This window comes from Carcharhinus amblyrhynchos, chromosome 33, assembly GCF_965287045.1.
Source record: "Carcharhinus amblyrhynchos chromosome 33, sCarAmb.v2.hapA, whole genome shotgun sequence".
Lineage (NCBI taxonomy): Eukaryota > Metazoa > Chordata > Chondrichthyes > Carcharhiniformes > Carcharhinidae > Carcharhinus > Carcharhinus amblyrhynchos.
In genome coordinates, this window is record NC_137356.1 from 4149299 (window position 1) to 4393762 (window position 244464).

At 47.4% G+C, this 244464-nt stretch overlaps 3 protein-coding genes across 3 annotated transcripts; 1 reads left to right on the forward strand and 2 right to left on the reverse strand.

Moving 5' to 3' along the window:
* The first annotated feature begins 70816 nt into the window (after positions 1-70816).
* Positions 70817-178183, forward strand: LOC145360967 (prostaglandin E2 receptor EP1 subtype-like). Its single transcript, XM_080216470.1, has 3 exons — positions 70817-70835; positions 173657-174542; positions 176953-178183. Exons 2-3 carry the CDS (start codon positions 173688-173690, stop codon positions 177196-177198), a joined length of 1101 nt encoding a protein of 366 aa, XP_080072596.1. The 5' UTR covers positions 70817-70835; positions 173657-173687; the 3' UTR covers positions 177199-178183.
* A 4539-nt stretch (positions 178184-182722) lies between these two features.
* LOC145361129 (transitional endoplasmic reticulum ATPase-like) lies at positions 182723-216532 on the reverse strand. The gene is made up of 18 exons (XM_080216751.1): positions 216294-216532; positions 211436-211547; positions 210625-210797; positions 209237-209379; positions 207690-207820; positions 206997-207128; positions 205013-205115; positions 203153-203286; positions 199956-200091; positions 199575-199687; positions 197380-197544; positions 195739-195861; positions 194697-194909; positions 192683-192861; positions 191297-191426; positions 189375-189533; positions 185946-186097; positions 182723-184129 (listed from the first exon to the last, which is right to left on the reverse strand). The coding sequence occupies exons 1-18, from the start codon at positions 216308-216310 to the stop codon at positions 184030-184032; spliced, it is 2415 nt and encodes an 804-aa protein (XP_080072877.1). The 5' UTR covers positions 216311-216532; the 3' UTR covers positions 182723-184029.
* A 2467-nt stretch (positions 216533-218999) lies between these two features.
* pgls (6-phosphogluconolactonase) lies at positions 219000-233552 on the reverse strand. The gene is made up of 5 exons (XM_080216606.1): positions 233241-233552; positions 226048-226155; positions 224326-224427; positions 222787-222927; positions 219000-220901 (listed from the first exon to the last, which is right to left on the reverse strand). The coding sequence occupies exons 1-5, from the start codon at positions 233526-233528 to the stop codon at positions 220767-220769; spliced, it is 774 nt and encodes a 257-aa protein (XP_080072732.1). The 5' UTR covers positions 233529-233552; the 3' UTR covers positions 219000-220766.
* Between the last annotated feature and the right edge of the window lie 10912 nt (positions 233553-244464).

Genomic DNA, 244464 nt, shown 5'->3' on the forward strand with positions numbered 1-244464 from the left:
TGTGGGGATGGGGAGAAGGGGGGGTGGGGCAATGGATAGAGGAGGAATGGAGGAGGAGGAGGAGGAATTGTGAGAGGTTAGGGAGGTGGCAGGAAGGAAGAGGAGAGAGAGGGGAGGAGGACCAAAGGGGAATAGAAAAGGGGGAGGCAGAGAGAAGGGAGGAATGGGAGTGAGGAGGGGTGGAGGAGGGGGAGGAAGGAGCAGGAGTGAGGGGGAGGGGGAGGAAGGAATAGGAGAAGGAGGGAGGGAAGAGTGGAAATGTGAGGGGGGAGGGAGAGATGAGAGTGAGAGAGGGAGGAAGGAGTGGGAATGGGGAGAAGGAGGAGTGTGACTGGGTGGGAGGGAGCAGTGGGAGGGAGGAGTGGGAGTGAGGGGTAGGGAGGAGTGGGTGGGGACGGAGGAGTGTGAGTTAGACAGGGAGAGAGTGTGAGTGAGAGGGGGAGGGAGGAGTGGGAGGTGTGGATGTGAGGGGGGAAGAGTGAGAAGGAGGGAGGGGAAGGAGTGGGAGTGAGAGTGGAGGGAGGAGTGGGAGGGAGGGGGAGGAGTGGGAGTGAGGGGGGAGGGAGGAGGTACTGTAACCCACATGAGAATGTGTATCTGGGATCAATGTGGAGTAAGTAATGTGGTGAATGTGAGGAGCAGGGAACTGTTTCACAAGCTGTGAATCTAGACTGGGATCTCAGTGGGAAGTAGATGTTGGCTAACCTCTGTAAACTCCACAGGAACATAGAACATAGAACATAGAACATAGAACATTACAGCGCAGAACAGGCCCTTCGGCCCACGATGTTGCGCTGACCAGTTACAAAACAATGACCCACTAACCTAAACCAATCCCTTCTCGTCCATAAACCTATCCACGGATCTCTTAAACGCCCCCAAACTAGGCACATTTACAACTGCAGCAGGCAGGGCATTCCAATCCCTCACCACCCTCTGGGTAAAGAACCTACCCCTGACATCCGTCCTATAACTACCACCCCTTAATTTAAAGCCATGCCCCCTCGTGCTAGATTTCTCCATCAGAGGAAAAAGGCTATTACTATCCACCCTATCTAAACCTCTAATCATCTTATATGTTTCAATAAGATCCCCTCTTAGCCGCCTTCTTTCCAGCGAAAACAACCCCAAATCCCTCAGCCTCTCCTCATAGGACCTCCCCTCCATACCAGGCAACATCCTGGTAAACCTCCTCTGCACCCTCTCCAAAGCCTCCACATCCTTCCTGTAATGTGGGGACCAGAACTGCACACAGTACTCCAAGTGCAGCCGCACCAGAGTTGTGTACAGTTGCAACATGACGCTGCGACCCCTAAATTCAATCCCCCGACCAATAAACGCCAAGACACTGTATGCCTTCTTAACAACCTTATCTACTTGACTCACAACTTTCAGGGATCTATGTACACATACACCTAGATCCCTCTGCTCATCCACACTATTCAAAGTCCTCCCGTTAGCCCTATACTCGACACATCTGTTATTCCTACCAAAGTGAATTACCTCACACTTCTCCGCATTAAACTCCATCCGCCACCTCTCGGCCCAGCTCTGCAACCTGTCTAAGTCTTCCTGCAAACTATGACACCCTTCATCACTATCTACCACACCTCCGACTTTGGTGTCATCAGCAAACTTACTAATCCACCCAACTATACCCTCATCCAGATCATTAATAAAAATTACAAACAGCAGTGGCCCCAAAACAGATCCCTGAGGCACACCACTCGAAACCGAACTCCATGATGAATATTTACCATCAACCACCACCCTCTGTCTCCTGTTCTTGTGGAAGATGGACCTCTATTTGTATTTCTGTTAGTATTAAGTTAGTGTGGAGGTAGCAAAACATTTTGTTAACTTTCCTTCAAACTCTTGGCTCAGGCTGCAAAAAAAAATTTGTATCTTTTAAAAGTTTGAAAGTTCCTAACCATCTTTAGCCAGAAGTGCCGAGTGTCATACTGGCATTCTCTCATTGTGCAAATTAGGGGGATTGATTTGGTTTGATTTATTATTGTCACATGCATTAACATACAGTGAAAAGTATTGTTTCTTGCGTGCTATACAGACAAAACATACCGTTTATAGAGAAGGAAAGGAGAGGGTGTAGAAGGTAGCATTCCAGTCATAGCTAGGGTGTAGGGAAAGATCAACTTAATGCGAGGTAGGTCCATTCAAAAGTCTGACAGCAGCAGGGAAGAAGCTGTTCTTGAGTCGGTTGGTACGTGACCTCAGACTTTTGTATCTTCTTCCTGATGGAAGAAGGTGGGAGAGAGAATGTCCAGGGTGCGTGAGGTCCTTGATTATGCTGGCTGCTTTGCCGTGGCAGCAGGAAGTGTAGACGGAGTCAGTGGTTGGGAGGCTGCTTTGTGTGATGAACTGGGCTGCGATCACAATCCTTTGTAGTTTCCTGATTGTTTGACCCTATACCATATGTTCCGGTACGATTACTCTTTTAACCATAGAATCCCTACAGTGCAGAAAGTGGCCATTCAGCCCATCGAGTCTGCACCGACAACAATTACACCCAGGTCCTATTCTCATAACCCCACCTACATAAGAACATAAGAACATAAGAAATAGGAGCAGGAGTAGGCCATCTAGCCCTTCGAGCCTGCCCCGCCATTCAATAAGATCATGGCTGATCTGTTGTGGCTCAGTTCCACTTTCCCGCCCTCTCCCCATAACCCTTAATCCCCTCTCTTATCAAAAACCCATCAACCCGCTTCTTAAAAATATTTAGCGAGGCAGCCTCCACCACTTCAACGGGCAGAGAATTCCAGAGATTCACCACCCTTTGAGTGAAGAAGTTCCTCCTCAACTCCGTTCTAAACCACCTCCCCTTTATCTTGAGGCTGTGCCCCCTAGTCCTACTGTCTTTTTTGAGCGGGAAGAGTCTCTCCACCTCTATCCTATCCATCCCATTCATCATCTTATACGTCTCAATGAGATCTCCCCTCATTCTTCTAAACTCTAGCGAGTACAAGCCTAGTTTATTCAGCCTCTCCTCATAGCTCAACCCCCTCAACTCCGGCATCAGCCTAGTAAACCTCCTCTGCACTCCCTCCAGGGCCAAAACATCCCTGCGCAGGTGCGGCGCCCAAAACTGCACACAGTACTCCAGCTGCGGCCTCACCAATGCCCTATACATTTATTTACCCTGTTAATACCGTTGATGCTAAGGGGCAATTTAGCACAGCCAATCAACCTAACCCGCATATCTTTGGATTGTAGGATGAAACTGGAGCACCCAGACATTCACCGCGCAGACACAGTGAGAACATGCAAACTCTACACAGACAGTGACCCCAAGCCAGAATAGAATCAGGTCCCTGGCGCTGTGAGGCAGCAGTGCTAACCCAATGTGCCTCCACAGTGGGAAGAAAGTTGTCCAGTTAAGCCTTTCTTTCTGACTATCCCCATTTTGCAATCCCAGGCTCTTGGGGCATATTTTTCTGTCCCATTTAGAATCTAGAATCTGGTATCATAGAATCCCTACAGGAAGAAGGAGGACATTTTGCCCATCAAGTCTGCACTGACCACAATCCCACTGATCCCTATCCCCGTAGTCCCATGCATTTACCCTATTAGTCCTCCTGACATGAAAGGGGCAATTTAGCATGGCCAATCCACTTAACCTGTACATCTTTGGACACTAAGGGGCAATTTAGCAGGGCCAATCCACCTAACCTGCGCATCTTTGGACTGTGGGAGGAAACCAGAGCATCCGGAGGAAACCCGCACAGATACAGGGAGAACGTGCAAACTCCACACAGACAATGACCCGAGCCAGGAACCGAACCCGGGTCCTGGACATTGTGAGGCAGCAGCGCTAACTCACCGTGCCACCTTGCAGCCCATCTGTTCATGGAAATTATCCCAGGATTCCTGTAACTGAGCAAACCCCAATCTCAACACAAAAAACATCTGCCTAAAAGGTCATGTGTTGGGCAGCTCATCGCTGAGAGACATCCCTCTGGACAGATGTGTTCTTCCAGCTGTGACCTACAGTTCCCAGAAGCCCAAACTCTGTGACTCTGCACATTCAACATTTGGTGCCTTCTGTCCAATCTCAGTAACTGCAAGGGTCTTTGATTGGTTTGTCCTTCAATAATTACTGACAATTCCCACCGCCTCCTCGTTCCCCCCCCACCCCTCACCGTATCTCAGACAATTGGAGAGTGTGGGGGGGGTCCCCAACCAGGAAGGCTGGCTGCTCCACCCCTTCCCCTTCTAGCTGTTTTGATTCTGTGTTTGCTGGAACTGGATTTTCTAATATTAGCTGGAACTGCCTCAGTGTGAAAGGATTAGGTGGACTGGGATTGTTAACGTGCATCCAGGAGAGAGCTTTGTGCCAGTATGTTGACAGTCCGATTGGGAATGGGGCAGTGCTGGACCTAATCCTTGGAACGGAAACCAGGCAAGTGGTGAAAGGATCAGTAGGGGGAGCATTTTGGGAATAATATCCATAACTCCGAGAGTTCCAAATTCGTTGTGGAAAGGGATAAGAATAGCCCAGAAATCAAGTGTGCGCAGCGTTAGACAGGACCTGGAAAATGGGTGTTCCGATTTCCCCCCACAGTCCCAACATGTGCAGGTTAGGTGGATTGGCCAAAGTAAATTGCCCCTTAGTGTCAGGGGGATTAGCAGGGTAAATACGTGGGTAATGGGGAAAAGGGCCTTGGAGAGAAAAGAGGGGCCATGAAATATCACTGGCAGATAAGATAGAATCCCTACAGTACAGAAAGAGGCCATTTGGCCCATCGAGTCTGCACTGATCACAATCCCACCTAGGCCCCACCCCCATATATCTACCCACTAATCCCGCTAACCTACACATCTCAGGACACTAAGGGAAATTTTTAGCACGGCCAATCAACCTAACCCGCACATCTTTGGACTGTGGGAGGAGCACCCGGAGGAAACCCTCGCAGACACGAGGAGAATGTGCAAACTCCACACACACAGTGACCCAAGGCAGGAATCGAACACAGCTCCCTGGAGCTGTGAAGCAGCAGTGCCAGCCACCGTGCTACTGTGCCACCTGGTCCTTTTTTAAAAAAAAACCCCAAGGTATTTCATAATTGCATTGCTGTCTCTCAACGCCAGGGACCTGTGTTTGATTCTGGCCTTAGGTCACTGTCTGTGTAGAATCTGCATGTTCCCCCCATGTTGGCGTGCGATTCCCCTGGGTGCTCCGGTTTCCTCCCACAGTCGGAAAGACGTGCTGATCAGAGCGCATTGGCCGTGCTAAATCTTCCCTCTGTATACCCGAACAGGCGCCAGAGTGTGGCAACTAGGGGATTTTCACAGTAACTTCATTGCTGTGTTCATGTACATACTGACACACACATGCACATACGCACACACATTCACACACACACACACACACACATGCACACAGACACACACATGCTCACACATACACATACAGATGCACCAGACACACACATACACATATATGTATACGCAGACACACACAGACACACTCACACACAGACACACAGACACACTCACACACAGACACACATGCACATACACTCACACACACATTCACACACAGACACACACACACGCTTACACATACACATATAGATACACCAGACACACACACACACACACACACACACACACACACACACACACACACACACACACACACACACACACACACACACACACACTGTCTCACACACATATATTCTCTGGATACACACAGTGCTTTTATTACACACATGCAGCCAGACTGGTGTTCCATATCCGGGACCGTAGCCAGGAACTGATTCCGGGAAAAAGAATTAAAACAAGTTAAAGGTTGTGTTCAATTCAACCTAAATTCCTGTTGGAGAAGTTAATGGAACGTGTATGTTCCTTGTCATTTTTTCCAACAACCTTTAGCTATCTTAATGCTAAGCAGGCCTCAGGATAATGAGATTTTTGTCTCTTCTTTGGGCTGTGTGCATTTAGACTTGGACGGTTTTTCAGAAATGCTGGGTGGAGCTGGGGTGGGGGGGGGGGGCGGAGTGGTGGGAGACGTTGAAGGTGATAGTTCCCGTCAAAATCCCTAATGGTCAAAGTTCTCAGTATCGAGCCATACAGCACCTCACATCTGTACAGCACCTTTATCTTCACAACTGGAGTACATCAGCCTGAATCTCACACGGAGCCACATTAGCACTATGTGGGTGGAATTAGCTTTGGACAGTCTGGCGGACAAGAAGGGGAAGATTTAAGTTTAAAGTGTTATTTATTATGTCACAAGTAGGCTTACATTAACACTGCAATGGAGTTACTGTGAAAATCCCCTAATAGCCGCACACCAGCTCCGATTCATTTATATATATATATATATATATTTATATGTAAATGATTTGGAGGAAAATGTAACTGGATTGTTTAATATGTTTGCGGATGACACAAAGGTTGGTGGATTTGTGGATACTGATGAGGACCATCAGAGCGTACAGCGGGATATAGATCAGTTGGAGACTTGGGCAGAGAGGTGGCAGATGGAGTTTAATCCACACAAATGCAAAGTAATGTATTTTGGAAGGTTTAATACAGATAGGAAATATACAGTAAATGGTAGTATACAGTAAATTAAGAGTATTGATAGACAAAGGGATCTGGATGTACAGGTACACAGGTCACTGAAAGTGGCAATGCAGGTGGACAAGGTAGTCAAGAAGGCATACAGCATGCCTGCCTTCATCGACTGGGACACTGAGTTTAAAAATTGGCAAGTCATGTTCCAACTTTATAGAACCTTAGTTAGGTCGCACTTGGAATATAGTGTTCAATTCTGGTCGCCACATTAGCAGAAGGATGTGGAGGCTTTGGAGAGGCTACATTTAAAAGATTTACCAGAATGTTGCCTGGTATGGGGGGCATTAGCTATGAGGAGAGGTTGGAGAAACTTGGTTTGTTCTCACTGGAACGATGGAGGTTGAGGGGAGACCTGATAGAAGTCTACAAGATTATGAGAGGCACAGACAGAGTGGATAGTCAGAAGCTTTTTCCCAGGATGGAAGAGTCAATTACTAGGGGGCACAGGTTTAAGGTGTGAAGAGATGTAGATTTTTTACACTGAGAGTAGTGGGTGCCTGGAACTCGTTGCCGAGGGAAGTAGTGATAGCAGATAAGGTAGTGACTTTTAAGGGGCGTCTTGAAAGGTACATGAATAGGATGGGAATAGAGGGATATGATCCCCGAAGGGTAGGTGGTTTTAGTTCAGTCGGGCAGCATGGTCAGTGCAGGCTTGGAGGGCTGAAGGGCCTGTTCCTGTGCTGTGATTTCCTTTGTCCCTTGTTCTGTTCAGGTACACTGAGGGAGAATTTAGCAAGGCCAAGGCACCAAACCAGAATGATTGTGGGAGGAAACCGGAGCACCCGGAGGAAACCTATGCAGACACGGGGAGAACGTGCAGACAGTAACTTGAGGACAGGAATCAAACCTGGGTCCCCGTTGCTAACCACTGTGCCACAGTGGTGCCCAGGGAAGGTGCAGGGGGAAGAGGGGAGAGAGGTTTAGGGAGGGAATTCCAGAGGTTAGTATCAAGGCAGATGATGGCACGTCCAAAGAACGAAGAACAAAGAACAAAACAGCCCGGGAAACAGGCCCTTCGGCCCAATGAGCCCGCGCCACCATTTTAACATTACCAGTCCCCCCTCCACCCGTGACCCTTGTCTATGCTTATGGCATTTCCACATTGAGGGAAGACTAATTTAGGGACAATTTGTTACACCAATCAGCCTAATAGCACATGTTTGGGGTGTGGGAGGAAACCGGAGCACCCGGAGAAAACCCACACAAGCACGGGGAGGATGCGCAAACTCCCACAGACACCGGCCCAAATCTATGTATCTGCACAGCAAACAGTGATAATCACTGAGCTGGTGTGTTGGCCAACATCTGGTCCAGTTTAAGCGCACACTAACGACGTGAAGTACTAGGCTATTCTCGAAACAACCAAGAGCAGCCCTCGTACGACCCATCGCGTGTATGCCCCTTGTTGGACAACAAGGCGGACCGAATCACCTGTGGGTTAAAAGAGAAAAACATCAGTATCATCCACATCCTTATACATTCCAGTGGGGTGATCACTGTGACTGCTAATTCAGTGTTAACTGGAGGATTGAGGAAGAGGGAACAGAGAGTTGATGGATTTAGGATGTTAGCGGGGTTAGAACAAAGGACAAAGACGTTGTGTGTTGACGTGGTTAAGGGTTGCTGTCCTGAGGCTGAAGCTCTGTTAGAGTTACAGATGCTTTCCAGCTGGCTGCCTAAGTGACCAGATCTCCCTGCGCCAGGGATTGTGCGACATCCAAGTCCCTTAGGTGGTGAGTGGTGAGTTCCAAGGTTGAGGATTCGAGCCCCAGTCCAGAGACATGAGCATTAAAATCCAGGCTGGGGCTCCCGCTGACAGAGTGCAGCGCTGCCAGAGGTGCCACCTTTCAGATGAGATGTTGGGTGGAATTTACCCGTCCGCCCACCGGTGGAAAATCCTGCCCGTTAGGTGGTTGTGAAAGAAAAATGTCAGTGCACCGTTGCGAAGAAGAGCAGGGGAGTTGCCCACCAATTAACAAACAGCATTACAGAGCCGATTATCTGGTGTTTATTATCGCTGCTCTTTTCAAAATCTTACCCTGTGTAAATTGGCTGACATGCTCCCTACACTAGAACAGTGACGAGAATTAGTCATCGAGTCATAGAGATTTATAGCATGGAAACAGGCCCTTCGGCCCAACTTGTCCATGCCGCCTCTTCTTTTTAACCACTACGCTAGTCCCTATTGCCCACGTTTTTCCCTCTATACCCAGCGTACCCATGTAACTGTTTAAATGCTTTTTAAAAGACAAAATTGTACCCGCGGGTATAAAGCCAGTAAAGATGTTTTTCATCGACTGTGAAGCACTTTGAGGGCGTACTGTGACTGTTAAAGGCACCATAGGAATGCAAGTTCCCCTTTCACAGCGCACAGGGAAGTATGTAAATTGAAAAGCTTTGACAGCGTGCTTTGGTGAGAGACAAGAAAGTCCCAGAAAGCTGCACTGAGGAGCTCGCATTAAGCCTCTCTGGCAGAACTTCAAGTTACAATCCGGAGACACAGAACTGGCTTGTGTGGAAATTTGGATCAGGAGAACCAGATACTTCCAGTCCCAGAAAACAACTTCTGGAGCCACAGCCCATCGAACCAATTGCCCAAGAATTTAGCCCAGAAACTACCATCAGGAAATGAATAACATAGAACAGAGAATCCTCAGAGTTCAGGAGTACAGCTGCCAGAATCGTGATAGCTGGGGACAGTTCATCTGGAGAGAGGCAAAATAATTTGTTTCCCAGCGGAGTAAACTGCTGGGATTTAGTCCTCCTGGCTGTTAAGTTGGGCTGAAGGTGGATTGAGTGATGACGGGAACTCCATTTGCACACAGTCACATGTTCATTTAAAGGCCAAAAATTACCACACACCCCCGCCTGCAACCCAGTGGCACAGCGGTTAGCACTGCTGCCTCACAGTGCCCGGGACTCGGGTTTGATTCCTGGCTTGGGTCACTGTCTGTGTGGAGTTGGCACATTCTCCCCATGTCTGTGTGGGTTTCCTTTGGGTGCTCTGGTTTCCTCCCACAGTCTGAAAGATGTGCTGGTTAGAGTGTATTGGCCATGCTAAATTCTCCCTCAGTGTACCTGAACAGATGCCGGAGTGTGGCGACTGGGGGAATTTCACAGTAACTTCCTTGCATTGTTAATGTCAGCCTCACTTGTAACTAATAAATAAACTTCAACTTTAACAGATTAAGCCCCATGCACCTGGCGAGGTTCATCCCTTCCACAAATTTGATGTCCGTGGATGTTTCTTTGAGACAGTTACACAGGTACGATGAGTCGAGAGGGATATGGGCCAAATGAGGGCAATTGGGGTTAGTTTAGTGATGTTAAAAAAAGGGGCAGCATGGGCAAGTTGGGCCGAAGAGCCTGTTTCCATGCTGTAAACCTCTATGACTCTATGATTGTGACTCCCTCTTGGGGCGGCACGGTGGCCCAGTGGTTAGCACTGCTGCCTCACAGCGCCAGGGACTGGGGTTCAATTCCAGCCTCAAGTGACTGCTTGCGTGGAGTGTGCATGTTCGTCCTGTATCTACGTGGGTTTGCTCCAGTTTCCTCCCATACCCCAAAGATGTGCAGGGCAGGAGGATTGGCCATGCTAAAATTGCCCCATAGCATCCAAAGATGTGATTGGCCATGCTAAATTGCCCCTTAGCGTCCAAAGATGTGTTGGTTAGGCGGATTGATCATGCTAAATTGCCCCTTAGTGTCCAAAGACGTGCGGGTCAGGCGGATTGGCTATGCTAAACTGCCCTTTAGTGTCAGGGGGATTAGCGGGGTAAGTATGTGGGGCTACGGGAATAGAGGCTGCAGTATCTACAGGAAGGAAAGCAGAGTTAACTTCACAGGTCAGCACTCTTTCACCAGAACAGATTTTGTTTCCGTTGCTAACATTGTTTTTAAATAATAAGGATTTTGGAACCCAGGGAGATGGTTGGAGTTGAGACACTGATGATATCGATTCCAGTGGGGTAGCATTCGAGTGGCTGAATGGTCCCCCCTTGTTCCTTTGTTGCTTTGCTGTGGTGAGGAGGGGATTGTTTGCGAAGATGCTAACAGCTGTATACATGGAATTAATTATTCGAATAAAGCATCGTCTGGAGGAGCCTTAGGATAAATATTTTCCATAATTCTTCACTTCCCAGAATTGTTTCTTATATGAAGTAAACAGAATTGGGAAACTGGTTTGGGATTTCATCAACTGGGCTCCCATTATATTCAAATCCCGCAGCCTGAAATATTTGAACTCTGTTAGCCGTCAGCAGATGGATCTCCCTCCGTTTGAACACTCACTCTTCGCTGTAACCTTCCTCACTGCGATCCTCAGGAGGAATCAAATCGCCCAGAGCTGGAGAAGAGTCAACAGGAAGAGGAAGAGAAACATCTGTGAGGAGGCCAGGAGTTAGGAAAACTGCAGGATTGGGAGGAAAGAATGGGAAAGGAGAGAGAGAGAAAGAGGAGGGCATGGAGGCAGAGAGAGGAAGAGGAGAGAGAGAGAGAAAAGGAGGGAGGGGAGGGAGAGGAAAGAGAGAGGAGAGAGGAGGGAGAGAGGGAACAAGGAGAGGAGGGAGAGGGAGAGAGAGAGGAAGCAGAAAGAGAGGTGGGAGGGAGAAGGAGAGGAGAGAGAGAGGAAGGAGAGAGAGAGGAGGGTTTGGCGGGAGAGAGAGAGGAGGGAGAGAAAAAGGAAGGAGAGGAGGGGTAAGAGGGAAATGAGGGAGAGGCAGTGAGTGGCAGAAGGAGGAGGGGGAGAGTGGAGGGACAGTGAGAGAGGAGAGGGTAAGAATGAGAGGAACAGGAAAATAAGACAGCAGAGAAAAGTGAGAGATTGGGGAGAATGGGGAGAGCGAGAAAGTGAGGAGAGAGTGAGTGGGTGAGGGAGATAGAGACTGTGTTTTGAATGTGATATACCGGATTGGTAGATTGTAGGTGTTTGAATTGAATAGAAGTGAATTTTGAGTCGGCCTGTGACATTTGGGTGACATGGTGGCACAGTGGTTAGCACGGCTGCTTCACAGCGCCAGAGACCTGGGTTCAACTCCCGGCTTGAGTCACTGCCTGTGTGGAGTCTGCACGTTCTCCCCATGTCTGTGTGGGTTTCCCCCAGTTCCCTCCCACAGCCTGAAAGATGTGCTGGTTAGGGTGGATTGGCCGTGCTAAATTCTCCCTCAGTGTACCCGAATAGGCGCCAGAGTGTGGCGACTAGGGGATTTTCACAGTAACTTCATTGCAGTGTTAATGTAAGCCTACTTGTGACACCAATAAATAAATAACCAGACTGATAGAATTCTGACTTTTTTGTATTTTTGTGCGGAGTTTATTGTTGTCCAGGATAGACTGAGAGAATGGGTGAAGGTGCTAACACAGCGAGAGGGTGGAGGAATGGAACAGGGCAAAAGAACTGGAATCTGCAAAGACGTGGATAACCAGCGGATTCTATTCTGGGTTCAGTTTCAATGGATGGCTTACGGAGTGAGTAGGTTTTATGGTTCTTGGCCAGACACCTGTGATCGTGCAGCCAAAGGGCTGTTCATTTGATTGGAATCCTGGCTCAATCTTCTTCCCGTTAAAGGTCAGCTTTGCAATCAGGACTTTAATCCCAAATATTTCTCAGATGCCCCGCTCCTCAGATCAAAACTCTCGCTGAACTCTTCAGTGGTGTCGTCCCCCCAATAATCCAGCAACGATTCCTTCCCAGGTAAACTATTTAACCCATTGCTCTTAGGAGGGGTTGAAGACCGATGTTGTGAGGTGTTAACAAAGTCCGGAGGATTCGCCTAACTGGAGACAGAGTGAGAATGTCCAGGCAAACTTTCACTGTGGAAAATCATCTTGGGAAAGGAGAACAGAAGTAAAATCTTAGAGAGTTGGATCAGTTCCAGGAGAGTTAGACATTTATTTAAGGGACCAAATAGAGTAACAAAGTTGGGGATTTTAGTTCTCGTTAAAAGTAGAAATGGGCAAATTCTGTTCAATTATTTAAAGTACAAGTTATCTGTGAAAATGCAGTAGTGTTTAGTTAGCCGTGTCTTTTTTATTTACACATCTGACAGTAAAAGTTTTATAAACTGAAATCTTGAAGTGTGTCTTTTAATGAAAAACTAGAAGTTCAAACTTCTCTTTAAAGTTTATTTAGTTATTAGTCACAAGTAGGCTTACATTAACACTGCAGTGAAGTTACTGTGAAATTCCCCTAGTCACCACACTCTGTTCGGGTACACTGAGGGAGAATTTAGCATGGCCAACGCACCCTAACCAACACGTCTTTCAGACTGTAGAAGGAAACAATAAAAGTTATTCATCTCATAGAATCCCTACAGTGCAGAAGGAGGCCATTTGGTCCATCAAGCATACACCAGCAATTGCCCTGTACCCATAACCCCGCGTATGTACCCCGCTGTTCCTCTGACACAAGGAGCAATTTAACATGGCCAACCAAACTAACCAGCACATCTTTGGACTGGGAGGAAACTGGAGCACCCGGAGGAAACCCATGTAGGCACATGGAGAGCGTGCAGACTCCACACAGACAGTGACCCAAGGCCAGAATTGAACCCGGGTCCCTGGTGCTGTGAGGCAGCAGCAGTGCTAACCACTGTGCCACCGTGCCGCCCTTGAGATGGTGATGTGTGAGAGGAGATAAATTAATGATACGTCAACAGACTTTCTGCCTTCCTTCAAATGAAAACTGTGCAGAGTCTGCTCGTTCTCCCTGTGTCTGCATGGGTTTCCTCCCAGTACTTCAGTTTCCTCCTACAGTCCAAAAATGTCCGGGTTAGATCGATTGGTCATGATAAATTGCCCCTTAGTGTCAGAGAGGTTAGCAGGGTAAATATGTGGGGTTACAGGGATAGGACCGGGGTGGAACTGTTGCCGGTAAAGTCTTGATGGGCCAGATGGCCTCCTTCTGTACTGTAGATTCCATGAAGAAATCAGCAATCTATGGGCCTCTTGGTTTTGGGCCTGCACTGGTTGCCAGGCAACAAAGACTAGATTGGGCCTGATGATGGGTCTAGATTGTGGAGCCTAAGTGGCAATATGGCCGGCTTGAGATTCTTCCCAGCCTGACTAAGTGTTTGGAAAGCTCATCCAGCCAACACTTAGACAGTTAACAAATACCCCGCCAAACAAAATAACATTTGTTCCTTTCATTCTCCTTGCATTTCCAAAGAGGAACTCTGGTACACACCTTTGTTGGGTAGTGAGTCCTGTTCAGAAAACATGGATGTGTAATTTTCCCCTTGGATCCATCTCGTTAGCTCCGCGAACTTGTAAACTTGTTGAGAGAGAGGCAGAAACATTGAACACGAAAGAGAAACTGTTGGCACTCACCACTCCAGGCAGTCCGTGTGGAGAGAGGGAATCAGAAATAACTTTTTGAGTTGAGACACTTCCAACAGAAACTCTTTGGTCTGTAACGTTAAAGCTGTTTTATTGCTCCCCACCGGTGCTGCCTGACCTGTGTTGTATTGGGGTGGCACAGTGGTTAGCACGGCTGCCTCACAGTACCAGGGACCCGGGTTCGATTCCTGGCTTGGAGCCACTGTCTGTGTGGAGCTTGCATGTTCTGCATGCCTTTCTTATCTATAGTGTTGGTGTGGGGAGGACCAGGACAGGTTGTTGGTGATCCAGACACAAATTAGCAAGATGTTGTATCAGCAGTGAGCTCCAGACATGGACCCTTCTCTCCTCTTCCCTGAATTTGCTCTCTCTATAAAAAGATACAGCTTGGAAAGTGAGGACAAAGCTTCAGAATGCCGTTAAACTGTACCCATCTCTTTACCACTGCCCTCCTCACAGCAGTGTGCTGTTGATTGGAAGGACACAATTTAATATAATTAGGCATTGGGAAATCAGGAAAAATGTTTATCTGAACTTGCCAGGAATGTTTCCTGGAATCCTGTCCTCAACCAGGGAGGGTGTCCTCATTTTGGGAAGGGAGGCCAGGATGTGGAGGCAGGGTGAAAGGTGGAATATTTCCCCTGATCCCTGTGTGTTGCTGAGAGGATAAACACACTGGAACTGATCCACATAATGTCTATCTCCAGTCACATTGTTAACACGCCCTTTGAGAATACGTTCCTGTTAAATCCGGCCTGCTGTATTTACAACCTCGTTAACACTCACTGAACACCAGGACGCTTTCACCAGCCCTGACTGTCACGCTGGGTTCAGCCCCTGGACCAGACGTGTAAAAGCACAGGGGACAAGGTATCTGTCTGCTCTGGCTCCAAAGCTGGAGGGACCCACCTGAGGTCAATGGACCTTGACATGGACTGTCCCTGTCTGGTAACTACACCCCCCCTCAAGATCTCCATATTGGCACAAATGCGTTAGGTTAATAGTGCTGAGTGATCCTCTGGCAGTCAGGCACAACATCATTCTCTGAAGTGCCTCTTTTCACCCAGGAAATTGAACGCTGACCCTGTTTAAACATACAGGGACAAAGAGATCCCAACATTGTTTGAAGAAAGGTTGACCCAGCGTCACGGCTTTCGCCGTCCTGGGTTTTTATTTATACGCGGCATGGCAGCTCAGTGGTTAACCGCCTCACAGCCCCAGGGACGCGGGTTCGATTCCCGGCTGGGGTCGCTGTCAATGCGGAGTCTGCATATTCTCCCCATTTCTGCGTGGGCTTCCTCAGGTGCTTCAGTTTCCTCCCACAGTCTGAAAGATGTGCTGGTTAGGGTGCATTTGCCGTTCTAAATTCTCCCTCAGTGTACCCGAAGAGGCGCCGGAGTGTGATGACTAGGGGATTTTCACAGTAACTTCATTGCGGTGTTAATGTAAGCTTACTTGTGACAATAATAAATACTTTAAAATTTTAACTTTAAAGTTGCAAATAACACAGGCCACTGATTTGAACTGGGGAGGGTAAGGCTCCACCAAGTCTCTGTTACAGTCTACATTTGTTGTTCTGCTTGGGAGTGGCTTGAGTGGCTTTATTTGAGTGGTGATACATGAGTTGGAACTTATTCTCCATCTGGCCATTTCCTTTAGCTGCATTAATGATAAACCCAGGGTCTCAAACTGCTTGGCAGGCCGCATTCCTCCAGTCTCCAATTCCTGGCATAGGATCACCTTCCTAATCTTATCGCCTTCTCACAGACTGGATCCAAGGTGCCTCAACTTAATAACACCAGGCAACGATAACGGGTCATGAGTCATTACTCAGGAAACCTCAGATTCCTCCCATCCACTGGCTAACCCACACTGCAGATTGTTGTTACAGGAGAGTTCAGTCATTATATAATTCCTTAAGCACAATCCTTTGGTCCATTAATGCATTGATCGTAGAAGTAATTCCCTGTGCTTGTTGTATCTGTTCAATTCGAAAACTTCAACCAGCTTCTTAATCAGGAGAATGATCCCTGGAATGAAGAGCTTGTTGTGTGAGGTACGGTTGAGGACTCTGGGTCTGTATTCATTGGCGTTTAGAAGGATGAGGGGCGGATCTTATTGAAACTTACAGGATACTGCGAGGCCTGGATAGAGCAGACGTGGAGAGGATGTTTCCACTAGTAGGAAAAACTAGAACCAGAGGGAACAACCTCAGGCTAAAGGGATGATCTTTTAAAACAGAGATAAGGAGGAATTTCTTCAGCCAGAGAGTGGTGAATCTGTGGAACTCTTTGCTGCAGAAGGCTGTGGAGGCCGGGTCATTGAGTGTCTTTCAGACAGAGATAGATGGGTTCTTGATTAATAAGGGGATCAGCGATTATGGGGAAAAGCCAGGAGAATGGGGATGAGGAAAGTATCAGCCATAATTGAATGGCGAATTAGGCCAAGTGGCCTAATTCTGCTCCTATGTCTTACGGCCTTATGGTCTTATGGTTTTATATTTTGCCCAGGTGCCTTTATTTAAGAGAAGAACAAAGTAGAGTCACATAACGCAACAAATTTTATTGAATATAGTTAACCCGTAAATTACCCACTATGTATACAAGACACACCCAGGATTCAGCTATACTACCTGTAAAGGATGGCTTGCTAGGCTGCAGATCCAGTCTGTGAGACTGTCTGGTTCCTCTTTGCGAAGGTGATTCTCGCTGACCATTCCTTCCTTGTGTGCCTGCTTCCTTCCTTCTCTGGTCTGCTCCGGTCTCGGTCGTCTCCCCTCTTGTGACTTCGCTCCCAAGGTGTCCGGAATGCCTATTTTATCCCCCCGTGGCCTCGCATTTTTCCCAACTGTTCTTGGCCTTTTGCCAATGGGATCTCCAGAGCAGGGTCAGTTGCGGGGGTGGGGGTGCTGTCTCAGCGCCCAATGGTCTAGTTGATGACCTGTTGACAGGACATCTGAGCCTGCTCCAGGCGCCTTGGAACCTGGCCCCACCCAGGCTACAGACAATAGGCCGGTGCAAGTCAAATTGGAGTGATGTTCACTTGATGGGTTATTGGGGATGGTTCCAGACATACCCCGGCAGCCTGTCTGAGTTCTATATGTTTGGCCAGGTCTGATTTCCTGCAGGCTAATTGTTGGAGGTGACTGTAGTTTAATTTAGAGTGCCCAAATCTTTAATTTCAAATGTCCAGTTTTGTTTTGGGCTCAGCACCACATCTTAAAGCTTCTCCCTGATCCTCACCCCCTGCTGAAAGTCTCTCCCCATGGGGTGGCCCGCTGCCTCACAGCGCCAGGGTCCTGGGTTTGATTCCCGGCTTGGGTCACCGTCTGTGCTGATTCTCCCCTTGTCTGCGTGGGTTTTCTCCGGGTTCTCTGGTTTCCTCCCACAGTCCAAAGATGTGTGGGTTAGGTGGGTTGGCTATGCTGAATTGCCCCTTGGTGCCAGGGGGGCCAGTAGGCTAAATACGTGGAGTTATGGGGATAGGGCTGGGATGGGATTGTGATTGATGCAGGCACGATGGGCTGAATGGCCTCATTCTGCGCTGTAGGGATTCTATGGAGAAGGCCATTCAGCCCCTCTAGCCTGCTCCACCACTTAATATGATCATGGCTGATCCCATCTCAGCCTCAATTCCACTTTTCTGCCTGTTCACCAAAACCCTTCAAACCTTTATGAATTAAATAATCTGTCTACTCCTTAAATTTACTCTCTGTCCCGGCATCCACCGCACTCTGGGGTGATGAATTCCACCAACTCACCACCCTCTGAGAGAAGTGGTTTCTCCTAGTCTCTGTTTTAAACCTCCCACCCCCTTATTCCATAAATCTGACCCCTTGTTCTAGTCTGCCCCACAAGAGGAAACATTCTCTCCACGTCTGCTCTGTTGTGGGATGGTAGCGGGCGGACACGACCCCTGTAAAGTTCCATTGACCTCGAGCGAGATTTTCCAGCCAAGGGGCGAGTGTGCCTGGAAAAGGCTGCCCAATGAGTGGGCAAGAACACGGCAGATGGAACACAACTTGGAAAAATGTGAGGTTATCCACTTTGGGAGAAGGGACAGATGTGTAGAGTATTTTGTAAATGGTAAGAAATTAGGAAGTGTAGATGTACAAAGGGACCTCAGTGACTAACTATCTTCAAGTGCTTCGTCGATGATCTTCCTTTCACATCTCACCACATAGAATCCTACAGTGCAGAAGGAGGCCATTTGAGCCATTGAGTCTGCACTGACCACAATCCCACTCAGGCCCTATCCCCATAACCCCATGCATTTACCCTAGCTAGGTCCCCTGACATTAAGGGACAACTTAGCACGGCCAATCCACCTAAACTGCACATCTTTGGACTGTGGGAGGAAACCCATGCAGACACGGGGAGAACGTGCAAACCCCACACAGACAGTGACCCAAGCCAGGAATCGAACCTGGGTCGCTGGTGCTGTGAGGTGGCAGCGCTAACCACTGTGTCACCATCTCACCCTGCTCCCCACAGTTGTGCCATTGGACTATCTTTAAGGCTCATGACCCTTCCATGGCCAATCGGAAAGGGGACACTCACTGTTAGTTGATTGGATGAATTCTGGTCATCAGGCAAACAACATTTTATCCACAATATTCTCGTAATAACCAATAAACAAGAAAAAAAATTCATTTTATTTCACCCCTGAATGATTTCTGTAGGTTGTTGCTCTGTGCAGTATCAGATTTATCTCCAATTTTCCGTGTCTCCATGACATTCCTTATGGGTTGGAAACCCTCTCCTTCCTCCTCTGCCTTCCCAAATTACTGTGTATTCATGGCCAATCCACCTAACCTGCACATCTTTGGACTGTGGGAGGAAACTGGAGCACCCGGAGGAAACCCACGCAGACATGGGGAGAACATGCAATCTCCACACAGACAGTGACCCGAGCCGGGAATCGAACCTGGGTCCCTGGCGCTGTGAGTCAGCAGTGCTAACCACTGTGTCACCATCTCACCCTGCTATTAAAGTGTATTCCCTCACGTCCGTGTTTCACTGTGGATGCGGATGGTGATCTAGAGGGAAAAGCGGAGTCCGTGGGAAAATGTAAAGCTGATGGGAATTGAGGAAAGTGCACCAAACTTTAATGAATGAAAGACTTTCTGTTCTGGAATTTGGAAAGCTCTAAGGTTAAACCAAGTATGGGTGGGAAAAAAAGCAAATAATCCCCTTCATATCCTTTCTAGCTTGTAAGCAGCTTCAGGCAAGGTCAGGAGATGTATGTGTCCTCAAGCAGGGTGTAATGGAGAAGGAGGGGAAAGGAGATCATAGATGTTACACAACAGAAGGAGGCCATTCAGCCCATTTGATTTGATTTAATTTGATTTGATTTTTTTGTTGTCACATGTATTAACATACAGTGAAAAGTATTGTTTCTTACACGCTATACAGACAAAGCATACCATTCATAGAGAAGAAAAGGAGAGGGGGCAGAATGTAGTGTTACAGTCATAGCCAGGGTGCAGAGAAAGATGAGCTTGGTGTGAGGTGGAGCTTGCTGTACATATATTGGCAGCCATTGCATACATCACAATGACTATACTTCAAAAGGCTGTAAAGCACTTGGGGATGTCTCAGTGGTTGTGAAAAGCACTGTATAAATGCACAGGGAGAAGTCTCCAGAACACCAGGTTAAAGTCCAACAGGTCTATTTGGAATCACGAGCTTTCGGAGCGCTGCTCCTTCATCAGGTGAGTGGAGAGTTGGGTTCACAAACAGGGCATATATAGACAGAGACACAATTGCAAGATAATGGTTGGAATGCGAGTCTTTACAGGTAATCAAGTCTTTACAGGTACAGACAGTGTGCGTGGAGAGAGGGATAATCACAGGTTAAAGAGGTGTGAATTGTCTCAAGCCGAGAGAGTTAGTAGGATTTTGCAATCTGTATTTATCTTGCAATTGTGTCTCTGTCTATATATGCCGTGTTTGTGAACCTACCTCTCCACTCACCTGATGAAGGAGCAGCGCTCCGAAAGCTTGTGATTACAAATAAACCTGTTGGACTTTAACCTGGTGTTGTGGGACTTCTTACTGTGCCCACCCCAGTCCAACGCCGGCATCTCCACATCATGGCTACATGAATGCCGGTCTCTCTGTCGAAATGCGAGATAATGCTGGCATCACCATCAATGCAAAACCGCACACTCATACCCTCCTGGTTTTGACATGTTACACCTTCATCATTGGTGGCCCAGATGGAACTCCCTCAGTGTTACGCTGGGTGAATTATACGCTCTGGAGTGGGACTTGAACTCACAACATTCAGACAAAGGGTGTTACCCACTGAGACACAACAAAAGCCCATTGCTCTATACTGAGGCACCTTAATGCCTGCATTAAGTACTGTTGAGTCTTGACATTACAATGTTAGATGCTGGAGCGTTAATATTGTCTTTTGTCTGATATTTAGAACAAACAAGCTTGACCAGCTTTTGTAAAAACACCGAGAGGAATTTGTATTCAGTGTTTGAACAGTCGGAACATAGGGACGTAGGAATTAGGAGCAGAAGTAGGCAACTCAGCTCTACGAGGCCGCTTCGCCATTCAGTCGGATCATGGCCGATCGCGGTAATATCTCATGAGGTGGTTTCAGAGTCATTCTATTCTAGTAAACACACAGCAGTTCCCACAGTCAAACACCCTGAGATTTATTGTTAAGTTAAACAGTTTGGATAAGAAATTGGCACCATTAAGGATCTGGTGATTTTTAGGACAGATGAAGGAGAGGGGGCAGGGGGTGGGGGTGGTGGTGGGGGTGGTGGTGCTATCACTTGCTATTGCTGCCAAACTTGAGAATTTTTCATAATCTCACATCTCCTGATATTGACGAGTTCAAATCTTCACGGATATCTAACAATCATTTTCGACAGTAATTTTGCCGGGGGTGTGATAGGAAGATCACTGGATCACTGGGGGTACACTCTTCAATCCTGGCGTTCCCCTCACTGGTTGTACTCCTGGTTTCAGGAATGCTCTGGTCAGCACAGCCCCTGGGCTTATCAAGGAATGGATTTGATTTTGATTTGATTCATTATTGTCGCGTGTATTAACATACAGTGAAAAGTATTGTTTCTTGCGCGCTATACAGACAAAGCATACTGTTCATAGAGAAGGAGAGAGTGCCGAATGTGGTGTTACAGTCATAGCGAGGGTGTAGAGAAAGATCAACTTAATGCGAGGTAGGTCCATTCAAAAGCCTGACAGCAGCAGGGAAGAAGCTGTTCTCCAGTCAGTTGGTACGTAACCTCAGACTTTTGTATCTTTTTCCCGACGGAAGAAGGTGGAAGAGAGAATGTCCGGGGCGCGTGGGGTCCTTAATTATGCTGGCTGCTTTTCCGAGGCAGTGGGAAGTGTAGACAGAATCAATGGATGGGAGGCTGGTTTGTGTGATGGACTGGGCTACATTCACGACCTTTAGTAGAGTGGCAACATTATAAAGAAAAGGGAACAGTTCTGAGAAGGACGGGCAGTCATTTTCCACAGTTGAAAATCGCTGTCTGGCTACATTGAATGAAAGCCAGGAGTGTTTGCCATGGCGTTCTAGCTCAGTTATCCAGCAATAAACATTACCAGCACAGGGTGTCCTGGCTGTTATCTTGCTGTTGCTTAGCTTCTATGTGCGAAATGACTGCCACACTTTTCAATATTGTGTGCACCTTCTGAGTTCCTCATTTGCTGTATGAGGTCTGGACGATGCTTGACAAATGCAAATTTTCCACTGGAACATGTTAATGGAGGCACAGTGGTTTAGCACTGCTGCCTCACAGCACCAGGAACCCGGGTTTGATTCCCGGCTTGGGTCACTGTCTGTGTGGAGTCTGCACGTTCTCCCTGTGTCTGTGTGGGTTTCCTCCGGGTGCTCCGGTTTCCTCCCACAGTCCAAAAGACGAGCAGATTAGGTGGATTGGTCGTGCTAAATTAACCCTAGTGTCAGGGGATTAGCTGGGTGAAAGAGGGTTGCAGGATTAGGGCCTGGGTGGGATTGTGGTCGGTACAGACTCGATGGGCTGAATGGAGGGATTGTATGATTCTATAGTTGATAGAATGTGAGTTTAGTTGTCTCTAAGTGGGGGTGGCACAGTGGCACAGTGGTAAGCACTGCTGCCTCACAGCGCCAGGGACCTGGGTTCAATTCCTGGCTTGGGTCACTGTCTGTGTGGAATCTGTGTCTGCGTGGGTTTCCTCTGGGTGCTCCAGTTTCCTCACATACTGGTTCGATGCATTGGCCGTGCTAAATTCTCCCTCAGTGTACCCGAACAGGCGCCAAAGTGTGGCGACTAGGGGATTTTCACAGTAACTTCATTGCAGTGTTAATGTAAGCCTACTTGTGACAATAGTAAATAAAGTTTACTTAACAGCATTTTAGATTTCCCATAGTTACAGGAGAATAGACGATGAAACTAGCTGACATGAGATTGACCGATGTTGGCCGTGAAGGTGTGAATGAAGGTTTGGAGTGAGTGGTCGCTCTGTCTTCCCCAGAGTTGCCGACACTTCTCACTTGTGTTTCAGGTTAATGCAAACAGACAAAGAACCTGGTTTGCAGCCAAGCACACTTCCAGATGCCTTTATAATCTCAACTCAGTCAATTGCTATTAATTTAATTCTCTAGTGTGGAGCATTTCAAAATATTAGGGAATGATAAGTGAGATGGAAGTGGAAGATGAAGGTCTAGTGGTATTATCCCTAGACGATTAATCCAGGAACTCAGCTAATGTTCTGGGGACCTGGGTTCGAATCCCGCCACGGCAGATGGTGGAATTTGAATCCAATAAAAAAAAACCTGGAATTAAGAATCTACTGATGACCATGAAACCATTGTCGGAAACACCCATCTGGGTCACTAATGTCCTGCCGTCCTTACCCGGTCTGGCCTACATGTGACTCCAGAACCACAACAATGTGGTTGACTCTCAACTGCCCTCAGGCAACTAGGGATGGGCAATAAGTGCTGGCCCAGCCAACGACGACCATGTCCCACGAATGAATAAAACCATTAACAGTGTATCAATCCCCATGAGCAAGTGGGTGGTTTTACCTAGATATGAAAGCCAATATAAATGCTGTTTTTTTACAGAAGTTATGATTAAGCGTCGAATATGTCTCACCTGGACCTCTGTGCAAGAATTGGGTGACTTTACTTAAATTGAGACAGAGATGTTGGAACAGTCCCAGAAAAGAGAAGGCCCCCCATGAGAGGGGGACTGACTGAAGGCCCCCAGTGAGAAGGACATCAACAGGTCAGATCCGATTGACTCCTGCTGAAGAACTTGCTGGAACAGTGGGAAACTCTCTGAGCTTACCTGTTAAAAAATGAAGAAGTGACAGCAAGAGGATTTGGGTTTGGGAATAGGGATGTTTAGCTGCAATGGTATATGGTGTTGGTGAGGCCACACCTGGAGTATTGTGTGCAGTTTTGGTGTCCTTATCTGAGGAAGGATGTCCTTGCTATAGAGGGAGCGCAGCGAAGGTTTACCAGGCTGATTCCTGGGATGGCAGGTCTGTTATATGAGGAGAGACTGAGTGAGTTAGGATTATATTCACTGGAGTTTAGAAGAGTGAGAGGGGATCTCATAGAAACTTATAAAATTCCAACAGGTTTAGACAGGATAGATTCAGAAAGAATGTTCCCAATGGTGGGGGAGTCCAGAACTAGGGGGTCATAGTTAGTTAGTTAGTGTATTTATTAGTAACAAGTAAGGCTTACAACTGCAATGAAGTTACTGTGAAATTTCCCTAGCCGCCAAATTCCAGCGCCTGTTCGGGACAATAACTTTGTTATTAGTTTGAGGATAAGGGGTAAACCTTTTAGAACTGAGGTGAGGAGAAATTTCTTCACCCAGAGGGTGGGGAATGTGTGGAATTCACTCCCACAGAAAGTAGCTGAGGCTAAAATATTGTGTGATTTCAATAAGAAATTAGGTAGAGGTCTTGGGACTAAAGGGATCAAGGACAGGGGGGGGAAGGGGGGATCAGGATATTGAATTTGATGGTCAGTCATGATCGTAATGAATGATGGAGCAGGTTTGAAGGGCCGAATGGCCTACTCCTGCTTCTAGTTTCTATGTTAACTTGCAGGCAGCGTTTTACAGCCCCTCTCACCCAATGGGATTTCACCTTCTTGCCATGGTGAGTGGGGATTTGAATGGTTCACCGCATCTGCTGGGGGGGGGGAGGGGGAGAGAGAGAGAGAGAGAGGTGTCCAGTGGGAGGATGATAAAATCCTGGTCTACATTTCGATAGCGCCTTTCATGACCTCATGATGTCCCGAAGCCGTTTACAGCCAGTGACAAACTTTGGGAGAATGGTGGAAACTCATTGGCCAACTTGTGGCACGTTTGCAGAGGAGGGAAAGGTAATTCCACTTCATTCAAAAGAAGAATCATAACTAAACACCAATGTTTTTGGGACGATAAAGAGAATTCCGGAATCTAATTGAAGAAAGAAGCATTTCCGAGAATGCAAGCGAACAAGGAGATGGAGTTTTGATATTCATTCAGACTAGCCAAAGATACACTTCCAATTTGTTCTGATTGAGAAGAAGCTTCTAATAAGTTTCTAACCCATGTTGCATTCAACTCCCTTCCCTGAATGCCTCAGAGACAGGGGCAAATAATCAGAGATCTGTGGAAGAGAGTGGGTATCTTCAATGTGGATTCTAATTGTATGTTTAACATTCCGGATAGAGACTAGGACTGGAACCTTACCACCGTTCACACTGGGGGGAGCTTTTCCCACCCCGCTGCAGGGAATGGAGATTTGCCGGGGGCTCCGACCTCGCTGCAGAGGGAGTGTGGTGTGATTGGCAGGTAAGATGGCACCCATGGGTTGGGATTTTCTGACTGTGTCAGTCCGAAGGCCGGAAACTGGACCTACACACGGTCGGCCGGATTCTCTGTCCCGCCCGCTGCGATTCCCATGGCAGGCAGGATGGGAAGTTTCCATCCCACAAGACAGACGAAGGGATGTTTGAAATGACAAGAGGGTGAAGAACTCATGAGTGATGTGCAGAAAAGAACATGTCGGGATGACGGCCGTTTGGCAAATTAGCCTCCGTGTTTCTTCCATTGCAACAACGAGTGCATCTCAAGAATAGGATATTGGATTGGGCGGTGCGGTGGCACAGTGGTTAACACTGCTGCTTCACAGCGCCAGGGATCCAGGTTTGATTCCTGGCTTGGGTCACTGTCTGTGCGGAGTCTGCATGTTCTCCCCGTGTCTGCGTGGGTTTCCTCCGAGTGCTCCGGTTTCCTCCCACAGTCCAAAAGACGTGTTGGATAAGGTGCATTGGCCGTGCTAAATTCTGTCTCAGTCTACCTGAACAGGTGCCGGAGTGTGGCGACTAGGGGATTTTCGTGTCAACTTCATTGCGGTGTTAATGTAAGCCTACTTGTGACACTAATAAATAACACTTTAAACCTGACCAGCGCTGAAATATCACAGAGATCTCTGTCGGGGGACAAAAGGCAGCAGAAGGAGGGGAGGTGCTGACCTATCGATGTGGCCGGATGACGGACCTCGCAGTTGGGCTTCTATTGAGCTACTGGGAATGTGTGAGGGCTGTGCAAGATGGAGCAGTGTGACACACCATGGAGAGATCTCCCAGCAGAAGCAGCTACAGCAGAGGGAGATCAGCACTTTCACAATAAGTTATCTTCTAAGCTATGTTAGAAACGGCAATGGTCGCTGCCAATAAAACCAAATCCTGGAAGCAAAAGCGTGGGATGGGATTTTCAGGCCCTACTGAAGACTCTGACCCATGATCTAAAACTGATGTAGTTACACCACTTCAATATGTTTATTTACATTTCTCATCAAAATAACATTTGAAGCCATAAAGTGCGAACGCAATGATTAGCTTTTCATTCCTGCAGTGAAACACAGCTGTTAGTTCCTCAACAAATGATGCAGATCTGCTGCTTTTTATTTTATTTATCAGTGTCACAAGTAGGCTTCCATTAACACTGCAATGAAGTTACTGTGAAAATCCCCTAGTTGCCATATTCCAGTTCCTGTTCAGGTACATTGAGAGAGAATTTAGCACGGCCAATCCACCCTAACAGAATATCTTTGGACACTAAGGGGCAATTTAGCATGGCCAATCCACCTAATCTGCACATCTTGGAACACTAAGGGGCAGTTAGAACATAGAACATTACAGCACAGTACAGGCCCTTTGGCCCTCAGTGTTGTGCCGAGCTATGCCCAATCCCAAGATCAAGCTATCCCCTCCCTATAATTCCGGCTTGCTCCATGTGCCTATCCAATAACTGCTTGAAAGTTCTGAATTTAGCATGGCCAATCCTCCTAACCCGCACATCTTGGGACACTAAGGGGCAATTTAATATAGCCAATCCACCCAACCAACACGCCTTTCGGACTGTGGGAAGAAACTGGAGCACCCGGAGGAAACCCACGCTGACACGGGGAGAATGTGCAGACTCCACACAGGCAGTGACTCAAGCCGGGAATCGAACCCAGGGTTCCTGGCGCTGTGAGGCAGCAGTGCTAACCACTGTGCAGCTGTGTGATATTTCTCCTAATATCATTTATATTATTTAGTAAGTTCCAGCTCTGTAACTTCTATGAATTCAATCTCCTGTCAATCGTTTGGAGGGCTTTCTGAACCTTTAAGTTACCATTTTAAGACCACAAGTATCAAATGAACCTTTGAAACTACTAAACTGAACTCAGCAACAGAACGACTCAGTAAGGAAAATGGTGCCACCATCGATTTGATTTCTTATTTTCTTGACTTAATATTTCTTGGCCTTGTGTGTGTGTTTTTTTTTAATACGATTCCATTAGGCAAGATCGAGAGCCACAAATCAGATGTGATGGAGCCGTAGGCATCGCCAGAACTCTTAAGTTGTTGCTCCATCATGTCCTGTACAGGTTGGATCGTTCAGCCTTGTTGAGAATGCTCGTACATCAGACAGCATTCAGAGGATGACGTAATGCACTTAATGTAAAGTGTGTGTGATTGTAAACTGTTTATGTTGGAAGGATTAACATCCTTGCTGCAATCTTTCTTGGCTAGGACTTGCTGCCAACACTGCCAGTTAGTGTTCACCAGCCACAGATTTGTTGGAAACAGTGATTTAGAAATTCAGGAGCATCTAATTTTTTTGGATATGGGACAGGGAGGGGGAACGGGTTGGGGGGAGAGGGGGTGGTGGGGGAGGGGGGTGCAAGAAAAGGGGGTGGTTTTTGGAGGGGAGGGAGGGAGGTGCGGTAAAGGGCAGTGAGGCCTGATGGGTGGCGCGGTGGCATAGTGGTTAGCACTGCTGCCCCACAGCGCCAGGGACCCAGGTTCGACTCCGGCCTTGGGTCACTGTCTATGTGGAGTTTGCATGTTGTCTGTGTGGGTTTTCTCTGGGCACTCCAGTTTCATCCCATAGTCCGAAAGACGTGCTGGTTAGGGTGCATTGGCTGTGCTAAATTCTCCCTCGGTGTACCTGAACAGGCGCCAGAGTGTGGCAACTAGGGGATTTTCACAGTAACTTCATTGCAGTGTTAACATAGGCCTACCTGTGACACTAATAAATTAATTTTAACTTCAACGGGTCTAACGTACCTACAGGAAAAGAGCAAAGGAACTGAGAAGATTTGCTTTGATTTATTATTGTCATGTGTACTGGTATACATTGAACAATATTGTTTCTTGTGCACTATGTAGACAAAGCATACCATTCATAGAGTACATAGAAGGAAAGGAGAAGATGCAGAATGTAGTGTTACAGTCACAACTAGGGTGTAGAGAAAGATCAACTTAATATAAGGTAGGTCCATCTAAAAGTCTGACAGCAGCAGGGAAGAAGCTGTTCTTGAGTTGGTCGGTATGTGACCTCAGACTTTTGTATCTTTATTCAGAAGGTGGAGTGTGTGGTGTCCTTGATTATGCTGGCTGCTTTTCCCGAGGCAGTGGGGAGTGTAGATAGAGTCAATGGATGGGAGCATGGTTCGCGTGATGGATTGGGCTACTTTCCAAACCTTTTGTAGTTTCTCGCGGTGGCGGACAGAGTAGGAGCCCATACCAAACTGTCCTTGGTAAGGATGCTTTTTATGGTGCATCTATAAAAATTGGTGAGAGCAGTAGCAGACATGCTAAAATTCCTTAGCCTCCTAAGAAAGTAAGAGCATTGGTGGGCTTTCTTAATTATAATGTCAGCATGAGGGGACCAGGACAGGTTGTTGATCTGGATAGCTAGGTACTTGAAGCTCTTGACCCTTTCACTTCATCCTTCTTGATGTAGACAGGGGCATGTTCTCCACTGGCTTGCTGAGTAAGTTGGGCTGGCTACTGTTGTAAATATGTAGCTGGGTTTCCAGGATAGTAAGCTCGGCTTATTAATGAAAGGAAGGAAAAATAGCTTACTCTTTGGCTTTATTCAGCTGAATAGGGAGGGACTGGGGACTGGGGAAAATGAGGACTTCCACAGCAGACAGTGAGATGTCGATATTTTCTTTAACACTATCGAGGATGAACTATAGAACATCCCAAAGGATCTGGCATCCAATGACATACTTTTAGTGCATTCACAGAGGGAACACGGTAGCCAATTTGAGCACAGCAAGATCCCACAAACAGCAAATGTGGCCATGGCCAGATCGCCTGTTTTAATGTGGAATGGTGACACAGTGGTTAGCGCTGCTGCCTCGCAGCACCAGGAACCTGGGTTCGATTCCCGGCTTGGGCTGTTGGCTGTGTGGAGTTTGCATGTTGTCCCCGTGTCTGCATGGGTTTCCTCCGGGTGCTCCAGTTTCCTCCCACAGTCCAAAGATGTGTGGGTTAGGTGGATTGGCCATGCTAAATTGTCAGGGGGACTAGCTAGGGTAAATGCGTGAGGTTATTGGGATAGGACCTGGATGGGATTGTGGTTGGTGCAGACTCAATGGGCTGAATGGCCTCCTTCTGCACTGTAGGGATTCTTGCACATTCTCTCCGTGTCTGCGTGGATTTCCTCCAGGTCTCTGGTTTCCTCCCACAGTCCAAAGATATGCATGTTAGGTGGATTGGCTGTGCTAAATTGTCCCTTAGTGTCAGGGGGACTAGCTAGGGTAAATGCATGGGGTTATGGGAATATGACCTGGGTGGGATTGTGGTCAGTGCAGACTTGATGGGACGAATGGCCTCCTTCTGCACTGTAGGATTCTATAATTCTAGGCGCGAAGATGTGGCTGTATTACCTTGAGTGTAGAACAATAAAGAGCCATCTACTTGCTTCAGGCAATGCAAGGATTTAATGGTGCGAAGGGAGGGAGAAACATCTTCTCTGGTGTAGAGATCCCAAAACAAGGGATTGGGGGTCTTGGGGTTTGCCTTAAAATTAGAGCCAGAGTTTTCAGGGTGATTAGAGGAAGCAATTCCTCACACAAGCAGCAGGAGGTAGTGACGTAATGATGATCTTTCTTGACTAGTGAGCCAGCAGTCCGAATGCTGTGAGGGAGGTGGGTTCAAATCCCACTACGGCAGCTGGTGGAACTTAAATTGTATTAATAAAACCTGGAATTGAAAAGCTAGTCTCACTAACGGGGACCATGCCAACTATCATCAATTTTTATAAAAACCCATCTGGTTCATTAATGCCCTTCAGGGAAGGAAATCTGTCACCTTCACCTCGTGACTCCGGGCATAAAGCCATATGGTTGACTCTCAATTGCCCTCTGAAATGGCCAGGCGAGACTCTCAGTTCCAATGGGCAATTAGGGATGGGCAACAAAAGGGCTGGGCATGGCAGCGATGCCCACGTCTCATGATAGGATCAGGACAACCTGGAACCTGAAAAAGCTGTAGCGGCCGGAGGATCGATTAAAAATATAAAAATTGAGATCGATGGATTTTCACCGGTCAGCGATACTAGGGGGTTGGGATTATGGAACCAAGACAATGGATGGAGCTAAGACACAGATTAACCATGCCCTAATAGAACAGGCTTGAGGGGCTGAATGGCCTGCTCCTATTCCTACATTCTCAAATTAAAAACATACAGCACAGAAAAGGCCCTTTGGTCCATCGAGTTTGCACCGATGCATTAGAGACACCTGAACTCCCACCTAATCCCACTCGCCAGCACTTGGCCCATAGCCCTGAACATTACGATGTGCCAAGTGCTCATCCAGGTACTTTTTAGAGGATGTGAGGCATCCCGCCCCCACCACCCTCCCAGGCAGCGCATTCCAGACCCTCACCACCCTCTGGGTGAAAAAGATTCCCTCACACCCTCACCTTGAACTTGTGTCTCCTCGGAACTGACCATTCAGCTAAGGGGAACAGCTGTTCCTTATCCACTCTGTCCCTGCCCCTTATAATCTTGTCCACCTCGATCAGGTCGCCCCTCAGTCTGCTCTGCTCCAACGAAAACACCCCAAGCCGACCCAACCTCTCTTCATAACTTCAATGTTCCATCCCAGACAGTGAATCTCCTCTGCACCCCCTCCAGTACAATCACATCCTTCCTACAATGTGTTGACCAGAACTGTACACAGTGCTCCAGCTGTGGCCTCACCAAAGTTCTGTACAACTCCGACATGAATTCTCGATAAAAATGTCTAATTACAGTTCGAGACAACTGCATTTTTGGAAAACAGATCAGATATGTGTTTAAAAAGGAAGTACGTTAAAGGATATGAGGAAAGAAAATGTGACTAAGGTAGACAGCTATAGTGAGTTCCAGAGCCAGCATGATGAGACAAATGGCCTCCATCTGTGCTGTAATTCATCATAGAATCCCTACAGTACAGAAGGAGGCCATTCAGCCCATCGAGTCTGTACCAACCACAGTCCCACCCTGGTCCTATACTCCCGTAACCCAACACATTTATCCTGCTAATCCCCCTGACACTTAAGGGTCAATTTTAGCCTGGTCAATCCACCTAACCTGCACAACTTTGGATTGTCGGAAGAAACCGGGTTTTAAACCCACTCAGACACGGGGAGAATGTGCAAACTTCACACAGACAGCGACCTGAGGCCAGAATTGAACCTGGGACCTCTCCTCTGGCTGTGCGTTCCAGGCACCCACCACCCTCTATGTGAAAAACCTTCCCCACATGTCTCCCCTAAATATTCCCCCCCCTCACCTTAAACCTGTGCCTCTTGTAGTGAACTCTTCCTCCCTGGGAGAAAGCCTCTGACTGTCCGCTCTGTCTATACCTCTCATCAATTTGTCTGGTCACACCTCAACCTCCATCTTTCCAGTGAAAACCATTCCAGTTTATTCAGCCTCTCTTCATAGTCAATGCCCTCGAGACCAGGGAACATCCTGGTAAACCTCCTTTGCACTCTCTCCAAAGCATCATTATCTACCGGCAGCACGGTGGCACAGTGGTTAGCACTGCTGCCTCACAGCGCCAGGGAGCTGGGTTCGATTCCCATCTTGGGTCACTGTCTGTGCGGAGTCTGAATGTTCTCCTGTGTCACTCAGAGTGGAAATTGAACCCGGATCCCTGGCACTGTGAGGCAGCAATAACAAAGGCTGTGAATGTAGTCCAATCCGCAAACCAACCTCCCATCCATTGACTCTGTCTACACTTCCCGCTGCCTTGGCAAAGCAGCCAGCATAGTCAAGGACCCCACGCACCCCGGACATTCTCTCTTCCAACTTCTTCCATTGGGAAAAAGATACAAAAGTCTGAGGTCACAAGCCAACCGACTCAAGAACAGCTACTTCCCTGCTGCTGTCACACTTTGAATGGACCTACCTCGCATTAAGTTGATCTTTCTCTACACCCTAGCTATGACTGTAACACTACATTCTTCACTCTCTCCTTTCCTTCTCTATGTACAGTATGCTTTGTATAGCGCGCAAGAAACAATACTTCTCACTGTATGTTAATACAATGGTCAATCAAATCAAATGCTAACTTTGCTGCGCAATGACCCAGTCTTCCAGGCAGTGGATACTGAAAGCCGCTCTCCTTGTTCCCAGCCTTAGCAAACACCGATGGGAATCATTGTAACTCGATTCTGCTCCATGTATTCGATATCATGAATTGCTAATCTGTGTGGGCCGCGTGTTTGGTTTATAATCCTGTGGCAATCAAGTTTTGGAAGGGACAGTGACAGAGCTATTCCCAGAGTATTGGCTTTGACACTAAGACTTCAATCATTGCTATACGAGGAGCGGAACATTTTACTCAGCATCTTCATTACACTCACTGCTCGGAGCTTGGGATTCATAAACAGACTCATCTAATTTGGAAGCACTTCAAAAACAGACAGTAGCATTGAGATTCGATCTGAGATATCCAGTTCCATTTAAAGAAAGAAACTCTCTGTAACATCAATGCTAACTTGCTATCACAGCTCTGGAATTGTGTCGAATAATCAAACATGCAAAATCCTCCAAATATGGCTGTGAACTTGCCCAGGCTTGTGGAAGAAATGGTTCCAGAACCTCGTTTAAGATGGAATACGGCGGCACAGTGATTAACACGGCTGCCTCACAGGGACCTGGGTTCAATTCCTGGCTTGGGTCACTGTCAGTGCAGAGTCTGCACGTTCTCCCCATGTCAGTGTGGGTTTCCTCTGGGCGCTCTCCCACACTCCTAAAATGCCCAGGTTGGATGGATTGGCCATGCTAAATTGTCCCTTAGTGTCCAAAGCTGTGCAAATTAGGTGGATTGGCCATGTTAAGTTACCCCTCAGTGTTGCCCCATGATGTGCAGGTTGGGAGGATTGGCCATGGTATGTTATACCTTAGTGTCTTACAGTGTGCAGGTTAACTAGATTAACCATGCTAAATTACCCCTTAGTGTTCCAAGATGTGCAGGTTAGGTGAATTGGCCGTAGTAAATTACCCCTTGGGTGTCTAAGATGTGCAGGTTAAGAGGATTAGTGAGGTAAATACATGGAGTTAAGGGGATAGGGCAGAGGCTGAGTCTGTGTGAGATGCTGAGATAGTACAGACTTGATGGGCTGAATGGCCTCTTTATGCACTGTTGGGATTCTAAGATATAAACTCACCGTGGAATGTGTCACAGGTAAGACCATTACACATCTTCAACAACTATCTGCACTGTGTTCCCCTCTGGTAGAGATCCCTGGATAACAATCAGGAGTTTTTAAAAAATAAATGGGCTGGAATTTTCTGACATTTGCCCCGCTCGGAGAATCCCAGCTGGGGACGAGGCTGGAGAATCCCAGCTGCGGGCGAGCTCGGAGAATCCCAGCCATGGGGTCAAGGTCGGAGAATCCCAGTCGCGGGGGCGAGGTCGGAGAATCCCAGCTGTGGGGGCGAGGTCGGAGAATCCCAGTCGCGGGGGCTAGGTCGGAGAATCCCAGTCGCGGGGGCTAGGTCGGAGAATCCCAGTTGTGGGCAAGGTTGGAGAATCCCAGCTGCGGGTGAGGTCGGAGAATCCCAGCCGTGGGGGACGTCGGAGAATCCCAGTCGCGGGGGCGAGGTCGGAGAATCCCAGCCCCGGGGGAGAGGGTCGGAGAATCCCAGCCCCGGGGGCGAGGTCGGAGAATCCCAGCCCCGGGGGAGAGGGTCGGAGAATCCCAGCCCCGGGGGCGAGGTCGGAGAATCCCAGCCGTGGGGGAGGTCGGAGAATCCCAGCCCCGGGGGCGAGGTCGGAGAATCCCAGCCGTGGGGGAGGTCGGAGAATCCCAGCCCCGGGGGCGAGGTCGGAGAATCCCAGCCGTGGGGGAGGTCGGAGAATCCCAGCCCTGGGGGAGGTCGGAGAATCCCAGCCCCGGGGGCGAGGTCGGAGAATCCCAGCCGTGGGGGAGATCGGAGAATCCCAGCCGTGGGGGAGGTCGGAGAATCCCAGCCGTGGGGGAGATCGGAGAATCCCAGCCGTGGGGGAGGTCGGAGAATCCCAGCCGTGGGGGAGGTCGGAGAATCCCAGCCGTGGGGGAGGTCGGAGAATCCCAGCCGTGGGGGAGATCGGAGAATCCCAGCCGTGGGGGAGGTCGGAGAATCCCAGCCGTGGGGGAGATCGGAGAATCCCAGCCGTGGGCGAGGTCGGAGAATCCCAGCCCTGGGGGTAAAGTTGGAGAATTCTGGCGACGATTTTTTTTTACAGATGTACACTTTATTCACACAATATCTGAAAGAACGTTACAAACATTCCAAAATGGCCATCACACCAACTACAATAACATTCAGGTTCTCTACAGTCACCAAGTTGCTCTCTGAGATTCTTCAATCCACTCACGGAAACATTACAGAGATTTGACAATGGCTTTTACAAATGGCGCCCGGTCAAAATTAAGTTGTCAAAATTGATCAAGTTGACTCTGAGGTGCTTCAGTGCAATTGTGCTACATCTAATAGTTACTGTTATACATGCAGTGTGAGTCATACAGCCCAAGGGAGTTCTGTATAATTCCTCTCTCCTCAGTTCACTAAGGCTGTAAAGTTTTAGACAGCGATCTTTCCCCATTGTGCCTCTGTGCCTCTGCCTCAAGCTCTAGTGCAATCCTCCGCCTCAGACCTGGGTTTTGGAATGTGTCAGTCTGCATCCATCGATCTGGGACAATTCTTTGAACTGGAAAGATTGATGTTATGTCCCCCGCTCCATCCAGCAGTGATTCGTAACTCCTGCACTCGGAGCACAGCACAGCTTCCCGGGGTAGGATGTAACACATTCTTGTGGGTGTTTCTCAGTGCAGTGCAACATACAATTATAGTTTCCCTACAGCGCAGAAGGAGGCCATTCGGTCTGTCGAGTCTGCTCCGACTCTCTGACAGAGTATCTTATCCTTTCCCACATCCTATCCCTGTAACCATGCACATTTCCCATGGCCAATCCCCCTAACTTGCACATCTTTGGATCTGAAGGGGAGTTTAGCATGGTCAATCCCCTTAACCTGCACATCGTTGGACACTAAGTGTCAATTTAGCATGGCCAATCCACCCAACCTACACATCTTTGGACACTGAGCAGCAATTTAGCATGGCTAATCCAACTAACCTAGTAAGAAATCTCACAACACCAGGTTAAAGCCCAACAGGTTTATTTGGAATCACGAGCTTTTGGAGCACTGCTCCTTCATCAAGTGAGTGGAGAGTTGGGTTCACAAACATGGCATATATAGACAGAGACACAATTGCAAAATAATGGCTGGAATGTGGATCTTTTCAGATAATCAAGTCTTTACACGTAACAGACAGTGTGAGTGGACAGTCCACACCTGATGAAGGAGCAGTGCTCTGAAAGCTCATGATTCCAAATAAATCTGTTGGACTTTAACCTGGTGTTGTGAGACTTCTTACTGTGCCCACCCCAGTCCAATGCTGGCATCTCCACATCATGCCCACCTAACCTACACATCTTTGGGCACTAAGGTGCAATTTAGCATGGTCAATCTACTTACCCTGCATATCTTTGGACTGTGGGGGGAAACTGGAGGAAACCCACGCAGACACAGGGAGAACATGCAGACTCCACACAAACAGTGACCCGAGGCCGGAATTGAACCAGCGTCCCTCTCACTGTGAGGCAGCAGTGCTAACCACAGTGCCACCGTGCTGGCCTACCTGTGGGCTGCGTTTGTTCTCTGAGTCAGTGAAAGCTTGCAACTTGAAATTGGGAAAAGCAGAAATGCTAAAACAACCAGTGTTTGATTAAAAAAAAGAGGCATGGCAAGATCCCAGAAAACCGATGCGATCCAGTGCTTAAAGAGGTTTATAAAGAGATACTCTTCCAACTTTATTTCATTGGTTGGAACAATCACGGCACCGATACAGTTACAGTATATCTGTGCGTTCGGGGATCTGGAATCGTTTGCTGCGCTTTCCATGATTTTTTAAATATGGTTTGAGGTCAGAATCTGGGCAAGTGCATCGCTGGAGTGAAGCAACTCGTGGGAGGTCTGCCCACGAGGGAGTGTCGTAACAGTTTGGGAATGCCTGAACTCCGAGGGAAAGTTTCACCTCGGAAACAGACGCGCTCCAAAACATTACATGAAGCACATTGTCAGACTGCGGGAGGAAACTGGAGCAAACCCACGCAGACACGGGGAGAATGTGCAGACTCCACACAGACAGTGACCCAAGCTGGGAATTGAACCTGGGTCCCTGGCGCTGTGAGGCGGCAGTGCTAACCACTGTGCCACCATGTTGATCACAATGACTCGCTGTTTAAAACCAAATTCTCCTCGTCTCCTCACTCGTTCCTTTGTCAGTTATCTTAATTCTGTCGCCCCCTACTTAGCGACTCCAACATTACAGACAATTTCTCCCGATCTATACCAGAACCTTGCTCATTTTTGAACATTTGTACTTCCTGTGAACCTGTTCTTATTCTAATAGTCTGGAGTGGTGGTCTGTTCAAGAACTAAAACTTCCATTGTTCCAGTAGGGTGGCACGGTGGCACAGTGGTTAGCACCGCTGCCTCAGAGTGCCAGCTTCGATTCCCAGCTTGGGTCGCTGTCTGTGTAGAGTCTGCGTGTTCTCCCTGTGTCTGCGTGGGTTTTCTCCCACAGCCTGAAAGACATGCTGGTTAGGTGCATTAGCCATGCTGAATTGTCCCGCAGTTTAGAGTTTATTTATTATTCACAAGTCGGCTTACATTAACACTGCGATGAAGTTACCATGAAAATCCCCTAGTCGCCCCACTCTGGCGCCTGTTCAGGTACAAGACAAAGGGAATGTTAATGGTAATGTTAAAGACTAAATACTAAATGCTAATAGTGATATAAAAGTAAGATAGCAGATGATGTTAATGGGAGAGCAAGGTCAGTACCCAGTAGAAGCAGCTGCAGGATTTTGCTTTTAATTAAACAGAAACCCAGTACAGATAGGAGATAGCTATGTGTTACAATTCAAACCCATCAGACTCCAATTTGGACTACACACACTCCAGTGGCATAGAGGTTAGCATTTCTGCCTCACAGTGCCAAGGACCCGGTTCCATTCCTGGCTTGGGCCATTGTTTGTGGAATCTGCATGTTCTCCCCATGTCTGCGTGGGTTTCCTCCAGGTGCTCCGGTTTCTTCCCACAGTCCAAAGATGTGCGGGTTAGGTGGATTGGCCATGCTAAATTGCCCCTTAGTGTCCAAAGATATGTAGGTTAGGTGGATTGGCCATGCTAAATTGCCCCTTGGTGTCCAAAGATGTGCGGGTTAGGTGGATTGGCCATGCTAAAATGCCCCTTAGTGTCCAAAGATGTACAGGTTAGGTGGATTGACCATGCTAAATTGCCCCTTAGTGTCCAAAGATGTTCAGGTTTGATGGATTGGCCATGCTAAATTGCCCTTTAGTGTCCAAAGATGTACAGGTTAGGTGGATTGGCCATGCTAAATTGCCCTTTAGTGTCCAAAGATGTGCAGGTTAGGGGGATTAGTGAGGTAAATGCATGGGGGTTAGGGGGTAGGAGCTGGGTGAGATGCTCTGTTGGAGTCGATGCAGACGTGAAGGGCAGAATGGCCTCCTTTGGCACCTTAGGGATTCTATGATTCTTTGTCCCAAGGTCGCATTGTCCCACACTTTGGGCTGGATGGGAGAGTGATTTTGCTTGGATCGTCCTTCTTGTTTTCCTTTTACATCTGTGCCACACATAGATAATTCATAAAACATATGAGAGGCAGGGGAAGTAGTACAGAGACAGAGCACAGCCTTATCATTTTCCAAATGCCTGCTGCCAGGAATCAGACGCGGATGATAGATGGCGATCGAAATTAATCACAGAAGATTCAAATGCACTTTTCTGTACTTAGTTTCATGCCATTATCTCTGAAGGATTTTGTTTCATTTGAAAATATCTTATCACCGTTATCACAAATGTTGAATTCTTTGATTTCCCGATGCAATTTCTCTCTCCTCCCAGACCACGCAAGCTCGCATGCAATCATTTCCATTCAGAATGTCAGTGTGAGCCAGTCTGTTCAATGTGTCAATGAGATGGATAAGACTCCAAAATTCATATTGCAGCAAACACCCCCAGCCTGAAGCAGCAAACTGGACCACAAGGAGGGTCAGTGGGTTTGAGGAGTAACAGTGTCTATACTGTACCTTGCTGCAGAGTGAGTTATTTTTGTGTAGAACTGCACATGAGTTGCTCATCTGGGCGATATCGAAGTGCTGTGTTCTAGTTGTTTATGTCACTGCGTGGGTTTCTCCCACACTCCAAAGATGTGCAGGTTGGGTGGATTGGCCATGCTAAATTGCCCCTTAGTGTCCAAAGATGTGTAGGTTAGGTGGATTGGCCGTGCTAAATTGCCCGTTAGTGTCCAAAGATGTATAGGTTAGGTGGATTGGCCATGCTAAAGTGCCCGTTAGTGTCCAAAGATGTATAGGTTAGGTGGATTGGCCATGCTAAAGTGCCCGTTAGTGTCCAAAGATGTATAGGTTAGGTGGATTGGCCATGCTAAATTGCCCCTTAGTGTCCAAAGATGTGCAGGGTTTTGCCCAAATCCTGAGAATAAATGATCAAGAAATTTTAATGTGCTAAATTCTAAATATGGATAGCCAGGGTATCCGTGGGAAACTCTTGTTTACAGCATAAACCAGATGTGGTTTAAAAGCAGCAGCAAGTGAAATGGGCACTCAGTGAACCTCCCACCATGTTCCCCCAACGCTATTACAATGATGCAATTCTAGTTTGAGGATTTTTCCCTTGTCTCTGAAACTCAAAGGTGAAAATAAGAAGTCTTTTTTAAATCAAGAGCTTCCATCTCATCTGAGGAGCTTTCAGGTCAATGTACCTCCAACAACCTGCTGCGAAAACTCTGCTTGCATTTTGATACCTGCAGCAAATTGCACCCAGCAGGTTGAAACAACCCACTGCCTTCTAAACCAATCAACAACATTCTGAATAAAAGAACCTACAACACCCTGAAATACAAGCCAATTCTCCCTGCCGCTCAATCTGAGACAGATCCTTTAAAAAACATCCCAGAATCCGGATCCAAATCTGGTTCATCGTTAGGGACTAATGGACCACACCGTCCCTGTGTAACCAATCAAGTTGAACTTCATCCATTAGTTTTTGAGACATATTGGCCACATATTCCATCCCACATTCTGACTGGTGGAGTTTGTGCACCGCACCCATATGTATCTGGATGATGCAGAATTCCCGAGGCAAGGATAAACTATGACTAAAATGTGCCAAGTTCAAATCCCCAGGTGGGCTGCAAGGAATGAAATGCTGAAGAGGCTGAAGGAAAAGTGCTAACTTTGCTTCCTCACCCTGATGATAACGTGAGTATTGACACTTATTTGTTTGCACAACTTTTTTCTGCTCCAGCTGCAGTGAGTAACGTAGAACCATCGAAACTAGAAGCAGGAGGAGGCCATTTGGCCCTTCAATCCTGTTTCGCCATTCATTATGATCATGGCTGATCATCAGATTCAGTATCCTGATTCCCCCCTTGCCCCAAGATCCCTTTAGCCCCAAGAGCTATATTTAATTTCTTCGTGAAATCACACAATGTTTTGGCCTCAACTACTTTCTGTGGGAGTGAATTCCACACATTCACCACCCTCTGGGTGAAGACATTTCTCTTCACCTCAGTTCTAAAGTCCTCAAACTATGACCCCTGGTTCATTTTTATTCATTTGTGGAACATGGGTGTTGCTGGCTGTTACTATCAAATAAATCGGTTGGACTTAAACCTGGTGTTGTCAGACTTTTTACTGTGTTTACCCCAGTCCAACACCGGCACATCCACATCGTTGCTGGCTGGGCCAGCATTTATTGCCCATTCCTAGTTGCCCGAGGGCAGTTGAGAGTCAACCACATTGCTGTGGCTCTGGAGTCACATGTAGGCCAGACCGGGTAAGGACAGCAGATTTCCTAAAGGACATAAGTGACCCAGATGGGTTTTTCCGACAATGGTTTCATGGTCATCAGTAGATTCTTAATTCCAGATAATTTTTGTTGGATTCAAATTCCGCCATCTGCCGTGGTGGGATTCGAACCCGGGTCCACAGAACATTAGCTGAGTTTCTGGATTAATCGTCTAGCGATAATACCATGAGGCCATCATCTCACCTCAGTCCTCAAAGATTTACTCCTTATCCTCAAACTACAACCCCTGTTTCTGGAATCCCCCACCATCGGGAGCATTCTTCCTGAATCTACCCTGTCTAACCCTGTTACAATTTTATAAGTTTCTATGAGATCCCCTCTCACTCTTCTAAACTCCAGTGAATATAATCCTAACCGACTTAGTCTCTCCTCACATGACAGACCTGTCATCCCAGGAATCAGCTGGTAAACCTTCGCTGCACTCCCTCTATAGCAAAGGGGGCTTAGTGGGGTAAGTGCGTGGGATTACAGGGATAGGGGCTAGGTGGGATAGTTGCTGGTGTAGGCTCAATGGGCCGAATGGCCTCCTTCAACACTGTAGGGATTCTATGATTCTATGAATAAGGACATCCTTCCTCAGATAAGGACTCCAAGAAGTAGAGGCAGCAGATGGTCTTTGGACGGGCTAAATCTTGTAAATGATGTTGAAAATGTACGTTTTGCACAGAAAATAAAAGAAATAATTATTTTAAAAAGTTTCTGTACAACTGTCATTACATGATCATACAATTTGGTCATCTAATTACAGGAAGGATATTAATAAGGTTGAAAGAGTGCAGAGAATGTTTACAAGGATGTTGCCGGGACTTGAGAAACTGAGTTACAGAGAAAGGTTGAATAGGTTAGGACTTTATTCCCTGGAGCATAGAAGAATGAGGGGAGATTTGATAGAGGTGTATAAAATTATGATGGGTATAGATAGAGTGAATGCGAACAGGCTTTTTCCACTGAGGCTAGGGGAGAAAAAAACTAGAGGACATGGGTTAAAGGTGAAGGGGGAAAAGTTTAAAGGGAATATTGGGGGGGCTTCTTCACACAGAGAGTGGTGGGTGTGTGGAATGAACTGCCAGATGAAGTGGTGAATGCGGGGTCACTTTTAACACTTAAGAGAAACTTGGATGGGTACATGGATGTGAGGGGTGTGGAGGGATATGGTCCAGGGGTAGGTCAGTGGGACTAGGCAGAGAAATGGTTCAGCACAGCCAAGAAGGGCCAAAAGGCCTGTTTCTGAGCTGTAATGTTCTATGGTTCTATGCTGTTTATTTTTAATGGAATAAATACTTTCATACATAACAAAGTCGGTTTGAAGTGTCTGTAATAGGTTTCAGCTGCTGTTCATTCAGATTTCACTTTAAGAAGTGTTATTTATCTCAGTTTTAAGAATCTCCCTGAAGCAATGTTGATTCTTAGAAACCTCTTAAGATGCCGGGAGAAATGAATTCTACGTTTCCAGTGGGAAGTATGCAAGTTGGCCATTCCAAATGCTTTAGGAAAGTGTATTCCTTGTTATGACCGATCTCCTGTAAGCTGATGTGAACTATCTCCCTGATAGGTATTACTGAATCCAGCGCAGAATGTCATGTTCCACTACTGCTGGTACATTATACTTTTAGCTTGGCTTCTTAAGATCACTGACGTTCTTTTGAGACTTCGATGTGGGTGCAGAAATCATGAGATATACAATTAATATGTCCAAAGTCTCCTATTCCCTTCCCCTCTCTCTCCTCCCCTCCCCTTCCCTTCTCTTCTCCCTCCTCCATAAAACATAGGAGCAGAATTAGGCCACTCGGCCCATCAAGTCTGCTCCACCATTCAATCATGGCTGATATTTTTCTCATCCCCATTCTCCTGCCTTTTCCCCATAACCCCGGATCCCCTTATTAATCAAGACCCTATCTATCTCTGTCTTAAAGACACTCAATGACCCGGCCTCCACAGCCTTCTGTGGCAAAGAGTTCCACAGATTCCCCACTCTCTGGCTGAAGAAATTCCTCCTCATCTCTGTTTTAAAGGATCGTCCCTTTAGCCCGAGGTTGTGCCCTCTGGTTCTAATTTTTCCTACTAGTGGAAACATCCTCTCTACACCCTCTCTATCCAGGCCTCGCAGTATCCTGTAAGTTTCAGTAAGTTCACCCCTCATCCTTCTAAACTCCAACAAGTGCAGACCCAGAGTCCTCAACCGTTCCTCATACAACAAGCTCTTCATTCCAGGGATCATTCCTGTGAACCTCCTCTGGACCCTTTCTAAGGCCAGCGCATCCTTCCTTAGATATGGAACTCCTTCTTTCCCCCCACTTTCCCTCCCCTGCCCCTTCCCTCCCCTCCCCTCCTCTCCTTTCCCTTCCTCACCTCCCTCCCTCCTTCCCTTACCTCCTTGTCTCCAGAAAGTCAACAGAACCATTGTGTTCAAACCCGGATTCAATTCTGTGCTGTAAATCCTGTATGGGTCTGCTGTGGCTGTTTTGTGAGAATGCGCATTGTTAACTTATCACTAATATTTGCGCAACTCTTTGGTTGAGTGTGCAATGGCACAGTGGTTAGCACTGCTGCCTCACAGTGCCAGGGACCCGGGTTTGATTCCTGACTTGGATCACTGTATGTGCGGGGAGTCTGCACATTCTCCCTGTGCCTGTGTGGGTTTCCTCTGGGTGCTCTGGTTTCCTCCCACAGTCTGAAAGACGTGCTGGTTAGGGTGCATTGGCTGTGCTAAATTCTCCCTCAGTGTTACCCGAACAGGCACAGGAGTGTGGCGGCTAGGGGATTTTCACAGTAATTTAATTACAGTGTTAATGTAAGCTTACTTGTGATGCTAATAAGTAAACTAAAAATAACATTTTTAAAGAAGAGTTAAAATAAGTCTCATGTTCCTTTTTTAAAACTTGATGGCAGTGACACTGGGCTTGGTGCTATGTCATCGTGTTATGTTGTACAGTAAGGCTGCTGATAAAGTTTTGTTCTCTTGCACATTGCCCTGTTTACAGTCTGTAGCAGGCGATGCAAAAGAGATTAATGCTTTGTTTTGAACTGAAGGTTTAGTTCTCCCAGTTTCCCAGCCTGATTGCTAACTGTCTGGGACATTTTACCTCTTTATATGGATGTAAAATCAGCATTTACAACCAGCAAGTAGCTTACTAGCCACGTAACGAATTGGAACAAATAGCCAAACAAACGGCTGTATCCACCCCCACTGACCCTCTCTTTACCCCCTCAGACATCGCGACAATTCTTCCTTTGTGGCTCACAAACCTTCTAGTCTTAACCAATTCATACCTTTTTCTAGATTTGAAAACTTTTTGTGGTCTGAATGTTTAAGGGCATAATAACTGCAGGAAGGAGCTGTGTTTTATTGCACAAGTAAAAATGCACAATCACTACAAGCGTGTGGTGAATATAACAGGTCCCAACTGGGACTAAAAGGTTAATGAACCCTCTCGGGGTCTTGCTTTACATAGGGATCGGTATACGAGCTCAACCTAGTGGGCTAATTACCAGTCCCTGGGGAGCTCGTAGTCAATGAGTCTAGCTGGGAGGTCAATTAGTGATTCTTATGAGGAACATCATGGGGGAGGGGGGGTTATCACATCGGGTTAGACCCAGATTTAAAAAAAAACATCCTCTGATTGGTCATAAGGTGTGATGGGAATGCTGCATTTTCAACCAATTGTATTTCACCTCGGTGACGGTTGGGTAGAACCAACTGCTTTCAAGTACAGGAATAGTACAATTTGTCCAGTTAAGATCTGTCCAATCCCACAACCCGACAAGGCAGACTTTTTCTTCCTCTGTTTTATGAGATGTGGGTGTTGACAATCCCTAACTACCTTCCATTTCAGAGGGCAGTTTGAGAGTCAACCACATTGCTGTGGCTCTGGAGTCACATGTAGGCCAGACCGGGTAAGGACAGCAGATTTCCTTCCCTAAAGGACATTAGTGAACCGGATGGGTTTTTCTGACAATGGTTTCACTGTCATCATTACTGACACTAAATTTTTAGAATTCCAAATTTATTAATTAAATTTAAATTTCACCATCTGCCATGGTACGATTTGAACTAATGTCCCCCAGAGCAAAAGTTTATTTATTAGTGTCACAAGTAGGCTTACATTAACACTGTAATGAAGTTACTGTGAAAATCCCCTAATCGACACACTCCAGAGCCTGCTCGGGTACACTGAGGGAGAATTTAGCATGGCCAATGCATCTAACCAGTACGTCTTTCAGACTGTGGGAGGAAACCAGAGCACCCAGAGAGGCTGGATAGACTGGGACTTTTTTCCCTGGAGGGTAGGAGGCTGAGGGGTGATTTTCTAGAGGTCTATAAAATAATGAGGGACACAGATCAGCTAGAGAGTCAATATCTTTTCCCAAAGGTAGGGGAGTCTAAAACTAGAGGGCATAGGTTTAAAGTGAGAGGGGAGAGATACAGAAGGGTCCAAAGGGGCAATTTTTTTCACACAGAGGGTGGTGAGTGTCTGGAACGAGCTGCCAGAGGTAGTAGTAGATGTGGGTACAATTTTGTCTTTTAAAAAGCATTTAGACAGTTACGTGGGTAAGATGGGTACGGAGGGATATGGGGCAAATAGAGGCAATTGGGACTAGCTTAGTGTTTAAAAAAAAGGGTGGCATGGACAAGTTGGGCTGAAGGGCCTCCTTCCATGCTGTAAACTTCTACGACCCTATGGCATCCTGAGGAAACCCATGCAGACACGGGGCGAGCATGCAGACTCTGCACAGACAGTGATCCAAGCCGGGATTCGAACAATTGTGCCACAGCTCTGCCAGCATTAGCCTGGCTCTCTGTATTACTAATTCAGTGATATTACCACAACACCACCAACTTCTCATCAGAGCTGTTTTCATCCATGGCTAATTATGGGTTAAGGTGTGTTTTGAAATATAATTCGGTGTTAAGTGTGGTAAACCAATGAATCTCTGTCGTGTGTCACACAATTATGTGGTGATTTCCCCTTTCTTCCCTCCTGGATTGTAACCAAACAACACCCACCTGACAAAACACCACTAACCAGTTATTAACCCTGTGCCAATCTTTCCATTCTTGTATCTTTGCTGTACAAGCGAGCTGTAAAGCTCAGGAAAGATTTACCAGGATGCTGCAGGAGGGCATTAGTTATGAGGAGAGGTTGGAGAAACTCGGTTTGTTCTCACTGGTTAATGAACCCTCTCGGGGTCTTGCTTTACATAGGGACGGAGGTTGAGGGGAGACCTGATAGAAGTCTACAAAGTTATGAGAGGCACAGACAGAGTGGATAGTCAGAAGCTTTTTCCCAGGGTGGAAGAGTCAATTACTAGGGGGGCACAGGTTTAAGGTGCGAGGGGCAAGGTTTAAAGGAGATATACGAGGCAAGTTTTTCACACAGAAGGTGGTGGGTGCCTGGAACTCGCTGCTGGGGGAGGGAGTGGAAGTGGATACAATAGTGAGTTTTAAGGGGCATCTTGACAAATACATGAATAGGATGGGAATAGAGGGATATGGTCCCTGGAAGCGTTGGGGGTTTTAGTTTAGATGGGGGGGGGAGCGCAGCATGGTCGGTGCAGGATTGGAGGGCCGAAGGGCCTGTTCCTGTGCTGTAATTTTCTTTGATCTTTGTTCTCAGTTGGCTGGAGGGCTGGTTTGTGACGCAGAGCGACGCAAACCGCGTGGGTTCAATTCCCATACCGGTTATCTATGAAGATCCCTACCTTCTCAACCTTGCCCCCTCGCCTGGAGTGTGGGGATCCTCAGGTCAAATCACCCACCAGTCAGTTCTGCCCCTTCAAAGGGGACAGCAGTGTATGAATCATCTGGGACTTTACCTTCCACCTTACAGGCGAGCTGGCTGCTTTAGTGAACACCTGAGCCCCTTTGTAAAGGGGTGATCACAATGGGCGTTTCGTTCACATCAGGTGTAATGAGATGAGGCGATGGTCCAGGAAAGAGTGTCAGAATCAGAAAGCTTTCCAGATCTTGCGATATAAATGCTTATCTCTTTTTCCATAACCTTTCTGGCAGTCAACACGCTGATGTTATATCGTGCATGTTAAAGTGCTCAATCCATTGTGGAGTAATTGACAGTAGACCATTATCTCGACCAGTGATGTTAGTTCATACACAGAGAGAGGCACCTGCCTTCAGAGACCAATTGTGCTGTGTTTTATTTGTATCTTTCTCTTGAACACCAGTTGTCATTAGCATCGGAAAATGGAACATAAACCTTTTTCCGATAAACCTGTCCAGTTTCAATCGTCACTTTCTGTTTTTGGTGGAAGTGTCTCTCGATCCAGCCACTTTCCAAGTTCATATCTCTCATCCCTTCTTCTAATTCTCTCCCTGCATGGCCTCACCTCCGTTCCCTGTCTCTGCGGGCCCAGATTCTCCAGCCCCGTCCACAGTTGGGATTCTCCGACCTCGCCCCCGCAACTGGGATTCTCCGACCTCGCCTTCACGTGGCTGGGATTCCCGGCCTACACGTGACTCCAGACCCACAGCAATGTGGTTGACTGTTAACTTCTCCTTGGAAATTTCCAAACGACTGACTCAGTTCAAGGGGCAATTAGGGATGGGCAACAAATGCTGACCTTGCCAATGATGCCCACATGCCATGAAATAATATGGTTCAGTGGTTGGCACAGCTGCCTCACAGCGCCAGGGACCCAAGTTCAATTCCAGCCTCGGGTCACTGTCTGTGTAGAGTCTGCATGTTCTCCCCGTGTCTGTGTGGGTTTCCTCCGGGTGAAATGGTTGAGAGCTTCAAGCTTTTGAGTGTCCAGATCACCAACAACCTGTCCGGGTCCCCCCCCATATCAACACTATAGTTAAGAAAGCCCACCAATGCCTCTACTTTCTCAGAAGACTAAGGAAATGTGGTATGTCCATTATGACTCTCACCAACTTTCACAGATGTACTATAGAGAGCATTCTTTCTGGTTGTATCACAGTTTGGTATGGGCTCCTGCTCTGCCCAAGACCGCAAGGAACTACAAAAGGTTGTGAACGAAGCCCAATCCATCACACAAACCAGCCTCCCATCCATTGACTCTGTCTACACTTTCCGTTGCCTCGGCAAAGCAGCCAGTATAATTAAGGACCCCACGCACCCCGGACATTCTCTCTTCCACCTTCTTCCTTCGGGGAAAAGATACAAAATTCTGAGGTCACGTACCAACCGACTCAAGAACAGCTTCTTCCCTGCTGCTGTCAGACTTTTGACTGGACTTACCTCGCATTAAGTTGATCTTTCTTACACCCGAGCCGTAACACTACATTCTGCACTCTCTCCCTTCCTTCTCTATGAACAGTGCTTTGTCTGTATAGCACGCAAGAAACAATACTTTTCACTGTATACTAATACATGTGACGATAATAAATCAAATCAAATCAAATCAAATTAAGTCTTACCAATCTCAGCTTGAAAGTTTCAGTCGAGCTGGGCCAATATTGGTTCCTGGTACGGCACTGCCTCAGTTTAACTGTTCCTAATCCTTGTTTTCAAATCCCGGTGTGGTGATTGTCCCTTAAGGGCAACACAGCAGAGTAAGGGTCACCTGGCTTGAGGGACCAATTGGGATTGAGACTGGGCAATCACCCCAGAGGATGGAGTCCTCTTTCAGGCAGAAGACACGCAGGGGACTAAGGGCAGCTGTGTGGGTGGCCAGTCTCTTGTACAACTTTTCTTATTACTAAATATCTTTTGTGTTTCGAATGAAGTGCATCTTTAAAACCTCCATGGCCTTGTCCCTTCCCATCTCAATCTTCTCCAGACCTCGCACCCTCCTGCTTTTGTGCGGAACCCGGGTATTAATTAGTTCAACATTAGTGGCCGTGCATTCAGCGCCTGGGGCAGTCCTTCTGAAACCTCCATGCTTCTGTACCTCCATCTTATTCAAGATTCTTTGTAAAATCTAGCCTTCTAACTGCACTTATCGATCCATGTCCTAATACCTCCTTATGCAGCTCAGTGACAAATCTTCTTTGGAAACACGGCAGCGAAATCCGGTGTTTTATTCTGTGTGAGTTTGTGTTTGTCAAACGTCATGTTGTTTCTTCAGGGGTGTGATGGTGTCTGCAGGAAACCGCGGTGGGCAAGTGTGGGGAACAGTGTTCTAATGGGGGCAGAGTCTGTCTTTAGGTGACGGATATTACTGCAGTCTGGTGAGCAAATGTTTTCGTTCAGATTGTCTCACAGCCTTGCACACTAGGGAGCCTCTCTCACTCCCATTATCGGGCTAAGTGCTGGGTTCTGTTTGATGAGCCTTGCTAATGGATTGTACTCAGTCCTTGATGGAACAATTATGGGTCTCGGAAGAGATTCTCCTCCAGTCTCTGAGACTCCGATGGATTGCGGAGTTTGTTCCCTGCTCTGATAGGTCAACGGGTTAATGCACTGTCTCCAAATTTGCAAATGGAAGGAAAAGGAAGTTGGATCACTTTGGTCCAAATCAAAGCATCTTCCTTAGTTTATATTGGCAAATCTCCCATGGAAACAAGAGCATATTAAAACTGTGTTCATCAAAAGAAGGGGATATAAACTGGAATTGTCTAGAAACTGCCTGGCTTTCTATCATTTCATCTCTGAACACTTCTACCTCTTCCAGCAGCCAATTCTGATCAAGGATGTTTAGTTAAGCTTGGTTTATTTCATTAGTGTCACAAGTAAGGCTTACATTAACACTGCAATCAACACAAATTACTGTGAAAATCCCCTAGTTGCCACACTCCTGTTCAGTTCCACTGAGGGAGAATTTAGCACGTCCAATGTACCCTAACCAGCATGTCTTTTGGACTGTGGGAGGAAACCGGAGCACCCGGACGAAACGCACGCAGACACAGGGAGAATGTGCAGACTCCGCACAGACAGTGACCCAAGCCGGGAATTGAACCGGGGTCCCTGGCACTGTGAAGCAGCAGTGCTAACCCACTGTGCCACCATGCCATCCCACTCACTGTTACCCAAGTATTCCTTCTGATACCAACTGGAAGTCCCCCCATCATTCACACCGAAAATGGGAACTTGACACTCTGCCAAATCGCCGTTGACTGCAGCGGGACTGGAGAATCCCAGCCGCAAGGGCGAGGTCGGAGGATGCGGCCCAGCACATCTCCAGACATTTTCTCCTGTTAAGAGCTTGTTTTTCAAGTTGAGAATTAAATCGTATCCATTTCATTCCTGATGATCAAGCTGTTTGTTACAGCGGCCCTCTCGTACTGAGGTCAGCTCCAGGGGAGTATAGGGCCTCGCTTGTCCCAAAACCGTAAAATCCCACCCGAGGTCAACGGGCTTTCCTGTCGTCCACCCCTCGGTTCCCATGGCGAGCAGTGCGGTAAAATTCCAGCAGTTATCTTTGCAGAAAAGCCTCATATCTGTAATGGGTAAGTTGTTAGAAGGTATTCTAAGAGACAGGATCTACAGGCATTGAGAGAGGCAAGGACTGATTAAGGTATTGCATGGCTTTGTGAGTGGAAAATCATGTCTCACAAATTTGATTGAGTTTTTTGAAGGGGTAACCAAGAAGGTAGATGAGGGCAATGCAGCTGATGTTGTCTACATGGACTTTAGCAAGGCCTTTGACAAAGTACCACATAGTAGATTGTTGCATAAGATTAAATCTCATGGGATCCAGGGTGAGGTAGCCAATTGGATACAAAATTGGCTTCTTGACAGAAGCCAGAGGCTGGTTGTAGAGACTTGTTTTTCAAACTGGAGGCCTGTGACCAGTGGTGTGCCTCAGGGATCAGTGCTGGGTCCACTGTTACTTGTCATTTATATTAATGATTTGGATGAGAATTTAGTAGGCATGGTTAGTAAGTTTGCAGATGACGCCAAGATTGGTGGCATAGTGAACAGTGAAGAAGGTTATCTCCAATTGCAACTGGATCTTGATCAATTGGGCCAGTGGGCTGATGAATGGCAGATGGAGTTTAATTTAAATAAATGTTATGTGATGCATTCCAGTAGATTGCAGCAGGGCAGGACTTACTCAGTAGGGCGTTGGGGAGAGTTATAGAACAAAGAGATCTAGGGCTCTGAGTTATAAGAAGATGCTGGATAGATGGGGACATTTTTCTCTGGAGCGTAGGAGGGTACAAACTGCCAGAGGTAGTAGTAGAGGCGGGTACAATTTTGTCTTTTAAAAAGCATTTAGACAGTTACTTGGGTAAGGCGCGTACAGAGGGGTATGGGCCAAATGTGGGGAATTGGGACTAACTTAGGGGTTAAAAAAAAGGACGGCATGGACAAGTTGAGCTGGAAGGCCTGTTTCCATGCTGTAAACTTCTATGATTCTTTAATAGGAAGACGGGTTGAAGGATAGAGATGACCGAATATCACCTTAAAAGTTCATGGCGTGTAACTTGAAACGTGACTAACTGACCCAGAGCCAATCTGATTTCCAAGATATACAAGATTTATTGCCATATGACAACAATGTTCTTACAATGACCATTTGTCAAAGCTGCAGGCATTAAATAACTATTAAAGTAAATGTACTATTATAGAAACATAGAAAATAGGAGCAGGATTAGGCCATTCAGCCCTTTGAGCTGGCTCTGCCCCTTCAATATGATCATCCCCTATCTCAACTCCTTAAGCTAATGATCTCCCCATTAGCACTGCTGTCTCTCAAAATTAGATCAACTCAATTCAAATCAACTCAATTCAAATCAACTCAAATCAACTCAATTCAAATCAACTTAATTCAAACCGACTCAATTCAAATCAGATCAACTCAATTCAAATCAGATCAACTCAACTCAACTCAATTCAAATCAGATCAACTCAACTCAAATCAGATCAACTCAACTCAACTCAATTCAAATCAGATCAACTCAACTCAACTCAATTCAAATCAGATCAACTCAATTCAAATCAGATCAACTCAACTCAACTCAATTCAAATCAAATCAAATCAAATCAACTCAACTCAAATCAATCTCTATTTCTATCCTTCATAAACTGTTACATCCATCTGAAGGATCAGATGTTTTATCTGAAAGATGGCACTTCTGCCAGTGCAGTACCTCGTCAGCACTGGCACACATTTTGTGCTCAAAGTCCAGGCAGTGGGGCTTAAATTCACCATTTCCGACTCGGAATGCTGCCAGTTGAGTCACCGCTGACCGCTGAGTATTTGTTAGCAATGAGAATATTAATAGTAACATTGCTTTTTATAGCTGTGCCTTTCCTGAGGAATTAGCTTTAATTTTCACAGCAAATGATCGGCATGATGTCACGATGTTATTCTCGTGGCATTCAGTGTATTTGCCATGAAGCCTTGCCGGGAATTATGTCTTACACTCAGCAGACGCTAATGAAGCGAGTGTGGTTAAAGGGGTGGGGGGGTCTGATACTCAGCGTACAGCTCCACATTACTGAGAGCCAATTCAATATCTCACTTTGCACTACAACAATGCGATTTGATAGGGATCATCTGCTAACATCGCTTTACATGGTCACACGGCTACACAAAGCATTTGAATTAGTTATAACGTCAGAAATTCTGCACACAGAGTGAAGATCAAACCCTGGAATAACGTGCTGTGGCTGGAATTTTACTGCCCAGCCTGCCACGGGAATGAGACCGGGCGAGGGGTGGACAATGGGGAAGGTTTGTTGATCTCGGGCTGGATTTTAGGGTTTCGGGACGAGTGAGCCTGTAAAATCCCGCCCTGTAATTATAGAATCACCGGAATGGAAGAGTCCACTCGTGTAGTGGGCTGGTCCACTAAACCTTTCAGCTCTTGGCCATGTCAGGAGCACATTGATGAGGTAGGGACCCTTCTTGTTATTGGCTCCAAAGGGTCCGGTACCGTTATTGCTTGAAGAGGAAGACTTGCATTTATATAGCACCTGCCACGACCCCAAAGCACTTGACAGATAATAAAGTTGTTTTGAAGTGTATGAAATGGGCAGCATGGCAGCACAGTGGGTTAGCACTGCAGCCTCACAGCGCCAGGGACCCAGGTCTGATTCCTGGCTGGGGCCACCGTCTATATAGAGTTTGTATGTTCTCCCCGTGTCTGTGTGGGTTTCCTCTGGGTGCTCCGGTTTCCTCCCACAGTCCGAAAGACGTGCTGGTTAGGGTGCATTGGCCAAGCTAAATTCTCCCTCAGTGTACCCGAACAGATATCGGAGTGTGGCAACTAGGGGATTTTCACAGTAACTTCATTGCAGTGTTAATGCAAGCCTACTTGTGACTAAGAAATAAACTTAAAAAAATCTTAGGACACTAAGGAACAATTTGACATGGCTAATTCACCTAACCTACACATTTTCGGACACTAAGGAGCAATTTAGCATGGCCAATCTACCTAATCTGCACATCTTTGGACACTAAGGAGCAATTTAGCATGGCCATTCCACATAACCTGCCCATCTTTGGATGTTAAGGGGCAATTTAGCATGGCCAATTCATCTAACCTATCCCTTTTTTGAATTCTAAGAGGCAATTTAGCATGGCCAATCCACCTAACTGCACATCTCTGAACTGTAGGAGCAAACCCATGCAAGCATGAGGAGAGCGTGCAGACTGCACACGGACAGTGACCCAAGCCAGGAATCGAACTTGGGTCCCTGGCGCTGTGTGGCCAGCAGTGCTAACCACTGTGCCACCGTGCCGGCCCTACAGAACAAGCAATATTCGGGACGTCATAATTTCCTACTGACTCCCAGAAAGCGGGTCACCATGATGGGCTGAGAAAAGCTGAACGATGGATAACATCTCTATCCATCAGAGGCAGAGCTAAGGGTGGTGATGCTGTGAATGTGATGACTGAAGGCACACTGCTGAATGTATTGACTGGGGCTGATATAAGATCCACTCGGAATCAGCAGGGAAGTGTTATACTTGCCGTGAGCTTGTGAAAGGTTCCATCTGTTTCCGAAGGGTTGCATCATTATTGGTGAAAAGCACTCAGTCTAATTGTTTGATTTATGAATGACCATCCTTTGTGATCACAGAAAGGGGTGACGCACAATTTTGTCTTTACACACAAGACACACTAACATCTGCCATCTACATGCAATTGAAGATTCTGGGCTAAATATAACACAGTGAAGCTGGGGATCGTATTTAGACAAAGGCCGTGACTTTTAGAATCCCGGTGACTTGACTGTTGTGCGTGATTTTTGCAATGTCGATTTGCTGCTCTGAGGTTCAGGACCGGACATTGGTCTCATAAACCAGGCACAAAGAGATGAAATAAGACAGAATGAAACCCCTAGCATTTTTCTGTCCTTGATTGAGATTTCCGGTATCTCCAGTATTTTTGCCTTGGCACAGAGAGGAAAGGGCCGCAGAGGAATAGACCCCACAAAATACCAGTTGGCTCTTTGGGCTAACCTGGGAATAATAGAAGTGAGTTAATGAGAACTGCAGACATATTCGACAAATGGAGTTAGATTGTAATCCCAGTGTTTGTGTAAAGAAGAGGTGTGTCCTGTCCCTGTGCGGCACAGAGAAAATGCTTAAAGGAAGCCACAGGATGTTTAACTTCAGATAGGAACCCAATTCATTAACAAAATTACTGGAAACTCATCCTGGAACACATTTAACACAGGGGACCAGTGTTTTGACAGGATCTGGGCGTCGCTGACAAGACTCAGCATTTGCTGCCCATCCCAAATTAGAATCCCCTACAGTGTAGAAGGAGGCCATTCAGCCCATCGAGTCTGCACCGACCACAATCCCACCCAGGCCCTATCCCCGTGCATTTACCCTAGCTAGTCTCCCTGACACTTAATGGGGCAATCTAGCATGGCCAATCCAGCCAAGCTGCTGGATCTTTCGGACTGTGGGAGGAAAACAGAACACCTGGAGGAAACCCACGCAGACACGGGGAGAACGTGTAGCCTCTGCACAGCCAGTGACCCACGCAGACACGGGGAGAACGTGCAGACTCTGCACAGACAGTGACCCACGCAGACATGGGGAGAACGCGCAGACTGTGCACAGACAGTGACCCACACAGACACGGGGAGAACATGCAGACTCTGCACATCCAGTGACCCACGCAGACATGGGGAGAATGTGTAGACTCCACACGGACAGTGACCCGAGGCTGGAATTGAACCTGGGTCCGTAGCGCTGTGAGGCAGCAGAGCTAACCGCTGCGCCACTGTGCAATGTCTAGGAAAAGGAGGCACACCCTTCATGGATTCTTGTTACTGCAGCAAGCACCAAGGATACCGTTTGGTGACAGTCCCTTAACATTGGGTATGAATTATCTTGGATGGGAAATTTGTGGGATGATTAGAAGTTCAGTAAACCAGGGTTTGTGAGTGAGGATGGAACTGCTGAAGGCGGTTTTGTGGAAAGTTGGCCCAAGGTCGAATAAACATTTTTCATTCTCATGGCTGATCCTAAAACTGAAGTTTATTTATTAGTAGGCTTATATTAACGCTGCAATGATGTTAGTGTGAAATTCCCCAATCGCCACACTCTGGAGCCTGTTCAGATACACTGAGGGAGAATTTAGCACAGCCAATGCACCCTAACCAGCACGTCTTTCAAACTGTGGGAGGAAACTGGAGGAAACCCACGCAGACACAGGGAGAACATGCAGACTCCACACAGACAGTGACCCAAGCCTGGAATCAAACCCAGGGTCCCTGGCGCTGTGAGGCAGCAGTGCTAACCAACGTGCCACCATGCCGGTCCCCTTTCTCAGTCCCACACTTTCCCTGTACCCCTTTGTTTAAGAACAGTGTGTGTTCCTGAGGTTTCTTGGTAACTACTGATTGTTTGTGGATCTATTATGGGTCTGTCTGATGTTTGGAAAGCAAGCCTAATTAAAGAAAGATTGGAGCTTCAGATTTGAACATATTTCATTGATTATAAATGTCTGTGGAATGGTGATTACGCAGCAAGGAAATGCCATAGCTAACAGTTATCAGAATGAGAATCACTTGCTGATTTCTAAAAAGGGGAGAAATGTGCAGAATTGAATTCCAGCTCTGTGGGGTGAACTGGAGAAAGCAGATATACAACAAATGTTATAAATTCCAAATTAAATCAGAGCCAGACTGCGAGCGTCTGAAAGGAGGTAGGTTGATGTCGCATTGTTGGAAGTTTCTTTATCAGAGTTGCGCTCACAGTGAGTCCCCAGGGTTACCTTTGACAGCAGCTCCCAAACCTCGGCACCCAGGGCAGGAGCCGCAGGGATACAGGCGGACTACCAGTTGCTATTCCCCCAGGAGTCACATACCGCAGATGTACCATAGAAAGCAGCCTTTCCGCACTTATCACAGCTGGGTGTCATTCCTGCTCTGCAAGAAATTACAAAGGGGTTATCGTTGGGCCGAAGGGCCTGTTTCCCGGGCTGATTTTTGAACATAGCCCAGTCCTTTGCACAAACCAGCCTCCCATCCATTGACTCTGTCTACACTTCCCGCTGCCTCGGAAAAGCATAATTAGGGACGCTATGTACCCTGCATGTTCTCTCTTCCACCTTCTTCATTCGGGAAAAAGAGGCAAAAGTCTGAGGTCACATACCCACTGACTCAAGAACAGCTTCTTCCCTGCTGCTGTCAGACTTTCGAACAGACTTACTTCATATTAAGTTGATATTTCTCTACACCCTAGCCATCACTGTAGCACTGCATTCTGCACCCTCTCCTTTCCTTCTCCCCTGTGTACTCTATGAATGGTATGCTTTGACCGTATAGCATGCAAGAAACAATACTTTGCATGGTATCATAGGATCCTACAGTGCAGAAGGAGGCCATTTGGCCTTTAAAATCTTCACCGACCACAATCCCACCCAGACCCTATCCACATAACCCCATGTATTCACCCTGGCTAGTCTCACTGACACTAAGGGGCAGCTTAGCACGGCCAATCCACTTAACCTGTACATCTTTGGATTGTGGGAGGAAACCGGAGCACCCGGAGGAGCAGACACGGGGGAGAATGTGCAGACTCCACACAAACAGTCACCCAAGCTGGGAATTGAACCTGGGTCCCTGGCACTGGGAGGCAGCAGCGCTAACCATTGTGATTCTGTTTCTTCAAAGGGTAAACCAGTGACTTCATTAAAAAAACACATAACTTGTCTATGTTTGCAGTAATAATATTTGCCCACATTTGTGATAGTTGGGACATAACATTCATTAAACTTGTTTAGTTTAATTCCCCACGCTATGCCAATCACTCTTCAGTGTTTCAGTTGATCAAGGCAGACTGACAAGATGGACTTCCTCCAATATATAAACCAAAATCTCAAAACTCAGATCATGTTACTCACTTATGTTACAAACTCTGCAGTACCGTGAGGGACTGTTTCCCAATGTCTCTTCCTAGTTTTAAGAATAAGTTAAAGAATGTTATACACAGGGTACAAAATAAAACAGCAGCCATGTAGCTGCACCCTAATAACATCACCATCAAATCATGTACTCAGCTCTTAAAGCAACCTGCCACCCTTTTAAATATATATTTCACTCAGCTCTTAAAGCAACCTGCCACCCTTTTAAATATATATTTCACTCAGCTCTTAAAGCAACCTGCCACCCTTTTAAATATATATTTCACTCAGCTCTTAAAGCAACCTGCCACCCTTTTAAATATATATTTCACTCAGCTCTTAAAGCAACCTGCCACCCTTTTAAATATATATTTCACTCAGCTCTTAAAGCAACCTACCACCCTTTTAAATATATATTTCACTGTATTCCGCAGTCTGTCTGTTTACCTCAGCCTTGAAGCACTGCTAGGGGAACGATGGCTAAATTTTCTGATCCCTCCCGTGCTGGGATCTTCTCGAAGTCAATGGCCTTTTGAATGGCTTACCGCATTACCTGGCCCAACCTGCTGTGGGACAGTGGACAATGAAACTTCAGATACTCCCCAGGGATCCCATCTCTGTTAAAAATGTATTTGCATCTTAGTCCTTGTTCTGCAGAAGAACTTTTTCTCCTTTCCCCTCCCTCCGTGCCTTTTGGTTGCGGATGAGGAGGATGGGGTTTGGTGCAGGAGGTAGGGGTGAGAAGAGGGGAAGGGTCTGAGGAGAAGGGAGGGTTTGAGGAGGAGGAAGATGGAGATGAGGAGAATGGAGGGTTGGGGAGGGGGTGGGGTGGGGCGAGGAGGAGGTGGATGCTTGAGGAGGGACATGGGGACAGATGTAAACATTATCCACTATTCCCCATGGATGACCTGTGACCTGTGACCTGAGCATACTGACACATTCCCTGGAAACTGCTATATTTTGATTTTATGGCAATGTGTGATCCTTCTGCTATCTGTCAGAATATGTATCTGTCCAAATGCCTTTTAAATGTTGTCAATGTCCCTACCAGCAGCTCATTCCACACATGTACCACCCCCTCTGTAAAAACACTGCCCCTCTTAACTTAAACCTATTCCCTCTAGTTCTTGATTCCTCAACCCTGGGAAAAAGACTGAGTGCATTCACCCTATCCATGCCTCTCATGATCTTATAACATTTCTATAATATCATCCTTCAATCTCCTACGCTCTAAAGAGAAAAGTCCCAGCCTGTCCAATCTCTCCTTATCACTCAGTGCCTTGAGTCTTGGCAACATCCTTGTAAATCTCTTCTGCACTCTCTCCGGTTTAACAAAATCTTCCCTATAGCAAGGCGACCAAATCAGTAAGGATAGGCAACAACACCTCTTCCAAGATCATCCTTAACACTGGTGCCCCAAAAGACTGTGTTCTCAGCCTCCTGCTATACTCCTTATATACCCAGGACTGGGCGGCCTTATTCCCTTCCAATTCGATTTTCAATTTGCTGATGACACCACTGTAGTGGGTCTGATCTCAAACAATGATGAGACAGAGGACAGGAATGAGACAGAGAATCTGGTGAACTGGTGCAGCAACAATAATCTCTCCTTCAATGTCAACTAAACGAAGGAGATTGTCATCGACTTTAGGAAGTGTAAAGGAGAACATGCCCCCGTCTACTGGGATGAAGTAGAAAGGGTCGAGAGCTTCACGTTTCTAGGTGTCCAGATCACCAACAACCTGTCCTGATCCCCCCCATGCCGACACTATAGTTAAGAAAGCCCACCAACGCCTCTACTTTCTCAGAAGGCTAAGGAAATTTGGCATGTCAGCTACAACTCCCACCAACTTTTACAGATGCACCAAAGAAAGCATTTTTTCTGGTTGTAACATAGCTTGGTATGGTCCTTAATTATGCTGGCTGCTTTTCCAAGGCAGCGGAATGTGTAGACAGAGTCAATGGATGGGAGGCTGGTTTGCGTGATGGATTGGGCTACATTCACGACCTTTTGTAGTTTCTTGCAGTCTTGGCCAGAACAGGAGCCCATACCAGACCTTTCTATTTCGTCTCTGTTGATGTAGACAGGGGCATGTTCTCCTTTACGCTTTGAGGAGGAGGAGTTGATGACAATCTGCTTTGTTTTGTTGACATTGAGGGAGAGATTATTGTTGCCGCACCAGTTCACCAGATTCTCTATCTCATTCCTGTACTCTGTCTCGTCATTGTTTGAGATCCGACCCACTATGGTGGTGTTGTCAGCAAACTTGGAAATCGAATTGGGGGGGAATTTGGCCACACAGTCATAGGTGTATAAGGAGTATAGTAGGGGGCTGAGAACACAGCCTTGTGGGGCACCGATTTTGAGGATGATCGTGGAGGAGGTGTTGTTGCCTATCCTTACTGATTGTGGTCTGTGAGTTAGGAAATTCAGGATCCAGTTGCAGAGGGAGGAGCTGAGGCCCAGATCATTGAGTTTGGAGATGAGTTTTGTGGGAATGATGGTGTTGAAGGCTGAACTGTAGTCAATGAGGAGTCTGACAGGGGCGTCCTTGTTATCTAGGTGTTCCAGGATTGAGTGCAGGGCCAGGGAGATAGAGTCTGCTGTAGACCTGTTGCAGTGGTAGACAAACTGTAGTGGATCCAAGTAGTCTGGGAGGCTGGAATTGATTTGTGCCCTGTTAACTTTCTGTTAGTTGAGGTCTCCATTGTGTCGAATGGTTAGAATCCCTATAGTGCAGAAGGAGGCCATTCAGATATAATTAATGTGGATCCATCAGGCCTACATTGACAACAATCACACCCAGGACCTATCTCTGTAACCCTATGTATTTACCCTGCTAGTCCTTCCCCTGACATTCAGGGGAAAATTAACATGGCCACTGCACCTAACCTGCACATCTTCGGAGTGTGGGAGGAAACTGGAGCACCCGGAGGAAACCCACACAGACACGGGGAGAATGAGTGGAACATATGAAGAAAATGGAAAGCCCAGTGTTTAAACACCCTCATGAAACAGCACAATGTCCAAAGGAAAGGAAAGATTAACTCTCATAAACTATTTGAGAAAGTGTTGTCCAGAAGCTTGCTTCTCCCAGTATATGATGCCTTTTTACGGGCTGTTACTCAAAATATTGGGTCAAATATTTATTCAAAAGTAATTTATCATGATTCAATAAATACTACTATCTTTGTTCGCTTTTAACTTGTCTTTCTGATTGAATTACATGACTGTACACAAAGTACGTGCCATGGAGACGTGTTTGGCTAACATGATTCGGATAAATGAAAGGATCTAATCCCAATTCCCATTTACTGGAACGTTGCTGTTCCAGATGCCCAGACCTCTGTTTAAATCTTCCTTTGGGTGGCTGAATGTGGTCCAAGGTGCTTAAGAAAGAAAGGCCATGTTCCACACTGCAACCAATGGGCACCCTGCAACCAATGTGTGCACAGCAAGATCCCACAACCACCAGTGTGCTAAGGCAGATAACCTGCGTTGCAGTATGGCTCTTTGGATATCTCATTGAGCAGATCACTAGACTTGTGAACCACCAATCCCTGGCCTTTAACTATTTGCAGACCGCAGGTTACTACCATTCATGGTGCTGCTTCCAGACTGTTCTCCCTAGACTATTCTCTGAATCTCTTACCATGGGACTCCATACATCATACCGCAGCCAGTGCTAGTCTCCATTCCCATGTTAACCCTTGCTCTGCCAAGCACCTTTACTTTACATTATGGCGGCACGTTGGCACAATGGTTAGTGCTGCTACGTCACAGCGCCAGGGACCCGGGTTCAATTCCCGGCGTGGGTCACTGTCTGAATGGAGTTTGCACATTCTCCCCTTGTCTGCATGGGTTTCCTCCGGGTGCCCCAGTTTCCTTCCACACATCAAAGATGTGTAGGTTAGGTGGATTGGCCATACTGACTTGACCCTTAGTATCAGGGGGACTAGCTAGGGTAAATACATAGGGGTTACAGGATAGGGCCTGTATTGGATTGTTGTTGATGCAGGCTTGATGGGCCAAATGTCCTCCTTCTGCACTGTAGAGATTCTATGATTGTGTGCATGCAGGCAAGAAGGCACAACAATCTGTCTAAGTGATGCTGCCTGAGGGATAAATATGGGCTAAGACACCCTTCACTCTTCTTCAATTAGTGCGCCAGGATATTTTCCTTCCAGCCGCGAGTGCAGAAGGAACCTCTCATCCAAAAGGCAGCTCTCCCTCAGGACCCACACTGGGAGTATCCGCCTGGATGCTGCATTTCAGCCTCTGGAAGGAAACTTGAATCCACAACCTTCTGATGGGTATCAGAGACTATCCCATGGATTACATTTTCAGAAGAGTCTCAGTCACTCGTATACGCGCTGCTGGACCTGTGATTGCGATGATGGGCTTAATTTTGTTTATTAGATGTATCTTTCTTCTGAAAAGATAGAGAACTGAAAGATTGAGAACTAATAATCTATCTTTCACAATCGACAGTGATTCAAATTGCACATATGGGAGAATTTGCAGTTGTATCAAGGGAGAGGGTTTTACGAAACAACAGTTCAGAGGCGGAACGAGTTTTTCTAAATGTTTATGTTGCTCAATGGCCATGATGTTTGCTGTTTATTTTGGAAATGGTTCTGAGCTACATGCTTATAATCCCTTTATTCCTGGGAGGTTGTACAAAAAATGACAACAATGTGCTGATTTTGGGTGCTTATGTCACCGATATCCTTACAAACATCCCCCAACCTATCCAAATTCAGAATCAAAATTTAACTTGGAGTGTGTGAATTGATACATCTTGGAAGAAATTTTGATATCTTAAAGTTTAAAGTAAAAGTTAAAAGTTTAAAGTCAAAGCTTAATGTTAAAGTTTAAAGTTAAAGTTAAAATTTAAGGTTTAAAGTTAAAGTTAAAGTTTAAAGTTTGAAGTTAGTTACTGCAGTGAAGTTACTGTGAAAATCCCCTAGTTGCCACACTCTGGTGCCTGTTCGGGTACACTGAGGGAGAATTTAGCATGGCCAATCCAACCTAACCAGCACGTCTTTCAGACTGTGGGAGGAAACCGGAGCACCCGGAGGATAGTGAGAAAGAGGCAGTGTGAATGAATTGGTCTTTTCAATGGAGTACAGAATCATAAAGACCTGGTGATTCTCACCCAAACAAGGTAAGTATTTTTTATTCATTTGTCGGATAGGGATTCTTCCCTCCCTCATATCCCTTGATCCCTTTAGCCCCAAGAGCTATATCTAATTTCTTCTCAAAATCGCAACATTTTGGTCTCAGCTACTTTCTGTGGGAGTGAATTCCACACATTCACCACCCTCTGGGCGAAGAAATTTCTCCCCACCTCAGTTCCTTGCCCTCAAACTATGACCCCTAGTTTTTTTTCATTCATTCCTGGGTTACAGACATCACTGGCTGGGCCAGCATTTATTGCCCATCCTTAGTTGCCCTTGGAAGGCACTGCTGTGGTTCTGGAGTCACATGTAGGCCAGACCGGGTAAGGACGGCAGATTTCCTTCCCTAAAGGACATTAGTGAACCAGATGGGTTTTCCCCACAATGGTTTCATGGTCATCAGTAGATTCTTAATTCCAAATCTTATTTATTGAATTCAAATTCCACCATCTGCTGTGGTGGGATTCGAACCCCAGTCCTCAGAACATTAGCTGAGTTTCTGGATTAATAGCCTAGTGATAATACCGCTAGGCTAACTAGTTAACCAAGGTCCCCTGCCAGGTTTCTTATGAAAGGTCGTTTGCAAGAAGACCCCACGAAGCTGTTTCGGAGAGGGCCGGGGCCACGGGGAGGGGTTAGTTAACACAGAACATAGAACCATACAGCACAGACAGGCCCTTCGGCCCACAAGTTGTGCCGATCATATCCAGACCTACCAGGCCTATCTGTAACTCTCAATCCCATTAAATCCCATGTACTCATCCAGAAGTCTCTTAAAAGACCCCAGAGAGTTCGCCTCTACCACCACCGACGGCAGCCGATTCCACTCCCCCTCCACCCTCTGAGTGAAAAACTTACCCCTGACATCTCCCCTGTACCTGCTCCCCAGCACCTTAAACCTGTTCTCCCTGGTTCCTGTCCAACATTCACCCCTCAAACAATATCATTATTAAACCCTGCTGAAGGGTCATCCAGACTCGAAAGGTTGGCTGCAATTCTCCGGCCGTTCACGCCAATGGGATTCTCCAGTCCCGCTGCAGCGAATGGAGATTTGAGTGAGTGTCTGATCCTCACGTGCAGTGGTGGTGGGAATGAACGGCAGGGGAGCTCTGGCCGTTGGCTGAGAATTCCCAGCGTTCTCTGTCTTTGTTTCCAGATTCCAGCATCTGCAGTGATTCACTTATTAACCTGTTTTAGCGTTGTGGGATCTTGCTGTGCACCAACCGGCCGCTGCACTTCCCATGTTAGGAGTGCGTTGAAAAGTATCCCTGGGGATGAGAATTGCTCTGGAATTGAACATTCCCTCTCTTACACTCAGGAACTTAAATTTTGATTAAAAGGCTTCACTTTGATGAATAGTTCAATCTTTACCCACAGTGACACAGAGCCTGTCCAAATTTCAGGTGAGCACATGAGGATGGAGTCAGATTGAGGGATTTTGCAATAAGAGACAAGCTGTTTTCAGGCTGCGTCATTGTTTCTCAGGAATTGTGTCTGACGTGGGAGGACTTGCCTCGATTCCTTGAAACTCAATTACTGGAATTCCTTCAAATGATGCTTTGAACTAGACATCTGAAAGACCCAACACAACAAAAGCTCTTCAATTTGGAAGCGGTGAATGTGTGAAAGGGCGTAACGCAAAGTTTTCCCCTTTACTTATTAGTAATTCCATAATTGTGAGTGTTCTGGCTGGAATTCCCCAAGTGCAGAGGGTGGCCATCTGGCCCATTGAGTCTGCACAGACTCAACAACAAAGCATCCCACCCAAGCCCTATCCCCACCCCACAAATCCCCCTAATCCTGGGACATTAAGTGGCAAATTAGCATGGCCAATCCAACTAACAGGAAATTAAATTCTTTGGACTGTGGGGGGAATCTGGAGCACCCGGAGGAAACCTTCACAGACACAGGGAGAATGCGCAAACTCCACACGGACAGTAACCCAAGCCGGGAATCGAACCCGGGTCCCTGGCGCTGTGAGGCAGCAGTGCTAACTGCTGTGCCACCGCACTGTCCTCCTCTGTGCCATCGTTGGTTGTTGGACTTTAACTTGGTTTGTGAGAATTTTTACTCTAAAAAAACAGGCTGATTCATTCAACAAGAATCATAGAATTCTATAATGCAGAACTATTTGACCCTTTGAGTCTGCACCAATAACAATCCCACCCAGGCCCTATCCCCATAACCCCATCTATTACCCTAGCTAATCCCCCTGACACTAAGGAGCAATTTAGCATGGCCAATCAACCTAACCCACACATCTTTGGACTATGGGAGGAAACCAGAGCACCCGGAGGAAACCCACGCAGACACGGGGAGAATGTGCAAACTCCACACAGACAATGACCCAAGCCAGGAATTGAACCCGGGTCCCTGGCACCGTGAGGCAGCAGTGCTAATCGCTGTGCCACCGTGCCAAGATGAAGATTTCTCACAAGGAGAAGTTCGAGGCGATGGATGAATTGGATAATCAACATCACAATGTCTTGATGCAGAGCTGGTGGGAGAGAGAGAGTAAAAAGTCTGACAACACCAGGTTTTAGTCCAACCGATTTATTTGATAATAGACTCACAAGCTTTCGGGGTTAGTCCCTTCGTCAGGTGAATGAACTTCGTCAGGTGAATGAGAGAGAGAGACAGATGGGGTAAAGAGAATTGGGTTTTATTTTCCAGAAAATTCTGTGTCTGGTGTTAAAGACCCACTAATTCCATTCATTATTACAGCACCTTAAATTCAGTTCTCTACAGGAAACGTGGAAGCTCGGACACAGAATGCCAGCCTTGCTGATGAAACCCTATTCTGAGAATGAATCCAGCCTGGTTATTTTACAGTAAAAAGTCTCAAAACATCAGGTTAAAGTCCAACAGGTCTATTTGGAATCACGAGCTTTCGGAGCGCTGCTCCTTCATCAGGTGAGTGGAGAGTTGGGTTCACAAACGGAATATATAGACAGAGACACAATTGCAAGATAATGGTTGTAATGTGAGTCTTTACAGGTACAGATGATGTGAATGGTGAGTGGGTTAAGCACAGGTTAAAGAGGTGTGAGCTGTCTCGAGCCAGGACACTTTGTGAGATTTTGCAAGCCTAGGCCAAATGGTGAGGGGTACAGATAGTGTGACATGAACCTAAGATCCTGGTTCAGGCCGTCTCTATGTGCACGGAACTTGGCTATCAGTCTCTGCTCAGCGATTCTGTGTTGTGTGTTTTGAAGGCTGCCTTGGAGAATACTTACCCAAAGATCAGAGGCTGAATGCCAGTGACCGCGGAGTTATTCTCCCCAACAGCAAGGGCGATTGTCATACGCTGACCGTTCATCCGTTGTTGTAGTGTCTACACGGTCTCGCTACATCATGCTCCTTTTACAAGCTTGAATTAAGTTGCTGGTTGATGTTGTTCTGGATTAGACAAAGGATATGACCTTTGTCTAATGCTAAGTAATTTACCCCTTTTTCAGATCCTGTAACAGTGAATTAATCTTCATCAACTGGCCCGTTTGTGAAGAGATTGATATCATTTAAACGTTTCAACTCTTCATTCCATTTTTTTGTCTGCAGAGGGAATAAAGTCTCTTCCCCCGCTGCTTAACAGAGCTTCTCCCCCAGATGTGGTTTGAAGTGTTCCGATGTTCCACTCTCACGTTTCCACCATTCACTTCCTAATCCTCATGTTTCGATTATTGCCACTGTCCTCAGGATAAGCTGGATAAGCCGTGCCTGTAATAATCTCTCCACCGGGTGATTCGTCATTTTATGACTATCTCTTAGCTAAACTCTTCAGGTCAAGTCACCAATCCCTTTACTTGTGGAGAAGCGATTCCTCTGTAAATATCCCCAATAACCCATTGGCATTGTCTGTTTTTGTGCTGGTGATACTATTCTGCATAAACCGTCATAGCATAGAATCATAGAATCCCTACAGTGCAGAAAGAGGCCATTCAGCCCATCGAGTCTGCACTGACAACAATCCGACTAATCCCCCTGACACTAAGGGACAATTCAGCATGGCCAATCCACCTAACATCTTTGGACACTAAGGGACAATTTAGCATGGCCAATCCACCTAACATCTTTGGACACTAAGGAGCAATTTAGCATGGCCAATCCACCTAAACTGCACATCTTTGGACACTAAGGGCAATTTAGCATGGCCAATCCACCTAAACTGCACATCTTTGGACACTAAGGGACAATTTAGCATGGCCAATCCACCTAAACTGCACATCTTTGGACACTAAGGGGCAATTTAGCATGGCCAATCCACCTAACATCTTTGGACACTAAGGGACAATTTAGCATGGCCAATCCACCTAAACCGCACATCTTTGGACACTAAGGGGCAATTTAGCATGGCCAATCCACCTAACATCTTTGGACACTAAGGAGCAATTTAGCATGGCCAATCCACCTAAACTGCACATCTTTGGACACTAAGGGACAATTTAGCATGGCCAATCCACCTAAACTGCACATCTTTGGACACTAAGGGACAATTTAGCATGGCCAATCCACCTAAACTGCACATCTTTGGACATTAAGGGGCAATTTAGCACGGCCAATCCACCTAATCTGAATATCTTTAGAGTGTGGGAGGAAATCAGAGCACCCGGAGGAAACCCACACAGACATGGGGAGAAGGTGCAGACTCCACACAGACAGTGACCCGAACCGGGAATCGAACCCAAGTCCCTGGCGCTGTGAGGTGGCAGTGCTGACCACTGTACCACCCATAAGGGCACATGTGGTCCAGGCCAGGTAAGGACAACAGATTTCCTTCCCTAAATGAACCAATTTTTACAATTCTTGTCAATGACACTAGTTTTTCAATTCCAGATTTTTATTAATTGAATTTAAAGTTCTACCGGTCAGGCTGTGGTGGGACTCGAACCGGAGTCCCCCAGAACACGAGCCTGGACTTCGGTATAACTATTCCAGTGATATTCCCACTGCACCACTACCTCCCCGCAACAGTTAGGGGAATCCATTCACCACGGGGAAACCATTTGAATGTCCTCTGTGCCAAAAACTACAGATCCAATAAGGCCCCGATGTGGAGAAGCGCACGGTGAGAAAGGTCAATCCAAATAGACGTCATTGGCCGTCCTTGTAACATCTCAGCCCTCCAATCAGGATTGTTTCTTATGAGACTCTGAGGCGGTGACCCAAACCAGGAATCGAACCCAGGAACCTGGCGCTGTGAGGCAGCCGTGCTAACCATGGTGCCATCTGCCTAGGAATCTTCAGATGATGGTGGGTGTGGGCAGTTTTCCAGTCAGACTCGCTTTCTGTTTCATCCCATTGAACCATTCCCGTCCATGTACTGTCTCTGGCCGTGATTCGCCGCTCTGGGCAAATCGCCTCTGCTCAGCCCAGCCTCTAGGTGACGCTGTGTCCCAAATAAATTGACGTGAATTCCTTGTGGAAGGTCAGAGTTCGCCATCTGATCAGTGAATGGCCGTCTGGTAGGACGCCTTCCAATCTGCTGCCCCCTCCTACCCTTTCCCCTCAGCCACCACCAGGTAAGCGCAGTGTAGGCACCTCAACCAGACCCATAACCATAAGACCATAAGACATAGGAACAGAATTAGGCCACTCGGCCCATCGAGTCTGCTCCACCATTCAATCATGGCTGATATTTTTCTCATCCCCATTCTCCTGCCTTTTCCCCATAACCCCGGATCCCCTTATTAATCAAGAACCCATCTATCTCTGTCTTAAAGACACTCAATGACCCGGCCTCCACAGCCTTCTGTGGCAAAGAGCTCCACAGATTCCCCACTCTCTGGCTGAAGAAATTCCTCCTCATCTCTGTTTTAAAGGATTGTCCCTTTAGCCTGAGGTTGTTCCCTCTGGTTCTAGTTTTTCCTACTAGTGGAAACATCCTCTCCACGTCCACTCTATCCAGGGCCTCACAGTATCCTGTAAGTTTCAATAAGATCCCCCCCCTCATCCTTCTAAACTCTAACACGTACAGACACAGAATCCTCAACCGTTCCTCATAGGCTAAACTCTTCATTCCAGGAATCATCCTTGTGAACCTCCCCTGGACCCCCTTCAAGGCCAGCACATCCTTCCTTAGAATCATAGACTCCTACAGTGTAGAAGGAGGTCATTCGGCCCATCGAGTCTGCACCGACCACAATCCCACCCAGGCCCTACCCCCATTCATTCACCCTAACTTGTCCCCCTGATACTAAGGGACAATTTAGCATGGCCAATCCCCCTAAACTGCACATCTTTGGACCGTTGGAGGAAACGTGAGCACCCGGAGGAAACCCGCGCAGACACGGGGAGAATGTGCAAGCTCCACGCAGACAGTGACCCAAACTAGGAATCGAACCCGGGTCCCTGGAGCTGTGAGGCAGCAGCGCTGACCCACTGTGCCACCGTGCTGCCCAAAGTCTGTGAGGCCCAAAACTGTTCATAATACTCCAAATGGAGTCTGACCAGAGCCTTACGGAGTCTCGGCACTACATCCCTGCTTTTGTATTCTAGAAATGAAGAAATGAGGTGGGCTTCTTGGAGTATGAGCTCCCTGATTGAGGTAATGGTTGGCCTGCCCGATCAGGGAGCCTCACCTATGTGTGTCCAGTGAGGAGTGTCAGGATTACTGACACCCCGGATTCTGGCTCTGTGCCGGACACACTCTGAGAGCTGGAATAGAGTTTGTAAATAAAGGGGAATCTGGCGAAGGGACGCCGGTCTCTGAGGAGTTACTGAACACAAGGGTGACGTTAACCTCCCCCAGGCCCTCCGCAGATTGGGTAACTGCTCTGTTTTCCTTTTTATTCGGAATCAGGCATTGCAACAGGGCAATGATTTGCAATATTTTTCTCTGTGCGCTTCTCTCTTGCGGAACATACGTAGCCACACGATGAGAAACACTTCTTAGCTTTCGGTATCTTGTTGATGTGGACTCTGGAGATGAGGAGAAAATGCAGAGTGCCCGCCATGAGGAGGTTCTGCATTTCTGTAGCGCCGGTCAAGCCCGCAGGGTGACGCACGCCAGTCTGTAGCCAACGAAATACTTCTTGAATTGTATAGCGGCTGTTAAGGAGCCAATTTGCTCAGAGCAAGATCCCCCCCACCCCCCCCAAAACAGTAACAGGAAACTGACCCCACAATCGATGTCTGTGATCTTGGCTGAGGGGTGAATATCGGCCAGGACACCGTGAATAACTCCCGGCTGTTTTATCAAATAGTGCCGCTGGATTTCACACGGGGGAGGAAGTTCCATATTTCCTGCGCCCTTTGTGTGAAAAATACCTCCTGATTTCATCCACAAATGGCCAAGTTCAGCACCATCTGGACAACGGCGCAATGATACAGCATGTGTACGGGTGATATCAATCTGTAATATGGGGGTGGGGCGACGGGGGGGTGCGGTGGGGGGGGAATGTTGCGGTTGGGGGTGTTGGGGATGAGGAAGTATTGGGGGTAGTGTTGCAGTGGTGGGGGGGGGGTTTGTGGATCTTAGGGAAGTTTTGGGGGGGTGGTGCAAGTTTTTGGGGTGTTGTGCCTGGTGCGGAGGTTGGGGGGGGTGTTTGAGGATGGGGGGGTGTTGGGGGTAGTGTTGCAGTGTTGGAGGGGGTAATGGATTTTGGGGGGAGTTGGGATGGTGTGGGAGAGTGTTGGGAATGTTGTGGGTGGTGTACTTTGTGGGGGTGTTGTGGCGTGGGGGGGATTTGGGAGGTGATGCAGGTTGTGGGGGAGGGGGTATTGAGGATGTTGGAGGTGCTGTTACAGTGTGAGGGGGGGGGATTGTGGATCTTTGGGGAGTGTTGGGGTAGGTGCAGGTTATGTGGGGCTGCAGTTACAGATTGAGGGGGTGCCTCAAATAATCACATTTGCAGCAGTGATGGAGACCAGTGGATGAATTCTAACCTGATCGGCCCTCTGAACGATGTGCAGGTTAGGTGGATTGGCCGTGTTACGTTGCCCCTTAGTGTCAGGGGGATTAGCAGGGTAAATGTGTAGGGTTACGGGGATAGGGCCTGGGTGGGATTGTGGTCGGTGCAGACTCGATGGGCTGAATGGCCTCCTTCTGCACTGTACGGATTCTCAATGCTACGATCTATCCCGTCCTTGCCCCAGACCCAGATTCCTCTTCAAATACTTCTGCAGTTTCCTTTGGCAAGTTGTGATTAGACCTGTCTCCGTGAATCTTTCAGATGGCACATTCCGCCCTAGAACTCGCAGCACAATCGCTTCAGTTCCTTCACTCCTCCTTCTGCCAAATCTGTCCGTTCTGGTTAGCGGCCCTCAAGCCAATGCAAACACTTTCTCCCAGTAAATCTTTGTCGCTCTAAATTCCCCCCTTTAACTCTTCCCTCGACTCTCTATCCTCTCAGGAGAGCGATCCCAGAATCCCAATCTTCCCACATGACGGGTCACTCAAGCGCAGATTAAATCCCCAAAAATGAAGTTCCATCTTTTTTCAAATCCTCCCCGAGTAATTCCGCTGACACCTTTGTCAAAAGCAGCCCAGCCCAATAACAAACACAAACAGAAAATACTGGAGAATCTCGGCAGGTCTGACAGCATCTGTGGAGAGAGAATAGAGCCAACGTTTCGGGTCTGGATGATTGTTCGTCTGAACAGCCGGGGTCTACGCTTGCCAGTCTAACATTGGACAGAGTGGTGTCCATCCAGTCCTATTCCAGCAGTGGAAACTGTTCTCCTCAATCACCCTGGCAATTTCCCTTCAGAACTTTCAACGCTTCTGTGGATACCAACACTGAAATAAGAACATAAGAAATAGGAGCAGGAGTCGGCCATCCAGCCCCTCGAGCCTGCCCCGCCATTCAATAAGATCATGGCTGATCTGAAGTGGATCAGTTCCACTTTCCCACTTTCTCCCCATAACCCTTAATTCCCCTGTCTATCAGAAACCTATCTACCCATGACTTAAATATATTTAGCGAGGTAGCCTCCACCACTTCAATGGGCAGAGAATTCCAGAGATTCACCACCCTTTGAGTGAAGAAGTTCCTCCTCAACTTTGATCTAAACTGCCCCCCTCTTATCTTGAGGCTGTGCCCTCTAGTCCTGCTGTCCTTTCTAAGCGGGAAGAATCTCTCTCCCTCTACCCTATCCATCCCCTTCATTATCTTATACATCTCTATAAGATCCCCCCTCAGCCTTCTAAACTCCAACGAGTACAGACCCAGTCTATTTAGTCTCTCTTCATAGTCCAACCCCCTCATCTCCGGTATCAGCCTAGTGAACCTCCTCTGCACTCCCTCCAAGGCCAAAATATCCTTGCGCAAGTGCGGCGACCAAAACTGCGCACAGTACTCCAGCTGCGGCCTCACCAGTGCCCTGTACACACAAACAGTGACCCGAATTGAACCCGGGTCCCTGGCACTGTGAGGCAGCTGTGCCACCATGCCTCCCAAATGTAGAACCCAACTTAATGTTATCCAGGGTGGAAAGTGACAGTTTAACCCTGCTTCTCTCTTTCCACAGAGGCTGCTGAACTGTTGAGTCTTTCCAGCACTTTCTGTCTTTATTTCAGCTCCTCATCCTCCAGCCCATCCTGCCTTCAGATCAGCAAGTTCAAGCAATTCTGGAATCTGCTCATCCTGTTCTTTTGCACCTGGGGAAGTACAGAGAGCCAGGAACAGATCCGTGATGTCCTGGGAGTTAAGAACAAGTTTTCACAATGAACAAGAAGCAGGATAAACAAGTGAGTCTCTCATCCATTCCCTTCCCGTTGAGAGGCAGTGACGGGACACCTTGTACTTGCCAAGCTGATAAATCCTTTTCCTACCCTGTCCTTACCTCATACTGTACTGCAGAGCCAGTCTGCAGCGATGGGCGCACGGAGAGCGAAGGGAGAGATGTTTAAAGAGAAGCCGGCCAGCACACGATTTTTAAGAACAGTTTTTTGGAAGAGAGATTATTTCACAACGGCTTCATATTTCAGAGAACTATCAGGTCGGGCAGCTGTTAAGTGAGGCCAGACTCCAGTCGGCTCAATCCCCCCACTTAGATTTACGAGGATGTTACCAAGACGAATGGGTCTGAGGAGGTGAGAACCTTCCCTATCTCACCTTGAACCTACGCCCCCTTATAACTGACTCTTCCACCCTAGGGAAAGCCTCTGACTACCCATCCTGTCTATACCTCTCAACATTTCGCAGACTTCTATCGGGTCCCCCTCAAGCCTCCATCTTTTTAAGCGCGAGCCGCGCAAGTCCAGAGCCACCAGCGCAACAACTACACAAGTCTGTCCGATACGTGCCAGGACATTCTGTGCCCGAATTGGCCCTGATCAGTCATCTTTGAACGCCCCACATCCAGCCTCAAAGTGAGTAATGGTGTTGAGGTCCTCATCAACGACGATGGACAAACAACAGTGTAAACAATCTCAATGGGAAAGGATTTGAGGGATATTGGCCTAAGGCAGGTAATTGGGACTAGCTGGGAGGGCACCCATGGTTGGCAGGGATCTGTTGGGCCGAAGGGCCTGGTTCCGTGCTGTACTGCTCGTTGAGTCTAGAAATCACATTTGTGGGTAAATGTTGTACAGATTATTTTCAGGAGAGGATGTTTCATCTCCCTTTTTGGGTGGTGGGGGGGGGCAAAGGGATAGGAGTTTGAATATTACATTGATTCAGGTGAGGGGATTAATTCCAGGGAACGGAATGTTCCCTAAACATGGAACACCCAGGGGGAGAAAAAAGATTTTTTTGGATGAAGCACCCAGAAGTGCTTTAGTTTCTTTTCGAGCGTAGCCATTGCTGTGGGTAAGTACGGCAAGCCAACTGTGCACAGCAAGATCCCACAGAAACCCACAAAGCCAAATGACTGACCTTCATGTGGGCTGGACGCAGGCATGTTTTTCTTCCGTGGAAATGCAGAGACACTGTGGCTCAGAAATAGGCCATTCAGCCCAACAACGTGAAAAGCCTTCTTCCCAAATCTCTTTCACCCACCCCACCTTGAATAGTTTGTGCCTCAGGTTATTAACCCTGGAAATAAACTCCCAACCCGCTGTGTGAGGAGATTTCTCTAGCCGTCTGAACCTCATCGCACTCATACAGAGCGATAACCATAGAATCAGAACCATGGAATCCCTACAGTGCAGAAGGAGGCCATTCGGCCCATCGAGGCTTCATTGACAACAATCCCACTAGACCCTTTCCCTGTAACCTCACGTATTTACCCTGCTAATCCCTCTGACAGTAAAGGACAATTTAGCATGGCCAATCCACCCAACCCGCACATCTTTGGAGTGTGGGAGGAAACCCACGTAGATACGGAGAGAACATGCAAACTCCAAACAGAAAGCCACACCAGGCCGGAATGGAACCCGGGTCCCTGGCGCTAACCCACTGTGCCACCATGCTGCCCAAATGCTGGCCTAGCCAGTGATGTCCACATCCCATAAACAAATAAATACTAAAAGAAAATTTCTGTGGAGAAATATTGTGAGGAAACAGAGACATTATGTTCAGTAAGTACTAAAATTAGAGACCAGATGGGATCCCTGATGCGGTTTAACTGCTCTGAAATATTACTGACATTTTGCATGGAAAAATTATTTAATTTAGACTTTGCTGAGACATCTGTAATAAACTGGGTGACATTTATCTTAAATATTGAAGTCAGCTTATAATCAGGAATAATTGCCTTCAAATATCGTCTATTGGAGTAACTGATCATTTCCAAAATTGGTAAAGAAGATTTATATCACGTGGCTTCTCTTTCTCCTGGAAGAATCACTTCAGCGCCTGTGCAACAGGTTATTCCTGAGCTGTGTGTTCGCAGGGAGGGGTAAGACGCAGCGCGGTTAAACAAAAACGCTTGCTCAAATGATGTTTTGAAAGTTGGGGGAGGGTGGGTAACGGTGTGGCACGGTACGGCACAGTGGCTCAGTGGTTAGCACTGCTGCCTCACAGTGCCAGGGACCCGGGTTCGATTCCTGGCTTGGGTCTCGGTGGCGTTTGCACATTCTCCCCATGTTTCCTCCGGGTGATCCGGTTTCCTCCCACACTCCAAAGGTGTGCAGGTTAGGTGGATTGGCTATAATAAATTGCCCCTTAGTGAACAAAGATTTGCAAGGAACTACAAAAGGTTGTGAATGTAGCCCAATCCATCACGCAAACCAGCCTCCCATCCATTGACTCTGTCTACACTTCCCACTGCCTCGGCAAAGCAGCCGGCAAAGTTAAGGACCCCACTCACCCCGGACATTCTCTCTTCCACCTTCTTCCGTAGGGAAGAAGATACTAAAGTCTGAGGTCACGTACCAACCGACTGAAGAACAGCTTCTTCCCTGCTGTTGTCAGGCTTTTGAATAGACCTACCTCGCATTAAGTTGACCTTCCCCTACACCCTAGCTATAACTGTAACACTACACTCTACACTCTCTCCTTTCCTTCTCTATGAACGGTATAGTTTGTATAGCACGCAAGAAACAATACTTTTCACTGTGTACTAATGTGACAATAATAAATCCAATCAAATCAAATCGGTAAAGATTAGGTAGATTGACTATGCTATTTGCCCCTTAGTGTTGGGAGGATTAGTAGGGTAAATATGTACGGTTATGGGGATAGGGTCTGAGTGGGATTGTGGCCTTTGGATATTCAAAGGGCTGAATGGCCTCCTTCTGCACTGTAGGGTTTCTATGATTCTATGATATTTTCCAGTCATTTTCTGAGTCAGCCTTGTGGAAAATCCTGCATGGTCCGTGACACCACCCACAACCGCCTCCCCCCGCCCCCCCCTCACCTCACACCGCCCTCCCCCCCCCACCTCCCCCACCCCATCTGCTATGATTCCTGTGGGGGGCTGGATTCCCGCTTGGTATTTTTACAACTTGCAAAAGCCTCAAAGGAACGATTGTAATTTGGGTTACAAAAGCGAAACTCAGATGTAATTCGAAATAATGTGTTTGAAAAAGAAATGTTTTTAAGTCGATGCAGAAAATGTGAGGTCCCTGGGCCAGAATCCCAAGTTATACCAAAATACCAGACTAAACCCCAACAACTTTTCCATATTTGATATAAATGTGTGGATAGGCTGCATCGCTCCAGGAGTTATTCCGCTGAGAAATGAGGGATCTTTTATTGTAAAATAGACTTATTTAATATGGCTCTAACAAATGAAGCAGCTCATCTATTAACTGTTGAACAATGTAAAGAGACAACTCTAATTATTAATTTATCACTGTTTTAGTTCCAAATAAACAACGTTCTTCTTACAGACTCAAAAATAACATTGAATACAGTTAGCAACCATAAATATACTTGCTTGACGCTTGAAGCTTTCAGGGAGATTTTTGTCCAAATGTTACCAGCATGCCCGCCTTGAAATCAGGGTGGGTGAGCCTCACAGAACAGCATTCTTTGTTGGCCTTAGGTGAGATCTAATGTGCCTCGGGTGGGCAAGGCAGTAAAATTCCAGCACTTGAGTTTCAGAGGAGCTTGTAAACCTCTCGGACAGGATTTTATGTCCTCGCTCATCCTGAAACTATAAAATCCTGCCCGAGGTGAATGGACCTTTCCAATGTCTTCCTTTTGCCCATTCTGATCCCTGTGGTGGACGAGGCAGCAAAATTGCCTTGTCTTTAAACTAACCCCAGGCAGAACTGTTTTTTTTTCTGCTACGGACATAGCTCCTCCCATCAACCACATTATCACATGACATAAGAACATAAGAACATAAGAAATAGGAGCAGGAGTAGGCCATCTAGCCCTTCGAGCCTGCCCCGCCATTCAATAAGATCATGGCTGATCTGTCGTGGCTCAGTTCCACATTCCCGCCCTCTCCCCATAACCCTTAATCCCCCCTCTCTTATCAAAAACCCATCAACCCGCGTCTTAAAAATATTTAGCGAGGCAGCCTCCACCACTTCAACGGGCAGAGAATTCCAGAGATTCACCACCCTTTGAGTGAAGAAGTTCCTCCTCAACTCCGTTCTAAACCGCCCCCCCTTTATCTTGAGGCTGTGCCCCCTAGTCCTACTGTCTTTTTTGAGCAGGAAGAGTCTCTCCACCTCTATCCTATCCATCCCATTCATCATCTTATACGTCTCAATGAGATCTCCCCTCATTCTTCTAAACTCTAACGAGTACAAGCCTAGTTTATTCAGCCTCTCCTCATAGCTCCTCATAGCTCAACCCCCTCAACTCCGGCATCAGCCTAGTAAACCTCCTCTGCACTCCCTCCAAGGCCAAAATATCTTTGCACAGGTGCGGCGCCCAAAACTGCACACAGTACTCCAGCTGTGGCCTCACCAATGCCCTATACAGCTGCAGCAAGACCTCCCTACTTTTATATTCAATCCCCCTCGCTATGAAGGCCAGCATCCCATTCGCCTTCCTGACCACCTGCTGCACCTGCAAGCTGGGTTTTTGCGACTCATGCACAAGGACCCCGAGGTCCCTCTGCACCGTCGCCTGCTGCAGCTTTTCGCCCCGTAAGTAATAGTCCTTCCTACCATTATTCCTACCAAAGTGGACCACCTCGCACTTGCCAACATTAAATTCCATTTGCCATTTCCTGGCCCATTCGCCCAGCCTATCTAGATCCTTCTGCAGACTCTCCACACCCTCCGCACAATTTGCCGTTCCCCCAATCTTGGTGTCATCAGCAAATTTCGACACCCTACACTCGGTTCCCTCCTCCAGATCATCTATATAAATGGTAAAAAGTTGAGGCCCCAGCACCGACCCCTGGGGCACTCCACTAGTCACCATCCGCCAATCCGAATAGCACCCGCTGACCCCCACTCTCTGCCTCCTATTTGACAACCAATCCTCTATCCACGCTAACACCCTACCCCCAACTCCATGTCCCTCGACCTTCTGCAATAACCTCTTGCAGCCCTGAGTGATCTTGCCAACGTAGGTCAGTTACTGAAACTGGAGGTGGATACACTTTTTTCTGGAGCGGTTGCAGCAGCGATGAGCGTCGTGATGCTGGAGTTGGATTCGCCGTCAGGAGTCACCTTGTTCAGAAGCTTGATAGTCTACCCAAGGGTGTGAACAACCGGTTTATGACATTACAGCTTCCGCTACAGAACAGAAGTCAAGCCACCCTGATCAGCGCCTACACCCCCACAATGAGCAACCCGGACGAGATGAAAGACAAGTTCTACAAAGAACTAGACCCCCTCCTATCAGCAGTGAGCAGTACCGACAAGCTGATCTTGCTTGGCAAATTCAATGCAAGAGTAGGGTGTGACTCTGCAACCTGGCAGGGAGTCATTGGGAGGCATGGAGTGGGCAAGTGTAACAGTAACGGCCTACTCTTAATGAAGACCTGTGCAGCACACGACCTCCTCATCACCAACACAACCTTCCATCTGCCTACCCGTAACAAGACCTCCTGGATGTACCCCCGCTCTAAGCATTGGCATCTTATCGACTATGTCATTGACAGGAGAAAAGACAGGCAGGATGTCAGAGTGACCAGGGCCATGTGTGGTGCTGACTGCTGGACAGATCACAGGCTCATTGTCTCCAATATGAGGCTTCGCATCAGACCCAAGAGGCAACCACAAGGAAGTAAGGTTATGAAAAGAATCAATGTGGCCAAGCTGAAGAACCCCAGCATAGCTTCAGCACTGGCTGGAGACTTAGAAATCAAGCTTGCTGACCTACACCTCACAGGCAGCGCTGAGGACAACATCAGGGATGCTGTCCATACATCTGCACTTGGGTCCTTCACCCGCAAGCGGTATGATTGGTTCGATGAGAATGATGAGGAGATACAGACTCTACTTGTTGAAAAGCACTGTCTTCATCGGGCCTGTCAGAACGACCCATCTTCAGCTGCCAAGAAAGATGCTTTTCCCAGTGCTCGCAGGACAGTCCAGGAAAAACGTGTAAAATACAGGATACCTGGCTGAGCGCCAAGGCAGATGAAATACAGGGATATGCTGACAGAAACAACTTGAAACGGTTCTACAAAGCCCTCAAAACTCTCTACGGACCTCAATCTCTCGGGAGCTCCCCCCTCCTGAGTACAGATGGTACAACTCTCATTACAGAGAAGGCTCAGATCCTGCAGAGATGGATGACCCACTGGTAGTAGCCGAAGTCACGAAAGCTGTCAGCCAGCTATCCAGTGGCAAAGCCCCAGGGGCAGATGCCATACCCGCAGAGATCTACAAAGCTGCTGGTCCTGTACTTATTGAGAAGCTCACCCAGTTGTTCCAGTCCTTTTGGAAGCAAGAATCCATTCCTCAGGAACTTAAAGATGCTTCCATCGTACACCTCTACAAGAGGAAGGGCAATCGGCAAGTATGCGACAACCACTGAGGAACCTCGCTGCTCTCCATCACAGGAAAAACCCTCTCAAGAGTCCTGCTAAATCGTCTGGTCACTCATCTGGAGCTGGGCCTGCTTCCAGAGTCACAGTGTGGCTTCCGCAAAGGTCATGGAACGATTGACATGATTTTTGCTGCGCGCCAACTTCAGGAGAAGTGTCAGGAGCAGAATCACGAGCTCTACACAACCTTTGTTGACCTCACAAAAGCCTTCGACACTGTGGAGGATCATGTCAAAGTTCGGCTGCCCCCCAAATTCATTCAGATGGTGCGCCAGTTCCATGATGGCCAGAGTACTGGATGGCGGAGAATCCTCTGAGGCATTCCCAGTCACCAGTGGCGTCAAACAGGGCTGTGTGCTCGCACCCACACTGTTCAGCATGATGTTTACTGCCGTGCTGAATGATGCCTTCCAGGACAGTGTTGCTGGAATCAGCCTCAAGTACAGAGTGGGATGGGAAGCTCTTCAACCTGAGGAGACTTCAAGCTATTACCAAAGTGAAGGAGACTGTTCTGAGAGATTTCCTCTTTGCCGATGACTGCACCCTGAATACTGGCTCAGAGCCAGAGATGCAAGTCAGTGCGGACAAATTTTCCACAGCTTGTGACAACTTTGGACTCATCATCAACATTAAAAAGACCGAAGTCATGCACCAGCCTGTTCCTCATGCACCGTACACAGAACCCATAATCACAATCAGAGGGCAGAAACTACAGGCAGTGGACCAGTTCACTTATCTTGGCAGCACCCTCTCCCAAGCAGTGACTATTGATACAGAAGTTAACCGCAGAATAGCAAAGGCAAGTTCTGCTTTCGGTAGACTGCGCTCCACTGTATGGGAACATTGAGGAATCAGCCCAGCAACAAAACTGAACGTCTACAGCGCCGTGGTACTCACTATCCTCCTGTATGTCTGTGAAACATCGACTGTGTATCGAAGGCATGCAAGACAGCTCAATCATTTCCACATGACTTGTCTGCAGAATATTACACATCCGATTGCGAGACAAAGTACCAGACACTGAAGTTCTGTCTAGAGCAAATCTACCATCAGTCCACACACTGCTGATGAGAGCACAGACCCGGTGGGCAGGTCATATCATCCGTATGTCAGACCAGCGCATACCCAAGCAGCTCCTTTTTGGGGAACTCTCTGCTGGAAGACGCTCGCATGGAGGGCAGAAGAAATATTACAGAGACACACTCAAGGCCTCCCTGAAGTCGCTTGACATAGATATGAGCAGCTGGGAAATGCTGGCACAAAACTGCCCTACCTGGCACTGCCTCCACAAGGGCTGTCAAGCTCATGAAGCAAGGTGCATTGCTGAAGCACAACTTAAGCGTCAACTGTGCAAGTCCAGAGCCACCAGCATAACAACTGCAGTGTCTACACAAGTCTGTCCAATATGCGCCAGGACATTCCGTGCCCGAATTGGCCCTGATCAGTCATCTTCGGACACACCGCAACCAATCTCAAAATGACTAATGGTGTCGAGGTCCTCATTGACGACGATGGACGAACAACCAATCAAGAGATCCCCGTCTACCCCTCTCGGGGGATTTTTAAGAGATCCCTAGTGGTATTATCGCTAGGCTATTAATCCAGAAACTCAGCTCATGTTCTGGGGACCGGGGTTCGAATCCCGGCACGGCAGGTGGTGGAATTTGAATTTAGTAAAAAAAATCTGGAATTAAGAATCTACTGAAGACCATGAAACCATTGTCGGAAAAACCCATCTGGTTCACTAATGTCCTTTAGGGGAGGAAATCTGCCGTCCTTACCCGGTCTGGCCTATTGTCCAAAGATGTGCAGATTAAGTGAATTGGCCATGTAAATTCTCCCTCAGTGCACCTGAACAGGATGGCGGACTGTGGCGACTAGGGGATTTTCACAGTGACTTTACTACAGTATGAATGCAAGCCTACTTGTGACCAATAAAGAAACTTTAACTTTTACATGTGACTCCAGAACCACAGCAATGTGGTTGACTCTCAACTGCCCTCGGGCAACTAGGGATGGGTAATAAATGCTGGCCCAGCCAGCGACACCCATGTCCCACGGATGTATAAAAAAATTGCTATTTTAGAGAGGGAGAGGAGGTTTCTCCCCCATTGCTTGGTCTGTCTTTATCCCCTAAGCATTTTTTAAAAAAGTTTATTTATTAGTCGCAAGTGAGGCTTCCATTAACACTGCAGCGATGTTACTGTGAAAATCCCCTAATCATCAAATAAATCCTTTTTCACATTTGCAGCTTCTGGAATCTCAGTGACGACTCATTAGCTATCGTGTCTAATTATGTGACAATAATGATCCTGCGTGGCTGGGAAAGGCACATCCTGTCTTTATACTATTCAAATCTTATTGACATAATGTATCTGGACATTGGAGCTGTAACTCATTTCCTAATGGGGTCTGCCTCAAACTGCTGCAACTGATGTTCTGCCAATCCACTGCACCTAAAAATATGTCCGTGCCTGCTTTACATTTGTATCTCCTTCACACTGCACAACATTTTCAAATGTCTAAAGATGTGCAGGTTAAGGTGGATTGGCCATGGTGAATTGCCCCTTAGTGTCCAAAGATGTGCAGATTAGATGGATTGGCCATGCTAAATTGCCCCTTAGTGTTGCAAGGGGTATTAGCAGGGTAAATGTGTGGGGTTATGGGCTTAGGTTAGATGGTGTGTCAGAGAGCAGATGCAGACTTGATGGGCCGAATGGCCTCCTTCTGCCCTGTAGATATTCTATAATGCTATGACTTGTTCTGGAGAGAGGGAGGGGTGGATTTTGGGGCTGGAGATGGCTTGGTCTGTGGTCACCACTCATTCTCATTCAGAGTAAGGTGGGTAATGTGTGCCTGTCGTGTGCCCATCTTGTTTGAATACCTGTGGAGCGGGACCAAGTGGATCATGTGCTGCCTCTGCTGTTCCACTCTGGGGCCAGCCACTGTCACACTGAATCCACGTGGCCCAGATTTCCCTTCCTAAAGACAGGATGTCTCCCTCGAAACCTGCTGCAGCTTAAACCATCAGAAATCAGGATGCCAGGAAACAGAGGGTAATGTGAGGTGATATTGCTGGTATTCAGGCAAGGAGCGGCCAGGGTAAGAGACACTGGAGGATCCGCTGACATCGCCCTCTCCCCATAACCCGACATATTTACCCCACTAATCCATCTAACCTGCACATCGTTGGACACTAAGGAACAATTTAACATGGCCAATCCACCTAACCTGCACATCGTTGGACACTAAGGAACAATTTAGCATGGCCAATCCATCTAACCTGCACATCGTTGGACACTAAGGAACAATTTAACATGGCCAATCCACCTAACCTTCACATCATTGGACACTAAGGGGCAATTTACCACGGACAATCTCCCTAACCTCCACATCTTTGGACACTAAGGGGCAATTTAGCATGGCCAATCCCCTTAGTGTATGCAAGTGATCCTGTGGGTGGTCTAGATCAGTGGCTGCGCCTTCACATGATACCTGTCTAGCCCACCCCAGCCCCTCACTCAGTCTCAAAGAACCAGACTCCCATCACTGCACAACTGGGACGTGCACCCAGTATCCCGATTCTCCACCTTGCCCCCTGCCAATGCTCACACCCGCCTCCACGCGCCCGTGGCTGTTCAGTTACGGCAGGCACGTCACCCAGACCACAGTGCGATGCAATCACGGGCACTCTTCCCTTCTCTGTAAGCAGGACATGGTAGCAACAAATGACAGGTGGACCCTGTGGAGAACAGGCTGCCCACATCTCCTGAGCAACACCCCCCCCGGCAACGTCCCCCCCCCCCGAGGAGATTGCTACATTTACCCAAAAGAAAACAGCCAGCAATTTGAGCACAACAAGATCCCACCAACAGCAATGAGCTTTCTTCAGTGGTGAGTGATGGAGAAATATTGTTCGGGGCTTCGGAGTGGGGTGGGTGGGGGTGAAGATACCTCCAATGTAAGATCTACAAACCTCTCCCCAAACAAATCTTCATCCAGTTCCTTCATGAAGGAGTGAATGGATCCATACAGAAATGTTGGGGGGAGTTTATCTATCAATCTCTCTACACTTAAATTCTCATAGTGGAGGGTGACAAGGGGGAGAATGGAATTAGATACACTCTTCTGAAGTCACTCTGACTACTGGCTAAGCAACACCATTCTTAGGTTACAAAAGGGATAGTTGCCAAAGTGGAACAGATTCCTGGGAATAGTGTCAACTTTCTCATAATAACATTACAGATGTATCCCTTCTAACTTCAAATGGACACTGTGAACTGAAACTCCCATCAATCCACACAATCTCATGTTTCATGTTCATTTTCAATTTGTTTTGACAACTCATTCCTGTGTGAACTACGAATGATACTCAACAAATGAGGTTAGGTACTTAAAGCTCTTAATTTTTCACAGTCCCGGATAAAGTGTTTGGCACAGTGGTTAGCACTGCTGCCTCACAGCGCCAGGGACCCAGGTTCGATTCCTGGCTTGGGTTACCGTCTGTGTGAAGTTTGCACGCTAAAGTTAAAGTTTGTTTATTTACTAGTCACAAGTAGGCTTACATTAACACAGCAATGAAGTTACAGAGAAAATCCCCTAGTCACCACACACCTGTTCAGGTACACTGAGGGAGAATTTAGGGTGCCAATACCCGCACATCTTTGGACTGTGGGAGGAAACCAGAGCACCCAGTGGAAACCCACGCAGACACAAGGAGAATGTGCAGATTCTGCACAGACAGTGACCAAAGACAGGAATCAAACACGGATATCTGGCGCTGTGAGGCAGCAGTGCTAACTGCTGTGCCAGTGTGCCAGCCCTATGTTCTCCCCGTGTCTGTGTGGGTTTCCTCCAGCTGCTCCGGTTTCCTTCCGTAGTCCGAAAGAGGTGCTGGTTAGGGTGCATTGGCCGTGCTAAATTCTCCCTCACTGTACCCGAACAGGAGTGTGGTGACTCGGGGATTTTCACAGTAGCTTCATTGCAGTGTTAATGTCGACCCTACTTGTGACATTAATAAATAAACAAAACTAAACAGACCGACAAGGTGTGAAGAAGAAGCTGTTTTGTGGATTAGTACAAACATCGATCATCTATCTTTTCCTGATGCTGTTTACACAGGCTGTGTATAATGTCCAATAATCGACCATACAACATCTGGATCACTGTTCATTCTACATTGACACAGATGTTCAGTGAATCACACTCACTAGTATCTGAATATTAACACAATATTAATTCACACCTATGACAATTTGCATCAACAAGGCACCTCTGACAATTTTTAAAATTCGTTAATTTATGGGATGTGGACGTTGCTGGCTAGACCAGCATTTAATTGCCCCTTGAGAAGGTGGTGGTGGGCCCTCTTCTTGAGTCACTGCTGTCCATGATGTGTAGGTACACCCACAGTGCTGTTAGGGAGGGAGTTCCAAGACCCAGTGACAGGGAAGGAGCGGTGATATATTTCCAAGGCAGGACGGTATGGGGCTTGGAGGCCAATTGGGCAGTGGCGTTCCCCTATGCCTGCTGCCCCTGTCTTTCTGGGTGGTGGATATTGTGGGCTTAATTCTAAACTTCAGTTTACACATTCTTCCAGCTCCTCCCATGTCTTTCAGAATATAGGAGGAAACCGGAGCACCCGGAGGAAACCCACGCAGACATGGGGGAGAATGTAGGGCTGGCACAGTGGCACAGCGGTTAGCACTGCTGCCTTTCCCTGAGACGAGGGAAAGATCAGCCATGATCTGATTGAATGGTGGAGCAGGCTGGAAGGACTGAATTTGCCAACTCCTGCTCCTAATTCCTATGTTCCTATTGTTGTGAAGTTGGTGTTTGTAATATTGTCTTTCAAAAGGTGGTTTTGCTTTTTCCGTTCTTAGAGTTTTCAAAAAAAAGGAAAACACACTTGCATATAGAGTACACAAAGTGAAATATTTGTATTGAGAGGCCAGGCAGCAGTGTTGCCAAGACAACAGATTGTTTTCTAATTTTGCCCAATCAGTTTGAACTAGGCATTAAGCTAACAGCAGCCTATTAGATTTAAATTTGATGTTTTGGTAACCCGAGAACCAATCCTATTGTGGGGATGTTGGCATGTCATCAGGGGCATAACAGACAGTTTTCAGATCCAGAGAGACAGCTAGTAGCTGCCATCTGCCAGTGTAACAGCCACATTATGTCTTAAAAGAAAGCCTCATCTCAAATAATGAAGATAGCAAAGAAGAAAGTAGACAGAAGATTGCAGAAGGTAAAACCTAGTTCTATTTTGACAGTGACTGAAAAAGAATCAGAGAGAGATCAACCTCCCTTTTATAACACTGTGTCCCTCTGAGAGTGAGGGAGTAAGACCATGGAGGGATTTGAAAAAGGAAGATGAGAGATTTAGAATTGAGCTATAGCAAGAGCCAGCAAGGTCAGTGGGCACAAGAGTGATGAGGAACAGGTGGGGAAGTGGATTTGAGACCAGGGAGAGATCAGCCATGATTTGATTGTACTTAGGGAAGATGCAGGTGCATATAGAGTACACAAAGTGAAACTTTTGTATTAAGCGGCCAGGCAGTAGTGTTGCCAAGACAACAGGCTGTTTTTGAATTCCACCCAATCAGATTGAACTAGGCATTTAACTAACAGAAACCTATCGGATTTAAATTTGATGTTTTGGTAACCTGAGGACCAACCCTATTGTGGGGATGTCATCTTATCTTGACTCCCAAAGGTTTTTTGTGGGTCTCCTTGACAAGGACAGGCTGGGTTAAGGCTCAATGCTACACGAGGCGAATGCTCCCCCCCCCCTCCAGGTTAGCTGGGCAGGGTACAGAATATTCTTAGGCAGGCGTTGCGTTCTGATGCCAGGTTTAACGAGAGTGGAAGTTAGGTACAGTGTGTAACCACAGGAGTACACAGTGCTGGCTGGGGAAATGCGCCTTTTCTCCAGCACAGTGTACAATTACTGCGACGTGATATACAGCACCTTCTTCCGAACGGCTAGTACTTGGTCTGATCTTGCTGGCCTTGTTATGTGCGGCTAAATATATAATTATTACCATCCATTCATCACGGACAATGCGATTTATCTCATCGTTTTGACAGGGCTTGTCTCTCGCTTGCAGTAAATAAACTTCACCTTTTGAAAGGTTGGGTTTGGAAGAGTTCTTTTTGGCAACTGACTCTTTTCATTTTACACATTCAAAGTCCAACAATCCTCCAGTATCACAGACACCGCGAGGCCCTAGTGATGGATGATCCCACCGGCAAGAAACGCTGGCAGTAAACCCAGACGTGAAGATAGAGTGGTTAAAACAGGCTGTCGGCAGCAATACTTTGCTTACGTGCAGCGCCATTCATTCAATCCCACCCTCGCTGCCTCTCAGTCTCGCAAACTCTCACCCTCCCCTTCAAACTCTTCCATTGCCCTGTCCCTGCCGCCTCTCCCAGCTTCACAAGCCCGTGAGAACTCTGCGCTCCTCCAATCCCGGCCTCTTAGGGGGCAGAGGTTAAGGAGCGAGAGGGCCAGGAGATGTACGAGGCAAGTTATTTTTTTACACAGAGGGTGGTGGGTGCCTGGAACTGGCTGCTGGGGGAGGTAGTGGAAGCAGATACGATAGTGACTTTCGGGGAGGTGGGGGGGAGGCGACTTGACAAGCACATGAATAGGATGGGAAAAGAGGGATGGGGTCCCCAGAAAGGGTAGGGAGCTTTAGTTCAGACGAGCGGCATGGTCAGTGCAGGCTTGGGGGGCCAAAGGGTGTCTTTCTGTGCTATAATTTTCTTTGTTCTTTGTTCTGTGTTCTCTTCCCCACCCATGGTGACCTTTACCCTGACCATCAGCTGCCTGGGTTAGAGTCATAGGATTATAGAGGGTTACAGCATGGAATCAGGCCCTTCGGCCCAACTTGTCCATGCTGTCCTTTTTTTTAAAACGCTGTAAGCTAATCCCAATTGCCCACATTTGGCCCAGATCCCTCTACACCCACCTTACCCATGTAACTGTCTAAATGCTTTTTAAAAGATAAAATTGTACCCACCTCTACTACTACCTCTGGCAGCTTGTTCCAGGCACTCACCAACCTTTGTGTGAAAAATTGCCCCTCTGAACACTTTTGTATCTCTCCCCTCTCACCTTAAACCTATACCCTTTAGTTTTAGATTCCCCTGCCTTTGGGAAAAGATATTAATTATCTAGTTGATCTGTGCCCCTCATTATTTTATAGACCTCTATAAGATCACCTCTCAACCTCCTACACTCCAGAGAAAAAAATCCCATCTTCTCCTTATAACTCAAACCATCAAGTCCCGGCAGTATCCTAGTAAATCTTTTCTGCACTCTTTCTAGTTTAATAATATCCTTTCTATAATAGGGTGATCAGAATTGTACACTGTATTCCAAGTGTAGACTTACCAATTTCATGTACAACTTCAACAAGTCATTCTAACTCCTGTATTCAATGTCCTGACTGATGAAACCAAGCATGCTGAATGCCTCCTTCACCACTCTGTTCACCTGTTCTAATCCCTGGAATGCCCTTCCCAAATTTCCCTACCTCCCAAAAGCACCCATCTCCCTAAATCTTTTTTGGATTTGATTTGATTTCTTATTGTGATGTGTATTAGTATACAGTGGTGAGTATTGTTTCTTGTGCATTATACAGACAAAGCATACCATTCAATAGAGTATAATAATATTATAGAATCTATGGCATTGTCAGAGGCCCTTTGGCCATACAAAAAGCCCATCTAAGCTAACCCCAATTACTTGCATTTGGCCCATATCTCTCTAAACGTTTCCAATTCATGTTTCTGTCGAAATACCTTTTAAATGTTGTCAATGTCCCTGTCTCAACCACTTCCTCCGACAGCTCATTTCACACATGCATCACCCTCTGTGTCAAAAAGTACACTGAGAAGGAAAGGAGAGAGTGCAGAATGTAGTGTTGGGTGTAGAGAAAGATCAACGTAATGCAAGATAGATCTGCTGCCATTAGACTTTCTAAATCTCTCTTTAAATCTCTATTCCATCTTCAAACCTCCCCACCTCTCTAATTCTCTCTCCCCCTTTGAATAGCTCCGGGTAACCAACCTTTGAGTTTTGGGCACTCATATCTCTCTAAAGGGGAGGTGGTGTTGTTCCTTGACTCAGAAACCCAGGGTAATGCTCTGGAGACCCGGTTCGAATCCCACCACAGCTGATGGTGAAACTTGAATTTGGTAAAAATCTGGAATTAGAAGTCTAATGACTGTGAAACCATTGTCGATTGTTGTAAAAACCCATCTGGTTCATTAATGTCCCTTTAGGGAAGGAAATCTGCTGTCCTTACCCAGTCTGGCCTATATGTGACTCCAGATCCACAGCAATGTGGTTGACTCTCAACTGCCCTCCAAGGGTAATGAGGGATGCTGGCCCAGACAGTGATGACTAAGTGCCATGAATGAACCAAGTGAAGTAGCTGGTTGGGTTTTATTGGTTAATGTTTGTGTGACAATGATTTAGTTGTTCTCTTGTGACGCTTTGGGATTTGAGTCTCCTTGCGTATAGGACAAGAGAAGAAGCGTCGTTTATGGTTATTGGTATCATCGACTTCACAAAGTGTAAAGGAGAACATACCCCAAGTACGGGGATGAAATAGAAAGGGTCAAGAGCTTCAAGTTTTTAGGTATCCAGATCACCAACAACCTGTCCTGGTCCCCCCCATGCTGACGCTATAATTAACAAAATCGACCAATGCCTCTACTTTCTCAGAACATTAAGGAAATTTGGCATGTCAGCTACGACTCTCATCAATTTTTACAGATGCACGATAGAAAGCGTTCTTTCCGGTCGTATCACAGTTTGGTTTGGGCTCCTGCTCTACCCAAGACTGCAAGAAACTACAAAGGGTTGTGAATGTAGCCCAATCCATCACACAAACCATTGACTCTGTCTACACTTCCCACTGCCTCAGCAAAGCAGCCAGCAAAATCAAGGACTCCACGCACCCTGGACATTCTCTCTTTCACCTTCTTCCATCAGTAAAAAGATACAAAAGTCTGAGGTCACGTACCAACTGACTCAAGAACAGCTTCTACCCTGCTGATGTCAGACTTTTGAATGGACCTACCTTGCATTAAGTTGATCTTTCCCTACACCCTAGCTATGACTGTAACACTACATTCTGAACTCTCTCCTTTCCTTCTCTATGAACAGTATGCTTTGCCTGTATAGCGCACAAGAAACAATACTTTTCTCTGCATCACAACACACGTGACAATAATAAATCAAACCAAATCAATTCCACTGTGGGAATATTGAGAATCACGGCAGGAGCAGACGCTCGGATATTATTGAGGGGATATGAAGATGCCGGTTCTCAGAGAGGAGATTTAGACAAATGAAAGCGTGTGCAAGATGGAAGCATTTGTAACCTGGCAGAGAAACTAAAGTTCCAGCTGTTCGGCCCAAAGCCCAGTGAGTCCAGAGCGCATCAGCCTGTAATTAATGCAGCAAATTCACAAATGATTATGGAAAAAAACAAGCTAACAGCCACCAGAGGAATATAAATGAGTAATGATGTTTCTGGATGTAATTATAATCGCAATTATTAATGCTGTGGGTTCCAGCTTTAATCACAGTGTTCATTCCAGGACACAAATATCAACCGATGTTCAAACCCCAACCTTCGCCAGTGAGTGGAGGGGGTGCAGGGTGTAACACACTGGGCGGGTGTGTAAATAGGTGTGTAACACACTGGGCTGGTGTGTAAATAGGTGTGTAACTCACAGGGCTGGTGTGTAAATAGGTGTGTAACACACTGGGCTGGTGTGTAAATAGGTGTGTAACTCACAGGGCTGGTGTGTAAATAGGTGTGTAGCACACTGGGCTGGTGTGTAAATAGGTGTGTAACACACTGGGCTGGTGTGTAAATAGGTGTGTAGCACACTGGGCTGGTGTGTAAATAGGTGTGTAACACACTGGGCTGGTGTGTAAATAGGTGTGTAGCACACTGGGCTGGTGTGTAAATAGGTGTGTAACTCACAGGGCTGGTGTGTAAATAGGTGTGTAGCACACTGGGCTGGTGTGTAAATAGGTGTGTAACACACTGGGCTGGTGTGTAAATAGGTGTGTAGCACACTGGGCTGGTGTGTAAATAGGTGTGTAACACACTGGGCTGGTGTGTTAATAGGTGTGTAACACACTGGGCTGGTGTGTAAATAGGTGTGTAACACACTGGGCTGGTGTGTTAATAGGTGTGTAACACACTGGGCTGGTGTGTTAATAGGTGTGTAACACACTGGGCTGGTGTGTAAATAGGTGTGTAGCACACTGGGCTGGTGTGTAAATAGGTGTGTAACACACAGGGCTGGTGTGTAAATAGGTGTGTAACACACTGGGCTGGTGTGTAAATAGGTGTGTAACACACTGGGCTGGTGTGTAAATAGGTGTGTAACACACTGGGCTGGTGTGTTAATAGGTGTGTAACACACTGGGCTGGTGTGTTAATAGGTGTGTAACACACTGGGCTGGTGTGTAAATAGGTGTGTAACACACAGGGCTGGTGTGTAAATAGGTGTGTAACACACTGGGCTGGTGTGTAAATAGGTGTGTAACACACTGGGCTGGTGTGTAAATAGGTGTGTAACACACTGGGCTGGTGTGTAAATAGGTGTGTAACACACTGGGCTGGTGTGTAAATAGGTGTGTAACTCACAGGGCTGGTGTGTAAATAGTAAGTAGCGAGGGGTGTCTGGCTGGCACCCGTCAAACACAAATCCCCACCCGCTGACACCCTTTCCCATTTTATTTCAGTCCTGGCACTTGGGCTCTGATTTTACCCACACGCCCGTCCCGATTCCGAGGCGAGGTTCGCAGAACGGCATTCCCCACTGGCCTCGGACGTGATCTTATGAGTCTCAGCAGACGCGCCGGTAAAATTCCGGCATTTATCCGGCCTTGGATCGAGGCTGAAGCTAAAACATAAAGGCCACCTGCCCATTAACCATAAAACAGACAGTCCACCTTCGATATGTGGTCATTTCACCCCTTACGGGGTTTAATTACCAGTTTGATTTGCAGGAGACAAATTCCTGACTGCCCACCCACCGAAATATTGGTGATGATGTCATCCCTCTTCAAGAGCTTCTGCACACTTTTAAAGTTTATTATTTAGTCACAAGTAAGGCTTACATTAACACTGCAATGAAGTTACTATGAAAACCCCCTACTCCCCCCACTACAGGTACACTGAAGGAGAATTTAGCACGGCCGATGCACCTAACCAGCACGTCTTTTGGACTGTGGGAGGAAACCAGAGCACCCGGAGGGAACCTACGCAGACATGGGGAGAATGTGCAAACTCCACACGGACAGTGACCCAAGCCAGGAATCGAACCTGGGCCCCTGGCGCTGTGAGGCAGCGGCGCTAACCACTGGGGCACCGGACACTTCTGGGTCACGTTCTTTCTTACTTGGGCACTCCCCTACTCCATCCCCTGTTTGGAAGTGTGGGAAATCTGGAATCGACTTCCCTCTGTCGTCAGCACATTTCAGTGCAAACTTTAATCCAACAAATCCAACCCACAGAAACACCAGTTGCGTGCAGACAACTGCTGGTGACAGCTTTCTTCACCAAGCACACTCCAAAACGTTGACAGAAAGTGTGAAGGTTCATTAATCAGAGCAGGTTAGCCAGGATCTCACTGTAAGAAGCACCAGACTCGACGGGCTGAATGGCCTTCTCCTGTTCCCAAGTCTGATTTTCCCATGCTGCACAGAGGGAGGGTGGGGGTGGGGCGGTTCATCCCAGGAGAATTCCTGAGTATGGGAAGAGGCAGAAAGAAGGTGTGGATCAGAAGTAGGAAAAGGAGGAGGCCATTCAGCCCTTTGAGTCTGTCTTCTCCTCAATGAGATCATACCTGATCTGTACCTTGACACCATCCATCCACCTCCTATGGATGGAGCATGTACTCTCCACTGGATGGAGCATGTACTCTCCACTGGATGGAGCATGTACTCTCCACTGGATGGAGCATGTACTCTCCACTGGATGGAGCATGTACTGTCCACTGGATGGAGCATGTACTCTCCACTGGATGGAGCATGTACTGTCCACTGGATGGAGCATGTACTCTCCACTGGATGGAGCATGTACTCTCCACTGGATGGAGCATGTACTCTCCACTGGACGGAGCATGTACTCTCCACTGGACGGAGTATGTGCTTCCCAGAGGGTGGCACATGTATGGAATGAGCTGCCAGAGGAGGTGGTAAAGGCGGGTACAATTACAAAAAGTTAAAATTGATTTGGACAGGTGCATGGATGGGAAAGGTTTAGAGGGATATGGGCCAAACACAGGAAATGGGACTAGTTCTGTTTAGGAAACCTGGGAGATGTACCTAGCAGAATTCCAAAGCTTGGTGCACACGGCTGCTGATGGTACGGCCACCAATGATTACAATTACAAGAGGCCAGAATTAGAGGAGAGCAGGTATCTCCTGAGGTTTGTGGGGACGGAGGAGATTACAGAGACAGGGGAGGGAGGCAGAGGGATTTGTAAACCAGGATGAGAATTTTGAAATGAGGCTGCTTCTTGACTGAAATCTAATGTAGGCCAGCGAGGACGGGGCTCGCTGGACACCGAGATTTGGATGTGCTGAGGCCCTACTGAGGGTAGGGTGAAGAGATCAGCGAGGGGGCGTGGGGTGGGTCGAAGGTTCCGGAAGCAAGGCAATCATTCAATATTACACATGTCAAAATAGGCAATCATAGCCGCCACATGAGTATATGTTGGGGAAATCATCTCATGGTCCAATGTCATTCCAATGTTTGGTGTTGCCGTGGAGAAAGAGGGAGCCAGTAATCAGGGAACAATCACTTGCAGCCTTGCTGCATTTCATTTTCTGAGTAATTTATCCCAGGTAATTAAGCCCTTGAAGAATGTTGTTTTTATAATGAGATGGAACCAGGCCTAAACATAACGAACCCCACAGGAATTACCAATAAAGATCTGGCCTTCACTCCAAAGGCATGTTCCAATTATTCCTCATTAAATACAACCACAAAGCAACCGCAGTGCTTCATTCCAGATTGAAAAAACCCAAACTCTCCTCCACAGGCCCAAAAACTATATATTTGATTTGATTTGATTATTGTCACATGTATTAACATACAGCGAAAAGTATTGTTTCTTGCGCGCTGTACAGGTAAAGCATACCGTTCACAGAGAAGGAAAGGGGAGGGTGCAGAATGTAGTGTTACAGTCATGGCTAGGGTGTAGAGAAAGATCAACTTAATACGAGGTCGGTCCACTCAAAAGTCTGACAGCAGCAGGGAAGAAACTATTCTCGAGTCGGTTGGTACGTGTATTGTATCTTTTTTTCTGATGGAAGAGAGAATGCCCGGGCTCTGTGCGTAGGTGGTGGAGGGAGTGGCTGTTTGTGAAAGGTGTAGCGATCAAGCTTTGTCCTGGATGGTGTTGAGTTTTTTGAGTGTTGTTGGAGCCGCACCCATCCAGGCACATGGAGAGTATTCCATCACACTCCTGACTTGTGCCTTGTAGATGGTGAACGGGCTCCGGAGAGTCAGGAGGCGAGTTACTCACGGCAGGATTCCTAACCTCAGACCTGCACTTGCAGCCACTGTGTTTATTGGGCCTCAGTTCAGTTTCTGGTCAAGGGTAAACCCCCCCAGGATGCTTTTGGTGGTGGAGGAAGAAGGAGAAATTGCTGCTGTTGGATGTGGTGTGTAATAAAATCGCAGATCTGTCACCGTGACCTTTCAAAGAGTGAAACTGGGGGGGGCGGATAGGTCAATATAAATTTCATACCGAGCCATGAATGGAAAGGGAAGGAAATCAGGATGTGGGAATTAGTGAGAATGAACCGAAGGGCAGCAAGGCATCAACGTAACAAGTAGTCTTGTTGATTAAGATTCTGGTGCTTGAGACTATGAAGTGATTAAAGTGGACACAAGGAACATTAAGAACAAAACAATTACGGATCCCAATGGTTATGGATCCCAGGGGCTTTTGAAGATTTGCAAATTGCGATGGGTTTTTATTGGGCAAGAGTATTAAGGAATGTAGATCATAGGAAAACAAGACCTAGGAGCAAGAGTAGGCTATTTGGCCCCTCAAGCCTGTTCCACCATTCGATAAGGTCGTGGCTGATCTAGTTGTGGTCTTAAATCCACTTTCCTGCCTGTGTCCATAACTCTTAACTCTCCTGTTTATCAAAGTCTAACTTCACCTTAAATCTATCTAACAAGCCATGGCCTCAATTGCTCTCTGTGGAAGAGAATTCCGCTCTCTGAGAGGAAAAATTCCTCCTTCTTAAAAAGGGAGACCTCTTATTTTGTGCTCCCTTGTCCTAGTCTCTCCCAGTGCTGGAAGTGTCCCCCCAGTATCCACCCTAACAAGTCCCCTCAGGATCTTACACGTTTCAATAACATCACCTCTCATTCCTGGAATCTCCAACCGTGATAGGCCCAACTGTTCTTCAAAACTAGGCAAATGGAGTTGAGGTACACATCAGCCATGCTCTAATTAATGAGTAGGAATAGGCTTGAGGGGCTGAATGGCCTCCTCCTGTTCCTATATGAACACAGATACAGGAGTGGGCCTGTGATTCCCTCAGCAGGCTTTGGAAAGCATGAGAAACGTTACTGACAAAGAAAGACTCTTTGCTTCAATATTACTCAACCTGCCTCATCAACCCCTCTTTGTGCTTGTCCCTCTTGTGTGCCTTCACCAAATTCATCAGATTCTTGTTTATCTCCTCATTCTTTCCTCATTCTTAGAATTATAGAATCCCTCCAGTGCTGAAGGAGGCCATTTGGCCCATTGATTCTTCACCAGCTCTCTGACTGAGCACCTTAGCCAGATCTTAAATCCTTAATCCCCATGGTATTTACCCCATAATCCACCTAACCTGCACATCTTTGAACACTAAGGGTCAATTTAGCACGGCCAATCCACCTAACGTATACGTCATTGGAGTGTGGGAGGAAACTGGAGCACCTGGATGAAGCCCATACAGACACGGGGAGAATGTGCAGACTCCGCACAGACAGTGACCCAAGCCAGGATTTGAACCTGGGTCCCTGGCGCTGTGAGACAGCAGTGCTAACTGCTGTGCCACCATGCCGCTTTCTTCCCAATCTCCCATGTTTTCCGCACCTGTCAACGGATCTATTGATAACCTTGAACCCATAGAGCTTTTTTTGGCAGCTTTCTGTACTTTAATTCTAATCAAAAGAGGCCCATTCAAATTGAGAGCAATCATGGTCCCTGCACGAGGGACAAACCAGATCCAAGCTGACAGGGTGAGGCTCTGCACCCCCTCCCGGGTTTGAACTGACCCTTCCTCTTAGCCAAAAGGCCGCGATGGCTTTGAAAAATTGCATCAGTTGTAGGCTCCGTTTAGCCTCACTGGTTACTCTGATTCTTCACCCTGCCCCAGCCTGGGCAAAGCACCATCGCAGGTATCGGCGCACCCCCAGTGCTATCGTCCCCTGCCTGACCATGGAAACCGGACTCATAGACTGCAGCTAGTTGCATTGCACTCCCTGCCGATACTAATAAAAGGATAAGGGGAGCGATCCCATATTCTTGGAGCAGCTGGGCGGCACAGTGGTTAGCACTGCTCCCTCACAGCGCCAGGGACCCGGGTTCGATCCCCGGCTTCAGTCACCGTCTGTGTGAAGTCTGCACATTCTCCCCGCGTCTGTGTGGGTTTCCTCCGAGTGCTCCAGTTTCCTCCCCCAGTCCGAAAGAGGTGCTGGTTAGGGTGCATTAGCCGTGCTCCCTCAGTGTACCTGAACGGGTGCTGGAGTGCGGTGACTAGGGGATTTTCACAGTAATTTCATTGCAGTGTTAATGTCACCTTCCTTGTGACAAAAAAAACTTTATCTTTTAACAGGTCACCCCTCATTCTGAATGGGAGAAAATAAAGGCCTCTTTGTATTAAAATGTAACCAATTGGATCTATCGCAATGTGACCAATGGTAAAATGCCTTAAGGGTCAGGTGACCCAGTAAGCTATGTAACCAATGACAAAATGATGTGGTGATCAGCTAACCAGCTGACTCAGTATAAATAAGAGTCTGTTGGCAATTGTTTCATGGTTTGGAATAATGAAGTTTTTATTAAAGTTTTTCTTTGATTTATAAGTTTGTTTCATTTTATTGTCTACAACTGAAGAATTTCTTCTGCTGGACCAACACCCCAAGTTGGGGGAGGAAGGGGTTTAGAACCACTTTATTCCCCCAGAGTAAAGAGACCAAAAACTGTGCACCGTGCTCCAGGTATGACCTCACCTATTTTTACTGTTGTTTGATTGGAATAGCCTGATTGCAGGAGTAGTTTTGCAGCATTTATTTGCATAAACTTTGTATTGTAGTTTCCATCTAATTTTCATACAGGCTTTCTTGTTCTGAATGTATTTCTGATCCCAACACATTCACATTTATCATACAGTCCCTCACTTGTGTAGTAGGAGAGAGGAAATTAGCATGATCCACTGAGGTTTTAATCCCTTCTGTTATTTCTCTCAATTTGTTTTGTGAGATGCTGTAAGGTATTGGGCATCATTCAGCTGGTCTTATCAGGGTGTTCAAAGTCTTGGGCAGTTCAATAGTAAATCTTTACTAGAAATTATATGTTGGTGCAGTAAAAGTTTAAGCTAGGATCTGTCTTCATGCTTGGTGCTATGCACTGTTCTGTATTGTGCTAAATCAGAGGCACAGTGGTTAGCACCTCCCAGCCCAGGTTTGATTCCTGGCTTAGGTCACTGTCTGTCTGGGGTTTGCATGTTCTCATATCTGTGTTTGCTCTGGTTTCCTCCCACAGTCACAAGACATGTGGGTTAGGTGGATTGGCTGTGCTAAATTGTTCCTTATTGTCAGAGGGACTGGCTAGGGTAAATAATGGGGGTTATGGAGATGGTGCCTGGGTGGGATTGTGGTCAGTGCAGACTCAATGGGCTGAATGTCTTCCTCCTGCACTATAGGGATTCTGTACTGACCCCTAGGTGTGGGTCATCTCATGTCAGTATGTGGGCTGTACTGTATTCAGTTCCACATTAACCCCTTATGTGCCAGACCCTATTACATGGGTGAATTACCTTCTTGAACTGCTGGAGTCCATGTGGTGTATGCAGTGCTGTTGAGACTCTGGTGTTGGGGGGATGGGGGCAGTGGGAATTTAACCCAGTGGCAGTGAAGGAATGGTGACATTTTAGATAGTGTGGCTAGGAGGGGAACTGGGCAAGTACTGGTATTCCCAGCTATTTGCTACCCTTATCCTCCTAACTGGTAAAGTCACTGGAAAGTGCTGCTGCAGAAGGAGCCTTGGTGAATTGCTGTGGTGTACCATAGGTGGCATAGACTACTGCTACTGTGACTGGTGGGGGAGGGAGAGAATGTTTAAGGAGCTGGATTCAGGGCTAATCAAGTGTTCTGGGTCTTAACATTTAGATTAAGAATTTAAATCCAGCAATGAAGTAACAAGAATTTCTAGTTCCATTTATCCAAATAATATAAATTTTAATGAGGAAGAAATGTTAGGAAAAATGGAAATAGTTTTGATCACCAATGTGGTGGGGGTGGGGGGGAAAGAACACTATTTCTTATCTTTTATTTAAGAATTACATTGAGTTCTGGCAAATGATCAAGTGACCAGGTTGCTTGGGAGATGAACAATAGGGGGGAAACTCTCCAAATTGAGGATAGGGGTGAATAGGTTCCTTTTTTATTTTTGTCATTTGTGGGACATGAATATTGCTGGCTAGGCCAGCATTTATTGTCAATCCCTAGTTGCCCTTAAGAAGATGAGCTGCCTCCTTGAATTGCTGCAGTCCATATTCTGTGGGTTGACCCACAATGCCATTGGGGAGGGAATTCCAGGATTTTGACCCAGTGACTGTGAAGGAACGGTGATATATTTCCAAGTCAGAATGGTGAGTAGCTTGGAGAGGAACTTACAGGTGGTGATGTTCCCCATGTATCTGCTGCTCTTGTCCTGCTAAATGGAAGCAGTTGTGGGTTTGGAAGGTGCTGTCTAAGGATCTTCGGTGAATTGCTGCAGTGCATTTTGTCAATAGTGCACACTGCTGCTACTGAGCGTCAGTGGTACAGGGAGTGAATGTTTGTGGATGTGGTGCAAATCAAGTGGAGCTGCTTTGTCCTGGATGGTGTTGAGCTCCTTGTGCTGTTGGAGCTGCCCCATCCAGGCAGGTGGATAGTATTCCATCACACTCCTGACTTGTGCCTTGTAGATGGTGGATGGACTTTGGGGAGTCAGGAGGGGAGTTACACTCTGCACGCTTCCTAGCCTCTGACCTACTCTTGTAGCCACTGGTGAGTCCAGTTGAGTTTCTGGTCAATGGTAACCCCAAGGATGTTAAGTGTGCTTCTCTGTTCAAGCTGTTTAGTTTGGGAGTTTTAGAAGTTGGGTGAAGGGAACATCTCCTACAGCAGAAATTGGTTGAAATTCTGGGTATTAGCTAAAAGAGCCCAAACCCTTAAACTAACGGACTCAACTAAAAATGAGTCAAATTTCTGGTGAAGCCAAACTGAGGAGAGATTTTTCTATACAAACTCTATCTGGTTATAGAACCCCTACAGTGCAGTGAGAGACCACTCAGTCCATCAAGTCTGCTCTGACCACAATCCCACCCAGGCCTTATCCCTCTGACACCATGCATTTACCCTAGCTAGTCCCCCTGACACAAAGGGGAAATTTAGCATAGCCAATCCACCTAACCAGCATGTCTTTGGAGTGTGGGAGGAAACCCACACAGACACAGGGAGAATGTGCAAACTTTACACAGACTGTGACCCAATCTTTGGCTTAAATTCCAGCCCTTGAGTTTCCTGTAAAAAATATTGGCCCTTGAGTTTCTCACACCTGGGTGTTGGATTTTGGGTTGGATTCTTGTTAATCATAGAATCCCTGCAGTGCAGAAGGAGACCATTCAGCCCATCAAGTCTACACTGACCACAGTCCCACCCAAGCCCTACCCCATACATTTCCCTTAGCTAGTCCCTTGACACTAAGGGGCAATTTAGCATGGCCAGTCTACCTAGTCAGCACGTCTTTTGGATTATGGGAGGAAACCCATGCAGACGTGGGGAGAATGTACAGACTCCACACAGTGACTCAGGCTGGGAATCGAACCTGGGTCCCTGGCACTGAAACAGCAGTGCTAACCACTGCCAGCTTGCTTCTCATTCCTAATGTTATAGAAAAATTGAAACATAGAAACTAAAAGCTTTGACAAAGGGTTATCTGGACTCAATGTCAGCTCTTTTCTCTCCTTGTAGATGCTGCCAGACCTAAAATTTTCCAGCATTTTCTCTTTTGGTTTCAGATTCCAGCATCTGTTGTCATTTGTTTTTTTTGAGGAACTAGGAGCCAGAGGAGGCCATTTGGCCCTTTGAGCCTGCTCCACCGTTCAGTGATCATAGCTGATCAACAAATTCAATATCCTGACCCCTTTTAGCCCCAAAAGCTATATCTAATTTCTTCTCGAACAGAGTGGCAAAACAGGCACATGGTAAACAAAATTTAACACAGATCTGCACAAGGTGACAGGTTTTGGGATTTTTCCAATGTTAAATTGGATACAGAGAGGACTGGGAGATTGTAGCAAAATCATTGAAGGTGGCACAAGTTGGTCTGTTTGAAAGGCATTCAGGACCCTGGGCTTTATAAATATTTAGAAAATAACAATTAGACCATAGATGGAGTTGTTCCTCTTTTCACTCCTTGTGGTGTAGAAGGTAGACTTTCATCTGCCTCATAGCTAGTAATTGCTGGAACAGATTGCTGATCTGTCACCAGGGACTTGTATCTTGAGGGGCATCACTCCACATCAAGTGTAACCAACCAGGAGTCTTTCCCATTCTCACCACCAGCTATTGGCTTATTTGGAAGATTTCATAGGTTGATACTCAAACCTGTTTGTCTACATTTTGAACACATTTTCCTTTGGTCATCAACTCTTGGGTGGAGCTGGAACAGAGCTCTCTCTAAGGCAGAGACACTAACCCCACAAGATCTCCCTTCAGTGGAACATGGGGTGCCTATTTTGGTCATCAGACCTTAAGAGGAATTAATGAGGGTTAGAGATGTAGAGACAACCAGAATTGCACTGGGGGAATGAGAGAATTCAAACATCTTGAAGAGATCCAGAAAGCTATTCTACATTCAGCAGGGAAGGTTAAAGGGGTTGGGTTATGTTGCAGCTGTATAAGGTGCTGGTGAGGCCACACCTGGAGTACTGTGTACAGTTTTGGTCTCCTTACTTGAGAAAGGATATACTGGCACTGGAGGGGGTGCAGAGGAGATTCACTAGGTTGATTCTGGAGTTGAGGGGGTTGGCTTATGAGGAGAGACTGAGTAGACTGGGGATATACACTCTGGAATTCAGAGAATGAGCTAGGATCTGACAGAAACATAAGATTCTGAAGGGAATAGATAAGATAGAAGCAGGAAAGTTGTTTCCACTGCCAGGTGAGACTAGAACTGTTTAAAGTTTGTATTGGTCACAAGCAGGTTTACATTAACACCACAATGAAGTTACTGTGAAATTCCTCTAGGCACCACACTCTGGCACTTGTTCACCAATGCCGTCTAACCAGCACATCTTTCAGACTGGGAGGAATCCAGAGCACCCAGAGGAAATTCTCCCAGACATGGGAGAAGATGCAGACTCCACATGGGCAGTAACCCAAGCCAGAATCAAACCCAGGACCCTGGTGCAGTAAGGCAGCTGTGCCACAGTGCTGCCCAAAGGCATGGCCTCAATAAGGGGAAGCAGATTTAAGACTGAGTTGAGGAGGAACTTCTTCCCCCAAAGGGTTGTGAATCTGTGGAATTCACTGCCCAGTGGAGCAGTTGAGGCTCCCTCATTGTTTTTAAGGCAAGGATAGATAAATGCTTGAACAGTAAAGGAATTGAGGGTTATGGTGAGTGGGTGGGTAAGTGGAGCTGAGTCCACAAAGATCAGCTGTGATCTTATTGAATGGCAGAGCAGGCTCAAGGAGCTGGATGGCCTACTCCTAGTTCTTGTGCTCTTAATGAGGGGTTATACCAGTCTTAATCAAGTGGCAGGAGGGTCAGTAACCTGAGGGCACAGGTTCAAGGGAGTGAGTTCTCCTGCCAGAGGATCCAGAATTAAAGAATTACATCAGAGATGGAAGATATGAAGTGGCTTCCTGTTGCTCTTTGCCATGGGAAACTCTCCCCATCCCTGCTCCTAGCACTTGGCCCTAATGGGAGAATTCCCCACATGGTGTGTGGAAAGAATCTGAATGGGGGGGGTGGGGTGTGCAGAGGGAGGAGGGGGAAATGAGGGAAGTTTTTGAATACAGCAAGTTGTTGTGATCCAGAACATGCTGCCTGAAAAGGCAGTGGGAGCAGACTCAAAAAACTGTTGTTCAGTATAAGTCAATGTGATATGAGTTGGTTAGATTTCCAATTCTTGCACGTCACTGACATCTGGATGGACTTTGGGAGACCAGACCAGGAAAACAAGACTGAATTCAAATGTTTTATTTGTAAATTTATGTCCTGTTCCTGGATCCTGTTCATCAGCATATCAAATGCCAGGAGTGCTTTGTCAAAAATGTTGAATGTGTTCTTGCTAAAGAGGTATATTTTAGAATCTCTGCAGTGCAGAGGGAGGCCACTTGGCCCACAGTCTGCATTTACCCTCTCAAAGCATCTTACCCAGACCTATACCCCTCCCCCACTCCCAGTAACCTCACATTTATCCTACTAATCCAAACCTCCCTGGATGCTAAGGGGCAATTTAGCATAGCCAATCCACCTAACCTGCATATCTTTGGAGTGTGGGAGGAAACTGGAGCACCTGGAGGAAACCCACATGGACACAGGGAGAACATGCAGACTCAATACAGACAGTGAGTTGAGGCTGGAATCAAATTTGGGTCCCTGACACTAAGTCTTCAGTGAGTTTCTGGGAAGTGTTTGACTGCTCCCATGTACACAGTTCCTTCAACTTCCAAAGGGAATATTAGCTGGTCTGGGTGGGGGAGAGCTAGTACAGGCACAAAGGGCCAAATGACAAGCTGTCCTCTCCAATACAATGAGCCTCTTTTTGAACTCTATAAAAGAGGTGATCAGATCATTCTCTGGATTGGTCAACACACAGCCATGGTTGGCACTGCTGCCTCACAGTGCCAGGGACTTGGGTTTGATTCCTGGCTGGGGTCACTGACTGTGTGGAGTTTGCATGTTCTCCCAGTGTTTATGTGAGTTTCCTCCATAGGCTTGAAGACATTCTTTAGGTTAGGGTGCATTGGCTGTGCTAAATTCTCCCTCAGTGTACCTGAACAGGTGCCAGAGTTTGGCAACTAGGGGATTTTCACAGTAACTTTATCAGTGTTAATGTAAGCCTACCTGTGACACTAATAAATAAACGTAAGAATTACTAATATTGTGCATGCACACACACGCCCTGAGCCTCTAGCTGGCCAAGAGATTTCACAACTTTACCACAAATTTTCATAGCTGGGAGAATTCTGTTCAATATTTCATAACCTCAGTAACTGGATCAACCACTTTTGACAAAGCTATTGACGTTTTCAGTTGCGGCAAACAACATTGAAACTTGTTGGGACGGATCAGTGAGATGATAATCTCATTGAAGCATAAAAGGTTTGATGGTTTGCCAGGGTACATGGTGCTGTGTTCAAAATTTCCCCTTGAGGGGGAGCCTACAACACGGCCAACACTCTCAGGATAAGGCCTTTGGCCACTGAGGTGAGGGGAAATTTCTCCACTCGGAAGGTCCTGAACCTCTGGGATTCCCAACCCCTCTGGCCCTGTGCAGACTCAGTCACTCAGCATGTTCAAGATTAATGGCTCTTTGGATGCTAAGGAAATTGAGGGATTTGGGGAAGTGAAGGGAAGATGGAGTTGAGGGAGTGAAGCCACTATGACCTTGTTGAATGGCACAGCAGGCTCGAAGGGCCAAATGGCCTACTTCAGCTGCTATTTCTTGTGCTTTTGTGAAAGTAAGGTGGTTAAATGTACACTCTGAACAGTAACAAATTTTCCTTTTTTATTGTGCATGGATTTTTGTGTGCATGTTACTGTAATAGATATATCATAAATACTAATCCAGCTCCTGTGATGGCTGCCAAACACATTAAGAGTTATTTAACAACTTGGTTCCTGGAACTTATGGAAATGATCCCCAACACCAATATAAACATAGAAATCTTGGAATGCATGCATGACAATCAAATGGATTCTACAATTAGCTCACCTGCCACCCTGCCTTTATACACAGCCATCCACACGGACTCTAACCCAGTGTTTCCCAGCTGGTCTGTCCTGAGGGAGTGCCGCACTGAGATTCCATCTCGCAGTTGAGTCTTTGATTCCAGGGTCCATTCCTCCCTATCCTTCTCCCCCCCCCCCCCCCCCCCCACCCCCACCTCCCATTTTGCAGGCAAACAGCATTCAAACATCCCTGAAATACAACCATACGTCATAGCTTATAGAATCCTACAGTGCAGAAGGAGGCCATTCAGCCCATCAAGTCTGCACTGACCATAATCCCACCCAGGCCCTTTCTCCATAACCCCATGCACTTACCCTACTAGTTCCCCTGGCACTAAGGGGCAATTTAGCATGCCCAATCTCCCTAACCCACACATCTTTGGAGAGTGGGGGAAACCTGAGCACCCAGAGGAAACCCATGCAGACATGGGGAGAATGTGCAAACTCCACATAGACAGTGACCCCAGCTGGGAATCAAACCCAGGTCCCTGGCACTGAGGTAGCAGTGCTAGGCACTGTGTCAGAGTGATCCCCCTCCCACACTCCCAAATATGTTAAAGATATTGTCAATTTATTGAAGATTTCTGGTCACGTTATCTAGTTCTTTCAGGGGAAGGGAGATTGCACTTACAAGGGGTGCTACATTGTTGGAGGTGCTGCCTTTCAGATAAAGCGTTAACCCTGAGGTTCCCTCTTCCTGTTTGGGTGAAAAAACTCAAGCCATTCTTTTTGAAGACAAGTAGGGGATTTTAACCAGTTTCCTGACTGCCATCCCTCAACCCAATTGCCAAAAAAAACAGGTCAACTTCTCATTTTTTTTCACTGATTGTCATAGAATCCCTACAGAAGGAGGCCATTCAGCCCATTGAGTCTGCACCCACCACAATCCCACCCAGACTGTCCCCATAACCCCATGTATTTACCCTAGCTAATCCCCCTGACACTTAGGGGCAGTTTAGCATAACCAATCCACCTAACCCATACATCTTTGGACTGTGGGAGGAAACCAGAGGGAACCCACACAGACATGGGGAGAACATGCAGACTCCACACAGTGACCCAATCCAGGAATCGAACCAGGGTCCCTGGTGCTGTGAGGCAGCAGTGCTAACTGCTGTGCCACCCCTGATATTTGAGTTCTTGCTGGGCAAAAATCGAATGTTGCTTTTGTCACAAGTGTGACTGCACTTCAAGAAATCTGTCAAACACGCTTTGTGGGAGTTCTGAGGGTGTGAAAGGCATTGGACGAGACCTCACCGGCCATTCACGCCATGTTCCCGCTGCAGCGAGGCTGGAGAATGTGGCAGCTGGTCAAATCTGTTTGCGGTGGGATGGGAAAAACCCATTGGGTGTGAATGGGTGGCAAGATTGTCCTGGTGACCTTGCTGGTGGATTTAATGGCAGGTGACGGGGTGAATTTGGCACGCATATAAAAATCGTTTCTATGCCAACAGGAATTGTCCTGTCTTCCAATGATGTTCTGCCATGGTGGGTCTGAAAACAGGGAGGAAGAATTGTTCCAGTGAGAACAAACCAAGTTTATCCAACTTCTCCTCAGGGCTAACACCCTCCGGACCAGGTTGAGTTAAGTTGAAGCACCTCCTAAGTTGTGTGCTAGAAGGTGATTCACCACTGCAGTAATTATTGCTTGGTCTGTGGCTCCTGGCTCCCAGTATTTCCAATTTGCCTTGATCGCTTTCTCCCTGTGAAGCAATACAAACATCCAGCCGAAACCTGACAGATTTCTGTGCTGGGTCATCTGTCAGACAGATTCAGAGAACACGGCTCTTGAAGCAATGTTTCTCTCACAGCTTGAACTCTTGTGCTGGCCACTGTTGTCTCTCTAAAACCACAGCAATGGAAAGATAATCAGCTTTGATCTGAACTGGAGGCAGGCAGTTTTCACACTGGAACAATTCCATTTCTGTTGCTCCTTGAGCACAGTTCACAGAATTCCTACAGTGCAGATGGAGACCATGTGGCCCATCAAGCTTGCAACGACAATCCCACCCAGGCACTGTTCCCTAATGCCAGCTGTACATTCTACCAATCTCCCTAACACCATGGGGGCAATTTAGCATGGCCAAATCAACCTAACCTACACATCTTTGGACACTATGGCCATGCTAAATTGCCCCTAAGTGTCCAAAGATGTTTGGATTAGGTTGATTTGGCCATGCTAAATTGCCTGTATCAACCTAACCCACACCTTTTGGACACTAAGGGGCAATTTAGCTTGGCCAATCCACCTACCCAGCAATTTAACATGGTCAATACACCTAACCTAATCTTTGGACTGTGGGAGGAAACCCACACAAACATGGGGAGAATGTGCAAACCCCACACAGACAGTGACCCAAGCTGGGAATTGAACCCTGGTCCCTGACACTAAGGCAGCAGTACTAACCTGCTGTGCCAACATACGCAATGCTGTTTCACCAAAGCTGTGTTCAGATTCAAGTGATGCAACATTTCCTGGTCATTACCCAATGGTCACTCCTGAATGAAATGGCACCATTTTGTATAGATCGTAGAATCCCTGCAGTGCAGAAGGAGGCAATTCGGCCCATCAATTCCACACTGACCACAATCCCACCCAGGCCCTATCCCCATAACCCCATGCATTTACCCTAGCTACTCCCCTCGGCAGTTTAGCAGGGCTGATCCATCTAACCTGCACTGAGGGGAAACCAAACCACCCAGAAGAAACCCACATGGAGTTTCTAAATTTCTAAATTCCCAATGCAATTCTGCATCAAAAGTTGGCCTGTAATAAAGCCCTTGTTTCACTCAATCCCTAATCTATCCAGACATTGTTTAACCTCTAAGAGGACTCCAGCTAAAGGGGGAATGATCCCCCTGTCTGGGCGGGAGGATTAGATGCTGCTTTCTTGAACGTACGTCAAACACAATGGAAATCCATGAGGAAAGGTTCCTATTCAAACCCAGTGAAGTGTATCTGGGATGCAGCAAGTGAAATTGAAAAGATGGGTAAGGTTTCAGCGAAAGGGAGTGTTTACAAATGATAGAGGAAAAAAAAACATGGAGTTGTACATGGAATATTGGACTTGGCCATCCCATCTTAGGAGATCCTGTAACTGATTATCATCAGAAACTTATAAAATTCTAACAGGGTTAGATTCAGAATGTTCCTGATTTTGGGGAGGGGAGGGTGAGTCCAGAGCTAGGGGTCATAGTTTGAGGATAAAGGGTAAACCTTTTAGAACTGAGGTGAGGAGAAATTTCTTCACCCAGAGGGTGGTGAATGTGTGGAATTCACTCCCACAGAAATTAGTTGAGGCCAAAACATTGTCTGATTTCCAGAAGAAATTAGATTAAGCTCTTGGGGCTAAAGGGATAAGGGGGGATCAGGCTATTGAATTCAATGATCAAAGTGAATGGTGGAACAGGCTGAAAGGGCTGAATGGCCTCCTCCTGATTCTAGTTTCTATGTTTCTGTCTCTGCTAAAGACCCAGGGACATACTGGCCATCCCATCCGATGTGTGTAATGCCTAGCTGGAATTGTGGATTCCATTTCCCATATGGAATATACAAAGACAGGGTTAAAATCCAGCTGAAAGAGCTTCCCCAGTGTCTAGCTGTGAGGGTAAGCACCTTGACAATGATGGTGTGTGATACAGTAACAGAAGCAGGGGTTCCCAAGCAGAAATGCTACACAAACAGGAAACGTTAGTAACCAGCAACCACAGAATAACCTGAGTTACCTTCCCCTCTTCCCCCTGAGCTACCCAATCAAATATTACCCATTCAGAACCAATCTCTTGCTTTCCAGACCTATCATGAACCTTTCACAGTTTGCTGAACTTTGTGGCCTCACAGCCATTGTCTGGAGGGGAGGGAGCTGCATTTATATAGCACCTCAACCCTGTGGATGTCTGAAAGTGTCTTCCAGTGAATGAATGCTGTTGAAATGTAGATACTGTTATAAAGTAAGTCAATTTGCACACAGCAAGATCCCACAACAGCAATTATTGATATAATAAAGAACCAGATATCAGAAATTTGTTTTAGTCAAGGTGTTACATCACTTTAATTTAAACACTTCCAAGTGTTCCAGTTCAATGAGACAAACAAGGACAGTAATTCAATTATTTCTGTTTCACACTTGTAGTACCAACTCAGACATAAACAGTTACAACTCATTAACTCTTAACAGTTTACTCAAACTGAACATCAATTTTCAACAGAACTTTAACTCTTAAACTGCACTTCAACTTTAACTATTTAACTGAAGATAGATGCCATCGAGTTTATGAAAACTTTGGTCAAAAGGTATCCTCGATGTAGAGTCTATCTTCTCCTTCGTAGGTCTTCAGGGTACAGGTCTTATCACGATGATTGGTCTCTTTGGGTTATTGCTGCCAAACAAAGGCTCATGTGTCTTTTTATCTACAATTCTTCTCTTGCTTCCAGAAGATTGTGTCATCCAGCCAATATGTAAACAGAAATGATCACATCCAATGAAATTACTTTTGAATGACACCATTACACTTAGCTGATTTGACATGTGCCATACATGGCAGTCATATAAATCAGAGCCACACTGTCTCAGTTAACTTCCCTTATCTGAGAAGCATCAGATCACAGCTCCCAGACCAGAGCAACTTTATGACTGGTTTTAATTGAAAAGTTGGCCAAAATTCCCAGCATGCTAAGCTCTCAGCCAGAATAGCCATTTTAAAGCCACTATTGCCATTAGTTTCATTAAATCTTTGTAGCTGTTCTTTCTCCGTCCACAAAGGGATGCACTTAGTTAAGGGATATAAATAAGCAATTACAACAGGAATCCCGATGGAATGTCTCCTCCCACACACTAACCTTTCCGTCCCTGGTGCTGTCCAATAGAATTGTACATTTCCCCTTATTTCAGATTTCTATTCACAGGAACATTTTTATTACTCAGATTGAAATGTAGCCAGTTCTGACAGTAAACTTATAATGTGCTGAAACAGCAGCTGGGAGTCCCTCACCAACAACATTTATCACAAAATGATGCGAGGGTAAGGATTTGCCAGTGTTTAACATTCTCAATGGTGGTTGCACTAAATTGGGGTGATTGCATTACTAATTCTGACACTTTCACCTCTTGGCTTGGTGACATGAACCCACAACGTCCAAACTGCCTCTTGACACTCTACTGCTCTTCCCTTGAACTCAACTCTTGCTCACATCAACCACTTAATTTACTTCCTCCTAGTTAAATGTGTCACCATGCAGAATTGTCGTCTTGCATGGCATATGGAATGTTCTTTATTTCTGTGGCCACACAGATCTCCCCCCTGGTTCTGAGGGTGCCCTTGCTTAGCTCTTATCCTGGTTCACTGAGGGCTGTATTAGTGCCAATTTCTGCTCCCTCCACAAACTGGAAAATTCCACTGACTTTTCCAATTTCCACCCTAGTTTCTTCAGATGCTCCACCTCTACCAGGTTAACCTGGTGTTGAGACTTCTTACTGTGCTCACCCCAGTCCAATGCCAGCATCTCCACACCATCTCTGACAAGACAGAATACAGGAATGAGATTGAGAATCTGGTGCGGCAACAATAATCTTCCCAAAATGAAGGGGATTGTTATTGACTTCAGGAAGCATAAAGGAGAACATGTCCCTGATGGAGACAAAGTAGAAAGGATTGAGAGCTTCAGGTGTCCAGATCACAAACAACCTGTCCTGGTCTCTCTTTCCCCCCCCCCCCCCCCCCCAATGCTGACACTATAGTTAAGAAACCCCACCAACACCTCCTACTTTCTCAAGACTAAGGAAATTTGGCATGTCAGCTATGACTCTCTCCAACTTTTACAGATGCACCATAGAAAGCATTCTTTCTGATTGTATCACAGCTTGGTATGGGCTCCTGCTGTGCCCAAGACCACAAGGAACTACAAGATGTCATGAATGTAGCCCAGTCCATCATGCAAACCAGCCTCCCATCCATTGATTCTGTCTATGCTTCCCACTGCCTTGGCAAAGCAGCCAGCATAATTAAGGAACCCATTCCCCTGGATGTTGTCTCTTCCACCTGCTTTCTTTGGGAAAAAGATACAAAAGTCTGAGGTCACACAACGACTGACTCAAGAACAGCTTCTTCCCTGCTGCTGTCAGACTTTTGAATGGACCTACCTTGCATTAAGTTGATCTTTCTCTACACCCTAGCTATGACTAACACTACATTCTGCACTCTTCTCGTTTATAGAAGGAAGGAATGGTTTACCTGAAGTGTGCAAGAAACAATACCTTTCACTGTTAATATACGTAACAATAATAAATCAAATCAAACTAAACCAAATCTCTCCTTCCTTCTCTTGACTTCTCTCTTCCTGGACACATAGTTGATTTTCACCATAAGACCACTAACACCTCCCTTGACAATTCTTTACCTCAGCTTCCTGTTTTGTTCTCACATTTCCCTGTCTCTGTTCATTTATTGGGTCAGGTGATGGCCTAGTGGTATTATCACTGGACTATTATTCTAGAAACTCAGCTAATGTTCTGGGGACCTGGGTTTGAATCCCATCACAGCAAATGGTGGAATTTGAATTCAATAAAAATATCTGGAATTAAGAATCCACTGAACATGAAACCATTGTCGATTATGGAAAAACCCATCTGGGTCACTAATGAGCTTTAGGGAAGGAAATCTGCCGTCCTTACCCAGTCTGGCCTACATGTGACTCCAGAGCCACAGCAATGGGGTTGACTCTCAACTACCCTCAGGCAACTAGAGATGGGCAATAAATGGCCCAGCCAGTGACACCCATGGACAAATAAAAAAAAACTTGTCCTTTTTACCTCCTCCCACTTCTTGAACCTAAACATTCCATCACATGTTTTATTCAACTTCTTTCATTAATATAGTATTAATGGGGAGGCACAGTGGCACAATGGTTAGCACCGCTGCCTCTCAGTGCCAGGGAGCTGGGTTCGATTCCTGGCTTGGTCACTGAGTTGTTCACACATTCTGCTTGGGTTTCCTCTGCGTGCTGCAATTTCCTCCCATAGTCCAAAGATGTGCAGATAAGGGGGATTGGCCATGCTAAATTGCCCCTTAGTGTCAGGGGGATGAGCTAGGGTAAACGCAGGGGGTTACTGGGATGGGGCCTGGGTGGGATTGTGGTTGATGCAGACTCAATGGGCCAAATGGTGTTGTAGGATTCTATGATTCTGTAACTGACTGAGGGGATCCTCTCTACACTGGCGGGGGGGGCCAAATGCATAGCGGGTGACTATCTGTTTGCAGTTGACTCCCACACCTCCTCCACTCCACTCCCACCCTCTAGCTCCTGGGTCTCTGTCATTTGAAGCCACCATCCCCCCCCTCCCATTCTAACCTCACTGCCCTTTAGCCTCTGAATCAAACACAACCCCAGTTTGAGGAACAAGTTTACATCTCCCATTACCGTCGACAATTTCCAGACTCAACATTGAGTTTCACAATTTTGGCTTGTAAAACCTTACTCCAGTTGCTCTGGTCAGGAGATGCTGGCACTGATTCTGCTGTGCTAAACACTCATGATCATTAAAACCTGCTACATTGCTCAACATCACTGGTTCCGTAAGATCTTCACTCACTGGAAGTTTCCAATAGTCTCAGGCCTGTTCAGATTACCCAAGAATGGCAGATGTTTTATTCAGAAAGGGGAAGGAAAGGTGTTCCCCATTTAGAACAACGTGAGGAGGAATTAGACAGCATTAGCAGCTCAAACAGGCCATTTGGCCCAATGACCTCATGCTGGTGTTTATGTCCCACATGAATCTCCCACTGCACTTCATTTAAACTCCATAAACATCTTCTGTACCTTTCTCACTCACATTTGTCCCTTAAACATGTCCTTACTAGTCACTCCCCCTTGAGGGTGGCACAGTGGTTAGCACTGCTGTCTCTCAGTGCCAGGGACCTGGGTTCAATTCCCAGCTTGGGTCACTGTCTGTGTGGAGTCTGCACATTCTCCCTGTGTCTGCATGGGTTTCCTCCCAGGTGCTCCAGTTTCCTCCCACAGTCCAAAAGATGTGCTGGTTAGGATGCATTGGCTGTGCTAAATTCTCCCTCAGTGTTCCCAAACAGGAGCCAGGAATCGAAACCAGGTCTCTGGAGCTGTGAGGCAGCAGTGCTAAGTGTGGCGGCTAGTGGACTTTCACAGTAACTTCATTGCAGTGTTAATGTAAGCCTACTGGTGACACTAGTAAAATCTTTACTTAATGGCCTGAATTCTCCAAACCTGCCTGCCATGGGAGTTGTAGGAGGGAGGGTTGGGGGAGTGGGAGGAATGGGGAGATGGGTGTTGGAGGGAGTGGGGGTTGGGAAGTGGGAGGCAGTGGGGTGGAGGAAGGGTGGGATGAGGTTGGGGGAGCAGTGGCAGGTGGTGAGGGGGGTGGAAGCTGGGGGGGGGTGTGGGGGTTGGGTAGGTGGGTGTGGGGTGGGGATTGGGTAGATGAGGTGAGGAGGGTGTGGGTTGGGGGAGTGGGTGAAGGATGGGGAGTGAGGGAGGGGTGTGGTGGGGGGTGACCATGTAAAGGTCTGTTGACCTTGGGTGGGATTGTCCAGTGTTGAGGTGAACACAGCTGGACAATCCCACCCGTCAATTCCTCCACAGGATCTCGAGAGCCCTCAGACACCCAGCCTCCAACAATCTGGGGGCACGAGGATTTCATCCAGATGTTTTCTTATTTATATCCTACTCTATCCAATCCAAGTCCAATTCAGAGTCTCAGCAAGCGAGACATTCCAGATCTAGGCTGACACGATGGGCTGACTGCTTCTTGTCCTGGGCTTGATCTCCGTGATCCAAGCTGATTGGAGCAGACATCGCATCTCCTCCAAGGCTTGATCTCGTTTGCATCTTAGCCAAGATTCTGCTTTTAACAATTGCTTCAAATGGAGCCTCAGTGTAACCACGTGATCCAGACAAGCGCCTGACAACAAAACTACACTTGATCTTAGCCAAAAGGCGTAGTCCATATGTTACCCAAAAAAAAAACACACAACATATTTCTGCACTTACACAATATCCACCTTAGTAATTGTACAAATATTCCACTGATTTCTACAACATTCAACATGAGCTGAGTGTTTGATGTTGAGCTGAAGGGTCAGTCAACATTCATGGGTTTGAATTCTTGGGCAAGTTAACATGATGTTTTGCCCCAAGCATTTTGTTTGATTAAATGTCTCGTGAGCTGCGGCGTGTCTGCACTCGCTGAGATTAACTTGTTCTTTGAGTTTAGTCAATGAGACAAAACGAGAAAGATGTTGGCTTTGGGAAAGCCTCCAATGGTTTTCTAAATGAACAACTAAAAGACTAGACTGTCAAAGGGGGGGATAATCTAGATCAGGGGGGGTGGCAGATGGGGGTGGGTCATACAGAGGGAGGAAGGAAGTGGCACGGTGGCAGGACGGGGGTGGGGCACAGTGGGACAGGGGGGTCACATGGAGGTAGGGGCACAGTGGGGGAAGTTGCTGCTTTCTCTGGCAAAGGGGGTGACCTGAATGGGGTCTTTAAAAGCCATTGGATGGGGTAAATTTAGAGGTGATGTGAGGGGGGAGAGCAGACTGGGGGGGCTGTCATTAAATTCACTGATAAATCCAGTGGTGAAGTTCAGGAGAAATCTCCTTAGCATAGTGGTATTGTCCAGAGACCCAGCGTAGTGTTCTGGGGACCCGGGATCGAATCCCATCGTGGCAAATGGTGGCCTTCAAATTCAGCTTAAAAAATCTGGAATTAAGAATCTACTGATGACCTATTGTCGGAAAACCCATCTGGGTCACTAATGTTCTTTAGGGAAGGAAATCTGCCTTCCTTACCCAGTCTGGCCTACATGTGACTCCAGAGCCACAGCAATGTGGTTGATTCAAAAATACCCTTGGGTTTGGGTAATGTTGCCCACATCCCATGAACAAACATTAAAAAAGCCCAGAGAGGGGTGAGAATGTAGAATTCCTCACCACAGGGAGAAGTGAGGTGCAGAGCATTCTAAGGGGAAGCTGGGTAAACACAAAGGGATGGGGGGAGGTGGGAGGGGAATAGAAAGATCTGCTGGGTGAAGAGGGGGGCAAGGAGGAACATACTCCCCAGCATGGAGTAGGTGGGATGAATGGTCTGTTTCCAAGCAGGTCCATTCGTGGCAAGGGACTCAAATAGTCTAGACAAAAGGGTAAATGCAGCTATGAACACAGCAGAGTCATTGGTTCACAGAATCCCTACAGTGTAGAAGGAGGCCATTCAGCCCATTGAGTCTGCACTGACTCTGACAGAGTGCCTTACCCAGGTCCTCTTCCCCTTGCCCTATCCCCACACATTTAACATCTTGCCCTTTCTGTGCCCTCTTGCCCTCTGTGACCCTGTACAGTTATAAAACCAATAGACAGTTCCCTAATAATAGGGAGAAGTGGGTGAGGGTAAATGCCTATGGAGGCAAGACCATGTTAACATCACTATGGCCTCATTAGAGTGGGAGGCATGGTAGCACAGTGGTTAGCATTGTTACCTCAGTGCCAGGGACCCAGGTTTGATTCTCAGTTAACCTATCCCTTAGTGTCCAAATTAGATGGATTGGCCATTGTAAATTAGTTTCAGGGTGGGGGGGTGTTACCAGGTTAGGGTCTGGCTGGGATTGTCATTGGTGTAGACTCAATGGACTGAATGGCCTCCGCACCATAGGGATTCTATGGTTTCTGTAGTCCCTGGGAATTAGTGATTAGCCTCCAGCACCTTTTGCACGTAAGAACTTAAGAAATAGGAGCAGGAGTAGGCCATCTAGCCCTTCGAGCCTGCCCTGCCATTCAATAAGATCATGGCTGATCTGTCATGGCTCAGTTCCACATTCCCGCCCTCTCCCCATAACCCTTAATCCCCTCTCTTATCAAAAACCCATCAACCCACGTCTTAAAAATATTTAGCGAGGCAGCCTCCACCACTTCAACGGGCAGAGAATTCCAGAGATTCACCACCCTTTGAGTGAAGAAGTTCCGCCTCAACTCCGTTCTAAACCGCCCCCCTTATCTTGAGGCTGTGCCCCCTAGTCCTACTGTCCTTTCTGAGCAGGAAGAGCCTCCACCTCTATCCTATCCATCCCATTCATCTTGTATGTCTGAGATCTCCCTTCATTCTTCTAAACTCTAACAAGTACAAGCCTAGTTTATTCAGCCTCCTCATAGTTCAACCCCCTCAACTCCGGTATCAGCCTAGTAAACCTCCTCTGCACTCCCTCCAAGGCCAAAATATCCTTGCGTAAGTGCGGTGACCAAAACTGCACACAGTACTCCAGCTGCGGCCTCACCAATGCCCTATACAGCTGCAGCAAGACCTCCCTACTTTTATATTCAATCCCCCTCGCTATGAAGGCCAGCATCCCATTCGCCTTCCTGACCACCTGCTGCACCTGCAAGCTGGGTTTTTGCGACTCATGCACAAGGACCCCGAGGTCCCTCTGCACTGTCGCCTGCTGCAGTTTTTCGCCACGTAAGTAATAGTCCTTCCTACCATTCTTCCTACCAAAGTGGACAACTTCACATTTGCCAACATTAAATTCCATTTGCCATTTCCTGGCCCATTCGCCCAGCCTATCTAGATCCTTCTGCAGACTCTCCACACCCTTGGCACAATTTGCCGTTCCACCAATCTTGGTGTCATCAGCAAATTTCAACACCATACACTCGGTTCCCTCCTCCAGATCATCTATATAAATGGTAAATAGCTGAGGCCCCAGCACCGACCCCTGGGGCACTCCACTAGTCACCAACCGCCAATCTGAATAGCACCCATTGACCCCCACTCTCTGCCTCCTGTTTGACAGCCAATCCTCTATCCACGCTAACACCCTACCCCCAACTCCATGCCCTATAACCTCTTGTGCGGCACATTATCAAACGCCTTCTGAAAATCAAGAAACACCACATCCACCGGCTCTCCTCTATCCACTGCCCTGGACACATCCTCATAGAACTCCAATAAATTCATCAGACACGACTTCCACTTAACGAAACCGTGCTGCGTCTGCTCTATCAAACAATTCTCCTCAAGATGCCTCGCTATTTTCTCCTTGATCATGGATTCTAACATTTTACCTACAACAGACGTTAAACTAACCGGCCTATAATTCCCTGCCTTTTGCCTGCCACCCTCCTTAAACAACGGCGTAACATTAGCCGTTTTCCAATCTTCTGGCACTTCCCCGGAATCCAGCGAGCCTTGGAAAATAACCACCAAGGCACCCACTATCACCTCTGCCATTTCTTTCAGAACCCTTGGATGCATTCCATCCAGTCCTGGGGACTTGTCCACAATCAGTCCCTCCAGTCTGTCGAGCACCGCCTCTCTAGTAACAATACTGTCATTGAGACCCTCCAGTCCTACCACCTTTCCATCGCTAACACCCGGCAAATTATTCACGTCGTCCTCCGTGAAGACCCAAACAAAAAAGTTATTCAAGGCCTCAGCCATTTTCCCCATCCCCTACCACTAAGTCCCCCCCCTCATCCTCTAAGGGTCCAATGTTCACCCTAGCCAGCCTCTTCCTTTTTATATATTTATAAAAACTCTTGCTATCTTTTTTATATTAAGCGCTAGCCCAGCTTCATAGTTTCTCCTACCCTTCTTTATCAACTTCTTTGTCATTCTTTGATATTTAAACCACTCCCAATCCTCTTCTCGCCCACTACTCTTAGCTACTCTAAACACATCCGCTCTTAACACTTTCCTTTACCTCCTTCGTTATCCACGGCTGATTACCTCTCCTCCTACGATCCTTTTTTAACCATCGGAATAAATTTCTGAGCACCAAGAAAGATCTCCTTAAAGATTCTCTACTGTTCCTCAACAGACCTACCTTCCAATGCGCTCCCCCAATCAGCATTTGCCAATTCCCCTCTCATCCTATCATACTCCCCTCTGTTCAAACAAAGGACACAGGTCTGGGAACCCACTTTCTCCTCCTCCATCTGCATCAGAAACTCCACCATACAATGATCACTCTTCCCAAGAGGATCCTTCACCACAAGGTCCCTAATTCTACCTGCCTCATTACATAACACCAGATCCAAGATCTAAACTGCACCCACCCCCCCTTATCTTGAGGCTGTGCTAGTCCTATCTTTTCTAAGTGGGAAGAATCTCTCTACCTCTACCCTATCCATCCCTTTCATTATCTTGTACGTCTCTATAAGATCCCCCCTCATCCTTCTAAACTCCAATGAGTACAGACCCAGTCTATTTAGTCTCTCTTCATAGTCCAACCCCCTCATCTCCAGAATCAGCCTAGTGAACCTCCTCTGCACTCCCTCCAAGGCCAAAATATCCTTGTGCAAGTGCAGTGACCAAAACTACACACAGTACTCCAGCTGTGGCCTCACCAGTACCATGTACAGTTACAGCAAGACCTCTGCTTTTATATTCTATCCCCTCACAATAAAGGCCAGCATCCCATTCGCCTTCTTGATCACCTGCTGCACCTGCAGACTGGGTTTTTGCGACTTGTGCACAAGGACCCCCAGGTCCCCCTGCACCGTAGCATGCTGCAGTTTTTCACCCTTTAAATAGTAATCCCTCCTATTATTTCTGCCAAAGTGGATAACCTCACACTTGCTAACATTATACTCCATCTGCCAGGTCCTCGCCCACTTGCTTAGCCTATCCAGATCCCTCTGCAGACTTTCCACACCCTCCACACAATTTACTTTTCCACTCATCTTCGTGTCATCAGCAAATTTCGTCACCCTACACTTGGTTCCCTCCTCCAGATCATCTATATAAATGGTAAATAGCTGAGGCCCCAGCACTGATCCCTGTGGCACTCCACTAGTCACCAACTGCCAAGCAGAGTAGCACCCATTGATACCAACTCTCTGCCTCCCTCCTATTAGACAACCAATCCTCTATCCACGCTAACATCCTACCCCCAACTCTGTGCACCCTAACCTTCTGTAGCAACCTTTGAGGCACCTTATCAAACGCCTTTTGAAAACCTTAAAAACACCACATCCACCGGTTCCCCTCTGTCTACCGCACTAGTCACATCCTCATAGAAATCCAATAAATTTGTCAAACACGACTTCCCCTTAATGAATCCATGCTGTCTGCTCTATCAAACCATTCTTTTCTAGGTGCCATTGCGCATTAGCAAAATAATTGCATGTTTGCCCCATTCTCATTGCTTAGCGCTCAAATTATAATTGAGCGATTGGTGGGCCAATGGCACCAGTTGATCCAATCGGGTAATGGGCCAGCTGATTGGCTGTGGGAAGGCAAATCACCATGAGGACAGACACATTGGGCAGCCAATGATGGGAATGTGGGGGGAGGGGTTCAGGGAAGTCATGTGATGAAATCTCCTGGACAATCCTTACTGAGGAGCTGAACATGTGGGAAGGTTGAAAGGGAATAAAGACTGAAGGAGTGGCTGTGTTGCTTGGATAACAAGAGAAATGGGAAGGTCCCCACAAACATTATGTCCCTTGACCCTAACAGGATTATTTGAGGTGTTGAGTCTCGAGCACAATGAGTCTCGGTATGATTCATGCCTTGTACTTGCTGGTTAACATAACTCCATAAACCCTTATCCAATCATTTTACTCAATCTTCGCTCTCCTGGGTATCATTAGCTTATTACAGGCATGTGTGGAATGTTTTGGACACTAGATTGTTGAACTGTGAAGGTTTCGGTAGGGGAAGGTCACAATCATTGCATTTGTACACCAGGAGGTGCCAACAGCAAGCGACCAGTAGCCCTTGTACCAGTTGAGGGCTCCCAATTTGTTGAGTGTGCAAGGGACCTGATTTCATTCTGTTGGAGAGAACATGAACAAAGCAGTGGGGAAATGGGAAGGTTGCCTTGCTTTTCAATAATGGCTGTGGTTCAAGGCTTCTGGACTGTCTGAAGCAACCCAGCAGTGCAGACACTGGCCAATCCAACATCTGTTCCCAATCTGCACCTCTGAGTTTGGGTTGCCAAGTTTTATACTCGCAAGAGTGGGGTGTTTAACAGCATGCTGTCACCCTGCCAGGCTTAGTCAAGTTTTACAGTATTGTTGTGACCTTTGCACCGAGTCTAGGTTTGAAACTAGATAAACGGAGATGTCGACAAGAAATGAATACATTTTTATTCAGTGACCCAGTGCACACATCCCAGATACCCAATAAGAACAGAATTAGACCATTTGGCCCGTTGAGTCTGCTGTGCCATTCAATCATGGCTGATAAGTTTCTCACCCCATTTTCCTGCCTTTCCTCTAACCCCTGATCCTCTACCAATCAAGACCCTATCTATCGCTGTATTAAAGACACTCAATGACCCAGCCTCCCCAACCTTCTGTGGCAAAAAGTTCCACAGATTCATCACTCTCTGGCTGAAAAGATTCCTCCTCGGGGCAACACGTTGGCACAGTGATTAGAAATGCTGTTTGGTTGACAGCACCAGGGACCCAGCTCGGGTCTCTGTCTGTGCAGAGGCTGCACATTCTCCCTGTGTCTGCATGGGTTTCCTCTAGGTGCTCTGGCTTCCTCCCACTGTCCGAAAGACATACTGGTTAGGTGCATTGGCCGTGCTGAATTCTCCCTCAGTGCAGTCAGACAGACGAAGGAGGCAACTAGGGGATTTTCACAGTAACTTCATTGCAGTGTTAATAGAAGCCCACTTGTGACACTAACAAATGAACTTTAAATCATTCCATTCATGACAGGATCCTTATCTGCCACAATGCATCAACAATCCTGGGAATGAGTAACTGCACAGGTTAATAAAAGACACCAGACTGTTTGTCTGTAAATGAGGTTACATCCCAGTAAATGTGCATGTGAATCCTGCGACTTTAACCGTGAGCAATGTGTCCTGCGTATTTGTCAATGTTATCTTGGTTGTTTCCTGATTTCCAGCTCGGGTCACTGTGCGGAGTTTGCACATTCTCCCCATGTCTGTGGGTTTCCTCTGGGTGCTCTGGTTTCCTCCCACAGTCCAAAGATGTGCAGGTTAGATGGGTTGCCCATGTTAAATTGCCCCATAGTGTCCCAAAATGTGTAGGTTAGAGGGATTGGCCATGCTAAATTGTCCCTCAGTATCCAAAGCTGTGCAGGTTAGGTGGAATTACCCCTTATTGTCAGGGGGACTAGCTAGGGTAAATGGGGTTCTGGTGATAGGTCTTGGTTGGGATAGTGGTAGACGCAGCCTGGATGGGCTGAAAGGCCTCCTTCTATGCTGTAGGGATTGTATAATTCTTGTACATTTACCACACACTTTAATTCCTGGCCAGCCAGAATGGAAAGTTTAATCCTGTGTGTGAAGTGGCTCAATGTGCTGTAAGAAGCCAATAAAATGTTGAGTTGGTTAAAATTGTCACAATCTCTTCATGCCCCAGCCAAACACTCCAATGTTCCAGCAATGTGGAGCAAGCCACATTTCCTATAAATAAACCATTCCATCCACAGTTTGCTGTCAAATAACAGATCATCCCTTTTACATAACGAGGAGAGATCTGTTTTCCCTCTCCAATCAAGGAAGTGCTTTGCGAAGAGCGCTCTTGGCAAAACCAGTTTAACCACACAATGCTGGAGTGTTGCAGCTACTTTGCAGTAAGTGTCTGCAGCAGATTTCAACTCCAGTCAGGCCAGACTCGAAGCTTCAGAGGATTCCCAGGAAGGGATACTGTCTCTCTCTCTCTCTCTCTCTCTCTCCACTTTTATGGAGCTGATCTCAGGTTCCTGCTTTCTCTTAAACAATTTTACAGTTGGCGCAAAGCCTCAATCTCCAAACTAGTGATCATTCAAACACACTCGAGGCAGAATTTTCCAGCCACGCTTGCCCCAAGACTGTCCAAAGATGTGCGGGTTAGGTGCATTGGCCATGCTAAATTGCCCCTTAGTGTCGAGGGACAAGCAAGGTAAATGGGACTGTGGAGATAGGGGTTGGGTAGGGTTGTGGTTGGTACAGCCTCAATGGGCTGAATGGCCTCCTCCTGCATTGAAGCGATTTTATGATTGGAAAATCCCGTCTGAGGTCAACAGATCTCTGCACGGTCTGTGTTCTGCCCTCTATGGTTAACATAGTCAGAGGGTTGAGAAAATTCCACCCTGCGTTTCACATCTATTTATTGTTGTCTCTGATATGGTATAGTATAGACAACATGGCTCCATTAAATATTTACAAAACTGCATCTTTAGCCAGTTAATATGGGAAGTGTTTCAGATTAGGACAGTTGGCTAGTCTGAATATTAGAAATGTAAGTCCCACCAAGACTAAACTAGGACTATAGCTTCAGAATGAGTTGAGAGCAGGAGGAACTCATTGAAGCTTGCATATGAACATAAGGTATAGGAGCAGAAGTAGGCCAATCAGTCCATCTATTCTGATTATTGTCACGTGTATTAGTATACAGTGAAAGTATTGTTCCTTGTGTGCTATGCATACCATTCATAGAAAATGAGAGTGCAGAATGTAGTGTTACAGTCATAGCTAGAGTGTAGAGAAAGATCAACTTAATGCAAGGTAGGTCCATTCAAAAGTCTGACAGCAGCAGGGAAGAAGCTGTTCTTGAGTCAGTTGGTACGTGACCTCAGACTTTTGTATCTTTTTCCCAAAGGAAGAAGGTGGAAAAGAATGTCTGAGGCGTGTGGGGTCCTTAATGATGCTGGCTGCTTTTGAGGCAGTGGGAAGTGTAGACAGAGTCGATGGGTGGGAGGCTGGTTTGCATGTTGGATTGGGCTACATTCACAACCTTTTGTAGTTCCTTGTGGTCTTGGGCAGAGCAGGAGCCCATACCAAGCTGTGATACAACCAGAAAGAATGCTTTCAACGGTGCATCTAAAAGTTGGTGAGTCATAGCTGACGTGCCAAATTTCCTTAGTCTTGAGAAAGTAGAGGTGTTGATGGGCTTTCTTAATCTAGTGTCAGCATGGGGGGTCCAGGACAGGTGGTTGGTGATCTGGACACCTAAAAACTTGAAGCTGTCGACCCTTTCTACTTGTCCCCATTGATGTAGATGGGCATGTTCTCCTTTACAGTTCCTGAAGTCGATGACAATCTCCTTTGTTGTTGAGGGAGAGATTATTGCATTGTATCAGTTCACTAGATACTCTGTCTCATCATTTTTTGAGATCTGACCCAGTATGGTGGTGTTGTCAGCAAACTTGAAAATCGAATTGGAGGGGAATTTGGCCACACAGTGATAGGTGTATAAGGAGTATAGTAGGGGGCTGAGAACACAGCCTTGAGGGGCACTGGTGTTGAGGATGATTGTGGAGGAGGTGTTGATGCCTATCCTTACTGATTGTGGTCTGTGAGTTGGGAAGTTCAGGATCCAGTCGCAGAGGGAGATGAGTGAGAATAATAGTGTTGAAGGCTGAGCTGTACTCAATAAATAGGAGTCTGACATGAGTGTCCTTGTTATGTAGGTGCTCCAGGATTGAGTGCAGGGCCAGGGAGATAGTCTAATGTGGACCTGTTCAGAGTAGGTAAACTGTAGTGGATCCAGGAGACTGGAATTGATTTGTGCCTTGACTAACCTTTCAAAGCACTTATCAATGATGGGTGTCAGAGCCACCAGCTGAGAGTCATGAAATATGCTGCTTGGTTTTTCTTAAGTACCAGTCTGCTACACCATTCAATGAGATTGTCACTGATCTGATGTGATTATCCTCAACTCCACTTTCCTCCCTCATCCCCATGTGTTGAGATGTGTCAAGTATAGGGCTAATGGGAGGACTTTGAATAGTGTGGATGAACAGAGGGATCTAGGTGTATGTGTACATAGATCCCTGAAAGTTGGGAATCAAGTAGATAGGGTTGTTAAGAAGGCATACGGTGCCTTGGCGTTTATTGGTAGGGGGATTGAATTTAGGAGTCGCAGCGTCATGTTGCAACTGTACACAACTCTGGTGCGGCCGCACTTGGAGTACTGTGTGCAGTTCTGGTCCCCACATTACAGGAAGGATGTGGAGGCTTTGGAGAGGGTGCAGAGGAGGTTTACCAGGATGTTGCCTGGTATGGAGGGGAGGTCCTATGAGGAGAGACTGAGGGATTTGGGGTTGTTTTTGCTGGAAAGAAGGCGGCTAAGAGGGGATCTTATTGAAACATATAAGATGATTAGAGGTTTAGATAGGGTGGACAGTGATAGCCTTTTTCCTCGGATGGAGGAAGCTAGCACGAGGGGGCATGGCTTTAAATTAAGGGGGGGTAGTTATAGGACGGATGTCAGGGGTAGGTTCTTTACCCAGAGAGTGGTGAGGGATTGGAATGCCCTGCCTGCTGCGGTTGTAAATGTGCCTAGTTTGGGGGCGTTTAAGAGATCCATGGATAGGTTTATGGACGAAAAGGGATTGGTTTAGGTTAGTGGGTCATTGTTTTTTTTTAACTGGTCGGCGCAACATCGTGGGCCGAAGGGCCTGTTCTGCGCTGTAATGTTCTATGTTCTATAACCCTTGATTCCCCGACAGATTAACAATCTGTCTCTGCCTTGAACACCCAGCCTCTTCAGCCCCTCTGTGGTAAAGAATCCCACAGATTTCCTCCCCCATCTCTCTCCTTCAGTGGGTGACCCCCTCACTCTGAGATGATGTCCTCTGGTCCCAGACTCTCCCACAAGGGGAAACAGCCTCTCAGCCTCAACCCTGTCGACACCCCCTGCCCTGAGAATCCGATATGTCTCAATAAGGTCGCCTCATGTCCAAACCTACCCAACCTCTCCTCAAGATAATCCCCCAACCCAGGATCAAACCTGGTAAACATGTTACTGATGCTGTGTTTCTCCTGCAGTGTGGAAGAGGAGTTCTGGACAGGGGGAGGGTCCTATAGAATATTACAAACCAGTGTTGGTAATTAACTGGATTGCAGTAAAGAATTGTGAATCATCAGAAGTCTCCGGCTGTCTAATTTGACAAATGGATATTCGTCTAGCAGCTAGGTGTCTAGAGCATGGAACAGCATGACATCAACAGGATGCATTGGATTCCAATATTAAACTCATTTAATATTCCCTGAACATTGACAGTGTGAGTCTTGCAGTCTCTAACTGGTAAACATTTATGTGAGTCTAGTTGTCTAAGTGAGGGCAGCACAGTGGAACAGTGGTTAGCACTGCTGCCTCACAGCAGCGGAGACCTGGGTTCGATTCCCGGCTTGGGTCACTTTTGATGTGGAGATGCTGGCGTTGGACTGGGGTAAACACAGTAAGAAGTCTCTGAACACCAGGTTAAAGTCCAACAGGTTTATTTTTTAACAAAAGCCACTAGCTTTCAGGCCTCTGACCCTTTGTCAGGCGAGTGGGGAGTTCTGATCACACGGGATATAAAGACACACACTCAGTTTACAGAACACTGATTAGAATGTGAGTCTTTACAGCTAATCAAGTCTTAAAGGTGCAGACAATGTGAGTGGAGATAGCATTAAACATAGGTTAAAGAGACTTCTTACTATGTGGAGTTTGCACATTCTTCCTGTCACTGAGTTACTTTATTTACACCATACATCTGTACACAGCCAGCTCTCCTGTTGCTCCATGTTGAATGCAGGCAGAGAGTCTGACACACCTGCTTTAAATAAGGAGCATGAGACTCCCTGACTTAACCATCAGTTAAGATTCAACAGGTAGTTCATATTCTAGCAAGCCAACCTCATTAGTCTGGCTAAAGTCATCACACTCTACATGGGTTTCCTCTGGGTAACTCCAGTCTCTTCCGAAAAACAGACTGGTTAGGGTGCATTGGCCGTGCTGAATTCTCCCTCGGTTATAAAGTTTGTTTATTAGTGTCACACGTAGGCTTACGTTAACACCACAATGAAATTACTGAAAATCCTCTAGTCGCCACAATCTGGCACCTGTTTGGGTACCCTGAGGGAGAATTTAGCACGGCCAATGCACCTAACCAGCATGTACGCCAGTGTCCCCAAACAGGCACTGAAGTGTGGCCACTGGGGGATTTTCACAGTAAATTCATTACAGTGTGAATGTAAGCCTACTTCTTCACTCAAAGGGTGGTGAATCTCTGGAATTCTCTGCCCGTTGAAGTGGTGGAGGCTGCCTCGCTAAATATTTTTAAGAAGCGGGTTGATGGGTTTTTGATAAGCGAGGGGATTAAGGGTTATGTGGAGAGGGCAGGAAAGTGGAACTGAGCCACGACAGATCAGCCATGATCTTATTGAATGGCGGGGCAGGCTTGAAGGGCCAGATGGCCTACTCCTGCTCCTATTTCTTATGTTCTTATGTTCTAATAAATAACTTCATTGCAGTATACAAAACATATCATTCATAGAGAAGGGAAGAGTGCAGAATGTAATGTTACAGTCATAGCTAAGGTGCAGAAAAAGACTAACTTAATATGTGGCAGGTTCATTTGAAAGTCTGGCAGCAGGCAAGAAGCTGTTTTTGAGTCAGTTGTATCTTTTTCCCGACAGAAGAAAATGAAAGAGAATGTCCAGGGTGTGTGGGGCCCTTAATTATGCTGACTGCTTTGCCGAGGCAGCAGGCAGTGTAGACAGAGTCAATGAATGGGAGGCTGGTTTACGTGATGGGTTGGGTTTCATTCACAACCCTTTGTAGTTCCTTGCAGTCTTGGGCAGAGCAGGAGCCCATACCAAACTGTGATACAACCAGAAAGAATGCTTTCTATGGCACATCTGTAAATATTGGTGAGAGTTGTTGCAGACATTCTAGATTTCCTTAGTCTTCTGAGAAAGTAGAGGTGTTGGTGGGCTTTCTTAATTATAGTGTCAGCATGGGGGGGGACCAGGACAGGTTATTGGTGATCTGAACACCAACAACCTGTTCTCTGAAAGACTTGAAGTAGTTGACCATTTGTACTTTGTCCCTGTTGATGTAGACAGGGGCATGTTCTCCTTTACGCTTCCTGAAGTCGATGACAATCTCTTTTGTTGATATTGAGGGAGAGATTATTGTTGCCACACCAGTTCACCAGATTCTCTATCTCATTCCTGTACTCCGTCTTGTCATTTTTTAAGATCTGACCCACTACAGTGGCATCATCAAACTTGAAAATGGAGTTGGAGGGGGATTTGGCCACACTGTCGAGGATTACGAATCTATAGAAACATGACACACAATGCCCTTGATCTGGTGCGTTGAATTTTGCAATTGATGGGGGATAAGGAACAGCATATAAGGAGGTTGGATACGAAATTAAACTCTTTCTGTTGTGGGGCTGTCACGATGTTTGATTTGTTGTTGTAGTTAAAACTGTCATTCCCTTCAAGTAACCAGACAACATCAGAGTGGATTCAAGATGATTTCACTGGAGTGCTAAAGTTAAAGTTTATTTATTTGTGTCACAAGTAGGCTTACATAACACTGCAATGAAGTTACTGTGAAAATTCTCTAGTCACCACACTCCAGCACCTGTTCAGACACTCCGAGGGAGAATTTAACATGGCCAATGCACAGAATAGATCTCAGAATCCCTACAGTGCTGAAAGAGGCCATTCAGTCCATCAAGTCTGCATCAACCACAATCTCACCCAGGCCCTATTCCTGCAACCTCACATATTTACCCTAGCTAATCCCCGAGTGAAAATTTAGCATAGCCAATCAGCCTAACCTGCACATCTTTGGAGCGTGGGAGGAAACTGGAGCACCGAGGAAACCCTCACAGACATGGGGAGAACATGCAAAACTCCACACAGACAGTGTCCGGAGGTTGGATTCGATCCAGGGTCCCTGACACTGTGAGGCAGCGGTGCTAACCACTGTGCCACTGTGATGCCCCAGTTGATGACTGTCACCTTATTTTGTTGACATTGAGAAACAGATTATTGTATTGGTCATGTCTGAGTGTGAACAGTAATGGGAGTGAGTGTGCCTAAGTTCCATGGTATGTTGGTTTGAAGGGAAGATATGTGGTTTGTGCAAGCAGTGGTGATTCAGCAATGCATTCTACATTGTTGCTGAGTTTTATTACCCGAGGAATCGATCCACATAAATAGACTCATCCCAAAAGAATCCTGTGGTCTATAATTACCCCTAGTATTCTATTGCGTATGTGACAGAGGCTGCAGATAAATGAGTGAGTCTTTTGGACAATAATAAATGGATTTTATGCATTTTGAGAAAGGATGCAATATAAAAAAAAGAAGAAAAGTGTTGACAATGCAGAGGTGATGAATTGAAAATGGAAATTCTAACTGTCACCTCAATGGAGGTTATTGCTGATGCACTGACAGAGATGGACAATGGCTTTTCTTATCTATACCAGGTGTGGATTCTAGCTTACACCATTATCCTGCTTTCACTTCTTATCTGCAGCAATTATCCAGCGACTCTTTAAACACTTAACCAAGCCCCATAAATTGAGTAAATCAATTGGCCGTACAGCTGGTTCCTGACGCAAACTGACACCAACAGCAAGGGCCCAGCTCCCCTACCAGCTGAGGTTACTCAAGGTTATTCACCTGGGGCTATGTTGACTTCAGCCAATGCTAAATCCATTTAGCATTGGTCATCTCATCTGATCGCTCCTTGGGTTTTTCTTGCAGTTTGCTGGCTACAGCCCCCTGGACATTCTCTCTTCCCATCTTCCATTGGGGAAAGAGATACAAAACTCTGAGGTCACATACCAACTGACTGAAGAACAGCCTCTTCCCTGCTGCTGTCAGACTTTTGAATGGACTTGCCTTGCATTAATCTGATCTTTCTCCACCCTCGGTATGACAGTATCACTAACATTTCCTTCTCTAGGAACAGTGTTTTGTTTGCATACTGCACAAGAAACAATACTTTTCACCTGTGTTAATACATGTGACAATAATAAATCAAATCAAAACTGGCATTTATGGTAGCAGGAGGCCATTCAGCCCTTTGAACCTGATCTGCCATTCATTATGATCATGGCTGATCATTGAATTCTGATCCTCCCCCGCCTTTCCTCCCATATCCTTGATCCCTGTAGCCCCAAGAGCTATATCTGATTTCTTCATGAAATCACACAACATTTTAGCCTCATTACTGTGGGAGTGAATTTCTCCTCACCTCAGTCCAAAAAGGTTTACCCCTTTATCCTCAAACCATGACCCCTAGTTCTGGAATCCCCCACCACTGGGGACATTCTTTCTGAATCTACCCGGTCTAACCCTGTTAGAATGTTAAGTTTCTGAGATCCCCTCACTCTTCTGAACTCTGTATATAATCTGAACTGATTTCTATTAGCTTGAGGGTAAGGGGTAAACATCTTAGATGCTGGACTGAGCAGTCTCTCTCTGCACTGTAAGAGCGGCACAGTGGTTAGCACTACTGCCTGACAGCAACAGGGACCTGGGTTCGATTCCTGGCTTCGGTCACTGTGGAGTCTGCAAGTTCTCCCCATGTCTGCGTGGGTTTCCTCCGGGTGCTCTGGTTTCCTCCCACAGTCCAAAGCTGTGCTGGTTAGGGTGCATTGGCCGTGCTAAATTCTCCCTCAGTGTACCTGAACAGGCTAGGGGATTTTCACAGTAACTTCATTGTACTGTTAATGTAAGCTGACTTGTGACATTAATAAATAAAATAAATAGAAAGAGGGTGGAAAGTCGGGGGGTGGCTTTTCTAATCCTGTTGAGGTGGGATGCACCACAGGATGTAGCAGACTAACTAAAGATTACGACAGGACTAGAAGATGCCAACATTGGGTGGGTCAAAAGATCCCAGCCTGGTGGTGTGGTGGCACAGTGGTTACCCCCATTGCCTCACAGCGCCAGGGACCCGGATTCAATTCCCTGGTGCCTTATCCAGACCCTATCCCCATAACCCCACACATTTAACATCTCGCCCTTTCCATGTCCTCTCTCCTTCTCTGACTATGTACATATTCATGTTCTCCAAACCAGTAGACCTAAAACACAAAGGGACTTGGGAGACATTGTTCAAGATTCTGTTAAGGTTAATGTGCAGGTTCAGTTGGCAGTTAGGAAGGCAAATGCAATGTTGGCATTCATGTTGAGAGGGCTAGAATACAAGAGCAGGGATGGACTTCTGTATAAGGTTCTGGTCAGTCCCCATTTGGAGTATTGTGAGCCATTTTGGGCCCCGTATCTAAGGAAGGATGTGCCGGCCTTGACAAGAACAATCCCTGGAATGAAGAGCTTGTCATATGAGGAACAGTTGAGGACTCTGGGTCTGTACTCTTTGGAGTTTAGAAGGATGAGGGGGGGGGGATCTTACTGAAACTTACAGGATACTGCAAGGCCTGGATAGAGTGGGTGTAGAGAGAATGTTTCCACTTTTAGGGAAAACTAGAACCAGAGAGCACAACCTCAGGCTAAAGGGACAATCCTTTAAAACAGACGAGGAGGAATTTCTTCAGCCAGAGAGTGGGGAATCTGGAACTCTTTGCCGCAGAAGGCTGTGGAGACCAGGTCTGTCTTTAAGACAGATTGATAGGGTCTTGATTAGTAAAGGGATCAGGGGTTATGGGGAAAATTCAGGAGAATGGGGATGAGAAAAAATCAGCTATGATTGAATGGAGGAGCAGACTCGACGGGCCGAGTGGCCTAATTTGGCTCCTATATCTTATGGTCTTATGGTTAACAACTGGGAGAAGTGGGAGAGGTTAATGTCTGTGGGGGAAGAGATCATGTTGGTGTCACTATGACCTCATTACAGAAGGGGCGGCACAGTGGTTAGCACTGCTGCTTCACAGTGCCAGGGACCCGGGTTCGATTCCCGGCCTTGGGTTGCTGTCTGTGCAGAGATCTCCCCGTGTCTGCGTGGGTTTCCTCCGGGTGCTCCAGTTTCCTCCCACAGTCCAAAGATGTACGAGTCAGGTTGACTGGCCATGCTAAATTGCCCCTTGGTGCCAAGGGGGTTAGCAAGGTCAATATATAGGGTTAAAGGCATAGGGCCTGGATGGGATTGTTGTTGGAGCTGGCTTGATGGGCCAAATGGTCTCCTGCACTGTTGGGATTCTCTGATCCTGCTGTGTGTGTGTGTGGTTGGTTTAGGAGGTGTATGCTTGTAATAGTTCACTCTGCAAATGTATGACTTGAGTAAATTTTGGCTCCAGTACGATCCTTACACCAACTGGTAAAGTATCTGTCCTTTCCTTCAAAACTGATAATGGAAAGGGTGGAAATGTTTGAAGGAAGTTCCCTTTTACAGTCTCTAAATTCTCTACTCAGACCTAATTTTAATGTGCTGTAATGTGCTTCATAGCGAGGGGGATTGAATATAAAAGTAGGGAGGTCTTGCTGCAGCTGTATAGGGCATTGGTGAGGCCGCAGCTGGAGTACTGTGTGCAGTTTTGGGCGCCGCACCTGCGCAAGGATATTTTGGCCTTGGAGGGAGTGCAGAGGAGGTTTACTAGGCTGATACCGGAGTTGAGGGGGTTGAGCTATGAGGAGAGGCTGAATAAACTAGGCTTGTACTCGTTAGAGTTTAGAAGAATGAGGGGAGATCTCATTGAGACGTATAAGATGATGAATGGGATGGATAGGATAGAGGTGGAAAGACTCTTCCCGCTCAAAAAAGACAGTAGGACTAGGGGGCACAGCCTCAAGATAAAGGGGGGGCGGTTCAGAACGGAGTTGAGGAGGAACTTCTTCACTCAAAGGGTGGTGAATCTCTGGAATTCTCTGCCCATTGAAGTGGTGGAGGCTGCCTCGCTAAATATTTTTAAGAAGCGGGTTGATGGGTTTTTGATAAGAGAGGGGATTAAGGGTTATGGGGAGAGGGCGGGAAAGTGGAACTGAGCCACGACAGATCAGCCACGACAGATCAGCCATGATCTTATTGAATGGCGGGGCAGGCTCGAAGGGCCAGATGGCCTACTCCTGCTCCTATTTCTTATGTTCTTATGTACCTCTAATGTGGTTAACACTGTGGCCTATTAGCGCACAGCAAGTGCCCACAGAGCAATGAGATAGTAAGCAGATCACCTGTCTTAATATTCCCTGAGGACAGAGAAGGCTTCCCTTTACACCTAATAACAAGATCCAAAGACTCCTGCCAGGAACCGTAATGAGGGCAAAGTGGTGTGTCATGGAGAATGTAAATATGGGCTGTTTATAATGTAATTAAACAGACTGACTCAGAAAAGTAACCACTAAGAAATGTTACCACACCATTCCTGAACCAGAGAAAATATTAAATTATGTAAGCTTGACTCATGCCGCTGGGTTATTTTAAGATTTGTAAGATAACTTTTTTTACCCAATCGTCATCACGTGAGAACTCCAGTTATTTACCACTCTCTGAACGCAGCATTCCTGAACGGGAGTAAGGTTCACAGAACAAATATTGATGTCTAAATGTGTTCAACCCCCCCTCTCTAACTCCTCCAGCCCCTACACCCTCTCCCTATCTCTATATAAGCTCCTGCAGCCCCCTACACCCTCTCCCTATCTCTATAAGCTCCTCCAGCCCCTATATCCCTTCCTATCTTTATAACCTCCTCTAGCCCATACAACCCATTCTATCTCTAACTCCTCCTGGTCCTACACCCCTTCCTATCTCTAACCTCCTCCAGCCCCTAATACCCCTCCCTATCTCTAATTCCTCCAGCCTCTATACTCCTCCCCATCTCTAACCTTCTCCAGCCCCTACATCCCCTCCATATCTCTGTAACCTCCTCCAGCCTCTGGTGCAGACACATCAATCCAATTAGCCTCCTTGAAACAGTTCTGTAACTCTGAATCCTGTTTTGCATAGCTCTGTCCACCTCCCTGGTGGCTGTCACTCACAATGGCTGAACTGGACTGAAGATCTTGTGCCTAAACCCTTGGTTTGCAAGGACCTTCCAACAGGTAAACTTGCCTCACTACATAACAGTTGATCTCTGATTGTTCTTGGATCCTGAATGATCCTTGGGTCATCCTCTTGTTGGAAGTATGTGTGCGGTGACCCAAGAGGGGTACAGCGGCGTTAGTTAGCAAGTAATGGAGCTGTTCTCCAGAAACACAGCAGTCCAATAGCAATTCCACCGATGTACAGGTGGTGGATGTGATCACTCAGCAGTAATGTCATGGCTCCAGCTCAGAATGGTTAGGATGTTCCCCCCCTCATGTTTGCACTGCTGTGTATGCCTGGGATTGATGTTACACACAGTGCGTTGTGTACACAGTTTGCATTGTGTACTGGTGGAATAATCCTGCCTCTATTAGATGATTTGTGTAGTTTCAATCTCTGCTTTACGTGCAGAGTTCCAGGAGACTCTTTAGATACATTTGGGTGGCACAATGGTTAGCACAGCTGCCTCACAGCGTCAGGGTCCCGGGTTCAATTCCCAGCCTTGGGTCACTGTCTGTGCGGAGTTTGTACATTCTCCCCGTGTTAGGGTGCATTGGCTGTGCTAAATTGCCCCTTAGTGTCAGGCAAATTAGCATGGGGATATGGGGAAAGGAGCTGGGTGGTTGCACACTCATTGGGCTGAACAGCCTCCTGCATTGTAGGGATTCCGTTCTATGATTGCAGCCCTGCTCGTCCCAAAACCATAAAATCCCACCCCAGGTCATTGGGCCTTCCGATGCTCTGGCCCTCACCCACTCCAATTCCCATGGCAGGCGGCACTGCCTTGTATAGAAACACATTGAAATATTTGTTGGGATAGTTACATTCTGCTTCTAGCTGTGATCTTGTGTCTGTTTATGTTCCTCCCACTAGCTTGGATCAGCACAGAACCATACAAGGCCATTCAGCTCATCGTAACCACACAGACTCTTCGAAAGAACTTGCTCGTAGTTCCACTTCCCTGTTCTCCCCCACAGTCCTGCAAATCTTATCCCTTCAAGTATTTATCCAATTCCCTTTTGAAAGGTAGGATTGAATCTGCTTCCAGCAACTTTACCCGCTGTAATCCAGATCACAACTTATCGCATTTCAAAGATCAATCTGCCCACCCACCCCACTGGTGCTTTTGTCAATGATTTTAAAGTTGTCCCTTTTAGTTCCTGACCCTCACCCTACCACTGAGAACAATTTCTCTCCTTTGACTCAACCAAAACCACTCATAATTGGCTATGCCAATTATGGAATCAAGTAGATAAGATAAGGTTGTTAAGAAGGCATACGGTGTCTTGGCATTTAAGAACATAAGAACATAAGAAATAGGAGCAGGAGTAGGCCATCTAGCCCTTCGAGCCTGCCCCGCCATTCAATAAGATCATGGCTGATCTGTCGTGGCTCAGTTCCACTTTCCTGCCCCCTCCCCATAACCCTTAATCCCCTCTCTTATCAAAAACCCATCAACCCGCTTCTTGAAAATATTTAGCGAGGCAGCCTCCACCACTTCAACGGGCAGAGAATTCCAGAGATTCACCACCCTTTGAGTGAAGAAGTTCCTCCTCAACTCCGTTCTAAAACGCACCCCCCCCCCCCTTATCTTGAGGCTGTGCCCCCTAGTCCTACTGGCTTTTTTGAGTGGGAAGAGTCTCTCCACCTCTACCCTATCCATCCCATTCATCATCTTATACGTCTCAATGAGATCTCCCCTCATTCTTCTAAACTCCAACGAGTACAAGCCTAGTTTATTCAGCCTCTCCTCATAGCTCAACCACCTCAACTAGGGGGATTGAATTTAGGAGTCGCAGCGTCATGTTGCAACTGTACACAACTCTGGTGCGGCCACACTTGGAGTACTGTGTGCAGTCCTGGTCCCCACATTACAGGAAGGATGTGGAGGCTTTGGAGAGGGTGCAGAGGAGGTTTACCAGGATGTTGCCTGGTATGGAGGGGAGGTCCTATGAGCAGAGACTGAGGGATTTGGGGTTGTTTTCGCTAGAAAGAAGGCAGCTAAGAGGGGATCTTATTGAAACATATAAGATGATTAGAGGTTTAGATAGGGTGGATAGTGATAGCCTTTTTCCTCGGATGGAGGAAGCTAGCACGAGGGGGCATGGCTTTAAATTAAGGGGGGGTAGTTATGGGACAGATGTCAGGGGTAGGTTCTTTACCCAGAGGGTGGTGAGGGATTGGAATGCCCTGCCTGCTGCAGTTGTAAATGCGCCTAGTTTGGGGGCGTTTGAGATCCATGGATAGGTTTATGGACGAAAAGGGATTGGTTTAGGTTAGTGGGTCATTGTTTTTTAACTGGTCGGCACAACATCGTGGGCCGAAGGGCCTGTTCTGTGTTATGTTCTATGTTCTATGCCATGATTGGGTTTGGTGGATTGACCATGCTAAATTGCCCCTTGGTGTCCAAGGATGTGTAAGTTAGATGGATTAGCCATGCTAAATTACCCCTTAGTGTCCAGAAATGTGTAGATTCAGGGGATTGGCTGTGGTAAATTCACTGAATGGAAGGGATAGGGATGGGGGGGAGAGGGCTTGGTTAAGATACTCTATCAGAGATGGTGCAGACTCGATGGGCCAAATGGCCTGTTTCTGCACTGCAGGGATTCTATGATTCTTTGATTTAATCTCCCCTCTGCTTTAAGAAGAACGACCCATCAGCTCCAACCTTTCATTGCCTCACGAGACTCAGTAAATAGTCAGTGCTTATTTTAGACAAATTACCATTAAGAAAGGGTGCATCATGACAACATGTTGAATTTAAGATCTACATTTCATATTTTCCAAGTTAGTGTTGACTTTGGTCCAGAAGCCCAAAGCCACAGCTGTAACCTTTTGGTGCCTTTCTCAGCTGCACTGACAGATCTGAACTGTGATTTAGTTGTAATGATAAGTTTTACAGAGCAATACTTCCAGTAATAGATTGCAGATGTAAATACTGGAGCCATTAGTCACCAGCGAGCCATCAGAGCCAATCTTTGTAATGAAGCCACTATCACCCCACTGAATGCTGATCCATACTAGCTGCCCACAGATGGCATGCAGAGATATTGTCCATAACCATGCGCCAGCACTCTCACCACACACAGGCTGCTGAACACTGAGCACTTGATCCAGATAGGCTGAGTACGAGATGCTTCCTCTGTGAATGCTGTCACCAGAATGTCAACACTGCAGGTGGCAAATGTTCAGATCACAGGCCAGGGAGTAATGTCCATCAAGTTTCAAGATGGTGCACTGTCATCAGTGCATTCCTCTCCCTCTCCTCCACCCCACAATTTCTCTCCCTTCCCCTGTATGTCAGCTTTGACTGATGGGTTGTACCCCTGCCTTTAAATCAGAGGGTTGTGGGTCTAAGTCCAACTGCAGGAACCATGAAATCTAGACAGTCACTCTCGCTGCAGTGCTGAGGGAGTGCTACACTGTCAGAGGTGCCAATCTCTCAGTGCAGTGCTGAGGGAGCACCACGCTGTCAGAAATGTTAGTCTCTCAGCAGCAGTGCTGACCACTGTCACCAGATGTGAACACCTTGGAGCGAGTGCAGAAGAGGGTTCGATTCCCGGCTTGGGTCATTGTCTGTGTGGAACTTGCACATTCTCACCATGTCTGCGTGGGTTCCCTCCGGTTTCTGGTGCTCTGGTTTCCTCCCACAGTCCAAAGATGTGCAGTTTAAATTGATTAGCCATGGTAAATTGTCCCTTCATATCCTGGGATGTGTAGGTTAGAGGGATTAGTGGGGTAAATGTGAGGTTACAGGGATGGTGCCTGGGTGGGATTGTTGTTGGTGCAGACTCAATGGGCCGAATGGCCTCCTGCAGTGTAGGGATTCTATGATTTCTATCCTTGTAGTGACGCTCAGAACTGTACACAATATTCTGACAGAGGTCTTGTACCTGTCCCAAAATTCATTGCGATTAATGAAAACTCTCCTCCAAAGCCAATCCAGTAGCCAATCCAGTGGTTATAATAGGGAGGTGTTAATGCTGGGATAACCCCAGCATAATAAACAATTTTAATTTTATAAGAGGACATTTCAAATGGTGTAAATTGCTACTTTCCTGTTAAATAAACATCCTGTTGCCAGCAAGTTATTCATTTTAAAGGAATTGTCTCTGCGTTAAAGATAAGCAGGAGTTAAGTGGCCATAAATCAAAGTACAAGAATAACAATAGGTTTGACCTAAGCGAGCAATCAGAGGAATTTGACAGAACGAATTTCAAAATTATTTGAATGCATTTATCGGCAGTGCCCATTCCAATGCAACCTCACAGTAAACAATGCCAATCAAGCCTTGAGATAATCCCCAAAGCATGTGACCACAAACTCTCAAGATTATTTAACTCTTCACAGCTAATTCAAGGGTGGGGTGATGGCCTGGAGGTATTATCGCTCGGCTATTAATCCAGAAACTCACTCATGTTCTGGGGACCCGGGTTCGAATCCCACCATGGCAGATGGCAGGATTTGAATTCAATAAAAAAAATCTGGAATTAAGAATCTACTGATGACCCTGAACCCATTATCTGAAAAACCCATCTGGTTCACTAATGTCCCCTTAGGGAAGGAAATCTGCCGTCCTTACCCGGTCTGGCCTATATGTAGCTTCAGAGCCACAGCAATGTGGTTGACTCTCAACTGCCCTCTAAGGGCAACTAGGGATGGTCAATAAATGCTGACCCAGCCAGTGACACCTGTCCCATGAATGAATAAGATTTAGAGAAACTCTTCTGTTTCTTTTTAATTCATCTGTGGGACATGGGCCTCGCTGGCTGGGCCAGCATTTATTGCCCATCCCTAGTTGTCCGAGGGACAGTTGAGAGTCAACCACATTGCTGTGGCTCTGGAGTCACATGTAGGCCAGACCGGGTAAGGATGGCAGATTTCCTTCCCTAAAGGACATTAGTGACCCAGATGGGTTTTTCCAACAATCGACAATGGTTTCATGGTCATCAGTAGATTCTTAATTCTGTATTGAATTCAAATGCCACCAGCTGCCGTGATGGGATTCGAATCCGGGTCCCCAGAAAATGCTCGAAATCAAACACAAAGGGACTTGGGAGACATTAACCCTAAGAGAATCTTGAACAATGTTCAAGTTCAGTCAGCAGTTAGGAAGGCAAATGCAGTGTTGGCATTAGTGTCAAGCGGACTGGAATACAAGAGCATGGATGGACTTCTGAGGCTGTATAAGGCTGTGGTCAGACCCCATTTGGAGTATTATGAACAGTCGTGGGCCCCATTTCTAAGGAAGGATGTGCTGGCCTTAGAAAAGATCCAAAGGAGATTCGCAAGAATGATCCCTGGAATGAAGAGCTTTTCATGAGGTACGGTTGAGGACTCTGGGTCTGTACTCATTGGAGTTTAGAAGGATGAGGGGGGAATCTTATTGAAACTTACAGGATACTGAGAGGCCTGGATAGAGTGGATGTGGAGAGGATTTTTTCACTAGTAGGAAAAACTAGAACCAGAGGGAACAACCTCAGGCTAAAGGGATGATCCTTTAAAACAGAAATAAGGAGGAATTTCTTCAGAGGGTGGTGAATCTGTGGAACTCTGTCGCAGAAGGCTGTGGAGGCCGGGTCATTGAGTGTCTTTAAGACAGGTTCTTGATTAAGGGGATCAGGGGTTATGGGGAAAAGGCAGGAGAATGGGGATGAGAAAAATATCAGCCATGATTGAATGGCAGAGCAGACTCGATGGGCCGAGTGGCCTAATTCTTGCTCCTATGTCTTACGGCCTTATTAGCTGGGTTTCTGGATTAATAGTCTAGTGATAATACTATTGCCTTCCCTGTGAAGTTACTGAAAGTAGAAATTATTGGTGTAATTAGAGTGAGGGTTCTAATCAGGAGAAACAGTTTCAGTAAAAGAATGGAGTAAATTGAAAATTCTCTCCATGGTATTCTGTGGAAAGAATGGAAATTTGAGGACTGTAATTGATAGATATGTGTTATATTACAACATTTTTTGTGCATTTTCCACTCTGGGGAAATGGAGGAAGGATATCCATGCTGGTTATCAACCTGTTGAACCACATTGAATACTCCTGCTCTGTGGCCAAGAGTCCTGCTGTTAGACTTGAACCCAGAGCATCTGGTCCAGGGGTAGAGGGGAACTACCCGCTGCATCACCACACCTCCTAGGAACAGTATTGAGCTATAGGGCTTCAGATGGAATCATAGAATGACTGCAGCTCAGAAGGAGGCCATTCAGCCCATCGAGCCTTCCCTGACAACAAGCCCACCCTGTCTCCATAACCCCACATCCACCCTCCTAATCCCCCAAAATTTAGCACAGCCAATCAATCTAACCCACATATCTTGAGTGTGGGAGAAAACCAGAGCACCTGAAGGAAACCCATGCAGACATGGGGAAAATGTGCAGACTCAGCACAGACAGTGACCCAAGTTGGGAATTGAACCCAGTTCCCTGGCACTGAGGCAGCAGTGCTAACCACTGTGCCACCCAGAGTTAAGATGGAGATTGGTGTGATAGAATTAAATGGGAAGAATTGGCCTGGAGGGGCTGAAAGGCCTTCCCTCCTGCTCCTGGTTTTGGTTGGACATGATACAAAACCAGCTAGCAGCAGCGCTCCTGCGGGCAGAGGGGTGGGGGGATGTTGGCCTCTTCGCATAGAGATCAGGTGAGGTCAGTTGCTGCTCACATCACGGAGTGGCCAACCAGACAAAAGGGCAGAGGGTAATTCTCACAGCAGTGGACTTGTAGCTTGAATTGGGCCCTGGGAAAGTGGAGGAGGAAGGGGGATGGGGAGGGGGAAAGGAGGAACCCAGGGGGGTTAGAAAACACCTGTACAATAATCCAAACAACCTCCTACACTCTTCAACCAGAGAAGTAAAATGAGAGGGTATTATCTGTGTGGTGAGACCAGACACTAGTGTTGCCAACTGGGGTTCAATGTATTTCTGGAGATTCCATCACTTACGCTGTGCACCCAATGCTCCAGCCATTTTTCAGCCTACGCATCCCTCCTCATGATGCAGCCTTGGTCAATTGGAAAGCAAAGAGGCTCATGACTCATTTGTCAGCCACACAGCCTGTTTTGCTGTTTTCAATATTTCTGTATCCAGTAAAGCGAAAGGTTCAAAGCAAACGGAAAAGAAAACCTCAATCTCTTTTTAATGTCTTGATCTTTCTCCCTGGTCTCACTCAGATTGATTTTCAATGCTTGGAGTCTATTACAGAAAGAATGCTATTAAAGTAGAAAGACTGCTGCAGAAAAGATTTGAGGATGATACTGAGATTTGATGGGTTGAGTTATAAGGAGCGGCTGGATGGACTGGGAATTTTTTCTCTGGAGTGTAGGAGGCTGAGGGGTACTGATCAGCTAGATGGTCAGTATCTTTTCCCAAAGGTAGAGGTTTCTTGATATTCAAAGCTAGGGCAGCACAGTGGTTAGCACTGTTGCCTCAGTGTCGGAGACCTGGGTTCAATTTCTGGCTCGGGTCACTGTCTGTGTGGAGTTTGCACCTTCTCCCCATGTCTGCATGGGTTTCCTCCAGGTGCTCCGGTTTCCTCCCACAGTCAACTTGGCCAGGCTAAACTGCTTCTTAGTGTCAGGGGGAACTAGCTAGGGTAAATGCATGGGGTTATGGGGAGAGCACCTGGGTGGGATTATAGTTGGTGCAGATTCAATGGGCCGAATGGCCTCTTTCTACACTCTAGGATTCTGAGTCTCAGCTAGAAGGCATGGGTTTAAGGTGAGAGGGGAGAGATACAAAAGGATTCGGAGGGGGCAATCTTTTCACAGAGGGTGTTGAGTGTTTGGAATGAGCTACCAGAGGTAGTAGAAGAGGTGGGTACAATTTTGTCTTTTAAAAAGTCTTGAGAGTTACATGGGTAAGATGGGTACAGAGGGATATGGGCCAAGAGTGGGCAACTGGGACTAGCTTAGTGGTTTAAAAAAAGGGGTGGTATGGGGAAGGTGGGCTGAAGGGCCTGTTTCCAAGCTGTAAACATCTGACTCTATGCCTGTTTGACTCCAGGCCAATCCTGGAGGGGTTGGTAACCCCACCTCTCACCCATTTATAAATAGATTTAACAGGTTATGTCAGTGTAAATATCTCGTCAAAGGTCATGTGCAGTCCAAGGATAGATGATGATTAGATCTTGACGTTCTATCGTGTATGTGTACGGCACGGCCATTGGACAGGTCAAGCAACCGTCATGTTTCCAGCACCAATGTCCCTGATTGTGCAACTCCTTCAGGACAGGATGAACCTGGACCCAAAGTACAGCTTAAATTGAAGTGTTCAAAAGCAGAAGAGCTTTAAATAGACTCCAATCCCGCCTCAGAGAAAGGAGAGAACAGAGCTTTAGGGAAGTTAGTTTGTTTTGATGCCGGAAGGTGCTCTGAGCTTGAATGTGCTGACTGGAAGAGTGGGGGAAGTAGATTTAACTTGAAGGTCAGAAACGTTTATATGGATACTCAGACCGATTGAATGAGTAGTTCCTTTAAACGTCTGGCATGGATATGATGGGCTGTGTTTAGCACAGCTGCCTCGCAGCGCCAGGGACCTGGGTTCGATTCTGGCCTCGGTCACTGTGTGGGTTCTGCACATTCTCCCCATGTCTGCATGGGCTTCCTCCGAGTGCTCCGGTTCCCTCCCACAATCTAAAAGACGTGCTGCTTAGGGTGAATTGGCCGTGCTAAATTCTCCCTGACAGCGCCACGGACCCGGGTTCGATTCCTGGCTCGGGTCACTGTCTGTGTGGAGTTTGCACATTCTCCCCATGTCTGCATGGGTTTCCTCCAGGTGCTCCGATTTCCTCCCACAGTCCAAGGATGATTGGCCGTGATAAGTTGCCCCTGATGTCATGGAGGATTAGCAGGGTAAATGTGTGGGGTGAAAGGCATGGACGCAAGTGGGATTGGCTAGGGTGAACATTGGTCCTTTAGAGGATGAGAAAGGGGAGCTAGTGGTAGGGGATGGGGATATGGCTAAGGTCTTGAATAACTCTTTTGTTTCTGTCTTCACGGATGAGGACGTGAATAATTTGCCGGGTGTTAGAGATGGAAAGGTGGTAGGACTGGAGGGTCTTAATGACATTACTGTTACTAGAGAGGTGGTGCTCGACAGACTGGAGGGGCTGATTTGTGGACAAGTCCCCAGGACCGGATGGAATGCATCCGAGGGTTCTGAAAGAAATGGCAGAGGTGATGGTGGATGCCTTGGTGGTTATTTTCCAGACGTCGCTGGATTCCGGGGAAGTGCCGGAAGATTGGAAAACGGCTAATGTTACGCCGTTGTTTAAGAAGGGTGCCAGGCAAAAGGCGGGGAATTATAGGCCGGTTAGTTTAACGTCTGTTGTAGGTAAAATGTTAGAATCTGTCATTAAGGAGGAAATTGCGAGGCATCTTGAAGGGAATTGCTTGATAGGGCAGACGCAACACGGTTTCATTAAAGGGAAGTCGTGTCTGACAAATTTACTGGAGTTCTATGAGGATGTGTCTAGGGCAGTGGATAGAGGAGAGCCGGTGGATGTGGTCTTTCTGGATTTTCAGAAGGTGTTTGACAAGGTACCTCACAAGAGGTTATTGCAGAAGGTCAGGGGACATGGAGTTGGGGGTAGGGTGTTAGCGTGGATAGAGGATTGGTTGTCAAATAGGAGGCAGAGAGTGGGGGTCAATGGGTGCTATTTGGATTGGCGGTTGGTGACTAGTGGGGTGCCCCAGGGGTCGGTGCTGGGGCATCAGCTATTTACCATTTATATAGATGATCTGGAGGAGGGAACCGAGTGTAGGGTGTCGAAATTTGCTGATGACACCAAGATTGGGGGAAAGGCAAATTGTGCGGAAGGTGTGGAGAGTCTGCAGAAGGATCTAGATAGGCTGGGCGAATGGGCCAGGAAGTGGCAAATGGAATTTAATGTTGGCAAGTGTGAGGTGGTCCACTTTGGTAGGAAGAATGGTAGGAAGGACTATTACTTACGTGGCGAAAAACTGCAGCAGGCGACAGTGCAGAGGGACCTCGGGGTCCTTGTGCATAAGTCGCAAAAACCCAGCTTGCAGGTGGTCAGGAAGGCTAATGGGATGCTGGCCTTCATAGCGAGGGGGATTGAATATAAAAGTAGGGAGGTCTTGCTGCAGCTGTATAGGGCATTGGTGAGGCCGCAGCTGGAGTACTGTGTGCAGTTTTAGGCACTGCACCTGCGCAAGGATATTTTGGCCTTGGAGTGCAGAGGAGGTTTACTAGACTGATACCGGAGTTGAGGGGGTTGAGCTATGAGGAGAGGCTGAATAAACTAGGCTTGTACTTGTTAGAGTTTAGAAGAATGAGGGGAGATCTCATTGAGACGTATAAGATGATGAATGGGATGGATTGGATAGAGGTGGAGAGACTCTTCCCGCTCAAAAGACAATAGGACTAGGGGGCACAGCCTCAAGATAAAGGGGAGGTGGTTTAGAACAGAGTTGAGGAGGAACTTCTTCACTCAAAGGGTGGTGAATCTCTGGAATTCTCTGCCCGTTGAAGTGGTGGAGGCTGCCTCGCTAAATATTTTTAAGAAGTGGGTTGATGGGTTTTTGATAAGAGAGGGGATTAAGGGTTATGGGGAGAGGGCAGGAAAGTGGAACTGAGCCACGACAGATCAGCCATGATCTTATTGAATGGCGGGGCAGGCTCGAAGGGCTAGATGGCCTACTCCTGCTCCTATTTCTTATGTTCTTATGTTCTTATTGTGGCCAGTACAGACACAATGGGCCAAATGGCTTCCTTCTGTACTGTAGGGATTCTATGACTCATAGGCTGAATGGCCTCTTTCTATACTATTGAGCTTAATCCCCAACAGAGCATTTTACTCAGGTCCTATCAGCATAACCCAACGTATACACCCCATTAATCCACTTAACCTGCACATCTTTGGAGTGTGGGGGGAAACCCATGCAGACAGTGACCCGAGGCAGGAATCAAACCTGGGTCCTTGACACTGAGGCAGCAGTGCTAACCACTGTGCCACCGTGCTGCCCTCTGTGCTGTAACATTCCATATTAAATTCCATGTCATTAAACAGGTCACTGAGATTGGAAGACAGAAGTAGAACAGAGTAATGCTGACAGATTACGCATCAATGCTTGCTAGTACGTACTTCCCATCCCTAATTGCCCTTGACGTGGTGGTGGGCTGCTTTCTTGAGCCACTACAATCCCTGTGGTGTAGGTACACCCACAGTGCTGTTAGGGAAGGAGTTCCCTGATTTTGACCCAGCTTGACAGTGAAGGAAGGAATGGCGATTATATTTCCAATTTAGGACGGTGAATGGCTTTTGATGTGATTTGATTTGAGTTGTTATTATCACATGTATTAGTATACAGTGAAAAATATTGTGCTGTACAGACACAGCATACTGTTCATAGAGAAGGAAAGGAGACAGTGGAATGTAGTGTTACAGTCATAACTAGGGTGTAGAGAAAGATCAACTTAATGTGAGGTAGGTCCATTCAAATTGGAGAGGAACCCACAGGTGGTTGTGTTCTCCTGTATCTGCTATTCTTATGTTGATTAAAGTTTATAGATTGTATGAAATGAGTGTGTAATCTGTCAGACTCCCATCAAGAAACATTCCCCATTATCCCCACACATGCCAGGTAATGACTGTCTCCAGTGAGAGAACCTAATCATTGCCCCTTGACATTCAATGGTGTAACCATCACTGAATCCCCCACTATCAATATTCTGGGGGTTACCATTGACCAGAAACTCAACTGGACCAGCCATATAAATACTGTGGCTACAAGAACAGGTCAGAGGCTGGGAATCCTGTGGTGAGTAACTCATCTGACTCCCCAAGCCTGTCCACCATCTACAAGGCAGAAGTCAGGAGTGTGATGGAATACTCCCCACTTGCCTGGATGGGAGCAACACTCAAGAAACTTGACACCATCCAGGATAAAGCAGCCCCACTTGATTGGCACCCCCAATATTCACTCTTCTCACCAATGATACACAGTAGCAGCAGTGTGTACTATCTACAAAATGCATTGCAGCAACTCACTGAGGCTCCATCATGACTCCCCAAACCCTTAGCCTCTATCATCTAGAAGGACAAAAGCAGCAGACACATGGAACATCACCACCTGGAAGTTCCTCTCCAACACCCTCACCATCCTAACTTGGAAGTATATTGGCTTTTCCTTCACTGGTGCTGGGTCAAAATCTTGGAACTCCCTTCCACAGTGGATGACATGGTGGCACAGTGGTTAACAGTGCTGCCTTATAGCACCAGGGGCCTGGGTTTGATTCCTGACTTGGGTAACTGTCTGTGTGGGGTCTTCACGTTCTCCCTGCATGGGTTTCCTCCCAATCTGGTTAGGGTGCATTGGCCGTGCTAAATTCTCCCTCAGTGTACCCGAACAGGCGCCGGAGTGTGGCGACTAGGGGATTTTCACAGTAACTTCATTGCAAGCCTACTTGTGACACTAAAATTTTTTTAAAAAACTAACTAGCACTGTGGGTGCACCTCCACAGGGACTGCAGCAATTCAAGAAGGCAGCTCACCACTGCCTTCTCAAGGGGCAATTAGGGATGGGTAATAAATGCTGGCCTAGCCAGCAATGTTCACAACCCACATAAACAGATTAAAGAAGAGACGAGTTTGAAAGTTTTGACAGGATAAGACTAACTAATAGCAGATGAACATTCTTAATTGTGATGCAGAGATGCCGGTGGTGGACTGAGATGGGTACAGAAGTCTCCCACCACCAAGTTAAAGTCCAACAGGTTTATTTGGAATCATGAGCTTTTGGAGCATTGTTCCTTCATGTGACTCACTATAAACTAAATTGTGTAAGAGGACAGTCCTAATGGTGCTAATTGCTAAATTCCTAAATAAATGCATTGTTGCCTGCGAGTTATTCATTTCACAGGAATTAACTCTGCGTTAAAGATAGGGGATAAATGGGCACAAATCAAGGTACAAGAATAGCAACAGGTTTGACCTAAATGAGCAATCAGAGGAATTTGACAGAACGTATTTCAAAATTATTTGAATGCATTTACCGGCAGTGCCCATTCCAATGCAACCTCACAGTAAACAATGCCAGTCAAAGCTTAAGATACATCCCCAAAGCATGTCACCACAATTCACAAGATGATTTAACTCTTCACAGCTAATTCAAGGTGAGGTGATGGCCTGGTGATATTATCACTAGACAGTTAATCCAGAAACTCAGCTCATGTTCTGGGGACCGGGGTTCGAATCCTGCCATGGCAGATGGTGGAATTTGAATTCAATAAAAAAAAATCTGGAATTAAGAATCTACTGATGACCCATTGTTTGTCTGAAAAACCCACCTGGGTCACTAAATGAGCCTTTAGGGAAGGAAATCTGCCATCTTTACCCAGTCTGGTCTACGTGTGACTCCAGAGCCACAGCAATGTGGTTGACTCTCACCTAGGGATGGGCAATAAATACTGGCCAGCCCTGAATGAATAAAAAATATTAATTTCAGCCAATGTGGTGGTATGAAAAGCAGATACAATTTGATGGGTGTCATTAGAGGTTTACAGCATGGAAACAGGAACTTCAGCCCAACATGCCACCCCTAAGCTAGTCCCAATTGCCTGCGTTTGGCCCATATCCCTCTATACCCATCTTATCCATGTAACCAACCACTTTTTAACAGACAAAATTGTACCTGTCTCTACTACTACCTCTGACAGCTCATTCCAAACACACTCCATCTCTGAGTGGAAAAATTGTCCCTCTGGAACCATTTGTATCTCTTCCCTCTCACTTTAAACCTATGTCCTTTAGTTTTAGACACCCCTACCTTTGGGAAAAGATATTGACTATCTAGCTGATCTGTGCCCCTCATTATTTTATAGACCTCTATAACATCACCCCTAAGCCTCCTACACTCCTTATAACTGCCTGCCATATTGTGTAGATTTGTTTGTGGCAGGAGTGCATATTTAGGAATATTTTATTGATAAAATAATTGATTTAAGTTAGGATCCAGTGCTTTGCTTGTGATCACTCAGCACGGTATGATGCTAATAGGCAAGAAGTCTCCACCCAGCCACACTCCCAGACCCGGGAGAATCAGATAACCAAGCTCGCATCGCATTGACTGAACCTATCAATGGTGGGCACCTCAAATACAACCTTGCACCCCATCCTTTCTGCCAATACTGCCTCCCTCACCCCAGACAATGGTGTGATTGCTGGATTAGTAATCCAGAGACCCAAGGCAGTGTTTCAAGGACCTAGGTTCGAATCCCACCAGGGTGGAATTTTAATTCCATGAAAGTCTGAAACTATCAGTTGTTGTTAAAAATCCTCCTGGTTCACTAATGTCTCTTTAGGGAAGGAAATCTGCCATCCTTACCCGGTCTGGCCTACATGTGACTCCAGAGACACAGCAATGTGGTTGACTCTGAACTGCCCCTTGAAATGGCAGACCAAAACACTCAAAGGGCAATTAGGGATGGGCAATAAACGCTGGTCCAGCCAGCAATGTCCACACCCCACATGAACAAATTAAAAAAGCAATAAGTTTGAAAGTTATGACAGGATAAGACTAAGTAATAGCAGCTAAACACTCTTAATTGTGATGTGGAGATGCTGGCATTGGACTGGGGTGGGCACAGTAAGAAATCTCAATGCCAGTCCAACAGGTTTATCACAAGCTTTTGGAATGCTGCTCCTTCACCAGGTGAATCAACATAACTATTCTTTGTGTAAAGGGACATTCCTAATGGTGCTAATCACTAAATTCCTGATAAATAAATGCCCTGTTGCCTGCAAGTTATTCATTTCACAAGAATTGACTGTGTGTGTGGATAGATGGGCACAAGTCAAAGTACAAGGATAGAAAAATAAACTGTGAAATAATGCCCCTTAAATGTCCACAATTGCTCCACTTAAATCCCATCCCAACCCAGTTCCACTTCCCAAACTCCCCCTGCCCACCATCGATTTCCATCCATCTCTTGTACCCAACTAACAGCCCATCAACCCCTCCACATTGTATCTCTCTCCCTTTCTTATCTGAAGGTCAGGTGTCTGCAACTAGCTGCTTACTATCCTAATATCCATGTCTCTGAATCATTTAGAAATCCTACAGTATAGAAAGAGGCCATTCAGCCCATTGAGTTTGTACCGACCACAATCCCACCCAGGCCTTACCCCCTTATCCCTACATATTTTATCCACTCACCCCTTAACCTACACACCCCAGGACACTAAGGGGCATTTAGCATAACCAATCAACCTAACTCGCACATCTTTGGACTGTGGGAGGAAACTGGAGCACCTGGAGGAAACCCACGTAGACACGGGGAGAATCTGCAAACTCCACACAGACAGCGACCCAAGCTGGGAATTGAACCCAGGTCCCTGGAGCTGAGGCAGCAATGCTAACCACTGTGCCACTGTGCTGCCTGCTCTGCCACCTGCCCAGTCTGCAGTTAGTGTGTGGGCTTTGAATCTTTTAACCCTTTCACTGGGGGCAGTAATTGTGGTGGCTGTTCTCCTCCAATCCATGTTCATGTGGATATTATTCTCCACTCAATTTCCAATTCCTGAAGGACAAAGTGGTTATGTTTTTTTTACAACAACCTCCCCCCTTTCCTCCCAGTGCCAGCCCACAGATTGGCAGACTAATTTAATTCATTTCTGTAATGCTGCCTTGTCCAGGGTGATTGATGAAGCAGGTTCCCTGGAGCTGGACGGTGTATCAGTTAACACAACCAGCTGATTTCAAAGTGACTCATTCAGCAACTCTAACTTCGGAGTGGAACTGTTCCCTGATTGTACCCTCTGTTGGGTTCATTGACTTGCACATTCTCTTGATCATTCACAAATCTTCCTCTTCAGTCAGGTAGCACAAGAGGGCATTAGCCATCATGGGCCTCCATTAGATTGGCCCCTGATTATACTTGGCAAGGTTCTGCAATGGTTTGGCCGTTGTGTTGTGCAGTGTGGCTGATCACGAAACTCTCTCGCTCTTACTCCCCGCCATCAGGCAAATAAAAAGGTTCACAAGCCAATTATCAACCTCTCTGACCAACTATCAACCCACCTTGCGTGGCCACCAAGTCCTGAAGTGGAGGGTAGTGATGCAGTGGTATTGTCACAAGGCTAGTAATCCAGAGACCCAGGGTAATTGCAGAATCGTAGAATCCCCACAGTACAGAGGAGGCCATTGGGTCTGTCCTGTCCACAATCCCACCCAGGCCCTATTCCCATTTGCCCTGCTAATCACCCTGACATTATGGTTAATTTAGCATAGCCAATCAACCTAACCTGCACATCTTTTGGACTGTGGGAGAAAACTGGAGCACCCAGGGGAAACCCACGCAGACACAGAAGGTGCAGACCCCACACAGACAGTGACCGAGGCTGGAATTGAACCTGGGTCCCTGGCGCTGTGAGGCAGCAGCACTAACCATTGTGCGATCATGCTGCCCTCTAATGCCCTTTAGGGAAGGAATTCTGCCGTCCTCACCTGGTCTGTCCTACATATGACTCCAGACCCACAACAATGTTAAAATTTATTTCTTAGTCACAAGTAGGCTTACATTAACACTGCAATGAAGTTACTGTGAAATTCCCTGAGTTGCCCGTTCAGGTACGCTGAGGGAAAATTTATCACGGCCAATGCACCCTAACCAGCACGTCTTTCAGACTGGGAGGAAACCCACGTGGATACAGGGAGAATGTGCAGACTCTGCACAGATAGTGACCCAAGCCAGGAATCGAACCTGGGTCACTGGCACTGTGAGGCAGCAGTGCTAACCCACTGTGCCAAAGTGTCACCCCTTACCCTGGTGGTGGTCTCTTAACTCTCAGGGATGGGCAAGAATTGGCGGCCCAGACAGCGATGCCCACATCCATTGGACAAGTAAAAACACAAAGGCACAACTCCTCGTCCAAAGGCAGGGATGATTCTCGGATCATCATCCACATAAGACAAGCAACAAACGCAATAAGAATGCCAGAGATGGCTATTAACATTGCTGCATGACTAAAGATCTGATGAGATTGCGTTGATTGCAGTAGTTACATTGGGTTCCAGACCCTTAATCGGTATTATTTCCAAAACTTGTTAATGGGTCTTGCTAGATTTCCTGTAAATTAGGTAGGTTCATTTGGATTCTTTCCGCCAACTGGATTTTGTTCACATCAAGACATTTTTGGGAATAGGTTTTGTTTTATGAAGGGTTTGGAAGTTTTGAAACGCTGTAACAGTGATTTCAACCATAAACTTTTTTATAGATCCCAGCAATTCTTGCATGTTTTCCCAATCTCTGGGTAACGCACAAAGAAAACATAATGTCTTAGCCAATCCCTGTCAACTTGCTAACCGTGATGTGGAGATGCTGGCGTTGGACTGGGGTAAACACAGTAAAAAGTCTGACAACACCAGGTTTAAGTCCAACCAATTTATTTGATAGTAAACTCTCAAGCTTTCGGGGTTTGTCCCTTTCGTCAGGTGAATGGAGAGTTCTGGCCTTAGACAGAGCATATAACTGCACAGACAGTTTACAGATTACTGATTAGAATGCGAATTTTTACACCTAACCTGCTGTTCAAGTCCTAAAGTGGCCGACAGTTACTAATCAGTAATCTGTAAACTGTCTGTGCTTTATATGCTCTGTCTGAGGCCAGAACTCTCCATTCACCTGATGAAGGGACAAACCCTGAAAGCTTGTGAGTTTACTATCAAATAAATTGGTTGGACTAAAACCTGGTGTTGTCAGACTTTTTACTTGCTAACCGATCAGCACTCCTTATCTTCCTATCTTATGAATTAAGCTGAAGTTAAAGTCAGCGTCGCAAGTCAGCTTACATTAACAGCGCAGTGAAGTTACTGTGAAAATCTCGCACTGTGGTTAGCATCGTTGCCTCACAGCAACTGGAGCACCTGGAGAAAACCCACGCAGACACGAGGAGAATGTGCAAACTCCACACAGACAGTGACCCAAGCTGGGATTTGAACCTGGGTTGCTGAAGCTGTGAAGCAGCAGTGCTAACCCACTGTGCCACCACCACTGGGAATATTCTTCCTGAATCTACTCTGTCTAACCCTGTTAGAATTTTATATGCGATCTCCTCTCAACTCCAGTGAATATAATCCCTAGTCTCTCCTCATATGACAGACCTGCCACCCCAGGAGTCAGCCTGGCAAACCTTTGCTGTATTCCCTCTGTGGCAAGGACATCACGGTATAAATCTTGTCCGATTTTCCTTGTTTTCAGCTCTGATGAAGGGTCATCCAGACTCGAAACGTTGGCTCTATTCTCTCTGTCGGACAAGCTGAGATTTTCCAGCATTTTGTATTGAGCAGCACACTTTTGGCTTGCAGCTATACTGCGAGCGGTGAGAAACAGCCTCCCCCCACAACCCCACCCTCCCAGTAAAGGCAGACTCCCAATTTCCCCTTTGGTGCAGAATCAGTGCTTGAGTGAAGAAGGAAAGTGAGAATGAAGAGAAGCCACAAGGTTTTGATGCCAGTCTGTTGTGAAAATGAGTCCCCTGTACACACAGGTACACTGGAACAAACACCCTCGGAGCACAGGGCTGTCTGAACAGGCTTTGGGAATACTCCCAGAACAAACTGAACCTTCACTGGTCTTAAGGAGTAGAATAACCTCACCTTTGCAGTAAAAGGAAATCACACGGATTCTGCCGCTCTGGAATAATTGCCTTTTTTTTTTGTCAAACTCCAAGATGGAAATGCATCACCTCACCAGCCTGCTTTGTCCCCACTGCAATGGAGTGGAGCCTTTCCAGAGGGATTGTGTTCTATGAGAAAGACTGAAGCCATTTCCCTCAATCTTAATCCCAAGACCAGGGGAACCTCTACTTAATATTCCAGTGAAAGATTTCCACTTTCATTCCATGTGTTATCACTAGAGATTTGAGAGCAATATAATTGGCAATTTTGCTCGATAGATACACGACCACGAAAATAATTCCATTTCCATAACATTGCTTATCTATAATCCCTACTTATTTTTAAAAGTTTAAAATTTATTTATTCGTGTCACCAGTAGGCCTACATTAACACTGCAATGAAGTTACTGTGAATCTCCCCGAGTCGCCACACTCCAGTGCCTGTTTGGGGACACTTGGGCAATTTAGCATGGCCAATGCACCCTAACCAGCATGCCTTTGGGACTGTGGGAGGAAACCCACACAGACACGGGGAGAACATGCAGACTCCGCACAGACAGTGACCCGAGCGGGGAGTCGAAGCCCAGCCCCTGGCACTGTAAGTCTGCAGTGAATCATAGAATCCCTACAGTGCAGAAGGAGGACATTCGGCCCATCGCTTCTGCATTGACCATAATCCCACTCAGGCCCTATTCCCGTAACCCCACACATTTACGCTGCTAACCCCCCTGACACTAAAAGGCAATTTAGCACGGCCAATCCACCTAACCTGCACATCTTTGGACTAGCCACTGTGCCAACATGCTGCCCCGAGGTGTCCCTATAGAGGATTAGGCTGAGATAGAGAAGGTTGAGGGGATGATTGTGTGGTGTATAAACACCAACGTGGGCCGCCTGGGCTGATAGCTCTGTCTGTGGTGATAGGAGAGTATTAACTGTGGACTTGTGTAACCAGGCGGCCAAATGTTTCTTCCTGGCAAACTCAGTGGGAAGGGGACATCGGAGCTCTGTAGAAATTGCCTCTTCATTTTGAATAACAGTCTTTGCATTGTCCTGTGGATCCCCACCACTCCGTGCTCCCTGCATTGTCCTGGAGCCCTACCACACCATCCTTCCTGCATTGTCCTATGGATCCCTACTACACCGTCCTTCCTGCATTGTCCTATGGATCCCTACCACACCGTCCTTCCTGCATTGTCCTATGGATCCCTACCACACCGTCCTTCCTGCATTGTCCTATGGATCCCTACTACACCGTCCTTCCTGCATTGTCCTATGGATCCCTACCACACCGTCCTTCCTGCATTGTCCTATGGATCCCTACCACACCGTCCTTCCCGCATTGTCCTGTGGATCCCTACCACACTGTCCTTCCCGCACTGCCCCCAGTTTAACCATGGATCCTCAGTGAGGGAGATGAGTTAATACAAATCAAACCATTCAGAAGAAAAGGGGGAGGGAGGGGGTGCCTTCTGATTGAGAGATATAAAATGCTAAAGGGGATTGACAAGTTAGATGTTAAATAGACGTTCCCCCTTGTGGGACAGTCTAGAACAAGAGATATATGGTTGGCATGGTGGCACAGTGGTTAGCAGGTTCGATTCCTGGCTTGGGTCACTGTCTGCGTGGAGTCTGCATGTTCTCCCCGTGTTTGCATGGGTTTCCTCCCACAGTCCATAGATCATAAACTCCTTCTGCACTGTAAGATTCTATTTGGCCCATCAAGTCTGCATTGACCACAATCCTACCCAGGCTCTATCCCCAAAACCCCATACATTTACCCTAGCTAGTCCCCCTGATAGGGGCAATTTAGCTTGGCCAATCCACCTAACCCACGCATCTTTGGATTGTGTAGGTTAGATAGATTGGCTGTGCTAATTTCCCCTTAGTGCCAGGGGAATAGCAGGGTAAATATGTGGGGTCACGGGGATAGGGCCTGGGTGGGACTGTTGTCAGTGCAGGCTCGGTGGGCCAAATGGCCTCTTTCTGCAGTGTAGAGGGGGGAGGTTCAAGAGGGAGAGGGGGAGAACCTACTTCTCTCCTGAGTGTTTACGAATCTGTGGAACTTACAGCCCCAGGATGCAGGGAGGCAGAATTAATCAACAGGTTCAAGAAAGAGGTAGATATATTTCTGGTGAAAAATGGGATAAAGGGTGCTGCAGGGCAGGCAGGAAAGTGGGGTTCAGACCAGGATAAAATCAGTCCCGATCATGTTAAATGGCAGAAGGGGCTCAAAGGGCTGAATTGTCACATTATCGAAGCTGCTTATGTTATAAAAAAGTGGGCTTTGGGGTACTAACAGAACACCAATCGCTACATTTACAACCAAGCTGCAAGATTATCGTTTTCCAATTAATTGCTTGGCCAGGGGTAGCACCAATCTCAAAGACCCCAATTGTTGGTATTTAGCATCATGGAAAATGAACGTCCCTCCCATTCCACAGTCCCTTCCAGCTAATGTGTGGTAATCATCTCGTATTAACTGGGGAATGAGAATGAATTGTTAGACGAAACAGATTTGCCAGTGTGGCGAGAGGCAGCTGGAAGGAAAAGGAAATAAACTGAACAATTTCTCAACAGAGTTTGGGATTGTTCAGAGGGTTTGGCGACGCACAGACTGAAGTGTCAAAAAAAAACTAAACCCGCTAAGTGTTTCCAGAATCCACAGGGTGGATAATTATGGATCGAGGAAGCATGTGGCACAGTGGTTAGCACTGCTGCCTCTCAGCTCCAGGGACTTGGGTTCGATTCCTGGCTTGGGTCACTGTCTGTGCAGTCTGTATGTTGTCTGCGTGGGTTTCATTTAGATGCTCCAGTTTTCTCCCACAGTCCAAAGATTTGATTTATTATTGTCATGTATTGGGATACAGTGAGAAGTATTGTTTCTTGCGCTTTATACGGACAAAGCATACCGAAGGAAAGGAGAGAGTGTAGTGTTACTGTCATAGCTCGGGTGTAGAGAAAGCTCAACTTAATGCGAGGTAGGTCCATTCAAAAGTCTGACAGCAGCAGGGAAGAAGCTGTTCTTGAGTCGGTTGGTACGTGACCTCAGACTTTTGTACCTTTTTTCCTGAGGGAAGGAGATGGAAAAGAGAATGTCTGGGGCACGTGGGGTCCTTAACTATGCTGGCTGCTGGTGTGTGGGTGAGGTGGATTGGCCATGCTGAATTGTCCCTTAGTGTCAGGGGGATTAATAGGGTAAATGTGTAGGGTTATGGGGATTGGGCCTGGGTGGGCTTGTTATCGGTGCAGGCTTGATGGGCCGAATGGCCTTCTTCTGCACTGTAGGGATTCCATGTAGCCAGCATGGTCTGACAGTGAAGGAGGACGATACAGACTATTCCTCAAAGTCAAGAGATGTATTGGGAAGGTCTTTTGGAAGAGCCAGTTGTACCGATTGTAAGTCGATAGTGGAATGGTGGAGGTGAGTTGTGAGGGAAGGGTAATATTTTTCCTTAATAATACAAAAGCAAGGTACAGTGGATGCTGGAATCTGAAACAAGAACAGAAAGTGCTGGAAAATCTCAGCAGAGCTGGCAGTGTATGTGGAGAGAGATACGAGGATAGTGGGTGGGATCTTCCTGCCGAGGAGGTCTTCCAGTCCTGCCCTGATGGCAGAGGGTGCAAACAATGAGAAACCTGTTTGACAGCGGTGGGACTGGAAGATCCCATCACTGGCTGATGACGGGCTGTCTTTGTTGTTGTAAAGCAGGTTGTGGATTGGGAAGAGGGGGTGGGGTAGGGTGGGGGGTTGAGGATGGAAAACTTTGCCCAATTTTTTGAGTCTATTCGACTCTTCTTCAGAGCGGTGGTAACAGATTCAGTCACAATTGTCCAAAGAAAATTGGAGAAAATACCGAAGGGGGAGAATTTGGAGGGAAATTGGGGAAAAAGAATGGGACTAGGGCAACTTCAAAGAGTTGATCTCAGTGCGATATGCCAAGTGGCCTCCAGGATTTGGTGGACACTCATGTTGAAGGAATGGACAAGGGAAACACTGATCTATCACTTACAACACACTGAGGGGGTTAATCATAGAACCTCAGCAGTGCAGATGGAGGCTATTCAGCCCATCAAGCTGGTTGTAAAGCCCTTCGCCACTTCCTCAGGACATGAAGGGCACCCTATAAATGCATGATCTGTCATCCACTATTTCTGTTCCGTGTGCAGTTGAATGATACACGGGAGAAAATGCCTCGAAAATAAATAGAAGGAAAAGGCAGGAGAATGGGGATGAGAAACGAGGGGATCTACCTAGACAGAGATAGATAGGTTCTTGATTAATAGGGGATCAGGGGTTATGGGGATGAGAAAAATATCAGCCATGATTGAATGGTGGAGCAGACTCGATGGGCCGAATGGCCTAATTCTGCTCCTGTCTTATGGAAAACAATAGAATTCAATGCAACATGATTGTAATCTTTTTATACATTCATAGGACATGGGTGTCACTGGTTGGCCAGCATTTATTACCCATCCCCAGTTGCCTGAGGGCAGTTGAGAGTCAACCACATTGCTGGCTCTGGAGTCACATGTAGGCCAGACTGGGTAAGGACGGCAGATTTCCTTCCCTAAAGGACATTAGTGAACCCAGATGGCTTTTTCAAACAATGGTTTCATGGTCATCAGTAGATTCTTAATTCAAATTCTACCATCTGCTGTGGTGGGATTCGAACCCGGGTCCCCAGAACATTAGCTGAGTTTCTGGATGAATAGTCTAGCGATAATACCACTAGGCCATCGCCTAATCACTGAACGACAATCCAGACTAATGGCCTGTGATACGTGAATTGCTGGAAAATCTCGGCGAGTCTGGCAACATCATGCCTTTATTTCAGCGATGGTCAACTGGGATGTTCAATTCATTGGATGAAGTGATGACCTACCTGGTTCACTAATGTCCCTTTTAGGGAAGGAAATCTGCAGTCCTTACCCTGCCTGGCCTACACATGGCTCCAGAACCACAGCAATGTGGTTGACTCTGGAATGGCTGTGTTATATTCACGAGGTCACTGGTATTTTCCTGAGGGTAGTTAGCTATCAATGCTGCAGCAACACTGACGTTCTATTGTTCATTCATTGGCAGGATGTGGGCATCACTGGTTAGTCCAGCATTTATTGCCCATTGCTAATTACCCCTTGAGAAGGTTGGGGTGGGGTGGGGGGGGGGGCGCGGTGGTGAGCCACCTTCTTGAGCTGCTGCAGTCCATGCGGTACACCCACAGTGCAGTTAGGGAGTGAGTCCCAGGATTTTGACCCAGCGACAGTGAAGGAACGGCCGATATATTCCCAAATCAGGATGGTGCGTAGCTTGGAAGGGGGAACTTTGCAAATGGTGGTGTTCCCATGTACCTGCTGCCCTTGTCCTTCCGTTGGTAGAGGTCACAGGCTTGGAAGTTGCTGTCAAAGGAGTCTTGGTGAGTTGCTGCAGTAAATCTTGTAGGTGGCACACACCGCTGCCACTGAGTGTAGGTGCAGGAGGAAATGGAGGTTTAAGGTGGGTGAGATGCCAACCAAGCGGGGCTGCTTTGTCTTGGATGATGTTGAGCTTCTTGAGTGTTGTTGGAGCTGCACCCATGCAGGCAAGTGAAGTGCATTCCATCGCACTGAGGAATGAGACAGAGAACCTGGTGAACTGGTGCAGCGACAATAATCGCTCCCTCAATGTCAACAAAATGAAGGAAAGTGTCATCGACTTCAGGAAGTGTAAAGGAGAACATGCCCCTGTCTATGTCAATGGGGACAAAGTAGAAATGATCGAGAGCTTCATTTCTAGGTATCTAGATCACCAACAATCTGTCCTGGTCCCCCCATGCCGACAGTATAGTTAAGAAAGCCCACGAATGCCTCTACTTTCTCAGAAGACTAAGGAAATTTGGCAGGTCAGCTACGACTCTCACCAACTTTTACAGATGCACCATAGAAAGCATTCTTTCCGGTTGTATCACAGCTTGGTCTGGGCTCCTGCTCTGCCCAAGACCACAAGAAACTACAAAGGGTTGTGAATGGAGCCCAATCCATCACACAAACTCCCATCCATTGACTCTGTCTGCACTTCACTGCCTCGACAAAGCAGCCAGTATAATTATGGACCCCACGCACCCCGGACATTCTCCCTTCCATCTTCTCCTGTCGGGAAAAGTCCGAGGTCACGCACCAACCGACTCGAGAACAGCTTCTCTCCTGCTGCCATTTTGACTTTTGAATGGATCTACCTCGCATTAAGTTGATCTTTCTCTACACCCTAGCTATGACTGTAACACTACACTCTTGTTTCCTTCTGTACGAATGGTATGCTTTGTCTGCGTAGCGTGCAAGAAACAATACTTTTCGCTGCGTAGTAATACATGTGACAATAATAAATCGAATCAAATTCAAATCAGATTCCTGACTTGTGGTTGGTGGATGGTGGACAGGCTTTGGGGAGTCAGGAGGTGAGTTATAAAGGAAGAAATGGGACAATGTGTAGAATGGAAGGATTAGGACAACTGAGTAGATGGTAACTATGGAGGAGGTGAATGAAAGTGGAACAGGGTGATAAGAAAGAGCTTGCCTGGAGCACGAACAGTCGGGCTGAATGGCCAGTTCTGTGCTGCGATTTCTCTCTCATGCTACGTAGCTCTTTGCGAGTTGGAAAAGAACTCCTCAAATGCTTTTTCCTTCTCCTCTAGCCTCTTAATCCTTCCCCGCCATCCATTAATCCTTTGCGTCTATTGTAAATGCATATTGTGTCAGAAGCATTAATTCTGGTTGAGATTGTTTCGCTCTGGGTGAAAAACATTGACATTGTGCAGAGAAATATCGGTGACTCAGAGGTGCAAAGTGAGGTGAGGTATTGCCCTGGTAAACTGAGTTGTGTCACAGGTAAAGGAGTATTTCAAAACGTTGATATGACAACAAATTGGAAAGCGGGAACATTAATAATGAGGCTTACAATGTATTCATTGTCCTCTGCCCTTGACAACCTGCTCAATTAGCATAAGCAGGCAATAAAAATGATAAGGGAGTGAAATCAGTCTGTGGGGGGTGGGGTGTAGGTTGACTCCTGGGTAATGAGGACAACTGGAAGTGAGCCATCACAGGCAGTTTCACGGGGGGGTAGGGGGTTCAGCAGGGGACCTCTGACTGCTACAGTCCAGCTGGTAATTGCTGTGCTAGATAGAGTATTCACTAACTCCTCAGTCTGTTAATAAGCTGAAAACCTGCCAAATTACATGGCCCAGTGATTGAAGAAGACACAATGAAACCACCCCCCCCCCCCCACCCCCGTTTGTACAGCATCCTTCACAATCTCAGAACATTGCCCCAACAACCTGCTTTCTGAAGTGTAATCACTCTAATGATGTAGGTAATACAGCAAGCCAGTGTGGCGCCGTGACACAGTGGTCAGCACTGCTGCCTCATAGCACCGGGGATCCAGGTTCGATTCCCGGCTTGGGTCACTGTCTAAGTAAGTTCTCCCAGTGTCTGCATGGGTTTCCTCCAGGTGCTTCAGTTTCCTCCCCATTGGCCATGCTAAATTCTCCCTCAGTGTACCTGAACAGGTGCCAGAGTGTGGCGACTGGGACATTTTCACAGTAACTTCATTGCAGTGTTAATGAAAGCCCACTTGTGACACTAATTAATAAATAAGATTTAACTAATAAATGAACTGAAACTTGTGAAAAGATGTTGACTAACTAATCTATGCCCCTCGTTATTTTATAGACCTTTATAAGATCACCCCTCAGCCTCCTTCGCTCCAGAGAAAAAAGTTCCAGTCTATCCAGCCTCTCCTTATAACTCAATCCATCAAATCCTGGTAGCATCCTAGTAAATCTTCTCTGCACTCTTTCTAGTTTAATAATATCCTTTCTATAATAGGGCGACCAGAACTGTACACAGTATTCCAAGTGTGGCCTTACCAAAGTCTTGGTAAGCTCCGATTCCATGACTCTTCCTGCAGTGGGCTGTGCAGATGTTGTGGAGGGGTGTCCGTGAGGATATGGGCCTCGCAGCTGGGATGCACGCTGCAGTCAAATAGCTTGCCACTGTTCACAACCAGGAGGGTGGGATTGCACCCTCAAGACCAGAATGGTCTCAGGCTTCACCTCACTGCTGTTCATGTTCCAACTCTGTGCCCTGCTCCCCTCCCTGAGCACAGTAACAAGACAGGGTTCCTGGTGAACCCAGCGGATGTGGGGTTGGGTGTATAAACACAGGGTGAGAGAGGCAAAAGTTAAAGGGTAAATAGCCCACTGACCTTACTCCAGATGCTGCCTGGCCAGGGGCAACACAGCCGCACACTGGTTAGCACAGCTGCCTCATTTTATAAACCTCTATCAGGTCGCCTCTCATCCTTCATCTCTCCAGGGAGAAGAGTCCCAGCTCCCTCAACCTATCCTCATAAGGCATGCCTCCCAATCCAGGCAACATCCTTGTAAATCTCCTCTGCACCCTTTCAATAGCTTCCACATCCTTCCTGTAGTGAGGCGACCAGTTGAGTGAAACATTAATCCGAAGAAAAACATTAAAGCAACTTGTTTAAAGTGTATTTATTAATCACAGGTAGGCTTACATTAAGCTACTGTGAAAATCCCACCCGTGCCCGTTCGGATGCACCCTCATTTTGCAAGACAAGAGAGCGAATGTGTGTCATAGGCTTAGTTTTTTAAAAAAAGGAAAAGTGAAATGTAGCAGCGTCCGCTCGGGGAGCTGTTCGAGTAAAGAAACTTCTTAGCAAGACTGAGTTGCTGACTGCAATCTGAGATCCTGCCTATTGGCTGTGAGTGAGGGAGCTGGAGAAAGGGTTTGGTTATAAGAGCATTTCACAGACAGACAGAGAGAGCAGCAGGGCATTGCCTCATGGACTGGTGGCTTTGGAGAGGGATCTGCTTCCAAGGACGGGCTAATGCACTGTGACCACAGGCAGACTTTTCCTTCCAGAATCTTAAGTCTTGGGGGGAAGTGAAGAGTTCCCCTTTTTGTTTTAAATTGCTCTGTTGGCTTTGAGAGAGAGAGAGAGAGAGAGAGTCAGGGCAGATAAAACCACAAATGCTTTCTCCTCCGGCGAATGGAGTTGCCTTCTCCCCCTTCAGTTCGCAGTTCCTGTCTGTCTCCGGCTGTGTGGGTGCCTGTGATCCAGAGAGGGGCAGAGAGAGGCTGACGGTGCGCACTCACAGCCCCTACTCCCCACGTCTGCAGCCCCTCGCTCCTCGGGCTGGTGCCTCGTCTCTCCGGGACAGTTCTTGACTCTCACCCCTCTCTCTCACACACACCTCCACCCTCCCTTCATCCGCACTGCAGCAGGGGAGAGGCTGTCCTGGGTGAACCACTGCTGGAGGACACACTGTGGGAGCCGGTGGTCGCAGCTAACCACCCCCCCCCCCCCCCGTTCCACCAGGAGGGAAAAGGGAGTGGAATAAAAGGTAGGTTTCTGGAATAAAACAATCGGGAGTGATTGGGGTGGGATGGGGGAGGAGATTGGGAAGCAGAAGGAACCCAGATTCTGGGGCAATGGGAATTATCCAGGGAGTGGAGGAGAATTCCCTCATTATCCAGTGACTTGTTGCGTGTGGGAACTCGCTGCCTGAAAGGGTGCTGGACACGGATTCAATGGTAACTTTCCGAAGGGAATTGGATCAGTTTCCCGATGGGGAAAATATGCAGGGATAAGGCAGCCACAGAACTGGGGGGGCCGGGATTATAAATGGATAGATCACTTATCAGGCCAAGTGGGTGACTGGGGCTGTTGCCTACAATCCCTGCTTTGCTTCCACTTTCTGAGTCACAGAGAGTTATACAGCGCGGAAACTGGCCCTTCGGCCCAACTCGTCCCTGCTGTTCCTGAACTGAACTAGTCCCATTTGCCTGCATTTTTCCCTATCCCTCTAAACCTTTCCCTATCCATATATCTGCCCAAATGTCTTTTAAATGTTGTAATTGTACCCACCTCTACCACCTCCTCTGGCAGCTCATTCCATACACCCTCTGTGTGAAAAAGTTACCCCTTGGGTCGCTTTTAAACCTTTCCCTTCCGGGGGGGGGGGGGGGGGGCGGGTGCGGTGGCACAATGGGTTAGCGCTGCTGCCTCGCAGCGCTGGGGACCCGGGTTCGATTCCCAGCTTGGAGTCTGTGTGGGGTCTGCATGTTCTCCCCATGTCTGTGTGGGTTTCCTCCAGGTGCTCTGGTTTCCTCCCACAGTCCAAAGATATGCGATTTAGGTGGATTGGCCATGCTAAATTGCCCCTGAGTGTCAGGGGGGACTAGCTAGGGTAAATACACGGGGTTACGGGGATAGGGTGGGATTGTTGAACATGAAAGTTCGATGGGTCGAATGGCCTCCTTCTGTATCATAGGGATTTTATGGATTCTATGAGTCACTTTTAACCTATGATTTTGGACTCCCCTACCCTGGGGAAAAGAGCTTGGCTATTCACCTTATCTATGCCCCTCATGATTCTATAAACTTTATAAGGTTACCCCTCATCCTCCTACACCCGAAAGACACCACCCCCCCCCCCCACCCCCCCATCCTCCTGCGTTCCGGGGAAAAAAAAGCTCTGCTAAGATGATCCGCAGGTCACTCGTGGCACGGTGATTAGCATTGCTGCCTCACAGCGCCAGGGACCTGGATTCAATTCCCGGCTTGGGTCACTGTCCATGTGTAGTCTGCACACTCTCCCCGTGTCTGCATGGGTTTCCTCCGGGTGCTCCGGCTTCCTCCCACAGTCCGAAAGATATACTGAAAGATATAAATTCTCCCCCAGTGTATCTGAACTGACGTCAGAGTGTGGCGACTAGGGGATTTCTGCAATAACTTCATTGCAGTGTTAATGTAAGCCTTACTTGTGACACTAATAAATAAACTTTTATAAAAACATAACCGGAACAGAAACCATGGTAACCTGCGACTCCCAGGTGGAAAGGGCTGATTGGCATCAGTACTGAATACAAACACTCTTCCAGCTTGTCAGAAGATGGTAAATCATTAGATCTCCACCAACACCCCATCAAACTTGCCACTACAAGCTGGCGCTCCAACCTCGGTCTGTCAGACATGCCTCAACAGGTTAGCAGTCTGGTCTCTGAGTCAGAACGCTGTGGACTCCCCTCCTCACTCCAGAGACATGGTGTATAATCCAGGCTGCGAGTTTCAGCACTGAGAGAGGAGTGCTGCACTGTCAGAGGTGCCTTACTCCAAGTGAGAAGCTAAACCCCATTTGCTCTCTCAGATAGATTTAAATAATGAGTGAGGAGAGATGAAGCTGGGGGGTGGTTGAGGGGGTGTGGAGCGGTCAGAGGGGAGAGAGACCACTTCCTGAACTCCTTGCAAAACCCCGAGCCCAAGACCAGTTTAAAAAAGGATTATCAAATAACTCAACAGGAATTATTAAATTTGGCACGCATTGAAAATCTCCAATCACAATTAAAAGTTGACGGGATGAGATTCCAGTATCTATAATATCCCTGTGGTGTAAATGCATGGGGTTATGGAGATAGGGCCTGGGTGGGGATTGTGGTCGGTGCAGACCTGATGGGCTGAATGGTCACCTCCTGCACTGTAGGATTCTATGATTCTATAAGAGCTAATTATTAAGCTGCTGTTTGTGGAAACTTGCTACATTGCAAACTAGCTCCCATTGCTCCCACATTGCGATGGCGCATGTGCCTAATAAGTGCTTAATTAATATGTAAAGTGGTTTAGGAAGCCCTGAGATGGGGGAAGAGCTATATAAATGCAAGTTCCTTCAGTCAACCCATGGCCACTTTAGGTTTGATGGACCTGTTTTCCGTCAGCTTTCCTGTCTGTATAGGGTACTGGTGAGGCTGCAGCTGGAGTACTGTCTGCAGTTTTGGTCGCCACACTTGCGCAAGGATATTTTGGTCTTGGAGGGAGTGCAGAGGAGGTTCGCTAGGCTGATACCGGAGATGAGGGGGTTGAACTATGAAGAGACGCTGAATAGACTGGGTCTGTACTCGTTGGAGTTTCGAAGGATGAGGGGGGATCTTATAGAGACGTATAAGACAATAAAAGGGATGGATAGGGTAGACGTAGAGAGATTCTTCCCGCTTAGAAAGGACAGAAGGACTAGAGGGCACAGCCTCAAGATAAGGGGGGGGGAGGAACTTCTTCACTCAAAGGGTGGTGAATCTCTGGAATTCTGTGCTCGTTGATGTCGTGGAGGCTACCTTGCTAAATATATTTAAGACACGGGTGGATAGATTTCTGATAGACAGGGGGATTAAGGGTTATGAGGAGAAAGTGGGAAAGTGGAACTGAGCCACTTCAGATCAGCCATGATCTTATTGAATGGCGGGGCAGGGTCGAAGGGACGGGTGCTATTCGGATTGGCAGATGGTGACTAGTGGAGTGCCCCAGGGGTCGGTGCTGGGGCCTCAGCTATTTACCATTTATATAGATGATCTGGAGGAGGGAACCGAGTGTAGGGTGTCGAAATTTGCTGATGACACCAAGATTGGGGGAAAGGCAAATTGTGCGGAGGGTGGGGAGAGTCTACAGAAGGATCTAGATAGGCTGGGCGAATGGGCCAAGAAATGGCAAATGGAATTTAATGTTGGCAAGTGTGAGGTGGTCCACTTTGGTAGGAATAATGGTAGGAAGGATTATTACTTACGTGGAGAAAAACTGCAGCAGGCGACGGTGCAGATGGACCTCGGGGTCCTTGTGCATGAGTCACAAAAACCCAGCTTGCAGGTGCAGCAGGTGATCAGGAAGGCGAATGGGATGCTGGCCTTCATAGCGAGGGGGGTTGAATATAAAAGTAGGGAGGTCTTGCTGCGGCTGTATAGGGCATTGGTGAGGCCGCAGCTGGAGTACTGTGTGCAGTTTTGGTTGCCACACTTACGCAAGGATATTTTGGCCTTGGAGGGAGTGCAGAGGAGGTTTACTAGACTGATGCCGGAGTTGAGGGGGTTGAGCTATGAGGAGAGGCTGAATAAAACTAGGCTTGTACTCATTAGAGTTTAGAAGAATGAGGGGAGATCTCATTGAGACGTATAAGATGATGAATGGGATGGATAGGATAGAGGTGGAGAGACTCTTCCCGCTCAGAAAGGACAGTAGGACTAGAGGGCACAGCCTCAAGATAAAGGGGGGGGCGGTTTAGAACGGAGTTGAGGAGGAACTTCTTCACTCAAAGGGTGGTGAATCTCTGGAATTCTCTGCCCGTTGAAGTGGTGGAGGCTGCCTCGCTAAATATTTTTAAGAAGCGGGTTGATGGGTTTTTGATAAGAGAGGGGATTAAGGGTTATGGGGAGAGGGCGGGAAAGTGGAACTGAGCAGCAACAGATCAGCCATGATCTTATTGAATGGCGGGGCAGGCTCGAAGGGCTAGTTGGCCTACTCCTGCTCCTATTTCTTATGTTCTTATGACTGACCCATTTTCCTTTGATCGCTGGCTCCATATTTAAATCCTGTGCTCACATTTAGAACAGGAATTTCCAGTGTAAACGTGTCATGTAAGTTACACCTGTCTGCCTGTGGAGAGGGGCTGACACTGTTTCAGAGGGCTGAGCTCACCAATTTATTTAGAGTTATTTGGAAAGGAACAGGAGGAAGTTCTCTGCAACCCCTGAAACATTGCGTAAACGTGCTTGTCGGGGTAAGGAAGCTTTGTTTTGGTGAAGATCTTTGTTCTGTGCAGTTTGTGCTTCACATCTGTTAGGGGGAAGGAAGTGGGATCACGTAGTTCTTCTCCTGTTAACTAACCACAGGATAAAATTTGACTGCTACTAATTTCAGGGCTTCTGCTATCTGAAAGTGTCTCAGTAAACATGAGGTCACCCAAAACCCTGCTGCCTGTGTTCTAACTTAGAATCATAGAATCCCTACAGTGCAGAAGGAGGCCATTTGGCCCATCGAGCCTGCACTGTCCCACCAAGGCCCTTTATCCGTGATCCTACATATTTACCCTGCTAATCCCCCAATGCTAAGAGGCAATTTAGCATGGCCAATCCACCTAACCTACACATCTTTGGACACTGAGGGGCAATTTAGCATGGCCAATCCATCTAACCTGCACATCTTTGGACACTGAAGGGCAATTTAGCATGGCCAATCCACCCAACCTGCTCATCTTTGGACACGAAGGAGCAATTTAGCATGGCCAATCCACCTAACCTACACATCTTTGGACACTAAGGGGCAATTTAGCATGGCCAATCCATCTAACCTGCACATCTTTGGACACTGAGGGGCAATTTAGCATGGCCAATCCATCTAACCTGCACATCTTTGGACACGAAGGAGCAATTTAGCATGGCCAATCCACCTAACCTACACATCTTTGGACACTGAGGGGCAATTTAGCATGGCCAATCCACCTAACCTGCACATCTTTGGACACTAAGGAGCAATTTAGCATGGCCAATCCACCTAACCTACACATCTTTGGACACTAAGGGGCAATTTAGCATGGCCAATCCATCTAACCTGCACATCTTTGGACACTGAGGGGCAATTTAGCATGGCCAATCCACCTAACCTAAGCATCTTTGAATGGACAGTTGAAGGGCACTTTTACCCATCTGGTTCACTAGTGTCTTTTAGGGAAGGAAATCTGCCGTCCTTACCTGGTCTGGTCTACATGTAACTCCAGAGCCACAGCAATGTGGTTGACTCTCAACTGCCCTCTGAAATGGCCTAGCAAGTCACTCAGTTCAAGGGCAACTAGGGATGGGCAATAAATGCTGGCCCAGCCAACGACACTCATGTCCCATGAACAAATAAATAAAAAATTTAGCATGGTTAATCCCACTAACTTGTACATCTTTGGATAGTGGGAGGATACCCAAGCAGACACAGGGAGAACGTGCGGACTCTACAGGGAATCGAACCCAGGTCCCTGGCTCTGAGGCAGCAGTGCTAACCACTGTGCCACCACGCACGGTTTGACTTGATTAAGGCTTGTGCCTTTGTCACCCCTCCCACCCACTGAACATGCGGACATACATTGCCCCCTCCCCAGGTCAAGCAGTATCTTGGTTTTACAATTACCATCCTTGTTTTTAACTCCCTCGATGGGATGTCCCCCTCTCTGTGATCTTCTCCAAAAACCCTCTGAGATCTGTGTTCCTCCAATTCTGCTCTCTTGTTCATTCCTGATCACAATCGCTCCACCATTGGTGGCCTTGTCTTTAGCTGTCTGGACCTCTGAGCTCTGGAATTCTCCCCCCACACCTCTCTGACCCTCCGCCTTGCTCCTCTCCTTTGAGACACTCCTTAAAACCTATCGCCTTGACCACGCTTTTGGTCATTTATCCAGTCACTCTTTGTGTCCCACGCTTCACTGAAGCATCTTGGGATTTGTCACTGTGTAAGACTGGCCTGTGCTGACACCGGCCTCATGCAGCGAGCTCTCAAACCCTGAAAACAGCAGCAGATGTTTATTCTTTAACTGCATTGAAACATCTGGGATCCATTAGCAGGTCAGGTCCTGTCAGCAAGCGGGGTGAGCAGCTGGGAGAGGGAGCGAGGAAGCTGCAGGAAATATCCCGAGGAATGTGTAACAGAGTGAGAAAGACAGAGAGAGAAACGGGGCTGTCACAGAGAGGGAGCAACAGAGACTAAAAAGAGAGAAAGATGTAGAAAGAGCAGCAGAATGTCAGAGAAATAATGAGAGAGAGAGAGAGAGAGAGTGACAGAGAGAGAGAGAGAGAGTGACAGAGAGAGAGAGAGAGAGAGAGAGTGACAGAGAGAGAGAGAGAGAGAGTGACAGAGAGAGAGAGAGAGTGAGTGACAGAGAGAGAGAGTGAGTGAGTGACAGAGAGAGAGAGTGAGTGAGTGACAGAGAGAGAGAGTGAGTGAGTGACAGAGAGAGAGAGTGAGTGAGTGACAGAGAGAGAGAGTGAGTGAGTGACAGAGAGAGAGAGTGAGTGAGTGACAGAGAGAGAGAGTGAGTGAGTGACAGAGAGAGAGAGTGAGTGAGTGACAGAGAGAGAGAGTGAGTGAGTGACAGAGAGAGAGAGTGAGTGAGTGACAGAGAGAGAGAGTGAGTGAGTGACAGAGAGAGAGAGTGAGTGAGTGACAGAGAGAGAGAGTGAGTGAGTGACAGAGAGAGAGAGAGAGAGAGTGAGTGACAGAGAGAGAGAGAGAGAGAGAGTGAGTGACAGAGAGAGAGAGAGAGAGAGTGAGTGACAGAGAGAGAGAGAGAGAGAGTGAGTGAGCAACAGAGAGAGAGAGAGAGTGAGTGAGCGACAGAGAGAGAGAGTGAGAGACAGAGTGTGAGTGAGAGTGTGTGCATGTGTACACCGCACTTATGCACACATACACACATGCGCGTGCTCACACATACACACACACACCCTCACACACACAATCATGCACAAACACATGTACACATGCGTGCATGCCAGGGTGGGGGGAGGAGAGGAGACTTTATTTCAGGAATCAATCTAAATAAAAGCCACACGAGCCATGGTGAGGATCAGTTACTAATCCCCCTGTTAGCAAAAATGTAGTTTGGAAAGAAACAAATACATTTTGCATCTGTAACAAGATGGAGCGTCTGAGTGTCAGTTGGGTGAGGAAGCAGCAGAATTTACCATTGATTTAAAATAGCCACGGCATGTGTCCAATAGGAAGGAGTTTATGGGGGAGATTAGCTCAGTGATCATTCCTGTGGCTATTCCATACATCTGTGTTTGTTCAGAGATACAGACACGCACCAAATAGATCTTTCCCATTTTAAAAAACTCTTTTCTGGGACATGGGCATCGCTGGTTGTGCCAGCATTCATTGCCCATCCCTAATTGCCCTTTGAGAAGGTGGTGGTGAGCTGCCTTCTTGAATCGCTGCAGTCCCTGTGGTGTAGGTGCACCCACAGCGCTGTTAGAGATGGAGCTCCAGGATTTTGACCCAGTAACAGTGAAGGAATTTCAATATATTTCCAGATCTGGATGTTGAGAGGCTTGGAGGGGAACTTGCAAGGGGTGGTGTTCTTGTGTATCTGCTGCCCTTGTCCCTGTAGGTGATTTGAGAGGTGCTATCTAAGGAACCTTGGTGAGTTAGAATCATAGAATCCCTACAGTGCAGAAGGAGACCATTTGGCCCATCAAGCCTGCACCACCCACAATCCCACCCAAGCCCCATCCCCATTAACCCCACTTATTTACATTGCCTAGGCCCCTCACACTAAGGGTCAATTTAGCACGGCCAATCAACCTAACTTGCACAGCTTTGGACTGTGGGAGGAAACCGGAGCACATGGAGGAAACCCACACAGACACGGGGAGAATGTGCAAACTCCACACAGAGAGATAAGCTCGGAATTGAACCTGGGTCCCTGGCACTGAGAGGTAGCAGTGTTAACCACTTTGCCACTGTGCTGCAGTGCATCTTGTAGATAGTACACACGGTTGCCACTGTGTATTAGTGGAGGAGAGAGTGGATGGTTGTGGATGTGATGCCAATCAAGCTTTGTCCTGGATGGTGTCGAGTTCTTTGAGTGTTGTTGGAGCTGCACCTATCCAGGCCCTTTTGGGGGGGCGGGGTGGTGCGTGTGGTATTCCATCACACTCCTGACTTGTGCCTTGTAGGACAGGCTTTGGGGAGTCAGGAGGTGAGTTACTCACCGCAGTATTCCTAGCCTCTGACCTGCTCTGGTGGCCACAGTATTTATATATGGCTGGTTCCGGGTGCTCCAGTTTCCCCCCACAGTCTGAAAGACGTGCTGGTTAGGGTGCATTGGCCGTGCTAAATTCTCCCTCAGTGTACCCGAACAGGTGCTGGAGTGTGGCGACTAGGGGATTTTCACAGTAACTTCATTGCAGCGTTAATGTAAGCCTACTTGTGACACTAATAAATGTGTGTATCTATATGTGTATGTATATATTTTATATATATATAGACACAATGGAATGAATGGCATCTTCCTGTAACTATTCTGGAGCACTCTGCAGAGTTTTGGTCCCCTTATCTAAGGAAAAATATACTGGCGTTGAGACATTGAGTCCGGAGAAGGTTCCGTTGGTTGATTCCGGGTATGGAGGAGGTTGAGTAGGCTGGATCTGTACTCACTGGAGTTTAGAAGAATGAGAGGCGATCTTATTGACACATATCAGATTCTCGGGGGGGGGGGGGGCGGTATTGACAGGGTCGAGGCTGAGAGGCTGTTTCCCCTTGTGGGAGAGTCTGGGACCAGAGGACATCATCTCAGAGTGAGGGGGTCACCCACTGAAGGAGAGAGATGGGGAGGAATTTCTTCTCTCAGAGGGAAGGGAACCTGAGGAATTTTTTCCTGCAGAGGCCTGTAGAGGCTGGGCCGTTAAGTATGTGTAAGGCTGAGATAGACAGATTGGTAATCTTTCAGGGAATCGAGGGTTAGAGTCATAGAGATTTACAGCATCAAAACAGGCTCTTCAGCCTAACTTGTCCACACTGCCCTTTTTTTTTAAAACCCCTAAGCTAATCCCAATTGCCCCCATTTGGCCCATATCCCTCTATACCCATCGTACCATTGTAACTATCTAAATAATTTTTAAAAGACAAAATTGTACCCACCTCTATTACTACCTCTGGCAGCTTGTTCCAGACACTCACCACCCTCTGTGTGAAAAAAACTGCCCCTCTGGACACTTCTGTATCTCTCCCCTCTCACCTTAAACCTGTGCCCTCTAGTTTTAGACTCTCCTACCTTTGGGAAAAGATATTGACTATCTAGCTGATCTGATCTATGCCTCTCATTATTTTATAGACCCTCAGCCTCCTACGCTCCAGAGGAAAAAATCCCAGTCTATCCAGCCTCTCCTTATAACTCAAACCATCAAGTCCTGGTAGCATCCTAGTAAATCTTTTCTGCACTCTTTCTAGTTTAATAATATCCTTTCTATAATAGGGTGACCAGAACTGTACACAGTATTCCAAGTGTGGCCTTACCAATGTCTTGTACAACTTCAACAAGGTAGTGGGGATAAGGCGGGAAAGTGGAGTTGAGAATTATGGTATCAGATCAGTTCATGATCTCACTGAATCTGCTACACCATTCAATGGACTGAATGGCCTACTTTTGGTTTTATGCAGTTGTGTAATTCTAATGCAGCCTCACAGCATCAGTGTGAAAGCAGTGTGTCCAACATTACCTAACAGGGTGACTTAGATTTGATTTGATTTATTATATTGTGACGTGTATTAATACACAGTAAAAAGTATTGTTTCTTGCGCGCTATACAGACAAAGCATACCGTTCATAGGGAAGGAAAAGAGAGGGTGCAGAATGTAGTGTTACAGTCATAGCTAGGGTGTAGAGAAAGATCAACTTAATGTGAGAGAGATCCATTCTGAAGTCTGACAGCAGCAGGGAAGAAGCTGTTCTTGGTACGTGACCTCAGACTTTTGTATCTTTTTCCCGACGGAAGAAAGTAGAAGAGAGAATGTCCGGGTTACTGACCGGAGGAGGATTGGGGGCGGTTTTCTCGCGGGGGGGGGGAGGGAGGGGGAATTGGAGTGGGGGAGGGGTTAGACCATGTAAAGGTCCATTGAAGTACAGCAGAAATCTCTGCGAGGGCGGTCGGAGAATCCCACCCACTGAAGAGAGAATTGAGGAGGAAGTCTTCTCTCAAAGGGTGATTAGCCAGTGGAATTCCCTTTCCCAGAGGGACTGGCTTCATGAATATATTCCAGGCTGTGTTTCTATTTGCGAGACAATCAGTATTTTGAAGAAGGGGTGTAATCCCCAGTGTCAACCTTTTGACAAAACAATTAAACTAAATAATATTAACTGAGGGACAAACTCCCCACAAAATAAAGAGGGGAATTACCCGAAAGACAAAAACAAACCAGGAAGGCAAACTAAAACATCAAAGTGAAATGTGATTAAAGGGCTCGATGTTACATCTCAGCCCCTGTGGTGCCCAACCAGATGGAAGGCAGTGACAGTGTTCTCGCATTCCCCTTCCCCAGGGACACCTGGCCACGGATGTCGCTGCGATAGAGGGGCAGGGAGTCAGTTTGGACCCTAACCCTATTCCTAACCCTAACCCTAACCCTATTCCTAACCCTAATCCTAACACTCGATCACTCACTGCCGGGACCCATTTATGGCAAGTTTTACCCAGACCCAGGAGCAGGTTCACGAAGAGGTCCTCCACCCCCTCCCCCTCTGCACTGGGTGCCTGTAGGTTAGCAGTGTGGGACTAAAGTGCAAACAGAAACATCAATAAAAAGTTTTTAAGGTAATTAAAAAGGGAGGGCAGTCCACGAGATTATATTTGCGAGAGAGGCGAGGTCTAGAAAAATGGAGCTGATATCATAAGCAGGTGGGCCGATGGTCCTGCTGAACAGGCTGGAGGGGCCCAATGGCCTACCCCTGCTCCTAACGCTTCCTGTGGGATCAGCAAACAAGAATCCCGGCTTGTTAATGAGTTACTGAAACACGGGCGGAATGCAGCAATCGAGTTCGGACTCGAACCAGCCGCTGTGGTTCTCCTCGCTTGGTTAACGAGTGATTTGATTAAAGTGATTGATGCTGCAGGGCAACGCGCCAAGATTTCACCCCTGGGACACAGGTTCCAACCCGATATCAACTCGCCCTGCCAACTGCGGAGTGGGCGTGAGAGGCTCACTCTCCGACTGTGCCAGGGAGAGGGGAGCGGGGCAGTTGGATAGGGTGTTTGGTTACAGTTTAAACACCGCTGTGGCTCTCAGTAGGAATCACAAAGCCTCCCGGGGGGAGCTGCTAAACTATTCAACGGGCAGTGTGTTAAATCTTTCAGCTAAAGATTCACCATTCACATAAACACACATTGCAGTCCAGCCAACAGATGATGTTTTAAGCCAGATCCCACAGAATCCCTACAGTACAGGAGCAAACCTTTCAGCAGAGTTAATGAAAAAACATCCCCCCCCCCACCCCCCAGGCCCTCCCCTCTACCCTATTCCCATAACCCCAAAAATTTAGCATGGCCAATCCACCTAACCTACACATCTTTGGACTGTGGGAGGAAACTGGAGCACCCGGAGGAAACCCACGCAGACACGGGGAGAACGTGCAGACTCCGCACAGACAGTGACCCAAGCCGGGAATCGAACCTGGGTCCCTGGCGCTGTGAGGCAGCGGTGCTAACCCACTGTGCCATCCTGGTGAACTTGGTATTCAGAAAAGGAAATACACGAGAGATTTATAACTCTAATGAGGAAGTCTGATCCATTTGGAAAAGGTTACTTCCAGTGAAAAAGTTTGAGAATTATTTTTCCTATTTGTTGAGGGGATGCTGGGTTAGATCAGTAGGAATGGGGAGAGGGTGACTGACAGGGAAGGAATTGGATTAGATTTGGTGCTGAAGATTCAAGGTACCCCCTGGCTTCTGGGCTAATCTTGGCTTTGTATTTGCTGCCTCCCTGTGTCAGTGGTTTGGAACTGCAAGCAAGCCGGCTGGGACCAAACCTGTATCGCGACAGAGTGCCGAGCAACACTTTCCACTCTGGTTCAGCTTTTTTGCTGCTTTCTGGTTTTGACTATTCTTCACCCAGAGTCAGGGTCACAGATTCAGCCCCCAGATTCCCTCTAATACACCCCCCCCAGCCCCCCCAACCAGGTGTCATTCTGTGTGAGCTTCCCATAGATTGTCAACATGGCTATTTGACTGAAGAAGGCGTCGTCTTTGAGCCTATTACCACTATCCTCTCTTATGCACACTCACCCTTACATTTTAAATGCTAAATACCATGCTAAATTGTCCCTTAGTGTCCAAAGGTGTGCAGATTAGATGGATTGGCCGTGCTAAATTGCCCTTTAGTTTTAAAGATGAGTACATACGTTAAGTGGATTAATGGAGTAAATATCAGGGAATGTGGGGATAGAGCCTGGATAAGAAACTCCGTGGGTTAGACGGTGCAGGCCCAATGGACCGAGCGGCCTTCTTCTGCACTGTCGCAATTCTATAACCCTACGATTCAATCCTGGAAATCCAGTGGGGAATTCAGGAGAAGCACCTGCACGTGGAGAGGAGGGAGAATGTGGGACTCGCTCCCACAGGGAGTGGCTGAGGGGAATTTAGAAAAGAGAATGAGGGAGAAGGGGACAGGGAGGGTTTACAAGGGTCGATTTAGGTGAGAAAAGGTGGGAGGAGGTTGAAATAGAGTATAGACCGGATGGGCTGAGTGGCCTTTTTCTGCATTCTCAAATTCAATCAGCAGTCCAACAATCAGTGGTTTTGTGAAGACAGTACACTTTACACTGTTGTTTTAATTTTATCCGCACTCCCTGGAGTCCTCCCTATCCTGTATTAGATTTCAAAACACTCTTGGATAAGGATGTGTCTTTCCGTTGCTGCAAGATGAGTTTAAGGGCTGTCCAGTCACCTAAACTGATTGAAGGTCAGAACAGAACAGAGACTCCTCTTCCAGGAACCCATCTGGCTGGTTGAATACCGGAAAAGCTGAGTTCCCCGATGGTATTGGGCTGGTGGAGGCCAGATGGAAAAAGGCCACAGGGTGGCTGTGTTCCAGGATGGAACGGTCAGGTGAAAGGGTCACCCCCCCCCACTCCCCACCCCCCCAACTCCCCACACACACACACACACACACACACACACGCAGGCACGCACACACTGCAGGACTTGGGGTCATGTACAGTTTCCTGTCTCTAACCCTGGCATGCTGAGACCCAGGCTCACTCAAATGTAGCTGGTGCAGTTGGGGAACAATAACACAGCGGTTCCGTTGTTAGTCCAGTACACCAGAAAGCTGAGTCGGCGACCCCAGTTCACTTAACACCACGTCTTCACACAATCCCTGCCGGGTGGGAGGGAGGCCGTTCAGCCCATCGAGCCTGCACCGCCCCTCCGGCAGGGTGTCCCGGCCAGGCTGTATCCTGTAAACCCACATATTGACCCTGCTAATCCCCCTAACCTGCACATCTTTGAACTGTGGCAGGAAACCAGAGCACCCAGAGGAAACCCACATGAGGAGAGTTGGGGAATTTAAGTTCAATTAAATATTTGTGGAGTATAAAAAGCTAATCTTAGAACATCGAACATTCTAGCGCAGTACAGGCCATTCAGCCCTCAGTGTTGTGCCGACCAGTGGAACCAATCTAATGACCCTCTAACCTAAACTATTCCAGTGTTATCCGTATGTCTATCCACTGACCATTTGAACGCCTTTAAAGTTGGCGAGTCCACAACTGCTGCAGGCAGGGCATTCCACGCCCTTACTACCCTCTGAGTAAAGAACCTACCTCTGACATCCGTCCTATAATTACCACCCCTCAATTTAAAGCTGTGTCCCCTCGTGTTAGCCATCACCGTCCGAGTCTTAGACTCTCAGTAACAGTCACCATGAAACTACAGGATTGTTATCAAAAGCCACCTGGTTCACCAGTGACTTTCAGCTCCCCCCTCCTCCCCCCTCCTCCTTTATGTAGTTGCCACTTTGTGGCTGGGGGGGTGGGGGGGGTGGCGGGTGGTGGTGGCTCTTTTACTCTCTGCCAGTGGTGGAGGGGTGGGGTGCGTCAGAGCCAAAAAAATACACGGGGAGGGCAGGATTTTCCAGCCACGCTGGCCCCCCCCCCCCAGACCGGAAAATCCCCTCCGAGTTTCACGGACCTTTGCGTGGGAAACTGAGGAAAAAAAAACAGGAAACTGGCACTCGGCACCCCTGACAGTGCAGCATGGCCTCAGCAATGTCAGGCTTAGATCAGCAGCAAGACCTGAACATAGTGGGCTTCGGGGGGTGGGGGCGGGGGTCGTACAGCCTTGCTCAAACGAGACCAGAAATTGCCTCCCCGCCCCCCCCACCCCCCAATATCCCTTTGGAGAATCCCTAACAGTGCAGAAGGAGGCCATTCGGCCCATCGAGTCTGCACTGGCCACAATCCCACCCAGGCCCTATCCCCATAACCCCATGCATTTACCCTAGCTATACTAAGATAGGAGAGGTGTTGAATGAAAACTTCAGTGTTCACTAAGGAGAGTGGCCATGGTTTTTGAGGATGAGAGTGAGATAGAGGCTGATAGGATGGAGGAGGTAGATGTTCTGAGGGAAGATGTATTAGCAATTTTGAAAAAAAACTGAAGGTGGATAAGTTCCCTGGGCCAGATGGGATACATCCTAGGATTCTTTGGGAGGCAAGGGATGAGATTGCGGAGCCTTTAGCTTTGATCTTTGGGTCCTCACTGCCCACAGGGATAGTGCCAGAGGACTGGAGAGGGACAAATGTTGTTCCTCTTTTCAAGAAAGGAAATTGGAATGACCCTGGTAAGTATAGGCCGGTTAGTCTTATTTCAGTGGTCAGTAAGTTAATGGAAAGGGTCCTGAGAGATAGGATTTATGACCATTTAGAAAGATGCAGTTTAATCCGGAATAGTCAGCACGGATTTGTGAAGGGTAAGTCTTGCCTCACAAATTTGATTGAATTCTTTGAGGAGGTAACTAAGTGTGTAGATGAAAGTAGCGCAGTTGATGTTGTATACATGGATTTTAGTAAGGTGTTTGATAAGGTTCCCCGTAGTTGGTTCATGAAGAAAGTAAGGAGGTGTGGGATAGAGGGAAATTTGGCCGATTGGATAAATAACTGGCCGTCTCATAGAAGACAGAGGATGGTGGTAGAGGGAAAATTTTCAGATTGGAGACCAGTTACCAGCGGTTTACCACAGGGATCAGCGCTGGGTCCTCTGCTATTTGTGATTTTTATCAATGACTTGGAAGAGGGGGCTGAAGGGTGGGTTAGTAAATTTGCTGATGACACCAAGATTGGTGGAGTAGTGGATGAGCTGGAGGGCTCTTGTGGGCTGCAAAGAGACATTGATAGGATGCAGAAAAGTGGCAGATGGAGTTTAACCCTGATAAGTGTGAGGTGATTCATTTTGATCGGACAAATCTGAATGCAAATTACAGAGTCAATGGCAGGGTTCTGCTGAGGAATGTGGAGGAACAGAGAGATCTTGGGATTCATATCCACAGATCTCTGAAGGTTGCCACTCAAGTGGATAGAGCTGTGAAGAAGGCTTATAGTGTGTAAACGTTTATTAACAGGGGGTTTGAGTTAAGAACTGTGGGGTTATGCTGCAACTATACAGGACCTTGGTGAGACCACATTTGGAATATTGTGTACAGTTCTGGTCACCTCACTATAAGAAGGATGTGGAAGCATTGGAGAGAGTGCAGAGGAGATTTACCAGGATGCTGCCTGGTTTGGAGAGTAGGTCTTATGAGGAAAGGTTGAGGGAGCTGGGCTTTTCTCATTGGAGTGGAGGAGGATGAGAGGTGACTTAATAGAGGTTAATAAGATGATGAGGGGGATCGATAGAGACTATTTCCTGGGGTGGATGTAGCTGTTACGAGGGGACCTAACTATAAGGTTGATGGTGGGAGATATAGGAGGGATGTCCGAGGTAGATTCTTCACTCAGAGAGTGGTTGGGGTGTGGAATGCACTGCCTGCTGTGATAGTGGAGTCGGACACTTTAGGAACTTTCAAGCGGTTATTGGATAGGCACATGGAGCACAGCAGAATGATAGGGAGTGGGATAGCTCGATCTTGGGTTCGGACATAGTTCGGCACAACATCGAGGGGCCGAAGGGCCTGTACTGATCTACGGTGGACCTGTGGTAGTTTTTTTTTATTGATCTAACATCATTCATTTCTCTGTCTCTGTAGGGACCTCGATGGACCTGCGTGGGTGGTGGACATGGTGAGGTGCAGGATGTGTCACGATGGCAATATGACGCTTCAGTACCCGGACGTGGCTAACGCCATCAGCGACACGCTCGCCAACAGCAGCTGTTCCCAGGCCAACCGCAGCACCGTGCAGTGCCCGAACTGCAGCGCTCCTCTGGCCAAGTCCATCGCCATCCCCAGCTTCTCCATGACCCTGGGCGCCCTGTCGAACATCGTCGCTCTGGTCATCCTGGTCAAGTCGTACGCCCGCTTCCGACGGAGGTCCAAGGCCACCTTCCTCCTCTTTGCCAGCAGCCTGGTGCTGACGGATTTTGCCGGGCACATCATCCCGGGCGCGCTGGTCCTCCGGCTTTACATCGGGAAGACTGATATCACGGGTCCGCTCTGCCAGTTCCTGGGGGGCAGCTTGGTGTTCTTCGGCCTGTGCCCGCTCTTCTTGGGCTGCATCATGGCAATTGAACGCTGCGTGGGCATCACCAAACCCCTCCTGCATTCAGCAGTGGTGACTTCCACCAGGACTAAGATGGTGGTCGTCTTTCTCTGGCTGACGGCCGGCTTCATGGCTTCGCTGCCGTTTATGGGCTTCGGCAAGTACGGCGTGCAGTGGCCAAAGACCTGGTGCTTTATCAGCAATGACTCCAACCCCCTCTGGACGGAGGACGTCTTTGCCTTGCTCTTTTCCTTCCTCGGAGTGACGTCCCTCTTAATATCCCTGATCTGTAACACTATCAGCGGAGTGAGCCTCATCCAGGCCAGGATTAAGAAGCAGAACTGTAACCGGAGGAACAAGTCCCACGACATTGAGATGGTTGTCCAGCTCATGGGCATCATGGCGGTATCCTGCGTCTGCTGGAGCCCCCTGCTGGTGAGTACTGGCAGCATTCGACAGGACACTCCCAGGGTTAACCTCACAGGCTTTCTTCAACAACTACTACAACAACTTGCATTTATACAGTGCCTGCAAACATCCCAACACCGGGGAGAGGGTTTATCAGACTAAAATTGACACTTTGGCCTCCTCCAACCCCCACACCCTCTCCCTATCTATGTAACCCCCTCCAGCCCCCTACACCCCCCTCCCTATCTATGTAACCCCCTCCAGCCCCCTACATCCTCTCCCTATCTATGTAACCCCCTCCAGCCCCCTACACCCCCCTCCCTATCTCTGTAACCTCCTCCAGCCCCTACACCCCCCTCCCTATCTCTGTAACCTCCTCCAGCCCCTACACCCCCCTCCCTATCTCTAACACCCTCCAGTCCCTACACCTCCTCCCTATCTCTAACCTCCTCCAGCCCCTACACCCCCCTCCCTATCTCTGTAACCTCCTCCAGCCCCTACACCCCCCTCCCTATCTCTAACACCCTCCAGTCCCTACACCTCCTCCCTATCTCTAACCTCCTCCAGCCCCTACACCCCCCTCCCTATCTCTATAACCCCCTCCAGCTGCTACAACCCTTCAGGATCTCTGCCCCACTCCAGTTCCAGCCTCCTGAACATTCCCATTTCCATCACTCCAGCATTTGTATCCTTACCTGGAGTTATCCGTTAGGTCTAGAATCCCCTCTCTAGACCTCTCCGCCCCTCGCTCTCTCTTCCTCCCTCCCTCCCTCTCTCTCTCCCCATCTCCCTCCTGCCCTCTCCTTCTTTATCTCCCTCTCTCTCACTCCCACTCTCTTTTTTCTCCTTCTCTCTTTCTCAATCTCTCTCTTCCCCCTCTCTCTCCTGGCCATTCTCTCTCTCAATTTCCTCCATTTCCCTCTCTCGCGCTTTCACTCACTCTCCCTCTCTCCCTCCCTTTCTCCCCCATTCTCTCTCTCCCCATCTCTCTTCCTTTCTCTTTCTCACATTCTCTTTTTCTTTCTCTCTCACTCTCTCTCCTCTTCTCTGATTCTTTCTCCCCCTCTCTCTCTCTACCTCCCTCTCTCCCAACCTCACTCTCTCCCTCCTTCTCCCTCTCTTTCCACCTCCCTTTCTCTCCCCCTTCCTCCCTCCCTCTCACGCTCCCTCCCCTCCCTCTCTCTGTCTCTCCCATTCTCTCTCTCTGCCTCCCTCCCCCTCTCTCCCCCTTCCTCCCTCCCTCCCTCCCTCTCACACTCCCTCCCTCTCCCCCTCTCTCTCTCTCCCCCTCTCTCTCTCACTCCACCTTCACAATGTTCCTCGGGACTCCCCCCTTTGATGACCTGTTGCTAGTATCTCCTTTGGGTGACGAAGGCCTTGATTTTTACCAGCACGGCTGGTGAGATCGTACCCACGGTCAACAGGGAATGCCAGCCTCGCCTGCCCCAATTTCGGTTGCGGCTGTGCTGGAGAGAGTGGGAGTGAGAGAGAGGGAGATAAAGAAGGAGAGGGCAGGAGGGAGATGGAGAGAGAGAGAGAGGGAGGGAGGGAGAGAGGGGTGCAGAGGTTTAGAGAGGGGATTCTAGACCTAACGGGTAACTCCAGGTAAGGATACAAATGCTGGAGTGATGGAAATGGGAATGTTCAGGAGGCTGGAACTGGAGTGGGGCAGAGATCCTGAAGGGTTGTAGCAGCTGGAGGGGGTTATAGAGATAGGGAGGGGGGTGTAGGGGGCTGGAGGAGGTTACAGAGATAGGGAGGGGGGTGTAGGGGCTGGAGGAGGTTACAGAGATAGGGAGGGGGGTGTAGGGGCTGGAGGAGGTTACAGAGATAGAGAGGAGGTGTAGGGGCTGCAGGAGGTTAGAGATAGGGAGGGGGTGTAGGGACTGGAGGGTGTTAGAGATAGGGAGGGGGTGTAGGGGCTGGAGGAGGTTACAGAGATAGGGAGGGGGTGTAGGGGCTGGAGGAGGTTACAGAGATAGAGAGGAGGTGTAGGGGCTGCAGGAGGTTAGAGATAGGGAGGTGGTGTTGGGGCTGGAGGAAGTTACAGAGATAGGGAGGGGGTGTAGGGGCTGGAGGGGATTACAGAGATAGGGCGGGGGTGTAGGGGGCTGGAGGAGGTTACAGAGATAGGGAGGGGGGTGTAGGAGCAGGAGGAGATTGCACTGATAGGTGGTGGGAAGTGTTACTTAACCCTGAGGGGTTGGAGAAGATTGCCTTGTTCAGTTGGAATGTTAATTGTGGTAGAGAGATGGCCTCGGTGTACACGGGACATTGGCCCAGGAATCTCTGGGCTTGTTTTATAATTAGCTTACAGTTTGGTGTTGATTCTCTATAAGATAGGTGGAGGTTTGTGACTAGTATAGTTAATGGGCTGAATGGCCTTGTCTCTGTGCCCCACTCTGTCCAATAACGTCTCCACTTTGCTTGACCGCAGGTGATTGTTGGTATGCACCGAATCCAGAACATTGCCAGTTACAGCTGGATAAGTTTCCTCGGTGTCCGAATGGCCGCCTGGAACCAGATCCTTGACCCCTGGGTCTACATCCTCCTCCGGCGTGCGGTCATGAGGAAAGTTTACAGATTACTGGTGAAGAGGACTGACTTCAACCAGAGCAACTTTGACCGCTGGGGATTCAGCTCCTTCCAGAGCTCCGAGCGCAGTGTCGTCAACAGGTACTGAGTGGGCTGAGGAAGCGGAACGGTCACTTGGAGAGTTTGGGTGTGAACGTGGACAGGCCCCGCCTCGCTGGGTAGGCCACAGGGACACCTCGACAGACACGGAGGCTGCTTTGGGTGGGCCAGAGGCGGGGTGGGCCTCGGACCAAGAGTATAAGGTCAGAAAAAAAGGATTCGATCCATCTGGGATCTCGGGAGCCACTGGATGGCAGTTTCCCAACAGAAAAACAAACAATCCTTTTGACCTATTGGGATCCAGCTCAGATCCATGGATTTAAATGGACTGAGGAATCCTGATTTAATATACCTCAAGATTGTGGAGACCGGATCCAACCATCATGTTCAGCGCCGACTGATTTCCCTGGCCAGTGGAATAATGCATGCACTGGGATGAGCCATCTGTTTGGGCTTTAAGTAATGTGAGTCGCACTTAGAGGATCGACAAGATTCCTCTCGTGTCAACTGGGTTTTGGGAGGATGACTAGGTGTTTGTGATTGGTGGGAAGGGTTCAGAACCCGCGACTGATCCTGACAGCCGTAACCCTGACGGGAAAATGAGTGTGGGTGTGCCCCGAGGTCACGGGTTGAGAGTTTGAAGGTCTTTCTGAGTCCTCTCAAATCAGCTGCGTTATCCGGCTGACTGAACTATTTTTCCTTGTGGGAAGTCACCTCCTTGGGGTAAAGGAGATTCTGTAGGTCATTCCCGTTAGAAATATCCTTCCCGCTGTGCCACCCCGGTGAGGTGAAAGGTTTGGCAGATATCACCAGCCCCGGCAGAACTAACATTCTGTCTCCAAACAGAATTTTCCTGTCCCGTCTGCCACGGGAATCGTAGTGGGCGGGACACAGACCGTACAAAGGTCTGTTGAGGGAGGAATAATGGTATTGTCGCTGGACTATTAATCCAGAAATTCAGCTAAATGTTCTGGGGACCCAGGTTCGAATCCCACCATGGCAGATGGTGGAATTTGAATTCAATTAAAAAAAAATCTGGAATTAAGAATCTACTGATGACCGTGAAACCGTTGTCGGGAAAAACCCATTTGGGTTTTTCCGACAATGGTTTCACGGTCATCAGTAGATTCTTAATTCCAGATTTTTTTTTATTGCCCTTTAGGGAAGGAAATCTGCCGTCCTTACCCGGTCTGGCCTATGTGTGACTCCAGGGCCATAGCGGTTGACTGTCAACTGCCCTCCAAGGGCAACTAGGGATGGGCAATAAATGCTGACCCAGCCAGCGACGCCGGTGTCCCACGAATGAATGAGACATAAACCTCGGGTGGGGCATTGGACCAAACACAGCTGGAAAATCCCCCCCCCCACCGCGGGGATCTCACCTAAAAGGGAAAGAGAAGGAATCGTGAATGCACAGCGAGTTATAAAAACCGTGCCTCATCCAGCACGTCTGGAGAGGCAGCAGGAATGGAGAGGGCACACACCAAGCTGCAAGAACATCGAAACCAGCACCAGGTCACCCCACCCACTGGGAAAAGTAGCTAAATAAAATCACATTGGCATTCCGCATGCAGTGCTGCTGATCTTCACAGTCGACTAATTCCTATTAGTTTCAGGGATGTTGTAACAGTGGCTGGTTGAGAATTCTCCCGGATCGACAGATCCCAACAGATCCCTTTGCTCCCAATGGCAGTGATGCCGCGCTGGGTTTAGTTATTAGCAGAAGCACTGGTCAGGCACATCTCACTGTGGAATCGTTTGGAAGTTTAGTTGGAATGCGGTCTCTCGCTGTGGCAAGTTCTTGCCTTTCCACACCTCGGGTGTCTGCACTATTCCTCGCTTGGCCCCACGGGTCTTTCTCCTTGAAGCTCTTCCTCTGCTTTTTAGCTCCGACAGACAGCTCTTTGTAATGTGCTAACTATCCCACCAGTGAGTAGATCCGGGCCCAGCTTTGCCCTGGTCTGGTCTCTGTAATCACGGCTGCTGGGAGATACACAAGGTCAAAGGTTACTTTCTCAATTAGGGTTCCCACCCAGGGGACGGATTCTTCTCCAAGTGTCCAGGAATTCCCAGTGATGCAACATTGAGAGAGTTGGGGTGCTGGGAACTCCCCGCAGTATACACTAACCCTGAACTCCCCGCAGTCTACACTGAGCCTGAACTCCCCGCAGCGTACACTGGCCCTGAACCCCCACCATGTTATTGTAAGAGGTGATGTCCACTTGCACTTGCTGAGGATTGGTGCAACCCAATAATAAATCAAAATAGTTTAGTAGAAAGTTGCCGTAGCGAGGTTTTAATATCAGCTAAAGCCCCTTCCATTGGTTCTGCTGCCTGGGTGGGACCAATGACATAAATCTTAGAATTAAGAGATGGTTTTGCGCAGGAGAGCACCAGGGATAATAACCTTCTCACTTTTAAAAAAGGAAGACTTTTACCAGTTATCTTTTTGGTCCCATGGCTAACTGCACCTTTCTCCGCGACGTGGGATTGTGTTCAGTTCAGACTCGATGGGCCGAAGGGCCTCTTTCTGCACTGTAGGGTTCTATGATTCTTTAAGAGATAGGGAAGAGAAATGGATACCTGGGGTTACGATGCAAGTCACCGTTGACCTATCCAAAGGTTGGAATAGACTCAAGAGGTCTCCTCTTGTTCCTCTGCACCCTCCCTACTGCTCAAATAACAACAGTGACCCTTTGAGTTACTTACGTGGGAAGTAACGAAAATGTGTAGCCAGGAGTCAACCCAAATGGAACAATGTGCTCTACAAGAAGGTATCAAACCCATTTCCACTTCTGTCTGTAAATAAGGGGCGATAATTCTATATTTATTTGATGGCCTTTAATAGGGGAGCGAGAGCAAAGGTGTGTCCATTTGTGAGGGAGGGTGTTGTGAGTCTGATACCAAGAGATGTCGCTACAAAGATGGTCACGAATAAACTCAATCCAGGGAAAAGTCCTGCCTGTTGGGAATGTGGGACTTTCTCCCACAGAGAGCGGTTGAGGCAAGAATCATAGGATCCCTACAGTGCAGCGGGAGACCATTCAGCCCATCGAGTACGCACTGACTCTCCAACAGAGCATCTTACCCAAATCCAGACCCTGTAACCCCACTCATTTACCCGACTAATCCCGCTAACCTGCACATCTTTGGACACTAAGGGGTAATTTTAGCACGGCCAATCCACCCTAACCTGCACGTTTGGAGGAAACCGGAGCACCCGGAGGAAACCCATGCAGACAGGGGGAGAATGTGCCGACTCCGCACAGATAGTGACCCAAGCCGGGAATCGAACCTGGGTCCCTGGCACTGTGAGGCAGCCGTGCCAACCACTGCACCGCCCTGCTGCCAATTAGGGGCAAGTGGTGCTGAAAGTTGATAAGCTCATTCGGGAGAGTGGAATAGGGGAATATGGAGTCAGAGTTGATTTAAGGGGGCCATTCAGCCCATTGAGTGTGTGCTAGCTCTCCTCAGAACAATCCAATGAGTCACACTCCCGTTCTCGATCTCCATGGCCCTGCAGGACCCTGATGAATTATCCGAATAATTAAAATTGATGTAATTATTTTGGCTGCGTCAATTTGAAATAAATCTAACACGCAACTTGTGAATATGGCGAGCCTGGCACACTGATAGGGTGCCCTGAACTAGGGTGGGAGGAGGTACAATTGGAGTAAGAGTACCAGCACAGGGTAGCTGGGCCGAATGGCCTATTCCCGTGCCGTCTGAGAGAACTGCTTTGTCCGGGAAACTGTCGTCAAATCTGTCAAGAAACGTTACTTCAATTCTACGTCAGAAAGGTTGCGGGTTCAAGTCCCACTCCGGGCTGACACTGGCAGTGCAGCGCTGAGGGAGTGCTGCACTGCCGGAGGTGCCGACTTTGAATGGGAAGGTGAGGGGAGGATTGCTGAGGGGGAAGATTTGGGGGGGGGGGGGGGGGTAGGTGGGGGAAAGACACGGGGACGGGAAGGTGTGACGAAAACTGGGTGGTGTGAGTGTGTGTGTGTGTGTATGTGAGAGGAGGGGCTGGGATCCGAGGGTAGTTATACTTAACCCTCTGGAGTGGATGTAAACAAGCCCTGGATGATCTTTTGAAAAATGGTGGGGGGGTACTCTCCCCCCCCGCCCCTCCCTCCCCGAGTGTCCGAGCCAACATTCACCCCTCAAACCAACATCACTAAAGGCAGGCCATCTGGGCATTTATCGCATTGCTGTCTGTGGGATCGTGCTGTGCACAAACAGATCGCTGCACCGCCCTTACGGTTACGGCACTGCAAAAGGTCCCCCCTCGGCTGCAAAGCACTTTGGGAGATTGCCAAGGATGTGACGGGCGCTATAGAAATGGTGATCCCTTTCCTCAGCTACCGGGGGAGGGGGGGGTTTGCGGTTTGGGAGGGGGGGTGGGGGTGGGTAGTGGGGGGGCAGTTTAACTCCCTCCGCAAGATTCCAAATACCCTCAAACATAAATGCACTGACTAGTTTCTAGAATGTTCTAAAAGCAGTAACAGTCAAGACTGTGACACATTACCTGAAGGGGGTCATGTCTTAAGCTGAACTCTTCCACTGATGGCACTTTACTTTGCAATGGCACTTCAGTCAGATTATATATATTATATATTTGCTAAAGTTCCCAGTACTGTTTATTCTTTGCGCAGTTGTTCAGGAATGCAAACAGTTCATCCGATGTGTGTTAAAATATACTGGTATTTAAGGATTGTTGTAAATTTTGGGCGATGTATTTTTGTATTGTGGCATTTTCGTGGTGTGTGCTTTGTCGTAAGTAAATAAAAAAACTACGTTCAAACTATGTACACATTGTCAAGTCTTAAAATTTATTAAATAGGCCTACATTCCACGCCCTCTCCCCCTCAACATCGTCATCTGTCACAGTTTACCCTCTGATCTCACCTTCTCTGCCATTTGGCCATTCATTCCTGCTATTCTCTCTAAGTGCTGCCATTAGCAGCCTTTCTCCTTGTTTTTGTGGCTGTGACTCATCTTTCATTCCCTCCCCCTGCAGTATAAATATCTCCCACTTTGTGCCTTTTAGCTTTGACAAAGGGTCATCTCTACTCGAAACATCACCTCTTTTCTCTCCTTACAGATGCTGCCAGACCTGCTGAGATTTTCCAGCATTTTCTCTTTAGGCTTACGTTAACACGGCAATGAAGTTACTGTGAAAATCCCCCAGTCGTCACACTCCGGCACCTGCTTAGGTACACTGAGGGAGAATTTAGCACGGCCAATGCACCCTAACCAGCACGTCTTTCAGACAGTGGGAGGAAATCGGAGCACCCGGAGAAAACCCACGCAGACACGGGGAGAACATGCAGACTCTGCACAGACAGAGACCCAAGCCGGGAATCGAACCCGGGTCCCTGGCTCTGTGAGGCAGCGGTGCTAACCACTGCTGCCGTGCCGCTCCAGCTGACTGTGCTAAACCCTTAACTGTGACTGTGAGGGTGACAATGATTCCCACAACTCGATATTTACCAACATGAAGAACCCGCCATCCCTCTGCGTCCCCATTGTGAATGTCAAATAATCCAGTCACAAAGCTAGATGATACTGAGTAAAGTTTAGCAGCTTTATTGTCCTTTGCTGTCACAGGAGATGAGCTTTTTTCTCTCGTGTCTCAGCGAGATGTGTTTTCCAGACATTACATACGCTTTATAAATGCTTACAACCTCATCCCACTGTCCAAAACGAAACCAAAGAAATCTCAAACTGCAAACACCTGGAAATCAAAGCCTCAGACATCACGATGCAGAAAGTTATTCTAACATGAATAGGGAGGGGGGTAGAGGGATATGGATCGATAAGGCAGAAGGTTTTTTTATTTTAGTTTAGTTAGGGCATCATGATTGGCACGGGCTTGGCGGGCCGAAGGGCCTGTTCCTGTGCTATATTTTTCTCTTTGTTGTTGGTAATAAGGATAGTCCAACAGTCCAAAGATGTGCGGGTCAGATGGATTGGCCGTGCTAAAATCCCTTATAGGGTCAGGGGGATTAGCAGATTAGGTATGTGGGGTTATGGGGATAGGGTCTGGTTGGGATTGTGGTTGGTGTAGACTCGATGGGCCGAATGGCCTGTTGGGATTCTATGATTAGGAGAATGGGCAGGTCATTGAGCATCCTCCGCCATTCTAGGGTGACTTTTGGCCTCTCTTGATCCACCCCATCCCCAATCCCCCCCTCCCGTCCCACCTGGGAGAACCAAAAAATAGCACCTCATTCCCTCAGAAGCATCTAGTCACACAATGAGTAAACTTCAGACCACCAGAACAAAGGTGGCCATCTAAATGCTCTTTCCAAGGGTTACACAGTCAGGATGTGTGAGGAGATGGGGTGAGAGAGAAAAGGATGGAAAACCTTCAGAAAACACCAAGTCCCTAAATCACTCAAGTATCTACAAAGGAGCAGAGAGCTTCTTCTCTCCTTTCGGGGTGTCCCAGTCTCACTTAGTTCCGTTCCATTGCAAAGAACCCAGCTAACTGGATGGATGGCAGTCTTAATGTACAAGGGTGAACACACACACGCACGCGCACATACACACATACGTGCTAACATAAAGCCCACACAGATATGCACTCTGTTATCGCCCACACAGAGCCGATGGTGAGTGGAGCGCCCCAGTTTAAGCCCTGTGTGCTGTACAAAGCACCGAGCTATCATCCCGTGCCCACCTACAAACCAAAACACCGGCACACGGGGCTCATCGGAGAGTTCGCAAAGCTGAAGGAAAGTCAGAGTCCCAATAACGCACTGCTTTACCGCAAAGTTCAAGGTCCACAGTTCCTGTCCTCGGCCACCTGCTGAGTTACCGGCCGCCCTTCCCCCAAGCGGCTGACCTGTGACCTCTTCACCCTCGGACTCGCTGCTCAGTTGTAAAGGTCGTCGTCTCCCTCTTCGCGATACAGGTTCCCTCCACTCCCTCCATCGCTGCTGCCCTGCGCACCGCTGGGATTGCCTGATGGAAACCTGGAAGAGGAGAGGGAATAGATATCGTGGGACCTCGGGATAGATTACGGATAATGTTGAAGAGACAGAGAGATGCTGGCAAAGCCTCTTTCTCGTCTTGCACTCATTAGGATAAATGCCAGAATTCCAAATTTCAAACAATCAACAGAATCATAGAATCCCCTACAGTGCAGAAGGAGGCCATTCGGCCCATCGAGTCTGCACCAACCACAATCCCACCCAGGTCCTAGCCCCATAACCCCATGCACTTACCCTAGCTAGTCCCCCTGATAATAAGGGGCAATTTAGCATGGCTTTACTGAAGGAGTGCTGCAGGGTCAGGGGTGCTGTGTTTTAGACCAGACAGTTACTAGCCTCGCCCGTGCGTAGTAGTAAAATATCGGCCATGGACAATTCCGGACAATATCTATACCTCAAGGTCTCTGGCATAGATTATCCAGGTCATTATTACATTGCTGTTTATGGGAGCTTGCTGTGCACAAACTGGCCACCATATTACAACAGGCTTCAAAGATACTTAATTGGCTGTAATGTGCTTTGGGACATCACAAGGAGCATGATGTGGAAATGGTCAAGAGTTTCTAGGTGTCCAGATCACCAACAACCTGTCCTGGTCCCCTCCCCATGCTGACCGTATAGTTAAGAAAGCCCCACCAATGCCTCTACTTTGTTAGAAGACTAAGGAAATTTGGCATGTCAGCTACGACTCTCGCCAACTTTTACAGATGCACCACAGAAAGCATCCTTTCTGGTTGGATCACAGTTTGGTATGGGCTCCTGCTGAAACTGCAAGGAACTACAAAGGGTTGTGAATGAAGCCCAATCCATCAGGCAAACCAGCCTCCCATCCACTGACTCTGTCTACACTTCCCGCTGCCTCAGCAAAGCAGCCAGCATAATCAGGGACCCCCAAACACCCCGGACATTCTCTCTTCCACCTTCTTCCATCGGGAAAACGATACAAAAGTCTGAGGTCACGTACCAACCGACTCAAGAACAGTTTCTTCCCTGCTGTTGTCAGACTTTTGAATGGACCTACCTTGCATTAAGTTGATCTTTCTCTACACCCTAGCTATGACTAAAACATTACATTCTGCACCCTCTCCTTTCCCTCTCCCCTATGTTCTTTATGAACGGTATGCAAGAAACAATACTTTTCACTATATCCCAATTACATGGACTTGAAAAGAAATACAGGATTTAGTAAACCAGTGGTTATGGAAATGGGCTAACAGAATTGTAGATTTACTAAGATGCTACCAGGACTTGATGGATTGAGTTACAAGGAGAGGCTGGATAGACTGGGGCTTTTTCCCCTGGAGTGTAGGAGGCTGAGGGGTGATCTTATAGAAGTCTATAAAATAATGAGGGGCACAGATCAGCGAGATAATCAATATCTTTTCCCAAAGGTAGGGGAGTCTAAAACTCGAGGGCATTGGCTTAAGGTGAGAGGGGAGAGATACAAAAGTGTCCAGAGAAATAATTTTTTCACTCAGAGGGTGGTGAGTGTCTGGAACGAGCTGCCAGAGGTAGTAGTAGAGGTGGGTACAATTTTATCTTTTAAAAAGCATTTAGACAGTTACATGGGTAAAATGGGTACAGAGGGATATGGGCCAAATGTAGGCAATTGGGGCTAGCTTAGGGGTTTAAAAAAAGGGGTGGCATGGACAAGTTGGGCCGAAGGGCCTGTCTCCATGCTGTAAACCTCTATGGCTCTGTGAGACAATAAGAAACCAAATCAAATGTTCCCGAGGGTGCTTTGTAACGGGAAAGCTTTCTCTATGTATGGGGTTAGGAGGTGATATTTAACAGAGACCTGAAGTTGCCGAAACCGCGACTCTGCTGAAGTGTCTGGGCGAACATCTCGTATTTCCTGATGTCATTGTCACTGACCGACCGGCGCCCGAACCTCATGGCCTCCTCAAAGTGGTCGCGGCGAATCTCGGGGACAGGGTCGTAATCATCCTCCTGTGTGGAAAGAACGGAAAACAGGAACCTGGAAGCGGGAATGACAACACAGCAGTGGGAAAGACTGCAGCAGGAGTGGCGGTGGAGGCAGAGTGGGAGGGTTCGGGCTGGACTGGCGCAGCAACCTTATAAAGAGCCTTTTCACTGAATATTAAGCCAATGGGTGGCGCAGTGGTCAGCACTGCTGCCTCACAGCGCCAGGGACCCGGGTTCGATTCCCGGCTCGGGTCACCGCCTGTGTGGAACCTGCACATTCTCCCCATGTCAGCGTGGGTTTCCTCCGGGTGCTCCGGTTTCCTCCCACAGTCCAAAGATGTACGAGTTAGGTGGACTGGCCATGATAAAATTGGCCCTTAGCATCAGGGGGACTAACTAGGGTCAGTGCATGGGGTTAAGGGATAGAATCTGGTTGGGATTGTGTTCGGTGCAGACTCAATGGGCCAAATGGCCTCCCTCTGCACTGTAGGGGGTTCTATGATTCTAACAGATTTTGAACCACAACCCTTGTTACTCTGCCACCAATAATCTCTGTCTGATTTGTTAGGATTTCTCTCTACCCTGTCCCCTCACCCTACAGCTCGAAAACACCAGGGGCAGTGTGGTCTCTGAGGCTGTGCTGGAATGTACTTTCAGCTGTTTAGAACACAAGCCCTGGAATTCCCTCCCATAATATCTCTCTACCTCTTCCCCCCTTAGGGTGGGAGAAGTGTCAGTCCCCTTAAACCGAGCTTTGGGTCACCACGCAGTCATATCTCCTGCCGGCTGCTGTTGGATTCCATTGGATAGCGCACCTATGAAGCTACAATTGGGATGTCCCACTAAGAGTGAGGTGCTATATCAATGCAGGACATTGCCTTTGAGGCTTTTTATTCACCTCAACCTGTTCCAATTCACAAATATTACTCGATGAAAATGTAAATCATAGATCATAGAATTCCTACAGTGCAGGAGGAGGCCATTCAGCCCATTGAGTCTGCACTGACCACAATCCCATCCCAGGCCCTATCCCCATAACCCTAGCTAGTCCCCTGACACTCGGGGTAAATTTAGCATGGCCAATCCAACTAATCCATTCATTTTTGGACTGTGGGATGGAACTGGAGCACCCAGAGGAAACCCACACAGACACGGGGAGAATGTGCAAACTCCACACAGACAGTGACCCAATTTGGGAATTGAACCTGGGTCCCTGGAGCTGTGAGGCAGCAGTGCTAACCCACTGTGCCACCGTAAATGCTAAATGCCAACTGAGTTTAGGATTCCAGATATTGAATGGAAAATGCTCATCCCCAGTTTTCATGGGGATAGGAGCAGAATTAGGCCATTCAGCCCTTCAAGTCTGCTCTGCCATTCAGTCAGATCATGGCTGATCTCTCCCTGGTCTCAAATCCTCATCACCTGTTCCCCATATCGCCTTATCCTGGTTTTATCAGAAATATCTCTAATTCCTTGAACCCATTCAATGATTCAAACACCACCGTGCTATGGAGCGGTGAGTTCCACAAATTCACCAGCCTCTGTGAGAAGTAGTTCCTCCTCCTCCCAGTTTTAAATCTACCGCCTCTCACCCTCTACCTGTGAGCTCTTGTTCCAGACTGCCCCACAAGGGGAAACATTTGATCTACATTTACTTTATCAATCTCTTTTAGTATTTTATATACCTCAATCAGATCTCCTCTCATCCTTTTAAACTCCAGTGAGTACAAACCCAAACTGTTTAATCTCTCCTCAACCCCTTCATCCCTGGAATCAATCTGGGGAACCCCCTATGAACTGCCTCCAATGCCACCACATCCTTCCTCAAATGAGGAGACAAAAACTGGACACAATATTCCAGCTGTGGTCTCACCAACACCCTATACAATTACAACAACACTCAGAATAAAAGATCAAAGAACAAAGAAAATTACGGCACAGGAACAGGCCCTTCGGCCCTCCAAGCCTGCACCGACCATGCTACCCAACTGAACTAAAACCCCCTACCCTTCCTGGGACCATATCCCTCTATTCCCATCCTTTTCATGTATTTGTCCAGATGCCCCTTAAAAGTCACTATCGAATCCGCTTCCACTCCCTCCCCCGGCAGCGAGTTCCAGGCATCCACCATCCTCTGTGTAAAAGACTTGCCCCGTACATCTCCTTTAAATCTTACCCCTCGCACCTTAAACCTGTGCCCCCTAGTAACTGACTCTTCCACGCTGGGGAAAAAGCTTCTGACTATCCACTCTGTCCATGCCTCTCATAATCTTGTAGACTTCTATCAGGTCACCCCTCAACCTTCATCGTTCCAGTGAGAACAAACTGAGTTTCTCCAACCTCTCCTCATAGCTAATGCCCTCCATACCAGGCAACATCCTGGCAAATCTTTCCTCTACCCTCTCCAAAGCCTCCACATCTTTCTGGTAGTGTGGCGACCAGAATATTCCAAGTGCAGCCTAACTAAGGTTCTATAAAGCTGCAACATGACTTGCCAAATTTTAAACTCAGTATCGCGGTTGATGAAGGTAAGCATGCCATATGCTTTCTTGACTATCTTCTCCATCTACATTGCCACTTTCAGTGACCTGTGTACCTGTACACCCAGATCCCTCTGCCCATCAAGGCTCTTAAGAGTTCTGCCATTTACAATATGTTTCCTATCTGTATTAGACCTTCCAAAATGCATTACCTCACATTTGTCCGGAGATAACTTCCCTACTCCTCTACTTTTACACTCCATACCTTTTGCAATAAATGTCAACAACCCATTTGCCTTTTTGTTACATGCTGTACCTGCATGCTGACTTTATGTGATGTCTGGATGCCACTCTGTTGATTAACCAGACTGCGCACAGTGAGTACTCAACCTTCTAAACTTCTATTAGCAAGGAGGACAGTAAGTTCACTATGGAGTTCTCCCGATTCACCCAGATAATTAGCAGTTATAATTAATTACAGGAATTGAGAAATGAGCAACTTCTAATCCTTTATTTGCATACATAATCTACCAATCATAGCACAGCTTTTTTGTCCTTTCTTATCCAATAGAAATCCTTCATTAGTATCACCATATCTTGTTTTTTTTTGGTATTTGTCATGGTAACTTGTCTTTGTTTCATCCCGTGGCCAAGGCCGCGAATGCAGTGTTTATGAAACTGACACAAGGTTTAGATTAGTCTCTTCCCTGAATACCCAGCCCTTCACCTCAATGAGGCCTTCTCTGATTATAATTTTCCCCAGTGTTTTTTTTGCTGACACAGCCACCCGCCATCGTTGCAACTTAATTCCCACAACTCACCATGGCGGCATCTGGGTTGACCTGGTGCTCCTGATCCCGTTTAATCTCTGCCTCGATGGCCTCGCGGATGGCCAGCTTGCACGCCCGTTGGCAAATCTCGGTGAGGTCGGCACCCGAGAAGCCATGTGTTATTTTCGCCAGGTACGCCAGGTCTACGTTCTGAGGATCAACAGAGAGAGCGGGGAGTGAGCACGGCCGCTGATCACACCTCTCGTGGCAGTAACTTCCCCGCTGCGTCTCCCAAACGCATGGGGGCAGAGCCTTCCTGTTCAACCTTCTCAGATATTATTACCCTACCCTCAATCCCCCAGATCTTTAGCTACAGAGAGGCTGGTTAGGCTGGGGTTGTGTTCCTTAGAGCAGTGATGTCTGAGAGGAGAGGGACCTGATTAAGGTGCACAAAATATAAATTCTCCCTCAGTGTACCCGAACAGGCGCTGGGGTGTGGAGACTGGGGGATTTTCACAGTAACTTTGTTAACGTAAGCTAACGTAAGTGACACTAATTAATGAACTTTAAAACTGAAGTCGGGATGGGTGGAGGGTCATGTGGGGAACAAGTAGTAGAACGTAGGGCCGAATGGCCTGTTCCTGTGCTGTAAATACAGCAGCAACCTGGATTCTCACAATAGAGAGAGGGGGGAATGTGAGGAAGGTGGTGAAGGGAGTTGGGGGTGGGGGTGGGGGGGAGAGTGGTTGGATAAGAACATAAGAAATAGGAGCAGGAGTCGGCCATCCAGCCCCTCGAGCCTGCCCCGCCATTCAATAAGATCATGGCTGATCTGTCGTGGATCAGTTCCACTGAGGGGGAAGAGAGATTGATGCCGTCTTCAAAAAGATGAGAGACCTTGGGGCTGACAGAAGAATCACTTTTAAAAATTGCGTGGGACTTTGAAAGAGCTAAAACGTGAGAGAAAATTGGAAAGAATTAGGGAGGAATTAAATAGCCTTTGGTTTAACCTATCAACTCAAATGCAGAGCGACAGCACCCCCTGCAGCTCAGAGGGGGCAGTGCTGCCATTAGTATCAGAATGTCTAAATTCTAACACCGACATCCTGTAAAAGATTAAATCTGCAAAGGGAAGAAACTACAAAAGGTTGTGAATGTAGCCCAGTCCATCAGGCAAACCAGCCTCCCATCCATTGACTCTGTCTACACCTCCCGCTGCCTCGGAAAAGCAGCCAGCATAATTAAGGACCCCACGCACCCCGGACATTCTCTCTTCCACCTTCTTCCACCAGGAAAAAGATACAAAAGTCTGAGGTCACGTACCAAACGACTCAAGAACAGCTTCTTCCCTGCTGTTGTCAGACTTTTGAATGGACCTACCTTGCATTAAGTTGATCTTTCTCTACACCCTAGCTATGACTCATTATGCGCTCGTTCCTTTCCTTCTCTATGAATGGTATGCTTTGTCTATCTAGCGCACAAGAAACAATACTTTTCACCGTATACTAATACACGTGACAATAATAAATCAAATCAAATTAAAAAAAAGACCAGGCCATCGTGCTTTTAATATCTGCTTGCTTGCTATGATCCCTCTAGCTTTTTCCTATAGATCTGGCGTACGTAAGCTTAAAAGTTTATTTATTAGTCACAAGTTGGCTTACATTAACACTGCAATGAAGTCACTGTGAAAAGTCACCACACTCTGCACCTGTTCGGGTACACTGAGGGGGAATTTAGGATGGCCAATTCGCCCTAACCAGCACGTTTTTCACACTGTGGGAGGAAACCCATGCAGACACGGGTAGAACGTGCAGATTCAGCACAGACAGTGACCTAAGCCAGGAGTCAAACCTGGGTCCCTGCTAAACACTGTGACACACACACACACACACACACACACACACACACACACACACACACACACACACACACACACACGAAGTCTGGGCCGGAATGCCACATCTCCACACCTTAGCTATCGGAGACTTCCTCAAGTTGGCCTTCAAGATGGATACCCTGGATTTCTCATCGGGCAACGGGATATAAATCAGCTGGTCCAAGCGTCCAGGTCGCAGGATGGCGGGATCAATGATGTCCGGCCTGGAAACCAAACAGAATTCAGTCCAACAATCAGAGAAAGCATTTCAGTCTCTGTATGGGATGCGTCACTCATATTATCAAACACTCCGGTGACTTAGCAGATGGTGCATACGGCAGGAAAACAAGATGATGTTCCCCTTGGCAGGAAGGATAAGAAGACAGGATTATTTAAATGGAGAATGGCTGCAGAATTCCGAGGTGCAGAGGGATTGACCGTGAGTTATAAAAATGTCAATATGGGGAGGCAGTGACATAATGGTATTGTCACTGGACTAATAATCCAGAGGGTAATGTTCTGGGGACCCAGGTTCGAATCCCACTACGGCAGATGGTGGAATTTGAATTCAATAAAAATTCAATAAAAATATTTTTCTCTGGGGCAAGTTCTTGGGCAACTTTGGAACTGTCTGCCTCAGGAGGTGGTGCAGGCAGGGACACTGAATATTTTTAAGATACGGGTAGATAGATTCTTGTAGCTATGACTCATTTCTCATTCCCTCTCCCTGCAGTATAAATATCTCTTACTTTCTGTGCCTTTCCACTTTGATAAATGGTCATCTGGACTCGAAATGTCAGCTCTTTTCTCTCCTCACAGATGCTGCCAGACCTGCTGAGATTTTCCAGCATTTTCTCTTTTGGTTTCAGATTCCAGCATCCACAGGGATTTGATTTTATTTAGACAGATTATTAGACCACAAGACATAGGAGCAGAATTAGGCCACTCGGCCCATCGAATGTGCTCCGCGATTCTTGTTAGGCAAGGGAATCAGGGGTTATCGAGAGTAGATGGGGATGTGGGATTCGAAACAGAAACAGAGCAGCCATGAGGGCGGCACAGTGGGTTAGCACTGCTGCCTCACAGCGCCGGGGACCCAGGTTCGATTCCCAGCTTGGGTCACTCCCAGCTTGCGCGGAGTCTGTACATTCTCCCCGTGTCTGCGTGGGTTTCCACTGGGTGCTCCAGTTCCCTCCCACCCACCAAAGACGTGCGGGCTAGGTGGATTGGTCATGGTAAATTGCCCCTTAGTTTCAGGGGGACTAGCTAGGGTAAATGCATGGGGCTATGGGGATAGAGTTTGGGTGGGATTGTGGTCAGTGCAGACCCGATGGGCCGAATGGCCTCCTTCTGCACCGTAGGATTCTATGATCTCATTGACCAGCAGAGCAGATTTAAGGGGCCGAATGGCCTGCTCCTGTACATTGGTGCATCTCCCCGAGTGGGCCCAGTCGATCCCCGCAGATCCGCATCGATCTACCTGTTAGTGGCTCCGACGATAAACACATTCTTCTTGTCGGACATGCCATCCATTTCGGTGAGGATCTGGTTGATGACCCTGTCCGAGGCTCCTCCACCATCTCCGGCATTCCCCCCGCGGGACTTGGCAATGGAGTCCAGCTCGTCAAAGAACAGGATACACGGTGCAGCCTGCCGTGCCTAGAAATAAAACAGCAACAGCCGATCAGAACACCAGCCTCCGTTCCCCCCCCCCAAACAAAAACTAAATCAGGGTGAAGTTTGGATTACTCTCGGGAGAATGGATGGTGCGGTGGAAGACATGACCCTGAAGTGACTTCATGCAGTAACTTCTACAAGAGTTCAGATGAATGAAGGGGGAATCTCATACAGACTTATAAAATTCTAACAGGACGAGACAGAGTGGGCACAGTAAGAAGTCTCACAACACCAGGTTAAAGTCCAACAGGGTTTATTTAGTATCACGAGCTTTCGAAGCACTACCCCTTCATCAGGTGCTCCAAAAACTCGCGGTACCAAATAAACCCTGTCAGAATTTAACCTGCTGTTGTGAGACTACCTACTGGGCCCACCCCAATCCAACACCAGCATCTCCACATCATAGACAGGGAAGATGCAGGGGGGATGTTCCCGATGGTGGGGAGAGTCCAGAACCACGGGTCACAGTCTGAGGATTAGGGGTAGACCATTTAGGACGGAGGTGAGGAGGCATTTCTTCACCCGGTGAGCCTGTGGAATTCATTCCCACAGGAAGTGGTTGATGCCAAAACATTGAATATATTCAAGAGGCGTCTGGATATAACACTTGGGGTGAATGGGATCAAAGGTTATGGGGAGAAAGCAGGATTAGGTTATTGAGTTGGACAATCAGCCATGATGGTGATGAATGGTGGAGCAGGCTCGAAGGGCTGAATGGCCTCCTCCTGTTCCTATCTTAAACCATCTAGAGTCACCCAGTAAGAGATTTGGCTGTATCTATGGCAACTAAGGATGGACAATGAATGGCACTTAATGGCCAAAGTCACATGATGGAGAATGAAGTAAAATTTTAAGAGCGTTGTGAAAGTGTTCCTCAATTTTACTTAGGGTTACTGCTTGAGATATAATTAGTAAGAAGTCTGACAATACCAGGTTAAAGTCCAACAGGTTTATTTGGAATCAGGAGCTTTTGGAGCGCTGTTCCTTCATCAGGTGAGTGAAGGCAATCACACAAAGAATAAAGAACAGTACAGAAACAGGCCCTTCGGTCCTCCAAACCTGCACCAATCACACTGTCCTATCTAGACTAACCACCTGTATCCCTCTATTCCCCTATCATCCTTATAAAGTAAAGCAAAGTTTATTTGTTAGTCATAAGTACACTTTCATTAACACTGCAATGAAGTTACTGTGAAAATCCCCTGGTCGCCACATTCCAGCGCCTGTTTGGGTGCACTGAGGGAGAATTTAGCATGACCAATGCACCCTAAGCAACACATCTTTCGGACTGTGGGAGGAAACCGGGGTACCCGGAAGAAACCCATGCAGACACGGGGAGAACATGCAGACTCCACACAGACAGTGACCTGAGCCGGGAATTGAACTCGGGTCCCTGGCGCTGTGAGGCAGCAGTGCTAACCAGTGAAAGGGTCAGTAATCACGCCCGTTTAAAAATCACACTGTGCCATTCACATCTCTGCACCCTGGTTAGAATATGATGATGTGGAGATGCCAGTGTTGGACTGGGGTAAACACAGTAAGAAGTCTGACAACACCAGGTTTAAGTCCAACCGATTTATTTGATAGTAAACTCACAAACCCCGAAAGCTTGTGAGTTTACTATTAAATAAATCGGTTGGACTTAAACCTGGTGTTGTCAGACTTCTTACAATATACTGAGCAGTCCTGCGCTCTAAGTGTGCCCTGTCCTGCGCACAGCGCTCTGACTAAACTTTGATATAGGTTGGACACGGCTTTTCAATTTTGTCCCTCTGGGAATAAAGTCTGGTGCGTCTGATTGTCTGATAATACCATACCTTGTCAAACACATCTCGAACGTTGGCCTCCGACTCCCCGAACCACATGGTAAGCAGCTCTGGCCCTTTGATGGAAACAAAGTTTGCCTGGCACTCGCAGGCTATGGCCTTGGCCAAGAGGGTCTTACCACAACCTGGGGGGCCGTAGAACAGAACGCCACGAGAGGGGGTCATTCCGAACTTCAGGAACTTGTCTGGATACTCCACTGGGTACTGAGGAGAGACAAAACGCCAGGGAATCAATCCTGCTCTCACTCCCCTGGTTCTCCCCTCCCTGCCCCCCTCACACTACTCCCACCGCCCCCCCCCCCGCCCCAGCCTCATTCTCCTCAAGCCTGAGCTCATCCAGAATCCCTACAGTGCACAAGGAGGCCATTCAGCCCATCGCACCTGCACCAACCACAGTCCCTCCCAGGCCCTATCCATTTTACTCTAGTTAGCCCCCCCCGACAGTATGGGGCAATTCAGTAGAATCATAGAATCCCTACACTACATTTGGCCCATTGAGTCTGTAGCGAGCACAATCCCACCCCAGGCCCTATTTCCATACATTTACTCTGCTAATCCACCTGACGCTAGGGTCAATTTAGCACGGCCAATCCACCTAACCCGCACATCTTTGGACTGCGGGGGGAAACCGGAGCACCCAGAGGAAACCCACACAGACACGAGGAGAACATGCAAACTCCACACAGACAGTGACCTAAGGCCAGAATCGAACCTGGGTCCCTGGCACTGTGAGGCAGAAATGCTAATCACTGCGCTGTCCATTTCCTGATCAACGCTTAACCAATTCCCTTTTGAAAGTAATCATTGAATCTGCTCCCTCTGCCCTTTCAGGCAGTGTCCTGCGGATCACAACAACTCTCCCCGCTTTCAAACAAAATACCCATCGGATCCTCTGGCTCCTTTGTTAATTCCTGTAAATCTGTGTCCTTGGTTCACTTGCTCACTCAACCAAAGCTTTTCCTTTTGTGAATACAACCCTGCGAATCTCTACCTTTGGAATGGATGTTGCGGGTTACTTTGTTTAAGCACACACCTGCACCAGCTCCTGGAGCTCACGTTTGACCTCACCCAGGCCTCCAATGTCTTCCCAGGTCACCGTCGGCACCTCAACCACGGTCTCCCGGAGAGCTGATGGGTTACTCTGGCCCAGTGCCCACTGGAACACAGATAGGAGCAGATCACAGTGAAAGGGTCAGTAATCACACAAGCTGCACGCTGAACCTCAGTCACACAGGGAAAGCTATGTGAAAACCACAGGACTTGATTAAAGCAGACACAGATAAGAGTCACAGACCATTCAACTGAACAACGTGGAACTGCGGGTCATGTTTAACCATTAGAACAAGGAACAACGGCAAGAGAGGTTAAGAGACCATTAGTCAGAGATAAACTTAAAGATATAACATCTAGAATTTCTGATTGTGCCCTTGTCTATGCATGATGTAACCTTAATCAATAATTTTGAGTGGATAGAAGTAGCTCCTACACTTTGATTGGTATGTGTTTGTGATTGAATTTGGAACTATAATCGCTTATACATTTCTGAATTTGCCACCCCGGCGATTTAGTCAGAGTCTTGTAGCTACAGTAATAAATCACTTTATCTGGCTACTTGAGGGGAGCGATAGTTTTAACTACAACAAGGAAAACATTGTGACAGGCCCGTAACAAGGGCTAAACAACATTGCAAAGAGGCACCAGGTAACAGCAGTCCTTACAAACTCCCTCTTTACCCAAAGCTTCTGGCAGTTCAGGTGTCCCCAATATCTCCTCGTTGTGACTAATATTGTCATTATTCTATCACGGGGATGTGGGACATCACTGCTCTGGGCCAGCATTTATTGTCCATCCCTAGTCGCCCTTGAACTGAGTGTCTCGCTCGATCATTTCAGAGGGCAGTTGGGAGTCAACCACATTGCTGTGGCTCTGGAGTCACATGTAGGCCAGACCGGGTAAGGACGGCAGATTTCCTTCCCTAAAGGGACATTAGTGAACCCAGATGGGATTTTGCACCAATCAATGATAGTTTTGTGGTTTAACGAAACCAGCCTTTTAATTCCACATTTTATTAATTGAATTTAAATTCCACCAGCTGCTATGATGGAATTTGAACCCATGTTGCCAAAGCATTAGCCTGGGCCTTTATAATCTAACCTAACATGACATTACCACCTTGCCCCTGGCAGCCCATTTGGTGTCAAATTTTAAATAGCGCTCTTGTAGCGCCTTCTAACGTTTTCATAGAATCTCGACAGTGCAGAAGGAGGCCATTCAGCCCTTTGCGCCTGCACTGACAACAATCCCACCCAGGCCCTATCCCTGTAACCCCACATATTTACCCTGCTAACCCCCTAAGGGGCAATTTAGCATGGCCAATCCACCTAACCTGCACATCTTTGGACTGTGGGAGGAAACCCATGCAGACACGGGGAGAACGTGCACAGACAGCGGCTTGAGCCGAGAATCAAACCTGGGTCCCTGGCGCTTAATGGCTTTCAAGATGCTATATAAATGCAAGTTCTATTGTAACCGTGGTGTGAAGGTTCAGCTTTCTGTCGAGCCTTGCATTCTCTCTCGCTCTCGCGCGCACACACACACACACACACACACACACACACACACACACACACACACACACACCTGAGTGAGACGGACCCTCGCACATGGGCCTCACCTGGAAGTCGTCCATCGTCACGGACATTGAGTTCAGGACATCCGCGTCGATTGTCTCGTCCTCCAGGTCGATGATGCTCATCTTCTTGCGGATGGCCTGCAGCGCTGCCTCGGAGCAGAGAGCTGCCAAGTCAGCACCCACGTGCCCGTGGGTATCGTGGGCAATCTGCAGGAGGGCAGCAGAGAGAAGGTTCAAAGGACTGACTCCCAGAATGCGCAATCCCACCACGAGGAGAGACTCGAGGAGAACGGGCCCCGTGTCCTCTAGAAGGACGAGGGGTCTCAGGATTACGAGTTGGCCAGTTCAGATGGAGATGAGGAGAAATGTCTTCAACTCAAGAGAGTTGAGTGTCTTTGAGTGAAGAGAAACTCCTTCCCCCAACGGGTGGGGATAAAGTAGACGTGGAGCGGATGCTTCCTCTTGTGGGACATTCTAGGACGAGAGGTCACAGTCTTAGGATAAGGGGCAGCAAATTTAAAACAGAGAAACTACTTCTCCCAAAGGGTTGTGAATCTGTGGAATTTGCTACCACAAAGTGTGGTGGGTGCCGGGACAGTGAGTAAATTTGAGGAGGAGTTAGACAGATTTTTAATTGGTAATGGGTTGAAGGGTTATGAGGAGGAGACAGGAAAATGGGGATGAGGAGCACATCAGCCATGATCGAATGGACTCGATAGGCCGAATGGCCTAATTCTGCTCCAATACTTTATGAACTTTGGAATTCTCTACCCCAGATGATGCTCAGTACATTCAAGATTGAGAATGATAGATTCATAGAATCCCTACAGCGCAGGAGGCCATTCAGCCCATCAAGTCTGCACTGAAATCAATCTCACCCAGGCTCTGCTCCTGTAACCCTGCTAGTCCCCCTGACATTAAGGGGCAATTTCGCATGACCTATCCACCTAACCTGCACATCTTTGAACTATGGGAGGAAAGCTGGAGCATACAGAGGAAACCCATTTAGACACGAGGAGAATGTGCAGACTCCACACAGACACTGAGCCGAGGTTGGAATCAAATCAGGTCCCTGGTGTTGTGAGGCAGCAGTGCTAACCCGCTGTGCCACCATGGGGCGATGGGAATAGGGCCTGGGTGGGATTGTTGTTGGTGCTCAGTTGATGGGCCGAATGGCCTCCTTCTGCACTGTAGGGATTCTTGGACTCAATGAAAATGAAGGGGTCTGGGAATACAATGGGGAAATGTAAAAGGAGGGGAAATATTTGTAAGGGCTGTGGAGAAAAAGTAGGTGGGACTTGTTTGGCTTGGTCTATCAGAGAACAAGTACAGGCAGGATGGGCTGAATGGCCTCCTGTACGATTCTAGGTAGGGGAGAGTTGGCTGCACAGAGTGAGTGGTCAGGAAGAGCTAAAGAACTGCGTAATTTTTAAAAAAACAGATTGGGTACACTTGGAATATACTGTTCAGTTCTTGTCACCACGCTACCAGAAGGATGTGGAGGCTTTGGAGAGGGTACAGAAAAGATTTACCAGGATGTTGCCTGGTATGGAGGGCATTAGCTATGAGGAGAGGTTGGAGAAACTTGGTTTGTTCTCACTGGAACGACTGAGGTTGAGGGGAGACCTGATAGAAGTCTGCAAGATTATGAGAGGCACGGACAGAGTGGATAGTCAGAAGCTTTTTCCCCAGGGTGGAAGAGTCAATTACTACTGGCTTTGTACTTTTGATTCTTTGCTGGTTTTGGTTGGAATTTTCATTCACTTGACTTACAGATGCTAAAATTTGCTGGAGTTGTCCTTGGGTCGGACATACCAAGCTGTCTTTTAAAACGTCCCAGGAGGTCAGGGCACAGGTTTAAGGTGCGAGGGGCAAGGTTTAAAGGAGGTATACAAGGCAAGTTTTTTTTATACAAAGGGTGATGGGTGCCTGGAACTGGCTGCCGGGAGAGGTAGTGGAAGCGGATTCGATAGTGAGTTTTAAGGGGCATGAATAGGATGGGAATAGAGGGATAGGGTCCCCGGAAGGGTAGAGGGTTCTAGTTCAGTCGGACAGCATGGTCGGTACAGACTTGGAGGGCCAAAGGGCCTGTTCCTGAGCTGTAATTTTCTTTGTTCTAAGAATCATTGCTGCTCATTAAAGTCAAACTTTAATAAGAGTTAAAATCGGGATCTCCTCTGCCTGCCGCTCACTCCCCCCTCTCCCCACCCCACCCCCAAATAAACAGTATCTCTTACCCGCTCGAGATCCACATCATCGGAAAGCTTCATGTTCTTAGTGTGAATCTGCAGAATCTCGAGTCTCCCGATGGAATCAGGAATTCCAATATCGATTTCCCGGTCAAACCGGCCTGCGTCAACACACACACAGAGTGTAAGTTTATTTATTGGTGTCACAAGTAAGGCTTACATTAACACTGCAGTGAAGTTACTGTGAAAATCCTTTAGTCGCCCCACTCCTGTTGGGGTACACCGAGGGAGAATTTAGCACGGCCAATGCATCCTAACCGGCACGCCTTTCGGACTGTGGGAGGAAACCGGAGCACCCGGAAGAAACCCACACAAATCTGGCCCCGGACAGCCTGGGATACGGCAGAGTGGATTTGCTCAGTAACGTACCAAACCTCCGCAGCGCCGGGTCGATACTGTTCGGCCTGTTGGTCGCAGCTATCACTATAACGTGAGAACGTTGCTTCAATCCATCCATTAGCGTCAGGAGCTGAGAGACAATGCGACGTTCCACCTCACCATGGGTCTGTGGGTTAATAACGGTGGGGGGATGGTTAGAGAGAGAGAGAGAGGGAGGGATGTAAATAGAAAAAAAAACAGACATGGGAAAAATAGACAGAAAGAGAAACAGCCCGAGACAGAGAGCAAGACAGAGATACACAGAGAGACAGAGAGAGACACAGAGAGAGAGAGAGAGAGAGAGACACAGAGAGAGAGAGTGAGAGAGAGACACACAGAGAGAGAGTGAGAGAGAGACACACAGAGAGAGAGTGAGAGAGAGACACACAGAGAGAGAGAGAGAGACACACACAGAGAGAGAGAGAGAGAGAGAGAGACACAGAGAGAGAGAGAGAGAGAGAGAGAGACACAGAGAGAGAGAGAGAGAGAGAGAGAGAGAGACACAGAGAGAGAGAGAGAGAGAGACACAGAGAGAGACAGAGAGAGAGAGAGAGACACAGAGAGAGAGAGAGAGAGAGAGACACACAGAGAGAGAGAGAGAGACACACACAGAGAGAGACACACACAGAGAGAGACACACACAGAGAGAGACACACACAGAGAGAGAGAGAGAGACACAGAGAGAGAGAGACACAGAGAGAGAGAGAGAGAAAGAAACAGGGAGGGGCAGAGAGAGTGAGACAAAGAGAGAAAGACACACAAAGAAACAGACAGAGAGTGAGAGACATAATGAGAGAGACACAGGGCAAGTGAGAGAGAGAAAGAGAGAGACATATACACACAGACACAGGGGGAAAGAGACAGAGAGAGACGCACACACACACACACATTTAAAGCAACCTCTGCCTCTGCTAATAACTTATTTCATACAGTTGTGTTGTTAACATCGCAGACTAGCCTGTCTCTCAATATGGCATTGTGGACAGCCCCAAACTTTGGGCACACCATTACTGTCGCTATCGATTCCCCCAGAGGTCTTGTCGTTGAATGAAATCTGCAGCCCTGTATTATCACTGAGGGCTTTGGATGATAAGGTCCCTGGACTAATCCCACAGGCTTCTCAAGTTTTGGAGTCAGGGGCGTCTGGAGAAGTCAGATTCCTTATTGGGCTCTTAATAGGATTACCAGCTGCTTCTCTCTGTTCCCCACCCCCCCCACCCACCCCCCCACCCCCCCACACCCCCCCCCCCACCCCCCCACACCCCCCCCCCCCACCCCCCCCACCACCACTCTTGATTTAATTACCCTTAAAAAATAGTTGACATACTGCACCCACTGCTCTGCGTTAGGGTCTAGCTCCCCGAAAAGGGGCATTTCGACACTCAGGGCAGAATCTTCCTGTCCTGTCTGCCATGGGAATCAAAGCAGGTGGGGGGAGAGGGGGAGGGAAATCATGGGCTGGAATTCCGGGCCTTGGGACAAACGCAGCGGGAAAATCCCACCCTCGTGCTGCTGGATGAATCTGCTCCAAAAAACAAGGGGTTTGCACGCGAGGTCTGCTCTCCAGATTTCTACAGCAGTCGGGAAGGCACACCGATCGTTCCAAGCGGAGTATCTTGTAAAGAGCAGACTAATGAAGTTGACTAAGGTCAGTAACTGGGTACAGAGGGTGATATCCGACTCCGGATTCCCAGGAAAACCCGCACTCAGGATTTGCACACCCCAGCCCGACTGACCCAACGGGTCACGTTGCCCTCAGAGAGCTGACCTCCTTAAAGGGAACTCGCTGCCGCAGAAACAGAGTTAGCTCTGATCGGACTCCAAACAGTTAACTCTGTTTCTCTCTCCCCACAGGTGCTGCCGGGTTTTTCCAGCAGTTTTTATTTTTATCTCTCATTTAAATAACCCGTTATCTGCTAAACTTGAGGAAATACAAGTCACCTGAGCTTTAAATAAACCCTTAAAGCTCCGGGTTCGGGTGAACCAGTGCTGCACACTCCCACACCCTCGCTCCCACCATGCCCCCCCTCCCCTCCCCTGCCCACTCCCCCCACCTTCATGTGCAGTGCCCAGGACTGAACACTGTGCGGTTAAGATTCCATTTTAAGTCACTCTGCTTTAACACTGGTCGGTTAACACTTTTTATAATTTGGGGCCAAGCACTGTGTACAATGGGGAGGTGCGGGGGGGGGGGGGGTGCGGTCTTGTGACGCTGTGGGGTTAGCATCTCTGCTACTGAGCCAGAAGCTCTGAGTTCGAGTCCCACCCCAGATGGCAAGGAAGGTGCGTTTGTAACAGGGTCAAATACATTGAGTGTAAATCCTTCTAACCAAACCAATGGCTGGTGGTGAGAGCAGGAGAGACTCTGGGTCAGCTACACTTGATGTGGATTGGTGCCCCCTCATGACAGACGAGTGATCTGTTCCAGGAATTACTAGCTACGGAAACAGATGAAAGTCTGCCTTAGTGCACCGCTAGGCACGGAAAGAGAAACCACATCTCCCATTGTGGTCTTTTTAATACTTTTTAACTTCATTCCTGGGACCTGGGCCTCGCTGGCTGGGCCAGTATTTATTGCCCATCCCTAGTTGCCCCTTGAGAAGGCGGTGGTGAGCTGCCTCCTTGAATCGCTGCAGTCCACGTGCTGTGGGTTGACCCACAATGCCGTTAGGGAGGGAATTCCAGGATTTTGACCCAGCAACAGTGAAGGAACGGTGATATATTTCCAATCAGGATGGAGAGTGGTTTGGAGGGGATCTTGCAGGAGGTGGTGTTCCCCATGTATCTGCTGCCCTTGTCCTTCTAGATGGAAGTAGTCATGTGTTTGGAAGGTGCTGTCTAAGGATCTTTGGTGAGTTGCTGCAGTGTATCTTGTCGATATTACACACTGCTGTTACTGAGCTTCGGTGGTGGAGGGAGTGAATGCTTCTGGATGTGGTGCCAATCAAACGGGGCTGCTTTGTCCTGGATGGTGTTGAGCTTTGAGTGTTGTTGGTGCTGCTCCCATCCAGGCAAGTGGGGAGTATTCCTTCACACTCCTGGCTTGTGCCTTGTAGATGGTGGACAGGCTTTGGGATGTGAAGAGGTGAGTTACTCACTACAGGATTCCTAGTGTAACACCACCTCTCTGTTTTTCAATTCTATCCTTCTCTAGATATGAACCCCCGGTTTGGATTTGTAGATGTTACCTTCTCCCTCTTGGGGGCAATGGCATCCAGTTCATCGATGAAGATAATGGCTGGTGCATTCTTCTCAGCTTCTTCGAATGCCTTCCTCAGGTTACTCTCAGACTCCCCGGCTAACTTGCTCATGATCTCGGGACCTGTGTAACATGTAAACGACAGCACATTCAGAGAAACACGCTGGTCACAAAGCACTGGGGGCAACCACTTCACTGCTTTTCCTTTTTGAATGTGCTCTTAGGATTTGGCACCAGTTATTACTCCGATTATTGCTGTGCCTCTGGAGTCACATGTAATGTGGTTGACTCTCAACCGTCCTCTGAAATGGCCTCGCAAGCCACTCAGTTCAAGGGCAATTAGGGATGGGCAATAAATGGTGGCCCAGCCACTGATGCACATGTCCCATGATAGAATAATGAAAATATTAGCCACAACAAGGAGATACTGGGGACACCAGAACTGTCAGAGGTTTTGGGGTAAAGAGGGAGATTGTAAGAACTAGTGCTTCTTTGCAATGTTGTTCAACCCTTGTTACGGGCCTGTCACAATCCAGAATCACAGCAATGTGGTTGAATCTCAACTGCCCTCTGACACAGAATCATAGAATCCTACAGTGCAGAAAAAGACCATTCGGCCCATCAAAATAATCCCACCCAAGCCCTGTCCCTGTAACCCCACGTATTTATCCTGCTAATCCATCTGACAATAAAAAAGGCAATTTAGCACAGTCAATTTACTTAGCCAGCACATCTTTGGACTGTGGGAGGAAACCAGAGCACCCAGAGGAAACCCACGCAGACACGGGGAGAGTGTGCAAACTCCACACAGACTGGGACCCAAGCCAGGAATTGAACCCAGGTCCCTGGCGCTGTGAGGTAGCAGTGCTAACCACTGTGCTACACTGTCACCCACTGGTCTTTGATTAAGCTGCTAAGGAGGCATTAAACCTAGAATTTCCAATTGTAATAGCAAGGGTAAGGTCACAGACTCCTTACAGTATAGGAGGTCATGATTCGGCCCATCGAACCCAGGCCACCTCTCTGTAGAGCAAGCTAATGAGTACCACTCCCTCACTCCTTCTCCGTAACCCTGCAGGTTTATCTCCCTCCAGCCTCCACTCAATCTGCCTGACACTAAGGGGCAATTTAGCTTGCCCAATCCACCTAACCCGCACAGCTTTGGGACGCTAAGGGGCAATTTACCATGGCCAATTCGCCTAACCCGCACATCTTTGGACTGTGGGAGGAAACCGGAGCACCCGGAGGAAACCCACGCAGACACGGGGAGAACGTGCAGACTCCACACAGACAGTGACCCGAGGCCGGGAATCGAACCCGGGTCCCTGGCGCCGTGAGGCAGCCGTGCTAACCCACTGTGCCACCGTGTCAAATTCAAATGAGGCTTCGAACGAGCTACTTGATACAACTGCGTCACGAGTGCTTTGAGCTTTTCCGCTTGGAGTGTATATCTGCGGCAGTCTCCGAGCGAGAGAGCTCACACTTGTTTTGGTGCCACCTCTTCCAGGACAAAAGAAGAAAGTTAAAAGCTGACCTCGTGGAGATAATTAAACCCAGGGACTGACTCAGAGGGAGCAGGATAAGGAAAGTGTGGCTTAAACCAGTGACAGGTAAATGTAGGATTATTAGCAGGAAACTCAACATCACAACACGGGACAGATATTCGGGGAGAGGAGTCAGGCAGATAGATTACACTGGGACTCTCTAGGAGGCCATTAGATACTGGGGGTGGAGGTAGTTGTTAGATGCTTTGAGATAGGTGATTTAAGATGGGCCAAATAGCTCCTCTAATCCGAAACGCTTTTGTGATCTCCTGCCGAGGATTGGAGATACAACATTACCATCTCACCGTTGATGAGAAAGAAGAACGCTCCCGTTTCGTTGGCCACAGCCCGGGCGACTAATGTCTTCCCAGTCCCTGGAGGTCCGTACAGCAAGATCCCACGAGGAGGCTGCATCAAATTTGAAAGAGAAAATGTGTTTGTTAACGTGACCTTGCATTGGAAATCATCGCGGAGACTCCCCCCAAACCCTGTTACCATAGCAACAGAATCCCTCCCCGGTAGCTATGGCACAGAAAGAAGTTTCCATCCAACACAATTTTCATGCCAGAGCAACAGAACGAGACCAAACTGACCCTTCACCCCACTGTGTATCTCTAGGGGTCAGTGCTAAAGGGACACCATGGATATGTAATGACTTCCACAGAGGTTGGCCTATTGGAATATGAGCTCCCTGATTAAGGATCTATTGATGGGTTAATCAGGGAGTCTTTTCCTTGTATTTAACCTGGCGTGTCAGTTCCTCTGGCACTCCCTAAGGTAAACTGCTGGCTGCGAGCACTCTGTGTTCTGCTGCTGGAATTGGAAATAAAGGGGCTTTGGTGAAGGAACTTCTGCCTTTGAAGACTTATTACAGTACTGAAAAAAAAGACTGTCAAAGTTTTTCATCTTGCACTCATCAGGAGAAATGGAGAGTACCAAATTTCAAACTATCGCAACAATTTATACTACAGGAGAAAACGAGATTTAGGTTCACAAGAATGTTGCCAAGGATTAGAAAAGTGTAGCTATGAGGAGAGATTGGGGGGAGGGGGTATTTTCCTAGGAATAAAGAAGGCTAAAGGGTGAGTTGGTAGAGGTGTACAAAATGATGAGGGGAAGAGATGGAGTGGACAGGATAAAATTGTCTCCCTTGGCGGAGAATTCTAGAACCAGGAAAATAGATTCAAGATAAGTTGCAGTAGGAATACCGAGGACATGGAGAAGAACTTCTTTAAACACAGAGGAATTCACTGCCCGAGTTGGTGGTGGAGGCAGAGATCCAAAACTCTTAAAAAATACCTGGATTTGCACCTTAAACGCTATAAGCTACAGGGCAGGGTGCAGGAAGGTGGGATTAGAAAGGGCATCTGGATGACCATGGACTGGCATTGGACAAGATGGGCTGAAATGCCCATCCACTGAACCCGCACATCTTTGGACAGTGGGAGGGAACCAGAGCATCCGGAGGAAACCCACACAGTCACAGGGAGAATGTGCAGACTCCACACACAGTGACTCCAAGCGGGGAATCAAACCCGTGTCCCTGGCGCTGTGAGGCAGCAGTGGTAACCACTATGGCACCCACAAAGGTCAGGCTGGTAACCTTCACACTGTGATTGTATGCTCACCACAGTAAGAGCGGCACACACTCTCTGTACATTCCACATCCTATCTCTGTTTGAGCGAGACACAATTCCGTGAAATCACTAAGGAAATTTGGCACATCAGCTACGACTGTCGCCAACTTTTACTGATGCACCAGAGAAAGCATTCCTCCTGGTTGTATCACAGCTTGGTTTGGGCTCCTGCTCTGCCCAAGACTACAAGGAACTACAAAAGGCTGTGAATGTAGCCCAATCCATCACACAAACCAACCTCCCATCCATTGACTCTGTCTACACTTCCCACTGCCTCGGCAAAGCGGCCAACATAATTAAGGACCCCACACACCCCGGACATTCTCTCTTCCACCTTCTTCCGTTGGGAAAAAGATACAAGAGTCTGAGGTCACGTACCAACTGACTCAAGAACAGCTTCTTCCCTGCTGCTGTCAGGCTTTTGAATGGACCTACCTCACATTACGCTGACCTTTCTCTGCACCCTCGCTGTGACTGTAACACTACATTCTGCACTCTCTGGTTTCCTTCTCTATGAACGGTATGCTTTGTCTGTGTAGCGCTCAAGAAACAATACTTTTCACTGTAACCAAATACAGGGACAATAATAAATCAAATCAAAACGGGCCAGTCTGGGAGAACGCGTGCCACGCTCGGTGTTGGCAAAACTGACCTTCACTCCGATGGCTTTGAAGAGGGCTGGGTGGCGGAGGGGCAGCTCCACCATCTCCTTGATTTGTGCCAGCTGCTTGCGGCAGCCCCCAATGTCATCGTACCCAACCTCGTTCAGGTTCTCCTCTTCGTCCTGGGAAAAAGCAACTAAATTAAAGACCAACTCGCATTCGCATAGCGCCCGTCGCCACCACCGGGTGACCCAGACCAATTGCAGTCCAATCGTTGTCGCAATGAGGGAAACGCAGCAAACAAATAGTGCACAGCAAGCTCCCAAAAAAAGTTTATTTATTAGTGTCACAAGTAGGCTTACATTAATATGGCAATGAAGTTACTGTGAAAATCCTCTGGTTGCCACACTGCAGTGCCTGTTCAGGTACTTCGAGGGAGAATTTAGCATGGATAATGCACCCCAACCAGCAAGTCTTTCGAACTGTGGGAGGAAACCGGAGCACCCGGAGGAAACCCACGCAGACACAGGGAGAATGTGCAGTCTCCAAAGGGACAGTGACCCAAGCCGGGAATTGAACCTAGGTCCCTGGCATTGTGAGGCAGCAGTGTTAACAAACAGCAATAACTCAGAAATCAGAGCATCTGCTTTACTGATGTTGGCTGACGCTACAAATCACCCCCCACAACCCCTTCATTATCCTTGAGGGGACTTAGATGCGTAAACAGTAGAGGGCGTCCTTACCTCACGTTTGATTGGCTCTCCCTCGCAATGCAGGATAGTATCGGGAGCCACAATGCAGTGGGGCGTTGGGTCAGTCTCCACCACCTTGAACTCGACTGCCCGCATCCCACCTCGGATTAAGAAGATGTCTCCTGCAAAAGACACACACACACACAGGTGCATCACACTGCACTGCCTCCCATTCTCCTCACACTGACACAGCACAGGTACTGGCAGCCATTCCGAGCAGGAATAACCAAGTCTCAACCCCTGGGTTAGCCAGGGAGACCATAAACAGTAGGAGGAGGACCATAAGATATAGGAGCAGAATTAGGCCACTCAGCCCATCGAATCTGCTCCGCCATTCAGTCATTGTTGATATGATTCTCATCCCCATTCTCTTGCCTTTTCCCTTTAATCCCTAGATTGATCAAGACCCTATCTATCTCTGTCTTAAAGACACTCAATGACCCGGCCTCCGCAGCCCTCTGCGGCAAAGACTTCCACAGATTCACCACTCTCTGGCTGAAGAAATTCCTCCTCATCTCTGTTTTAAAGGAGCATCCCTTCACTCTGAGGTTGTGCCCTCGAGTTCTGGTCTCTCCCATTAGTGGAAACCTCCTCTCCAAGCCCACTCTGTCCAGTCCTCTCAGTACTCTCTAAGTTTCACCCTGTGGGTGAAAAAATTTCTCCTCACCTCAGTTCATCACCCGATCAAAATAACCATCTGTTTGAAAACCCCATGAATCACTCCTAATTATTGGAGTGTTTGCTTTTATCTGGGCTAATACATTATTGTTATTCTTAGTGCTGTTCCCTGGGCTTTCAGAGTAGGGTTGGATTAGATTGATTGACAAGAAAATCATGCAAGTGGGTGGAGCTAGGTTTGCAGAGAGTAAAAAAAGTCAGGCAGCTGCTGTTTGATTTTGAAAGGAAGCAGTAGCTCTTTTCCTCTCTCTCTCTCTGGACATTGAAGTTTGGGAACCTACTCAAAAATAGGCATTTCTCTCTCTTCAGAAGTTTGCAAAAAGCAGAAGGTGCTTCCTCCCTCTCACTTTTACTGGAGTTTTGTTGTGTGAAGTCAGAAGACAAGTGTCTCTCTATGTCTCTGTCCAGAATATTTAAAAGGCTTGAAGGCTAGCAACCCACATAAACTTGTGTGTTTTGCTAATTGATTCTGAAGAGGAGTTTATATCTATGGGGATATTGCTTAAATTGGAACTAATAGAAATAGCTAACAGTTAAGGCATGAACCTTGTCATGTTTAAATATTTCAATTGGTAAAAGTTATTCTAATTCTTTTTGTTATATTTTAACTATACTGTTAAATAAAGTTTGTTTTAATAAAAGCTTCCTAGTGGGTTAATAGAATCACACTTAATGTGAAACACCTTACGTTCACACTAAGACTAAAATCAAAAAGAAACTGGAGTCTAGGCTAACTTCATAATCAACCTTGGAGTTTCTGATCTGGTCCCCATCAGAAGTAATTGGGATGTCCCAATACAGTGAATGTGGATCACCCACATTCCCACTGGGATCTTGCAGGATGTGGGGCTCCCTCTTACCTTTGTGTACGGGTCGATAGGCCTCCAGGAAGTAGGGCTTCAGGTAAACTTCAAACAGGTTCCCTGTGAGCCCTTCGATGGTGTCATCGATGGGCAAGACGTGAATTCTCTTTCCGTATTTCACATCTGGGCAAGCCTGGATGCTGTAGGACGATAACACGACAATTAACAGACAGCACCACGGACAGCGGTCACTCCACCACTACTGAAGTCATGGAATCATAGAATCCTTGCAGTGCAGAAGAGGCCATTCGGCCCATTGAGTGAGCACTGAATCTCTAATAGAGTATCTTACCCAGGCCCTTTCCTGCACCCTGTCCCTGTAACCCCACACATTTACCTCAGTAATCCACCTAACCTGCACATCTTTAGACACTAAGGAGCAATTTAGCACGGCCAATCCCCCTAACCTACACATCTTTATACCTGCAGAAGTAAGCCAGTTCTCTGGGGAGCTGGAGGAGTCATTGCCTCAGTGAGTCCCCATCACTCCACTGTGCCGCCTTCAGCTGCCTGGGGATTAAGTTCTAGAATTTCCTCTCTAAACCACTCCCAGAATCACAGAATACTACAGTGCAGAGGACACCCTTCGGCCCATCGAGTCTGCACCGATGCATAAAATGCCCTGAGCTGCCCACCCAGTCCCCCTTGCCAGCACTTGGCCCATAGCCCTGAATGTTACGATGTGCCAAGTGTTCATCCAGGTACTTTTTAAAGGACGTGAGGCATCCCACCTCCACCACCCTCCCAGGCAGCGCATTCCAGACCCTCACCACCCTCTGGGTAAAAAAAGCTTTTCCTCAAATCCCCCCTGAACCTCCCGCCCCTCACTTTGAACTTGTGTCCCCCTCGTAACTGACCCCTCAGCTAAGGGGAACAGCTGCTCCCTATCCACTCTGTCCCTGCCCCTCATAATCCTGAACACCTCGATCAGGAAGCCCCCTCAGTCTTCTCTGCTCCAGAGAAAACACCCCAAGCCGACCCAACCTCTCTTCATAACTTCAACGTTCCACCCCAGGTGAATCCTGGTGAATCCCCTCTGCACCCCCTCCAGTACAATCACATCCTTCCTACAATGTGGTGACCCGAACTGTACACAGTGCTCCAGCTGTGGCCTCACCAAAGTTCTGTACAACTCCGACAGGACTTCCCTGCTTCTGTAACCTATACCCCGATTGAGAAAGGCCAGTGTGCCTTATGGCCTTTCTCACCGCCCTATTAAGCTACCTTTCCGCCTTCCGAGATCTATGGACAAACGCGCCAAGGTCCCTTTGTTCTCCTCCTCCTTTTAGGAAACATCTTAAGACTTTTATGTTCTGGGGCGGCTCTTGTGACCAGGTAGCCTTCCGCAGGTCAAAGGGTCAGGAAGGTAAGCGCTGGCCCGTTACCTCACCACATCACCCAGTCGAACGCGCAGGTTGTTCCGGGTCACCCTGCTGATGCGGATCCTCTCCTCAGCGCAGGTGTCGTCCGACAGAACGATGCAGACTGTCTCCCGCCGCTTCTTCCCCTTTAGCATCACCGTGTCACCGCGGAAAAGCTGCAGCTCGTCCATTTTAACCTGCAGTCCGGGAGGTCAAGGAGGTTAAAAAGGTCGCGGAGCCCGGCTCGACTCAGTGTCAGATTACCCTCCTCTGTGTCACTCCCCCCCCCCATTGGGGTGGCTATATAAATGCACGTTGTTGATTATCTTTGATCAATGGCGAGAGAATTATAGAATCCCTACAATGCAGAAGGAGGCCATTCGGCCCATTAGGTCTGCTCCAACTCTGACAGAGCATCTTATCCAGGCTCTCTCCCCTACCCTATCCCTGTAACCATTTACCATGGATAATCTATCTGATACTAAAGGGGCAATTTAGCATGGCCGATCCATCTAATCTACCTATCTCTGGATTGTGGGAGGAAACTGGAGCACCCGGAGGAAACCCATGCAGACACGGGGAGAACGTGCAAACTCCACACCGACAGTGACCCAAGCTGGGAATCGAACCCTGGTCCCTGACACTGTGAAGCTAACCACTGTGCCACCCAGCACTTTCCAACTATCCAGTATTGCTCTATGCTGCATCGAACAAGTCTGTTTAGGTAACCCCGGGACACGAATACGCAAACCATTTGGTGCACTGAGATTGGCCGGTGACGGTGGGTGGGTGGAGTGGGGGGGGGGGGGGGGGGGGTGGGGCAGGAGCCACTTACCTGGGAGAGCGACACGATGCTGCTGTCATCGTTAATGGCCTCGTCCACAATGAGTCGGTTTGGCCGATGTTTCTGCTGAAGAATGGCAGTGGACACATCCTCCGGTTTTGTGCTGTGGAGATCAGAACGACTTTCCATCAAAATCAGGTTATTTACACAGAGAGAGGGAGACAATCTCCTCCAAGTTTACTGGTATCACAACAGCCAATCTGTTAAACACATCCGAAACCCCAACCATTCCTCATGGTGTTTTCCCCAATGTCAACCTGGTCCTTTCAACTGTTGAGATTTCTTTGTTACAAGGATGCTACTAGGATTCGGGGGTGGGGGGGTTGTAATAATCTGGGAAGGTTGCACAGACTGGGATTCTATTCCAGAAAAATAACAGGCTGAGGGATGACCTGATGGAACTTTCAAAGATTTAAATGATGAAGGAGTTTGGTAGAGTGAATATAGAGGTGTGGGCGATTCCAAAATTGGAGATCATTGATCGCAGTGGCACATTGGTTAGTATTGCTGCCTCACAGCAGCCAGGGACCCGGGTTCGATTCCCAGCTTGGGTCACCGTCTTTGCGGAGTCTGCACATTCTTCCCATGTCTGCCTGGGTTTCCTCCGGGTGCTCCGGTTTCCTCCCGAAAGACGTGCTGGTTAGGGTTCATTGGCTATGCTAAATTCTCCCTCAGAGTACCCGAACAGGTGCCAGAGTGTGGTGACTGGGGGATTTTCACAGTAACTTCATTGCTGTGTTAATGTAAGCCTATTTGTGACACTCATAAGCAAACTTTAAAGCTTAAAAAAATTAATTTTCTTATTTAGGGGATATTGGTTGGAGCGAATATTAGCCCAGAAAGCAGCTAATTATCTTATTCTTGTCTGAGGGCCTACGACTGTATATAATAGCTGTCTGCAGTGACTGCCATTAAAAACCCCTGATACAAAGCACTGTGTGATGATACTGTGTTATTTTGCTATATTTTATGTATAAGACACGGCTGTTTAAAGAGGCAACATTTCATCACAGGAGTTGATTTGTCTGGGAAACATGCAGCAGATGCTAAGAATGCAGCTACTAACCGACTTAGCTAGGGATATGTTACTTTAGAGAGTTAATGGACCTTTTGTTTATTTAGGTTCTCCCAGGATTTCAGACTCGGTATGCAGAGTCCTGTGAGTTTTGGTTAGGTTGACTGACAGGGACAGAGTCATGTGATTAATAGGAGGGGCTAAGCTTAGAGATAGGATCCAGTTTCATTCTCATTTTAAAAATACAAGCAGTTGCTGCCTGAACCTGCCAGAAAAAATAGGTGCCTCACTCTGTCTCTCTTTCCAGAGGTTTTCTGAAAGCTCCAAGACTGTTAACCTAAGTAAGAATGTCTCTGTTTTGCTGGGTAATTTTAAAGAGGGGTTTAAGTCTATAAGAGGAATGTTGCTTGATTGGAAATCACTGTGATAGATTAGCAGTTAAGACTTCTATCTTGTCATATAAACATTGTTCAATTGTTAAGCATCAAGCTAATTAATTTGTTGTAGTTAAACCATGTTGTTAAATAAAGTTTGTTCTGGTGAAAGCTTCCCAGTTTGTCAGTAGGATCACTCCTGGAATGAAATATTCTATCCTTATGTTGATGCCAAAAAAGAAAAATTATTGGGGTCTGGTCAGACTAATATACCTTGGGGTTTCTGAACTGGAACCCTGACATCTGACAGATTTCAGAGATTGATAACATATTCAGTACAGTTGGGAGTCTTTCTAATTATACAATTGCTTTTTGATGTTGAAGCTGGAATTACTAACGTTCTGTCTTCCAACGAATTTGTGAATAAAGTACATTCCCTTCCAGTTTCCTCCTCTCAAGGTGCTGAGTCATGCCAATATGCATTTATACAGAAACCTGCAGTGAGTGACACCAGGCTATCGAATATGGTTCCAGGAAAGGACTCAAACAGGTTGGGGCTCTTTTCTCTGGAGTTAAAAGACTAGGGTAAAGAGGACTAACAGGATCCCTAGAGGGCAGAAAGAGGTCATTTGGTACATTGCATCTGCATCGACTCTCCGAAAGAGCATCCCATCTACACCATATCTCTGTAACCCCAATCATTTACCCTGCTAATCACCCTAACCCACACTAAGGGACAATTTAGCATGGCCAATCCACCTAACCTGCACATCTTTGGACAATAAGGAGCTAATACTACATTCTGCACTCTTTCCTCTCCTTCTCTATGAACGGTATGCTTTGTCTGTATAGTGCGCAAGAAACAATACTTTTCACTGTATACGTGACAATAATTGGCCATGCTAAATTTCTCCTTAGTATCAGGGTAACTATGTAGGGTTAGGTGAATAGGGCCTGGTTGGTGCAGACTTGATGGTCCAATAGGCCTCTTTCTGCATTGCAGGGATTCTATAATTCAAATTTAGCATGGCTCATCCACCTAACCTGCACATCTTTGGACTATGGGAGGAAACCGGAGGAAACCCACGCAGACACAGGGAGAACATGCAGACTCCACACTGACAGTGACCCAAGGCTAGAATTGGACCTGGATCCCTGGTACGGTGGGGCAGCTGTGCTAACCACTGTGCCGTCCATTAGGGAAGGAGTTTAATGTGATAGGGAATGTTGAATCCAAAAGTGAAGGTAATCTCAGGTTAAGGATATGGACAATGATAAGGGTCATGAGGCTGTTTAGACAGCTCTTTCAAACAACCAGTCCAGGCACAATGGGCTTACCCGCTTTCTATTCAGCTGTACCTGCAACAGATTACAAAGAGAATTAGCCAGAGAGTGATAGGGACGCGGAACTCTCTGCATTGAGTAGCCAGTCGATGCATCAAAGGGGAAGATGAGAGGGAGAAAGGAATAGGAGGATGTGGGACATGAGGACAGAAAGTGCTGGAAAAGCTCAGCGGGTCCGGCAGCATCTGTGGAGAGAGAAACAGAGTTAGCGTTCTGAGTCCAATATGACGTATTAGCCAAGGCACAAAATATAAAAGGATTGGGAGGTTATGAAGGAGCTGTATAAAACACTGGTTAGGATACAGCTAGGGTACTGTGTGTAGATTCACCAGAATGCTGCCTGGGCTGTAGGCTTTCAGTGATGGAGAGAGGCAGGTTAGGCTGAGGTTGTTTCCCTCAGCAGAGAAGGCTGAGGGAGGACCTGATTGAGATGTACAAAACTAAAGAGGGTCACAGATAGAGAGAAACGTTTCCCCTTCGCACTGAGGTCAGTAAACAAGGGATAGAGGTTTAAGGTGAGGGATAGGAGAGGATTTCACAGAGTCACAGAAACCCTTCAGTGCAGGAGGCCATTCAGCCCATCGAGTGTGTACCAACAACAATCCCACCCAGGGCCCTATCCCCACAACTCCACACATTTACCAGCTAATCCCTCTAACCTACACATCCCGGGACACCGAGGGGCAAAATATCATGGCCAATCCACCTAACCTGCACACATCTTTGGACTGTGGGAGAAAACCAGAGCACCCGGAGGAAACCCACGCAGACATGAGGAGAATGTGCAAACGCCACACAGACAGTGACCCAAGCTGGGAATCGAACCCAAGTCCCTGGCGCTGACAGCAGAGCTAACCACTGCGCCAGTTTTTTGAGGAGAAACTTTTCCCCCTCCCCAGAGGGTGATGGGAATCTGGAACTCACTGCCTGACGGGGTGGGAGAGGCAGGAACCCTCACATCATCGAAGAAGCATTTAGCTGAGCTCTTGAAATGCCTTAGTGTACCAAGCTACACAGTAAGTGCTGGAAAATGGGATTTGGGTAGATTGGTGCTTGATGGCCAGCACAGCTATGATGGGCTGAAGGGCCTCTTTCTGTGCTGCACAAGGGCTATTCATTGGGGGGAGCGGGGGGAGGTTTGAGGGCAGCATAAACACCAATTTTACAACACAAATACAGGGCAACACAGTGGGTAGCACTGCTGCCTCCCAGCACCAGGGATTCAGGTTCAATTCCCACCTTCGGTCACTGTGCGGAGTTAGCAACACATTCTCCCCGTGTCTGCGTGGGTTTCCTCCAGATGGTTAGGATGCATGGGCCGTGCTAAATTCTCCTTCTGTGTTACCCGAACAGGCGCCGGAGTGTGGCGACCGGAGGATTTTCACAGTAACTTGATTGCAAGCCTACTTGTGACACTGATAAAATAAACTTTAAAAAAAAATACAAAAAGAGGCCTACTGGTGTTGAAAATCCCTGGGTCATCCCAAAGTTGCGCAACGAGCGAGTAAACATTCAGTTGACCTGCTCCTGAAATGACAGAGCTGGTCTAACAGAACTGGAAACGAGTCAACTGTAATCCCACAAAGCCCAGACAGGCAAACAGTGCCGGCCAGGGAGGGGAGAGGGGGACTGGTGAAAAGATATTTCATTAAAATACACACACACACACAAAAACGCCTCTTTCACCCAGCTTGTAGATTCACTGCAGTATATCAAAGAAATATATATATAGATGTACACATACAAGTCCTATAACTCACCTCGGGGGGAGTAGGGGATGGAAATAAACAACTCCGATTACAACATGTGACTCGAACTACAGATCAGAGTCTATACAAGAATAAACTTTACGCATCAAAATTTAGAAGAACAGAAAATAAATATCATTCAACTCGACGCGACAACTTCAGCCTCCATCCGGCTGGTTCACTGCGACCGATTTAAGTTCCAGTTGATACCTTCCAAAAGTCATTGACCCATTATTATCATTAATTTTTTAATTACTAAAGAGTCCTGGGTTAAAACATCGCAAGCAATATCCATAAAAGGTCATCTCCCTTTACTCTTAGCTGGTTACAAGCTAAAGCCATAAATAACCTTAAAGTGGAATACGTACTCTCCCGATTTTGGCATGATTTTTTTTCTGAATCAACTCACAGACACACACACCCACAGTCGATTTCCAAGCTTCTTAAGAAATTGTCCTTCCCCCTTTTTTGTTTCCTCTCGCTTGTATGTGGTGTGTGTGTGTGTGAGAGACAGAGAGAGAGAGTGCTGCCCGCACTGTTCTCTCTCCTGGTTGGACTGGCTTGACTGAAATGTCAGATTACTGAATGCTTAATCACAATCTGCTGTGGGATCATCTATTTTCCTGCTGCAGTGAGCGTGTGTCAGCCACCAGCCCTCCCCCTCTCCTCTTCAGCACTGACACACACAAACAAAACACAGGATTACAAATAGAACCAGCAATCACCCAATTCTAATTGTTAGCTTTTATCTTTTTTCATAAAAAGGCGAAAAGAACAGAATACTGACACATTGATTTGGTTTGGCTCTGCTCTCACTGTCTCCCCCCTCCCCCCCGCCGTCTCTGTGTCACGTTACACTTTTAAAAGGATTATATAGGCCAGCACAGTGACTGACAGAAAGAGCTGCAACTTTCATTGGATGGTATTTGCAAATGTGAAAGAATTTAGGGAGGAATGGGAACAGGCAGGTACCAAATGTTGCTGGGGTTTGGGGGGAGGGGTGGGGAGTAAAATTATTAATTGATGGTGGAGGAGAGTTGAAAATGGGGGCCACTTTTCATGCATGTTCCATATCATCCCAACGTGTAAAAGTTCACCTGATGATGGGGCAATGCTCCGAAAGCTCGTGCTACCTGTTGGGCTTTAACCTGGGTGTTGTGAGACTACTTACTGTGCCCGCCCCAGCCCAGTGCCGGCAACTCCACATCATGCAAAAAATTCTGCTCGCAGAATGTTTTAGTTTAGGCGAGTACAGTCTTGTTTGAGGCAGGCATCATGATAGGAGCAGGCTTAGAGGGCCGAAGGGCCTGTTCCTGTGCTGTTCTTTGTTAGTAGACCCTCGAGTTCCATTAAGGAGGCCGGATTGCTCATGTTATTTCTGGGTCTTTATCCATTCCACGCGATATCAATTCTCAAATCATTAATTCTCACGGTCAGCCCCCAGTCCGTGCATCATTCGAGAGCAGCGCAATGTTTCAGGGACGGGCTGAGATCAGGAATTTGAATTGCTTGTTGCTCATCCAGAACAAATCCACGATCCACTTTTTAAAAGCCGTAGCATTTCTCGTGTCCACCTGTTTCCACCCACCTCCCCCCACCCCACACACGGAAGAAGCGTTCACATGCAACTTACCCTCAAGAGGTAAGCACTGAAACCTTCCTGGAGCTGCCAAGAACATTCAAATTTCCCTTTTAAACTCAGCAGCCAATTTGATTTCATTGATTTATTATTGTTACATGTATTTACAGTGAAAAGTATTGTTTCTTGCATGCTATACAGACAAAGCATACCATTGGTAGAATCCCTACACTACAGAAGGAGGCCATTCAGCCCATCGAGTCTGCACTGACCGTAATCCCACCCAGGCCCTACCCCCATATATTTTATCCACTATTCCCTCTAGCCTACACTTCTCAGGGCACTAAGGGGCAATTTAGCACAGCCGATCAACCTAGCTTGCACATTTTTAGACTGTAGGGGGAAACCGGAAGAAACCCATGCAGACATGAGGAGAATGTGCAAACTCCACACAGACAGTGACCTGAGCTGAGAATTGAGAATCATAGAGAAGGAAAGTAGAGTGCAGAATGTGGTGTTACAGTCTTAGCTAGGGTGTAGAGAAAGATCAACTTAATGCCAGATAGGTCCATTCAAAAGTCTGACGGCAGCAGGGAAGAAGCTGTTCTTGAGTCGGTCGGTACGTGACCTCAGACTTTCGTATCTTTTTCCTAATGGAAGGTGGAAAATGTCCAGGGTGTGTGGGGTCCTTAATTATGCTGGCTGCTTTGCTGAGGCACGGGATATGTAAACAGAGTCAGTGGATGGGAGACTGGTTTGTGTGATGAATTGGGCTACATTCATGACCTTTTGCAGTTCCTTGCGATCTTCAGCAGAGCAGGAGCCCATACCAAACTGTGATACAACCGGAAAGAATGCTTACAGGAGCACCTGTAAAAGTTGGTAAGAGTCAGAGCTGACATGCCAAATTTCCTTAGTCTTCTGAGAAAGTAGAGGCATTGGTGGGCTTTCTTAACTATAATGTCAGCATGGGTGGGTAGGGCACCAGGACAGGTTGTTGGTGATCTGGACACTTAAGAACTTGAAGCTTTTGACCCTTTCTGCTTTGTCCCTGTTGACGTAGATAGGGGTTTGTTCTCCTTTACGCTTCCTGAAGTCGATGACAATCTCCTTTGTTTTGTTGACATTGAGGGAGAGATTATTGTTGTCATACCAGTTCACCAAATTCTGTCTCATCATTGTCTGAGATCTGACCCATTGAAGTGGTGGCGTCAGCAAACCTAAATCAAATTGGTGGGGAATTTGGCCGCACGGTCATACACATCAGTAAGGGGCTGAAAACACAGCCCTGTGGGGCACCGGTGTTGAGGATGATCATAAAGGAGATGTTGTTGTCTATTCTTACTGATTATGGTCTGTCTGTTCAGAAGTTCAGGATCCAGTCACAGCGGGAGGTGCCGAGGCCCTTAACAGTAGAGACTGAATGGAGAATAAAGAATAAAGAACTATTGGAAGGGTAGAACTTTTGGAAACAATGACAGGGCAATCCAGAATGGTACTCAAAAAAAAATTTATTGTTTAGCACAGTACACTATTAATTACTTCCCAAATTGTTATTTTCCTTTAATCCGACTTAGCCAACGTGCTACCTCAGAAGGGAATGTGTGTTTTACATAATAAACAGCAAGCTCATACCATAAAAGTGACCATCCCTCCACCAACACCTCACGGCCAATAACAAGACAGTGCTGAAAAACTCAGCGGGTCCGGCAGCACCTGTGGAGAGATGGGCCTCAGTCACACCCGACTCCAGATGTGGAGCTCTGTTTCTCTCTCCACGGGGGGGGCGGGGCTGCCAGACCTGCTGGGATTTTCCAGCGTTTTCAGTTTAGATCTCCAGCATCCGCAGTATTTCACTTTTATCCGGATGGCAGGTTACTAGTAACCAGTTCCAGGTCAAAGCACGAGCAGAGGATGAGAGTCAACCACTGGAATGATTTGAAGATGCAAACCTCTCTTTTCTCTGAGTTCAACATAAATTTCTAAACTGGGTGCTCACATTTAGTCAGATGTCTGGTGAGCTAGGTCACTTGGAGTTTGGCAGCCAAAGTGTTCGATTATAAATCACACCCCCAGAAGGTCACCATCAACTAAACATGCACACAGTATAGATAATGTACAGCTAGCAAACACTGTGCGCAAAACAGATAGTAGCTCCTTTTCAATTCTGAAACCAATACAAGGTTTCCTTTATGCTTTTTGGTCCATTACTGAACAAGTTGCCAATGTGACACACTGGCTCAGTTCAGTGAAACACTTGTAAAACACACACTGATCCTTGTCCAAACTGGCAAGATTTCGGATGTCAACCCTACTCTTTGCGTTGGCAGGAATAAGTGCCACGGCGTAACCTCGCCCTAACTCATGGTGTACGTCCCAATTGAGGACTTGAAGTTAATTTATTAGTGCCACAAGTAGGCTTACAGTAATTCTGCAGCAAAGTTACTGCGAAAATCCCCCTAATTGCCACACTCTGTGTACTTTGGGGTCCAAACTTAACAAGGTAGACCCCTCGAGTGGTACGAAAGGAGGGGGCGTCAGGCAAGGGGATTTGTGCCTCAAGTAAGACCACATACAACCAGTCAAGAATTGTTTTTTCTTTTAAAAACATTGCAAGTTGGAATGTGGGCAAAAATTAAGTTAGAAAGGACAACAGAAATGAGAAAGTTTATCTACAGAAACTCAATCCTCACCCAAAGGGCTTCATTCTCCAATTTGTGGATTTAGGAAGATATTATTACTCACACATGCCTCGACAATATTTATTCATCAAAATCCCAGAGGTTTCACATGTAAAGATTTTGGTAATTTCACGAAACTTTGGTACCTGTTTTAGTGAGAGCATTTGCTGCAAAGCTCTGCGAGGCGGTGTCAGGAATTAATAACCAGTTAATTTTTATCCTAAGAGGCAATGGGATGTGTTTCTTTTTACATAAAATGGAAGCATGCAAGCTGTGATCACTAAACCAACACATCACAGGCTCGATCATCTCAGGAGACTTCTCACGCCCCGACTGTGTGTTCCCAGGGAAAGCAGGTGAAAATACCCAGCAGATCTGACAACAGGCGAAGCCGAGAGTGAACATGCCACATCAATGACCTCTCGCCAGGACAGCTCTGCATCACCGACACCAACTGTTCTGACAAAAGGTCCTCGATGTGAAACGTTACCTCTCACCCTCTCTCTCTTTTTCCAGACATGCTGCTCGCCCCTTGCTGAGCAAACTCAGCACTTTGTGTGTTTGCTTCAGATTTCCAGCATCTACAGTGACGCCCGCTCCACCTTGATGGTCAGCTTGCTTGCTGCAGCCTCGTCGAGAAGCCAGTGCACCTCGCCCTTCGCTGGCTGGACACGGGCAGCAGGCAGCGGGTTCCCACCCTTACCTTCCAGGATTTCCTGGATAGAAGATAACAGTGAATCACAGAGAGGTCCAGTTACAGATTAACATTGGGGAATTCTGCTGTTAATTGGCCAACAATTTAACTTAAACAACTCAACAACTTCCATCTTCACTGACATCATAGACAAGTCATTGGTCAGGCCACATTTGGAATACTGGTCACCTTATTATAGAAAGGATATTATTAAACTAGAAAGCGTGCAGAAGAGATTTACTAGGATGCTACCAGGACTTGGTGGTTTAAGTTCTAAGGAGAGGCTGGATAGACTGGGATTTTTTTTCCTCTGCAGCATAGAAGACTTAGGGGTGATCTTATAGAGGCCTATAAAATAATGACAGGCACAGATCAGCTAGAGAGTCAATACCTTTTCCCAAAGGTAGGGGAGTCTAAAACTAGAGGGCATTGGTTTAAGGTGAGAGGGGAGAGATACAAAAGGGTCCAGAAGGGCAATTTTTTCCGGGGGGTGGTATCTGGAACGAGCTACCAGAGGTAGTAGTAGAGGTGGGTACAGTTTTGTCTTTTAAAAAACATTTAGACAGTTAATGAGTAAGATGGGTATAGAGGGATACGGGCCAAATGCAGACAATTGGGACTATCTTAGGAGTTTAAAAAAAGGGTTGGCATGGACAAGTTGGGCTGAAGGCCCTCTTTCCATGCTATAAACCTCTGACTCCATAGCCATACAAACCCAAAAAGCAAAACGGGCTACAATACCATGGAGCCCTAAATCCTTAGTTCATAGAATCCCGACATTGCAGAAGAGGCCATTCAACCCATCAAGTCTGCATCGACTCTTTGACACACTATCTTACTGCTGTACTCTTCCCCCAACCTAGCCCTGTAACCCAACACATTTAGCACGGCCAATCCACCTAACCTGCACATCTTTGGAGTATGGGAGGAAACCCATACAGACATGTGGAGAATGTGCAAACTCCACGCAGTGACCCAAAGTTGGAATTGAACCCAGGTCCATGGCGCTGAGAAGCAGCACTGCTAACCACTGTACCACCCTAGATGTAGAGATGCCAGCATTGGACTGGGATAAACACAGCAAGAAGTCTCATACCCATTTTTAATAAGACAGTCAGTTCTGGATACCACACCTCAGGAAGGACATAATGCCTCTTGGAGTAGGTCCAATAGGGGGGCACCAGAATGAATCCAAGACTTCAAATCATAGAATCCTACGGTGCAGAAGGCAGCCATTCAGCCCACTGAGTCTGCATCAACCACAATCCCACCTGGGCCCTATCCACAAAACCCCATGAATTTACACTAGCTAGTCCCCATGACTCTAAGGGGCAATTTAGCATGGCCAATCCCCCAATCCACACATTCTTGGAGTGTGGGAGGAAACCTGAGCACCTGGAGGAAACCCACACAAACACAGGGAGAGCATGCAGACTCCACACAGACAGTGACCCAAGCCGGGAATAGAACCTGGGTCCCTAGTGCTGTGAGGCAGCAGTGCTAACCACTGTGTCACTTAGGGTTAAGTTATGAGGAGAGGTTGCATAGTATTGACTTGTCCTGCCATTACTTAATGGAGATGTTTCAGTTAATTAGAAGTGTTCTCATAAGGAGGACAAAGATATTATTTCCTATGGTGGGGACGGGGTAGAAAGTCCAGTATAAGAGCAGAGCTTATAATTGGAGGCAGGTTGCTCAGGGATGATGTTGGGAAGCACTTCTTGATGCTTTAGAGGGGGAGAAAGTTGCAATTTCCACTCAAGAAGCTAATCGAGGTTATAGTTCATCACAAATGTCAAAATCTGAGCGTGATAGGATTCTGTCGGGGAACGTGGAATTGAGACACAGGTCAGCAAACGGATGGTGGAATTTACAGGCAGTCGGACTTTCTAAGGGCAGCCTCTTACCTTTAATACGGCAGCCTTACTCTCACCGGTCACCACAAACAGAGCGTAGCGTGCCGCGTTCAGCAGGGGCAGGGTCATGGTGATACGCTTGGGTGGCGGTTTGGGCGAGTCGCTGATCGGAGCAATGATCTTACTTTGTTCCTGTTCCAGGAGGGGGGAGGAACGCTGCGTTAATGGAAGCATTGTAACTCCGGGGTTAGAATCAGCAGATCTATATCACTGCCCATTAGAAAGATCTCAAAAGCTTATCGTGTTAATCCCGCCCCCCCCTCCCTCCCCCACCCACCCACGCACAATGAGATCTGTCTATTGAAAGAGGGAATTTTCATTTCTATAGCACCTTTTCACCAGCTCAGGACATTCCAAAGCACTTTACAGCTAGAATCATAGAATCCCTACAGCACAGGAGGCCATTCGGCCCATCGAGCCTGCACCGATAACAATCCCACCCAGGCCCTATCCCCATAATGCCACATATTTATCTTGCAAATCCCCCAACACTAATTAATTTAGTGTCAGGAGTCAATTTAGCAATCTAATCCGCACATCTTTGGAGTGTGGGAGGAAACCAGAGCACCCGGAAGAAACCCATGCAGACACAGGGAGAACGTGCAAACTCCACACAGACAGTGACCCGAGACTGGAACTGAACTCGGGTCCCTGGCGCCGTGAGTCCGCAGTGCTAACCATTGTGTCACTAATGAGGTACTTCTGAAAGACAATCATTGTTGACTAGTAGGGAAGGTGAGTGGTCTGGAGTCACACCGAGTGTCTGACCTGCTCCAAGATTTATTTATTAGTCACAAGGTTTGTATTAACACTACAATGAAGTTACTGTGAAAATCCCCGAGTCGCCACATTCCGATGCCTGTTTGGGTACACAGACAGAATTTCACACGGCCGATGCACCTACCCAGCACGTCTTTCAGACAGAGGGGAAACTGAAGCACCTGGAGGAAACCCACGCAGACATGGGGAGGATGTGCAGATTCCACACAGACAGTGACCCAAGCCAGGAATTGAACCTGGGTCCCAGGCACTGTGAGGCAGCAGTGCTAACCACAGTGCCACCCCGTGATCCAGCCAATGCTGCTCTGCAGTACAGCCTCATTGTGGTGGGGAGGGGGGTTGCTCCCAGCCTTGTTGAGCTGTGGCTCACAGTCAGAGGGTTGTTGATTCAAGCCCCACTCTGGAGAGTTTAGCTCCACAATTCAGGCTGACTTTTCTCACACCGAGCTACACACTGCCTCCCTCACACCCACTTCCTCCCCACACCCAGTCCCCCACTGACCTCCCCCCCACCCTACTATCCTCATACCTCACGCTCCATTCCCCCCTCCCCATTTGCCTTTCATGTTAATTTCTGCACTTGGATGCTACCTCCCTGGTTTCATGAACAAGAACCACATCTAGCACCAGTCCCTTTGTGCTGCAGCTTTCTATCAACTCTCTCCTTAGCTAGATGTCCATCAATCTATCTGCTTTAACTGTGAACAGATCGAAGATATCCCCTCCAACACAGCGGTGTTGCTAAGTTACCTGCAGAAGGGGATGATCTGGGAAGAGAGAGCAAGTGTGTCCATCGGGTCCAATCCCCAGGATGAGCAAGTCAAACACGGGAATGCTATCACCTGGAAATAGCTGGAGACAAAAGACACGAACGTTAAAATAAAACACCCAACCCAACATCACTGAACGCAAGAACCACTGCTGCTCAAATCATCTAAGGATCTGGTGCGTTAAGATTAAAATGTGGTTAAACTGCAGCAAAGTGGAGTTCTGAGGCATCACATCTCAAGGGGAGGCGACGGCCTAGTGGTATTATCACTAAATCTGGAAACTCAGCTAATGTCCTGGGGACCTGGGTTCGAATCCCGCCACAGCAGATGATGGAATCTGAATTCAACAAAAAATGTCTGGAATTAAGAGTCTACTGATGATCATGAAACTACTATCGGAAAAACCCATCTAGTTCATTAATGTCCCTTTAGGGAAGGAAATCTGCTGTCCTTATCTGATCTGGCCTACATGTGACTCCAAAACCACAGCAATGTGGTTGACTCTCAACTGCCCTCAGGCAGCTAGGGATGGGCAATAAATACTGGCCCAGCCAGCAACGCCCATGTCCCACAAATGAATAAAAGAATCTCACATTCCCCCAGTTGTTGGATTGGAGGTAGTGAATTTAAAATGCCAACACACCTTTAAATGAGGGGGTGAGCAGGATGAAGCGAGTCAGGCCCAGTTCACTGATGTTACACCACGTTAGCGAATGGCCAGCACCAGTTGTCACCGACTGCTGGATAGTATTACTTTGCAGATTGTACAACAACAATGGAGGAGGCCATTCAGCCCACTGTTCCAATTCTTTGTATTAATTATTCACATTCTTTTCATGTGATGTGGGTGTCGCTGGCTGGGCCAGCATTTACTTCCCAACCCTAATTATCCTGTGAGAAGGTGACATTGACTTGCCATCTTGAACCACTGCAGTCCATGCGATATAGGTACATCGACAATCTGTCCTGGTCCCCCCCATGCTGACGCTACAGCTAAGAAAGCCCACCAAATGCCTTTATTTTCTCAGGAGGCTAAGGAAATTCGGCATGTCCGCTACCACTCCCACCAATTTTATAGATGCAACACAGAAAGCATCTTTACCTGTTGTATTAGAGCTTGGTATGGTTCCTGCTCTGTCCAAGAAACTACAAAAGGGGTTATGAATGTAGTTCAATCCATCACGCAAACCAGCCTCCCATCCATTGACTTTGTCTACACTTCCCACTGCCACAGAAAAGCAGCCAGCATAATTAAGGACCCCACGCACCCCGGACATTTTCTCTTCCACCTTCTTCTGTCGGGAAAAAGATACAAAAGTCTGAGGTCACGCACCAACCGACTCAAGAACAGCTTCTCCCCTGCTGCCATCAGACTTTTGAATGGACCTACCTCACACTAAATTGATCTTTCTCTACACCCTAGCTTTGACTGTAATCCTACATTCAGCACTTGCTGCTTTCCTTCTCAATGAACGGTACGCTTTGTCTGTATAGCACGCAAGAAACAAAACTTTTCACAGTATGTTAATATATGTGACAATAATAAATCAAAAAGCATAAATAATCCAGGAGCAGTCTCTCCCTTTACAGCCTCCCAACGGGCAAAGATGGGAAGCCAGAGTTTCCTGCCTTCTGCCAGTTTCTGATCAGTGCTTTTATACCTAGACACGGAGTCACAATACGTTTCTGCTCAGTCCAGTACCTCTCTCAATCTCTCCTCGTACTTGTTTGCTGCTTCCTCCACAGACAGCGAAGGGTTAATTGCGACCACATGGTTATTTGGGATTGAGATCTTGGAGAGCAGGTGTTTCTGAAAGAGACAATGCGAAGGATTAAATGGGATGGATGCCAGCCCGGCAATGCGCTGGAAAGTCATTCACACGCAACTCAAATAAAGCAAGGGCAAATATTGCTCTGTTCGCCCAACAGACAACTGGAAGACCCATTCATCAACCTGGTAGCTCTGCTTATATCAACCTTAGCTCAGATATCCTGTCCCTGCCTCTTCTGGTGACTAATACCCTGCGTTTTCAATCTAATCCACTGACAAAAATAGGCCACAGAGAGCCACAACAATAGAACATAGAAAAACTACAGCACAAACAGGCCCTTCGGCCCACAAGTTGCGCCGATAATATCCATACCTACTAGGCTTACCTATTACCCTCAATTCTATTAAGTTTCATGTACTCATCCAGAAGTCTCTTGAAAGACCCCATCAAGTTTGCCTCCAACACCACCGACGGCAGCCGATTCCACTCACCCACCACCCTCAGTGAAAAACTTACTCCTGATATCTCCTCTGCGTTTATGTAGCCCATCTAGTAAAACATTCTGGCTTGCTTCACAACATCAGAATACTGAAAGGCCTGGATAGAGTGGACGTGGGGGAAGATGTTTCCTAGTAGCGGGAGAGACTGGGATCGGACAGCACAGCCTTAGCGTAAAGGGACAACCCTTTAGAACCGTGTTGAGAAGGAATTTCTTCAGCCAGAGAGTGGTAAATCTGTGGAATCTTTGCTGCAGAAGGCTGTGGAGACCCGGTTATTGAGTGAAGTTTATTTATTAGTCACAACTAAGGCTTACATTAACACTACACTGAAGCTATGGTGTAGTTTTATGAATAACGTGGCGTGAGTGTACTTGAGGCAGAGATCGACAGGATCCTGATAGGTAAGGGGATCAAAGGTTATGGGGAAGGGGGTTGAAAAACATATCAGCCATGATGGAATGGCGGAGCAGACTTGAGGGGCTGAATGGCCTAATCCTGTTCTTATATCTTATGGTAAACATCGATACTTAACTATATAAGGGATATTGAGAGGTAATCAAAAGCTTGGAGAGCTAAGAAAGGGAAGCGGACTTTTGATGAAAGTTGCGAGATTTCGGATGGGAATTCAAACTTGGGGCCCAGGCAGCCGAAGGCACGGCTGTTAATACTGGGGAAGCGATTAAGATTGGGGATATCAAACGCAAGGAGCACCGAGAATTTCAGAGCTGGGGAGAGGCAAGACCATGGAGGGGATTGAACCCCAAGCTGCTGGAAACACCAGTCAGCCCCTTTAGAACCCAGAACATTAACCTATTGTTTCTCCGTACAGTTAGCTGCTGTGAAAGTAGGGTTTACCAACTGCCGCTGCTCTCGTAACAGAGTTATTGTGAAATGAATGGTGTCAGATCTGATTATAGGATTACTACAGAGCAGAAGGAGGCCATTTGGCCTATCAGATCTATACTGACCACAATCCCACCTAGGCCCTATCCCCGCAACCCCATATATTTACCCTGCTAATCCCTCAAACCTACGCATCCTGGGACACTAAGGGGCAATTCAGCTTGGCCAATCCACCGAACCTACACATCTTTGCAGTGTGGGAGGAAACCCGAGCTCCTAGAAGAAACCCACACAGAAGGAGGCCATTCGGTCCATTGAGTCTGCACCAACAACAATTCCATCCAGGCCCTATCCCTGTAACCCCACATATTTACCCCTTTAATTTAATCTGATCTAGTCTAAAACTAGAGAGCATAGGTTTAAGGTGAAAGGGAAGAGATACAAAAGGGTTCAGAAGGGCAGTTCTTTCACTCAGAGGGTGGTAAGTGAATGTGCAGACTCCACACAGACAGTGAGCCAAGCTGGGAATTGAACCTGGTCCCTGGCGCTGTGAGGCAGCAGTGCTAACCACTGTGCCACCCAATCTGCAGCCATCAAGGGCTGGGTTAGTAAATTTTCTGAATGTATGGGCAGAAGGGTGAGGCAGTTTAATTTGGGCTGACTGCTTTCTCAAGATGACAGACCTGTCAATGGGAGTTTGAAACAAAGCATTGATTTTTTTCCTCTGGTAAGGGTGGAGGGGGTAACCTTATCTCTGACCAAGCCAGCGTTCCAGAACAGTCACTGACTGATTAGCTCATTATCATAACTCTGTGTTTGGTGAACAGACTGATCATAGGATCCTGCGTCATTCCCACTTGGCTCTCTCTGCAAGTTCGATAGACTAGAATCATAGAATCCCTACAGCACAGGAGACGGCCATTCAGCCCATCGCATCTGCACTGACCACAATCCCACCCAGGCCCTATCCCATACATTTATCCTACCTGGTCTCCCTGACACTAAAGAGCGATTTAGCATGGCCAAACCACCTAACCCGCACATCTTTGGAGTGTGGGAGGGAACCGGAGCACCTGGAGGAAACCCATGCAGACACGTGGAGAATGTACAAACTCCACACAGACAGTGACCCAAGCCAGGAATCGAACCTGGGTCCTGGCACTGAGGCAGCAGTGCTAACCACTGCGCCACCCCATAGTCTGCCAACTAGTGAGAGAAGCTTAAAAATCACTACTGTACAGAAGGAGGCCATTCAGTCCATCAAGTCTGCACCGACAACAATCCCACACAGGCCCCATGCCCATAACTCCACCTATTTATTCCTCTAATCGAATCTAATTAGTCTAAAACTAGAGGGCTTAGGTTCAAAGTGAGAGGGAAGAGATACGAAAGGGTTCAGAGGGGCAATGTTTTCAGAGGGTGGTGAGTGTTTGGAACGAGCTGCCAGAGGCGGGTACAATTTTGTTTTTTAAAATGCAGTTCTACAGTTACATGGGTAAGATGCGTATAGAGGGATATGGGCCAAATGTGGGCAATTGGGATGAGTTTAGTGGTTAAAAACTGGACAGCATGGACATGTTGGGCTGAAGGACCTGTTTCCATGCTGTAAAGCTCTGTGATTCTAAACCCCCCCCACTAAGGGGCAACTTAGCATGGCCAATCTACCTAACCTTGGGATTAAGTTGACAGCCTTCTCAAGATGATAGACCTGTCAACTGGAGTTTGAAACAAAAGCGTTGATTTTGCTTTGGACTGTGGGAGGAAACCGCAGCACCTGGAGGAAACCCACACAGACACTGGGAGAACGTGCAAACCCCACACAAACAACAGTCACCCAAGGAATTGAACCCAGGTCCCTGGACTGTGAAGCAGCAATTCTAACCACAAGTGACATAACAGGCTCTGACCATTATCCCAACACCTTCTGCATACGCAAAGCATTATTTCTCTCTCCACACATGCTGCCAGACATGATTTTACCAGCACTTTCTGTTATCATTTCAGAATTTGCAGTATCTGCAGTATTTTGCTTTTACACGACCATTCTATCCTGAACGGCAAGTATATCCCAACAGAACTTGAGGGTGAATGTGAAAGATCTCATGCCAGTATTCTGAAGGAGGAGACAGGAATTTGCCCCGTGTCCCAGCCAATATTTACCCTCAATTAACATCACAGAAGCAGCTCGTTTGATGATTATCACATTGCTGTTTGCGGGAGCTTGCTTTGCACAAATTGGATGCTGTGTTTCCCACATTAGGTGGAGATGCTGGTATTGGATTGGGGTAAACACACTAAGAAGTCTCACAACACCAGGTTAAAGTCCAACAGGTTTATTTGGTAGCAAAAGCCACTAGCTTTCGGAACCCTGCTCCTTCACTAGGTAACTTACCTAATAAAGGAGCAGTTCAAGAAACAATACTTTTCACTGTATCCCAATACACGTTGGCAAATTATGTTACAGTTCTATAAAATGTTGGTTAGACCACATTTGGAATACTGTGCCCAATTCTGGTCACCACACTACCAGAAGGACGTGGAGGCTTTGGAGAGAGTACAGAAAAGGTTTACCTGGATGTTTCCTGGTATGGAGGGTATTCGATATGAGGAGAAATTGAATAAACTGGGATTGTTCTCCCTAGAAAGACAATGGCCGAGGAAGACCAATACCTGATAGAAGTTTATACACAGGGCGAACAGTTGGAAGCTTTTTCTGGGGCAGAAATGACAATTACAAGGGGGCAAAAGTTCAAGATAAGGGGGGGTGGGGGAGGTTCAATGAAAATATGTGGGGGAAGTTTTTCTTAAATGCAAAAGGCAGTGGGAGCCTGCAATGCACTGCCAAGTGAGGTAGTTGAGGCAGATACATTAGTTACGATGATGACTTGTCTTGATAGGCATATGAACAAATGGGGAATAGAGGGGTATAGGTGGTTGATTTAGATAGGTAAACGTGATCAGTGCAGGCTTGGAGGGCCGAAGGGCCTGTTTCTGTGCTGTACTGTTCTATGTGACAATAATAAATCAATTCAAAAATCAAATTTGAGAAGAGGATGGAATCTAGACTCTGTGGAACTGCTAGAAGCACACTTCTGTTTCAAAATTATTAGATGTGTAGCCACTGTTCCCAAGACCAGATGTGGTATCAGGAAAGCAGAGAACTGCCAAGAACACCGAGGAAGGAAAATTTAAAATAAAAACAGATGGCATCCACATGTTCCAGACACTCTCACCTCAGCTATTTCCTCACAAGTCTTGGATTCCACTGGGAAGGGTTATTCTCCTGGGGTATCTTAACCCCAAGTCTCATTAGCCATAATCTTAGCTTGACGTAAAAACAGAGAATGCTGGAACAACTCTGCAGAGGGTCAGTGATTGGTGGGAACTTGGAGAGATTGCACAAAGGGGTGGCATGGTTAGCACCGCTGCCTCTCAGTGCCAGGGACCTGGGTTCAATTCACGGCTTGGGACACTGTCTGTGTGGAGCTCCCCCCGTGTCTGCATGGGTTTCCTCCAGGTGCTCCAGTTTCCTCCCACACTCCAAAGATGTACGGGTTAGGTGGATTGGCCATGCTAAATTGCCCCTTTGCATCGGGGGACTAGCTCGGGTAAACGTATGGGGACAGGGCCGGAGAGGGATTGCGGTCTGTGCAGACTCAATGGGCCAAATGGCCTCCTTCTGCACTGCAGGATTCGATAAAAGGTGCACAGGGTACAAAACAAAGGCAGTGTTAAGGACAATAGTAGGCACTGATAATGGCATAAAGGTAAGACGCAAACTGTGTTACAAGCAAAATACCCAAATCTGAAACAAAAACAGAAAATGCTGGAAAATCTCAGCAGGTTTGACGGCATCTGCAGAGAGAGAATAGAGCCAACGTTGAGACTGGAAGACCCTTTGTCAGAGCTAAGAGCAAAGAAAACCAGAAAAGATTTCTGCTATGCTTGTGGGGGGGTGGGGTGGGTGGTGCGGTGGTGGTGGTGGTGGTGGCTGTAATTTGAACAAGGAACTATAAAAGGTGATAAAGGCTGAGAACGGCGCTAAAAGTGTCCATTAAGGTGATCAGAATAAGTGAATGGCAGAATAGAGATACTGATTTCAGTTGCCCTGAAAGGGGCTCTGGCAAGGAGGGAGCAAGATGGAGACCGAGAACGGAGAAGAGGAAAAACAGAAGTGAGAATGAACAAAGGGCAAAAAGTTACAGCACAGGAACAGGCCCTTCGGCCCCTCCAATTCTGCACCAGCCATGCTGCCCATCTGAACTAAAACCCCCAAAGAACAAAGAAGATTACTGGACAGGAATGAAGGGTGATGAAAATGAATGAATGAATGAATGAGATGAGGAAAAAAAAGAAATTAAATTAATGGAAATGGGGTGAAGGTGGAGGGGAGAGTTCATGTGTTTACTGGGAGAAGAAAGCTCAGTGAAAGCAAGGCTCCAGAACAAATGATAGATGACCATGTGGGGGAAGGGGCTGGTTAGAGTTGGGACAATATTTTTCTTTCAACTTGCTGGCATTTTTGGTTCTTGTTTTCAGCGTCCGCAGTGTTTCACTTTTGTCTTATCTGATTGTGTTAGTCGGTAGCTCGTTGCTTGTGGATCTAAAGGTTTGAGTTCCAGTCCCACTGTTTTGCAGAGCAGCAGGGCAAGAAACAGCATCAGTATCCAACATTTACCTTGCAAATAAACGGACTAACTGGAAATTATCCTGCTGCTGTTTGCGGGAGCTGGCCGTGTACAAATTAGCTGCTGTGCTTCCTACATTACAACACTGCTGACACATCAAAAGTACCAGACTGCCCATAAGCCACAGAGTTTTACAGCACAAAGACAGGCCAGACTTGGAGATGTCAAATGAAAAAGCACAATAGAAAACATTTCGTTCATTTTTCATTAACACGAATCCCAATTTTAACTGGGACTACAAATTCCAAACCTCAGTCTTTCCCAGATTATTAAAAGCCCCAACACTGATGATCCATTAACAAACATCTTTTCCTGGATCATTAATTGCCAATTCCACACAATCACTCGTCCTGTATTAATACTCAACCGCAATATTAAACTCATTTACCGATATTGACCATATATATTTCCACCTCAACATTTAATATCCCCCAACCCTCATCCAGGCACCTGTTCTCCCTAATAATAACCCCCAACCCGGCACAATTCCCTGAAATGATAACCCCCAACCCGGCACAATTCCCCGAAATGATAACCCCCAACCCGGCACAATTCCCCGAAATGATAACCCCCAACCCGGCACAATTCCCCGGAATGATAACCCCCAACCCGGCACAATTCCCCAAAATGATAACCCCCAACCCGGCACAATTCCCCAAAATGATAACCCCCAACCCGGCACAATTCCCCGAAATGATAACCCCCAACCCGGCACAATTCCCCGAAATGATAACCCCCAACCCGGCACAATTCCCCAAAATGATAACCCCCAACCCGGCACAATTCCCCAAAATGATAACCCCCAACCCGGCACAATTCCCCAAAATGATAACCCCCAACCCGGCACAATTCCCCAAAATGATAACCCCACCCTGGCACCAGTCCCTGAAATGATAACCCCCCAACCCGGCACAATTCCCCAAAATGATAACCCCACCCTGGCACCAGTCCCCTGAAAATAACTCCACCCTGGCACAATTCCTTGAATGATAATCCCCCCCCCAAGCCCAATCCCCCCAGTGTCCATTCCCCGGTCCCCCCCTCCCCAGGTACCCCCCCCGTGCCCACTCCCTCGGGTCCCCTGCTCCTCACCCGGTACAGGCCGCAGGTGCTGTCCGGGCTCTCGAACGGGACCAGCCTCTCGTCGCAGAAGCCGAGGACCCAGCGGCTCCAGGCGGCGGCCCCGGGCGACTCGGCCTGGCGGGCGGCGGCCTGGGGCAGCTCGGCGGAGAGCAGCGACACCAGGCTGCCGCCGGACACGGCCAGGGTGAAGCGGCCGCGCTCGCCCACCGCCCCGGCGGCCTGAGCCAGCACCAGGTCACCCAGGGCCGTGCCCAGCTCCCGGGCTGAAGGGAAGACGCTGACCCGCGGGGACGACATCCCGACTGGAGCCGCTCGCCGGCTGCCCCGACCTGATAGGCTGTGCCGCCTGTCAATCAGTCCATAACCTATTGGTATAGCCGACTGTCAATCATCTGGATCTCTGTGTTGATTGGCCTAGTCGCCTGTCAGCCAGCCTACCGTCCCTCCCTATTAGCCCACCCGGCCTTCTCTAACAACAAGCTACATTTCTATTGGTCCATCTGGCTATCAATCATCTAGATCTCTGTGCTGATTGGTTCAGCCTTCTATAAGCCAGCCCACCACCTCTCCTTATTGGCCCAGCCCACCTTCGCCCACCCTCAGCTACATTTCTATTGGTCCACTCACCGGTCAATCGGCCAACGGCGATCCCAATTGGCGACGTCGTCTGTCAAGCACCACCATCCCTTTCTCTGCGGCCGAAACCCGTCACCCGCCCAATCCCAATCTTGATTGGTCTAGTCTCCTATCAATCATCCGTTTCTGCATACCGATTGGATCATCCCAATGTCAATTATTCACGCTTCCGCCTTTCGGTAGACGGAGTGCCTTTTGCTGAAACCTGATTGGTGAAACAGTGGGCGGTCCAGCCCTAACTCTAATCTGATTGGTTCTTGCACATCACCCGAGTAATACACGCCTTCCGTTGTCGCAGATTGGCCGAGAGAGATGCCAATCATCACTAGTGCGGACTTTGATTGGTGGATTGAAAACAACAGCTTCAACAGGGAGCAAGAGGCCATTCAGCCCATCTAGTTTGTGCTGTTTATTCTATCCCAAACCTAATTCTATTCTATCTCCACAGTTGCTGTCAGATCTACTGAGATTTTCCAGCACTTTCTCAGATTCCACCATCCGCAGAATTTTGCTTTTACTGTTCTGAGTCAGTTGGGCTTGGCCAGTAGCCCCAGTAATGATTCAGCAAAATAAACATAAGCTTTGTTGTGCAGTTTAACTAACCACCTATGTTCTCCATTATGGACAGGTTGCTGTTTCATATTCAACAACAACTTGCACTTACATAGCACCTTCAATGTAGTAAAGTGTCCCCAAGCCATCACAGGGTCGTCAGACAATCTGACACCAAGTCGGAAAGAACAAAAAACATTACAGTGCAGGAACAGGCCCTCCAAGCCTGTGCCGATCACATTGTCCCACCCAGACCCACTGCCTGTATCCCTCTATACCTCACCTATTCCCCAACCTTAGCCCTGTAACCCTACACATTTGCATGGCCAATCCACCTAACCTACACATCTTTGGATATTAAAGGGCATTTTAACATGGCTAATCCACCCTAGCCCGCACATTTTTGAACTGTGGGAGCACCCGGAGGAAACCCACACAGACACGGAGAGAACATGCAACTCTATTTGATTCCTGGCTTGGGTGACTGTCTGTGCAGAGTCCCTGGCGCTGTGAGGCAGCAGCGCTAACCATTGTACTGAGAGGCTCACTCAGCCTTTTCAGAGGGGCAGTTAAGAGTCAACCACATTGCTGTGGCTCTGACATCACGTGTAGGCCAGACCTGGTAAGGATGGCAGATTTCTTTCCCTAACCCATGATGGATTTTTATGACAATCTGGCTTGCCGTTCCAGATTATTTATTCCAAATTGCCTTGGTGTGCTTTGAACCCACACCACCAGAAGCTCTGAATAAATGTCCAGTTACATTACCATCCTGTCTGCTAGCTGGAGGCACAATAGAAACTGGAATTGTTCTGCTTAAAAGCGAGAAAGGTACCAGGTTATGGGGTTCAGAACGATGAGGTATTTTGGTAGACAGGGAGAAAGTGAGTGGAGGGTTGGTATTCACAGGATAGAGAATTCTCATAGAATCCCTACAGTGCAAAAGGAGGCCATTCGGCCTATCGAGCCTGCACCGACCACAATCCCACCCAGGCCCTATCCCCATAGCCCCACATATCTAACCTGCGAACCCCCCTGACACTAAGGGACAATTTAGCATGGCCAATCCACCTAAGCTGCACATCTTTCGGACTGTGGGAGGAAACCCACGCAGATACAGGGAGAACATGCAGACTCCGCACGTACAGTGACCTGAAGCCGGAATTGAACCCAGCTCCCTGACACTATGAGCCAGCAGTGCTAACCCACTATGCCACCCCTATTTAAACACCAAGAAATTCAGAAGTAAATTCAATAACAACTTTCAAAGGAGGAGTGGGGTGGGCAGTAATGTATAAGTGCAAAGAGTGTGGCACTCATTGCATAGCTGTTACAAAACAAACAGTATCAGTGAGATGGGCTGAATGGTCTCTTGTGCTGTACTATTTGAAGAACCTTCCTCTCCATGAATTATCACCAGGGCTTTGAAAAATAATTAAAATGTCAAATACAAGATGCCACGGGAAGGATAGAGACACGTGAAACCAACACCGCCCCAGCCCCTGCTGCCGCCACCCCCCACTGTTCTCCAATACCAATTCCTTCGCACTAGTGAAAATGGAAATCAGACGTTTTGTACACGGAGAAAGAACGGGAGAAAGCCTAAAGAGATTTATCTGTGGCCCATTGGTGTACACACCCGCCATTCACTCCACAATGGCCTGACAGACAGAGAAGTTGAAATGGAAACCCAGTATGGGTGGCACAGTGGGTAGCACTGCTGCTTCACAGTGCCCAGGGACCTGGGTTCAATTCCCAGTTAGGGTCACTGGCTGTGTGGAGTCTGCATGTTCTCCCCATGTCTGCGTGGGCTTCCTCTGGGTGCTCCGGTTTCCTTCCATAGTCTGAAGGACGTGCTAGTTAGGTGGATTGACCCGAACAGGCGCGGGACTGTGGCGACTAGGGGAATTTCACAGTAATTTCATTGCAGTGTTAATGTAAGCCTTACTTGTGACTAATAAATAACCTTTAGCTCCGGCTGCTGGTCTGTGGATTTAATACAGTAAGAAGCCTCACAACACCAGGTTAAAGTCCAACAGGTTTATTTGATAGTAAATGCCACTAGCTTTTGGAATGCTGTTCCTTTGTCAGGTGAGTGTAGAGTTCAGTTCAGAAACAGGGCGTATAAAGGCACACACAGTTTACAGAATACAGATTAGAATGCGAGTCTTTACAGCTAATCTGCTATTCAAGTCTTAAAGGCGCAGACAGTGTGAGTGGAAACAACATTAAACATAGGTTAGAGATGTGTATTGTCTCCTGACAGGACAGTAAGTGAGATGTTGCAAGTTCAGGCAAGTCATGGGGGTTACAGATAGTGTGACATATCTGCTCCTTTAAGGCTTGAATAGCAGATTAGCTGTAAAGACTCGCATTCTAATCAGTATTCTGTAAACTGTGTGTGCCCTTATATACCCTGTCTCTGATCGGAACTCTCCACACACCCGATGAAGGAACAGTGTTCCGAAAGCTTGTGGCGTTTACTACCAAATAAACCCGTTGGACTTTAACCTGGTGTTGTGAGACTTCTTAGTGCGTTTACCCCAGTCCAATGCCGGCATCTCCACATCATGACTGTGGATTTAATAGCAGCTTTCGCAAAGGCCCCGCAACTTCACTTACTGAAAGGGAGGGGATCCAAGCGTGAGCCTGTGGCCTCTGGCAGTCCAGTCCTGGGAGCTGAGGGGAGGAAAATGGAGAGTCTTACCATTGGTGGCGTTTTGCCAGCGTGTAAAGAAAATCCTTCTGAGTGGCCGAGGGCTCGTAACGCCGCTGTCAGCTCACCCCCCTCCTGGGCCGCTCCATTGCTTTGCAAAGAGACTCTCCCTCATGACCCAGGCCCCATGAATGGGTTTTCAACAATCAGCAGGAAGCTCCATTCACTAAATAACTGGAGCAGCGGGGAACGACCACAAAGCATCTCCTTGGCAGGCAAGAGTTCATTCATTGTAGGAGCGCAAGTGATTGATTCAGAGAATGCGGAGGGTTTGGAGACTGGACTTTACAGGCAGGGCATAAAATAAAAGTTAACAAAAGGAACCAAAAAAAAAGATTTTTCCATCCTCATACTGGGAGGTGGGCTTACTCAAAAACAGTCTGCAAACCCGAGGCTAATCTGGCACTGTTTGTACGTTCCTGATGGTGGGGGAGTCCTGAGCTAGATGGTCACAGTTTGAGGGTAAGGGGGTAAACCTTTTAGAACTGAGGTGAGGGGAAATTTCTTCACCCAGAGGGTGGTGAATGTGTGGAATTCACTCCCACAGAAAGTAGTTGAGGCCAAAACGGTGTCTGATTTCAAGAAGAAATTAGATATAGCTCTTGGGGCTAAAGGGATCAAAGGATATAGGGGGGAAGGGGGGAATCAGGATATTGAATTTGATGATCAGCTATGATCAAAATGAATGGCAGAACAGGTTCAAAGGGCCGAATGGCCTACTCCTGCTGCTAGTTTCTATGTATGAAAAAAGGAATCTGTTACATCTTCGAGTAAGTGTCAGACAAGCTGAATAAATCAAACTGATTGTAATGGGGTTACAATTCCAGCCTTTTCATGAGCATTCGCGAGAGAGATTCCGGACTGCAGCGAAAATCGACTCGTAGCATCTTTCGTGGAATGTCCCAGTGCACATTGCTTAAAGAGAGAGTGGTGCAAACACTCAGGCGACAGGCGGGTGAGCAGACACAAGAATAGACAAACCTTTTCCCGGAATTAAATACAGAAAATGTTGGACCTCGGCAGGTCCTACAGTATCTGTGGAAAGAGAACAGAGTCAATGTTGAGATCAATATGAGTTCCAAAGAGTCATATTAGGCCCAAAACATTGACTGTTTCTCCCTCCAAAGATGCTGTCAGACTGGCTAAGTTTCTCTAGCATTTTCTGTTTTTAGCTTCCCAGCATCTGCAATGTTTTGTTATTTATGTAGAACAGGAAGGTGATGGCCTAGTGGTATTGTCCCAGACTAGTAATCCAGAGACCCAGGATGATGTTCCAGGGATCCGGGTTTGAATCCCACCATGCCACATGGAGAAATTTGAATTCAAAGAAAATTAAAGTTTACTGGTGACCGTGAAACCATTGTCGACTGTCAGGAAGGAAGGAAATCTGCTGTCCTTACCTGGTCTGGGCGACATGTGACTTCAGAGCCACAGCAATGTGGTTGATTCTTAACTGCCCTCCAAGGGTAACTAGAGATGGGAAATAAATGCTGATGTGGATATGCCGGCATTGGGACTGGGGTAAACACAGTAAAAAGTCTGACAACACCAGGTTTAAGTCCAACCGATTTATTTGATAGTAAACTCACAAGCTTTCGAGGTTACCCCCACGAAGGGGTACCCCCACGACTACACCCCCCCTTCGTGGGGGTAACCTCGAAAGCTAGTGAGTTTACTATCAAATAAATCGGTTGGACTTAAACCTGGTGTTGTCAGACTTTTTACAATAAATGCTGGCCAGCCAGCAACGCCCATGTCCCCATGAACAAAAAAGGCTCAGGGTCTCTTTGGCCTCAGCCACAGGCTCCAACTCTCTCTTTAGCCCCTTTTAGCGGCTGATTTGCAACCTTGACATTTGACCCTGAGCAGAGGTTCCAATCCCATCACCCCTCCATCCCCAAGAATCACCTGATTTCACCTTTGTAACATTGTCCGTCTCCTCTCTGCCTCAACTCACCTGCTGCCCAAAAAATGATGGATTAGCGACCCATCTGGTACCATTTGTAAATCTGACCTTATCCAAAACGGTGGTTAGCACTGCTGCCTCACAGTGCCCAGGGTCCCAGGTTCAATTCCAGTGATTGTCTGTGTGGAGTCTGCACATTGTCCTTTTGCACTATAGGAGTTCTATGGATTTAAGACCAAGGTGAGGAGGAATTTTCTCTCTCAGCGGGTTGAGTGGCTTTGGAACTCTTTGCCGCAGAGAGTTGTGGGGGCAGAGTTCTTGCGTATATTTAAGGCTGAGACAGATTTTTGATCAGTGAGGGAATAAAGGGTCACGGGCAAAGGGCAGGGAATGTGAGGAATGTCAGATTGTCCACGAGGGGCTGAACGGCCTCTGCCTGTTCTTATTCCTTATGGTCTTTCGGTCACCTTTCCTGATTTTCCCCTTATTTGGCTGGATATCAAACCTGTCTGTCGATACCCTCGTGAAGCTACACAAAAGCAGCAGTTTATTGTCTCAAAGTGAATCACGGCCAACGAAGCACATTTTGAATGGCCATGAGCGCTACAACGTACAGAGAAGGCAATTCTCTGTTTTATTTAAAACAAAACCACTTGAAACTCTGTTTGAGACGTGTGCGCACATGCTCAGTATGCTTTACAGAGGGGAATAGGTCATACATTGCAGTGGTCTGGTGTACAGAATCTGCTGCAAGAGACACCATTCTTTATCCGCGTAGCAGGTTGGTCGGTCGGTTTAAGATACACTCCTGCTTGAAAGGGACACGATGTCCACTCACACAAACTAGCAACGTCACAAAACACAACGCAATGGTCTTGTTCAAAGCCCCAAAAATGTGACATGGCGATGGTCTAGTGGTATTAATCGCTGGACTATTAATCCAGAGACCCAACTAAATGTTCTGGGGACCCAGGTTCGAATCCTGCCACAGCAGATGGTTGGATTTGGGATTCAATGAGGAAAAAAAATCTGGAATTAAGAACCTACTGATGACCATGAGACCATTGTTGGAAAAACCCATCTGGTTCACTGATGTCCTTTAGGGAAGGGCAGCACGGTGGCACAGTAGTTAGCCTCACAGCTCCAGGAACTCAGGTTCAATTCCCAGCTTGGGTCACTGTCTGTGTGGAGTCTGAACGTTCTCCCCATGTCTGTGTGGGTTTCCTCTGAGTGCTCCGGTTTCCTCCCACAGTGCAAAAATATGCGGGTTAGGTGGATTGGCTATGCTAAATTGCCTCCTAGTGTCTCGGGATGCATAGATTAGAGGGGTAAATATGTGGAGTTAATACAGATGGTGGGTGGGTGGGATTGTTGTCAATGCAGACTTGATGGGCCAAATGGCCTCCTTTGTGCCATAAGGATTGTATGAAATCTGCCATCCTTACCTGGTCTGGTCTGCCTGTGACTCCAGAGCCAGTGCAATGTGGTTGACTCTTAAGTGCCCTCTGAAATGGACTCGCAAGCCACTCAGGGAACTAGGGACGGGCAATAAATACTGGCCCAGCCAGTGACGTTCGTGCCTTATGAATGAATAAAAGAAAGGTGAAATCTAATCTTTGGCCCAGCCATCAGGAATTTTGGTATCTTTCCATTGCCAAGGGGAATAACCCTCACACCCACACTGAATATTTAAGGCACACAGTTTTTAATCACATTTCCACCAAAAAAAAACATAAGGATACAACACCTCTGGAAAGCATTGTGTTCACAGGTATAGGCAAAGAGTGACTAATTTGGTTAGAGGTTTGCTGAGGAAAGTTAACGTTAGGATGTACATTTTAAAATACTTTTAAAAAGGAAAACAATGACAATACCATTTGACTATCATCCCTTTCAGATAATGCTCATTGCTTCTGAGCGTGGAGACTTCTCACCTTGCGTGTGAGGTGCTCTTCTGGTCAGAAGGCTTACCCAGAACAACCGGCTGGAACACTGGATAAAAGCAAATTACTGCGGGTGCTGGAATCTCAAACCAAGAGAAAACGCTGGAAAATCTCAGCGGGTCTGGCAGTGTCTGTGAGGGAGGGGGGGTAAAAAGAGCTGACGTTGAGTCTGGGTGACCCTTTGGGCTCGAATCGCCAGCTCTCTTCTCGCCTGAACAGATGCTGCCAGACCTGCTGAGATTTTCCAGCGTCTTCTCAATTGGCTTAAACACGTGCTTCCCGTCAAAATTAAATTTGTGCTTCCCACCGTCGGTAAATATAAAACTTGCTATGAAACAGTAGTGCATTTCAATTGCCGGACTCCCTATGGCAACTTTCAATAGTTTTCCCCACAGCGAACTAACAAGAGAAAATATAAGTGACAATTCCTATGAGTGTATAATATTCCTGGTACAAAGTGGTTCACATTCTGCGTATTAACATCTTTTGTTAGGTTTCATAAATCATTACTCGTGCCTCACTTACATTTTGACTGGCTTTGTGCCAGTTTTATAAATTACTAGCAGGCTTTGTTAAGAATTCCAATGTATTTCCCTTCATTCCCTTTGTATTAATTGCATCGCGGGTTTCTTTCACTGGTGTTCCGATGGTTAAATAGACTCAGAAATTTTTTCATTCCTGTTGCTACCTCCAAAGTAGCTTTGTATCCTTAGTCCCCTTGCTCAGGCTTGGGCTTTTTGGAACCCCACCCAAACAATTCAGACACATCTCAGGGGAGGTGGGACTCAGGGCTCCAGCTCCTTCTCCCCTACATCCCAGAGGTACCTCGGCTGGGCCTGAGAGGAGAGTGGGGTGTGGGGTGTGTGTGTGTGTGGGGGGGGGGGGGGGGGGGGTGGGAAGGAGGGGTTATTATCAACATGTGGGAGATGGGCCGGAATCAGAGGTAACATTCAAACCTTTAGCTACGACGGGGCACACTGCTCCCTCACTGACGTACACCATCTGAAGGACATCTCGGTTTACTGTGAGCTTCTCCTGGGCCAAGGCTGGCTTCGCACCAGTCTCGGAATCACGTCACTTCACTGACACACATCTACTTGGGGAACAGGGGACAAAGAGGTAGACATTTAAAAATGGAGAATATAGGTCATTGCCCGAAAAGAATCCGGCTACAAATGAGAATGGTTAATGTGCGAGTGGACCATGACTCTAAGAAAGCACACTATGGTGGATTAACTGGCCTGTTCAAATGCGGGCAGTCCCAGGTTTGATCCCAGTGGATTTAGCTGACCTTCAATAGGGGAGCAGCAATTGTGCACCATGTGATCCCACTGACCTTGAACGAGGGGGGTGGGGGGAGTGTGGGGATGGGGGGGAGAGGAGTTTGGCAGGGTGTTCCGCTCCTGGCAATTATTCAGTCACTCTTGTGAGAAAGCACACCAAATCTGGGTGTCAGGTCACAAGAGGGTAGGACCGTGTACCAACCAACTGCACTGTTACCTCAAAACCAGATGGACAGGCACCGAAAACGTCTAATGGACAAAGGGTTTATCTGTTTGGAATTGAGGTGGGGGGGTGGAATTAGAGTGTTTGCGGAACAGTGATTCATCAGGGGACAGTGGCGGGGGAAAAGAGACAGACTTCTACAGTAATATTTCTACATCCGCACTGACCTTGTATAATTTAACCATGGTAGTAGTATAGTATGAACCAGGGCCTGGCGCAGCAGGAAGGTTTACTGTAAAAATGGCAACTTGTAGTACTTTCTTCAGAGTACATGGACTCCATACAGTGGTAGTCCCAGTCTCTGGGACTTTCTTAACGGAATCACTCGTTAGGGGTTGTTGCCACAGCTATGAATCAATGATGGCTACCGGTGAGGAGGAAAGTAAATTAATTCTATTAAGGTATGAGACTATCCCAGAATCTCCAAAACAAGGGAACAGGCTCCCAACGAACTTGGGATTGACTTTCTCCAACCCAACCCCTTCCCAAAGGAAGATGCCACAACTTCCAGTCGGTGACTGTCCAGCGAGGCAATAAAACGCAAACAGAAACTCATCATGTGGGGTACTGTACACAAGATGCTCAGTCCCAGTGCGCTTTGCAAACCCTGAGACTGACCCCCACCCCCTGAACAGGAGAAACTGGTTGGCCAGGATGGTTTGTGCTGCTGGTGGGAGAGAATGAAGCACACTGCTCAGGATGTGGGGGTAAAGTGGGGTTGGGGCGGGGTGGGGGGTAAAGAGATCAAAAAGTTGTTGCAAACCTAGAAGTTCAGCTAACATTTTTAGAGTTCTCAGTAGTGACGACCCGGAAACGAGGGATGTAAAGTGGGTAAAAACACCTGTGTTTGAGCACAAACCTCAGAAACCCCCGTTACAGGATGTAGTTTCAGTAAGAAGTCTCACATCATCCCATTAAAGTCCAGCAGGTTTATTTGAAATCACGAGCTTTCGGAGTGCTGGTCCTTCACCGGGTGACTGCAGAGAGAGACAGAAATGGCATATATAGACCGAGACATAATTGCAAGATAATTAGAGATTAGAATGTGAAGAATGGTAAAGACTCACATTCCAATCTTGTAATTGTGTCTATATATGCCGAGATTATGAACCTGCTCCCACTCACCTGGTAAAGGCACCTGAAAGCTCAAGATTCCAAATAAACCTGTTGGACTTGAACCTGGCGTTGCAACTTCTGACTGTGCCCAACCCAGTCTAATGCCGGCATTTCTACCTCAGGAATGTAGTGTGACTATAGACGTAGGAACACAAAGGGAGCAACTGGACAGAACGCTGATTGAGTCTTTTTAAATCCAACAATAATTTCCCTTCAATATCACCGCACTTTTGACAAAGTGTAGTTAGAAACTTTAAACAGTTTGTTTAACGGGAGCTGCCTTGTCTTCAATTTGCTGCTGAATTCTGGATGAGGTGTCTGCTGGCTAACTGGTGCAGTTAGAAGGACGGACGCTGAGATTGGAGGCTAATTGAGATGTGTTTTGTTGTTGTGGAACAAGTCCCCCCCCCCCGGGTCATAGACTCTCATTCCCCTCTCCCACCCAACACCACTGCCTCAATGATGCAAAAACATTAACCCCCCACCCCGCAACAACACCACCACAGTCACATGACAGAAAACTGAGTTCAGAGGTCACAGTGGCCAGAGGAAGGGAATGCTCGCCAATAGTAACCATGACGAGACCAAACGGCGGGCCTCCTGCGCCCTAACAGTTGTAACCATTCCCAGGGGCACAGAGATTAATATATAAACAAATAAGAGCGTAAGAGAGAGACAGAGAGAGAGAGAGAGAGAGGGATGTGGGGGGGAGAGAGAGAGAGATGTGGGGGGGGAGAGAGAGAGAGATGTGGGGGGGGGAGAGAGAGAGATGTGGGGGGGGGAGAGAGAGAGATGTGGGGGGGGGAGAGAGAGAGATGTGGGGGGGAGAGAGAGAGAGATGTGGGGGGGAGAGAGAGA

Excerpts from the sequence above, each read along its gene's own strand:
- LOC145360967 (XM_080216470.1), top strand. The coding sequence starts at position 173,688 with ATGGTGAGGTGCAGGATGTGTCACGATGGCAATATGACGCTTCAGTAC. Across the intron at positions 174,543-176,952 it reads TCTGCTGGAGCCCCCTGCTG|GTGATTGTTGGTATGCACCG; the intron begins GTGAGTACTGGC and ends GCTTGACCGCAG.
- LOC145361129 (XM_080216751.1), bottom strand. Across the intron at positions 197,545-199,574 it reads ATGATGTGGATCTCGAGCGG|ATTGCCCACGATACCCACGG; the intron begins GTAAGAGATACT and ends GCCCTCCTGCAG. Across the intron at positions 186,098-189,374 it reads TCAACCCAGATGCCGCCATG|GAGGATGATTACGACCCTGT; the intron begins GTGAGTTGTGGG and ends CTTTCCACACAG.
- pgls (XM_080216606.1), bottom strand. The coding sequence starts at position 233,528 with ATGTCGTCCCCGCGGGTCAGCGTCTTCCCTTCAGCCCGGGAGCTGGGC. Across the intron at positions 224,428-226,047 it reads ACGAGGAGAGATTGAGAGAG|CTATTTCCAGGTGATAGCAT; the intron begins GTACTGGACTGA and ends TTTTGTCTCCAG. Across the intron at positions 220,902-222,786 it reads GTAAGGCTGCCGTATTAAAG|GAAATCCTGGAAGGTAAGGG; the intron begins GTAAGAGGCTGC and ends TCTTCTATCCAG.